Source organism: Python bivittatus, unplaced genomic scaffold (assembly GCF_059951505.1).
Source record: "Python bivittatus isolate LINGU-HERP-01145 unplaced genomic scaffold, Pbiv_v1 ctg000590_np1212, whole genome shotgun sequence".
NCBI classification, from domain to species: Eukaryota; Metazoa; Chordata; class Lepidosauria; order Squamata; family Pythonidae; genus Python; species Python bivittatus.
Window position 1 is genome coordinate 18,670,048 of NW_028277086.1, and position 287,405 is coordinate 18,957,452.

Consider the following 287,405-nt stretch of genomic DNA (forward strand, 5'->3'; position numbering starts at 1 on the left):
CTCAAATGCTGGAGTGGGATGTGAATAGATTTGTGTATACAGTAAATGTGTTATGAATATCCCTCACGTTGTTCTTTCTGCCAACTTAATGCAAGTAAGTTGAAGTAAGTAAGAAGAAAATAATTAAAAAGAATTTTAATTATTTAAGCAGGTTCTGTATTTTTCCCCCATTTGAGAAAAAAGTCTCAATTTTTTGAACTATTATTCTAATTTGGATTGAGCAGGACAATATTCTTTTAGATACATACATTCTAAAGGCCATTTGAATATTGACTATTTCATCTCTCAGTACGAAATAGGAAAGCACTGGCCTGCAAATGAGACTTGTTCTCTTAACACAGGCTCACAAACATAACCAAAAGCAGTGACATGACATTCCCCTGGAGAACTGAGGCCATGACATTTCTTATTTCCCTATCACAACAGTGGAAGCTTTCAACCAAACACTAGAAAAACACAACCTGAACTCTGAAGAAATGCACTGGAGAGCAAAAAGTGGCTCAACTTTCATGACTCTTGAAGTAAACAGCTCAGCTGAACTAAGGGAAAAAGTTGGATCTCCTTATTTCAGACCCTAAATCTGATAGCCTTTCACCTATGACATTAAAACAAACCAAGAAGGGAGAGGAGGGAAAGAGGAGGAAGACCAAAAAGAGGAAAAAAATCATTTCCTCCCTATATAAGAAAAGAGGTTACCTCGAATAGCAGGGGAAATGCAATACCCTCCCCAAAGTGGTATGCATTTATAATTTCATGATCAACTCTCAAAACATTTGAAACACAACCCTGAAAGTTTTAACTACTAATGATCCCCTATTGTATAGCAAAAGAAAATTAGAACCTGATTTATTTTTGAAGGCTTATATATACTGCTGAGGCTTGATTTTTTAATGTCTTGCGGCTTTCTCTGCTGAAAGCACTCAACATGAATTAATATTCAGTGTTCACTAAATGATAATTGCATCAAATTGCTATAATCTAATTAGATGTTAATCCATGTCAGGTGGGAACGCTCAAGGCTCCAAAAGAACTCAGTCCTTTCTGGGTGTTCCAAGCAAACGGGTGGAAAACATGTGTGGGTGCTTGCTGCATGCATCTGCCACCTATTTTCCCTTGCCCACCACAAGTCTTCTCCAGAATGTCTGCAGAAAAGGCATGGCACATGTTCCAAGCACCTAGTCTATATCCAAGAGAAATTTCAGATCCCAGATGCAAAATATATCTATACTTGGTCTCTTTCCCCCAGGATTATGAACACTCAATACATCTGCTGTCACCATCACCTATTCTCCTCCAATGGGCAAGATGTGTTGACTATGCAATGGTAAAGAACGCAGTGCAGCGATAGTAGGAATCATGTTCTTGAGGTCATGGTTTACTGAACCCTCCTCATTCTGATTGTAGTACTCATAAGGAGATGAACTGTGCTCTCAATATTTTTTGTGACATTGCTTAAACCAGCCCAGTCAAGATATGATTTCACTGGAACTTTCATTTTTATTCCCAGTTATGATGCATTGAGGAAGAGCATTGAGGGAAGTTCTCGGAAGTTTTACCAATATTTTACAGAGGCAGCAGCAGCTCTCAGGTCTTTTAGCACTAAATGGAAAGAGGCCTGTGGTTGCTGTTGTCCATTCAGTAGGCAGCAGTTACTGACATAATTCCCCAACCAAGGAAGAGGAGTTTCAGAGCCCCACACTAGTTTCCTGCTAGAAGTTTGCATGCCAGTCACTTAGGAAAAATGGCATATATTATGAATGTGCTGTCATCTCATCTCAGCTCATTCATAATATAAAGATCTGTGATGAGTTTGGATTTCTGACTCTCAGACAGAATGAGAAGGACCATCTCATTCTGCCTGAAAGAATATAAGGCAGAAATTGGGCATCTGTGCTCTTCCAGATATTGTTGAACTGTTGCTCTCAGCATCCCTTATTATGTGATCCACGGCTGCTGAGAGTTGATATTTATCAATATCTGGAGGTCTATGAAGACTTTACAAGAGGGAGGGAGGGCTTGAATACACACACATGCACACACACACATGCACAAACAATATGCATGTGTGTGTGTGCATGTGTGTGTGTATGTATATATATGTATATATACATATATATATAATTATTTTTATTGTTAGTTACTTTGAGTACCTTCTCAGCAAGAAAGAGGCATGTATATATATAAATAATATGACAGCACCAACAACAACGAAAACAATAGGCAGATCAGAACAATGGTCTCTCAAGTGCAGCATAATTGTGGCTTTTAGGAAATAAAAAGTCTTTATTAATGAGAAATAAGAACTTGATGGATTAAATCAGAGGACTATCTAACCCTGCATTCTGTGTCATCCAATGGCCAGAAGTTCATAAACTGACCATGTGAATAATAATAAATACTTCCCCCATTATTTCTCCATTGCAGTCTTTTTCAACCTTTTGACCCTGGAGGAACCCTTGAAATATTTTTCAGGCCTTGGGGATCCCCTGCACATTCAGGCTCAAATATAGGCCAGAAGTTACAAAATTATTATATTTGTTTCATGCGTAGGCCTGTATATATGCATCGAGAGTGTTTTTAAACTAAAAATAAAGAATGAAACTTACCTCTTTAATGTGAAACTTGTGCTTGTTTTTTGCTGCACAAATAATTCTGGGTTAAATTTGAGATAAGCATATAGGGATTTCATCTTCAACTGAAATAAAATGATTTCTGTACTTGCTTTTGATGCTTGTTAAATAAGAAAAAGCTTGCTCACACGTAAGAAGTTGAAAATGCAGCAAAATATTCAGTGCTTCCTATGAATGGCAGGATACCCTTCTTTCTGCAGCTCACAAAGTTCTTCCTCTTCCTTCAAAGTGAAGTTCCCAGGCTGAGCAGAAGATGCAGAGAAAGGATCCCTCACCCAGTCATACCTTTGTGTTGAAAGGGAGGAAAAGTGCTGATCGGTTTTGTTCTGCAGTACTTCCAGGTGGTTTTCAGTTAGATTTGAGGCTTTCCGGTATCCTTTCTTACTCTCAAGCCCGAGCAGCAGTGAAAACATTTCAATATTTCCTTTTGCAACATGATTTTCCAAACATTCAATTTTCTTTTAAGTCCAAGAATCTTATCATTTGAAGTCAAAACTCCAGTGCCTTACAGAGAATTGTTCATCTGGTTCATGTGATGAAAGATGTTCGGTAAATATGGTAGTTTCTGCAACCATTCTCCATCTTCAAAGCACTCAGCAACATGTGGAATATTATTTTCTTGAAAATACTCTTGCAATTCTGCCTTCAGCACAAGCACCCTGTTGAGAACTCTTTCTCTGCTCAGCCACCATATTTCTGTATGTAACAGGAGACTTATGTGCTCTTTGTCCAGGTTTTCACACAGTTTTTTTAAAACATTCTAGAGTGAATTGGTCTTTGTTGAATAAAGTTAACCATTTTTGTAACATCATCCAGAACTTTTTTCATTTCATCTCCAAGAGTTTTTAACACCAACAGCTCTCTGTGAACAAAGCAGTGTGTTGTGACAACATCAGGATTTTCTTTTCTTACAAGAGAGATGAAACCTCTCATGGAGCCAACCATTGATGGAGCACCATCAGTACAGATGCCAACACAGCTCCTCCAAGACAGACTTTTTGTTTCCAGATATGAAGACATAACTTTAAATACATCTTGGCCTTTGCATGTTTCATGTAGTTCTTTGCAGCAGAAAATTTTTCTTGAATTTCACCATCATTTACAAATCTTACAAATGCTATAACATGACATTTATTGGTGAAATCTGTTGACTCATCAGCTTGGATAGAAAAGCTGCTGTTCTTCAGTTTATCATACAAAACTTCTTCTGCATCATATGACATGTCATCAATACACCAACTTATTGTACCATTTGACAGTGGAACCATTTCAATTTTTTGTACTGTATCTGGTCCTAGCATTTTCCCCACTATTATTTTATATGCTGGCATAGTTACTTTCTCACCCAAAGCATGACTTTTACTTTGCTGTGTAATAAGTTCTGCTACTAAATAACTTGCTTCCTGGGTTTTTTTTTACTGAGTGTCATTTTATTAACAAAAGCTTTGTTTGTTCTGTGATTCCAATAGTTGTTTAAAATAATCAGAACTTTTATTTGTCATATGGCTGTGATTTGTAGTGAAGTGTCTTTTTAATTTTGCTGGAGCCATTGCTGCATTTGTAAGTTGTTTGCCACAGATGAGGCACAAGGAATAGGACAACTTGGATCACCAGTCCATGTAAAACCCATTGATAAATAGTTTTCATTGTAAAGATAGACTTTTTTTTTGGACTCCATTGATGTACCATTGCTGGGAAATGCCTGAGAAGATTTAAATTCTTCATTATCATCATTAAATGTATTGGTATTGCCTGTTCTAGAATCCTCCTTTTATCTCTCTCACCTCCTCTTCAAAAATTGTCATATTGGACCCTCAGAGATGACTGAATAAACATGTATGAAATTTAGTTAAAATAATGGAAAAAAATAACTACAGGAAAACTGGAGGGAAAAGATGCAGGAGTGGGAGACTGATGTCACAGATTAAGTTGGACAAGTCCATTAATTTCTTGAAAAATGCACTTCTCCCTCCCCTTCCTTCAGTATATTCCTTCCTTTCTGCAATATATTCCTCCCTTCCTGCAATATAGTGTTTACCTGTTATCAGTGGTCTCCTCTATCTTGCATCAAAAATTAAGATTGGATTCAATGAAATAAACACAGTCCTACAGTGCACTACCAGAGAGCTCAGAAAGAGTTGTAACTAGATTTTTGTTTGGTCTCTGCTTATCACTGCAAGAACACGTTGCCCAAATTTGAAATAATTTTTTAAATAAATCATGATTTCCCAGGGAACCCCTAGTGACCTCTTGCCGAACCCTAGGGTTCCATGGAACCTGGCTGAGAAACCCTGCTCTATTGAGCAATAAGAATTTAAAGGTATATAACCACAAGAATCATGCCTAATAGCCAGTGATGGATTTATCCTCCATGAATTGGTCTGGCTGTCTTTTAAAATAACCCAAACTAGCACTAAAGCATCCAGATTCACAGCAAATTAAATCTATATCTTCTTCCACCCATCTAGTGGTCATCTGAATTTTTGCAGCCCAAGTTTGGTAACTCTAATCTAAGTCAGTACCATGAAATATTATCCTGGCTTTACTTCAAGATGCCCTATGGATTGTCCTGGTCTAGTCTGGTTAGAAAGGATCCAGGTCAGATATCATTTTTTGATCAGGCAATAGATACTTTCTAGCTTTCCAAGATTTTGAAATCTTGTTCCAAATGTTTCTGGCTATTTCTATTTTGGCTTGCCAATCAATCTATCTGCTTGCCTGTCCTTTTACATGCATGAATCTCCCAACTTCCTCTGACGTTTGGCTTGCATTTAATTGTAACTCTGACATTTGGTTTTTAGTTTCTATTTGGAAGTATGTCAACCATGATTTACCCCAAGACTCCATCAACCACAGACTTGCAAGACTGACATTTCAATTGCCCACTTGTTTGGCTGCCTATGGTTCAGCCCTAAATGAAGGAACACGTCCCCCAAAGTCATGAAAAAGAGCCTATTTAGGATTAAATAAATGCATGCCAGTTAATTACAAACATAATGCATTCCTCTACTTTAAATCCAACACAACACTTGAAGAACATCAAAACCCTTTTTACAGTTGAATTCATGTGCATTTTGTAGCCATTCTCTCTCTGAAACACGTATAGACACACATGCACACACATACACACACCTGTCTGCAATATTTGCTTATGTTTTACTATACTTCTATTGGAAAACAAAACAAGTCATAAAATAAATCAATCCTGAATCTTTAAAACTGAAACTTATACCTTAGGGGCTCTAATATTTCAAAGAGGTCCTGAAGCATAATTTTGCATAGGTGTGCAAATTCCCCTTCTGTATATTAGTTCACAATGGGCTTCTACCAAGGAAATGGAATTTAGTCCCATCATTCCTGGGGACTTTCATGGAGGTTGTGGAGTTAATCCTCTTAAATCCCACTGAAAATGTCTGGGTTATAAGCATCTGTCAAGACCATATAATGAGGAAATTTATATTGATTGATGACTCTCCAAAGGTTTGGAATTTGGGTGAGTTTTGAATAAGTATCCAAAAGTACAGATTCTTATCTCAGTACATAGTATCTGCAGAGCTGTACTAGAAAACTTACAGGACTAGACTTCTTCTGGGAAAATTCATAATTATCAGGTCATATTGCAACCCTCCCTTTTTCTCCCCTGTATTTTGGCTTCCAGTCCCTATTACATCTGGAAAATAGGATAGAATTGTTTATAATTTACTAGCTTTATAACAAAATCCATGCACCATCATTTCTGTACAAAGATAAAATATCGCTTCATCACAGCATGAATAATGTTGAAGCCCTTTTATTCCTCCATTCCAAACTCTCTGGGAAAATAGAAAATAAATGATTATGTTTATGGTATACAGCAAATGTAAATAAATTGATATAATGTAGAAGAATTATTTTTCAAGACTATAAATGAACATCTTAAAAATATTGTTTATTCACAAGGCATTAGGCCTCTTAGAATGTTGTCTGCCTTTATTGAGGTGGATTATTGAAATAAATCACACTGAAATGAAAGAATCCCTATACCTATTTTATATTTGTTGCTTGCACTATGTTGGTACTCCAGGGACACATTTATGAAACATGCTGTCACAAAATATCAATAGAAGAGAATATATGTAGCTCAGGGTTGAACTGTGGAGTCCTTGGGGTTCTCTGAGCTTGGTTGTTTTCTTGCAAACATCTCATTACCCGGCTAGGTAACATCTTCAGTGCTGGAATGGGATGGGGTTTGCTCTCTGTTTATATACAGTGGTATACCCTGCCAGTGTTGGTGCATGTGTGTGTGTGTTTCCCCGCCCTACCCCCCAGTAGTTCCTTGATTAGGGTATTGTTTACTGCTTGACTGTATGTCTGGTGATAATCTTGGTGTTAATCTCTGCTTATCTGGGTGATGATTGCTGGTGAGGAGATGTTCTGGTCTTTTGTTTCCTTTTTATTGACTCTTTTGAATAGTGTATAGACATTGTTTATGTGCCTGTTGATGGCTGCCTTGTCTGAATACCATGCTTCCAGGAATTCCCTCACATTTTTGGATTTAGCTTGGTCTAAGATGCTGACAGTTTCCCAGCTGAAACTATGGTTATGTCTGTCCATGTGTTGTGAGATTAAGGTGTTTTCATCGTGTCTTCTGACTGCTAGTTGGTGTTCATGGATGCGTTCTGCTAGCCTTCTGTCCTACATAGTGGTTGTTACAGTCCTTACACTGTATGTTGTAGATGACTCCTGTTTTTTCTTCTTGGGCTACTGGGTCTTTTGGTTACTTAAGATGTTTTAGAGGGCTTTAGTTGGTTTGTGTGTTTCAGAGACACCATGTGGTTGTGATAGTCTGTTGGTGGTTTCTGAGACATTTCTGATGAATGGCAGTGTTATCCTTTTCATAGCTTGTGTTGGTTGTGTTGTAGATTGAGTGCTCAAGCACTTTTTGATAAAGTTGCATTGGTCCCTTTGCACTTTTTGTTCTTTCTTTTTTTTCTTTTTATATTTTTCTTAGTTTGTATTAGTTTTTTTATCTCTGTATTTTTAAACCTTAATAAAATTATTATTAAAAAAAATAAGAGTGTCTAACATTTGTTAGCTGTCTCAACTGACAATAAGATTCTTACAGGGTTTTCTTTACACAGGGAATGGGATAAGGTTACAGGAATTTCAGCAACTGGATTACTTTTACTTGAGAACCTAATTTGTCTTTCAGTTCATTAAAGACCTTTTCAATTTCTTAGTAATGGCTTTTCTAGGAACTGGCAAGCTGACTTCACTGAAAACTGGGGTATTTGCAGGTGGCTGTTCCACACACACACACACACACACCCAGCCATCTCCTGAATCTCTACTGGACTGTGAACCAATAATTATAAAACACAGTCCCTAGTTGTGGATTTGATCCTTTCAGAAGTGTACACTCTCTGCAGAGCTAACAAAGGAGCCACTAAACCATCATGTGTTTGCAGGACAAACAGCCACTCTGTCTTTCTGGGATTTAATTATGACTTGTTTCATCCTGTCCAGTCTTATACAGCTCCAGATCTCAGGTAAGGCCGGCCATAGTATCCCCTATTCAGCTTCATATGAGAGATATAACTGGGTATCATCAGCATATTGATGGTACTTCATCCCAAACCAATGGATGACCTCTCCCAATGTCTTTACATAGAAATTAAATAACATGAGAGTACTGAATCCTCTAGCACCCTGAACAGAAGAAACCAGGAGCTTCACTGCTTATTCCCTGACATTTTTGATTTCCATTGCCCAGTCAGAAAGGAGTAGAACCATTCTAATAAGTGCTCCCAATTCTCAACCCTCATAGGTGGTCCAAGAAGATACTATGGTCAAAGATTTCAAAAGCCCCTGAAAGTTCTGTGGGCCAGAAGAGCTCCATTCCCATTGTCCAGGTCCCAGTGAAGGTAATTCACAAGGGCTACCCTTGTTATTTCCATCCAGTGCCTGGGTCTAAAATCTGCGTAGAAGGGATCTAGATACTGTAATCTGCTTCATCCAGAATAAGAATACTTTGCAGTATTCCCACTGCCTTCTCTAAAAATCTTTCCTAAAAGGGAAGAATGGAAACTGGACAGAAATTGCCTACACTGGAGGCTGACCTAACCTGCCTCAACATAACATGCTGGACAACATTCCATTGATAGAATATGATGATAGACTTAGCTGAGATGGTTTAGACAGCTCCACAACTATCAGTTGTTTTTCCATCATGTACTGCTAATGAGTTTTCTGAAGGCATATTTGGTCAATATGGAAAACATGGTGGTGAAACAAGACAGACCTTTGGTCTGACCCATCTGGGATCTTTCCATGACAATGTCTAGCACAGTGTATTATTAGGCAATCATTACATTACAGTAATCTGAAATTGTTGCATAGCTTGCTATTGTCCATGAAATTATAGAGGGCAGAAGCTCCTCTGGCATCTATCATAATCACTCCTATCCCAGAGAGTCCCCATAGTGGCCAAAATCAGAACAAATCAAATTATGGGCTATACTTTACATCTGAGAGATTAAAGATCTACTATATCCGAAAGACCTTCATTCCCCATTGTGACATTTAGATCATATAAATCAAAATGAATGCCTCCGTTCCTTCTCATGGGACTCTTTGGGTGAGATTTGAATTTTAAAATTTTAACCAGGAACAGAAAGCAGCAGTGAACGTATTTCCCTTTCCTGACTTCTTTCTTTCTAGCCTTTACTCTTCCTTCTTTCCCATTTCTGTCAGATAATCTGCAAAAATAATAATCCTACAGAAAACTTTAAATTAGTATCTGTGACTCTTGTAGCTTCCCCACCCCGCCCCACTCTGGCTTTCGAATTTCTAATGTTGGGTTGCTCTGCCTGCGAAGGGGGGGGGGGACCTTTTATGAGTTGCTGTACCTGCTATACAATGTGCATCACCGTTTGACAACTCTCAGTGGTTTTGTTTAAACCATAGGAGGTTATTCCTCCCAAATTGCTTCCTGTTCTGAAGTTTGCTGCACTCATACAAATCAACCAAAGTAGAATCTGAGAGCTAGTTTATTAGGCACATACAGTTCCTAAAGAGAACATATACAGTGCTTCTTTGTTTTATGTTAAAGAGCAGCTTCGTGTCAGGGTTCGCACATTCAGAGGAAAACCCAGATGACACACTGAGGCAAAAAGCAGATCTAAGAGGTTGCTTTTCATTCTCGTTGCTCTAAAGGAGAAGGAGATTAAGAAGTATTTCTGGCACAGCTTACATATTTGGAATCAGGTGCCTTTTGCAGAAACATTTGTCATCCCGCCCACAGAAAGTACAGTACAGAAGGATTTACAGGTCTTCTGGTGCACAGAGTGTCAAAGACAGCTGTAAGGTCTGATTCAAGAAAGACATTCTTCAGAGCGCCATTCCATCTGCTGGAAAGCCCTCTTGGCTGGAGACCTCTCATCGCCCCAAAGTGTTCTAAGAAAGAAACTCACTCCAAGCTGGCAAACCATGATGAAGCCTTGCAGGCTCCGTATGCTTTTCGTTAAACCTGCTCAGTAGTTCAGTGGCACGGCTGTTCCCACTATGATTAGTTAGCCAAAGCCATAAGTGCTACAATGAATGAATACACTTAACCACTGCTCTCCTTTCAGGTGGCCAAAATCAGAACAAATCAAATTATGCTGTAGTTTCTACTTGACTGATTATCACTGGGATCAAAGGACAAGGCTACAGCTGAATTTAAAGAGGAGGAAGCATTCCCATGACAGAAAAAAAAAAAAAGCACATTTGTATATGGGGAGTCCTGAAATAACATTTCTCATGTAGAAGCAATTACTTATCAGGAACTTCCTGCTGCTGCCATATTGGCAGGATGAGAGCCAGAATGAATTGTGCAGGCTACTTAGCACATCTGGAATCACCAAAATTATAATAGCGCCTGATGGTGCTTGAACATATGTTTTTATTTCTGCTCTTTGAGAATGGTTCCAAAGGCTGGAGAGAGGACTGGGCGAAACATGGATCCTTTTTTAATCAATAGACCCTCATTGCACAGGCTTATGGTTGGCCCAGTCCTTTAATTTCTGTTAATGCTTTACCATAATGCTAAGCTGTTGGCATTATGGGAAATCATGTGATGCTACTTTGCTACTGAGAGAGTGAAGCCAGTAAAAAAAAAAAAAAGGGTGGGGGAGCTTGAATCAGATCTTGTTAAGGGACTGGAACTTTGCTAATGGTGCAAGCATTTGAGATGCTAACATCAGTTCTGTTTCTAGTTTGTAAGATATTTTTTTTCTCTAATTCACAGTGGCATAACAGGTTCATGGCCCAAGCTTAGTTAGAATTTACGGTCATGTCCTAGATGTCAGGAGCCATAGGAAGAATCCTTCAAAGAGATCCTAGTGTTCAAGAAGCTATAGCATATCTGCATGCATAGCAATGCCTAAGGGTGTGAACTGAAGTGGAGAAGACTTAAAGCATATCAGGATCCAAAGGTAGTATCAAGAACATACGATCATAAGAACCATGATGATTCAGGCTAAAGGTCCGCCTGGAATGTAAGATCTATGAGCCAAGGCAAGCTGGATGTGGTCAAACGGAGACTGCAGCCATGAAATTAAAAGACGTTTGCTTCTTGGGAGGAAAGCTATGGCAAACCTAGACAGCATATTAAAAAGAGATGTCACCTTGCCAACAAAGATCTGCATAGTCAAAGCTATGGTTTTTCCAGTAGTAATGTATGGCTATGAGAGCTGGACCATAAAGAAGGCTGAGTGCCGAAGAATTGATGCCTTTGAACTGTGATGCTGGAGAAGACTCTTAAGAGTGCCCTGGACTGCTAGGAGGTCAAACCAGTCAATCTTAAAAGAAATCAAGCCTGATTGCTCATTGGAAGGATTGATACTGAAGCTCAAGCTCAGATACTTTGGTCACCTAATGCGAAGAGAGGACTCTTTGGAAAAGACCCTGATGCTGGGAAAGATTGAAGGCAAAAGGAGAAGAGGACGGCAGAGGATGAGATGGTTAGATAGCATCACTGAAGCAATGAGCATGAAACTGAGCAAATTCAGGGAGGCAATGAAGGACAGGAAGGCCTGGTGCAATATGGTTCATGGGGTCACGAAGAGTCGGACACAACTTAACGACTGAACAACAACAAAAAGTCCAGTATTGTGTTGCTACATGAACTACAATTAGTGGTATGCTGCTAAATGTTTAAGAACCAGCCCTACTAGCTCTATGACTGCCATTGTGTCCCATGGCAGCTGATTGGCATGCTAGGTGTTGAGGCTCAGCTCTGATGTCAACTGGTTCACAAAATTCCAGAAAATTTAACAATCAGCTCTCATGAGCCAGTGTGAGCCAGTTTCAGCCTACCACTGACCCGCAAGCAAAAGATGAATGCAATTGTTCTTCACATTCATGTTCCCAGACACTCATATCAGAAGGTTATTGCATCCAAACCTGGAGGTAATATACCTAATAATCCTTCTTTCTAGCCACTTCAGCATGTATGAGTGTGAATTTTTAGGAAATCATGGTGGGTTCTGGGGGGAAAAAAAGTCTGTAAGAAGAAACACATAAGTACAAATATTTTATGGATAGATCAGAAATATGTCAACCTTTCGTTGCAAGTCTCATTTGTTATTTTTAACTGCCCTGAAGTCACTGATGGTGATATATAAATGTCTAATTAAAATTAAAGATTAAAAATAAGGCAATCTCAGAGATAATGATCAAAGGCTGACAGGAACAGGAGATGATTTTAAAGACAGGAGAAATTGAAAGAGGCTGATGTAACTGTTTAATGAATTAGATAACATTAAATTATCTCTACCCTATAACTTCAGCTTTTATTTTACCCTATTTCTTCTACACATTTTAGATGGTCCTTTAACAATATTTCTTGAACACTTCCAAGGATATATTCTCTGACAATGCTATTCCACTAATACAAAAAAAAAGTAAATTTTGGAGGTGATGTACCACTGCTGCCTTTTAAGTTTTTAGTTTTACAATTTGTCAAGCTAGTATGCAGCCTTGAAATTCCTGATGGCCCCCCACCTGCTGAAACACATGTTAAAATATATATTTTATTCTGTTAAGTCCTTCTTGATCAGTTTAAACCAACAATAATTCAGAAGTGGTCTAGGTTATTTCCAAAGACTTTTCTAGAATAATTGCTAATAAAATATATTATACTCTTTATTTGTTACTCTGCTGAGTCTCGGTTATGAGAGAGAAACTAATTGTTTGGCTGAACTTTACTTACATAAACTATCACACAGAAGGATTATTCTGGATATTAATTTTAGAGATTCTTAGCTCGTTTGATAAAAAGCAATAACCTTTAAAGAGGCAGATGTTCAATTTGTGGATATAGGCAATGTGTTATCCAAGCAGAAGATCTGGAGGAACTGAAAGCTGCTTCAAATGAAGTATATAAGTAAACCCTTCTTTAAATCAAGCTTGACTCTTAGTGACTTCATGGACCAATCCACATGGTTTCTTAGCAACTGTACAAAAGTAGCTTGCCACTACCTTATTCCAGGTTAATTTCTTAACTTTCAGTGTAGCCTGCAGCTCTGGAGTTTCATGTCAATCTTCCATCAAAGTGCTAACCAGTCTCAATTTTAATTAAAGTGGAATTCATAAGGGCTAGCCCACAGCAGAAAAAAGTAATAAACAGAGACAAGGAAAGTGTTCTTACCCATGATATAACAAAACATCCTTTCCCTACTGATAAGTAATAAAGAGATGACTGTTACTTTACTAACACTGGCAAAGTTGCCTATCCCACTTTAAACCAGGAGCGAGTACAAGGCATGTATGTCTCAAATGGCTTATATGTTGAAAATCCCAACAGGCTTTCTGTATATAAAATGTGTGGTGAGTTATTTAAGTAGTAAGGGATGTGTGTGCACTGTGTAGATTCAGTGGGATCTGCTGTTTCACCCTTTGTTGTGGGCTCCTGCAGATGTTTTCTGCAGCTTCAGATGCCAGACAAAGAGGTTCCAGCTTCAACAGGCATGCATAGATTTGACAAATAAAGCAATTTGCCAGACTGGGACACTGACTTTGAAAATCAGAAAGGAGACAAGATTTCTGCATCCCTGTTCTGTCAAGATAGATGCCATTTATCTTTGTAAACTTCAGTCTTGATTAAATGCATTAAGAAATTGTTGAGGTCAATGCAAAGATTAAACCACTCTAATTTTCTTAATGTTCATAGTTAGTTTACAGTTGTTTAACAGCTTCACAATCCTGAATTTTGTAAAAGCAAAAAAGATGATCTCAGAGTTGCTGCAAAGCTTTTAACCAAAAACCAATAAAAGTGTTGATATTACTTTTTGCAAATATTTTGGTGACAATAATGTGTTGATATCTAGAGCTTTATAAACAGTGAATGCTTGTTCCCTCTTACATGGCCACCTTGTCAGTATCACATTTCTTTTCTTTTTAAAAAATGTATCCATGGTGCTTAAATAATAAATATTCAGTTGTTGATGAATGATACACTTTAAAACAAAACAAAACAATTAAGAAAGTCAGGAGAAATGAAACTTTTAAGACTAACTGCAGTATTAAATGAAACTGTTCATCCAGTGGTAATGAAACAAGAGAATAACAACAATAAGGAACCATAATATTTGAAAAGCAAACATACTGTAGCAGACGTGTTACTAGCATCAGCATTCTTTCAGCCTCAGTGGACAACCTGGATGTCCACTGCTAGGGTGCTATCATTGAAAAAGTCCAGGTGTACAATTTCCACACTTTTTGCTTGAACTAGATTTTAGAAATGGAAGGATTATATTCAAATTGGACTCTACTAATTTCTAAGAAAAGAAATCCATGTGAATTTTGAGATAGGTTAACTCAATAGATGGCAGCACCTGGCTGATCCTACCTGGGTTTGGAAACTAAGCAAGGTTGGACCCTGGGAGTTCTTGGATCGAGGACAATGAGGCTGTAGACTAGTCTGGGAAATGATAATAATTCCCAGAATAGCAATGGCAAATGACTTATGGGTCCCATTGGACAGCTATGCATATTGAGAACAGACATCATTTTCTTATAGAAATGAGTAAAATACACTTAAAATAAGCCATCATAAAATGAATATTTTTCCATACCCAGTTGACTAACCCTGATCCTAAAGGATGATAATGATGATGATGATGATGATGATGATGATGATGATGATGGAGGAGGAGGGGAGGAGCAAAAGGAGATAGAGGAAGATGTGGTAAGCACTACCAGTTCCATTTGGCCAGATCCTAGGAAATGAAAGCTTAATGTGTTGCTGCCCAACCACATGCCTCTCCTTGAGTGGTCATTTGAAGCTTTCCAAAGCTGCTGGAACAAAGTGGTTTGGCCACTGCAGCCCAGACTGCACTGTATTTTTCACACAAGTGACACCTCCATTGTAGCCTAGTCTAGCCATAAATATCAGTACTGACCCTTTGTGCCTCTTTGGCCACAGGAAAATATGTGGGAAGATGACTTAATTTTGGAAAAAAATATGGTCAAGAAAAAGTTAGTGCTTGTACTTCAGAATACATCTGGAAACAGAAGAGGAGAATAAAACAGATCAGGGTAGGAGTAGTAGAGAAACTTCATGGGCTGAAAAGTAACAAACATGTTATTATGAGCATCTGCCTAAGCAAATGACATCTTGATGGCTCCATTTCCACCCTTCTGTTTCTTGTCAATATTCTATGCCTCATATCCAAAGGGCAGTGTACATCATATATATTGCTTTCTTCACTGCCATTCTTGTTTTTAATCCTTATGAAAGGTATCACTTTACCTAGCCCCTCTGTGGGGTAGTCTCTGAGGCTAACACAGCAATATTTCTCTGTATGAAATGTTTATTACTGTTGTCATATAACATGTGCGTGCTCATTCCTGGTACCCCTGCTATTCTTTCCTTTTTCATGGAAGGCTGCTTCTGCTAGTTGGTTTTGACTTTATTGTTTACATGGACAAAACGTGGGCCTGTTCTCTTTTCCTTTTCATTAGTGAGTCAAATAGCGCAGGTTTTGGCAGGCAGCATTTTTCAGACATGTGGTTTTGCAGGTGCTGCACTGAAGAATAGCAGACAATGAACACAACTCTAGGTGCACTTTGTGATGCAGGCTGAATAAATCCTCATGCAAGGCCATTATTTTGCAGAGCAGAATATGAAATTATTTGTATGTTGTTATTGGCTCGTCTTAGGATGGATAAGACAGTTTAGAACTCTCCTTGCATCTGAGATCAGTTTTGTTTGATGGAAATCACCAAGTTGCATGGAAAAAAAAAATGCCTTTACAAAAGGGCATTTTCCAAGAGATGCCAAGAATGCCGTTCCACTAGGAATACATCATTTAATACTACCAGTGCAGTAGATGCATATTGAAAAAAAAAAACCTTTTGGAAGAGGATCCTAGAGTTTTGTTGGGTGTTCATGGGTAAACAATTTTAGTACAAGCCTTTTGGGGACTTGAAAATAATCTCTCAAAAAATGTATAATTTTATGTCTATTTTATATCTTGGCAGCTGGTTAGGCACCATTTTTGCCTTTTATTGGACTTCTTCAACCTCACAACTTCATCCCAGCCAAACGGAGATTGTCTTGTGAATGTAACAAAGTCACCCAATACTCAACCTTATTCAATATCTGTAATGAGATTGTATCACTGAAGTCAAGCATAGCTAGTTTAAAATGAAGGTTCATGAATGCCCTGAAAAAAAACAGATAACAATAGTACGTTGATCTTCTGTTTTGATCTAGAACCCCCTGTTATATTATTAATATTTTAGTTAACGTGTATGGTTATATTTTTCTTTCTTTTGTCCCCTGAAACTCATTCTGAAAAATAGCCTCTGTAAATAATCAACAAATGATCTGATGGCAGCCAGCAAGGGACTCGGAAAACATAACTTTTAAATTCTGTATACAAGCATGAGAAATGTAAAGTGCCTAATGATGCACTTGGAAAAATAAATATTTTCTCTATCCCCATCCTGACATGCTCAGAATTTTATTTTATTAGCATAACCACATTAGTTACTGTAACTACCAAAGAAGAGTTTCTCATTCTGATCCTGGTGAATGTTCACCTAGAATTTAGTGTCACTGTTTTCAGGAAAAGATTTCCCAAAGTTAATATTCTTATAAACTGAAATCAAATTAGAATTTTTGGAATGAAAGTTGCCTTACAAACGTAGCAGTAGATAAGTATCTTCTTTTGCCTCCCTCCCAAATCTTTGCCATGATTCCAAATACTGGTAGAGCTGCTTAAGATATTCAGAAAATATACTCAGGTATAGTTTTCATTTTTTTTTTTTTTTGACAAATGCCCAGTGGAAATATTGTGGCATCTTTATGTAGGGTTCTTTCCAAAGGCGGTGAAAGGAAAATATGCTGTTTCTATTTGCTGTCTCATCTGTAAATTATCTTTGCTAGAAGAAAACCACATCTAATTACAGCACAACCTTAACAAGTGTAGAAAAGTCTCATGGCTCTTCACCTTCAGAACTAGCCTGAATGAAAATCCAGGGGCGTCATAATGCTACAGCTTCAGCAGATGACATAGTGGAGATCTACCAAAAGTCAGTTCATATTTTGTCTGGAAGAGAAATACTTGTCTTTTCTCCCTCCTTCACTAAGGTTGGAAAAAACGGTGCAGGAATAGACAGGTAATATTTCCTTTCCTTTCCTCTAATCCAATTTATAGTTCCCTCCAGTTGAATTTTAGTGACACTCAAGCATCAGGAGATCTAATCACAGAGTTTTGACAGGGTAGCATAATAAGACAGAAGCCAGAAAAGTGAAACCCTGCAAAATCAGACAGGTCAAGGACGACTTTTTGACTGACCAAGCAGCTATTGGGGCTCAGGCAAAACTACTTCATGGTGAGCTGAATCCAGCCAGCTTCACTGCCCCCCCCCCCCTTGCAGACTGTTAAATTTGTAAATGACGCCTGGACTTTAATTTACAATGTGACTATTTCATATGCTGTGTTTTAGAATGTTAGGCTATTTCTGAAGGGGTGTTAACTATACCCTGTCAGCAGCTGCTGTCATCCATGAACTCATGGTAAGAAACTTTAAATTTATAGAACCTTGGAGTATATGATCTTGAAACTGTGTTGACTGAGTGGAACAACCATTTATATTGTGAATAACTGTGGCAATTGGTGTAAAAATATAAAGTACGCATACAATAACATGTGTTAACTGCACAGTGGGTACAGTTCCAAAATCTGTTGCTTCATGGATTTCCCATTGTTTGATGAATCAACCTTTGATGCCCATCAAGACAATTTGTTTTATTAACATGATGTGATAGGAACATTTTGTGTGTGCTGAATAATTTATTATTGTATTACTAGCCGAACATTGTCAGGTTTCAGAAGCTGAACCAAGTCAGATCTGTTTAATGCTTGGTTGGGATACTGCCTGAACTGTAAGGCTGGGTTGGGAAGAAAATATATATCAGAAGATACTGTTTCTAAGAACACTGTTTGGTTACGTCCATGCAATCGTAAGAGTCAAGAAGGTTGGTAAATCCCTTACTCTCAGAATACTGAACTAAGGTTTGCACAAAATAATATTTTTGTGGTACAAGGAAGTTTTCATGAACATTCCCATTCTTGGTCAGAGTGAAATAGCGGAAAACTACCAGGGGAGTTAGAAGCACCACTTCTCTGTCCAGAGCAAGAGGACTGGGAACAGATGGAGGAATGAGTTGGATGAAGATCAATCAACTAAGGCTGCATATTGACAGGACGGACTCCATGAATTGGTGGTTTCCAGATAAATAAGCAGTCTGCCTGGGATGAAATTGCATTCCCATTAAACAGGAAGATACATAGCTTGAACATACTCTTGGGTTCATTTTTGTGAATGGTCTGGAGTGATGTATTGTTGAAGGCTTTCACGGCCGGCATACGATGGCTGGTGTGGGTCTTCCGGGCTGTGTGGCCGTGTTCTGGAAGTTTTGTTTCCTAACGTTTCGCCACACCTGTGACCGGCATCTTCAGAGTGCAGGAGCACAGACAGGAGCAGCACAGAGAGAACTACTCCTGTCTCTGCTCCTGCACTCTGAAGATGCCGGTCACAGGTGCTGGCGAAACATTAGGAAACAAAACTTTCAGAACACAGCCACACAGCCCGGAAGACCCACACCAGCCATGGTCTGGAGTGAATTTGGCTGACTTTGATTGGTTATGCTTTTATCAGCATTCCTGGGCAGTGATGGCCATGCTCCAGTGACATTCTAAGTGAGCCAATTGGGTGTAGTGGTTAAAGGCACCAGGCTAGAAACTGACAAACTGTGAGTTCTAATCCTGCCTTAGGCATGAAGCTTGCTGGGTGACCTTGGGTCAATCATTCTCCCTCAGTCCTAGGAAGAAGGCAATGGCAAACCACTTCTGAAAATGTTGCCAAGAAAAGACAGTGGACTTGTCCAGGCAGCCACCAAGAGTCATGACTGACTCAAAAGTACACCCACACACATACACATGATACCCTAACTAAATTTCTATGAAGTGTTCACTCTTACAGCTGCCCTTGGACAGGTTTTATTTGCTGATTGATTATTTGGTTTACTGGGTTATTGCTTCGTTTCTCTATGGCTTTCACAGAGACTTCTGAATCTAGTGCTATCAGTAGAAGGCAATCGATGGCTGCTTGTTCTCTCCAGATTCATAGATTAAAGGCATGCTTTAAATGCAAGCTTCTGGGAAGAAACAGGTAAGGGGCTACTGCGCTCCTGTCTGTGTTTGGGATCTTCCTCAATGCATCTTGCTGACCACAGCGTAGTCCAAAATCCAGGACTAGATGGGCCATAAGATCTACCAGGCCCTTATGTTCTTATAAATACATGTGGCATCTGAGAGTTAATGATTTTTTTTTTAAAAAAATGGCATTTAGTAATGCCACAATGTTGTTTTAGTGAACTGCAATGAATTGATTCTTGCAAACATGATCATGATACTTGTCTGCAGGCCAATGGCTTCTCTTCTGCTGAATTACAGTAAAGGAACAACATTTTGGGACTGATTGCAAAAGTCCACAGTCTGAACCCCAAGATGATTCATATTAACACTGAATGAGAACTATTTCTTTGAAGTAACTTTTTTTTAAAAAAGCATTGCCTCCCCCACCTTTCTTATTCATTACATCATGTGACTTTTCAATGTGATTTGTTGCATGAATTGCAATAATTATTTACAGGATATATCATAGTACGTTAGCAAAGGGTCGTCAGTTCATAGATAGGGAAAATAATATACCACACTTTGTAGGAAGAATGGTGTATTTTCACTTGAGCAAAATTGTGAATTGTTTTGTGGGGCACATGAAAACATTAAAAAGCATATTAAAAAGAATGGGAATGTCTGTATTGCATTAAAGGAAAACATTAAACTAGGCATTTTTTGAGTACACACTTGATGACACAGAATCATATTTTTCTCTTATTCATAGGAAGTTTTAATTTGAAAGCTGTTGATGTTTCAGCTAGTGGTTTCCTGTTATAATATAAACTGTTTCTGTCAGGCCAAAAATCTCCATTGCTTGAGCTTTATTTATTTTGGTGACAATTTGGCTACTCAAAGTGAGTAATTTCGACTATCTTTCGCCAGATCCTTCATCTTTGTGGCTTATTCTTGAAAGTACAAGCAAAGCTTATTGAAGTGTGCCAAACGAGTTCCTTTATGAACGATTTTTCCTACAGGTCTCCACAGAAGATAATTTGATATGGTGTTGGACATTGTACCATTCCAATGATCATTTATACAAATCAGTTCTTTGTCTCTTACTCATCATTCTGGATTCAACCCTATAAATCCTATAGTCCCTAAAAAGTATTTCAATACCCAAGCAATTGTTTGATTCTGACCCCCCACCCCTGCCCCGCAAGACAATATTCAGGGCTCCATCCTCTGAAGGATGGAATTCCTTTTTCATCCTCCCCACCAGACCCTGTTTCTGTGGCTGTGAAACCCAGCCTTGGAAACCTCTGAATGATGATGTAGAAGGCTTGTGCTGGATTTGGGGCACGGCGTGTTATGGATCACCATTTGCTCATAAAAAGCATCTCACAGCATCATAAACAAAACAATAAAATAAAAGTAAAAATGGGAGTAGGAAACATTGCTACATTAGCTCTTTCATTACTTGCCTGGGACAATTAAAATAATACACCTTATCTACTAAAGCCAGTATCGTCTTCCATCACTCTGTTGTTTGAAAGAATGATCCTCTGATTCCTTCCCTTGGCTTTGCAGGGTCATTTGATTGTTGCAGAGTCAGATGATCACTCTTTAAAAATGCACAAGAAAGCACATTTTTTTTTGCTTTTACTTTTAGTTAAAAAAATAATAAAAAGTTGGGAAGAGAAAAAGTTTGTTTCACCCACCACCATAGGCAAGTCAACTTCTTTTATTCCCATTCATGCCAGAAGGAATTCATATACCTGATTTTTGTTAATTCTGTTTGAATTACCTCCTCAGCCTTTATGAATGGGGCAAGAAAACAGTCTAGGACTGATGGAAAATCTTCAGCAACCTTTCTGTGCTAAAAATGATTGAATGAATCAATTATGATGAGGTGGAATTGTGGTAGAATAACCCACATGTGGCTCAGGCTGAAAGAAGAAGATCTGAAAGAAGAAAGATCTGAGCAGCACAAAATCATAAGGAAATAAGGGTTCTCCTCTGGATAGACATTTAGAGCTTTTTCATAGCACACAAATAGGGTTTTGAAAGTCCAAAAGTGTATCTCATGATTTGCAAATTATTAATTTAACCAGCCCCTATATGATGAATAGATATCTCAAGATAGCAGAACTATCTTTCTAGATTCCAAGTATGGAACAATATTAAGGTTTCTGTTCCTAGATGGTACATTTTGATGACTTACAGTGGAGACAGATTTTATATTTGGGTGGAATTTGGGGACTTGGGTTTTAGGATGGTGATGCAAATAAGCATAGGTGGGCTTTTTGCTTTGTTTTCCTAGGAGGTTTAAGGAATTTGAGGTTGTTGTTATTGCTCATAAAAAGCATTTCAGTTGTTTCTAACACACATTAAGCTTAGTTCAGTATTTCCTGTGCTTCAAAATGCCAGAAAAACCACTCCACCATTTTTCAATAATTATGATGAGAGGGGATTCCAAGGGGTTTCAAAAGGGTGTGGGATGTGCATGTGGCTTGGGGCCATATATTTCTAAGTCCAATATACTTCATCCTGTTCTATGAACTTAGAATATTGTCTTGGCCTCATTGACACATTCAGTCTTTTTTCTGATACCAATCTTTGATCAAGTATATTAAGTAATCTATTATTTCAGGCACGAGAACCTCCAGTTATCCTGATGTTGCTAAATTACATTATTCAGCTTCCTTCACTTTTCCTATCCCAAATGGGATTACTGAGAGTTATAGTTCAGCAACATCTGGAAAGGGACAGGTTCCACATTCCTGAGTTATTATTTTAGATTGCTTTAAGCCATCCTTATTCTTTTGGATCATTTTTCAGTTTTGCATTCACAAGGCATCCATGTAATAACCTTGAAAATTTATGGTACTTAGGAAACACAGAGATTTGGGAAGTTTGCTCCCCCTGCTGGGTGCAAGAGTGGTTGAATGATTCCAGCTGTTGCCATTCACGCAACTAGTAGGATTCTTAGAAGCCTCTTTCCAATCATGTAGCATGTTGCCAAACTGGCACTGTTGTCTTTGTGCTGAATGCCAGCTCCTAGTTATTTAGCTAAGACCATGGCCTATATATAATTTCAAGCTGATGGGAAGAATATTTATGGAAGACATTATAGAGAAAGTTCATATCTGCAGCTTATGTAGTAGGTTTTTCATATCAGTTTTTGGACAAAACTTAGAATGCAAAACTTAAAGCATCCCTCCAATGAAGGTTTGTGAGAATTACCTCTTTAACGAAGGCTTGCATTAAGTACCTCTTTAACGAAGTCTTAAATCGGTTTCACAAAGCAACTGCTTCCTGCTATCATTTTCACTATCATTGCTCTGGCATTTCCAGCAACAGGAAGAGGCTTTTACCCACGCAGATAAGTCTCTCCCAACTCTTTCAGTGGGCTACTGGAAGCACCAGGAAAGGCTCTGGAGTGAAGTAAAAAACTGGGTAAAGCAAAATGTATCACCTCAGGAGCTCAGTGAACCAAGTCACATCCTGTTCATGATATGAAACATCTTGTGTGGGCAAAGAACAGCCACTTCAGACACCCCTGGGGAAATAAATATATATAATGCAAACGTCTGCTTGCAGTCCAAGGGATATTCTCAAGCAAGAAGAAAGATTTGTCCAAGGCAGTGTGGCTGGCTGGGGAATTCTGTGAGTTAGTCCACACATCTTCAGGCTGCCAAGATTGAGAAACACTGGTCCAAGGTCTTGACAATAGTACAAAAAAAAAAAGAGATATAGAAAGCACATCAAGTGATATTCAGACTTTATGTGAAGAGCCTTACATTGCTGCAAAGATCAGGGCATATTAAGGTTAATGAACAGAAAAAAATATGAACTCTCCCAGCAGAGGCATCCGTAGGGGAGAAAAGGAGGGGTAAATGATGAAACAAGCATCGGGTCATTGTGATATAAGCTCCGTATTTTTGTATGTGTTTATTATATCAAACACAATACAGAAGGGGCAGAGTTTGCATTGTGTTGTTGCAGCACCCATTTTGTCACTTTCTTTGTTGTGATGGAATTGTTAGATTATGCAAATGCTTCCTAGAAACCTCAGTCTAAATATAAAAGTTCGGATGATTTTTTATAGAAAAATAAAAACTCCTTAGAAAAATTTGCTGGACCAGAAATCTGATGTGCAAACTGAACATTAAAAAGAACCAGAGTTACATGGATCCCTCTTGAGAACAATTAGTGATATGATTTGTTTGAGTTTCTAGAAAAGGCTATTGCTAGTGAAGAAACGTATATAAATGTGACACAAGAAAAATAATATAATAACATCCCTCTCCTTCCGCATTTTTGTTTCACCAATTCATTTGGGTGATGTATCATAATTTCACTTAGAAGTAAGTTCCATTGAACTCAACATTGGCAAATTAAAATTAGACACAGCCATGCCAAAGATTAAACTGTTAATTGTTGGTTTTCAATTCATTCCACTCCTTTAAAGTAATGAATAAAAATCCCAGAATAAGATAACACTTTTTCAACTTTCAGCTCTATGATCCAATAAAGCATCTTTTGGGTTTCCAAGTTATTCTTATTTACTTGTCCATTTAGTCAATGAATCAACACTTTTGATATGAATGAAAACTTTGAAATGGTCACTAGTATTTCCAGCCATTCTTTACACTTCATCACTTTATCAGTGATGGAAACATGGTTTGCTGCAACAGGCATAGAACTTTTTCCTGTGACAACAATGGACCATTATCTTGTACCATTAGGCTCAGATTACTTTTCTTTAACTGTTCTTTTTAATAATTAGCAAGATTTTGTTGTTGTTGTTCGAGCAAGCTTTTTGTTCAGGTGTTTGTGTTTCTCCTTGTTTGATAGAAGTTTTATAATAACATTGCAAATTGTAATTCCTGCAAGCCACCTTGAATGGTAAATAGGATAGATAGGAAAGTAGGCATTCTTCTATAAATAAATGAATTAATTAAATGAGGTTGACTTTGGAATAAATATGTGTGCCATTGGGCTGAATAATTCAGAATAATAATTTCATTGTGGACAAATATATTTGTGCATGGTATGTTGATAGGTTGCAAAAGCATACACTATAATTACAGTCACAAAGTTTTAGCAAGGTATGAGATATATGAAGAATTTATATTCAAATTCATCACCAAAACGTCAATAGAAGTTCCTGCATTTCTCCCACTAAAACATACATCCACAGACTTACACTTCCCATGGTAAAGGAAATTAGTTGAGAAAGTGGAGAATGAGAAAAATAAACAAATAATCAAACTATGGAAAGAATAGATTTTGCTATTATTGCACAATCGAGTGAAATCTAAGCCTGAGTAAAAGGTGATTCAGAAAGGAGATGAGAGAGAAAGAAACACTACAAAACTGTGACTCAAGCTACTCTTAGCCTTACTGATCCCTTCTGCATGAAGAAGGTGATGTCAGAAGATGAACCTTGAATGGTTCCTTGAATTTTGCTGAGATGGCAAAACTGACTACTTTGATTAAAGAGAAGACTTTGACTGGCCTTGTTTCTACTTGGAAACCACTTTTGGACTTTTTGCTTGAAACTGAAAGAAATGAAACTTTAATTTTGGGGTTTGATGACTGACATTCTTTATGGTTATAGAAATATGTTGTATTAGTTTAAACATTAAAGTAAGAGATGAATATATTATATATTTGTTCCTGTACCAAAGAAAATCCGAAGTTTTCTTTTTTTCTTTTTTCTTTCTTTCTTCTTTTTCTTTTTTGTACTTTAAATTTCATTCCTTTTCTGATCTTCTCTTTTTTCAACTTTTTTTTTTCTGTTTCCTTATATTTTATTCTTTAATTGAAACTTAATAAAGTTCTTTTTAAATAGAAGATGAACCTTGACGACTAAAAACTGGAGGAAACCGCATTTGGTTTCTTCCAGATAAAGACAAGGAAGCTGTACAGAAGGGATTGAAGGAATTGAATAATAATGGGAGAAAAGAGAAGCAAAAGGAAAATAAGATGCCCCCCCCCCTTTTTTTGGTGCTTTGAATTAATTCACATTTATTTTAGGTTTGGTTAGATGGGCAAGGTTTTTGTTGTTAGATAGGCTTGAAATTGTAGAGAGGGAAGAACTTGCCTCTTCTAGACATTGCTTTGAAGAGCTAATGTTTAGTGATCAGAAGAATTTAAGGAGAGATGTTAAGGAAGGCATCATGATATAAAAACATCAAATAGAAACACTCTCCCTCCTTCCCTTATACTGAATAATGGGAGATATTCAGGGCAGACAAAAGGGAATGAGTCATGCAGCTGTTCACATGAAGCATGCACAGCTGTAATAATGGCCAACAATTTGGATGGCTGTAATAGATGATTCATGCAGGATAAGACTATCAGTGAGTAGCACTCCTGATGATTATAAGTTACCTGCTGGATGAAAGGTACCTCTGAATAATAGGTGCTGTGGGACAAAGGTGAGAGAGATCTATTGAACTTAAGACATGTCTTGGGGCTTCTCAGGCACAGCTGGTGGATCACTGGATGCTGGATGAAGTCAGCGTGTGGTCTAATTCAGCAAGTATTTTCTTATGTTCTTACATTCCAGTGAAGATTTTGTATTTGGAAACATTATTTGTAAGATTATATTATGGGTTTACACAACTTTCATTTATCCTCTTTAGTTCTGGTACGTTTTTGCTTGTTTTTGTACATTTAAACAAGTAAGTTTATTTTTTAAATGGAATTCTGTTCATTGAGATATAGTTTGATGAAAAGGGAATGCACTAATTGCCACATATCATATAATATCACAGCAATCTGAACATGTAGCATAAACATACGGAACACAATGAATGGCAAAAGCAAAGGTACAGGAAATTGCAGCACACCTTCTGGCAAATCAAAGAAGTGTTTGGTACAGTCAACTGTTAAAGCCGAGAAGAGATAGGTAAACTGTGAATGTTTAGCTCAGGAGTAAGCAAGAGGGCATCCGTGGATGTTAAGAGTACACACTGGCACCTCAACCGTTGTCCGTGCCTCCAATTAATAGTAATAATGATGATAGTAGTAATGATGTTGCTTGGGAAGAGATATGCAATATTTTCTGAGATTTGGTGATCTCATGAGATATCGAATTATTTGGGGATAGTGGTCAAGGCACTGGGTAAGATACAACCCTGGGTCTATAACATTGCTGTCTTTTTAATTCATCAACACATGGAAGATCTTAATCAAACTTAACCACAAGAACATACAATACATTCAGTAAAGTAGAAATGCATATCCTGAAGCTATTAGAAAATGTGGTAGATTTTTCTCTAGAATACTGTGCATTTTAGAAGGTCAGGTTTTGTCTGTTCTTCTTTTGTTTTTCTTTTTGCTTAATCCAAGTTGGTGCAAAGCTGTCCAGAGACAACATTTGGAAGGTGACCCTGATGGGTCCTGTTTGATTCATACTTTTGATCAGTGAAGCTGGCTTTAGCTAGTGAAAAAGAACCTATTTAGTCTTTGCTAAGCATTTATGAGCTGCAAGCCAGTAAGTAAGGATGATGAGTCAGGAAGTGTGGAACACAAAAAAGAATTGTACTGGTACATTTATTTTCATGAACGTGTGCCCTGTAGAATGACCTTCTGGCAGCCATGATGTCTCTGGCTTGTGTTTCCACTAGCTGATAATAACATTGGCCCACTGCGGTTTCAAGAGGCCTGTGTCTAAGCGGATAATGCCTTTCCCACTCACCCCACACTTTACTGCTGCCAAGGAGTGGCACAAACTCTGATGGCATGCACAGCCTTTAGAAGAGCTCTAGTGAGGGCACACGTGTGCAGATATTCTACACATTCAGTCCCTCTGCGTTTTGCTTTTCAAGCAAACCTGCTTTTAAATTTCCACACCACTTTTGCTTAGACATCTGGTTAAATGTTCTTTCCAGGATATTAACGATTCTTTTAAAAAAATAATCAGAGTTTCAGTGCTTTTACGGGCACCACAGCTATTTGTGAATTTCCTGCTATTTACATGTGGTTTAGATGACTGGTTATTCCATTTTGAAAACCCCCTGCCCCAAAGAAATGAAGAAATATATTAGAGCAATAATGATAACCTTCATATAATATTTGCATGGAACCTTAAACATCTAACAAGTAGCTTTTAATATCACACACACAGACACACAGACACACACACACACACACACACATCAATCCTCACTACATTATTTGTTCTTCATAAATCTGTAATGTCATCTTTGGCATTTCCCCCCCAAAACATATTGTTTCTCAGTAGTACACCTGCTGCGTCTTATTGTCATTTTAGAGAAAATGTCCAATGTGACATGGATATTGATGAAAGGAAACAAAATATGATGAATGTACAACTAAAATGCTTCACATGAAAGGGGAAAGGAAGCCTTGAATCAGCTTTTAAAATCCCAGCCTGGTTCTATATCAACTGCCAGAAAAAATATTTCACATTTGCAGTTGAGTCAAAGATCAGTCCTACCCCTAATTTTTGTGGCATCATTAATTTCCTATAAAAGTGTGTGCATGGGGATCATTGGGAATTTTACTCAAGATGGGTGAATTTTAATTGTTTTCACTGTCTTGTTATATGAAATGGTATTGCTCAGCTTAGCTTTCTACTCGTTTTTTTTTTTTTACGGCCTTTCTTTATAATGTATTCTTTTCTTTTGCAAGAGCACTTAAAATACAGGCCGTTATGAAGATCACACATCATTAGAAAATAATATGCTAATGTGTAGGTGTATGCACATGTGAGACGATTAGAGTAAAATTATGTGTCTCTGGGTGATATGGAGCCTTGAGGAGAAATATCAAAGGGCTTCTACACTGCCATTAAATAGAAATCCAGATGACATAATACCTGTTCCAAATTAGGATTCTTTGCTTGCTGCATTTGCTGGCTCCTGTAACTCCACAAATGTAAATCAATCTGTTTAGATTGTTTTCTTGGTGACAAAAAGCCGCGTTGCCCCTTCAGTTGGCCATATTGCTATAGAATGAGATAAACATGTTTCCCAGGAGAATTCTGGGATAAAAATGGCAGCCTTTGGAGAATATTTAAATTAAGCACAGTTATCATTAGCCTATATGAAGTTCAAGCATAACCTACAATCCTTAAGCCCTGGATCCAGAAGCATACATGCCAATCTTAGTTCTGGTTCTCAGCCTGGTTTTGACAGTGTTTTCCATCATGGGTGGACAATATATGGCTCTTTAGCTGATGCTAAACTACAGCTCCCATTATCCTCCACTTTTGGTTATGGTATTTGGAGTTGCTATAAATATTTGGAAGGTCACAGAGTCCTCAAAGGTGTTTAAGAGGTTCTGTGCACAGGGCATGGGAATAAGTCATGTGTTGTATGTTACTGTGTTTTGAACCTTGTATTATTACATATTGAATCTTTAATATGAATCAGAACATTGATATTATCTCCTTTTCATGCAAGCTATGCACAACTGAGAAAGAAGCAGAAAAATATCAGCAACTTAAAACATTGCTGTATTGCTCTTCTTAACCAATTGGTTACATTTTTCTTTTACACAGAACATCTTTATATAATTCAACAGATGTTACCTTCTTTTTCTTACCCTCCACCCCCTTTCAAAACTTTGAAGATATTTGCCATATCCCACCAGTTTGCTAACCCACTTGCATGCATTTCTCTCTTTCAAATTACCCCTGCAACAATTCTTTCTTTTAACTCCTTCCAGCTTCTTATCTTTTTAATAATATGGTTTCCAGACTTCTGTATAACATTTGTAATGCAGTCTTAGAAGAGTGTAAATAAAGCTGCCTGCTTCTTCCTAATTTAACACCTCACACATTTCTCAGAATAGAAGATATATACCAAATATATATCCACACCCTTACAAAATTAGTTGAGAAGACTGCAGAATAGAAAAAATAGACAAATTCCCAAACTAGGGAAACAAAACAGTAATGGAAGAAATAGCTTCTTCCCAGTTATTATACACAGATATATCCAATAATATTCTTGGTAGTAATATGGAAGCAATTTGCCATCCCTGAGATGTTACTGGGTGGTTTCATTTCATTTTCAACTTCCTAGCCACATAATTTTCTGATGGTCTCCATTTCAGTATTCATCAGATTAACCCTGCTTAGATGTTTCAAGATAGCCAAAATTGCCAGTGGGTTGCCACCTGTTACATATCTTGTACCAGAGGAGTTGTCTCATGAATGATCAGCATCAATAATGTGAAAGGAAAATATTAAGGCCCTCTTCATCAAAACCAGTTTACAGATCGGATTGAAAAGTCCCATGAACCAAGAGAACATATCTTGGGGAGAGTCAGCATGCATCAGGTCCCTTTAGTCAAACAATGCACCTATGGGGGCCCAGAAAGCATGCCTTCTTTGGAACAATATTCCCCACCCCTCCCCAAGATCATGTAGCTTCCATCCTGGTAACGTTCTGGAAGTCTCTAAAAACTTGCTGTTCTCCCAGGCCTTGGGCTAGGGCAGTGTTTCTCAACCTCAGCAACTTTAGGATGTATGGACTTCAAGTCCCAGAATTCTGGCTGGGGAATTCTGGGAGTTGAAGTCCATACATCTTAAAGTTGCTGAGGCTGAGAAACACTGGGCTATGGTGTCTGTGGAGCCCTGTTTGCTGTGTTTTCTATTTGAGGGTGTGTGTCTGTTTAGATGCATGTGATCTTCTTTTTCATTCTTTACCTTGTATTGTTTTATATCATTAAATGGCTCCAGAGTCATTTTGGAGTCAGGCAGCCATACATAAGTATATAAATAGTGTTTTTGCATCTGTATCAATAAGAAGGTATAGGCTCAGCTAAGTAAATGGGTAAAATAAATCAAATATTTTGTTGCTTACCATTTCCCAAAGAGAAATGCTACTGAAGAACAATATAGAATTCCATCCCTTTGCTTTTAATCGAGAAAACTGAGCATATAATATGAATCCATATGCAAGTTTCATATTGCTGTATCAGCACGTCTGGTGGATCATCTGGCTCACATATTTTGTTTGGCAAAAAAAAAAAAAAGCTTTAAGACTGCTTGGATAATAAAACTATTGTAACCTCATTGGTTATAGAAAATTATATTTGTTTTAATTTTGCATATTGAAATTTTTATTGTTTTGATGTTTTTATTGGTTTCTTCTCCACCCAGAGGCTATGAAAATTGGGGCAGGTACTACATTTTTGACAAATAAAAAAGTTTAAAGAAATTTCACAGACCATTTATGAAATATTACGGGCAAGGCATTTTCAATTACTTTTATTTTTCCTCCTTTGCTTTCACGAGTCAGACAAGTCCGAATAGAAATGATTATATAGTTGACATGGGAAGCTTTGTCCATCAGTAATATTCAGCATGTAAGAATTTAACAGATTTGATATCTTTTCCATTTTAGATGGCTCATCTAACTCACTGCTGAAATTCTTTGTCTTTCCATTTTTTGGAAGCTAACTTTTGTCTGGCCTGTCATCCACTGCATGCAATATGTCCATTGACACTCATGGGGGGGGGGGGGACCTGACAAAGAACACTTTATGTAAGTTCACAACCAGAATATCTTTGCCAACACTTCAGAGCTATTTTAAGGTGATAGACCATAATTATCTAACTCCTCCTAGATTTGATAACAGTGCAATAAACTAGAAAGGCCATGACTTAAGAACACCTGGCTGCTGGGAACATGATTAAGCTCATGTTATTTCAGTTTTTTACGCTGCAAAATGTTTGTGATACACATCCACCCTACACTGAGTTCTTCCCAACTGATGAAAAGAACAGGATTTCAAGCCAAAGATAAAACAATTTACAATATTGCAGGAAGGAGATATTCTGCCACCTATTACAGCGGGAACCAATTGAACCCTACATATGTGGTTGCAGTTAGAGAGACAGAAGAAACCCATCATACATTTCACTGGAAATGAAATGGCACAGTCTCTCCAAGCAAATGCAACCAGGGCGTGAGCAGGAAGCAGTACATGAAATCTGCCTGTACTTCATCCTCTGCTTAAAACTTTGCACAATAACAGGGATATGTGGGAAACATGTTTCTCTGGGGGAAAAAATGGTATATTTAAATGTACAGTAGGGGGTCATAGTGTTAAAAAACGTATACGTTAGGGAAGCTTCATGCAGACCTATACACGTCCCATGATTTCCATTTGGGGGTAAACAGTTTATGCAGAATGCAGAAAAAGAGGTAATAAGCAAAAAACAACTTCAGATACAAAATATGATAAAAGAAAATGTAATTGAATCTGGTTTACTCGAAAGCTATTCATTAGACCTCTCCATACCTTTATATCCTTGCAAGTTAGGAAGAAGACCTAACCAAAATTATATTAACGAGAAAAACTGCCTATACAACTTCAAATATTAAAAACAAATTTTGCGAACACCTGAATTGGGATTGCCCCCTCCTACCCCTTTTTACAATGATTAGTATTTGACAGTATTTGAAATCATAAGTAAAGACAGTGAAATTCATGTTGTAGACCTGTTGTAGAGTTGGACAACAGACCTGTTGCAGAGTGCTTGGGTTTCCTATTTAGATGGGACACATTTAAAGGGGAATCTAATCCATTTGTCTTGTTTGGATTAAGTCTCACTCGCTCCCTCACCAGGATATGATATGAAGATACAGTGATGGAATCATTGCACATTAATAAAAAAGGGCTAATGTCTGGTGGTAGAATGTGTATTTTGAAAGATGAAGCAGCCAGATCAAATAGCACATGATGGAATAGAGTTTGACTTTAAAAGCTGAAGACCTGCTGCCAATCACAGAAAAAAAGGAAATACTATATTAATGGACAAAAAATCTGATCTGGTTCAAAGCAGCTTTCTATGTTCTACTTGTGGCTGCGCCAGCAACATTTCCAAACCATTTCAGGTTGATTAGCAAAAGTAGAATCTGAGAATCATACTGTTTAGTTCCTCAGGTGCAGGAATCTAGATTAAAGAACCCCAAATAGATGTTCACCTACTGTGTGCTTGAACACATCAATGAAAAGGGGTCTACCACCTCTCAGTAATTTGTTCCACAGTCAAACTGTTCTATTTTTGGAAATAAGAGGTAGGATTCTGCAAAATTCCACAAGAAAATGGCTTTGGAGTTCAGGAGTATAACACTATCCTCCTAAGTAGGTAGATGTAATCATTTCTAAAATTAGCTGTCATCTCACAACTAAAATAAAAAATAAAATAAATAAAATTACAGTCTTGTCAATGACAATTTGAACACACAGATTAACTATACAACTAAGGGTTCTTTGTCTTCTGGTTGCAGACGTTCTTAAACTTGGAGGACTAGAGTATAACAACATATTTTTTTCATTCACTGGGATATTTTTCTTTCCGTGATACTGGTGCACTCATGTAAAAAGCAAAAACACCTCTGTATGACCTGATGAAGGAATACATCAGAATTCCCTTTCCTTGCTGTTTTAAGGATGTGGACTTGCAAACACCACCAAAATAATTATGGTACTGTTTCATTTGCATTCACTTTTTGTAGTGGTTTATTAAGGGTACAAATGCACACCATGACACCATTTGACATTTCAGCTGCTTACTTTCCCATCTGATATTTGCTGAAGACATACCATAGTTTTGGTACCTTTTCAAGTCCAGCTGTCCTAAAAGAATGCAAAGCAACCAAATATTATTCTTTTATTTCTGTTGCCTTTCTTTTATCTAACTCTGTAATGTTACTTTTTGGCAACATTTGATTTGCAGTTCTGCCAAGATGCTTGCCAAAGAATAAAAATGCATGCTAGTCTTTATCTGAATATTCAGAATGTTGGGGACTGCAGGTTCTTTTTCCTTTATTTCTTAATTTTTTTCCCAGTAAAATAACCACTAACGTCTTCACTGAATCTAAAAAAAAAAAAAAAAATCCTCTGCATTCACAGTGTAAGGCCTTTGTGGAGTAGTACAGAAGTCTGCCTGGCTTAAGAATTGGTTAGTATCCATAGACTTTCTCAACCTGGTAGGAGCAGGGACCCCATCTCTCTGGATTCACATTCATTACTACTCAGGGTGTGCAGGTTAGGGAGTTCTGGGCAAGGGTAATTTAAGGAATTTGTGGCCTCAGTGCAAGAGTAGGTTTAGAGACTCCCAACACAGAACCTTTGATTAACAGTGTGGAAGGATTCCTACAAAATATGATGCTGGAGGAGGAAGAGGAGTAGGAGCAGGAACAGGAGGCAGAAATAGTACTTTTTGGTGGAGATAGCTCTTGACACTGATAAAATAATCTGGGAAGAGAACAACACCATTATCACAAAGCAAAATCTTGCTTAGGAGAATGACCACTTAAAACATATCCATTGGCTAACATGGAGTTTTGGGTGGACCTGGTACCCCAAAATCCTTACATCTCAGGGGTAGAGTGGAGATTCAGTTTGGTGTAGTGGTTAAGACATCAGGCTAGAAACAGGGAGAGTGTGAATTCATCCCACCTTAGGCACAAAGCCAGCTGGGTGACCTTGGGCCAGTCCCTCTCTCTCACCCCTGGGAAACAGGCAATGGCAAACCACTTCTGAAAAACCTTGCCAAGAAAACCGCAAGGATTAGTCCAGACAGTTGCCAGGAGTCAAAAAAAGCCTTGAAGGTACCCCCCACCACCAAAAAACCATAGAGCTTTGGGTGGACCTGATACCCCCCAAATCCTTACATCTTGGGGGTGGAGTGATAGACATACTCAGTCATGGCCTCTTCACTTTCACGTCCTCTGATCATTCATCCCCTTCTGTTTATGGGGTCCTCATTTTTCCAGGCTCACTGCAGTTGTATACATTATTAATTTAAACTGGTCCTTATATCTGGAGAGTATCAGATGGAGAAAGGCTGCTGTAACATCTCATCACAAGCTTATATGAGGTGTGTTTCATGAGAATGTTGCTGAAAACAGCAATTTAGGATTTGCTGCAGACAGAAACCAAATGAAAACAGGAAAGAAAAAAACAAAACACTCTCTTTGCAATGGGAAGTTCCAAAGTCCTCATGAGAGTATTTTCCATAGGTATCTGAAGTGATATTATATACCAGGTCACATCTTTATCATTTCCTACACACAGACATGAAACTGTCCTTCTTCTGAAGTGGAACCAAAGTCCATCCAATATAAGGAGCTATTAAAGGAGGACTGAAGAATAAACCCTAAATGCTGCACAATATTAAATCAGTGGGATCAGTTTGTGGTCCTTCAGCTTTTAAGAAGGCATGCAGGCAAATGTCAATGTCTGCTTCTTCTTCTGCCTTAAGATTGCCAACATTTTTGGACAGTACCCAGAGACATGATATAAATCTGCTTTTGTGTTCCAAGTTATGGGTAGAGGTGGGGGAAACAGGGGTTATAAGTAGAGCATTTTACATTCTTGAGTAAAAATCTCTGGAAAATGCTCAGTTTAAGTACATGTTTTTAGTTTATATACTTGATCATGAACTGATATGCAGCAGTTTAGGGTGTCCTCCATTTCTGATTTAATGATGACTAGTTTTATTAAATGGGTCCATCCCATGCATTTTTATTTGTTCAGAATTGGGGAAAAAAACCTAATAGATGAATGTGAATAACTGTTCACATTTACATAGCTCCTGGGTAGCCTGGGTTGGAGAAGGTGATTCTGTAGAACCCCTTCAGTTACTATTCAAAATATTTTAACTAAACCTGCTGCCAAACCTTCCATGAGCAAGAGGCGGTAAGAAATTGTATCCCTCCCCTGCCTCCAATTTTTAAAAAAAATCTAAATTTCTAATTACAAACAACCAGGAACAACTTTACTTTATTACTTGCATTCAGAACCAGAACCATCAACCATATACAGGTGGTGGTGCACAGGTAGGAGAATAACTCTAAACAATAGACACTCAATGAGATGGATCCCTCAGACTCAAGAGACTGTTTTAGAAATTGGAGCCTCTCTTTCATTGATCAACTGGAAAGGCAGTACAGTTCAAAAGCCTGGTACAAATTTGAACCATCCAACTCTCCCTTGCTTGTTTGTAAACCATGGCTGTCTCAGGAGGCAGTTTGTCACTGTCTTTTTGGCTCTGCTTGATGGAGATGTTGGACTTCCTCTTTGCTGTCCCATTTGGATCCCATCTGCTTGTCTTCCTTTTCACTTCCTTTTATTTTGATTTCCTCCCAGCCACATACATTGAGCTTCCTCTTTCTCTTGGGCTCGATTCTCCCCTAGCTGACATATACCAAACACTGCTCATGCTCATTTTTGGCTGACCTACCAAAGTCTCTTTCTCTTTCTCTCTTAATTCTTAGTCATGAGTGGCCTTTCTCTTTCTTTTTCTCTCTCATTTGAAATCCTTGCCTCTTATCTCCCTTTATCTTCTTAAGCAACCTCTTACTCACAAGTAAAGAGTCTGACTCTCTTTTAACTTGAAACTTTTCTTCTCTGCCCTTGAATAATCTGTCTTTCTTGCCTCAAAGCACTTTCTACCCTTTCCTTCTTTAGGTTACCTCTTACTCTAGGTCAGTGTTTCTCAACTTTGGCCACCTTAAGATGTGTGGACTTCAACTCCCAGAATTCCCCAGCCAGCCATGGGAGTTGAAGTCCACACATCTTAGAGTTGCTAAGGTGAGAAACACTGCTGAAGGTTATTTACTATTCTTTTTACTTTCAGGAGACCTTCTGCTTCTCTCTTTTCTTTCTCTGTGCAACTGCCATGTTCCAGGCACATACAGTTTCATAGCTTTTATACTCTTTTCCATGTTGTTTCCTCTCACCTCCTCTGAATGATATCCCCCTGTCTTTGGGCGGTCTGCGATTTTGATTTCCTTGCAGGTTCCATGATGTCTGCTAAGAAGTCCCTTATCTCTTTTCTATAATCTATTTACTTTTATTTCCTTCTATTTATCTTGTCATCCAAGGATCCTATTACCTGTACTTCTGATCTCTCCAAATAGCACCATGGGTACCCAAGTTTACTGCTGGAGGACCTGAAGGACCAGGTTGGGGATAGATCTTCCTGGAGAAGGTCTGTCTATGAATGAGCTACCTCAGAATGATGTAAGAAAATCACTGACTTGAGAGCACATAATCAAAAAATAAGCTGTGGAAAATAACCTGTAAAACTATAATCAACAAGCTAATATTCTCCACCAGCAGAGACCACATTATTTTTTCAAGTGGCAAGTTGAAATGATATTGTGCAATGGTGCAATTACCTGATTTTTTAAAAAATAATGGCGATTATATTGTAAGATTTGCCAATTTCATGAGACTATAGCGTTTTTACCTGACATCTCATGAAGAAGATTTTATGGTTTCAAAAACCTATTTTTTATTTATTGTTTGGCAGATGCTATCTAAAGGCATTGAGGATGTTTTGGCTCCAGGTGGGTCTGGTTGTTCATCTGTGGTTTACATGGTCATGTAAAATATCATTATGAAGTAAGATTTTCTTACGTTGTTCTGAAGTAGCTCATTCATCTTCCTATATGTGGCAACAGTTATATATGCCTTCTCTATCTACTAACCTACTTATCTACAATTAAAATTAACAATAATTAAGACTAAATGGTGATCCTAGAGAAAAAAATTAATAACTTTTATTAAAGTTTAAAGATACAATGATAAAAAACTAATATAAAGTAAGAAAAATATAAAAAAGAAAAAGTGCAGAGAAAAAAAAGAAAAAAAGAGTATATATAGTAAAGAAAAAATAAAGGAAATATATAAAGAAATGACTTCCCCCTTCATCATGACAAGTACAAACAGTTTTAGTAACTTATCACCACTGATACTACCACAAAAGATGTCTTCTTCCTATATCTCATCTCTATAAACAAATCCTTAAAGCTTTGTTATCCAGTCCTAATCAGCAAAAGTCCACTAAGAGTTTAAAAATATGTTATATATACATACGTACATACATATTGGAGCGGCTGAATAGCATAGTGGTTAGAGCACTCCTGACACAGGAGACCGGGGTTCAAATCCCAGCTGGTACCTACCTTACCAATAGGGTCCTTGGGGAAAGACTCCCTAACACTTCACCTGCCTACCTTAAATACAAGAGTGACACAAACTGAGAGAGTCATGCTGGCTCAGATGTCGCCCAGATTAATAAGGTCTATGTCAGATGCTGGGGAACCAGGACATGCCTTCCTGATGGTATGGCATGATGGATAAGTATCTGCCTGTATTTCTCAGCATTGAGGACACCATTGATCCTGACCAAATCTCCAACTCCATTTGCAGAAATGCAGCCCCAAACTTGCAAGGCACCTCCACCATGCTTCACTGTTGCCTGCAGACACTCATTATTGTACTGGTCTCCAGTCCTTCGGCAAACAAACTGCCTCCTGCTACAGCCAAATATTTCAAATTTTGACTCATCAGTCCAGATCCCTGCTGCCATTTTTCTGCATCCCAGCTCCTATGTTTTCGTGCATAGTTGAGCCTCTTAGCCTTGTTTCCACGTCAGAGGTATGGCTTTTTGGCCGCAATTCTTCCTTGAAGACCACTTCTGGCCAGACTTCTCCAGACAGTAGATGGGTGTACCTGGTCCCACTGGTTTCTGCCAGTTCTGTGCTGATGGCACTGCTGGACATCTTCTGATGTCAAAGGGAAGTAAGCATGATGTGTCTTCAATTTGCTGCATTAACTTTTCTTGGCCGATCACTGCATCTATGGTCTTCAACGTTGCCTGTTTCTTTGTGGTTCTTCAAAAGAGCTTGAACAGCACATCTTGAAACGTCAGTCTGCTTTGAAAGTTTTGCCTGGGAGGGACACAACTACTTTGTGTCTTGTTGCGGTGCTCAGTCTTGCCGTGGTGTATGACCTGTGACATGAAACTGTTTTCCACAACCTCACCTTAGTAGCAGAGTTTGGCTGTTCCTCACCCAGTTTTAAGCCTCCTACATGGCTGTTTCTGTTTCAGTTAATGACTGTGTTTCAGCCTACATATGAAATTGATGATCATTAGCATCCGCTTGGTATAATTGGCTAATCATACACCTGACTCTAATCCTACAAGATCCCTGACTTTGTGCAAGTGTACAAAGTGTGCAAGTGTAAGAATTGATGCTGTTTTGAAGGCAAAGGGTAGTCACACCAAATATTGATTTGATTTAGATTTTTCTTCTGTTCTCTCATTTTGCATTTTGTAAATTGATAAACCTAAACAATTACAATATATATTTTTGAAAGCAGTCTTACTTTACAGCATTTTTTCACACCTGCCTAAAACTTTTGCACAGTACTGTAGATAGATAGATAGGTATAGAATGAGAAGTTGATTTCTACTAGGATATATTGTGATATGACATGGTAGACATACTGCAGTTAGGCTTTGTGCAACAAACTAAATGCTCAAAATATTGGGTAAATCACTGTTTCCCATTATCTGGTAGTGTTTAGATTATTATTGGCTGTAAAAAGGGCAATATCTTCAGCTGTACAGCTTTACTCAGTTGTGTTTCAATTGATCTTTACAGATAACACATTGCTTTGATTATAGAACTGGCCCACGAGGATAAATGGATTGAGATAAATGAGTCTCACTTACCAAATATTAAATTTTACTGTACCTTTTTTTCCCCCAAAAGTCCTTGGGGACTATTATCTGATTACCAAGACAAGGTTCATTTATGGCTTGGTCCTTTGCTGGATTTTAACGGTATTCATTCATTCTCTCTCCCTCTCCCTCTTGCTCTTCTCTCTCTCTCTCTTTAACAAGCAAAGAGAATCACATGTATATCCCATATCTAGCCTGCAGCTTCTCCTTTTTACCTTCTAAGGAAAAAGAGTTTGAACAAGGGCAACAGATAAATACCACAACTTCTTCATAAGGCCATAGAATTAGAGAATCCTCTTAAACTATAATTAGTCCAATAATTATTTGCATTCTTAATGCACCATGGAAGGAACTATTATCCCTACAGGGGGAAAAATGCAAAGCCTATGGCTTCCCCTAATTAAAAGCAAAGTTTGGTTTAAAAAAAAAAAAGCAATATAAACTGGTAGATGTGCAAGGTTTCAACTTTTTTTTTTGGCTTTGTCTACAAAACCACTCTAAGAAACAAGTTGTCCAGTGTATCATCACAAAAACCCAAATGCACATTAGAGAATAATAATAGTTACATAGTTCATATCCCAATTTAATTAAATGAGCACACTTGTAATGTGGCCATATTGTATGCTTGCTTTTAGTGTATTTCATATTAATGATAGGCAAATTTATCTAGCCTAGTGCAGAATTAGCTTGATATGTACAAGCTTTCTTATAGATTACCCAGAAAAAGCTAATCTGTTCTCTGAAAGCCGGTTTCTGCATAGTAATAGTGGCTGGTTTTGAGTCCCATTTGATGAGGGTTTGAAAAGGAAGCCATGAAGCGTTCCTTTTCCCTTCAGTGATGGAGAACAAAAACATTCTGTTTTTGATGCCATCCGCAGAAGAAGTACAGCAGTGCTGAAAGTGCTTGATTAATGATCCATTGGAGTGTTATTGAATTCGAGTGGTAGATTATAAGGATCTGTGGGGGATATACCAGAGCCTTCTGGGAGCTTCGCTACAGTCCCTTGGCCAAAAGAATGATACTAGAAGAATGAAAATTGGGTCCTCAAGTGGCTGTCAAAAACAGGCCTTGGTTTTGTTCAATCATTCTTCACTTGGCTCCTGCATATCTCAAAAGTTCCAATACTGACTCCAGGTTTAGAAGGAGCTTGGGCCAAACATCCTCAACAGGCAAGCAAGTTGCAGTTTCACAGTATCGTTATATGGTTATGCTTCCTATAATGATCTGATTGACCAAGGTTTTGAGATGCTACAGTTTATTCCACTATATAGATTGATTAAATACACCTGAAAAGATGGAGGATTAAAAAAAAAAAACCTGAAATGAGTTTTAGGAAACTTCAAATAGACACTGAATCCCTAATGCTGTAGAACAGAGCTCTGTGCTCATCCTCGGTCAACAAATGCATTCTCCTGTTGCTGTTTGAATAAGAACTCTCCAATAACAGTAGCACAGGAAAATGTGTTAACTTATGCTAAAAGTTGAACCAATAGAATAGAGTTCTTTTGCATGTAAGGTTTTTTTTTTTGCTGGTTTTTTAGGACAAATATAGTGACCCTAACATTTATTAAACTTTAATGCATTATTACACATTATGAAACTGAGTTTGTAATCCATGGATTATTGAGTACAAAAAAATAATCAGTGGTGTTAGAGAAAATGTAAAAAGTACAGGTAGTCCTTGACTTTTGATCACAATAGGCATTGGAAAATTCATCATTAAGTGGTGTGGTCATTAAGCGAGGCATCATGTGATCATTATGAATTTTTTTGTGGTGGTCGTTAAGTGAATCACATGGTCATTACACGAATCACATGGTTCCCATTGATTTTGCTTGCTGGAAGCCAGCTGGAAAGGTCACATATGGAGAGTATGTGACCCTGAGACACTGCAACTGTCGTAAATCCATGTCAGTTGCCAAGTGCCTAAATTTTGATCATATGACCTCAGGGATGCTGCAATGGTCATAAGAGTGAGGACCAGTCATAAGTCATCTTTTTCAGTGCTGCTGTAACTTTGAATGGTTGCTAAATAGATGGTCATAAGCTGAGGACTACCTGTAAAATCTTCCTTGAACTGAACTTGACTGTTGGTGATAAATGGATACATTGGTGTATTTTTCTTGGCAACAGTATAGATATCAATTATTTTGTCAAGAATCAGCATAAAAACAAGAACAAGACCCCCCCCCCAAAAAAAGCAAAACAGAAACAATCTAACAACAATGCCATGCAGAAAATGTCAATTTTGATTACTTTCTATATACCACACTATGGTTAATACTGAACTAAAAGGACTAGAAATTAAGCAAAGAATAACCTAAAAACTGAGAGTAAAATCATGGCATTGTTTACAACTAAGACATTGTCTCTTACCAGAGCTAAATGCCAGTAGTCTGAAAAATGTACTACTCGGAAGATGTCAGCTCCTGCCAAATTTAAAAGCTGTATGACAGAATTTAGCAACATCCAAGTCTGAATAGGCTGAGAGGAAAATCTGCATTTAAAAAGAATCTGTATGCCCAGGGTATTTTGCTATACTAGGGTAAATTAAACAAGTTCTGGAATCATGGTAGAAAGTGCAGTATACTAACACATGAACAGTAGATGTGCCACAAAGACTCATTCAGGTACAACCAGGTATTTTTTTATACCTGCCTTCTAGTACAATGGGTAGCAGAGCATTAAACCAAATGTTAAAGCTCTTTTCAGCTTGAAACTGTGTTAGGATTTAAATATCCTGCAAGTCTGAATGAGGAAGATTGACTACTTAAGGAAACATATTCAAGATTGACCTAATTGTCTTTCTGTGTCCAGCACAGACCTTTTTGCCCTATTCATACCAAGGAATAGGGGAGCTTCCCTGGGGAACCCATCAAAGTTCAGCTTCTCAAATAGGTATCTCCTCGATCTAGCATTGAAGTGATCTGCTAGTGAGACAGGGGTCAAGCCTATGGGAAGAAATTTTAACTTTATGCAGAAGGTAAAGAAAATTAGCCCAATCTTTATTTCAATCTTGATTGTACCACATACTGCCTCACATGGAGGATGATACCTGAGGCACAGCATGGAACTTGAAAGATGCTTCATAGACATTTAGATTGTACTATTTCTAATTTGGGGAAGTTACCATAGGACCCCAGCTGAGCACCGTACAGGAGCTGAAAGTATGCTTTGGCAGAGAATAACTTTAAAGCAGCAAGAATGAATAAGGCACCTCTTGGTCAATAGAAAGTTCCAATTGCCAAGGCTGATTTTGGGGGGTTCTGGACTACATAGCGAAACACCCACGGACTCCTGAAAAATGATTCCGAGATATTTAATGTTTAAAATATTTTTAATAATGATTGTTTGTTTATATATTTGTTGTTTTATTTCATTGTTGTATGCTGCCCAGAGTCACTTTTTTTGTGACATGGCTGGCCATTTAAATTTGATATATGCATAAGTACATAAATGTAGGGAAACTTGGAGAATGAAGAACATAATCAAGCTGATCCAGATACCCTCCTTTTCTTTTATGGGATTCCTATTCATGCTAATTTTTAAAATTAGAATGTTTCTTGCAAGACTGTTTGTATGCCTAGATGAATAGATTGTCTTAAAAATGTTCATTTCATTTAAAAAAATTAAAAGAACTGGTTTAGATGATAACACTGGCTTTTTGTAGAATAAGAAAGTCCTAGGGCTTTGTCATATTAACCCCAAAGAAGATCACAGAGCCTATTCTTGGATAAAATACATAGAGATAAAGTAAATCTTGTCTGATTCTTTGATTTTAATTTTCCCACTTGCAGAAGCTATTTCCCTGTTTTGTTAGAGTATAATGTAAAGTACAGAATAAAAATATATGACCGACTAAATTTCTGTTACAGTCAGCTGTAACCATACTAAGCACGATTTTAAAAATTGAAAATCCATTCAGGTAATATATAAAATCATATAATCGATTTTTCTAAAAATACGGAAACTTGGGACATGCTTTCTTCTGTTTCATATAACTGTAAATTGCTGAGGAACATTTCTACAAAACCAAAAACAAAACCAGTAATTATTCTGGTTTTATTTTTTGGCATGTAAAATATTCTTGATGTAGGCTTTTGAAATGCCATTTTTCCTTATTCCATAGGTAAAATATTTTTAAAAAGTAGAATTTCTGCATGGAAACAGAATTTTCAAAGTGTGTGTATGTGTGTGTGTGTGTGTGTGTGCATGTATCTGTTTTGCTTGTGTAGGCTTTTAATGCTCATATTTGTACCACCAGGAATGGGAGCATAATCCTCAAATACACTGGCAGAATAATATGTGATAGAATTCTTTTAGATCCCTAAAAGAGGGTGTTATCTCTGATACCACATTCTGGGAAAGGTCTATATTCCAGTTGCCTATGTTGTAGATTTGTTGGGCATATATGTAATGTAAAGTTCAGAAGGGATCTCTGTTACAGCCTAATACAACTCTTCTGTTCAATGTATGAATTCACTGGCCGATGAACAAAGTTCTATGTGACATTTATGGGGTTTCCAGGGATTTGTGTTTGTTTTTTCCTGGGTAAGGTGGGCAGATATATTTTGCTAACCAATGTTTAAGTCTATTTTAGGATTCCCACCACAGTTTTATTGTGTTTTTCTGTCTCAAAATGGAAAGTAACAGTGCCACAGATTATCAACAGTTAAGGTCATATTTGGAGCACAAAAAAAGAGGTCCTGAGGGTTCAAACTAAATGTTAGAAAAATAAATGCATCTATATTTGGATTAGTGGTATTTAAAAGTGTGGGAAATTGCTGTGGCTGAAACATTAACATAACAATGGAATTAACAACTCCTACAATTATTTGTAAATTTATTCAAATCTGCTCACAATTGCCTAGCTAACTTAATAATGTTTGTACTAATAGATGATACATTCAACTGTATGAACATCTGTTACAATATTGAATATGGATGCAATATTTAATATAGATACACACACATACACACACATGAATCCTTCCTTCCTTCCTTCCTTCCTTCCTTCCTTCCTTCCTTCCTTCCTTCCTTCCTTCCTTCCTTCCTTCCTTCCTTCCTTCCTTCCTTCCTTCCTTCCTTCCTTCCTTCCTTCCATTTTAGAGTGTTTATTGTCATTTGAAATTGCTTTGTTTTGCTTTTCTCCAAATGTTTTGTCTGGGTCACACATCTCCAGAGTCACCATCTCTGTTTAAAGGAACTTGCTTTACATTAACTATGGATATTATTGGGACAGAAGCTTCATTCAGAAACTTGGCTCTTAATCTGTAAGTGATCACAATGAGCTTCAGTGATCGCTTTATGCTTATAGGTTATTACAAAAGCACTTAATTATAGTTGAGTCCAAAGTTAAATTACTAAATAGTAGATAAGAAAATAAATATAGAAGAAACCTATATTCTTTTGTCTTTTCTAAATTTTATTTTACCCATTTCTGGATCCTCACCCATCCAGAAAAATAACTCATCTAGAAGTGGCAGCAGGAGGTGGCTAGGAAAACCTCTACAGAAATATTTCTTCAGTTAAATGCAGAAGAATATTTTATTTTGCCTGTGGAATGCTAAAATAAAAAATAGATGGATAGCTCTGCCAGCCTCAACCTACCAAAGCTTGACTACATGAAGTTCTGGTTGAACCTCAAACTGTGGCTTCTTAAGACCTGCATAAATTTAGAAATGGTGCCCAAAGAGTTCCCTTTCCAAATCCTTTGGGTCAGGAATAACAATTAAAGTGGAAGTTGCATGGTAAGAGGGACAGTCCTCCTCATTACTGAAATAACTAAGAAACGATCTGCTCTTGAAATATGTAATTTACAGATTTTTATGCAATGAGTCTAATTGATGAAATAAACTCCTAAGGGAAGGGGAAACACTTTTGTTTTCCCCACAAATTTAGCTCATGAACATGTCAATGTCTAATTAAGTTATTGGCATGTTTATTGATACAAGTATGCGATGACTTTGTTCTAATTGGAGGTTCTTCGCATTCCTAACCATGCTCCTTCCCTAGTGGTGTATCAAGCCCAATTTATCTCATCTCTAACCTTGGTTTACTCAGATAAAAGTGACAAGTAATCCAACATTTATAAAAATATATGCTGATAGCAGCAATGTTGTTTTTTTAAAATGCTGTGCTTTCATATTAAGCTTTGAAAGCAAAGACTCTCTGGATAGAGCTAAATTGGCCATGGCACTCAATATACAGTGGTACCTCGGGATACAAACTTAATCCATTCCATGACTCTGGGCGTATCCTGAGTTGGTCGTAACCCGACGCAAATTTCCCCATAGTGTTCAATGTAAATCCAGTTAATCCGTCCCGCCCTCCGAATTTGGTCGCACCCCGAAGCAAATTTTCCCATAAGGTTCAATGTAATTACCGTTAATCCGTTCTGGCGTCTGCGGACCACGCATCAGGGGCGGGAGAACGGCCGGGCGCCATGCGGCACGGCAGGAAAAGGGCTGGGCGCGGCGCGGCGGGAGAACGGCCGGGCGCTGCGCGGCGCGGCGGGGCGGGAGAACGGCCAGGCGCCGCGCCACATGGCGGGAAAATGGCCATGGACCACATGTCAGGGGCGGAAAAATGGCCGTACCCCGAGGCAGAGTTCGCACATCAAGGTAAATTTTTGCGGCCGGAGCTGGTCGTAACCTGAAAAGTTCGTTAGTAGAGGCGTTCATATCCTGAGGTACCACTGTAATGGGTCATTTTTATACTGATCTACAAAAAAATAAATCCAACTGATTTTTCTTGAATAGGTATAAATATTCTCCTGGTGTCAACAGAAGTAACAAACTCTTTCTATTGGCTCAAGGTATTAATCTTCTAATCTAACATTTTCCAAAAGTTAAGCTCTACTTCAGGGCCCTTGACCAGACCATTCCCATTTCCCAAGATGAGATGCATTGTGACAAGAAATTGATGCTCAGGTTGATGGTACATTGTTGGTGGCAATTCTTCCCTATCCTATCATCAAATCTCTTTAGTAGTTTTTATTCTGCCAGGCAATGCTGTTTTTCCTGGATTTTATCTGACATTTTATTTTATCATGCTGCTGTTTACTCCTACTCCCATATTTAGTAAGGCTGCACAAATGGCCTGGTGCAGGTGTCTTCTGTGCATGTCTGTGGATGCTCAGATGTCCTGGGGAGGTGTTTGAAGCAGCTGCACTAGGCCTTTGAGAGGACCTGATGCTACAACCTTTAAGCAGTAGATTTGGTGAGGCACTTGGGCTGTTTCACAAACTTCCCTTCCAAATGCTCCACAGGGCCTTCATAACTTAGACTGTTGCTTAACCTAAATGTATTTAGGTATTTGCAGTTGTATTTGCCACCATTTTGAACAGCTGGTAATGTTAGTGATTGTTCTAGATTTTTGGAATTATGTGCATTTGAACAATGAAATTATGTACATGTGTCACAAACGTAAAAAAGCAACTGGAGCTTCAATTAAACTGCCGCAGCCATCATCCTGACTTTTGGGCTCGTACCCTGTGGACACCCCAGTTTCCATTTTAAAAGTAGATGGTTTGCAGAAATTATTCTGCCAAAAATAGGATCCAAATAAAAAAATGATCCACATTAAAAAAAATCTGCCACATAATTCTTTTCTACGTGTGTGTTTCCTTTGGGGAGGGAGCGTTCCCACTTTTTTGAGCTGTAGATGTGCATTTTTGACTTAATGGGCTATGCAAACAGTTCAGACAGCTGATAGGGGCAATCATATATTTAGAGAACCAATTCAGTTAGTGATGGCTAGGGTCCATTATAGTATATAAGGATTCCAGTTATACTATTCTAGGACATTCTGCACAGCAAAAATTATATGGCACAGTTAACAGAGAAAGCAATGTGTCTTGCCTTGTACTAAGTTGGAAAGTTGCTTAAAATCAGCAATTAGTAAAGAAGTTCTATCTCCTTGTAACCTCATAGATAGTGTTTTGATTAATAGTTCTCAGCAGGCTTCATATTGGTCAAGGTTAAACAAGCAAATGCTTCTGAGGAGATTAGCCCAAACTGAATATTTACTCAGTAAGATGTAGATTGATCACCCACTCCATATAATTAAGAATTATACCATCATCAATTCTGTAAGGTGTCATAGAGTTCTTACCGCTTGAGATATGTGTTACTGACATTGTGCCACGTTTATTCTTTAGTAGTAAAATCTTCATAAAGCCAAGAGTAAAAAGAACATTGGCTTCAAATTTTTTTATATGCACAGTTCAAGATTTCAACTTTGATCATTACAGCCCTAGGTCTTGATATCATGTGTCCTGATACCATAAGCTGGGATTCTTTACATCTTCTCACTTGGTCAGAAGCAGTTTATAATAATCTTGTAGCACATAGTGCCAGCCTACTGTTGGGCAAAATTAATGAGTTGCTCCTGTGTTTGGCACCAGTATATTTTTTGATTGATAGACTCATCTTGGATACACTGCAACTCCCCAATTTACCTACATTTGTCTGGGTCACAGTTCATTCTTCACAAATCTTTTAAGCATTCTTTCTTTCCAACTTTGGGACCTAACCAGACCTCCAGGACCAGATTTTTTTTCTCCCTTCTCATTGAAATAACCTTGTTGCTTTCTATGACTAAATACATTTTTGTCCTAACGTAGGCAATAAGAAAACTAACAAACAATTAAAAAAAATTTTTTTAGAACTTTAGAAGGTCAAAATCTTAAGAGAGTGCCAAAGGTTATACATTGTTAGCACATTGCTTGAAATTTCACAAGATTTCAAACCAGAATATCTCATAAGAATGTGGTAATTTCATGAAATTTCAGCTTTTTTTTTTCAATTTAATGTTAGGATACCACAGATCCACCATCTTAGTATAGCTGGTCCCTGTTTAATTGGTTGGTTTTCAAAAGATTTCTGTGATAATGTAATAACCGGACATAGGAAAGTGTTGAGATTTGCTGTTCTAAAGTTACGTCAGAATCTTGGCAAATTCTGACACATACATAAAAGCACCAAGAGCTGCCTTCCTTGTTTATAATTCAGTGATATAAAAACTAATGAACTTCAAAAACTATACATCAGGATGTTATTGCAGATATTGCTCAGGGGAAGATATTTCATCGGTAGGGAAAGATTGTTGATTCATAATCATTCATCATTCATAAATCCTCTCTTGGATATAATAATTTGCAAAATAAAGACCCATTTAAGCATTTTTATAGTGATATTTTCAGATAAATAGAATAGCTGTAAGAATATCACTGACCTTCATCAATTCAAGACAAAACAACAAATGAATTAGTGCCTTTGGAATCCATAGCTGGTGTAGAAGTTCATCTTCACCCAGAATTTATAGACAGCTGGTGATGGCTAGAGGTTTTCTTTACTAATAGGACCAGACAGCCCCAAATATTGTGTGGTATATGTGTATATGTGTATACTGTTCTTTTCATATAACTTGTTCCACATGAACACGCAAAGGGAGAGAGTGGGATTCCACTGACTAAAACTGTTTATGTTTCATTAAGTTCTGTATGGAATCCATACATCTAAGCAACAGAATTTTCTCTCTCTTCTTTCAAGATATTTAATCACACTGAGGGAGACTTACGGGCATGCAACTAATGTGTTGCTAGTCTCTATAATCAGATTCCAGATTGCTCACTGCTTTATATGAGTACATAGGAATTTCGTACGAAAATATGTTGAATCAATGTTTGATGTTACCAAAACACTGCCAAACCTTATGTGATTTCAGCATTCTTATATGAAATCTCTCAAGATTTGGGCATAGATCTCATGAGATTTCAATGTTCATGTATGAGATACTGCAAGAATTGGGAATGAGAATGCAGAAACGTCACAATATTTGACAATCTTATGTGGTTTGGGGCGTTTTAAGAGGGACATGAACTCACACAAAGTAATGTGATGACAGATGGAACCAGAATATGTTACTAATCAGTGCATAATGTCATTAACATGACTGATGTAAGACAATGATATTTCAAAAAGGGTAACATCTTTAAAAACTACATTTTTTTGTACATGGGCTACTGGTGGTAACCCAATATTTATATTTTGTATTTGTGTTTTTCATTGCGGCAAGGCAGCTTTGGCTTAAGATACATTTTGCAATCAGTACAATCATATGGTACATAACTCTGGCATCTTTCCTCTTTCCAGATGGCACACATGAATAAATATTGTGACATTTTCCTTTAAAATAGATTAAATTGTGGTTCTCTTTCTTTCTGCTCTTTGTTACATGTACTTTTTCAAAGTCATACTCTGAATCATGTCTTAAAAAAAACATGCTCCATGCATATATGTGGAATGACTGTTTTACACTTGCTATCTACCCCTAGTTAAAATGACAATAATAAGAGATGGTGAAGGATAGTGAGAAAGGATGGCTGACTTCTGTAGGAAAATGATTCGGGGTTCTTAATACCAAGGCTAGTATGGGGTACAAACAATGATGTCAAGAATGATGTCAGAATTAGAGTGATGAGGCCAAATACTTAGCCATTGAAGGGAATGGGAGAGATTTAAAGGGTATAAGGGATGCTTGGACCAGAAACTGAGTTGGTTCTTAGATGCTGTGAACAGATTCTGTCTACAGTATATGAACAATAATGCATTCCAGCTGCTGATTGCATATTACAAAAGGTTCAGATGAAACTGTTTTAGACTGAGTTCAGCCATTGGTTTATCTAGTTCAGTGTTTCTTAAAGTGGGGTCCAAGGCCTCTTGGGCAACCTCAAGACCCTTTAAGGGGTCCATGAAATCCAAATTATTTGCCAGATATATTTGCAAAAATTTAAAACAATGTCACTCTTCTCATTATTATTTTTATTTGTTAAAAAAATAGGTTTTTTTAATGAAAAAACCCCAGTTATGTTAATATCTAATCAGTTTAATAGTGTTAGTTTCACGTGATTCAGTAAGTAACTATTCTCTGAATGCATCAATGTTAATTTTTAATATGGTAAATATTGATCAATATAACCCACACAAACAAACAAACCGATGCAAAGAAAAGCTCTTTGGGGTCCTCCATACTTTTTAAAAGCAGGAAGGGGTCCTGAGAGCAAAAAGTTTAAGAAACACTAATCTAGTTTATTATTGCTTACAATCTCCAGCATTACTTTGCCATAATTTGGGTAGGAGCCTTTTCAGTCCTACTTATATATGTCAGGGACAGAAGTGGTAATTCTATGCATGCAAAACACATTTGATAACTGAGCTATGGCTTGTCCATAAAGAGGGAGGAGAAATAATGGGCTCAAAACATTTTTGTGGGTGGAAAGGAATTGAGCCATCTGAGTGCTTCTATTTGCTCTCTAAATATTACATCATGTTTAGTTTAGTTTTAGCTATTTTATTGTATTTATTCTGTGCTCTGTCCTTTATTTTGTCTCCTGCCCTTTCAGGGACAGTGAGTGGCAGATCTTTGTTGAAATTGCTTTAACTCTTCCTGAACTGCCAGCCAGGACAGGCTTGACCGAAGCATAAATAACAGTGCGATCCCAGGCATACCTTCCTGGGAGTAAACCCCATTAAATGGAATAGAAATGATTTCTAAGTAAACATCCATAGATCATGTGGTAAAATATAAATATATGTTGGATTGTTCACTGATTAATTTTGGATTCTCTATACCAGGAAATGGGCAACTGGCAGTCTTAAGGCTACATTTAGCCTTTGATTTAATTTCAAAAGTCCTTTGAAAATGATTAGTTCAGAACTCTACCAAGATTAATTTGTTCCATTATCAGCAGCAATATGGCTAATGAAAAAGAGAGAAAGAGAGCGAAAGAGAATGTGAGAGAAGAAAAGCAGAGAGAAGGGATATCAGAAAGTGAAAAGAGTCTAAAACAGAAAAGAGATGGACCCACCATAGCTAAAGGAAAGAGACCTTTAACAAAAGAAATGTTCTCCACCAATATTATAAGCTGGATAATCTGTGGTTCTGCAACTCCCACAATCCTCCTTTCTCCTTCCCTTGCAGTTCACAGAGCCTCCTCTGCTCATATCATAAAATACCAGTGGTGGTTTCCCACTATTTTTAGTTAGAATTAGAGCACTCAATAAAATTGCTTAAGATCAAGATAGATACACACACATACACACACTCCTGTACATATACATGTTTAAGACTAACTTATCTCAAAAATGCTACGCAAAACATGTCCTACATATCTTACACACGTGTGCATGCACACACACATACACATATAGATGTCTAGATATGCAAGATATGCAATCAAAATGTCTAAATAATCTCCTAAATGGGGCTCCCAGTGGTAAGATGAAGTAATAAAAAAAGTAATGAATATGAAGACTATCATATTATTGAGGGAAAATAAGTATCTTTCCAGGTGTGTAGTGCATATGTTTTGCAACTATTTGAGTACTCAGCAACTATTTCTGTAGTCCTCCTGTTGCTCCTTCCAAGACCACTGGAGACAGCTTCAAGTTCATCTTGATGGTCCAGAACCATCCTTCCCTGCTTGCTCGTTCCAAGACCTTTGTTTGCACACTTTATTGCGGCTCATTCCTCTCATGATCTGATCACATACGCTAGTCAACCGTAGGGAACTCTTTTCTCTCTCTACCTTTTATCTGGCACCCATAAGAGCATCCTAAGGCCATAGTCCATCTTGAGTGTCAGTCCCTAATCGCCTTATGGAATATTCTCCTTTCAGAAAGATGCGTACGTCCCATCTTGCTGCAGTTCCAGAAATAGGTTAAAACTTTGACTTCAATATGCTTTTGGTTCCAGCTGCCTGACTGTGGGTGCCTCTCTTAGATTTTATTTAGGGTTTAACTTTGCTTTATGTGAGTATTTTTTGGTTTTGATGTTGTTTTGATGATGAGGAAGATGAGGATGATGAGTTTTCTTTTTGATGAGGTTGCACACAGCCCAGAGTCCTTTGGGTCAGGGCTGGTTAAAAGTATTGCAAAATAAATCAACGTAAATAATTAAATAGTGGTTAAGAATGATTTTTTACTGTGGCTGGATATAAATGCAGTAAATAAAGAATCAAAGATGAAATGAATAATCATCTAAGAAAACTAATGAGTCTCACAGAACAAAACTATTATGTGGAATAAATAGGGTGGGGTTGGAATAAAAAGCAGATCATTCTGTCAAAATATTTTGTGCTAGCAGCTTGAATTGTTCCTGCATAGCTAACAATGGAAATACTTTGTTTCCACACTTTAGCCCCCACATTAATATAGTACTTGAGGGTGGCAAGCCATACTAATTGCACTAATCAACCAGCTCGTATGATCATGGGGATATTTCTTAACATTTTTGAAAGCATTAAACATTTGCCCTAAGTAACAATGAACCAGCTTTGTTTTCATCCAATGAAAGTTCTGTTAGTTTAGATTAGAATCTATGTTCAGAAACCACCACCCAGGGTTTTTTAATTCATCAGAAAAAAAAAATGTTTGGTTGTTTAAATAAAATCCGAGTCACTTAACCAATACAGGAACAGGGCAAAAGAGCTACCCTCTTTAACATCCCTTTCAGTTAGAACCTCTCCCAGCCTGAATCCATGCAGATAAGTACAAATTGTATTTCTTCCCTTCCTGTGAGTTTTTCCTTCTTTTCAAACACAAATATAAAAATGACTCCCTTGATCATTTTTGTGGGCACTGCCACCATATTCACTTAGCAAGACTAAGCAACATCTCTGGCATTCTTGGTTGTTCGGCTTCATTTCTGCTTTTGCAGCCTACCTAGTCAGGCACAAGCCTGACAAATGCAGCGTGACAATGATTTTGCTTGGCCGTGGGGGACGAACAGCTGACAAAAAGGGTGTTTTTACTTCTTCAGTACATGGACTGCTGTTAACATTACAACAAAATCTAAGTGCACACAAAGAAAGAGTGTTCATACACATTGAACCGCCACAAGCTAATTCAAATCAGCTTTGGAGGCGGAACATTCAACATCCTCAACATTAGCACACTTGTGTATGAAGCGCTGTCGTACTTACACAAACACCTTTGCATTGTCTGTCTGCAAGATCCAGCCCAGACAACAGACGTGCAACCCACCTATCCACCTACATGAGCTCCCTATAGGAATTCCCCTATAGCAAAGAATGAAAGGAAAACAAATAAAACTGTATAGAACCAGGTCAGCTAGCACTCTGGCTGTGGGCCTAAATGTGTTTTCCTTTCAACACTTGATTCCCACATTACTCTAAATCAATAGCAGAAGGAACATGATTTGCCTGGAAAACATGGAAAAACAAACAAACAGCCCAATCGCAAGCCAGAAAACACACGTCCAATCACAGCATGTGGCATAATCAGGAACTCTCAGAATAATGCCATTCAAGGTAAAACAAAAACCAAAATTTTTGTGCTGAGAAAAGAATAAACCAGCACATTTTGTTTTGAGTTTGGAACATTTGAAATGCCTGTTTTGAGCAAAAAATATTTTGATTTTGTAGTATTTTTCACTTCCATAGTATTTTTGCCCAAAAGGCAACCTCTCTAGTGTAGAAACATATCATATAAATCAATGTTGATTTTAAATACAGGTAGTCCTTGTTTAACAATGCTAATTGGGACCAGAAACTCCATTATTAAGTGATGCAGTCGTAAATCAAAAAACATATGGTCATGCCACTTAGTGACGGCAGTTTCAGCAGTCCCGGTTGCTACTGTTAAGTGAGGACCTCACACAACTGCGATTTCCAACTTCCTGCCAGCTTCCCCATTGACTTTGCTTGTGGGAAGCTGGCAGGGAAGGTTGCAAATGTCAGTCACGTGACTGTGGGACACTGCAACATCACACTTGTGATCTGGGCACTGAGCACCCAGATCAAGATCACATGACTGTAGGAATGCTGCAACAGCCATGAGTACGAGTTCTGGTCATAATTGCCACTCATTCAGTGCCATTGTAAGCTTGAACAGTCACTGAATGGGTGGTCATTAAACAAAGACCACCTGTATAAAATTTTCAATAATTAGCTGAATCCATTAATTTCTTTTTGAAAGACCCTCAGTCTTCAAAATAGATATTCAATACATATGCAATAATATTTTTTTTTGAACTAATGATCATTTTACATACATATTAATGTGACGTACAAACGCCAAATAGTCTTCTGTTGATGCTCACAATGAAACATTTATTTATTTATATTTAAAATTTGTCACCGCCCGTCTCACTGCAGAGTGACTAACATTCCAGTTACTTATTCCACATCTCCCTCCATTCTCTATCATTCAGGGCATCCTAACAGCTATTTCTAAATAGCGATTACAGGCATACCTTGTTTTCTTGCACTTTGTTTTATTGTGTTTCACAGATATTGCATTTTATTTACAAATTGAAGGTTTGTGGCAACCCTGCATCGAGCAAGTCTATCAGACGATGATTAGCATTTTTTAGCAATAAGGTATTTTTTAATGAAGGTATGTACATTGTTGTTTTAGACATATGCTACTGCATATTTAATACACTACAGTATACTGTAAACATAACTTTTATATGCACTGGGAAACTAAAAAAATTGTTTGACTTGCTTTATTGTGATACTCACTTTATTGCGGTGGTCTGGAATCAAACCCGCAATATCTCCGAGGTATGCCTGTATAAGGTTACTAGTTTGTAAAAACATGTTAAATCCTTTAGTGCAAAAGAATTTCTAAAGCATTTAGAGCTGTCAGTTTATATCAAAATGTCAACAGCCATTTTAATTTAATTAAAGACAATTGCCATACTACTTTATGAAGTATATGATACTTCATTTCTCAAATCAAATCTTTATTACAATCACAGACCAGCATAACTCAAATAAAAAGATTTTTAAAAATAATAATCTCATCCTGTTAATTAATCTAAGCCATACCTTCCACAGTCCATACTCCACCCAAGTTCTCCAACAAAAGGATTGCTTTGCTATTTTCAAATTGGGATTTTTTCACAATGCAAGATTAAACTCAGAATTAGCATGCTAATACTCACTATCCCTCTCTAATATAGCTAATATAATGGTGGGGAGTGGGATGTCCGTATTTGCCAAGTTGGTTGGGTTCAAACACTCTCCAGTGTATTAGAGAAGTAGGATTTGACAACAGAACAAACTTTACTATGGTCAATGATCAGCATCAAACAGAGAGAGAGAAAAAACACATAACACAGAGAGAAAATGCAGCATATATCCATGTACATATAGGTAAATGAATAAGTAAGTAAATTTAAAATAGTATTAAAATTATAGATTTATAGAAATAAAACCTATAAAACCGATTGAGTTGATCTAGTCTAGTTAACTAACCCTATAAAACCTTTATTTATTTAGAAAATGTATATGGCCGCCCATCTTACATACGAACTCTGGACAGCTAAGGGTGACTAAAAAAAAAACACACACAATATAATAAAACCTCTGTAAACCAAACAAAAAGCAGAATTAAAATAATCGTAATAAAATAATTGAGGCACCATATAACAAATTCACAACACCGCCCACACCTAGATTGGGCTCATCTCATATCGTGGTCCAGCAGTTGGGAGAAAAATCAGGTCTTCACAACCTTTCAGAAGGGTGAGTTGGTTGGAGCCCTGTGAATCTCAAGGGAGAGGCTGTCCTATAGGGCAAAAAAGTTAATCCAAAGAGTCAGCTGAAAATGGTCAGAGAACAAGCAACAAAAACTTTTCCAAAACACTGTAAACCTTATATGGGCTTTTTGCTGAAAGAAGAAAAAAAAATGAATTGATGATTTATGGTTTTGAAGATTAACAAATATTCTGACTAAATGAAGGGGTGAGGGGATTTGTAAAATATTTAAGAGGGAGGAGGAACAATAAGGTTGTAATTATCTGTCACAAAGAAGGTCAGAAGTCATGTATATATTTCTTAATTTTAGTTTTCTTTTTCTTGTACTTTTTTCTTTCTTTTTTCTTTTTTTCTTGTCCTTTATTATAAGAAAGTTCTTAATAAATATACATTAAAAAACAAAAATTCAGTTGAAAAAGAACTGATTAATTTCCCATCAAATCTTTGTATTTTGAAGAATGCTTTGAATAACATTCTGGAAAACGTAGCATTCTACATCATTGAAACAAAGGTTGTTGCTGCTAAACAGAAAGTCAACACTTTAGGTGGAGATCCAGAATATATTTGACATGTTAATAAAGATCCTAAAATGCCCCTGTTGTTGGGGGGGGGGAAGCAAAAACAAAACAAAACAAAAAACAGAACAGGTGACATATGCATGAGTATCCATAGGATGGTAAAAAATTTTTTGCCAAGATGGCGGCCAGAGCCATGCAATTGAAGACCACACAATTTTTCCATGTGTCACATATGCAATGCAAGTTAAAAGGGAGGGGCTTTGCTCACACAGCTGTGGATGCCATTTTGATTTTTTTCAACACTCCCCACCCCCCAGGATATCTCTGCTTCCATGGTCCTATTCTCTTTGTATCATCATTCCACCTACCAGGGTGGATGTCCCCCCACCCCTGCTACCGAAATTATATTCAGCCCAGCTCTTTATCAAAGCACAACATAATACAAATTTCATTTAAAGCTTTGCCTGCTGCTATCATTTCTCTGCTCTTACACAGAAATTAAAGTCGCTTGGATTTATTTCTTTATCCACTTTTCATCATTTTGCACTACCACTTTTAGTAATTTGGGTTTTTATGAAAAAATACCTTCAGCTTGACTGCAATCAAGTTGGAAGGTCATAGCTTCCAACCATGGGTGGGCTGGTAAATGTCTAACAACTGGCTTTGCTGGCTCCATTGCTGCTGCTGTGTTGCTAGCCACCAAATAGCTGACCGGCAGGCCAGCCATTGTGGCCCAGCTCTGCTCTCAACCAGCTTGTGAAATTCCAGAAAATTTAACAGTCCGCTCTCAAGAGCTAGTTCAAGCTGGTACAAGCTGGCTTCAGCACCCACTACATCCAGCCATGGCAGTTCTAAAAAGGCTTGGTAATGCAAGGCCACAGAAATAGGGAGCAGGCAAACACACTGACTGCTAACACTTAGGAACGTTATCATGTTTCATTTTGGCAGTGCTGCTCCAAGGATAAGAGCATTGTCACGGGGAAGCAGCTGTAGCCTGGTCTAAGCTGAGTCTTCCAGAGCCAATGACACATTTTCTTTTTTTAAAAAAAAGACATGCTGGGAAAGTCAATGGTATCTGTCCAACACAAGCAAATTAACTCAAGGCCTAGAACACAATTCTCAGGCCCCCAAGGGACTTCCCTATGGTGAGCAAATTTCGTCTGAAATTTCTTTCATCTCCCTTGCCCTAAACTGCTTGAGAAATCTCACATTTCCAAAAGAAATTTGCTGCAAGACATAAGTCTATGCTTGGATTCTCTGCCTTGCAATTTCTCAAAAATATTTTTCCTCTGCAAAAGAAGCTCTTGATTTTCAGTCTTATTCTTAGGGCCTTTCAGATTTGTTCTACTAACCTTTTCCAGTTTGTTTTGTGGTTGGAGACTGTGACTGCTGGTGTACTCTGCTACCCATCTTTCCATCACTCTCAAGCCTCCTTGGCTGTCCCTCTTCCCAATTTGGGGAAAAAGAACTTATGGGAGGAGTTCTTCCTGGGAAGCCAGGAAGGTGGCAGTTTGCTCAAGAGATAGCTGTATATGAAAACCAGGATATTTGCACATACTCTTTGATCACCTTGTAGCAAAACAGGTACAAGAATATTCCTCTCCGTCCATGAGATGTCATCAACATTCTGCTCTTGTTTCAAGTAACATTTGAAAGCGAATTGTATTTCAACAGAGAACAGCTAAGATTAATGCAGCAGAATATTTCCGCACAATACTGGTTAATCATCCTTCCAGCAAATGAGGTTGCCACAAGAGAAACAGCCTATTCCATGAAATGCTGAACCTAGAAAAGTTCATCCAGCATCCACAATATAGTCACCAGAATTTCTGACCCTTTGAATTAAACTTTGAAAGCTAGGTGTTTTTTTCCCCATCAAATTGAATGAAAACAACAGAAAAAAACTGAAGAGAAACTTTCAGCATTGCATTATAAAACTAGGTAGGAAGGAGAGATAGCCTGGCATTCATTCTTGTAGATTTCCGGAAAATGACAGCAAGGCCTGTTTAATATAGAAGATTTCAGAATGAGTTCCCCAGCCAATTTTTGCAATCAAGGCTACAACATATTTGCCACGGGGAAAAGATTTTCTAAAATACTGTGTTTCTCAGCTGGATGCTTCTGTAGCTCCTATAAACACTAGCTGAGCAATTTCATATGCTTCAGCTAAGGCTGAGCCAAAACCATTCTGCTACCACCCACTTTTCCCAATTTATTTATTTCCTTCTTCTGGGATTTTTTTTTTTTTAAGTAATTTACTAAAATTTACTCATCTACTATGTAGCCATGGGATTGCTGCTGGCCTCAGTCACAAAGCAGGTCCAATTCTACATGGCTTTTTTTTTTAGTTTAACAAGTTCAGCTAGGTGTTACCACAAGCTATTACATTTTAAAAAGCTTTTGGAAAAGTCCTTTGCAGCTAGAGAGGTTAATGATGATCTATAGATAGTCACATAAACTCCTAATGTAGCCCAGCCTGTAAGAAATGGTTGCTTTAATGTGTTCCAAGTGTACATTTTACCTGAACGCTAATCTAGCTTTTAAGTAATCAAAGCAAAACAACAGAGTAGTAATGTATGAAGCAGACTTCTCCAACCTGGAAACTTCTAGTTGTTTTGGGACTCTACCCATAGGACACTAGGTTGGAGAAGACTAGGATTCAACATAAGACAGGTCAGCAACCTTTTAAGACAATAGGCACCATTTTGTACTTGTGTGCAATTCTGCCAGGATAAAAAAAGTAAAATTTTAAAAAAGATGGATTGTTGTATCACTAAATATTAAAGATACCTGTATTTCACAGGATCTCCAGCAGCCTGATGAAAAATACTGAAAACTTACAAGATTTCATGTATTTTTTTTAAAAAAAATAACATTTAATTTAATGTAGGAGTTTCATGGATGTCATGGCAACTATGGTCATCATACTTCCAATCCTTGGTATAAGACAAACAAAAAGCCTTCAGCAATGGGTGAGGTGGGAAAAATAAAATAAATCTTCCATATGAAGGCAGAAATACTATGTGTGTGTCTTACACATATTCCCTTCCAAAGGTTTGGAGATTAATCAATGCTTTTTCTAGGGCACTTAAACTTTTCAAGTCACTAAGCAACAAAAAAGATAATTTATTTAAAAAGATGAGGAACATATGTGTTTCTTTTTAAAGAAGAAAAAAAAAGAAAATAAAGCAGATTTTAAGGAACCTCCCTTAAATTTAATATATTGATTATAAATCTTAATGAGAAGTATAAACTTGCATATTTCATCAACATTCATAGTGAGATTTATTAAAAGAAAGTCTTGGAGTTAGCCTCCTAACATTCAGTTCTGTATTTATTATTTGATTTTGATTATGAGTAATCAAGAAAATCCACTTTCCCAGTGGTACCTTTTACTTTGTTTATTGTTGTTTGTTTATATTGTGTATGTTTCAAGTACTGTTGATTGCCAAGAAATTGAGATAGGTGGTCATACAAATAATTTAAATACCTAAGTAAATAAATACTTAAAAACGCATAGATTTTCATCCAAAAATCTTCTAATGATATTCTTTCTGCAATTGATTCAGATAATACCTGATGAGAGATTTGCCAACATCTCCTCTTCATTTTCCATTGGAGAAAAAATGGAAAGCAGAGACTCCTGAATAAATACACAATAAATCATGGGAAGTAGAAATTGCAGTTCTTCAAACATTTGTTTTGTTCTTCTATACACTTTGGCCAAGTAGTTTTCCTGTCCAACATTGTTTCCCTAATTTCTTTTTCAAATAATGGGCAGACAGGAATTTGAATATATCATTCCACAACATAGAGATTCTTTTAGAGAACACATTCACTCTTGTATAGGCTTTTAGTTTGTTTACCCGTACCCCAATACATGATTTTTTTCAAGACATCTTTTACCGAAATCTATGCTTTTTCTGTGCAACTTTCTCCAATGTTGCTTTATTTAATTTCTCTAGCATAAGTTATTTTTAATGTAATTGTCCTTTTAAAAATATTTTTATATAACTTTCCCAAACCTCAACTAGCCTTTACAACTTTTCCTAACTGAACATGGCAGATAGAAACAAACTACATTCATGGCTGCCATCTGTATTCTGGCAGAGTTTACTTTGGCAGATCATGGCAAAGTGATTGAAAAGAACCCCACTGTGGCTTTCTTTGACATTCCAAGTGGGAAACACCAGTTTCCCCAACTTAAACTGATTAGCTTCGAATCATGGCATGCTTTGTGTTACGATAGTCATCTTACCATGATGATGATCTAAAAAATGGAAGGGCAAAACTTCCAATTCTGTTATTCTTCCATTACCAAATACTTGCCATATATTGATCTTTATCATATTTTAAAACTGAAACATATTATTAAACAGTTTGGAAATCACAATGCTATGATTTAAGATGATTTAATCCAATTGAAATCAAGGGACTAAACCGGATTAAATTTAAAGCACTCTAGCTCAACCAGTTTATTGATGAAGGTTTATTTGATTAGGATTTGGATGTTTATAATTACATATAGAATTGTGGGGGTATGAATAGGACTATAACAGCTGTTTTTATTGAATAACTTACAACTCCTCTCCAAGATCTTTCTGAGTGTACTCATGGCTATTATTTTTACAGTAAAGAAAATTGTAACAGTATATTAAAATGAAACTATTTATGAATTTACATGGGACTAGAGTCTGGGTAGAATAATTTGAAATTTTTTTCAGATGGATGTGTTTGGCTGGTTTAGTATGTTTTCCTTTCAAGCATTTGAAATAGAGCTCTAAGAACATTGTGTTGAAACTGAGTAAAAATGTAATGGGACTAGATAAAGGAAATTTTGTAGAACTAACAGATTCAAATGGCAAAATCTGTATTTTATACCCTGGGAATAGGGGAAAATATACAGTCCATTTCTCATACTTGAAAGAATACAACTTTTCAGACACTATGGATCTTACTTCAGATTCTTCCTTAACAGTAAGTAAGAAATGAATATTTGCGCTATTCTTCCTTTAGAAAGGATATCTGAATTTTACCCTGTTGTGTTGATGTCATCTACTAGCACCACCACTTTCTGACCAAAAGCCAACATTTGCAGTGCTTGAAGAGGACAACAGAGAAAAGTCTGCCATGCTAAACTATGTTACCTCTAAGTTTTTCTTCTCCTGTAAAAATAAAGCTTCTGGTTTTCCAACTGATTCCCAAGATACTTATTTATAGTTTTATTAATACTTTCTATTTCTACAGCTGTCCATTCATACAAGACTTTGGATGGCTTACAAGGGTTAAAAACTGTGATATATACAGTTTAAAACAACACTAAAGATGGCCCTACTGGGGAATAAAAGTAGGCTATTTCATAAATTGCCCAGACTCAATAGCTGGGTTATGTCACAACCTGGCTTACAGCTTGGAGAAAGAGCCAGGTTTTCATGGTTTTCTTGAAGGACAGCAGAGTTGGGTAGGAGAAATGTTATTCCATATGGCAGGTGCAGCAACAGAGAAGGCCCTTGAAAATATCATTAGAATTTCTTTTGGTGTTTTAGCTAGCTTGCTTGCTTGTTGGAAGTGCCATAGAATACTGTTGCTGGTGTCCTTATATATCCTCCCATTGCTCTAAAACATGCATTACTTATTCCAAGTCCAGAGATTATTTTACTAACTTTGGCTGATTGGATCAAATTAGTACTTAGATGGAAGACCACCAGCAAATTCCAGGAAAGTAGACTAGTCTGGAAAGTCAATAAAATACATATCCCATCACAAAATAATACAAAACCATACTCACATTGTTGCTGAGAAAATTACATGAAGGTATCAGTGAAATCATCAAGAGTCAAGTTTATCCCAAGAAAGACTCCAGATGATGGTGTTGGTGGTGGTGGTGATGATGATGGTTTTACTTTATAATGTTTTTTAGTATTTTGTTTTGAATTATAGCTATTCTGAGTAATTTCTGTGCTGTCAAAGAAGCTAGAAATGTAATAAAACACACATACTTCTTTGCCAAGTTACAGTTTTAGAGATGGCACAGTGTTAAACTGATTTCTATGTAAGGAGGAACTGAAATTCAAAATGAAGATGTGCATAATAGCTGTTTCAATTAATTGAACAATTAATTTTTCTTGGATGGCTGTATTCATCCATGTGTTCAAGTGGCAAAGGTCAAAGAGAGAGCCATCCATTCAGTACCTGATGTACCTTCACTCCTTCAGACCCTGGATAGCACATGATCATATGCAAGCACAGAACAGATTGAACAGAACCGGGGCTAGCATACAACCCTGTTTTATTCCACCAGAAATGGTAAATGCAGCTGATGTATCACCATTGTAAAGGACCTGTTCTATCATTCCATTGTGGAGTAGCTGTATCAACTTCACAAATTTCCTCCATAACATCTCAGGATGGTCCAGAGAGCCTCCCTGTTTACAGGGTCAAATGCCTTTGTCAGGTCAATGAAGACAAAATAAAAAGATTTGTTCTGCTCGATGCACTTTTCCTGGACTTCCCTCATGGCAAATATCATGCCTGCTATACTCCATTCTGGCCAAAAGCCACACTGCACCTCTGGGAGGTTCCTTTCTGAGACAGTGGCAAGTCTGTTCAGGAGAATGCAGGCAAAGATCTTGCCTGTAATGGACAACAGTGAGAGAGTCCTGTAGTTTCTGCAGTCTGATTTATTTCCCTTATTTTTGCAGAGAGCCACAATGAGGGCATCGCAGAAGTCGTCAGGCATCTCCTCTGTGGACCAAATGTCTTCCAAGATGTCTTGGAATGCCTGTAAGGCATTTGTGTCTAGCACTTTGTAGATCTCAGCAGGAATGTCATCCTGTCCTGTTGCTTTATTTGAATTCATCTGTGAGATCACTTTCTTGATTTCATCGGTAGAGGGTGGCAGGTCTAGGGCATCCAAGACTGGTAGCTGAGGAATCTGCTGTAAGACATCATGATCAACTGGACAGCCTATTGAGTAAGTTGGAAAAGTATTCACCTGGCAGTTTTTCAGTTCTTCCTGGTCTTTGATCAGGCCCAACCCATCAGATGACAGCAGGGGGGAGCATCCTGATTTAGAAAGACCATAAAATGACTTTATGGTGCTGAAGAACTCTCTGGTGGCATGCATGTCTGCACAGTGTTCCACTTGCTCAGCCTTTCTCTGCCACCAATCATCCTGTGTTTCTTGCAGTCCCATCTGTACTTTGGACTGCAGGTGCTTAGACTTGTCTTTCTTTGAGAAAGATGATGGATCGTTCTGCCAGTCTGCATAGGCCTTGTTCTTGTCCTAGAGGGCTGCTGAAATGGTCTTGTGGTTTTCATCAAACTAGTCTTGATGTGCCTGGCTTTTCAATCTGATTACAGTTGTTGCAGTCTGCGTTATGACATTTTAAACTGTGTCCACTAGGTGCCATGGCAAAATTGTCCAGGCAGCTTCCCTCAAGCCAAGATTTCCTGAAATCACAAGACCTTGCAAGATTTCCGTGTATTTGCATAAAAGTCTGAAAGGTTCCAAGATTTTGAATAAGATCCAAAATCTCATGAGATTTCATAGTCTATTAAGATTCCAGCAAAAGTTATTTTATTTTGTTTATTTAGTTTTAGAGATGCTAAGGAAGTCTTGGGGAGTCTGGTAGAAGTCCTGTTCCCCAATGATATCGCTTTACTCTTCCCTGGAAAAAAGCCATATATGTTGCATATATCACCAGCTTTTTTAAAATGTCTGCTTAGCTTAGAAAGTAGAGGGACATTTCCTTACATGTTCACAATGGGTAAATCAGTTCTAGGTGCAATCATGTTGAAGCTTCCTGACTGACCCTCAGTCAACTAGCAGTAGCCATGTCCGATGGCTATTTGTAAAAATAAAAATACTCATTTTCTCTTTTGTTGGTCTATCAAATTATTGGTTGATCAAACTGCCAATTTCTGACAAATATGAAGAACTTGCCGATTTAATGAATAAATCCAGATAGCAACTCATTTTCTAGGAACAGTAGATGTAATGGAAGTGTCCATTCTCTCAGTCCATCTCAATCAGTCCAGTGGAATATGAATCGTGGCTTGGAAGCTATATTGCTTGATTTTCTGCTTTCTGTTCTGAAACTTTCTCCAAGAACAAAAGGGAAGGGAAGGGAGAAAGGGAGGAAGAAATGTAGTGAAACAGAATTACTTATCAGACAAAGTGGGTCATGCATAAAGCACTCTCAACTAGGTGTGGCCACAAGGGATGCTCAAAAAGGTCAAGGTGGAAGCCATGAGTACATGGACACATGATTGTGTCACATGCAAAAAGAGGTCAAGGCTTTGACTGTGCAGTTGTATTGTGTACTCACAGTCCTTGTGGATGCGCCTGTTGTGAACCTAACTCAGATGTAACTGGGGGAAAGCCATCTCTCTTACAGATTCCTCCAAATGATTACAGAACCTTCTCAGATTTTGTTTTCATGAAGAAAGAAGAGATTCCAGATTAAAATATCCTATGCATACGGTTTCATCCCCTCCCATCAATTACAACATCCTTGTTCCCTTGAATAACTAGGAACCATGTTTTATCATTTCTTTAAAGGTGATAATTCTGGACGCCTTGGATGGAGGGATTAATAGCAGCTTTTAAACATCAGTGAATAGCTTTGACAAGCATTTTTACTGTTCTGTTATTCTTAACTTGGAGGAGGACTCAGCAGCCAGCTGATGATTTTATTGTAGTCCCAATGAAGAGTTACAGACACCAGTTTAAAGCATGTGGTCACTCCAACAATAGGTCACTGGGGTACTGCACTGTAAAAGGAAAAATATGTTATGAGAGAAAGAGAATGCACAATGCATTCCGTATGTTCCTTTGTGCCACAAAACTCGTCTCTGCTCTGTTTACAGTAGGAAATGAAACTTGCTGGCTACTGGAAAGCTATTGACCCTGAGCGTAAATCTCATGCCCTCCTTGGGACATACATTCCAGGAATGGAGGCTTAGGTTTCAGGAGATGGGTGTCAGGATACCATCCCCTTCATGGCAGGAATAGGGCTGGAACATGTGTCCTATGCTGCCCTCTTCATCGTCTCGGTCTAGGAACTCAAAAAGCATCCAGCCCCAAATATGCAACCCTATGAAACATGGCCTCCAGCTCTTTAAAACTGGAGTCCTTTTTTAGATGTGTAGACAGAATTCCACAACTTTACTTAATATTTCAAGGCATATTAGCTAAAATTAATCTGCTGTGTTGCCCCCTAAAGCTTGCATAGTGAGATTTCTCAATTGTGGCATCTGCAGGGGGGACAACTATGGGGAAACTGTAGGCAACCTGAGGCATTGTGATTCAAGCCCCATCCCTTTTCTATATGTGTCATGATGTCACATGCATGCTTCAAAAAACTGAGCTTGTGGTCCAATGCCGCTCGCATCGTTCTGACAAAAGCAGCAAGTTCCTATGGACACTGCTGTTTTCCAATTATTTTATTTCAGTTGTATTGAATGCCAGCCCTGGGAACTAAATTTCTGACCTGAGTCCAGTGCTATCCATCAAAATATTTTTTGTGAATCTCATGAACAAACACCAGCTAAACTTATTTAAAGGTGGAATCCACTGGAGGGTTTCATGCCCTTCAGATTCCAACCTTCAGATTCAGTATTAGCTTAGAAAAAGGCTGAAAATTTTAGAACCAGATCCTACCAGAACTCTGACTGCAATCTCAATTACAATGTTTTATGCTTCCAAAGTCTTAGTGAACAATTGACAAACTGAAGGAACTGCTGATGAGAAATTCTAGAAGAGAAGGATTATAACACACGGTGTTCTGAAATGTGTGTCTGGAAAGACATGCACTTTGTCAGATTAAATTGATTCGTGAATAATTTTATGAATGTATAAATGCTAGTATTGCTATCTACTTTTATTTTGATAACAGTTTCTTGATTTCAGCATATTGAGAGGGATGATGAATCCTTCCCATCACTCTTATTTTAGCTGCATGCCTTGGGATCTTATGCATAGCTTCCCAAACATAAAGATTCTTGGAATTTAGTTCTGGGTATACTCAGCAGGTGGCAGCATCTAGCTGACCTTGTCTGGGTTCATTAACTAAACAGAGTTAAACCTGGACTGTGTTTGGATGGGGCCCTTCCAGCAGATACCAGAACTGTAGGCTAGACTGGGACGTAAACCAAAACCCTGAACTTCCTGGAAGAAAGCAATGGAAAACCACTTCTGTGCTACTGTCAAGGAAATTATATGGATGTGGCCACGAAGCCTCTAGAAGTTGAACTCAGTTCAAAGGAGATGTCATTTTACAAGCTACCAGATGATTGCAGCCCTAACGAAATGATGGTTGTGGATTCTAGTATTTTTTTCTAAAGCAAAGTTTATTGGCTATGCATGCATCAACTTGCATAAGTATTTGTTGCTAAATGACATCATGATTGTAAGGCCCTTCAAACAAAAACAAATAGGCAAAGTTGCATTTTCTGCCAATCCAAAAATTATTATAAACTGGTTGCTCATTGCTAAATTAGCAAGAATATGGGAATGATTGCTAAATTCCCATATTCTATTTCAGTTTGGCAATACCATAGCCATTAGGAAGCTCGTTATATTCCCATTTGGGGCAAGAAGCAAAAATATATTTTCAGTCCGTTCTTAGAAATTGTGAGTTTGGGACCACAAGAATGCTATCCTTCGGGTATCTAGATTGCATTGTCCAATTTAGAAACATTTTAATAGCTTTTACTCTCAACAATAATGAACCTCAAGACTCTATGAAGACCAGGTATTCCTCTTCAAATCACCTATAATTCTGCAAGATCACCAGACTTTGTGTGATTTTTGTCTCCAAAAATCTCACAAAACATCATGTTAAAATATTGCACAAGATCTTGTCATTCGTTTGATGGGTCTTTGAGATTTGGCTATTCTATAGACTGGTCCATTCCAAAAAAAGAAAAAACTTTAAAACGGTTTTAACTTAATTTCTTATGGCTGCCTTCAGGAAAGATGACAGTCCCTCTATGCAGATCTGTGATGTCAATCCCTGACTTAGAGAAGCAAATATAGATGTTTAAGCCTGACTATATGTCCTGTCTATTAATGCCTTCACCTTAGCCAAGTGATGAAAGTTTCATTTTTCCATTACATCCATATTCCCAGTGCATCAAAGCATGCAACTAAAGGCTAAGTGTAAAAATAAATAGAAAGGTGCTGGCAAGCCAAGTAGTCTATAAAAATATAAGTGATCTTTCCTTAATAAACCTCCTTGCTTAAATAAGAAATAGCTGTAATACTTGAATCTGAATTTTGTCTCCCTCTTTGTCCTTTCCCTCTGTGTCTGCATGGCTGCTTGCTTATCTTCTAATCCTGTGTAGCTGCCTCCTGTTTGATGGTGCTCTTTTCACAATCCAAAATAATTAGCAGTTGAACCAAGAATAGAAGGAAAAGGGGTGCTTGGGGCATAAGCGAGAGCCATATGCTTTGAAGTCAGATTGAAAGTGTTCTCCATAGTCCATATTCAAGCAATGATTCTATTAAATTCTTCTTAGGTATTCAAATCAGATTACATCGCGGTGGTGGGGAATTGCATTTTTCCCCAGATTATATAAAACTCTCTGTATAAAATTAGAGTTAGATGAATCTATCAAGTTGGATTTTGCTTAGTTCCTCATTTTTCTGACCTTGAATTCATTTCTCTTGGCATAAAATTCTGTATACCATTTAGAGTAACTTCTCTTCGCATATGTGTTTTGCAAGCAATTCTTATTCTTATTTCCTAAAGTCATTCACGAAAGAAGATAGAGTAACATGGGGAAAAAAATCTAAGATGAATAAGGCAAAAGGAAAACTGTGCAACCATTAAAACAAATTCATTTGAAAGGCAACCTAGTTTTTTTTTATATACCACAATGAAGTAGGACTTTTGTACAGTGAAAATCAGAAAACTGCCAATATCAAGACATGGCTGTATTAGATTTCTAATAAAAAAGCAGTAAGAAGATATAAGTAACTTCTCATTCAGAATTTTGTCTATGTGTTCCATTGTCCTGAATTGGGCAAACACAGCTTGTAATGTGGAGTCCTTGGTGCTGTCTGAGCTTCAGCTGTAAGTTTCAACTGGGAAACTGTGAGCATCCTAGACCAAGCTAAACCCAAAAACGCTAGGGAATTCCTGGAAGCTTGGCACTCAGCCACATCAGCCATCAATAGACACATAGAGATAAACCACATTTACACACCATTCAAAAGAGGCAATAAAAAAGCTAAGAAGGAAACAAAAAGACCAGAACACATCCTCTCCTGCAGTCAACACCCAGATAAGCAGGGATTAACACCAGACAAACAATCGAGCAGAGAACAATGCCCTAATTAAGGAACTACCAAGGAGAAAAACGCACCACCACCAAAACTGGCAGGGCAAGCCACTGTATATAAACAGGGGGCAAACCCTACACTCACTCACACTGTTGATGTTATCTAGTCAGGTAATGAAATGTTTGCAAGCAAACAGCCAAGCTCAGAGAGCACCAAGGACTCCACAGTTCAACCCTGACTTACATATATTCTCTTCTTTTGGAACAACTTGTAACCTAAGACAGAACCTCCAGGTACTGAGGTCTAGTAGTATAGGAATTAATGTAGTTTTTCTTATTAACTGTTCCCCCACCCTCCAGCTCTGGTCTTTGTCAGATAACACACTTAAGAAAAAGATGAGAGTACAACATACAGTTGCTGAATGTTGCTATACATAATGAAACCCCCATAAACATATACGTAATACAGATCACTTTATTAAAACTATGCTGATCAACATTTATTCTAACATTTAATGTTCTATGCAGAATGATACTCAGGTTCCCTTCTTAAAATTAGTTACAGGCAGAAGACATCCAGACAATGTTCATTTGGATGACTCTTCTTCTGGCTGGGTCTCAAAGGGTGTTTATATGTCTAGCAATTAGCTATTCAACATACATCTCTCCAACAGCACATCTCCACAGAGCATGTATAGATAAGGGCTTATTACCCAGGTTCATGGTGTAACAATATTCACAGTTAACTTAAAAATAAAAATACATTTGATTAGACTTGAAATCTTATCTTTCTGATAAACAGGACCTGTTAATCTAAGTGGATCCTGGAAAGTTCTGGTTTTCCACCTAGGCAACTCCTAGCATTCTACAAGAAAGAAGAAACACAGAAATACAGATACTTCTAAAGGAGTAAGATTAATATACAATGAAAATACATGTGGAATAGAAGATAAACACTACATTCAGATGGACAGAATATGCCCATATTTGATAAAATCCATCTAGCATTAAAAATGAAAACCTTAGAGACTAGAATGAGATTGGAAAGAATGGTGTATCAAGCTTGGCCCCCAAGCTCAGGGTTGGACAAAGGCCAACTGATGCCCTAAGCACAGCCCAACAATAGTGCCCCTTGCCCCTTCCATTGCCTGACTGACAAGACATTAAGATCCAATAAGTGCTGAAAACTAAAGTTGAGTGTGGCAGCGAAAGAGTTAAGGGCACGATAGCTAGGGGAAAAAACACTGTGGGGTTCCCCCCTTCCCTGGATTCCCTAAACACATACTTTTTTTGCTTCATGGTTAATCTGGTGCCGCTGAAGGACAATCACAATATGAGCATCACAAGAACATGAGGGCGTTTATCATGAAGCCTGCACATTTTAACCGTCAGGCCTGTGAACTTTAAAGCATCGAGCAAAGGCTTTAAGCTGGACTAAGGGACCTAACACAAGGCAAGATCAAAGAAATACATCAAACTGGCCGGCAACTGTGATGGAGTATGTACTGTTTCAAATGGAAAGGCCCAAGTTGGGGCAAGCAAATGAATAGAAATCAGAAAGGGGATCATAACTCTGATGTCTAAAGGCAGGAGTTTTCAAGAGGAATTGTCTAGTAGTTTATCTCTTGTGCAATCCTCATAGAGAAGGCACCAAATCAAAGAAGAATTTGTCAGATCATCATGTTCTGAAAGCTGTTATTCTTTCCTGAAACAATTTCTTCCCTTCCAAAAGAAGCTTCTGTTTATTCGACTTCCTCCTTATTATGCTTGAGAATTTCTTTCAAATTTCTTTTGGTGTTGCATAGGGCTACCAAATCTGGATATCAAAAGTATGGTTACTATTAAATGACACAAAAGATATATAGAAGTCTCTGATTCATCTGGATTTTATTTTGTGTGTGTGCCTTTGAGTCAGTCTTGACGCTTGGCAAGTGCCTGGATGATTCCCTGCAGTTTTCTTGGCAAGGTTTTTCAGAAGTGGTTTGCCATTGCCTCCTTCCTAGGGCTGAGAGAGAGGCACTGGCCCAAGGTCACCCAACTGGCTTTGTGCCTAACACGGGACAAGGACTCCTGGTCTCCCAGTTTCCAGGCTGGTGCCTTAACCACTACACCAAACTGGCTCTCCTCTGGATTTTATCAGTCCAGATTTGGTAACCCAAAGCCCAAAGCCTGTAACAGATATTCTGTCTGATATATAAAAGCATATATTAGCTATGCTCGCATGACACATTTATCCATGGTTACCTGAACTATTGCTTACTGAATTAATCCAATTTTCCAGGTTCACATGACTTATTTAGCCATAAATTAACATATAGGCTGAGTTTGTACAAAATGGGATTGACTAGTTGGCAGCTTGGTGTTCAGAAAGAAATATTGAAGCAGAGTACTGTATATATTCTCCAGGCAAAAGAAACCAGTAACCAGAAGTGTTTCCTAAGTTTCTCAGGCATACATGCCACAATATCTCATTGAAAACAATTCTCTGCCATCATAAACAAGATTTCTTTAGACTTCTCAAAAGGTGTGATGGAATGGAATTATGAAGGCCAAGTTTTAGTCTGGGAAGATTGATGTCAGGCCTAGCCCAAGGAACTCCAAGTGACCATGCAAATTCAGTTCAGCTATGTTTATTAGCTACAACCTCTAGCAAGAATCTTCCCAGACTAAAACCCCAGTTCCCAAACCCTCCAGCCACAACAGTGTGAATTCCTCAGGGAGGTGTCAGTCTCATCCTCTTGTAGCTCCCACGCAGTTCTGGTGAGCTAAGAAAATGCTTATCTCCCTGAGCTTGGCCTTCATAATTCCATTCCATCACAAAAGGTCCTTAATACATTCTCCAAAATAAGATCTCCCCAACCCCAAGGAAGATCAGGAACTTTAAGGGCGGCTTGGTAGAGATATGGTAGAGGTAGGATGTGATCTAGGACTAGTTCAAACAATTACGTAGATGGCAGGAAAAAGTTTTTTGTTGCTACTTACTAGTTGGAAGAAGATGAGTGACTTTACAACTGGAGGAAGAAATATCAGTAACTGATGCTATGCTGATGACACTACTCTAATAGCCAAAAATGCAAAGGATCTGCAAGAGATAGTAATAAAAGTCAAGAAGCATAGTGAAAAAAATGGGACTAAAATTAAATATTAAGAAGACCAAGCTAATGACAACAGGTAGAATAGCCAGCCTTAGAATTGATAATGAAGACACTGAAGTGATAGATAGCTTCTGCTTTTTAGGATCAACCATCAATAGTAAAGCAACAGGCAGTCAATAAATATGCCACAACACCAGGTAGAGCAGTCATGAAGGCCTTGGAAAAGATGTTCAGATGCCGTAATGTGTCTATATCTACAAAGATCAGAATAGTGCAAGCAATGGTATTCTCTGTGATACTTTATGGAAACAATAATTGGACTTAATAGAAGCAGGATCGGAAGAGTATTAATAGTGGTGAATGTTGGTTTAGAGAAGACTCTGAGGATCCTGTGGACAGCCAAGAAAACAAACAAATGGATCATCAAACAAATCAACCTAGAGTTCTCACTTGAGGCACAAATGCCAGGCTCAAATTATCCTACTTTGGGCACATTATATGAATACCTAGCTCCCTAGAAAACTCTCTAATGCTGGGAAAGGTAGAAAGAAAGAGGAGAAGAGGATGACCAACAACAAGGTGGATTGGCTCAGTTACAGGGGCAATTGGTGCACCGTTGGAAGACCTAAAAGACCAGATTAGAAGCAGATCTTCATGGAGAAAATTCTCTATGTAGTCACTAACAGTTGACTCTGACTTGCTGGCATATAATCAATCATCATTAGCGGCCTAGAGTTTTCCAGCCCAGAAATGTCATCTCCTTTTTGATATGGGTCCAGTTCAAGGGGGTTGGGCTTGACTCAAAATGGTGCAGGCAATTGGACTATTTGTTTGGTTTTGGACTAGGGAGAAATTGCATTTCCTGCTCTACCACATCAATACACAATCCCTTTAAAATCTGACGCTAATACAAAGTAGGATCTTCTGGTTTAGTTTAGAGAAAATAATTTTAAAAGAGCTTTGTCTGGGTCCAGAAAATAACCAAAGGCCTTTCTTGCTCCACACATTCATCATATATATGAGTTTCTGTATTCTGATTTATTTGGTCCCTGAAGAAAGTTATTCCAAGACCTGCAGCATTTAGTGATGAAATCTACCATGGGAGGTGTGAAGGTTATGAACCCTGAATTACTTGTCCATGAAGGAAATGAGAAGTCATTTCATCAAGATGCAGCAAATACAATCTCACAGTTACCTCCATTCCACACTGCCTGCAGCTCTTGGCACAAGCAAGTCCAATGTCTTCCACCCCTAAATCCCTGATTAGCTATTTTTTCCTGCATTTCTGAAAAGGTGTGGCATCCAGGAGAATACTGTATGTTCCAGGAAAGTTTGGAGTGGATGGCCACCCAAACAGATTGAGTAGATCCTCAGTCACAACCTCATTAATCAGATCTGATTAGCCCCTCCAGACATTGAAAGAGAATACAATTACTCGTCTTTGCATGATCAAATTTCACTGCTACAAAAAAGACAAGTGATGGTAGAAGCTATCAACAGCTATTGGCCGGCAAAGCTACATCATGCTCTGCTGATTGGTTCTGGTATCAGGACCACTCAGCAAAGAAATTACATTTTCTGCTCATGCAATCTTCTGGGAAATACTATTTATATTTATTTTCCTTTAAAAAGGTGTGCACCATCCTTCAAAGTAAAATTTTCCCAGGCCAGTAGATAATACATTTAAATCACAATAATTCCCACAAACATTTTGAATAACACTTCAGATATGCAATAAAATAAAGACAATAATTAAATTCTCAATGAAATAGACAAAGCAACAGCCAGAGAATTTAAAAGGCGGCTGTGCAGCATATAAATTCAACATTAACAGATTAATATACTGTATTCAATGTCTTGGAAGAATAACATTATCTTTGGTGCCCTGAAATCAATAAAGTTGATGCTTATCTAACTCCCTCTTCGGGAATTCTGAATTGTGTCTCTGAATAAGCCATGAGACTCTGCAGGCACCTGAGAGAAGGAACTATAACCATAACTCATCTGAATAATGTTACAAACTTGTCCAATGAGGAGATCACAGTGATAGGGTAAGTCTATTCAGCAGAACAAGCTTATAATTCTTTTTCAGGTCTTGCTATCAAATCTCAAAGGGTGTTCATGGGCCCCTTAAACTGAATTCAAATTAAAAACAAGCAACTAAAAGATTGAGGTACTTATACAAGATTTCATAAGATAAGGTGAGCAAGCTGGTGAGATTTGGGGCAACTTTCGCTTGTCTTGGACCTCTACAGAATGACGAGATTTCATGATAGCACCCAAGAACATAAGATCGTTGCTAACCCCTGGAATAAAGTTTCAACTCAATAGAATTTGATAAAAATGGTGATGCCAGTTGTGAGGAACTATGCCAAATATGTCCCAAGCTAATGCCTAAGACACCTAAATGTATTGGGTGGAAAACTTTTCTTTTAAGGTGGGATTTTCTTTTCTTTTTTTAATTTTAGTTCCTTTTTTGTTATTTTTTTATGACAAGAAACTGAATTGGAAGGGATACATTTTGTTCATGTACCATTTATCTAATAGTTACAACAGAACAGCAGAAAGCAAAACTTGATCATTTACACAGTTCTACGGAAAATGCACCCCAGCTATTTATTTATTTATTTATTTATCTATTTATTTATTTATTTATTTATGACAATTTATGTGGCCGCCCAACACACTCATGGTGACTCCAGGCAGCTTACAAGAATAAAAATCCTGATACAAAACCCACTCCAACCCCCCACCGCCCTGGCGACAACAATACATTGATAGGCTCTGTATCAACCTGGGATCCCCAGGCCTGCTGGCACTTCCATGTCTTCAGGGCCTTGCAAAAGAGCATCAAGGTGAGGGCCAGTCTTATCTCTACAGGGATGATGTTCCAGGGAGGGAGCCACCATGGAAAAGGTCCTTCTTCTTGGTCCCACTAGATGGACTTCCTTAATAAAGGGGACCTGTAACATATCCTGCTTCCCCAGTCTGGTGGGTCGGGCAGGTGAAACTGGAAAAAGGTGGTCCTTCACATAAGCTGGCCCCAAGCCATGTAGGGCTTTAAAGGTGATAACCAGCACCTTGAATTGGACCCAGAAGCAAACTGGCAGCCAGGGCAGCTCCCGCAAGAGAGGTGACACATGTGCAAATCTAGGCTTGCACAAAACTATGTGGGCCACCACATTCTGAACCAACTGAAGCTTCCGGACACTTTTCAAGGGCAGCCCCATGTACAGCACATTACAACAGTCAAGGTGGGAAGTGAGTAGGGCATGGGGGACCGTGAGCAGTCAGTCATACTCCTGGTGGATATTTTGGATTTTCCAGTGTATAGTTTGAAAGCTGCTAAAAAGTCCACAGAGACAAAACCCTGGTTGATATTTGATCCAGTTGTATAAAATAACTTTGCTACTTTTCAACACTGAAGAGTCATCTCTGCAAGTGAGTAATGTGGGCTTAGTCAACTTGCGGGGAGAAAAGTAGGATCATAGTTGGTGGCTTCACCTTCCGATTTTGATGTTCTGAATTTGTGTGCATGATCTGTACATTATTTGTCTTTGCATAATGAATGTGGAGCTTCAATGGATACACTTTACCAGCATGCAGAGTTGTGTCATCTGTACTGGATTAGTTGACTGTAATCTAAACATTATAAATTGAGTTACTATATACTCAGAGCACCTGTCCATATTGGATGGAATTACTGCATGTGCTCTACTTGACTATACTGCATGTGCTCTACTTGACTATACTGTATGTGCATAGCAGTCTATTCACATGATTAGAAACCCTGCAAACCCAATATTCCCAGTGGCATAAAGAACATTCATACAGCTTTTCATGTTTGAACAACTCTATGAAGTCAGCTGATGAAAGCATATTATCCTGGGGGAAAAGAATCTCTGTTGAGATCATACTTCATTTTTCTCCCCCAAGAAGCATTTATTCCCCATAGTTGTGTCATGAAACTAGTTATGACATGAAACATGCCCACATGTTTTACCAGACTGCTCTAGTTTACACAATTTCAGTGATGACATGAAAAAAAACTTCTCTTCTGTAAAAGTTGCTACTGGACATGACACAGAAATCAGAAACTGGCTACATGATACTGGGATACTGATAAAAAGAAAATGGTCTTGGTGGGAGAACACACCATACCCTCATGCAAGCCATTATAGGTTGGTAGCATTAGTGGAACACTGACAGCCAATGTGTTGTAGTGGTGAAGGTGTTTTTGCACTGGGGAGACCCAGTTTTTTCTACCCGACTATGAAGCTTACTGTGCGGTTTTGATATGGTTACTGTCCCTCAGCCAAATGCACTGCACAGATTGTTCTAGGGATAAAATTAGGAGAAACTTTCTATCCTGCCTTGGGCTCCCAGATGATTTATTTATATAAACAAACAAATAAATAAATAAAGGTATGAGACTATCCACACTCATGATTTGTAGCATTGTCCAGCTATCTCAGTGCTGATACAACACTTAAGAAGTTGAGCGTTACTGCATATTGTCACAGCAATGGTGGGATCATTCTTTAAACTGGTGGCGTGGGAAATCTCAGTATCTCTTGCTCATAATCCTGTGCAATGCAGCAGATACGTGGTCACAACTGGAATTAGTGGTCTGTCATGGTTGCTTTAAGCACCTCCCCTGTTTAAAAAGTCACATACAAAAGAGTATGCAAGGGGGTAATTGCCATCTCAAAAGCTTAAAGTATACATACACTATGTATGCACGTCCACTAAAGTTCCTGTTATCACTGTCTCAGTATTTGAAATCTTGAGATCAATGGAGAGAAAAATGTCTTATCACTTGCATTTCCCACATTAAATATGCACGCGCTTTTTCAATCTTGTAGCAACATGCAAAGAAATTATCTAGGGATGGCTATTTCTGAAGAACCGTTTAACACATTTGATGACATCTCTGATATAGCAGAGTTCCTGTGCTTTAGTGAAAGAAACCATCTTGCTGGACTGGCAGTCTCAGCTTTTTTCCCCTTCATTTGACAATTCATTCCCCAATTTTGCATTTCTTAAAAGAGTCGCACGGTCTGATAGCCATTCTAGGACAGCAACTGATATTTTCCTTGTGCAGTGGTCTGTATGTTAATGTTTACTGGGGAGGGATTACAACAAGCTTGGTCCCTCTAAGTACATTTTAATAGTTCAGTCTCCAAGTAGGAAGTCTATTAAGGTGGACTGTCGGACTGGTTCAATGTATGCAAAAGCTCTCAGTCATCTTGTGCGCAGGAGGAGCTAATCAGGCGTACATGTCTGAGGGCATGTTTCAAGCCAGAGTGTAAGATGATCCCTCTTTGCCAAATGCATCAGGCATCCCGGACACACTCACACACACATTCCTGTCAAGTCATCTTGTGAAAAGCTGCCAGCTTCCAACTTGGCTTGAATGTACAACCTTAATAAAACACACTGAGGTCTCCGACAAAATAGCAGTTCAGCCGCAGCTAGAGCAGAAGAAAGACTCTGAGGCTATGCCTGGGCAGCCGAGTCCAGGAGCCCGCATGCTGAAGTGTAACAGAGAGGAAACGATAAATCTCTGCTACTATGCAATAAATTGCTCCTGCTTTAGCTAAGGAAGCATTTAGATTCCCTGAAATAATCTTTTTTTTTTTTTTTAAAGGGCTTGCTATTATTTTCTGAATCTTCTTCCCTTTTTCTTTAGTTTCTAATTCCCCAAAGAAATCCTTAAAGGCAAGGCAAATATTAGAAAGAAAGGGAAAGGAAGGAAAAGGAACAAGGAGAGGGCTTGGATAAAGGTGTCAAGAGCAGGAAAGAAGAGGGCTAGTAACATGACCATTTTCTTCTGGTCTGTGTTCCTCGCTTCTCTTCTGAAGCCCATAAGCTGCAGTAGTCCACGCCGGGCTCCGGAGTCCAGCGCACGAAGGTACAATCGGATTCAGCACGGCCAGTGCACCTATACGTTCATACTTCCTGAACAGGACGGGAACTGTCGTGACAGCGCCTCTGACCAATACAACGCCAATGCGCTCCAAAGGGATGCCCCCCACATGGAACCAGATTTCTCCTCCCAGAAGCTGCAGCGGCTGGAGCATGTCATGGAGAATTACACTCAGTGGCTGCAAAAGGTAAGTTCTTCACTTTGGGGCTGCTCAAACACCTGCTTGGGTGCTTGCATGACGTACCAGTGTTATGTTTGCTCGCCTGATCAGCAGGAACACCCTGAAAAATGTTGCCATGCAGTCTCCTGTGAATAACTAGAGACAAAAGCTGGGTGACTGATTGGCAGACACCAGCTTGTGGGCTTGTCTCAAACCAGCTGAAAGAAATTCAGGTACATTCAGCCTAGGTAGCTAATGATCAACAGCCAGGTGGCTCCCTTGGTATGCCAACTGTTAAAAGTAGTTTAATAAGTACATTCCACAAGGTGTTTTAGGAACGATTTATATGTTATTGGGAATAAATATAATCCATTTTTTAGCCTGTAGGCTCTTGTTATAGATCTGTTAGAATTTTTTTTTTAAAAAATGAAAATAAAGCTGCTGCATGGGACTGCAAACATCAAAGGTTAGCTGAAACCGTTATCACTGAAGCAACCTTTGACATTGTGCTAGCTCAATAATGAATGGTTTTAAGTATAATTAACTATTTGTGCATTGCACCGCAAAGATAAACTGTTGGACTGCTCTCATAATTTTTTGATTCACTTAAGCAAAAACCTGATGCAGGTTCACAATGTTAGATGTGTGCTTCAGTGGAAGTGTTGGGCTGGAAGGCAGCATTGTGCCCACCTTTGGGGAACTGTGGTGAACTTAGGAGCATTTCTTTACTCAGGACGATTGATAATTAATTCCGATCTGAAGAGCAGGTCCTTCTTTGAATCATGCTTATGGTGCACCCTCTGAAGTGGTTTGCAATCACTTTGGCAGCTCTCAGAGACTAAATGAACATTCGGAGGCTTCCTCAGTGTTCTGCATTCCACACTCCCTTCATTCATTCATTATCCTAAGAGCTCCCTAAAGTGGTGCATTATGCATTCACCAGAACTGAATTTAACAGAAACCAGAAATGAATTTAAAAAACAAGCACATGCAGCACACTACAGATTCAGGATGCTTTCTCAGAAGTAGTTTCCAAATGTGTTTCATAGGGTTTATTCCAGGAGAAGAGCACATAGAATTTCATCCTTCGAGCACAAACATGTATCCATTTACTTAATTTATAATGGAATCCTAGCATTGGAAGGGGGTCTGGAAGTCCAGTCCAGCCCACTGCTCATACAAGGACCTCCCTGAAAGAAGGCTCTCTGGCTCTGTTTGAAAGCTTCCAGCTCCCTCAGGCAGCTGTGCCACCCTGGAAAATTTCTCCTTCCAAAGTTTTAATTAAAATCTTGTCCTTCTGATTTGCATTCACTTGTTCTCGTCCTGCCCAGTGACGCGACAGAGAGGAAGCCTGTTTCACCTTTTGCCAGTCAAACACTTCAATCATTTGAAAATGACAAATGTACTTTTGAGTCACATGAAGATAGGCTTGTCAAAGATTTATTTTGAAACTGTGTCAGGTGGAATTGTTCATTTCCATGGACAGGTAGCAATCTGAAGAATTGCTCTGGTAGAAACCACATGTTTCTCATGCTTTGGTGAGATGGCTTCTAATACAATGGGCTCCATTACCTTTCTCTCTTCATAAGAGGGAATTAGGCTCACTGAACTCAACAAGAGTGACTCTTAATTCAGTGTGTATGGGACTGCATCTTGAAACTGCACATCCAAGTTTAACAAGAGGAGATTTTCAAGTAAAGGGTGAGAGCCTGAAATGTTATGCACTCTATTCATTCATTCATTGGCAGCTGTCTTGCTCAAACCTTTCTGCAAGACAGAAGATCCCTCTGCAGTTGAAGTCTTCCTTTTGCTTTCCTTCTGAAAAAGAACCCTGCAAAATCATGTCTAGGAAATTGTTTGTGTTCTGCAACTGACCACTAGGGACTGAACTAACCTCACTCTTTTGCCTGTGAACTTTGCAAAAAGAAAAATGAGTCTTTGGAGAGGGGAGGAATCATTTGATTTGCAGCTGACCATCATGTTTTAAGAGAAGATAGGCGATGAACAGACACTTAGGAGCAAAACAGTATCTCCAAGACTTGCATTCTTCAGTGGCTCTCTAATTTAGAAAGCAGGGGAAAGGTTTCCCATAAGTTCCCTTAAAAATGTTCAGCAGGTGGATAAACATCACATATCTTTCTGCAATGCTATTCCATAGAATAAAGTGTGAGTCATTTCTATCTGACTATCTGACTATTTTATAACAGGTTCTACATACTTCAGAAAGGGAAAACGCTCGATGTCCAGGGTCCAACTTAACATTTTACAGATGTGATAGCTGCAGGGAATGGGGAACTAGGATAGTTCTGATTTTTTTCCCTTGGGTTGGGGGAATCAAATAGGGGGCTTCTTTTATTTAAAATTATATTAAATCTCTTTTTGGCCATATACTCTGTGTTTGCATGTGTTTCCAATAGTGGGAAAGAAGCTGCCATCTTTTGGCAACTATGATGACAAGCAGCTAAGAAGTCCTAAAAAGTGGCTAGGATGCCACAGGTGTCACAGGTGAAATGCACTGAAGCGCAGGTTCATATTCACAAATGACTTTTTAAAGCCATCATTTCTAGTAAACTGCTATTTGAAAAATACATTGCCACAGACTGAATAAATGAGAAACATTGCTGCTCCTGTGGCTGTGATCTAAGACATATATATATATATATATATAATGCAGCAACAGTACTTGTGTCTATCTGTGTTCTCGAGCTGTTGCTGCAATATATCACATTTATTAAAACTGTTTAGCATTAGAACATGTCAGAACATGTATATATATATATAGATAGATCTCAAACAGACACACACACACACACACACACACATCCAAAACACAATCTTGTACACTTTGGAAAGGTGACTGAAATTGAGACATGCATTGTTTAACTAGGAAGTTGACATTGTAAGGGTCTTAGTTTAGCTAATCTGGAAGAAATGCAGCTTAATCTTTTTTTAAAAAAAGTCCCAATGTTGGAAAAAGAAAATAAATATTTGAAAACTCTTCCTACACTGAACTGTCAATTCAAATCAAACTGAAGATTTCCTTGTCTGACTGTAAGCAATTATGTTCTAGTATTGTCCAATGAAATTTGCATATCATTATTAATGTTGATATGATTGGCTAGAAGACAGCTCAGTTTAGCAACAATCGTCTCCTTTTGCCAAAACTACTAGAAGATTCTTGGTAAACATATTTACAGCTTTTCTTCAAAGTATTTATTTTAACAAGGATAACTTCCTTCACTGTTTAACCCTGGGTTTCATATCTGCCATGTTTGTTCTAACAGCGTTAAACAGACCACATACTGTTTTTTATTTCTTGCAATAACTGGCTGTCATGCAGTATTGAAATGCTTAGGTTGTAATTTCAGTGTTTAAAGTTTGTCAAAGAATAGCTGTCTGAAAATTTTTAGCTTGGCAACAATTCAGCATTTTTTTCCCATGCTGAACTAACCCAAATGTATGGTACCAATAGAAGTACAAATAGTTTCACAACTGTGCAGATGTATGTATGGTATCTATTTAGTCTTCTCTGTGCAAGAGCTTTTCCTAACCTGGTGTCTTCCAGATGTGATCAATTTCAATTCCCATATGTCCTCTGCTGGCTGGGAATTATAGGAGTTGAAGTCCAACATATCTGGAAAGGGCTAATTAGGAGATGGTGCTTTACATAGTGCATGTAATACCTAGATGTCAGTTGAGTTACATCAAAATGAAAAGTGGATTAAGTAAGGAACTGAGGGATATAGCAATCATAACTCTCTACAATAGGCTAGGACACATAATTTCCTAAGGAAGTTTTGGACTACTTTCATAGCCCCTGAATAATGTCTGTGTTGGCTGTAGTCAATGGGAGATGTGGTCCAAAATATCTGGAGCACAACAGGTTGTCTACCTCTCATCTGCACAAACTATCAATGGCTCTTCAGGGTTGCAGACAGGAATATTTCCCAGCTCTACTTGAAGATGTTATATATTATTATTGCACTATGACTCTTGATTGATTCCCCCCCCCCATCTTAAATTTGATGTCATCCCTTTGCAAAAGGGAAAATTTTCCTTGATTAACTGGACATTAAAAAACATACACACACAGTTTCCTAGTCAGTTGTGATTGTGCCCTTACACTATATTTATTTATTTTTTACTGAATCTGCTATTTAATAAGGAAGATGGTAGGTCAGCGCTGTTATGATAATGGTGAAAAACTTGTTCCCACATGAATAATAGGATATGACTGATCTAACCTAGTCAGTTAAAGGCCTAGTAGTCACATATGTAGAACATGCTAAACTTAGCTTTAACTTAGTTTTGTTTTCATATTTTTAGACTATATGAAGCTCACCATATACTGTAGCTAGCTTATAGCTCAGCATATTGGGCAAACACAGAAATGGGTTCAGACAGTGATTACTTTAATCATATTGTACAAAGTTACAGTGCTTTGTGTCATCACGAATCCTGTGCAATCAGGTCTTCCTTTAATGCACGGCCTTACCACTTATTTCCAATAACGCCACAGAAGAAGCAGATCTGTCTACTCTGCACTTAGAACTTCAGTACACCTGAAGGAAACCTTAATTCTTCTTGAATGTGGGCATCACCTTTTTCTCTACACAGCTGACAATTTATCTTGTCTGTCTGGCTGTCTCTTTCATATGCCACCTTCCACTAAAGAGTTCCAGTTGGTGTACAGTGAACCCCATTATTTTATCCTTTAAGTACCCTTTGAGAAATGGTAGCCCTATTCCCATGATACATCAATGGGTCAGTCTGTCGTAGGAACTTCAAAAAGCGATCACTGGCCCAATTAGTTAAAGGAGTTAGATTTAGCTTAAGACGGACACAGTCTTGGATATACTAATTACTCCATAATCCCAGCTGTTCTCTCATTTTGCCTACCCGGTCCTCCAAGACAAAGAGCTAGAGAGAAAGAATGGCTGAAAAAGCAAACTTCTCCATTACAGAAACCAGCCCCAAGGCTTGGCAACACGGAACACCCTTTGCACTGACTGACTGCACTGGCTAAACCATGGCTACTTCAGCCTGGCTGACCAAAGGGAAGGGGCTTGCAATGTTCCCAAGCATTCCCATGACTGTCCCAGTGTTCTAAAATGCCAGCATAGATGTCCATGGAATGGCAAGGCAATGCAAGTGATGTAACATATTCATAACACACATTACAAAAGGGCAGGTCTTGTATCATGACATCATGGCCTTCATTTTGTCATGTTCGTGGTTAGGAGCAGATGCCTATGGATACTAGTCATTTTCCAGAGAAAACAGTTGCTATTTTTTAAAACATTACAGAACAATCTTTTCTAATGATAAATATTTTTTAGGCTTCATTTCATTTCTAATGATGCAGAGCATAATCTGAATCAGCCTCCTCGCTTCTCACCCTATGAACTCCTGCCTTTCCTTCACTCTTCCTTGATTTTTTGGGGAGATGGGTCAACAATTTATTTCACAGTGCTCCTGGCATAATGTGGACTTCTTAAATATTTAAGGAAAGGAGGAAAGGAAGAATTTGCTGCTATATAGAGAAAGAAGATGAATAAAGTGGGAAGTTATGCTATGTTATGCTTGGAGGTCAGCACTAGAAGTCTCTAAGGATTGTATTCCAAATCAGGAAATAATGAAATTTATCAACATCATTAATCTCATTTAAATCCATTGTTTGTGGACAATGATTCTGAATTGAGCTGCAAGAAGTGAACGAAGGTTGAATATGTTAATATTTCACATAATACATATACAATGGAACTAACATTCCCACCTGAATTATGCAAAACTACGTACTAGCTACAGAAATTTTCAGTAACCATCCCAGCCTAATTCACCCACTCCCCTTAATTCTATGTCAACATGGGTTGATTACGGGATCCCCAGTTCAGATATGAAGTAAGGGTTGTAGCCTTTTCATTCTTCTCTAGCTCCTGACCTAGCAAATCTTCTACAGCAATATCACTACTTTAAGGCTTTGAGAACTTTATTCTTCCCCATCCAAACCCCCCAGGGTCCAGACACTGGCCATGGACACCAGGAACTTTGGCAGGGAAGTTGCTACGCATTAGGAAGGCTGGTACAATAACAACAGTCCCTACTGATCCTTACAGCCCAATGTAACAAACAGTGCCTGGCATCCATTTATCTGTGGAGCAGTGCCTCTATCTAGGGTGACTATGGCTACTCCCTCACCCCTGCCCTGGGACCTTGGCTGATGCCACACCCAAAAGTCAGGTGGACACATCTTTGAAAGGGGTTCATCCTCCTGGTGCCCAGTCAAGTTTCAGTGACACACACTAGGTCAGCCCTCTCATCCATGATAAGATCATGGATGAGGGAGGCCTGATTACAGACTGACCTGGCATTCAGCATCAGCAATCAAAAGCCAGGGCCTCTGAAGATCCGGTGAGTGGGAAATACGGTTGAGTGCAGGAAATACATGATGACCTGTAGCTAGTTAGATGCTGTCAGGTTGAGAGTCCAAGAGCATATACCTCATGTGTGTGCACTTAGGAAAAAGGGCAGAAGGAAATAACCTCAGATTAGCAATCTCATAGACAAACATCAGGCAGAGTGAATGAAGCAACTTCTCAACTCTCCACCTACACTCTACTGTCCACTTGTGCTCCCTAAGTCATGAGTTGCTAAAGAGTCAGGGTCATTCATTTTGGACCTCCAATACTGGCCGATTCTTTAGACTTACCTTTGCTTAGTTCTAGGAAAAGATGCATCTATCCATTTTGGTTACTCTCATAATCTGATCTTAAAATTTTGATTTAGTCCTTTTCATGTCAGTGTTGGTGGCTTGTTTTGTTTGGCTTTTAAAGGCAAAACCTGACACAAGAAATCACTGGCAATACCATGCACGTTTCTGCTAAGAGGGTTTATTCTCTATGCCATTTTGCATAGTATTTATTTTTTTCCGCAGGCAAGGTTTCCTTATATAAAGTATTTGCTGTGTTATTTTTATGGCCATCTCCCTCCCTCCCTCCCTCCCTCCCTCTCTCTCTCTCTCTCTCTTTGCACAAACCCTCCTTCATATTCTTGTGTGTCTGTGTGCTGTATGTGTCTGTGTGAATGTTAATTGGGGAGTGCAAAATTTAAGAAAAATTAAATTTGGGGATATGCAGAATTCCCCCTTTTCCTCTCATTCCTATTGTTTTCTCATTAGCATGCAGGGATATTTTACCCTGGTGAGATTATTGACCTACTTGCTCTAGTACTGGATCCTTTGATTTATAGTATGCCTTTTAGTTTTCTAATAGAGTCCTTATATGTCAGTGGCTGGTACTTAATCTGAATTGAAGATGCTAGGAGAGCTGGCTTCTTCTGTATGGAAAGTGTAAACTGTATGGAAACACTGAGCTTCAAAAAACCAAAGCAAAGCTGTATTGTCTTCTAGTTAGAAAAAGTTTATAGCACAGCTGTCATTATGAAGGGGTAAGGAATCAGACTTCCCCCTAATGCCTATGTTGGAACCCTTGAAACATTTATCCAAGAAGAGAACCAGGCTGTCAATGACTTTGCAATTATAGAATAAGCAGTTTCCCCCCCAAAATCAATGCAGTTGGTCTTCCAAAATAAAATAGTTGGCTGCTTTTGACATTCAAATAATTTTTCTTCCATTCATGTGGTTGAAAGTTGTTAAGGGCTTTATTCCTTCAAATACCAGGAACCCACAGAGATCATTCAAAATGCCCACAACAAGTCTTGGGGCACCCAACATTGAAACTGTTGGTAAAGACCAACAGATTTGGCAGCAATTGAAACACATGCATGTATATGCAAGTGGTAATATGAAAAGGCTTTTTCTTAAACAAAAAGCAAATCTCAAATCCTTTAAAATCCACATAATTCCTTGATCTTCCCAAATGTTTCCTAAGATTTGAAGAAGATCCATATCATAATGGACCATCCATTTGTTTCTTCCTCAGAGCTTTGCTAATATGTCTTTCTGGTGGCCCCTTACTGGTCTCAAGGAGACCTTTTTTGAACAGCTCTACTGACATAGGATCTTCTGTATTTAAATCATTATGGAATTAGAACCTGGTTTAGTCCAGGGTTTAAGAGCCATACAAATCAGGAAATAGACCAAACAATTTTTTAATCTAAGAAAGTCTGCAGTTTATTTAGAATATTTCGTCACTGTAAACAGAGCAAGATGTCAAACAACAAAGAGTAGTTGGCTGGCATAAATTTCGGTTTTCAGCAGTTGGATAAAAATGGGTAAATGTATCATTCTGGCTTTTGTTTAGAAATCAGCTGCAGTTGTATATGCATTTAGATTCTTGAAAGTCCCACTGGAATTAAGAGTATTGGAACACCTAATTTTTGGCATCTCCTTAATCCAATGCTTGTAGCATGCATGGAATTCTGTACAGCCAACTGTTTTTTTGTTCTCTGAAACAAAAATACTTTTTTTTTTTTTGCATCTCCATATTGTCTCTCCAATCCTAAAGAAATAGGGCAATCTGCTTCATTCAGAGGTCCATATGGGACAAATCAAATTTTGGATTATAATCTATAGCAACAGCAGATGTGTGTTACAAAAATATTGTGACCAAGAGAATCCCTATTTGTTCCAGATCCATTATGATTATAGCTGATGTTTAGTTTCTGTTTTTACAATAGTCTTTAAGATTTCAAAATAGTTTTTGTTCATTTTTCACTGAATAAACCTAATCATATTTTTCAGACTATCAGAATACAATTATCCTTCATTTTGCATTACAATTCCCCATTGAAACAAATATGTTAAAGTATAGACTGTGGGAATATACATACATTTTAAAAAGGGCTTTTCTTTCAGGAAAAAAATATTCAGTTGTGAAGCCAATGGGTAAGTGTTCTTTTGAAATATAATATATAGATTAATCCAGAATCAGAAAAGATTGGGTTAATGAAAAATAAGTGAGAAACTGATAGACCTGTAAAACTGAATCATATTTCAATTCATCCTATTTCTGAGTAGACTGTCTCCAAAAGAATGGAAGGACTAAATATTTTAAATGGTAGATTCTAAGAAGAATGCAAAATTAATATTTAAAGCATTTAAAAACACACACACACAATTTAAAAGGTACTATACTGTCTTTCCTGTGTTTTCCTGTGATTTATACTTTCTCCTTTGTTTTTCCTTTCTTGACATTTTTCATCTTAGAAATTCCATATAAACCTCTTAAAGCTTCAAGTGTTATACAGGAGAGATTTTAAAGAGATATTTTAAGAAGAATAAACAAACTGTAGCTAGCAAAGTATGTTCTTAAGGATTTTTAAATTATTATGTTGAGATCTTGGGAGGACTTCCATGTCTTATGAGGTTTTAATTCCTTATTAAGGAGTTATTTCTCCCTAATCATGTGTCCTTGATCAAGCTGAGCTGCCTTTTGTCTTGAAAATTTGAGAAGCTTATAAACAGCCGTCCTTTGAAATATTTGATCTTTTTGGAAAATATTTTGTATGGCTGTAAAAGTTCCAGGGATGTCTGTTCAAGCTATATGCTAAACAACTTTTCAGATATCATCCTTCCAAGCCACAGAGAGAGGATGTGCCCTTTCAGTTGCCTTATTTATGCATATTCTAAAGTTGTCAGCCAATATGTGAGAGTTCTCTTCCTAAAGATCCCAGGATTAAACAGACTGCCTTGTTCGGGTAAAATCTAAAAAGCAGCTGTTTAGAATATCATCTCTCACTGTGCTGGTAAAGAATTAGAGTGACCCTTTCAAGGGCAGATATTTATGCGATGCAATATTTTGAGGACATAAACTTTGCCTTAAAACAAGCAAACAAAAACAGTTTTTTGTTTAATCATGATTAGTTTTGATTCTGTGTGGGCAGAGGAAAGCCACTGCTGCTAAAACATAGACTCCATCCTATAAGAAGCTAATACTTTCATACACAGATATTTTGGCAAAAAGAACTTGAGTCTAGTTCCAGGAACCATATCCTCTTCCTATTTTTTTTAGTTTTTTTCTTAACTTTTTGGTTTGTATGGCTGCTGTAATCCAGATTTTGAGGTAGTGGTCATGAATATCCCATACATACCACTCTTGGGAAAAGTTGTTGAAAGAACAGTTTTGCTTATAACTTGTAACTGTATCCACTATATAATAATATCTAATAACTATATAATAACAGTGACAATAACCTACATTTTTCATAATTATTAATAGCTCCTGTGCATTTGGTTATAGCTTTTAAGAAAATGCTTCCAGCCCCAGTACTTGGTTGGAAGAAATAAATAAATCAACTATATGCACAGAAGCCATTTGTACATGTGGATCTTCTCCCAAACAGACAGAAGTCACTTTCTGATTTGTGGTTAGGGGTTAACATACTGCCTAGCTGGAAACTTGGTGGGAGTGAATTTCCACAAGGAAATGTTGTCCAATCCCCTTTTAAAACCATCTAAATGGTGGCCATTACAACATTCATTTAACTGTTTTCCAGGACATTTAGAGAGGAGGGAATGGTGCTCCTGACTGGACATGATGGATGGGAACAGGTGGAGAATAGTCAGAGAACTTAGTATTGTAACTTTTTATCCTTTATAGAAATTAAAAATAAAAAGGGAAAGAAAACACGCTGAAGATTTCTCTGATATACTGATACTAGAAGTGAATTACTGGATTATCAATAACCATTTTTATACCTCCACATATCAGGGAAATGTTGGGTTGGTTGGCTGGTTTATAGCATTTCTGCATTATTTCATGAAAACTGAATTGCGAAAGGGAGGAAAAATTTTTTTTTCAGCTCTCACACAGAGTGCAATAAGAAATATTGTCTTCAAAATACACAAATTGTTAGCTTAGGGCCCACAAGAGTCTGCTGGACTCCCAAGTTCTGTCAGTTCCAAACAGCCTTGCCACTGGTGAAAAAGGATAGGGTTGTAGACAAAATATCAGAGAGGTCACAGTTCCTTCCCCCTGAACAAAATTACATGAATTTGAGCAAAACCTCCTTACATTCTTTGTCCACTAAGCAATAAATTAATGTGATAGAATATTGAAAAATATCTGTAAACCAATCCTATTTTTATTCACAGCTAATTACAGGCTGGATTCCCTTAGCTTTCCAAATGTCTGGGTGGTTTTAAATCTTGTCATATAACTCACTCCTGCTTTGTAAGGATCTCAGAATGTCTAGCATGGCTCCTATTTTTGAGAAGTTTGGTGTGTGTGTCTCTCTGTGTGTGTATTTACACTATAGTATGCATGCAACACTTCTATAATAAATCAAAATAACTTTATCTGTTTTGTATATGGTAAGGCCTGAAGCTTCATTGTCTTTAATTAGATTATTCCACATTGTAAAGCATGTTTTTTATAAACTTTGGAATTTAGATAAGAGGTACACAACAGGAGTTCTACTTGAACTAGTTTTGCCCAGTTAAAAATCCATTCACTTCATCATCCCTTGGGTACCTCAATTCTTTATTACAGTGGGTTGGAGCTAGACCTAAAGATATTTAGAATTAGCCATGGAAGGAAAATACCTTCAGTCTATTTTGTTACCTCCTGACCTATATACAAACTGGAATGACATTTCAGAATTTTGCAACTCAGTATCTGAACAACAAAAATGAAAATTCATATCTTAAGGAGAGGCATGCATGTAATATAAATAACATTAGGAAAAGATTGCATGCCAAAAAGTCCAAACTAGGAGAAGGTTATAGAAAAATGCATATATTATGAGAAATACATATGGCAATATCGCCATGCAAAATTGCTTTGTAGAAGCATTTTTATGCTGCATTTGCCATCTGATATGGAAACCATTTATGATGAACTCATGATCAGGAAACTATGTGCTCAGATTTGCTTATCCAAGCTTAGAATAAACTCATTAAAATTAAGGGGATGTAAACTAATTGTGATGATTTGTCCTGTTGATTCTAATGGGTCTACTTTAAAATACCACAAAGTCTGGATATTATTTAGTAACATGAAATGAGTGAAAAAAAGGAATGTATAAATTCTTGACTAGGTTCTTTGCTTCAGTGAAAACTCAAATGAAGCAACATCTCAAAAGTTGCTTTTGAAGCATTTGCAGCCCATTCACTTCTAAAGTGGCTGTTTCCCCCCCCCCCACTTCTTAGGCAGCCTCTCTGCAATGTCCACCAGGATTTGCATTCCAGAATAGGCTTCTGCCTATGTGTGTGGCACCTGCATGAAAGCTTCTTCCAGATTCTGCAAGTGCTGGAAGAATATCAGAAGAGGTTAGGAGACACCACAAAGCACCACACTGAGGCAACTGCCCCTTAATATTTGGCCTATTACTTCACCTAGTTGTAGACACTCGCACCTCCTAGATCTGGAACACTTGAGTCTCAACAACAGTGTTGCAGAACCCTGTGTAGGTGAGTAAAAGAGTAGAAGAGAAAGCATCAATTTGATGAACTCCAGAAGTCATGAAAACCAAGTCTCATATATTTCCTCAAACAAGGTCAGTTTTAAGTGATGGTGGGAGTCTAACAGGTTGCCTGTCCTTGCTGTAGAGCAGTGTTTCTCAACCTTGGCAGTTTGAAGATGTGTGGACTTCAACTCCCAGAGGGAGTTGAAGGCTGGCTGGGGAACTCTGGGAGTTGAAGTCCACACATCTTCAAGTTGCCAAGGTTGAGAAACACTGCAGTAGAGCATTTAGTTCAAGCAGTCAGCACCTTGGTCAGCGCAGTATGAATGCCACAGAAAGATTTGGTTAACCAGCAGGATATGGGTCAAGGAACCCATCGCTGGAATGTTCATCCCCCACTAGCCTACTATTTCAGTCTTCTGTATGTTCGTTCTATGCTGTTCAGATTCTGTTTTTGTTTTTGCTGACTGCTTTCATACTGCTCCTTTATACTGTCAAAATGTACAATGTGTATTTTAATATGTTCAGTTGTTTTCACTAGTACTTGTTTCAATGGTACAGCATTGGAAAGCAAAATGGATTTTTCCTGCTGCCTCCTATGCACTCCTTGCCCCCCACCCAATAATATCTGCTTGGGAGAGTTGGAGGATTCGATAGTACACATTTGGTATATGCATAGAGGATAGATAGTAGAAGTCAGCCAAGAAAAGCTGTGTTGCCCAGACAAAAATGCACAGTTGGGTGTAGCTTTCCATTTTAATTTATTGTAACTTTTAGTGATGTTCCCCATGATCCTACTGAAGGTTTAGATAGACATCTGCAAGCTAAGTACACAAACAAAGGGAATCTCCCTAATGTTGAATGAATGAGAATGTGGCACATGAATGTGTCCTTTGCTGACTTAGAGTCTGTAAAGCTTGTGCACACTGGCATGTGAGTTGTGTTAATATCTATGCTGTCTCTTTCACATGCAGAATTCAAGTAGGAAATGCCAATTTTAACTGCCCAAGCCAGGTATTCTTTATTCTGGGATGTAACTCTTAGGATGAAACTCATAAAGCTGCAGGTCTAGAGGTATTCTTAAAGAATACGTAGTACAAAAGGCCAAGAGTCAAAATATAATTTAGCAAAATAGAATCCAAATTAGGCAGTGCATTTTGAAGAGTTCAGTATTTTTTGCAATTTTGTGAGGCAAGAATGTTTTTAAAACTCTGAAAAAGGTATTGACTTCATTATTTTTTTCCCAGTTGCTTCTTGTACTGTTCTTTTTATGTTCAAAAGGGAACCCAAAATTCCTATTTATGTCTATATGAATTTTCTCTCAACAGTAGTTTTCTATCACTAAGACATTCAGTGATGTAGTACCTCTGAGCCATTATACCCATGGTAATGATAGCTTGGATTCGCAGTCTTCATGAGTTGGTTTAATTCCTTATCCTTATTACAATATTTTTTTAATGAGACAATAAAATTAGGTATGATTCAACTTTGGTTTGTTCTAAAATAAAAATTGGTGATTCATTTTTAAATTGATTTTATTACTGACTTGCATATTCCACATTTTCTGTCAGCACTCATGGCCCTTTACATGAGGAACTCCTTTACTTTTATTTCCGCAAGAACAACTATGTGAGGCAGATTGGTTTAAAAGAGTGACTTGCTCAAAGTTGCTCAATGAACTTTATAGTCAAATGGAGACTAAAACTTTGATCTCCTCAACCCAAGTCCAGCATGTTGGCTATTACACCAAACTCCACTGTATGTTATTTCTTGCTTTGTTGCCCATGAACAAAGGTGAAGGAAGCACACAAATCCTAATCTTAGTATAAGTTCATTCACAATAATATAAACATGGTTTATTTGAACATTTTAACAGTAACTTTATCATGTTATTATTTTTAATGGACTGGTCATTCTGTTCAAAGATATCCCATTTCACAGAGATGTTACCTTGTTTGGAGCTATTAATTTGTTCAGTAAAGAACTGATGTTTGCAATCCTTGAAAAGAAGTATATATTAAAATATAATGGAATACAATGTAAGTTATCAGGTAGGGGTGGGGGTTATGGGAACAGAATAAAATTTCAGCAGTAAACTGACCTTCAAGCCAGTGGAATTATGTCATGAAAACACTGCCAAAATGAATGGATGAATTCACATCAGAGTGCAACAGAATCTCGTTTTAGGAACAGAAGGCTTACTTAGAAAGTTGCAATGCATGAAACTCCAGAATATACTGTATGTGACTTAGCTTCAGCTAACTAGATTTCAAGCTGGGCATATTTTTTATGAAAAATAAAAAAAAAATGAATGCCCTAAAATATGGACTATATTACTTATGACAACTCTATTACTTGAGGGCCTTTCATTGTTCCAAACCAGTCACCACAGTCTTCCCCATGGTTGATCACTTGCTGTTAGTTGTATTTTGGGTAGACCTGAAATGCACTTTGCTTAAAATAATAATCCAAATAAAAATGATCAACTATTTTAAATTAGGGAAGTGATTTCCCCTTCTGTTCCATTTTTCCACCCCTGGGGAAAATTATTATGAGAAACAGGTGGTCCTTACAGCTGCCTTGGAGAAACAAAGCAGAGAGATGTTTCCAAAAACCACAGTTAATGAAACACTGGGAGGGAAACCCAAACCATTTCTTTGTTTATCCAAATTTCCTTTTACAAAGTGCTAAATAAATCCCAAATAGATGATAAAAGTCTGCTATGTAAAACCTAGGTCCACCAGGGATTTGGAAAACAAAAACAAAGCTGCATCTTACGATAATCAACATTTAAATTTACATGCATGTCTGAGAAGTACATGGATCTTTTCTGAATTTATTGAAGAAGAATATTCAGAAATTCAGTTACTTCTATCCCTAGTAGGATTTTTTTCCCAAAATGAAGTAATAAACTTGCAAAATTAAAGCAGTAGATTGTTGTACTTTTAAAAAAAAAGAAACTTTTCTTTTTTAATCTTACATTTCATTGATTTCACTTTGGAGGAATACTTCCCTCCAGAATCCATTGGAATTAACTTTCTTAAAACTGTATTTATAAGAGAAGAATGAACTTTTTTTTTGGTCACTGTGCTACTTCAAATGCCATCTTGGAATCAATAGAGGAGGAAAAATCCTGTCCTGAGAATTAATATTTTGGTTGAAAAAAATAGAGGATTAAAATATTTCTTCACTGTAGTCATAGTTATGGTTCTCAAATACATGACTACTTCATCTCTGCTATATTCCTAATGAATGCTGCTTCTAAACATATATATTTAAATGTACATATTTAGAACATGTATAACCAATTCATGGTCTACAAGCCATGTTGCTATGTCTACATTCTTCAGTGCAGGATAGATCATTCTTTGTCCACTGCTGCTATTGGCAGCAAAAAGAGTTATTGTAAGCAGAATATTTGGACAGGAGAGGCTTCATGTTTGATCACCTAGTCAACTTCCTTGGATAGGATCATCTTAAATAAGGATAAAAGAACTTCAGAGATTTTGTGTATGTGTGCGTTTATTTGTGTCCCTCTGTGTGTGAAAGAGTGAGAACAAGACATTGAGAACAAATGAATGGAGGTGAACAGATATATGCTATGATACACTGCTCCTCTCATTAGCTTTACAGGAAATTCTAGGTCATCCCTTGCCTTAAATAGTTCAATAGTTATATTCTGAAATAGAAGAAATCTCAGACATGAGTGTCCTAGAATAATCTATGCTCAATCTATGTGTCTAGTAGCAAGCTTCTGAGGAGATGTGGTCCTTAGGTATGTCATGAGGATTTTCATGTTGATTTTCATGGGGACCAGTTTTATGTTCTTGTAACTTGAGGTAATGCTTGCATATTGGAGGGAAATGCTGACCATTGGGTGGAAACTATTTGGATACTGTTAGTTGTAGCTACTAGCAATCTTTCTGCAGCAAAATAGACACCAGAGTGTTCTATCTGCTCTGATTTGATTTGGCTTCATATCAGCAGTCATAATTACTCCAATCTTAGCCCTTGCTGTCCTCCTGAGCTTTTTGCCACACTTCCACCATGAAAGGCACCCCAGGCAACACGTATGGATACGGCCTCAATCTTTTCTTCCCCTGAATTTTCCCCTCCAACAATATGCATGAATAGCCCAATAGAAGAACAGCTGCTTTTAACAAAAGCCATTTGATAACAGGGATACGAAAACAGAACACCTACTGTTTGTACAAGATTGTGTGCTGTTTATTGATATAGTCACCATATGGACCATGCTGCTTTCTTGTGCAGTCTTGGGCATAACTTCAGTAATGGCAGAAAAATGAGAGGATGTGGGAGGACTTTGCAGTATGGCTTTTAGTATCCATTCCCAGAAGCCTGGACAATGTTGGCATTGAAAGAGTATTCTCTGCTCTCTCTACATAATTGAAGCTGCAAAGGAGAAATACATGTTGCAACAGATTCCATAACGTGCTATAATTTTCAGAAAGTTCCCCAAGAAGTTTAAAACGTAATGGTGATGGTACTTCACACAAAGTCAGGTAATTCCCATAGCTAATTCAGTTCTTTCCAGCCTGACAGACTGAAACACACTGAAGTCATAGGTGGAATATTTCTTACCTTCTGGAATCCTTTAAGTAGATAGGCCCAAGACTGAGTCTTTTCTTCATGTAAGGAATATGATCCACTGAATAAAGCTATTGTATATTATGCAATCACCCTCCCCAATAAAGCCCCCCTCCCCCCCCGAAAAAAACCAAATAGTGATCTAGATGAGTCACAGAAGTTGAAAGTTGTGTGGATCATAGAGAGGAGGCTTGGGGGGCATATGATGCTGTTGTTTCTCATGTAGTGTCAGCCCTTCAAGGTAGACCAGACTAGTTAACCAAAGTTATGAATGCTAATTCTACTTTTATTATAAGGTTACAGTAACAACATCTTGCAAATCTGAAGGTGCCTTCCCCCTCCCCTCCCTACATCTACAAGAGAACTAGGGAGGGTCAAGCCTCAGATGCTTTCTCAAATACATTTCTTCCTTGGACTCAGATTTCCCTTATATGAGCATTGTCTTGGTTGTGTCTTCCTCCTGTTCCTCAGCATTAGTCTTATAGCCCATTGCATGTAGAGACAAGAAATGCACAAAAATGTCATATTAAAAAAAAAAAAGATTAGCATAATTTGAACACAAAGAAATGCCTTCTTCCTGAATTCTAGGGAAAAAATATTTTGGCCACATTGCTTCCCCCACCTATTGTGACCCTTAGCTCTCCCCCCCAGAATGTTACATATGGCCACCTGCCACTGAACTGTTTGCCAATTCCCATTATCAGAAAGGACAAAAGCACAGTAGTGGGATAGCGTTTTGCATGCAAGAGTTCAAGTAATTCCCTGGGCATTGTGGAATAACACCAAGAAAGATTCCTCTCTGAAGCCCTGGGTAGTTGCTGCTCATCTTTGTCAAAGTGCTGAACTAGATGACTTAATAGTCTATTTCAGTACAAGTCATTTCCCTTAATTCCACATTCCTGAATTGGCAGGTCATTCCCTGTGGCCAAGAACATGCAGATCATCAGCGCATGGGTAACTCATTCATAGACTCTGCGCAACAATAACCCAGAAGTTGTCTACCTTTGATCAACTTGCACATAGACAATAATTTCCTCCTTTTTTCTCTTGAATAGGGAAATTTGCTTGAAAAAATATTTTCCAGTATATTGGTTTTTTTTTTTTTAATTACATTCTGAATTTTTCCATCATTAAAAACATTTTTCAGTTCCCTCTTTCTGGCTTGCTTTCACTTTTTTGGCTATATGCATAGAGTACTATCCAAACACTAAATTTTCTAGATGTCCTAAACTATAGAGTGAACAACTAAACTTCTTGGCACCATTGTATAATAAACTGTGTGATCTATTAGGAACAAAACTCCTATCTGCTATGATTAAATTGTGACAGGTAAAAGAGAGTTTTTGCATCTTTTGCAAAATTCAGATCCAAAACTTTTCCAAGTGATTCATAACAATGTGTATATATATTAAAAATGCTCAGCAAGCTGTGATGTAATTTAGTTGGAAGAATGAGTCATATTACTCTTTGCTTAATCACCTCCAGATTTTTTTTACCTCTACTACTAAACAGTCCTTCTGGATTTTTAAAAAGTTCGTCGTATTAAGGTATAAAGTTGTGACATCATTATTTTATGCCAGTGTTTCTTAAATGCTCTGCAATCGTGGACCACTAAATAAACTTCTGGAAGATGCAGATTAATCAAATATCTCCTCCCTACACGTTAGTCTTTAACAGCATGGAAATTCATGTTTTTTGGCAAATAAAATAAAGGTTATTGTTGCATTTGTGAATAGCTTGCTATCTCCTCCATCGGGAAAAAAAAGCATAACATATGTAAGCCAAATTTAAATATTTATTCTTTGAGGCTAGTGAATGTGGGACAAACTTGATGAACCTTCATGTGGACCATACTTAATGACAATCACTGGTTAAGTTTTCAATAACAAATAATTCATTTCATGGATGTAAGAGCTATCATCACAGAGCCAACTTTTAGCATTTAAAAACTAAAGTTGTATCAAAAATAAATTCTTGAAGTTTTTCTAGGGCTATGTGACCTTGGCTGCGGGACGAGTGGGGGGGGGGGGAGGAGATAACCACTGGATACAGAAATCCAGAAAATTTAACTCTCTTGCTTCCATCTAGTGATTGACCAGATGTTTGTAGCCCTGATCTGTTAGCCCTAGTTTTTTTTTTTTTAATCTAAAAGAATAGAACTGGGAAGGAATGAAGAAGATCAGTTTCATTAAACTCTTCCTCTGCTAGCTTTTAACACTGTGCATACTTTGAAAATAATTCAGCAGAACTGCTTTGGAGCATGGCATCTCACTATTAAATTAGTCCAATTTCTTTCAGGCTTCCATAATAGCCTGAAAAAAGAGAAACTGCTGCTTCAAAAGATGCATTCAATTTCATGACTTGATTTCTTAAAGAAGTAGCAACCTTTTCCATATAAACAATCCTGAAAAAAGTCAGGTGACTTCAATGAAGGTAAAGTCTGAAGAACGTCTTCCAAATCACTTTCAAAATATGCACAGTACTTCTTACGTGGATCCAAATTTTGGACTGTGGATCCAAATTGGCAGCTACCTTTTAGGGTTTTTTAAATCCACAATGCTCCAGATTGAGGTCAGAAAGCAATGCCATCAATTTGATTTGGCTTTGTGCTGATGTCATATTGCCCTACTGAGTAACAACACCTATAAACCTTGGCTGATTGCAAAAGGCTAGGCATGATCTGACATGATCTAATCCAAACTTGCCTCAAGACTGCTGGGTGACATCTGAAAGAAGAACCAAGGTAGCATAATGATGAAAGTGCTGTAAGAGGTGTTAACCAGTCTGATATTGATTATATATATATATATATATATATATATATATATATATATACACACACACACACACACACACACATACATACATACACACACACACATACATACATACACATACACATACATACACACACACACATACATACATACACACATACATACACACACACACACATATACATACATACATACATACACACACACACATGTATGTATATGTATATATATATTTAATTACTTTTTAAATAATAAGAAAAAGAAAAAAACTCAAAAATAATAATACACTATCAAAAACATAAAAAAGGGCTATTACCCACAAAAATGTCAAAAATACAAAAAGGAAATAAAAACTTGGCATAGTATATCATAACAGTAAATAGTTACAAATCTATATGTATTTATCAAATGCAAATATTATTCACATATATTTTCAGTACATTTATGTGACTATCATATTTTTTAACCTTCTGTATATTGTATAAATGAATCCCATATTTCATTATACTTGTCCATACAAAGTCTATGCCTATAGGCGATCCACTGATAAGTGGCAAGTGCAATCGGGTCTTCAATCCATTGAACAAATGGGGCCATATATTTATCTTTCCAATGCTGCAATATCAGTCTTTTGGCCTAACCAGTCTGGTTGACCACAACTGAGTCAGGCTACCATGATGCAACCCCACCCCTTTTGCATGTGTGTTATGCAGTTGCACACATGTCCAAAAGGGATGGAGCCTGGGGCACAACTGTTCAACACTATCAACGTTTTCTGCCTTTTTCTTCAATGAGACACAAGTGTTTGAAAAAATCATCTTGGTAAAAGTTGTGTTCCAGATTCAATTCAAGGTGTTGTTTTAAAGCCAAAATGCCTAAAACAGAGACCGACATCCTTGGGAATTCTTCCCCCCCATTGGCAAGGCTGGGATTTAGAAAGAGAGAGTCTGGATCTTTTCACAGTTTTCAAGGAAAAAGGAGGAAATCTTTCTCCTCTGTAAATAAGAACGATCCAGGACTTTTCTTCATATTTAATTTCTATAGCCTTTTTCCGTGGCAAAAGATAACTGGGATTTTCCTGTTCTCTGTGTAAAAACCTATGGGGTCCAAGGATAAATATTAGATGTCTGACCTTTTGTCCCTGTCTGGCTAACAAAATGAACTCTAATCAGAAAATCTATTTGTTCATCCAGTTTTCAACTAAACTGAAAACCTGCACTTTTTGTTGCTGGGTTTGTCATGGTTTAAGATAAAGTAACACTATGGCTTTATGGTATTTGTCTAATTTTGTATTCCTGCTTGAGATTATTATATGTAAAGTAAAAAGCAGGTCATATTGTTTATAAACAAATCAAATAATTAATACATTCTTAGCTACAAAATATATGTACATCAGGAAAAACTGGAGACAAAAATCTGTATGCAAGAGAAAATGAAGCATGAAAATAAATGCAAATTTTATCTCTGTTTTTAAAAAATGCAAATGATAAGAATAATTGACAGAATGGATTTATCATTGAGTAAATTGGTCAGGATGTAGACTGATAAATACATCCTTAGCATCATTCTATGTAATTGCATAAGTAACCAGCAAAGGCTTTTTTGGATCTCAGGTTTAAGACCCAGATTTAGGATGATGCCTTTGGATATTTCCTGAAATAAAGAAGCTAGTTGCATCCTCAGAGCAAAACTTCTGAGATGCCAGCTTAACAGAGCTGCCCCCCTCCGCCCGCCACTACGTACTGCATAATGAAAACTCTTCTCTTCTGCAAAAATAGGATGAAAAGATATGCATCAGACAATATGTATCTGGTGGTTGCAAATTGTGTTACTTTACCACAAGAACACTGCTTTGGGATCTTGCTGAATGCCAGATTTGCCTGTTTCCCAAATTACAACTCTAACTGGAATATCCCATTACCTCTTGGTCATAGATATAGCTGAAATACTAACAGTTTTAGAGTGAGCCCCGTGCCAAACTAGACATAACACAGGAAAGCTGTGATTAGGATCTCCCACTGTTTTTGTTAATTAGGGATCATGTGGGAAGCTTTTGAAGCCATAGGGATCTGAAAGGAGGCATGTAACCCTTTCCTTGTTCTTCTCTCTGGTGCCTTTCTCTTTCCCCTTCTCTCAAAAGAGTAATTTGGCAAGTCATATAAGGCAGAATGGGTTAAATAATCTGAACTGAGGAATCACTTTCCTTATCTTCATATAGTGTTTTGAGAAGGAGCAAAACAAATCTGGGTTCATTTAGCTCCTTTGACTCCTCAAGTTAGATGGGAAGGAAAATCCACAAATGAACCATGTTTTCCTTATGAGAAGGTTCACATACTTCAGTCCAAGGTCTTCCAGGATGGGCTTGAAAGAGATGTCCCTGCGCATATTATAAAGTAACAAATAAATCATATTACTACTTCTCTATGAGCCTCCACGCAGTTTGAGTATATCCAAACTTACACAGATAGAAGGGAAAATCAGACAAATAAACTATGTTTCATGCTATTTGAATCAAAGATGAATGTGTATGATTGCTACCAAATTGATGGTTCTTATATGCCAGAAGGAGAAAATGATCAAATCTATAACTCAAAAGCAATTGTATTAACCATATTAAATTTTAAGTAAGTTTAAATGTAAATGAAATCAAATGAAATCAAACTTGATATTGTCTTTGGTCTGTCCACTAATATTTGGAGTGTAGTTCCAGGTTTGCTACACAAAGGCCAGGTTGGGTTGGGCATTGGCTGCAAAAAGTCCTTCATCCTGGACAAATAGGTACTAGCATTTATGCTCTGTTATTGAAGGGTAAAGAGGGACCATAATTTAGTTGGAATACACATGCTTTTCCCATGAAGGTCTTAGCTTCAAACCCTGGTTCTTCCAATTAAAAATATTTGGAAGTGTTGGAGAACTCCCTCTAGAGTCACTCAATCATTGCAGGCCTTATATTACTTCAACAATGACTGGGTGTTGTTGTGAAGATAAATTGTTAATGGGGAAATGGCTCTAGTCTGAGTAAAGCCTCCAAAGCAGGATGGACAAATGCACTAACCTGGTATAAAACAGAATTCAAAGTCCTACAGATCTGGTTGTATTGTGTGAAGTAAATACTGATTACAGTGAGAACAGTGGGAAAATCCACTGAGTGTAGGTGGCAACAAAGGAAAACTCTATTTCAGTGCATTCAGTACTAGGGCTAGACTACGAGGCACGTTGGGGTAGTAATAATGTTTCATGCTAACTCACGGTCAGCCTTAAAGACAATAAATCATTTTCAACTCGTGACTTAACAAGCCATGCTGACATCAGGCACAATTCAGCAACATTTCATAGTTCTCCAGATAGTTTCACCCTTGCTGTGATCTGCATCTATCTTAAATCCCGCCTCTGAAGAATTTTTAACAGAATGAGTAATTCTGCCCTGCAGGCAGCCTGGCAGTTTACAACTTTAATGTTTCTTTCCCCTAGGATCCATATAGGGAGCAAATTGCTCAGTTCAACCACATAAGTATTCCATTGCATCATATTTACAAATGTTTATGGAGTTCTCAGTGCCTCCCAAATTATTTTACCCCTATTCCCTCTTGCTGTTATTTCCAACAGTCAACCCACACTTTGTAAACATATCTAAAGAGATAGGCTTACAGTAGCTAAGAAGAGGCTCCAGGAAGTTCTTGTAAAACCTTGACCTCCCTGGGTACTACTATGTATTTTCAGTGATTTCAATGCTGATTGATCTTGCCAGCATTCTTTGGACAGAATGGCAATGGTAGAGGTATCTTCTGGCAGCCACAGATGATACTTTAGGGAATTGTGGTTTGCTACCCTAAAATCTAAGTCAATAAAAATATAATAGGAAAAGTAATAGGAGGAAAATGTCCAGCCACCAAGCAACAGATCTTGTGTCCAAAAGCAGATAATTATGCCATTTGAGCCAAAGAAGAAGGCTACATCTTGGAGCCCAGAAGCATAAGCCAAAAAGCAGGTCACACTGGAAGTAATCCAAAGGAGAAGATAAACTCAACAAGCTAATCAGGTAGATGAAATATGGGCCAACCGTTAACATTCACTAAGGCAGTGGGGACCAAAACAATCAAAAGAGCACACAAAAATGTGAACAAATATTCTAAAGGTTTTACTTTAAAGGATGTTCCAGGTGGTACTTATAAACCAGTTGCAGATGAACAGTCTGATCAGCCAAAGAAGAAAAGCAGAAATTTTAGAACAGATCACTCTTTTAAGGATGTCAATTGTTTGAAGCTTTTTTTAAAAAAAAAAATGTTCAGGCAGATATCTCTGTTCTTCATTTTGATCTTAAAAATTAAAGGTAGAGGTCAGCTACCTCTGCCCATTGCAGATACTTTCCCTGATTTGTGTAATGTCTTGCCCGGTAGAAGTCAATGATGACATTAGCTTAAAATTCCTCATTGATCTGGGAGGGGGGAATATTATTTATTTATTTTTCAGATTTATATCCTGCCTAATTTAAAAACGGTAACAAGAAATGAGAATGCAAGAAAAATATTTTATAATACATACATATTGTAATGCATATAAAGTTGCAAAGAATGAAGTCAAAGAGAGCGAGGAACAGTCACAGAAAATACAAAGCAAGTTGGATGGAAATAAAACATTGTATTGGAAGTACAGTAGATATTGAAGACTAAAAAAGGAGCCTCCAGCAAATTTAAAAATAAGTATGGAAGGATTTGAGATGAAACTGAGGTGAGGGGTTACCAACAGAACATTGTAGAGATTTATGTGGGAATGATAGTGATATATCAAAAAGTGGCATTTAAATGAATGCAAAAAATCAATGTCCAAGAAAAGTATTGATGGAAATCATCATCATCATCATCATCATCATCATCATCATCATCATCATCATCCATGCAGCGGTGATGACAGACTCTACTTACCAAGGAGCATAGGTGGGTATGGAGTGTTGCAAGCACACCAGACAGTTGAAGAAGAAAAAAGGGCATTGGAAAAATATCTGAAGGTCAGTGAAGAAGATGCCCTGAAGCTAGTACACCATGAAGGCTTACTGAATACTGAAGAGACCAAACTGGCCTACAAGAAAGACCAAATGAAGAATAGAAGAGAGACATGGCAAAGCAAAGTATTACATGGCCAGTACACAAAAAAAAAAAAAATAACTAGCAGGCAAAGCAGATAACAAGAAGACCTGGCAATGGCTAAGAGCAGGAAAGTTGAAGAAAGAGACAGAGGGGCTAATTCTGGCTGCGTAAGACCAAGTCTTAAGAACAAATGCATATAAAACCAGAATTGAGAAGACAGCATCAGACAGCAAATGCTGCCTCTGCAAGGAAGCTGAAGAAACAGTGGACCACCTAGGTAGCTACTGCAAGAGTATCACACAGACTAACTACAAACAACAGCATGATAATGTAGCAACAATGGTGCACTGGCATATCTGCAAGAAATGCCATTTGCCTGCAAGCAAGAACTGGTGGGACCACAAAACAGACAGTAATAGAAAACGAAGAAGCTGAAATGCTCTGGGACTTTAGAATTCAAACAGACAAGCACCTGCCACATAACACCCCAGACTTAACAATTGACAAAAAAGTCTGGGTAGTGGACATTGCAATACCTAGAGACAGCAGTATAGAAGAGAAAGAACTGGAGTAAAACACAAGATACAAAGGCCTGCAAACAGAAATAGAACAACTGTGGCAAAAGAAAGCAAAGATAGTACCAATAGTAATAGGCGCCTGGGGTGCAGTCCCAAAACATCTGGAGCACCACTTGAAGACCATCGGCATTGACAAAATCACCATCAGTCAATTGCAAAAGGCAGCTTTACTTGGAACAGCTTACATCCTGTGATGATACCTTTAACACCATCAAACCACAACATCTGTCTATCCCAGGTCTTTGGGAAGGACTCGATAGGTGGATAAAAATGCCAAATCCAGTCTAAACATTTGGCTGAAATGTTTATTTATTAACAATAATAATAAATTAAATGTGTATGCCACCCAACTTCCAATGACTTGGGGCAGTTCACAACCCTCAGATAATGAAATCAATAAAAGATAAAAAATGGCAAGCACCACAGACCAGTGGAATGAAGTGAGGGTTCTCATACTCCCTCGCCAAAGGCCTGGGTGAAGGAAGGAAATCATGAATGCTATGAGAATAATAAAGAATAGTAAGGCTGCAGGTATAGATGGTGTAATTGGAAAACATGTTAAAATATGCATGTAGTTTGCTTCTGAAGTATCTCTGTGACTTTGTTAATGTGAGTGTGTAGACTACGTATGGGCCTAAATGTTAGAAAAATATAGCTTTTGTTCCCACATACAAGAGAAAGCATGAATGGGAAAATGACACGGGAATTGCTCTGTTCTGAGTGCCTGGGAAGAGGCTTGGCTGACAGAGTATGAGGGGTGATAGTGAACAAAATGTGGGAAGTGCAGTGGAGCTTTTTGCAGACCAGATTCTTCCTGTTCAGTAGGTCACTGAGAAATATCTGAATGTGAGAAAGAACATTTATTGCATTATACTTCTAGTGATGTAGAAGAAATGTATAATAAAGTGAGTAGGCTTGAATAACGGAATGCTTTGCATGAATAAGGAATTAAAGGTTGGTTGTTGAATGTGATGAGAATGGTGTCTGATGAAAGTAAAGCATGCATGAGAAAAAGATTGAATGTTTAGGGAATGGTTCAGCATTATCAGGGAGTAAGATGAGGATGTGTATGTCCTTGTGGCTATTTAATGTATTTATGGATAAATGTAGAAGAAATTATATTACTGGTATGCTGGTCAAAGATGGGCATGTGTGTGTATTTCTATATGTAGATGTATTCAGTATAGATTACTTTTTTTAAATGAGTGTTTGGTACAAAAGAAGCATGTTGGAGTGGTTTGGTCACATAGACAATGAATGAGGATTAGATTGCAAAACAAATATATGAAGAAAGGAAATGGGTCAAAAGGATAAGGAACCTGAAGAAAGTTGTAGCTGCATGAATCTGAGATTCCAAAAAAGAGAAAGAGAAAGAGAAAGAGAAAGAGAAAGAGAAAGAGAAAGAGAAAGAAAGAAAGAAAGAAAGAAAGAAAGAAAGAAAGAAAGAAAGAAAGAAAGAAAGAAAGAAAGAAAGAAAGTTTAAAGAATAAAAATGTATGAAGCATTCTATGGATACAGTGGAAGCATGGATGGTTGGAAGACTCCAAAGGTATGGAGAAATATAGTGATCTAGATTTAGTTATATTTCCTTTTTATTTATTTTTTTAGCTTCTTATTTCTTACTCCTTTTTTTGTACTTTGCATACTTTTAGTTATCCACATATATGTTGCCTTACCCTTAAGAAATTCAAGATGGTGAACTTGGGTTCACCTGACAACATTCTATCTCTGCAGTACATTGGGCTGAGAAAAAGTGATTGGCCCCAAATCATTCAATGAGCTTCATGGACAAGTGAGGATTTGCACCTGTGCCTCTCTAGACACAATCTGACACCTTAACTACTGCTTTCACTGCTTCAGATGTAAAAGGTCTAGTTGTACTAGTTGTGTACATTCCAATGACCTACTACATCAATTATGTAGCATGAAGCCAACCATCTTGTTTTGTTTACTCTCAAGTAAGCTTCATTTATGAAATGAAATATTCCATTTCACAAAGGAACTAAAATACAAAATATTCATGATGCTGTGATAGTGGAAGTGAACCTGTAAGGCCTAACCTGAAGTTCAGACAGCATAACCAACCTAGTCAATTATGTTGGAGTAATCAGTTAGAAAAGGTTGTGTGTATGTGTGTGTGTGTGTGTGAGAGAGACAGAGAGAGAGAGAGAGAGTTTCCTCATCCTCCCTGGGCAATGACTATTGATTTGTGTCTAAGTGGTGCTTTTATTTACTCCCTAACCCTACCACTAACCGTACCTGTTAGAGTGAATTTTTCCAGGACAAAATTGTAATATGGACACACAGCAGTTGGTGACTTTTTCTCCCTTACACATTAAAATGAAGGGTTCATAATAACCCACTTCGCTGTTTTTAATATTTCTCATGTTTGGCTCATTTTCATACAACACGTACCAAATAATTACCCTGAAATGTTTTAAATAAGACTAATAAGATTCAAATACAGGAAGTGTGGTTTCATGAATATAATGAAAGGACATAATATTTAGATCAGAAAATGAAAGGAAAACTAATGACACAGAACAACAAATCATCACTAGCTAAAATAAAACTTGTTATAATTGTTTCATTTATAATGGACTTAACCATTCAGTTTTTCATAACTGGCCAAAGAATACATCATAATATGGAAGCAGATGGGAGCATATACTGTAGTCTCCAGACCTTGCAAGAACAGCCACATAGTTTCATTAATATCTCAATGAGTCTTAAGTAATATATTGCTTGCTGTGTAGGAGTGTTCTACTTTCCAAAATCAGAGACCTGATATCAAATGTTGGCGTGGTCACAAACTTGTTGAGGATCAGAACCTGGTAGAAGGCCCAGCACTGAGATATGGGTCAACTTCCCATTTCTAATGTGGGAAGTACCTGAGCTGACAACTAAAAAAGAGTGTGAACATCTAACTCCTCCAGATGCTCTTTTTTGTGGTACATCCCTAAAGGCTCTTAAATCATTGTAGAGGCCTTTGAAAAAGGTTCTCATTTACTAGTGGGTACCTGGAGAGTGCTGAGTTGTGACTCACTGTGTTCTGCTTTCTCCATTGGATGGAGAGTTCACTGTTAAGGTTTTAGAATGAAATAAAGCCACAATATTAAAGAACACATTTTGGTTATCAGGGTTCTGCACAATATTTTTGGAAGAATTATAGTAGCTGGTGATGGAAATTGGGTGGGCCATGTTACATGGTCAGGACTCGACCCTCCTTCCTTCCTTCCTTCCTTCCTTCCTTCCTTCCTTCCTTCCTTCCTTCCTTCCTTCCTTCCTTCCTTCCTTCCTTCCTCCCTCCCTCCCTTCCTTCCCCTATTTTAGGGCTTAATCTATAATTTTCATGTTTGCCATCTGAAAATGTAGGAAAATGCACCATTGACTATCAGAAATAGAAGCAAAAGAGTGTTCCTGGAGCTACAAAAGGGGGATTGGGGCCATGGTTGCCTAGGTTTGATAATGGGGAAGTATTGCTGACAGAACGCTCAAGACAAATAGGGTGTTTGTACAACTGCATGTTAACTGCCTCATCTAGTTTGGTCCTAAGATTGTAAATTTGGGGAGCTTCTAGTTCAAATTCTACTGAGCCACAATCCAGATGCTTTTAAGCAAATTGCTATTGTTACAAACACATCTAAGACATGGGAACCTTGATAATGAACTATCTTACAGGTTGTTATAAGAACTGAGATTATCTATCATATCTGTTTATCTATCTATCCCATCTATCTATCCTCTCCCTCTCTTTCTCCTTCCCTCTCTTTCTCTTCTGAACATGCTGTACAAATGTTGTAAAAAGTATATCCTTCTATCATCTGATATGTAAAGTTTCCTGGAACTGGTCAATGTCCTCTTCAGAACTAGTTATATAATAACAAGTTAAATATATCCATAAACCAGAATACTGCTCAGCTCCCCTACACTAGCAATAAGGTCTGTAAGTTCATTAACCATGGAATTACTTTTCTTTGCCTATGATTCCTATTGTGTCAACTGGCATCTCTGCAAAGGTATAGATGGTTTCTATATGATCACAGAACATTTTGGAACATCTTTGTTGTTCTGTCTGGAAGGCAGGCTCTGGATGAGGAACTATAAATCAGTAGTATACCTGTATTAAGCATTTTATTGTAATAGACATGTTAATAGAATCTATTCTTCTTTATGAAAGTTTTTGTTGTTAATAATAATATTTCCCATATGGAAGAATGTATATTTAATGATTAACAAACTTTCTTGGAAAACAGTAATCTTTCAACACTTTCCCATTAAGTTCTTAATTTAATTTAAAGGAGATTCATGTGTCTTCTATGGGAAAATCCCTCCTATCATTGACTGCATTGTCATGGTCTTAATCTGAACATTGATCATAATTCAGTTTCACTTTCTTTTCATCAAGCACAGAAAACATTCCATAAATCAGAAATATTAGACCGGTATTTAACATTTGCAAATATGCCTCCATGATTATATTTATTGATGACAAAATATTAACATGATATCAAGAAAGTTCTGAAAATGGCTTTTGGGAGAGATCCAACATCATTTTCAGGGTACTTTGTCTCCTCCATCAAGATAAAAAGCCAGGCCAAGCCATCATGGTGCCTCCTGGAGGAACAGGAGCTTCAGCAGTGCAGAAGAACTCTCAAGAGCTTTGTCCAGCTTTTTGTCAGAACAGGCCAAGAACATGTTCCATCAGCAAATGAGCATTTTTTATATAAGCACCACAAAGATGACTAGAAGTGTGGCTTTAAGCACTGAAACTATGTTGAATTAAGCACATAGAAAAGATGTTATCTGATTAGCTTATTCAGATGCCTTTTTAAAAATGTAAATAGAGATTTCAGTGCATGGCCGTATAATAAATAAATAATTAATCAATCCAATGGAAATGTTCAATGTGATGTTTGCAGACACCTTCAGGCTCTCTCAGTCCTTCCTTCCTTCCTTCCTTCCTTCCTTCCTTCCTTCCTTCCTTCCTTCCTTCCTTCCTTCCTTCCTTCCTTCCTTCCTCCCTCCCTCCCTCCCTCCCTCCCTCCCTCCCTCCCTCCCTTCCTTCCTTCCTTCCTTCCTTCCTTCCTTCCTTCCTTCCTTCCTTCCTTCCTTCCTTCCATAAATGGAAAGTCTGCATATTTAAAGCATCAATTTACAAAATAATGGCTTAGGACCCCATGTAGATACCAACTGGAGAATGACAATTATGGAAAGCTAAAACCAAATGTTCTATTTGAAAATGTGCCAGACCCTAGAAAAAAACTAAAGGTAAACTAAAGTGGTAGAGAACATCCAGGTATCTAGAGCATATAGTTGTGAAAACCTCACCCATTTGCTTTCTGGGAAATCAGTATTTTCTGACTTACCATGCCCATCATAGCAGCAGTGGCATCCAAGGGGAGAGGGGTTAAAATCAGCAAGATGGCTGACGGAGAGTCATAGTGCAAGTCGGTCTCCTTTTGTATATGCTTTGCGGTTGCACATATTTCAAAAGAGTAGATCTTGCATTGTGACTCTCCATTGCCATCTTGCTGGTTTTGATCACTACCACAGATGCTGTGACGTAGCAGTGATTTTGTGAATAAACAAACCCCAGGCACTCATTTTGTGACAATGCCCCTGACATCTTCCCAGAATTTCAGCAGTTCAGTAAAATTACCTGGCCCTGTGTAGATCCCTTCAACTGGAACTCTCTGCCAGATTAAGTCACCTGAGAACAATATGCATTTTTTTTCTCTTGCAATATCTGGGATGGCATTAATCTTGTGCCTCTTTTTTTCAGCAAATGGTTGTCATTTATATAACTGTTCTGGTTGGGTCCTGGTTACCTATGGGACTGCTTCTCTCCTGTTGTTTTTGCCCAGCCAGTAAGATCTGGAAAAGTTGGCATGCCTCAGTTGCCAGCTGTAAATCATTGTCACCTTGTGAGACCTAAGAGACATGCCTATTCCTAGGAAAGAAAGGGCGGGGTGGGGGGACTCCTGAGAATCTGTATGGCCCTGACTCTGCTGGGCTTATGCAAAGCCATAAAGCCTGACTTTTTCATCAGGCCTGGGGTAGGATAGAGGGGTCTGTTCCCTGAGGATAGTTTGGTGGGGAATATTTTTGTGTTCTTTTCCCCTAATTGTGTCCTGTGCTGTTTTGTTTTGTCTGTTTGTTTTAACTGTTATTCATCTGTTTTTTAACCCTGTGGCATAAGCCTCCTTGAATCACTGTGCAATTGAGGCAGCATACATATGAAGAAATAATACAGGATTTAAACAACTGCCAAAGGCCAATATGTGACATCAATGAAATACAGTAATGCTAGGTTGTTTTGCTGGCACTACAGAAAAATCACGAAGAGTTGGTGAAGGAGGCTGATGTGTGCTCATCCTTCTCTTTCTTCCCTTCCCATCCTTTCAACATTTCTGATAGGGCTGTGTGAACTCTTTTGCTTAAAAGGTGATTTAATTACTGAATCCTTAAACCAAATTGTCAAAGCAGTACACTGCATCAAATTGAGTCAGCTGTCTTTGGACTGATTTGAAGATTCATGCCACTTTGTACACATTGAGACTTTGAATGAAATGCATCTGATTTGTCAGTCCAAGTAGCAAATTTAAATAGAATCATCTCTCCAAATGGATTGCATTTGTTTGATATCTAAGGTAGCTTGAACTAATAAATAAGAAAAAGAAATAGCAAATTTGGTAGAATCATACCATGGCAGATTAGCATATCCTTAATTCCAGACGTTTCTTCCAAATTTCCTTCTTGAGACAAGCATAGAACAGAGTGACAAATATATAAACGAACAGGAGATTCCAGCTTCCAGTAATAAGAATCCTGCCTACCATCTCCAGCATTTCAGCACAGATTTTTTTTTAAAAAAAGAGAGATAAAAGACACCTAAGGATTTTCTGCCTTCTGCCAACTTCTATCAACCTTTCGTTCTCATTTGATGACTGGCTGTCTCTGTGCTTCATCAGTGAAAGATGCTTCCCAGCACAGCACTTTTTTCAGTGATAGTCTTCAGCATGTTTAATAGACTCTGGTTAAGTAAACATCCTCCCCCAAAGCAGCAAATGTACAGTTTGAAGTATAAATAGTGCTACTGTGCCAAGTTCCATAATTGCTTGCACATTTAGCACTTTACCCATGCCTTCTGCATGGCCCATCGAAACCAGATTCACATACTTACTGTAATTGTCTTGAAACCAAAACTTCTCAAATAATGCCATACTGTTTACATATTTGGAATATTTCTTTCTTTCTTTTTCCTAATTACACAAATCCAGCAAGTTTCAAAGCCTGCGTCTCTGTGAATTAATGATAAAACGTGCCCCAATATGTGGACAAAGCAATAAACCGTTAATCCAGCCTAGACTTTTATAAAACTCATTTCAAGTGGGTTAAGGAATGCAGAGGCACTTGGAATACTTTGAAATGTTTTTTCCCAGATCTCTTCCCACCTGGGCTGAGTTTCCATTTCAGATGTAATATCAACTGACTCACCCATTGCTCTCTCCTCCATTCCTTTCTCAGCCTCCCCACAATCACTCATACGATTTTAGATCCTACTCTAAAGTTTGCATGTGTTTCCAACCTCAAAATAGCAGAAAACCATGCTTTTGGCTTTCATACTCAGTACTGTCCCAAAGGCCAAAGAAGTGTATTTTGTAGAAAAATAATTGTGTTAAAATTAATGCGCATTTTCAAAACAATGCAAAAACAGGATACAATAGCTAGTCTTATTTATTTCAAAAGGCTATTATATATACTTGTAAACATCCAATGAACCACTAGAAAGAGACACAGATACACAACTCTTTTGCTGTCCTCTACAGGTAGCCTAAATTTTTGCAGTAAATATGTGGTTGCCTTAGTATTTCATGCAAGCAACTTATATTTTCATTCTTGGCATCAAGAAAAGGAACAGGTTCTTGCATTAGTGACATTTATTAAGAAGTACAAGAAGATAAAAGGTATGAACTCCTAATAGGATTGAAGGTGTTAGTCTTGACAGAGTAGCAGTAAACACTCTCTTCAGTTGATACAATAGTACCAGACAGCTAACACTTTGCAACTTGCTATTTCCAGCAAGAAGTTGAAATTGGACTTTAAACAGTTCCCAGAAGTAGCACAGCAAATGGGAAGAGCAGAAATTGCACTAGAAATTCAGTGGAATGTGTAAATTCAACTTAGTTTTAGACCAAAAGTGACTTGGTTTCTAACATGTGGATCTGCCCCCAAATTGTAACATTTACCCACAGATCCTAGGCTGATTCCACTCTCCTACAATTTGACCCTTTATTTCAGGGCTTCCTATTCCACTCAGGTATTCTTGTATCCTTTACTTTCAGCCTGTCCCTGTTTGAGTCTGATTTATGCTTAATAACTATTTGCTTGTGTTCAAATATGCCCACTGTATCTGGGCCACAAAAAATCAGATGATCACTGAAGAGTAGCAAAGAGTTACAGTTTTCAATATTTATTTGATGGATCTAGCGTTTTGGATTTTTGCAGCTAGATAAGTTCTTTTTTTAGTGTTGTCTCCTACTGTCTTCTCCATCCAATTTCCTTTTCTCAATGATTTTGACAATTTCTCTATCTCTTCCATTTTGTACTTGTTAAACCAATAATTTTATCTAAATATACATTTAAAAAACTTCTCCAGATTAGTGTTTTAGTCACTGTTCATGCTTGTACTCCTCAAAAAAGATGTTTTGCATACAATCCATTAATAAAATTCCAATCCTTAATCCTGACAGCAAACATGTTTATGTATTAACTGAAAAGCCACTTTTTCCTATAAAATCCTACTCCTTATTTCTATGCTATAGTCTCATCTATAATTCAAAATATAGCCCAAGTATTTATATTGTTATTTTCCTAATGGCATAATATTCAGTTACACACTTGGTTTATTCCAGTTCTGGAATTTTTTCCCATTGTAACCATGGCTGCTCAGGTACTCCAGAAAGGCAAATGGCAGAAAAGGTTTTGTACCAGGATCCCTGCCTGTCATCCATGCTGCTTTTCTGCAACTGGGTAGGTTTTTTCCCTCCCCATTCAGACAGACATTTGGGCTTCAATAGATCAAGGTGCGGCTGATTTGCTGCTAGTTTTTGTGGAAATGTCTCATTGTATGTTGACTTCTAAAGTTTAAACTTTAGAAAAACCTTTAATAAAAGCCCAGTCTTTGCTCAGAGACAGGTTCCTGGTAATTTAAATTGGTTGTTGTTAATCTGAAGTGCTCTACAAAGCCAGCTCCACAGAAATTTAAGTATGTTTTGCTCCTCTAGAAAAATAATAAAGGCTAGAATTAGTTCTTTTCCATAATTGGCTTGTTGTGGAAATCAATGTGGACAGGCTACCAGCACTTGAGATTGGGATTAAGTACAGAATGGGCCTAGACTAAAATTAATTAAGGCTCTGTATAACATAATAGAACAGCAGTACATGAAGATTTCCCTTTTGTGGCATACTTTCTTTTCAAATGCTTGTTCTGAAAGAAGCTCTGTATGGAATTCATTAAATTGTTACAAGTGGAACAAGTCTGACTGCCAATGAAAAGGAAAGCACAAGGAAAAAAAGCAAGAGAGAGAGAGATTTGGAAACTATTAAGATTCTAATCCTAATGTTGATTAAATATTTCCAGTCAGATGCAATGTTGCAATGTTATCATGGTACCTTACCTATATATTTACTGCATGTAAGCACATGCAGGTGAGGTATTACAATTTCACACACCCATACATACACAATGTCATCATGGATTCCTGCCAATGGAAATTTATATGATTAGCAATGAACGGCATAGGAAACGAGATCTTTCTTTAAAGGATAAATAATCTTTTCTTATTACATACAACTGGGCAACATTAAAAAAAAGAAGATGCTGGAACTGCAGAACAAGATCTTGGAATAACTCAAAGACTTTGGGCAGCTTGAATGACCTCCATACCTTATGGGTTGAATTATGTTCCTTTGGTGGTACAAAGCTCTTTGTCACTTCATACACCACTTGTGGAATCTGCCCCCAAAATCAAAACTCTTTCTGTAATTTCTCGGATGTGTCAACTTTTTTAAAAAGATTAAAATGGATTCAGAAGTGGGAACAATATAGGGATTCTGGGTAAGGGGAACCGTATCTCCCAAATGAGCAAGCCAAAAGAATTGGTCAGGCTGAGATAAGAATTCTTTGGATCTGTTTATCTCTACTTCAGTCTTCTCTATGAAAGCCACAGAGTACCCACTGAATGGCCATGGGGAATTCCCCAAGGACCCTTGGGATAGGAGGGAACTTGCTGCAAAGCAGCACACCTCTCCTGTTGGCTGTTTTCAGTAGTGCCTCCTGAAAATCAGTGCGCAATTGCTAAGGACACACTTGCAGGGAGGCAAGGTTTCCAGAAAAAGAATAGACAGTAATAATAAATATAAGCTGCCCTGATAAAGCTTTTTGGGTTTTTGTGCAGGGGGGAAAATATTTCAATATTTCAGATTTGTTGTTGTTGTTGTTCAGTCGTTAAGTCGTGTCCGACTCTTCGTGACCCCATGAACCATATTGCGCCAGGCCTTCCTGTCCTTCACTGCCTCCCTGAGATGCCAGTTGGAAACTCAGGTTCTCATATTGTGTGCTTATGTATGCATGCATTTTAGAGACAGCTTTGCACAGTGTTTCATGAGATATATTAATAACTACATTGCCCCTTATTGAAAATGATAATTGAATTAAATTCCATGTTCAGTAGCAAGAGTATCAAATAACAGGAAGTTGGAGCATCTATTTGTCTAGATGACAAATGCTGGAGAAAGTGGTTTGCTTCAATGGGGCTTACCTATACAATACTCAAAATAAGAACTTAAAAGCGTGCCTTCTAAAGTTTTTATTTCTTGTTTATTGTGAACATTTTTTCAAGCAGGCTGAAAGAAATCACACAGTTATCAAACCATCATTAATCCAGATAAAGCCTATAAAACAAAAAAGATCAAACTAGATGTGACACCAGGTAGCATCAAATGCTTTTCCTACATTACCTACCAATCACCTAGGGTAAAGCTGCGACCTGTTGTCAAAGATCATAATTGACAAACTTGTCCTGAAAAAAAATAATAATAATCCACTCAGACTAATTTTTATCAAATGGGAAAAAAATGATATGGCTACTGGTTCACTTTCTTCTGCAGGGTGAAAAGCTGCTTCAGACAAGAACTTTGAAAGAAAAATGGCCCACAGCGAAAATCCTAAACACCCTTTCCCCCATTTTACCTAATGACCCTTGGATTGCAAAAGCAGACCAAATGAAACCTCCAAGCCCTGCTCCACTGCTGTGAATAAGCTGTGAAAAGAAATTAAAAAAAGAAATTAAAAAAAGAAATCAGGAACTCTGATCCCATTTTTAAAAGGGCATTTTTTTTCCTGGAAAAAGACAGCTGCTAGCCAAACTTCATTCCTGCCAGGGCCAGCAAGCACCCCACCACGGATATCCTGGAAGCAAACGCCAAGCCTGCTCCCAGAAGGATCCATGATGAGTTTTGAAATCCTCTTTTTAGAGAGTATAAACAGTATAGTATATATAACACGCGAAGCCAGTGACTATTCCATGTTAGCTCTTCCTGGATTCCAGGGAATATGTGATGAGGACTTTTATAAAGCATGAAACAGGCAAAAAAAATGACTTAGGTACCATGGGTAAAGTTGCTTTTGGAGTTTTAAAATCATTTTTATTTTGTTGCTTCTGAGTATGTGTTTTTCTGTATTGTTTCCCCCCCCCCGCCCCCCAAATTAAAGAGGGGAAATAGATACTGCAGAAACCTTCTTTTTATACAATAAAATCCTGTTTCACACTTCCTTCCTAGGCTGAGCTTCTGATCGATTCATTTCAATTTTGCCTGTATGAAAGCCTTCTGATTCAGACCCCATGGAGCCCATATGAAACAAATCCAAGGGGATGTCTCATTAACAAAACAAGTCATTCCCTCCCCCCCGCCCCCCCATTTATATGATGCACAACACTGGCAGAAGCCACCACTTCCTGGCTTCAGAGCTTGCTGACAGGCAGCCCTTGTTTGAAACCCATTGCCATCCTGCCTTAGCCGAGGACTTGCAGCTGGCCATGGCTTCTACAGCTCAGCCAGGCTTTCTGGTTGCTTGAAAATGGTGAAAACCAACGTGAGACTTGGCTGGAGCGCTTTGCCAATCTCATCTGACTTCTGAGAGGTCATTTTCTCAGTCCTTACAAAAGCCAAAGAGACATTTTTATTAGCTGGTGTGAGGTTTTATTTTGTTTTGGGGGCTCCCCCCTTTTTTAAAAGTGACTTACTTGGCTGGCGGCTGTCCATGCAAACAGTAACGAATACTATCCCATTGTTATTTTGACAAGTGCTGGAAGCAGAGGGATCTCTTTTTCTTCTCATTCTTCATTACCAGCAAAGCAACTCTAAGCTTCCACCAATAAAATAAAAGGCTGATGTGTTTACATCTCCATGTCATCTCGGATGGGTATCACGGCATGATGGCACTTTGAGCAACCTCAAAGGAGAAAAGTATGCAAGGTGGTATTAGCCTTTTTCTCCACTGGAAACAGAAAAAAAGTCCTATTGAAAAAAAGACTAAGTCATTTCAGGAACAAAAACAAAACAAACAAAAGACAAAAACATGCCATACACAGGATACGTTCCTCTCTTGAACACACTCAATCTGAATCACAACAGCCTTTCAGTACCATGGCTTTAAGTCTTGGAAGGGAAAAGGTCTCCTAAATTGGGCACAATTTATCTTGCAAGAATGACAAATAAACATTGTGGTTGTCCCGAGACCTCCAATGGCAATTTTTTAGTAATGTTTTTAATTGTACTTATTTACTTTGTTGGGAGTGGTGGCGAGCGATTAATCAACACTGATTGATATTGTTACTTAATCCTAATCACATCTGCAGCAAAATGAAACTCTCACTATTTTCTAAAGAAACACCATCTTTATAAATATGCTTAAGTTAATGGTCTTATTTACTTGTTACTTTATGGAGTGTACTAGATTTGTTTGACCACATGAAACTATTTGGGGTGCTTCCAGATTTTCTTTCTTTCTTTCTCTCTCTCTCTCTCTCTTTCTTTCTCCTTCTTTCCTTCTTTCCTTCTTTCCAAATACAAATGAACAGAAGTACTGCAGTACTTACAGAATCATTTCTAAAATTAATTTTCAAAATTTCAAGATTTAAAACCAATATTCAGGAAAGGTGAAACATGCTCCTCACTCCAGAGTTTTAGCAAAGTTATTAGCAATCTGGGATTTAAATCATTAGAGGAAAGTCTCAGACCCAGTCTGATCCAAGGTTTAAGACGCATAAGATGCCTTTCCAATGGTTGGAATTCACCAGACATAGCGAAAAGCCTTCTCAGGTGGTGGTTTCCAGAAAGTTAAACACAATTCAAAATGACCACACAGAAATACACTAATCAAGGAAGCTATTCCAGAATTTAATTGGTCTGAAGTATAGAGTTGTATACTAGAAGCTTCTAGCTTTCATAAGAGCACAACTGGCAGTGATCAGCCATGAGCGCTGAAGCTACACTATCTGGGAGTCATAAGCTACTCCTTGAATACACTGTTCCACTCAAGATGCCATTGCTTGCAACCTGACATTTCTCTACTTGATGTTTTTAACACAAGCTCAGTGACTGTCTTGATGGCTGGGTAGTTCTTCACCACCAAAGTGGTGCCGGACGCTATAGGCATACGAAGCACATATTGTTTCCTTGTTTTTGATGTTGGGGCCAGTTGTGAGGGGAGGTGCTCCATCCTACTGCTGCTCCTTTGACATAAACTGTCTCAACTTTAGTGTTTATTAAGTGTTATATGAATATTCTTGTTTGTTTGTTTGTTTTGTGTCTAAGGGGCAAAGGTTCAGTCTTAGGCATGTCATTTGAAAGTAACCCCCATCATATTCAATAGATTTTGCTCCTTGGTAAGTGTAGATAGAATTGCAGTCTAATATATGGCCTCTGAGACATAGTTTCAGCAATATAGTAACGTGTTGCTGTTGTGTAAGGATTGCTTAAGTCTACCCCGTTTCCTAATTCAGTGATGACATGTCAGCATTCACAATTGTTAGAGTGTTAGTGTGTAATAAAACAAAGCATGTTTTGCTGTGATTGGGAAATGTGATGTTTGGCCCCTTCTTGATTTCATTTTAGAACAGTACAGCAAATCCCTGTGTTTAGATATCTTTCTTTCAGCTTTTCAGATATTATACATATCAAAATTCATACAGTGGTCCAGGGGAATAACAAGTCTTATTCAAAATAAGGAAAAGAAAAAGAAAACCCAACAGCTGGCTCATTCTGGCTTGTGCAGGAACTTTTACTTTCTCTGCTGTTTATGTTCTCAACATGGTATGTAGGATCACCATCATCTGAGATGTCAGCTCATGTTATTGTATATCCATCAGATCCATGGACGTAAGCTAAACATTTTTCATGGAAATCAACAGCAAGCTTAGTTGAATTTTACATTTGAATTTGCTATCTGTTTTTATTTCTTAGATTTTCATCCTACCTTTTCTCTAGGAATTCAAGAAAGCAAAGAATGGAATTTCTTCCTATTGGATTCTTGAATTCAGCAGAAGCCCTTCTGATAGGATATGCTGCCTTGTCTCTTAATCACAGATGCTCATTTGACTAACAATAGGCCCTGACACACAGGTATAGTGTGTGTAAAGGCCTTCTCCCCTGTCAGGGAAAAAACCACGTTAAACACAGGAGGCAGACACACCATAAAACAAGTCACTTCAGAGTTCTAAAAGCTTTATTAAATGTTAGTTCAATAAGCAAGCAAAGTTCAACCAATAACATACATGGTACTCACTTAGATTCACATTGCAATGTCAACCATTTTAACCGAGCTGTCAGGTAGACAACTTGACCAAAATGGTACCGACCCCCTCAGATGCAATCCTTTTTATCCTTTAAAACCCCAAACCACAGACATGACTCCTAGGTTTAGCAACTGGATCATAACTTCCTTGGTGCTAATTTTACCATACTTTCCTGTTCTATTCATCCCTGTCACGCCTTTTCCTATCAGCAAGTTGCTTAGTCTTGCATTTGACTTTTCCTGACATTGCCCTACAGGTCACAAGAAGCTAACTTGGCTTTATTAAATGCAATCAAAACTAACATTAAAACATATAGAAGGCTACTAAAATTTTCCTCTCACACCCCTGTCTTGCCATTTCTCCTAGTGGTCACAATAGACTCATAGTGTACAGAGATGATTCAAACTCCTTCTTCTGATTTATCCCCACAAGTAATTTGTGTAGTAAGTGGGGCTCTGAGACAGTGAATCACCCAAATCACCCTCTTGAGTTTCCTTGGCTGTGTGTGGACTTAAATCTGAATTTCCTGCTCCAGTCCAATGTTTTTACTATTACACAACATTGCGTTTTGTTTTTACAAAGCGTTGAATCTTTATCTCTTGTTACAAAGCAGGATATATTTTGGAATCATGAAAAGTCATTAGGAAAATTCTTTATTTCTTATGACAACTTTCCCAAATCTGATGCTACTGAGATGCCCTGTCCTTGGATCATGGAAACTAAAATCCAAAAACAATTGGGGAAGGCTCCAGATTTGGCTCTTACAATCAATTTCAAAACTGCATAATTTCTCAAAATATTCCACATGGATTAATAGATTTCACTAATGTCTCTCATATCCCACCCAAACTCTCTTTTGAAAAGATATAGCCTAAAAAAAAGTACATTATTTAAGAAAGTTGCATACTAGAAGAAATGGAGAGTTATATTGGAAGCAGAAAACTTAATTAATGGAACAACAGCAACAGGGTTGGACTTGCTTAGTACTTGGATGGGAAACTACATCCAAGTACTAACAAAACTAGTTCTCACTTAACTACAGTAATTGGGACTGGCAACTCCGTTGCTAGGTGATATGGTTCTAAAGCATGACATCATGTGAGTGCACCAACCTATGACGGCAATTGCGGCAGTTCCAGTTGCTGTCGCTAGATGAATCCCACACAGTCGCAGCGTCCCGCACTCATGTGATTGCCATTTGCAACCTCCTGCTGGCTTTCTCATTGAGTTTGCTTGTTGAAAGCCAGCAGTGAAGGTCACAAATGACAATCATGTGGTCGTGGGACACTGAGACCATCGTAATTGCGAGCTGGTTGCATTTAAATTCCATGTTTATTTTATATATTTTGAAAAGTCTGTACCTGTGGTGCCTAATGTAGCAGTATCTTCCTCAACTTCTTGTGATGTTAACTGCTTAACTCCTTCTGTTTGCATCACTTGCATCTTCTCCAGTTCTACCTTGTCTTTCCAAAAATTCTCTCACCTTTTGGATTGAATTAAATAAAATCTCTGGTGCTTAAAAGTCAAAATCACGCCTTCCAATTTGTCCCACCTAAATGGTATCTTCTAGACAAAAAAAAAAAAAAAAAGGAAGTTGCTTATTTAGACATTTTTCTTTTTCTTTTGTTATCCTTCACTTTTTCTTTTACTGTTTGATATTTGCCTTCTTTTCCTACTTTTTCTTTTATGTTTTTAAACCTATGTAAAATATTCTTGTCATAAAAATTACTTTTAAAAAAAAGTAATTGTGAGCCCATTGCCAAGCACCTGAATCACAATCATGTGACTGTGGGGGTGCTGCATGGCCACAACTATGAGGACTGTTTGTAAGTCTCCTTGTTCAGCATCATCATAACTTTGAATGGTCGCTGAATGAGTGGTCATTAACAGAGGACTACCTGTACTAGAAAATCACCTCAGTGTAGATTACTTTGGGAAATATTTAAAAATCTGGAAGACAACATGATTGTATAAATGGAGTCATCAGGAGCTAGGATCAATCTGAGGGAGACTTTACTTTGTATGTCCTTACAGTGTCCATATTTAGTTTGTTGATATACAGTCTTGAAATAATCAACTTACAATAAAGTGTCTCTCTTGCTCTCTTTTGAATTTTTTCCATGCTTTTTAGATATTTGATGTTGTGAGATAAATGATACCTACCATCCTTGAAAGAAAGATAGTTTAAAAGTTGCTATTATAGCAAGACACAGAAAATGCCAACAATTTTTTTATTAAAATAAAATATTTATTTATCCCAAATAAATAAATAAATAAATAAAACCCTCTAATTACTTCCAAGATCAGATTCCTGAAAATCTATGTAAGCTAGGAGTATCTGACTTACAAGTGTGGTTCAACGCCAGTACTGTACAGTAAAACGAACATGCCCCATTACTAGGTGGGACTTAATGAAATCATTCATATTATAGCACATGAGTGTATCTAAATAAAAAATCTGCATCTGAAGATTTTCTGTTGCTACTTTGTAGGCTAGTAATTATGTTAAAATATAATTTGAGAACAATTTACAAGTCTTTCCTCAGTATATATATACCTGAAGAAGGCAAGTTTAATTTGCTTTCAAATTTAGTAATAAAAAGAGCTTTTAAAATAAACAGGAATCATGAACATTTATATATAGATTAGTTAAAAAAAATTCAGGATTATAGTTTCTGGAATATAAGAGTGCCTATGAAGAGCGCCAAACAGATCCCATAATCTAGATAAGGATTTCTACTATATGCAACAACAGATTCAAACATTCGTTTCAGGACGTTATGTTTCTAATAGATTTGGATCCTGCTTCTAGTGGCTTGGAGTTACTGCGTCCTGAACCCTACGATGTTAAGAGCAACTTTGAATTTCTATTTACTACCATGAAAGCAAATGATGTTGTTCAGCCCCCAGATACAAAGGCATTATGGAAAGTGTGTTTCTGGTTAACTCAAATTATATATTAAACATCCACAGAAAGGAAACCGATAAGCTCTTAACACTGCGTTTCCCCTTAGATGCAGCGAATGTGAACTGTACTATTAGTCATGTAAATAAGGAGTGTGGTAGAGTCACAATGAAGCTAGATAGCCACGTGGCTGTCTGTTTTTATTATCCTAATTAGAAAATGTGTGAGTGATGCTTCCCAGCCGTTCAAATATTATGGATCCATTCCAACAGCCTGTGCAAACATACACTGTTCAGTGTTGCTTTCCTTTTAATTACCTTGTGCACTCTAAAATAAAACTTTTTTAAGTGACAGCAGCATCTTATGCAATATAGTCCCACACCATTAGAAGCCTCTTTCTCCCTTCTGCTTCGGGCTGGTTTTCCAATAGACACAGCACATAGACACAGAGTCGTTTCACGAGATGGGTGGTGACAAATCTGATGAATAAATAAATAAAATAAAATACCATTTGAAAGCTGAATATAGTAGAGCAGTCTTTCTCGACCTCACCAACATTAAGATGCATGGACTTCAACTCCCAGAATTCCCCAGCCAACATGCTGGCTGGGGAATTCTGGGAGTTGAAGTCCACACATCTTAAAGTTGCTGAGGCTGAGAAACACTGTAGTAGAGTACAGTGTATTTTCTACTGATCGACAAAAGACACTACAGTCAGGAATAAGTGTTTCATTTTTTTGTTTTGCTGCTGCTTCACTTAAACTGCTGGAAGAACTAACAACTGTGAGTCTGCAAGAATTATAGCATATAACGGCAGGCCAAGGTAATGAAGGTATGATACAAGATCACTAACATACTTAATCAATACTACTACTAATAATAACACCCAGCACCACCACTACCACCATCCAATATATTGCAACTGTCTTTTAGGAAATAGAAACCTTGCATATAAGAAAGAACCAAATGCACTTTCACTCCTGTGCTCTTCTCCATTATGGTATGACTTTCTCTGTGTAAGAATAGGGCCAGGGCAGAAATTCCCTCCTTCCCGCCCTCTGCCACTTCAGTTACCATTCCATTAGATGAAGGAAACTTGAATTCATTCAGGCAGTTAGGTGTTCTCTCATCACTTTGTGTATTTTGACTGCATTTCTCTTCTGCCCCCATGGTGGAACTTCTGACAGGCTGGACCACTATTTCCTTTTGTGAAAAGACAGATCCACTTCAGCTTTCTCCTTATTGTCCATCACCATCTAGCCATCTTCTCCAGCCAGCAGACTAACCATTTCCTTGACTTTCTTCTTGTTCTGCATATACCTCAAGAACCCTTTTTTGGTTATGTTTGAAGTTCATTGCAAGCCTCAACTCATTCTGAGCTTTAATCTTTCTGACCCCGTCCTTATAGATTTGGACTAATTCCTGATATTATATAGGAAAGACACCTGGTAACCTTTGATAGCAAGAACCACCTTAATTTCAGATCTATCTGATTTGTACTCACACCTGTAACTCCACAAAACCTACTAATCTGAATCTTCTTATCAGTTGCATTAAATCTTCTGACTTTACCTTATCTTGGACTTCTCAACTGCTTCAAGCCACTTCATATTCTCTTTTTGCCTTGAAACTTGAGTCCTCACCTATTGAAATAATCTCAAATCACTAGACCACCTGTTTCATTGTTCCTTGTGCTCTGCATTACCATCTGCCTGCACTTAAACCAAACCTAAATTGTAAGCATTCTAAAAGCAAAGGCAGGACCTGACAATAGTGTTATCCACTGTAAACATAATATGTTTGTCTCTTGCTCTTGAGATTTACAAGGAATTCCTGCAAAGAAGGACAGTTTAGATGCTCTTGGAATTAGTGACAAATTCCTTCCTTGACCTTTTTGGATATGATATGGATGTCCAGTCTCAAATGTATAGATCTGCTAAAACAAATTCCAAACATTCGTATAAACTGAAGGTTTTTTGGAACAATTAATTTGGTCTCCCTTCAAAAGTCACTACCTTTCTGAACATTGAAATCTCTTGATCCCACTGGCAGGTTTTCAGTGTTCTAAATCCAACATGAATATGTGGAAATAAAAAATAGAAGCTGAACGCTCTAACTGGTATTTTGACTAAACTTCTGGAGTGCTCCCATTCAGATATCATTCTAGATTGTTCCTATTCAGGTACTCTTAATTGGTTCTGTGGAAGTAGAAATTATGATCTCTGCTGGTTTTGCCGCGTTTATCACAACTCTCATGGACTGGGTGCCAATTGTGCACTGCCAAGTAAGGACTCCAAAATTGAACCCTTCTGGGGATATGGAACCTTGTAGGGTTCCAGGGGACAGTGACAGCCACTGCTTACTTCCTTACTGTTAACAGTGGATTCAGGACTGCTGTGAGGAATAACACTGCAATGGAGCTATAGAATGCAATCCAGTCAGGCACAGGCTGGGATCCACAGGTCTGGTTTAGGCATGCCCAGTAGAATGTTTGGCATTTCGCTTCTCAGGTTGATCAGTCTGAAAAAAAGAAGGAAAAAAAACAACAACAATGGCGCTTTTTAGAAAGACTGACTTGGAAGATGCACAAGTATTGTATAATTAAGATTATTTTAGAAAGAAACACAAGTTGTATTTGGTGTGTGGAAATATTCCTGTGGCTAGAGGAATGAAAACATATACTCAGATCTCACTGGAAGGAAAGATAAGTTATGGTTAGAACTATATTTTCTGAACTGGAAGTACAATGTACATCTTCCTCCTTCAGAAGGATTTTTAGACAATGAAAACTGCCTGCCGTTCTATGTCATCTCTTACCAAAATGTTCCAAATGGTATTAAAAAGGTGGAAATATAATGCTAAATTTTAATTTAGCTGTCAGCATTGCTTACTTAACATAATAATATATTGTGTGCAGAACAAAACTCAGTTTTGATGATAGTGATGTTAAAATAGAGCTTGGAAAATGTTCTATCATATACAGTAGTACAAGCCTTAGGTAATGTAAGAAATCCACTGTTAGAGCACCTTCTATTGAGGACCACCAATGGCTGTTTAAAAATCTCTAACCAAGGGAAATCCTTCACTTTCCAAGGTCTGTTATTCAATGGTCTCCACCAACAGGAAGTTCTTGCTAATTTAACCATGAATTAACTTTGAATCGGAACCTAAGTATTATCAGTGCAACGGATGCAATATTCCTGTGACTGATTCTAATTTTCTACCCTGTATAAGTTTTTTACTTGTTGCCTTTTATAGCAGCTGATGTTTCCAATCAACTATTAAATTTGTACTTATTTTTATAGTTCCAGGATAACAATTAACTTATAAGGAATTACTGTATGCCATGAATAAAAGCTCCATGTACTCTATGTTGCATAATCTGATTTGTATATATTAATACATGTGATATGTATTGTAACTTTAACAAATACTATGCCATTCTACTAAATACTCTTTTCATTGGGAAGAACAATCAATGGATTTGTAAGTTGAAAGAAGCTATTAAGTTCTAGAGATCCCAAGAGTATTTCCATTTGTCAAGAATGGGTATAGAAAGAAATTTTAGGATTGAATTTCTTAAAACGAATAGGGATGCTGATGGAAAAGCATTTATTGGCCTTTTGTGTGAAATACAACATTCTTTCTGAAGCGATACTCATTATTCAACTCATTATGTTAGAAAACTAAGCCTTAAAAATACAAACTGCTAGTTTTGAAACAATCAGTGGGATTTTTCCTAATGGATTTCAGATTGTCTGCTGCACAAACTGTATCATCAGTTTATCCAGATATTACTTGTAGGCCAGTGTGAAGCAAAATCCTTCCTCAAGCTTTTCTTGGATATGATATGGATGCCTCTACTTCATAGAGCTACCTCAACCCCAATCACAGGAATGGTCCCTTAATGGTAGTTGCATCACATTGTAGGCATAAAGCTCTACCCATCAGTGTTTCCAGTTGAGAAGTCAACACTAGTCATTTCCCTGCTAGTACTGCTGGAAGTGTCTTTTGTGCATGTATGTACATTTGCAAAATACCACTGAATAACAGAATTTGCCAAAGATCACTAAATGACCAGTTCAGCTGACTGAGGTCTCCACAAAGTACCAGATTATGCTTCCCACAGTTGTAAGTATTAGAGTCATTTTAGGAAACTCATACCCTAGAATCTCTTTTTCACTAGTGATTGCAGCCTAGAAATTAGATAAACCTTATGTAATAGGGCTATCCCCTCCCCAAACATATTAAATAAATATTACCATCAGGTGATATTCTGTTTCAGAACCTAGAAGAATGGAGAGAGGCTGATGTTTATTCAACACAGAGTAGCTGCCAGGATTGTATATTGTTACATCATCTTTGCTTTTTCCTTTTATTTCTGGTTCAAGATGGCTCTTCACTATGGTGACAGGGCCAATAACAGACAGAACCTTCTTCACTGGATGTGGTCAAATCAAGACTGGAAAACCATCAGTCATGAATGCTTCAATCAGAATTCCTGTTCTGAATAGTGTGTTGGACTCTAAGGCCCCATTGGCCTTTTTTAATACTATGATTTTCATAAAAAATAGAAAAGAAGACAAGATGGACATCCATTTGTATATACCAATACTTTAATGGCCAAGTATAAAACATACACAAGGAATTTATCTTCGGTGATAACAGCAAAATCAACGGTGCGTTTGGATAAGAACAAAAAAAAAAAAAAAAACACATGGTATTCAACAAAGCAATGGCACGAGGGAAAAAACTATTCTGATGTCTGGATGTTTTAACATAAGGAGCTCTATGGCGCCGTCCTGAAGGAAGAAGTTGGAACAGATTGTACCCAGGATGAGAAGAGTCTGCAGATATCCTCTCTGCCCTCCTTTTGACCCTCACTGTATATAGTTCTTCTACAGAAGGCAGATGGATTGCAATGATCCTTTCTGCAGACTTAACTATTCGTTGGAGTCTGAGTCTGTCCTGTTTGGTTGCAGAACCAAACCAGACAGTTATAGAGGAGCAGATAACAGACTCAATGATTCCCTGTAAAACTGCACCAAGAGCTCCTAGGATAATTTAAACTTCCTAAGTTGCCACAGGAAAAACATCCTTTGCTGTGCCTTTTTAATAATGGCTGTAATGTTATACGTCCATTTCAGGTCTTGGGAAAGTATAGAGCTCAGGAACCTGAAGGACTCTACCACTGATACTAGACTGTTAAGTATAGTAAGGGGAGGAATGGGAGAAGGATTCTTCCTAAAGTCCACAATCATCTCCACGGTCTTAAGTGTATTCAGTTTCAAGTTATTACTACCACACCACAAGACCAGCTGTTGAACCTCCCGTCTATATGCTGACTCATTTCCATTTTGAATTAAACCAATGACAGTTGTATCATCTGCATATTTCAAAATTTTAACAGAAGAGTCCTTTGAAATGCAGTCGTTGGTATAAAGGGAAAAAAACAGTGGAGAAAGCACACATCCCTGAGGGGCACCAGTACTGATTAACCGGGTCCTGGAAATAATTTTGCCTAACCTCACATGTTGTTTTCTGCCTGTTAGAAAACTAATAATCCACCTACAAGTATGCTCAGGCACAGTAAGCTGGATCAGTCTGTTGTACAGAATTTCTGGTACAATAGTGTTAAATGCTGAACTGAAGTCCACAAAAAGAACTCGTGCATAAGACCCCGAAAGTTCAAGATGTTGCAGAATATAGTGAAGGGCCATATTAACAGCATCATCTGTCCCTTTGCTTGATAGAAAACCTTGTGGGGACCACTTAGTAGGTACAGGATCCCCAGTTTAATGAGGCTGGGCTTAAATTAACAGACTAAGGACCTCTCAAGCCATTATTTACATTATTGTCCCCATGTCACAGAATGAGTTGAATGATAATGGCTTGCCTGAGATTTTAAGTTAAAGGGAAACAATAAGAAATGCCAATTATATTAACATTTCCCAAGCTGGAAAAGCCCCAATTCATTACATGCTTTCTTTCCGTCCTCTTCTTCTCCAAAATCAGTACTAAAACATGGGGATTAGCCAAAAACATTAGATGTATATGTGGTATTTCTTGCAGTCCAGTAATAATCTTAGCCAAATTCTCTGGATTTGGTAAATCAAGTGTATCCTTGCATTTAGTCACACTTGATGTTTGTTGAAAGTGACTTTCATTTTGATTTTATTAGCTACTTGTCTGTCATATTATAATGAAGATCAAAATCATCAACCTCTTAATGAAGTTACTTTCATGTCACCTTTGGACCATATGGATTTTCCCATCACTCAAAATACAGTACAGTTACTCAACTTGAGGAACAGCACCGAGATGCAGGCTGCAGGATACAGGCTGCTAGCCTAAGATTGCAAAGCTTTCTTATAATGACATTGTTGCTGGACTAGCACTAGACAAGCACTAGGGAGTGTAAATTGCCCACTTGGGTATTCTTAGCTGTCTCTCAAACTTATACACACCAGTCTCAATAAAGCCCTAGAAGCCAAATCAGGTCAACCATCAATGTGTGTGAGGAATCAGTCTTGCAGAGCTGTGCTGATTTTTCCCCCCTACTGTTTCTCAGTCAATTTGATGAAAAAGGATTTGCTTTTGAAATTTTCTTCAAATAAGATCATTTCAGGGATATTTTCAAGTGTGGAATGTGATATTCTTGCAGATATTTAGCTACAATGGCACAAGAGTTTGCATGAATCATCTGCATTTTGTTGTACAATAATGTCTCCTGCGGTCTGCAACCTCCCTGGTTTCCCATGCTTCCATTACAACCCAATGGAAGACGTAAAATAATGTCTCTCACAGTTTGTCTATGTGTGTGTATGTGTGCTTTCAGAGAAGTATAGGCAACCAGGGAGGCTACAGAAGTATAGGAAGATGTAAAACAGAACACAGTACCTTCTTACACCTTATACTGGGCTTGCCCTTTGTTTAATTATTTTTCTTACAAAAATCTGCTGCCTCTGCCAGCTTTTATTATAATTACTTTTTTGTTTGATTTGATCAGTCTTCATCCTCTGCTCTAATCCTTTTTCATGCACCTCTACAAACTTGCAGTTTTATTTTAGCCAGGAACTTAAACATGCTATGTTACTGTTTTAAAAAATATAATTTTTATTAAGAATTTTAATTACAGTAGTGAAAACTAATACAAACTTAGGGAAAGAGAAGAGAATGGAAGGGAAGAATAAAAAGTGCAAGAAAAAAGAAAAAAGAAAGAGTAAAAAAAAAAGAAAAGAAACATATAAAGAAGTGACTTCCAACCTTCATCACAACAATTATAAACAAATTTAATAACTCTTCACCTCTCATAAGGTTAAACAGATATCTTCATCCCATATCCCATACTTTATCTATAAGCAAATCCATAAAACATCAACTTTTTAATCCGGGTGTCAGCAAAAAGTCCATAAAGGGTTGCCAGAACATTGCAAAAAAGGTCTTATTTTAACCTAGATCAAATAAGCCAATGTTATAGTCTTTCTTTTTAGTTCTAACAGTCTTAATCTTTAATTCAACCAAATATTGCCATAGAATTTGATTTCTCTTCAATTCTACTTTATCCCATCACACAGATTTCTTCAATATTTTAACAAGCCAATAAGAAAACATTTTTCAGGTCACTTTCTTGTTCTATCATTTGTATAGGTTAACAGTATATTACTGAGCTGAGAACTCCTGTCATTGGATGGTATAAAAGTACAATAAATCATTAGGGAGTTGCTGAGCCAAAAAGTTTAGGTGCCCTTTATAGAAGTTTTGGAGCATCTGTAGGAGAAAGAGGAGAAAGAGGAAACTTCATTGGATGAGTAGAAATGCACTTAGTCACTAATGGATGCAGTTTTCAGTTTTATAGTGCATGACATGAAAAAGAATGTTCTGAAATCATTTATCTTCATGTGTATTCATAAATGTAATACATGGACTTTAGTAATGTGATCCAGTGCAGCTAATAAAATACTTCCACTCTCTGCATCTGCCTCTCCCATCATCTCTAGTTCATGATGTGGATGGAAATACTTTACATATTCTAACCTCCTGCAGCTATTCACATTTGTTTCTTTCAGCTGGAGATTCACGGAAGGATGATAGCTTGTTTCAGCTAGCAAAGAGAAACTTAAACATTTCTTTTTTGTGTCTAAGTAAATGGGTGGTTCCTTCCAAAGGAAACAAGGATTAACCTCCACCCCCACCTCCAACATATATTTTGTACTTAGGCTAAAAGCTTATGACTTTAGAAGAAATGCAGTATTCTAGGAAAGTTTGCTGTAAACTTTCAGGCACTATGCTAAGAAAGTTTTCAGTAAAAAAAATAAAAAGAAAATAAAACCTGTTTCCTGATATAGCATGCAAAGCTGTGGAGGGTAGGAATTGCCAAATATCTGGTTAGGAGTCAAATGTCTGTCTGCTACAAGAAGAATTATTGACATCTCTTTTGGGGCAGGAAACAGTTTGTCATTGACCTCCCTGTTTCATCCTTATAGAGGGTCGCCGGTTGCTTTCCAGCAGATAAATCTTTATGTGTCCTAACCTAAATCTGCCCTTAACAACTTCTTCTCACTGGGAAGATTTTAAAGAAAAACTTGAAGAGCAGAAGCATATTCCAGATGTGCCTTCTTGCGTCCTAGGCATATGCCCCATCCTTGAACTTGGAACTGGATTTTTCATGGGAAAGGGGCAGCATTCAACAGACTTTCAAACTGCTTTTTCAGGATGGCTTGGCAATGTCTGGGCTCCTTTCATAAAATGGCATTGATATTGCTGATTCATTGGACTGAATCACAAACAAATAGCATAACATCTGGTACTGATGGAGCTTTTCAGGGCTGTGATTATTTTCAGCCACATAGTATGCATGTGTATTATAAAAGGCTAATATTTGCTTTCTGCAAACTAGTATTGTTAGGCTGCTATTACAGAGAGAAGCCTGAAGAAGTGAATAATCTCTGACGGTCTGATTTTCCACCGAATGAAGCTGTTTACCTTTTAGGAAATCAAAACCAAAACAAATCAACAGTTCTATTATCTTACCGCAGTGTAATGTTTTTGCGTGCTCCTCTGAGCAAAGGCTTTTATTTGGCAGAATAATATAGGATTATTATTGTCCACTATCTAGCTTGGATTTATTGTAGAAAAGAAATGGACTGCTGGAAGTTCCAGGAAAATAAAGCCAAATACAAACCATATATATATATCTGTGTGTGTGTGTGTGTGTGTGTGTGCGTGCGCGTGCCTGTCTGTCTGTCTGTCTTAGATGAGGAGCTAAACAGAAATAGCAGCAAGCAACAATTCATTTATCTGTGATTTAAAATTAAATCCATGGGTGGGACTTTTTGTCTGCCTGAATAACCAAGTTACCCCAGCCAAAACCTTTGACTTTATTCATTCCTGATATTCCTGATATTTCATACATTCTTGATACTCCAACTTGATGGCGTGATACATAAGTGCCATCAGAGGAGGTTGATGAGTTTTATTACCAAGTTCAATTTGAAATTGATAGAACATGCAAGCAGGATGTGCTGCTTGTGATTGAAGGCTGGAATGGCAAGGTTGGAAACATTAAAGAAGAAAATGTAGTTGAATTGTATGGCTCAGGAAACTGAAATGAACTAGGAGGCCTACTTATTAATTTCTGCCACTCCAGTGATTTCTTCATAGCTAACAATAGCCTTCAAACAACCAAAACAATACCTCTGTACCAGACATCATCAGTTGGAGAACATGGAAATCAGAATGACGACATTATTGCTAAAAGGAGGTAAAAGAGCCACTTATAGCATCAAAGACATGCCCAGGTGCTGACAGTGGAACAGATCATGAGCTGCTCATATGAAGTTCCAAATTAAGCTAAAGATGAAGAGAAAAGCCAACCAATCTCCAGAATATGATCACAATATGATTTCAAGGAGATCATCAGGAATTGCTTTGAAGTTCTGAACCTCATTGACTGAGAACCAGAGGAACTGTGAAATGAACTTAAAGAAGTTGTTAAGGATGAATGTGAAAAAAAAGACTGCCAAAAATGAAGAAACAGAAAAAAGTCTGTCAGAATAAACTGGAAATTGCTAAGAAGAGAAGAGAAGCCATAGCCAAGTAAAAAAAAAAAAAAAATGTCAGGAAAGAACTTAACCAAAAGTTTCAGAGAGCTGTTAGAAGAGACAAGAAGCAGTATGATAACATCTGTAAAGGTTACAGGAACTCATGGAATACCTACTGAAATACAACAAGCAAAAGAAGAAGAATCAGTAAAGGTTCTAACCAAGCTATCCCAGCAAATCTGAAAAATAACACAGTGGCCAACAGATTGGAAGAGATCAATTCCAATGCCAAAAAAGAGAGACTTAACAGAGTGTGCAAACTATTGTACAATATCCTTAATTTCACATGCTAGCAAAATAATACTTAAGATCATCCAATGCAGATTAGAGCCCCACATGGAAAAAGAGATGTACGACATTGTTTTTCTCCTGCATTTCACTATATGTTAAATATATATACATGTACAAACAAATATTACAAGTATATCACAATATTTCAGATGGTTATCTTGAGTCTTTCAGGGGACATCGTGTTTGTGAAATTTCATCGGCTGTGCATCAGTCAGAGCATTTTTTTACAAGCTAACTTATCCCAATATTTATTTGTTTGTTTGTTCGCTAGATTTATTTCCTTGAGGAGCTCAAGGTGGGATGCATAGCACACTGTCCTGCAATGTTCCCCCAACACCAATGCTGTGAGGGAGGTAGGGCTGAAAGACAGTAGCCCAAAGTCATTCAATGAACTTCAGTGGCTGATGTCCATGGATGACCCTGAGATCTTAGGTCTCAGACCTAGCCACTACACCACAATGGTTCTGACAAGAGGAATGGGTGCAGGGATCTCTAAACTTTTACTAGGACTTGGCAAACTTCTCTGAAATCCATTGGTCCAGTATCTAGAATTAAAACCCATTGAACTTAGCAAAACTTACTTTTGAATAAATGTGCTATTTTCTTTTCTGGCTTTCTCAACAGGAAGTAATCAAGTAATATGCCATCTCTTGAGTGAGATGAGCGGTGACTAAATTTGAAATACAAATAAATAAAAATAAAATAAATAAAATTTGGCACACAAAATATAATTTCACTGTAACAGACATACCCATTTATATCATCCAAACCAATTTGATATTTAGTAGAATTAAGCTTATACCGAAAACATTTCAAAAGTAACTTTTAATTGTTCTTTTAACAGTAGGACATTGACCCTTCTAAATTCTACAAATGCTATTTTGTGCATCAAAGACAAGTGGCCATTTCATTCTGATTTTGCCTTCTTTAGCAGATTTTTTATTCTGGCTAAAGAGAGATTAAACTTCGCCATCAAACATTTTTGTAACAAATGCTTGGAAACTTTTATGTATGAAGTATTATGCAAAAGATCTTAAAAACAACACTGGGGCTAAGGCCATGTAGAGATTAATGGAAGTATGCAAAGTTATGAGAATGGGAAGGAAGAAAAGTACTGCAGTTTCCATTAAGGTTTTGTTATTTTTATGGTGCTGTGGGAAACTGCAATTATTCCTTTACTGCCATGGTTATTTTTGGAATTGTTTGGGTCATTTTACCTCTAAAATTATAAAGGACTTCCAGCAAAGATGTATCAATACATAATTTTTAAAATTCTTGTGGAGAAACTAAGGTAAATATTGCCATCTGTATGGGACATTCATCACCAGACCACTTGAGCTACACATTTGTGTTGTAAAAACTGAAGATCATAAATACCTGAACTTTATAGGACACAACTGACTATGGCTGTCCAACATTATTTACGAGAAGCCATAACCAAAGAGAGCTATGACATCTAAATCTAAGTCTAGAATCGTCTAAAATAGTCATCCTCTAAATTTTAATTGTTGATAGCATGAAATATCTCACCAATCTTCACCGAAGGTCTTGGAATATCTTAGTAATAAGATATGGACTGATGTTGTTGAGTAGTAAATGTTGAGTAAAGTTGCATTTAAATGGGAAAATCTCAAGTTAATAACCATTCAGCATACCGGCAATTTATTATTTCTTCATTATTTATTATAATGACTCATAGTCTACCTTTTGAGATAAGCCAACTTGGCTTATAAGTGAAACAGTTATAAATAAAATAATACAATAAATATTATTTTAAAAGGAATAGATAAATAAACCGCTAGAATTTTCCCCACAGGGCAGTTGGTGGTAATGGCCCTATTGGGTGACAGGGGCTGGAGGAAGAGGAGGAGGAGGAACAGCCTTCAGGAGTAGTTGTTGGTTCTCTCCCTTCTTTCCTCTCTGATGCTGGGGAGAGAGTCATTGTGGTTGATCTGGAGTTAGTCATGCTTAGAGTAGACCTATTGCTATCATGAAAAGCTTTCTTTTATTTTTTCATTCATACATTAGCTCAATCAATTTCTAGAGCTGCCCAACTGATGTGTGACTCAGGGTGGTGTACACAATAGAAACAACACACAAGAACCAGTTAGACAATACAATATAATAAAAGATGATGTTCCAAAGAAAACTTCATCCAAGCAAAATAGTAAAAAAAAAAAAAAAAAAAGGCAAGAAAGGCATAAAACCTCCCAGTCCAGTGCCTGAGGGGAAAAATCAAGAAGTTTCTAAAAGACAGGTAGGACTGTGGCCATCCTACCATCTGAATCTCGGGGGAAATCCTATTCCAAAGGGTAGGTACAGTGACTGTGTGTGTATGTTGAGTTAATCATGACTAATGCTTTAATTGATTTCAGTGGGTTATTCCAAGTATGATGAATTTTGGACTCAATCTGCCACTTGTTGCATAAAGAGGAGCCTCACCTTGTCTCACAAGAAAACCATCCTTGGTGAAAAAAAAAGTCAGTTTAGGTCTCTCTCCCTGTCCCCCTCCCCCTCCATTACAAGTTATGGAACCATCCAACTGTTGAATATGTTTGTTGTAAGTTATTATTATTTAACACAGTGCCATTATAATTGATAATATAATGCATACAGGGCTGCAAGAGAGCTGAGCATATACAACTAATTCAATTTTAATATATTTTTTTATTTAAAATTAAAACCAGGCTGAGAAATTTTCTTGTATTTTTTCCCTTCCCATTTTCATACAAATTGGTGAAAGAATATGGCATTTTTTGCTTGTACCTAGTTACAAGTGGTTCAGTCTTCTGTCCAGTGGTCTCTAGACTATTTGGCTGCCCACTTTTCAATTAAATCCCATAAAGGAACTTCTTTTATTTCTCTTCTTTTTTCAAAAATTGTGCTATTGAGACACCACTAAGAGGGATTCCTGTTGGTGACAAGGAGATTTAGCAAAGTCCCTCACCCAATTTCTTTCTACCCAAATAAGAATTTTTCATAACAAGATGAAAGCTTCCCATAGCTAGTTTTATGCACCTCTTTCTGAGCTGTGGTTAGCATCCTGAACATGAATGGAAAGCAGGGAAACACATTTCAACTTCATGTTCTTCTCCATTAAACAACAAAGAATAAGGAAAACAAATGTCTCTGCTTTAGAGTTTGAAGAAATACTGCCCATTCAAGCAGGTTCTGTCTCATATACAGCAATGTTCTACCTTCATAACTCAGCATAGGATACCTTATTAATTATGATGCAATAAAGAAAATAAAAGTATTTGTTTTGTCATGGTTCCAGGAATTAAACAGTTGAATCAATGCCCTTATCTCCACCGGCAAATCTCACATTTTTTTCGACTTGAATTGTCAAATGCAATTTCCTAGAAAGGCAGTGTTGTCTTATGGTGAACCTCACTGAGCACAAGTGGTTTTGAACCATGGCAAGTTGTTTGAATGAGAAACATCACAGTTGGAAATCATATAGTCCAACACAGCTGTGTTTATTTCAATGCTTGCGTATTCAAATAAACACCAACTGTTTATTTGTGTGCGTGATCCATATACATATGCGAACATTCAAATAAATGCTCTCAGAAGGTTTATTTAAAATATGTCAGAGGTAAAAATGGAGCATGTGTGGTTGACTCTAGCTCTAAGCAATTTTGCTGGTAAATCAGCTGCTAATGCTAAATAATCCTTCTTGGATGTATGTGACTTTTTAAACGCAGATTAGATTATACCAGTGATTCAGCCTTTGAAAAATACAAGTGGATTTAATATGGGAGAAAGTACCCTTGGACTTGAATTTCAGTATGAGATAGAGATTCAGCCACGAAACTCACTGGGTGGCATTGGGTGTTTGGTCTAACCATCATATGCTTTACTGTGTAAATTACATTGTACAGCCGAGGTTCTTAGACTTATGTTTCGCTGACCACTTGAAAAAATGATGGGGTCTTGGCAGACGCCTTAATAAAGTTGGGTTTTATTTTGCTTTTCTCCAAACCAAACCATATAGAAGCAATAAGGTTAACTGTTACAATGCTTTGGTGAGCAAGTTCTGTGAAAGCAAATGATGAAGGGGACATTATTTGTATCTGTGTTTGCAAATGGGCAATCTTATGAAAACCATAAGGCCCCATGCCAAGGGTTGCTTAGGTGCTCAACATCACGGCAAAGCAATCTTGATCAATGCTATTAGAAAAATATATATATACACAAGAGGTACAACCTTTGTGTGGGGCACCTGAATGGAACTACTGAGCTATAGTTTTTGTTTTAAAAGACTCAGAGTGGTGCACAGGGTAAACCCAAAGAAGGCATCAGTAAATTGTATTTTCAAGCCAGTGGGCCAAATTAGAATTCTGAAAGTATGCAGTAGGTATTCTTTCAAAAAGGCTGCCATGGTGGACATGGTAGTAGAAAAACACCCTTTCTCTAGAAAGTAATCTCTTGTCATCCTTTCTCGCACCCAGACATGAAGATACTCACGATGAGTTTACTCTCCCAGGGATGTCTGCAAAACATGGGTAAAAAAGCCAACATCTTGACTTCTCCGACATCTCCCCACCGCCACCCTGCTTCCCAGTACTTCCACACAAAGCACTGGGCTGCAAACATTGCATTTTTAATTATTATGTTTTATTTATTTAAAAATATTTATGGCACTCTTCAAATCACAAGGCTTTTCCTAAAGAAGTATTCAGTTCACCTATGGCCCTACCAGCTGAGGTTTTGCTTTCCAGTGGCCCAACTTCCCAATGATCTTCTTTATTATTAAAAGAATTTAGAACACCTTGACAGAAGCTTGGTTGAAACCAAGGGATTCGTGGGTCTACTGCTGACCACAAACACCAGATTGCCTACCTCAGTTATAGACAAGGACCACTGCAGGCCACTGGATATTCCAGTGAAATTACTGGTCAATACCTTCCAGTAATAAAAACATTGTATTTGCTCCCACCCACCCACCCTACACACATGACTTGAAGAAGTCTATGAAGCAGCTGTGCTGAATCTTCTAGAAGATTGTCAGCCCTGCGAGGTAGTCCAGACAAGAAGCACAACCAGGACTACTAGCTCTATCTTTATTGTAAGGTTACATTAACAGAATCTTGCAAGACTGAAAGTATTTCTCCCCTTCTTTCCTTTTACTGTCCAGAAAATTAGGAAGGGTCCCTTCTGAAACATTCCCCATGCCCTCCCTCCTTCTGTGGGCTGAGAGATCTTTTATATGCCAGTGTCCAGTCTGTGGCTCTCCCTCCTGTCTCCCAAGATCATTCCCACTTACCATAACAGCACTTTAGAAAGGGGCATTTTGCACCAACGGGCTTTATGAAGAGCCCCTTAATGCACTTTGTACAATCATATTATGGGATATTTTAGGCCAGGGAAGGACAACTTTGGGTGGACAAGAGCAGCACTTAATATTGGGGGATGGGGAAACTGCAAAATGGGTAGAGCAATACATGTGAATCTGGCTGGATATGGTAGATAATACTTTGCCTGCAATTATGATATCCCCAAATTAAGACTTACACTACAGTTTTTCTCTGTTACCCACATTAAAGTCAAAGGAAATGGAGGATGTTCTGAGTAAGAAAAAGGAACCTTGGATCTACATGCACCCCTCGGGCCCCAGCCTCCCCAACCCTTTCATGGATTTAATGAACTGGGAGGGGGATGCTGTTTCAACAGCATCTCTTTCTCTCTCTCTCTCTCCATCCATCCATCCTTGGTGAATAGCACTAAGTCTTCAGACATAACTGTAGCTACCTTAATGCTTTGGAAATAAGCCCCATTTTGTAATAGAGAAGGGATCATATTTACAAAGTATTGAAATTTAAAAAGTAAGAAAAGAAGTAGTTTATCAAGAAGAGATGTAACACTTCTTGCTGTTGCCCTTATCCAGATGCTCATTTGGACCCCACCAAGCCTTATTCTGTGGCCGTCTGGACTGAGCTCAGAGATTCAGTCCTAGCACACCACAAGGGTACCTAGCTCTTGCTCTCTATTCTTAAAGGCCCTTTGCTGAACGTGAAAGATTTTAAAAAACGTGGTACAATTTTAGGATTGTCCCCTGTAATAGCACTTCCTTACTTTACACCTCTTGCATCCTGGGATGATGAAGCCATTTTGAGAGCTCATCTTACCTTGAGATTATAATATTTTTTTCCCAAGAAAGGAAACGGATCATTCTGAGAGACAGCAACTCTTAATTTATTTATAGCCACATGCCAAGACCCAGCAACATGCACACATGTCTCATGTTTCTGTCTGCATTTTTATTCGTGAGTATTTGGGTGGCTTCTATAAAGATTTTTCAGTAAACACTGAAAGCATTAGTCAATTACTTCTAATGTGCAATCTTCTAGAATGTTTATTAAATAATAATATTGAACTCTGTGACAGTTTTATTTCTGAGAATGCTGGGGCTTTATTTCAGGGCTGCTGAGTAATACCACATTGTGGAAAACACAAGATTCGAAATCAAGAATGATTACAAAAAGCAGATGTCACTGAATTCTACTGTAGGGTCAAAACCAGCCAGTGTACTGCTAACGTTGTAATGTTAATAATAATAGTAGTACTATTTCAAAAGTCAGATCGGAGAGTGAGTTGCTTAATGAAAGAAACAGCAAGAAATTATTTTTTTCCCTGCAGAATTGACAAGCTTAATATTCAAACCCATCCATTGGAAATTCCAAGCTTAAAAACAGGTTTAAGCAGTCTACCACTCACTCCTTCTCCTTCTCCTTCTCCTTCTCCTTCTCCTTCTCCTTCTCCTTCTCCTTCTCCTTCTCCTTCTCCTTCTCCTTCTCCTTCTCCTTCTCCTCCTGTTAGTTACCAGTTATTAGGAGGATTGATTCAGCCTAGACAAAAGTGTATAACTTCATAAGAGTGGTATACAGTGTTTAAAATAAAATAAAAAATATGTACCTCAGTGAATGGAATAAGTTTACTTCATTCAAGCACATCCTTAATCAGTTCTAAAAGGATGAAATTCAATTATCAGTGAATCTTAAATCAAAATAAGATTTAAATAAGTTTCCATTTGTTTAATGTCTGTCTTGTTCTGAGCATGTTGTTTAGTTACTCACTCAGAGATTAATTTAGGGGAGAGCTCTGATTTTAAAGGAGGATTTATTTACGATGTACTGTTACACATACCACTACAGATGCTGATGGGATCAACAGATATGAGGCAGATTTTATTTCTCTTTCTGGACAGAAATAAAGTTTGGTGTTGTCCAAAGTTAACATTATGTGTGTGTATGGAAGAATTCCTTAAGTTCCCATTAGGGTGGATGAAAGTATCCTGGCAAATGGGTGTTTATGATTGGCTATGTCTGCTGGGTGGCTATTTTGTGAAATGGCAACTCTCACATACAATTTGTAATTCCCGCCACCATGCTCTCAACTTCCAAATATCCCAAAAGTTTGCCCTTGCAAAACCCTACCTCTGCCTTAGGAACAGTATGTATGTATGTATGTATGTATGTATGTATGTATGTATGTATGTATGTATTTAATTTGTCCCCCGCCCATCTACCTGCAATGAGGGACTCTCAACACAGTATCCTGTCCTGTGTTGCTTTTTTTGTGGAAGGGGGTCAAATTAAGACCTTGGGAAGACTTAAATTTTCTTCCAGGAACCTTTCTTAACTCATCTTAGCATTTCTATATAGGACTAATTTGAGTAAATTCATGAACTCTCAATACGGAGTCTTATGAAATTCAAAGAAAATTTGTACAGCATTGAGCATCAGAATAGACAGGAAAACATGTGTTTCATTTTAGCACATTTGTTTTTCTGCTTATCCAGTAAACCAAGTGTTTGGGCCATGGGGTATGAAGGAGCTTTTTGATTGCTAAGTATTAGCATGAGGTCATTGGTCAACCCCATTTTGCAAATCTTGTGAGATTTATGAGACGATGATCTCAGTTTCTTCAGTTCCTCCTTTCAGCCTTCTGCTGGGCTAAAAAATCAGTTTTTCATCATCTATATTCAAAACATATTTGTCTTAGAGGAACACCTCCATCCTCTTTGGCTGAAGATTTGTGTGTTTGTACATGAGCCATCTGATTACCTACAAATCTTTTTTGACCTCAGACACAGTAATTCGTAAGTATGTAACTTCTGGCATCTTCAGAAGTAGGTAGATAAAAGATAAAATAAACCGTCGGTATAAATCCAATGTTGCTTTTTTGCTTTCTCCTGCAGTCCCTAAATCAAGGCACATCCGGCTCTTATCGTATTCTTACTGCTGCTGAAATAGTTCATTCTTCATTGTAAATTATAACATTTGATACTAAAGATTTTAAAAACCAAGCTGATATGGGCAGGAAGCCCTAGTGAGATTAAAACCAAAATCATGCATTTTGTTGCTTCAATTCCTAGTGAATCACATCCTGTGTAGTTTCACCCTTGACTGGCAACTACGGAGAAATATGATCAAAATAGCAAAAACAACTCCTTCATCTGCAAACACTCCAGTGATCATGGCATCTAGTTGGCAGCACTTGCTTATTATTCACTGGAGAAGTTATATAGTCTCTGGCCATTTTATGCCTTTTTTTTTTTTTTTGGTGCCTCCAAGTCAGTTTTGACTCTGGTGACTGCCTGGACAAATCTCTGCAATTCTCTTAGCAAGATTTCAGAAGTGGTTTGCCATTGCCTCCTTCCTAGGGCTGAGAGAGAGTGACTGTCCCAAGGTCACCCAGCTAGCTTCATGCCTCAGGCGGGACTAGAACTCACAATCTCCTGGCTTCTAGCCTGGTGCCTTAACCACTACACCAAACTGGCTCTCATTTTATGCCTTACAGTTAAAATAGATGATCTTGTTCTATAGCTGAAACCCTGAACATCTGATGGGAATTGTGTGTGCATGGATATAATTTAGCTAAGGTAGAAAATATTTAAATAATTTTGCAACACTTATACATGATATTGACTTCTGTAGTTGCAACTTCCACCACAAAGTGAATTAATGACATCAATGAAGGCAACTCACGCTGCCCTTTCTACAAACAAATGAATAGTGTGCACTCATCTGCCTTCGTCTCTTACGTTCCTTCATGAGGAGCACCAAGTTTTATTTTAAGTTCATGATTAAGTCTATCTATCTAAATTATTCTTTATAAAAGAGCATAAAAAATCTACTAGGCATATTTTATGAATAAAATGGAATATACAAAAGTGTCCAGCTTATTTTGCACTGAAAGCTGAATTTGCCCATGGAGTGTGTGCTAAGATCAACGCAGTGTACAAGTGGCCCCTGTATAAGAGCTAAATTTACATCAACGTACATTAAAAACCAAACACCAATAGAAGCAGGTCGACACGGTAAGATATGATGTCAAAGAGTTAGGTAGGTCATTGAGAAAGAGGCTAGCACAGACGTTTGCCATGTCTTTGTTCTTAAAAGCAATAAAAATTTGGACCAGTATCTGCAAGGGCTACCTAGCCTTAATTCACTCATTATTCAGCATCCTAAACTTTCTCTAGTCATGCAGAATTTGAATAATGTTTGACCTAAAGTAAGTAAGTATATAACTAGTCAGACATGGGTCTTCATTCAGAGGACAGAGAACTGAACTGAGGTCCATGTTGTCCTGCCAGGCCTAGTCTAGAAGTCTAATACTCCATCAGGGTGAAGAGAACAAAGGCTTGCAGCTGGACACAGGAAAGAAATTGAGAGAGGGGAAAGTGAAGGAAGCCCAACAATGCTAGCCTGGTTATTGATTTCCTTTCCTTCTGTGCTTTCTTTTGCACTGCAATGTTTGTTCTAATCTTTGCTGTTTTTATTTTGCATATGTATTCCCATTTTCTTGTAACACTGACTTGAAAGGCTTTTCAGAAAGGAAAGCTGCCTAGTTTTTTTCCCTATCAATATAAATAAAATACTTTCTGTGGCCTTTGTTTTTGTTTTTGTTTTCTTGTTCTGTAGCTGGAGAACTACATTGTGGAAAATATGAAGTCAGAAATGACCCAGCTGCAGCAGAACGCTGTCCAGAACCACACGGCCACCATGCTGGAAATAGGAACCAGCCTTCTCAGTCAGACAGCAGAACAGACAAGAAAGCTCACAGATGTGGAAACACAGGTATGTGGTCACAGTTACATTCACCAGAGCATTGACTATGGTAAAATAATGTCCCTTCCCTTTTCCTGAATAATCCTTTTTTTGCTGAAGTAGCCAAGAAGGTGAGCAGTTCAGCTGTGAGCTACATATATTCTCTTATATTGGAAATTGATCAGCGCCTGATTAAAATGAATACTTTTGAGTGCTTATGGAACAGTAGAAATGTCACAGTAAATAAACTCCTAATGGCTGTCCATATTTGGCCTACATAATGCATTGACTGTTTATCCTAGCTTGGTAGATCTCTTTACTTTATATTTTTATAAAACTTTTGAGTCATCCTTGCAACTAATTCCATAGATATACCTACATGTTAAAGGGTATACAATTGGCCTGTATTTGCCTGAAGTCAACTGATAACTTATTCTCATTGAAGTAATCAACTAAGTAGACTGAGAGACCATCAGGGATGTCTGCAGGGTATGGTAAAAGAAAAAAAGTCAAGATGACAGCTACAACAATGTGATCAAAGTTCTTCCCATTTTTTATGTGCATCACGATGCTAGAAAAGCTAGCATTGATAGGAAAAGGCTAGAATCCTACCTCCCAAGGATGAGTGATTTTCCTGCATTGTTCTGTGGATTTGCTCAGTCTGTTTTCATTTGGTCCATAATTCTGCTTAATGGGAAAATGTCTAAAACTAATATCCAAGTGGGTAGTGGTGAAAATATGTCTTACTTTCCGATAAATCATCTTTTTTAGGCCATAATATGGTTTAAAGATAAAGAGCCATCAGAAATGAAAGTAGAGTTTATAATCAGATTGAAAGAAATGACAGCACAACCCCCCCCACACACACACACACATACACACAGTATACATAGATGTATTACAATTGTTGCTATACTGCTTTAATGACGCAGAGAGTTTCCTCTACCCACTGCTAAAGCAGTACTCAACGTTTTGATAAACTAGCATTTGATCACATCAAAATTGCCTTTGGGCTATGTTTTTTTTTTAATAAAACAAATATAAATGTGCACTAGAAAAGCCCAACATATGTGCAAAAATATTTATCAAGTCATAAGTACAGGGAGATCAAGATTATTTTGATGCAGTTTTTTATGTGTCACAAATCCTGTGGCATTGCAGAGTGATAACCATACAGCAAAAGAATGGAAGGAACTGAAAGCTGAAGCAAAGAGGTTATGCACTTTGCTTCTCCCCCCACCCCACTAGCCTAGAGACATTGACGTGGGTATCATGTGTCCAGGAATGCCTCCGATAAATCACATGGAGGCTACTTAATTGAAGATCATCTAAATCTGATAGCCAATATTCATCACCTAGATGAGAACTGGGACTTAGTTATAAGTTGCTTTAGATGTTGCTATGGTAAAGTTAAGCTTCTGTGTTTTAGATTATCCTGAATTTAAGACTGATTGTATCACTACCAGGTACACACTATAGAGGGGTAAATCAGAAATAAGTCCACTCAAGAAGGTTGATAAAGGATAGTTGGTATAGGATCACAGCCTAAAGCTGGCAGAGGGTCTTAGGCTGCTGGTATTAAAGAAGATAGCTCAATTTGGCTGTAATTGACTCACTGCTATATAAAAAGTTAAGAAGCCCAGACAACATCTAGTTAATTCCAGGACATACTGAGAACCCATCAGAAACAGCAAAGACAGAAGGGAAGAGAGAGAGATAATTCCTTAATATCAGCATTTCAAATTCTGAAACATGTCCACTGGCCCAAACTCATTGAACATCCTTTGATTCTAGTTTGTCCTTTGATTTTCTCTATCAGTTCACAATTCATAATTCCTCACCATTCTTTTCTCTTCTACTTACAGTTTTGAACATATGGTATGTAACAGTTGTTGTACTTTAGACTAACTGCTTTAAACAAATACATTCATATCTGTAATCATTCATTACATGGGTGATTAATTGTACCAACCGAGTGTATGAGTTGGAGATAGATATAGATATAGATATATATTCATTCTTCAAGCCTTTAACTGTATTTGCAATATCCTTTCCCATAATCATTACATAAATTACATACATAATCAACATATAGAATAACCAAGATCAGTTACACAAGGGAAAAAAACCCGATTAATTCAGTTAGCTAGAGATACTGTACACATGGTGATGACAATATAGCCTTGCTTAAGCTCTCAGCTTCTTTGTTTTCCATAGAAGGTCTAATAAAATTTTCATATGAAATGGCCTTAGTTTATAGGTAATGGGATATGAATGCAGGAAATCTCTGGAACAAAAATTTAGCATTTTTTGGATTTACATCATACTGAAAAATAGAGACTACATTATAGATTTACACTGTATTAAAAGGAGTCAAGCATATCAAAACTCACCCATTGTCTTGAATCTATTCTAGGTCTAGGTCTTACATTGCTGCAAGGATATGGCTGCTAGTTCTCCTATTGTAATCCTACATTCCCAGTACTCAGTGGAAGGAGAGGCTTTTAGTTTAATGGCTTTCTAGGGGACTTTCTCATTATCAAAAGAAAAGGTTAGACATGCTTGATACATAAATATGTGGCTCTATTGCTCTCTTTAGGGTTTTTAAACTGATACATGAAGAAAAAATTGTGCAAAAGATAACATGCTTGTGTTCCAACTTTTCATCTCAATGTCTGTGTGTTGTGTGACAAGGTCTGAAAGTGAATTGTATTAAAAGGTCTTCAGTGCAAATACAGGTGTCTGGACCAAGTTACAAGGTCTTTATATTTTAAGCAGAGACAGATACTGTATATCTTACCACATTATAGAGTCCAAGATAGTAAGGGCCAGGACAAGCCAAATATGAAAACATAAAGTAGGACTTGCTTTAACATTCCAATCACTATATAGTATAGCCTTCATGGATTTCTTGAGGAAAGCTAATATTAACTTACTTTGCTACTGCTCTTCAGTCATGTGATGTTAGATAGATTTACTATGTGGTCATACTAGAACACATGACTTAACTAACCATTGCCTATTTTCAGACAATTAACCATCAGAGATACCACCTTACTTATTTAGGTGGACTCCTCAAGCCCCATTTGATCATTGAGATGGAATGGTTGGATGCAAAACTAATGCTTAAATAATTTTTAGTCTTGATGAAAATTGTCTCCCTGCACTAACCAAATTTTCAGAACAAAACAAATGAAATCTGTAGAGAACTTCAAATAATCAATGGTATTTGCCATTCATGAACTTCTTTTCTCACATTCATCATTTTTTCTTCTAATCCACTTGAATCTAGTTTTATTTTGTTCTCCTATTCCACCTTCATCCACTCTACCTTCTCCTTTCAGTTTAAAAATGTTCTTTTTGCATAATGCAGTTCCGTTTTTTTCAACCCTGGATGCATTTAGACCTTGTGTTGATTGCAGAGAAACGATAGGGCCCTTTAATGTCATCTGCACAACTCTTAGTACCACTTCTCAGAAGGTCCACTTGCTTTGTAACTTCTAAGGGTTTTTTATTATTATCTTGCTATTCATTGTCTTATCTCAGTAAGTGGTAGTATAACATCAAATCAATACCAGATGGAACGCCTTGCTTATGACGTCACACCTGTGCCATCCCTGATAGGCAAAGATATGAGAATCATTAAATGCTTCCATGAATCCTCAAGTATATGATTTCTTCTAGTTGGTTCCCTTGCTGTGTCAGAGGTAAATGGCCCTTAGTTGTGCCAATTTAGCTATTTTTATTTCTAGCATCTAGGCAAGGTTGATGTGATGGAATGGAATTATGAAGGCCAAGCTCAGGGAGATAAGCATTTTCTTAGCTCACTGGAACCGCATGGGAGGAACAAAAGGATGAGACTGGCACCTCCCTGAGGAATTCACATTGTTGTGGCTGGAGGACTTTGGGAACTGGGGTTTTAGTCTGGGAAGATTCTTGCTAGAGGTTGTAGCTAATAAACATAGCTGGACTGAATTTGCATGGTCTCTTGGAGTTCCTTGGGCTAGGCCTGACAGTTATTTTGATCAATGTAGAACCAAGTCCTATTGAGGTTAAAGAAATATAAAGAAGGAATGCAGACTTCTCTCATGGAGGTACATAATATCCAGGATCATGAGAATGCTATAAATAAATGAAGACCAAACATAGCAGAAGGGATACCATGGGATAATGATATATTAGAAATTGTGTTTATACAGCAGTACTGGGAAACAGATTTTCTTGGTTTAAAAATTGAATTCAGCCTGGCAAGCTTCTCAGGTCTGAAAGTGCAATTTGAAAATGAACAATAGAAACCCTGTACTACTTGCTACAGCTACCGAAATAAGATATGTCTATAAGGTGCACACATAAGGTGCACTGGATATATTGATCAATATGACAGTTATGAATCAGATTATTCCTGATCCATGTCCATTTCCAATAGGCTCATTTTAACATTAATCTATTTTTGTTTTGTTTTGTTTTGTTTTTCATATTTGTGCCAATAATGATTTATTGTGTGGTCTCAATTTATTGCAACGTCTTTTGGTTGTTTGCCTCCTTCAGGTTCTTAATCAAACATCCCGGCTTGAAATTCAGCTGCTGGAAAATTCCTTATCTACTTACAAACTGGAGAAACAATTGCTCCAACAGACCCATGAAATCTTGAAAATCCATGAGAAAAACAGGTGAGTGTATAATGCATAGTATGGTCTTTGAGCTCATCAGTATCTTACAGTCTTCACTACAATGTCCAAAGTCAGATGTTTGGTTCCAGAATATTCTGTTTTTTCTCAAAGAATGCCCCATTATTTATACCAGAACAAGTGAATTCAAATATTCCTGGAGTGCTTTGTACATTTTCAGGTGTGTCTCATCCAGAACAAGAAGTACTGTTCTGGACATGTTCTACTTTTGACTACCAACACATGAATGGAAGAATATTTGGAATGTCAAGGCAACATTTCCATGACATTGTAATTTTCTCTCTCACTGGAATTTCTTTATTTGGAGAAGCATTTGATAGTGCTGCCATCTGGGAGTTGCTCCCAGAGAGCCCTATAGCTTCCACTGTAATGAAAACTATTAAATACCTGGTTGTTCTCTCAGGCATTGGGATAGGATGATTGTGGAGTCCCTATGGTTTTTGTGATATTGAGTTAGTTTTCTGGTCAGCTCTGTTTTTTATGTAGTTTTTCTTTCCTTTTCAAATGTAAGCTGCCCAGAATTATTGAGGAGTTGCCCCCCCCCCCATTGAATGAATGAATGAATGAATGAAATCTGTCACGAGAAACGATACAGCTCAGACAAAAGTTCATTCCTGTACTTCAATAAGAGCCAGAATATATAATAGGAATATATATATATTCAAAAGGACACTTTGTTTCTACAAAGATTTGACGGAAGCATCTCCAGAAAGTGTCAAAGTGCCCCATTTCTAAATGAGGAAGCAAAGTGGCTGAAGAATTTTGCCCTGCTTATCTAAAGTAGCTACTATGCAGACACAAAGCATGCACAAATGCTTTGTAGAGGTGGAGTGACTTACCTCTTACCATACTGAGACAGAACAAGGTGTCTCTGGAAAGTGAAGCACCACAAATGGGTGGTGATTGTGTAATCCCCACAGTTTGCATGAAAATATAGAAAGTATATAAATATATACTGGGTAGGAATGTATCTCTCTATCTCTCTATCTATCCATGCATACAGACAACGTACCCTTGGAAAAAAAATACATCTTTGTAAACTGCAAGATGAAATCACTGAATTGATACCTCTAGATCGTGTTTCTCAACCTTGGCAACTTTAAGATGTGTGGACTTCAATTCCCAGGATTCCCCATTCCCCATGCTGGCTGGGGAATCCTGGGAGTTGAAGTCCACACATCTTAAAGTTGCCAAGGTTGAGAAACACTGCTCTAGATTAATACGCAGATTGCAACAGAAATATCCTTCCGTTTGTTACTTAAACAAGATAGGGAGAGCATACGGAGTGTGCCTTTTCAATTCTTTGCAGCCCCTTTGTCAGCAGTGGCCACGGGGAGCAGTGGCAGTTTCTTTTGCATAACTAAACAATGTGTTTGTGTATGTGTGTGTGCATGCACACCTTCTTTCCAAGAACTAATCAAGATGTGGGCATATGAGTTACCTCTGTATTTGTGTCTATAGTAGGTGGGGGTCTACTCAGGTGAGTGCCTATGTGTTGTCTGTGACGTGTAAGTGTGCTTGTGTTTCAGGTAGATCAAAATGCATTTGGGGATATGGGTGGCATTTAAGGTATTGGGCTAGAACTAGAACTAAGAAGGTTTTCCAAACTCAGGGAAGTCTCAAAAGATCTTCCCCCTCCCTCAGACACGGAAACTCACTGAGGAACTTTTGTTGAATGTAAACGCTCAGCCCTATTTAATCACAAGGCTATTGTGTGTGTTGGGGTGGGGGGAGGGAGACTGAGGAAGGAATGCTCTGTATCTGTATTCTGCCCTGAACTGCTAGAGGCTGGATATGAATACTTTAGGATAAAATAAGCTTGGAAATGTGTATGTTTGTAATTACCACCATGCATTCATAAACACCAAAATGCATGTATTTATATATGAGGATGGGTGTTTCCTTTGTTTGGTGATTTTCTTTTGCATTCTCCCTCCCCCCTCCCCCAAAGAAAGTACCTTCATGGAGAAATGGAATGGAATGGACCTAAATGGAATTGATCTGAAGTCCCCCGACAGTTTCCATATACTGGTTGCTGGCATAGGTCACGATTCAGAAGTTTTGCCTACTTCTCCTGGATTGTTTTGGCAATCTTTCTTTTCTTTCCTTATTTGATGCATGGCTGTTGGCAAGCTCTTGTGCCACATCGTAAAGATCTTTTGAAACTTCCCTGAGTTTGAAAAGTGAATTGCTTCATTCCATGAGGAGCTGCCTGTTGAATAGCCCTGAGGCACAAATGCATAGAGGGAGCTAACTTTTCAGTTTCCTGGCTTGTGGCTGTATAATGGTTTCAAGCATGTCAATAATTGAAAGGAGGAAAGGCCTGCTCTTGCAGAACGGTAATGAATATTAGGGTAAATAACCAATGATTATAGTGTCCATGCATTCCTGAAAAATGACAGGGTTAACTAGTGAGTTAGTATTCTCCTGCTGTTTTGGATTATCTCTCCCACAACCCTCAATCATTGGTCATGTTATCTGGGGCCTAAGATGGTGGTAGGACACTTATCTATCCTGGGTAGAGCATGTTGTTAGTATCTTGAAACTCTTAGCCTATGGAGAGATGCCTAAGTAGTTTCAGCTAACTTTTCCCTGTAGAACAAGATCTGACCAACTCAACACTGCATATTGCCCCCCAGTTGTCTTTGTACTCTCTTTCTTTTGGTTTGCCCTGGAGCCCGCTCCAACTGGAATGGTTGAAAATCAGTGGCACTGTTTCTTCCTTTTTTGGAAGTGGTAACCCATCAAAAATCATAGTGTAAAACTTATAATACAGTTAAGAAATTTAGAACTTGTAAAGGAAAAAGCCAAAATTTCCCTCCCCAAAACAGGGGGACAAAAATCCTTAGTCTGTCCTTTTTCTTTTTGTATCATATTCTGAAATACTACAGACCACCGAGACCATCACCAAGTTCCAAGGATTGATAGATTCATAGATTGGCTGTGTTCATACAACATGCTTACCCTGGTTACTGTGATCTGACTCATTTTCTGGGTTTCCACACTTCACTGAATACAATACAATAAACTAGCCAAAGAGGCTGGTTCAAACACACAATACAATAAGTCTTGAAAAGCTTAACAAGTATAGAGAGTAAGGGAGTTGACCTTGATGGAGATACACGGAAACTTTACCTAGGCAAAAGGGCTGAAGCATTTTTTTAAAGTCCAGAAAAATGTGGAGTTGGATTTTTCTGGTCTGGTCTACCTAGTGGGGCTGGCATCAAGTTTAATATTGATCAGATTTGCCCTGTGGACTGAATGCATCAGCTAGGACACAGACACTTTGGTTATTGGCTGAGGAGTATATATGAATATGCTGTCTTTTATTGTCTGATCATCTCAGTCTGTAGCTTCTCTGGGTTTCGATGCTTTGATCAAACCCCAAGCAAAGACATCATGAGGAAAGTTTCATGGAATTTTTTGGAGGAAACAATGCTACTGTCTCCATTTAGTGGGAATCCTACCTTGGAGAAAGCATTGTAGATTTTTTTCCTTCTCTTTGAAAAAAAAATGGAGAAATCATCCACCAAATAACTCAGCCTAGAAATTTGATGGGGAATTTTGAAAGGCTATTTATTCCCTGCTTACTGAAAAGCTACAGCTTTTAAACAGAATCTTATGCTGCCAATAAGGAAGAGAATCACAATCTTTTAAGAAAATTGGCAGGAAAACTAAACATATTATACTGAGGCAGGTTTGTAAATTGTTTGAATTGGAACAGTTGGATTAAGCTGTTCTCATTGATCAGGTTTTCCACTGATCAAACAAAAACAACACAGACTATAATTTGTTTAAGCTTTCATATTTGATATCGATTCATTTAGGACTGTTCCTAGGGATGTTTACTATATTGTCTTCATCCAAATTTCCACCCAGATTTAATGATGCATTTCTATTGTGCTTTCCTTTAATAAAAAAAATCCATATTTTGCCTTGATTTTCCATGTGAGAAATTAGATGCACTTTTCACTGACATGTTTTCCCTTTGCGGTTTAGTAATCCACATAAATATATGGATGTAAATATATGGATGTAAATCAAACAAAAGAAGCTTCCCATCACTGGATAATCTCATAACACTCCTTTCCAATCTTCTCAGCCCACCATGACAGGATGAGGCCAATGACATCATATGCATATTCTTAGCATCACACAAATGGCCTGACTTAGATATCAGACACGCAAGCATCATTGCATTGTTTCTGCAATGTCATGACATGTGCTATTTTGATGTAATCATGGCTTGTTAGGAGCACTGCTGCAACACACATGTATCATATGATGAGATGGACTATTTGGGTATCTTCTGTACCTTCCAAATGGTATGATGGGGAATTTTGAAAGGCTATTTATTCCCTGCTTACTGAAAAGCTACAGCTTTTAAACAGCAACTTTATGGTCATTTGCAACTCTCTAGAATATAAAGCAAAGATAATTTATTCATACAATCATCACAAATAATGATCTACGTATTTGATGGATTTTTTACACATTTGTTTTTCCAAATCTGTATGAAATTTGTAACAGGGAGATGGACTAAAATCTGATTAGGAAGGGCTGCCCTTCAAATAATTGGATGAGAGAATATTGAAGATGAAGAGAATGGCATTGAAAAAATTGGCAGAACTTTGTGCTATCCTAAATATATTATGGTTTCTTTTGCCAACATTTTCAGCATGTGAGTATAATGTTCTGCCCTCTTCCTTAGCATCCTTGAAATGATAATGACCTACTGCTAGAATATTGCTGATAAAGGGAGAATTATTTTTTTTTAGATTTTTTTATCCTGCCTTTATTCTTTTTATAAATAACTCAAGGTGGCAAACATACCTAATACTCCTTCCTCCTCCTACTTTCCCCACAACAACAACTCTGTGCGGTGAGTTGGGCTGAGAGAGAGGGACCGGCCCAAAGTCACCCAGGTGGTTCTCATGCCTAAGGTGGGACTAGAACTTTATATGGTGGATGTTGCTTAAAAAATAAAAAGCGCTATAGTTCACAAATCTCTGCCATATTTATTATATCAACTCACAGTACATTAGAAAACAAGACATGCAGTTGGAGAACTCCACAAGGAATAAATTGCCATTTTGAATAAGCTTATTTTATTTCATTCATTCATTCATTCATTCATTCATTCATTCATTCATTCATTTATTATTAAACTTGTATGCCACCCATCTCCCCCAACGGGTGACTCTGGGCAGCTCACAATAACAAAAAAGGAAAAAGCACCAATCCCTCCAACAATGGCTAAAATCCATAAATAATTAAAAATAGAAACATGCATTAAAAATATCCTAAAACCTCCCTATAAATTTTAGCCCTAAAAACCTTCAAGATGCTGGGGGGGGCCAACCCATCACCCCACCAGCCATCTCCACAGATGCGAGCCCCCATCCGGCCCCCAGGCCTTCTGGCAGAGCCAGGATTTAACCCCTTTTCTGAAGGCCATGAGGGAGGGGGGCACACCGGACCTCGGGAGGCAAGATGTTCCATAGGATGGGAGCCACAGCAGAAAAGGCTCTCTGCCTAGACCCCACCAATTAAAATTCCTTGACCGGTGGGGTCTGCGACTTATAGGTTTGGTTTGTACAACTTTCCACTATAGCTTCTTCAGTTTTGGTTTGGCATGTGGTATGAACCTAGTCAGTCATGATTTATTTGATAAACCATGTCTGGACAAACCATGGCAATACGCTGAATGAACCTGGTCATAATATACCATAAAAATAGAAGATAAATGATGTGTTTTAAAAATCAGTGTTAAACTGGGCATTATAGACTTACGTGCTTCTGATTCACAGCTGGATTCTTTCCCATATTTTTTTAAAAGAAAATCAAGCATTAGTCCATACTCTTTCCTCAGAAATTTTTTATACTATCTGTATATTTCCATAAAAATCTAGATCTTAAGGCTCTTGTTGAGTTAAAGAAATCTGAGGATGCTCTGCTCCCCAGTACATTAATTTTCAATTTAAGATTCCCTTTGCATTTCTCAGGCAGTCTGGATTAGATTAGTGTGTCCTGTACATTGCAAAGTAAATTGTCTGGCTCAAATATTAATTTCCCCTTGGGCAGCATCTTCAGGGCTGGCTATGTACCACATTCTCACCTTTTGTACAGTAGCTGCAACTGGGAATAATGGGAATAGCTGCTCTGGTATCTGCCTAACCAGCCCCTAACAGAGAGTTTTATGAACCAAGGTTATACATACTCTTATACTTATTTGTCCTGCCAGTTTATTTCCTGACAAAACTGGTGCAAAACTGATTTCAGACCTTATTAATTTCAATAGACTTGACAACATTTATGGCATAGTTACATTTAAGATGATGGTCCAGAAGAAGGAGGGGAAGGAGGAAGCAGTTCATAGCTCTTTTGAGGTCTAAACGAACATGCCCAACATTAATTTATCATAAAATGTCTTGCCACTACTTGTACCTTTAAACCTGATGTTGCAATTTTGGAGTCATTTTAAATGATAAGCATTTCCTCCAAGGAGACCAGCTCTTACTGCATGAGAAAAAAATGTGTGGGTTGTTAATACACCCAACTGCTGATCATAAGAAAGCCTTCTATAGCATTTGAATTCAGGAATTTGGTAAGATAAACACAGGTGAGACAGATGCTCAGGGAAATCTAGATGAAACTTCCATGTTTTTTCTATGACATTTGAAACACCTCCAATTATTTTGTTAGAGACATCAATTACCTACAATGAAGAGTATGTCTTGATTCAGTTTAATGAAAGTATTTTTAAAATAATTTTTATTGAAGAGGTTTTCAACAGAATTAAAAACAGTACAAATTTTGAATTAAGGAAGAATAAAGAAAAGTATTAAGAAAGTGAAAAAGAAATAGAAATAGATGAAAAGGAAAAGGAAAAGGAAAAAGAAAAGGAAAAGGAAAAAGAAACAGCTTCCAATCTTCCTGATAGTGGTTATAGATACATTTATATTTTACCCTCTCTAAGGTTACATCATAATTTCCTTCTTTCCATAGTCCATCCTTTCTAATTTTCAAACCCATAAATCTCAAGTTCATTTTTCTTTTTCCAGCAAGAAAGCCATAAGAGGTTTCCAGTGCTAATAGAATATAGTTCATTTTTCATTCACGATACAAACAGTGGGCAAAATCAAGAAACCAAAACCAATGATATTTTCACCCATCCATACTCTTCTTTTTTAGCAGCCAAAGGGAATGCTGCATGGTACCTAGGATGCATAAAGAAACCTATTATGCTTCTGTGTGTATGTGCATGTTTGGGTGTGTTTTTCTGTATGATTTTTTTAAAAAATGCATGCCTATAAATTGATATGCTTTCTAAAGATAGGCTGATTAAAATGGTCATCTCCCATTGTTGAGTGTATACTCAGTGACAAGCCCAAGCTAGCTGCAGACTACATGCTAAGTCTGCCCCATGTGTAATATGGAAAACATGATCTTAGGAATATAAACGAATGTGAAAGTAAGTGCATTAAACTTGCACTTATCTGTTAAGAAGAGTGTCATGCACCTTTTAAATACTAGGCAGATAAATCCCTTTCTTTCTATTTTGTACATAGGAAGATGTGTAGGTTAATCAAAACAGTAAAAAATTAATTCCAAAACATTCATTCATTCATTCATTCATTCATTCATTCATTCATTCATTCATTCATTCATTCAATACTGTTCTTATGCTGCCCTAATTACATGATTCTGGGTGACTCAAAAGATTTCCCAAATGCAATCTCAGTACAATAATACAATATAATAAAAACAAGCCAGGTTAAACAGATGATGATTCTCTAGCTTTACCTGCCTTTAAAATTGTTGACAGCACACTTAAAAGGCTATGTTTGAGCATTTCCAGAGTCCAAAAATTAAAGCACCAAACAAATCTCTGGGTGCAATGTGTTCTACAATGTATAGGGGTCACAATCAAAAAGGTCTACCTTTTGACCTCCCCCCTCACCTCACATGGTGCCCAGATCTTAAGCAAGTTCTGACCTTACAGGATGGGTTGGGTAGAACCATTATGAAAACAATGGTCCCTAAGGGAACCTGATATTGTCTTATATAGGGCTTTCTAGGTTATAAACTAAACAATCATAATGATATGATAAACCAACAAGTTAGTCTCAATTAACTTTTAGCAAAAAGTCTGATACTGTAGAGCAAAGAGAATAGAAGGAAGGTGTCTTTGACCCTATACATATAGCCAGTCAGTCCAGGATATTCAATGTCAAACAGTGATCTCCCAGAGTTCCCAAAAGAATAAACTTTATCTGAGAATATTAATAAGGGTGCAACTCAGCACATATAAGCTGATCCTGAACATTAAATGCCACATTGACAGAAATTCTAAGGGAAGTTAGTGGAGGACCACTTCTGCCATCTCACACTGGCTGGAGCAGGAGGTAGAGGGCAACTTCCCCTGCAATTTTGTAGCCTAGAAGATTTCTTCTACTGTAACCCAATTTTGGACTCTGTTAGAAGAATGGAATGGATTTGTATCCAAAAGTTACTCCTGCCCCATCCTCAACATACATACTGTATTTCAGAACACGAGGTTTACATCCATGGAGTTTTCCCTGGATGTTACTGGAGCCCTGAAGGTAGGTGCAGTCCTCTCATTGTGGACATGTGCTTTGCCTCTTCATCCACTTGGCAGAACGTCCAAACACATGTGGGTTTCTTTTTAAGGCATTATGTTGGGAAGCTGAAATATAGAGGACCTCCTTTTCTTTTAGCCTTGTTGCAAATGCTAGCATTTTGCAAGATTTAAACCCTAATCAAAGATGTAACATAATCAGGATCCAGGATGTTCTCAGCCAATGATGGAAAAGGATAATAATTCTCAACAGTAGGCTCCTTTATACAGGGCCGGTAGTGTTACCTTTCAGCGGCACATGAGAGTCTTCAGTCTAAATAGAGGCTTGAGATTTCCTGTTGAAGTTTAAGGAGAAACCCATTGCTGTATAGTTGAATAAAGAGAGATAAAATTAGTGGTTTTATTAGTGGTTCATTCATTGCTACTGTGAGGCATTACTATGGACTTGAGAAGTGCCCTGGTTTCAGATATGAGCATCTGTCTGAGGTTTAAGTTTCTATGTGGTTTTCATTTTTCTGACAATATAGGAATCTGTATCTGCAGAAAGCATAGTTAAGGTATATATAGTATTTACTAAAATATCAAATCTATAATAAAGGTAAAACCACATTATAAAAGTACAAAAGGGAGATCTAACAACCCCCCGCACCTCTCATTATTAGTATATATTTGTGCCATATGAAGTTGACAGTTGTTAATATGTTCCTTTGGTAAGGTCTTACAATCTGTGTTCCATTAAAATGCTCAAAGCATTTTTTTAAATTTCAGTCTAATAATCTGTTTCTTGAAAAACAAATACTTCCAGAATCTTCAGCAGATTTGTGGATTCAGTGCACAAAATCTCTCTCTCTCTCTCTCTCTCTCTCTCTCTCTCTTTCTCGCGCTCTTTCGCTCTCGCTCTCGCTCTCTCTCTATATATACATACATATGCACATATATGACACTGAAGATCTATGATAGTCAATTAAAAACAACAACAACAACATGTGGATGCTATTATATCCCCAGACTCAGTTAAATGACCCATGTTTAAGGCATTTTGCCACAGAACTGTCCTCCAAAAGAAAAACAATAAGATGAGCCTTGAGATGTGTGTGAATAAGTGGAGGGTGAGGGGATCTCAAATTAAATCTTGAATAACACATGGATCTCTGGCAGGCTTGAATCCACTGGTTAGTCTGTGGATATAACATTAACTTTGGCACACAGATATAAAAGAGTGGTCAGCAGATGAGAGATACTTACAACTTCCTAATCAGAACAGGAAGATTTTACTGGTTCAATCTCCAACTAGGGCCAAATGGAAAGTTGGCATGGAAAGGCTTTTATGACACCAAGTTTTTATGCAGATACTGGGCAACCGCTGGAAATCCATCACTGTAGCCAACAGTGAAATCCTGGAGCCACATTATGAAGGCTGTTTTGTTCTCAGCCACCTCTGTGATAATGAGATCTGGTGACTAAAAATGAAGCCGATGCTTACTGGACTTAAGCCCAAATGCAAGATGAGTCTCATAACACTCATCTTAAAAGTAGTGTTCGTAGAGTTATATTCTTCTCCAGCTTGTATGAAATCTGCACTGGAGAAGAATTCGCAGTTTACCCATGGAGTTCATGAACTTTTCTTCCCCAGTCTCCCAGCTGCAACCCCTTTTCCAGTACTTGGCTCAAATAATGGTTCCCTAACCACAGGAAGAAGGAAGATCTGATCTTTTAAGCCTTTATCCAGTGAACAGGCAGCATGGCAGAAAAGAAACATTGGCTCATACAGGGAAATGTCTTTTTCAAGGGAAAGAAAAATCTTGGGCATCTGTGTATTTGGAGAGGAAGCTTCGCCTCCCCATTTGCCTATCTCAGCTGTGCTTCTATACTAACCATGGTCTTCTCTGCAGCAATGTCTCAGGCTCCCTTCCTTTCTTGACATAAGTAGCAGAAGCAGACATTGTTCAAAAAGATGCTTACAGGCCCTGGCTCCTTTCTCTCTCCTCTGCAATCTGCCAGGCAAACTTCAAGAATAAGGTAGATGGTAAATTAAAATAGCAGTGTACAGTAAACAGACAAACAAACATCCATAAAGAAGCCACTGAAAAAATCTTGTTGCAGACAACAACAGACTTCTAATTACCAGAAACTGAGACCTATCTTACCATGCTCCACTGCTCTATGCTATTTTTAACCTTTTCCGTGCTCTTCTAGCAAGAAAAAAGATGGATAGGGAGGCCTTTAATGGTAGATTCAGCTATTTTTTTCCAGTGACTTGGAAAATGTCAGGAATTCTTGAAGAGAAATTCATCTACCACTTTGATTTACTTGTGTAATTGGTATTTCAAGGCAAGAGAGACACATAGTAAGTACGTAAGCAGTGTCCCATTAATGGACAACAATGGAGAAGGAATTGGAGAAAAAAGAAAACACTGTGTTTCATGTATAGATATAATAAAACAATATTCATTTTTGTGAAAAAAAATTTCACTGTTATTATTGATCAACTTTATATGGTAATCTTTCACACAAAAAGACTGCTAAAGAAGGAGGGAATGAACTTTTTAAAAAATTAATTGGGGTCCTATCAAAAGAATAGGTAAAAGAATACATAAAATACTTTAAGCCCATTACTAAACACCATTAAATAAGATTTCAGCACAACATTTGGAGCAGAAGGAGTAACTTTTCTGCCCTGCATATTGGTACAATTTAGGCAGACACTCTTTAAAAACGATGAATCAAATTAAATCTTCCAACATTCTATGTCATAAAGAGAGAAGGCAAAAGGATAAAATAAAATAAAATGTAAAATAGAATTATATGAAGAACTACTTTTAATTTTATTTTTACAGGAAGTTTCTCTTTTGAAAATACATAAACTAGCTTCATGGAAAGAATGCTGTCCGGGTGAAATATGATGTTGGTGTCACTTCTGATTTTCTCTTTGGAAGACTCTTTGTATACTTTACTTTGATTACCTCTTTCAAATCATTTTTCACTTCCATAGTCTCTAAAGACATTATGTACCTCACATAACCTTGCAGTTGGAGAGCATTTAGGATGCTATCATTCTTCTGACATTATACAGAGAAACTAAATCGTTTTAGTGAAATCAGTATTTCTTCAGTTAAAATACCTTCAACCCCTAATACATATGTGTGTGTAGATAAAGGAAAATATTCCCCAAAGGACTTGGCTATAGTTCTGTTATATAAAGAGAGATGAAATCTCATATCATATGACCATATTTTCCATATATTCCACTTTGCGGTTTCATTTTTAAATTGTCATCTTAATAAAATGGGTGCAGAGGTTGTGTTTTGTTTTGCTTTTAATTTTCCATGTGGCTATTGCCATTCTAGTCATCTTTATTCTTTGGCTGGATATTAGTTTTCAAATGGGAAGCCGTCCACATTACCCTGCTAAGAGTCAGGTTATGGCCAAAACAGCAGAATGGAGCAGACAGTGGATAATATCCAGAAATAGGTCTGGACTGTGTTGTTCCTGAGTCAGGACCTGTGAGCAGCTCATTGGGGTTTTGGATGTTAGGGGCATCAGTGGAGAGGAGGGGGTGAGAGGGGGGTTTAAAAAGTCAAGATGGTAGCCACAACTTCACATCTAGCCCCTGTCCCTTTTATGTGTGATGTCTTGATGTTTTATGAGCCCCCTTCCCCTGCAGACACTCCAGTTTCAAATCTTTTTCACTTGCAATTCCCTTCATTTTTTCATGGGACTCCTACAAAAGTCTAGAAAATTTGTGTCTGGGACCCTTTAGCTTTAAAAAAATTGACTAACCGGGGAAATTGTCAAATGGAATAAAATCATGAATGGGCCAAAAAAAGTATACAGGGAATTTCTTTTTTCCCCCTCTCTCAAAACATCATGGTCAAGGACCATCCAGTGAAGATAGGATGGAAAGTTAGAACCAAACAAAGAAAGCAAGAAGGGACAAGACTTCTGGATAAAAACAAGTAGAGACCTGTGCTGCCGTATTTGGAAATCTTTGGGGCTGCAGTGTCCTGGACTTACAACTGCTAATACAACTCTAGTAGCAGCACTGGTACTTGCCAATGCTATATTTTCTGAAGTACCAGGGGAAAACTTTTTTAAAAAAAATTGCCCAGGCATTTTCATATGTGAACAGCTTAAAGTTGTTTGCCTGCTGGTTGCTGAGTTTTAATTATGATTATTTAAATTTATATGCCAGTGACTCAGTGGGAGCTTTATCCCTTTTAGTTTTATAGCATACTGTTGTTAGGTTTTATATTGTTGATGTTTGTTTTATCATTGAACTGTCTTGGAAACAATTTTTGTGGGTGAATCATGGTTTATATTCACATACTTAAATAATCTTCAGCAGTGTGTTTCCTTCTCTCTCTGTGTGTGCATGTGTGTGTACATGTGTGTTTGTAGGACTAGGAAGGGTCACTTTGCAAAGACAGATTTCTGAAGACAGATGATAGGTCAGAATCAGCTGTATTTAAGCAGCCTCCTAGGATGGGAAGTGGTCCAATACATCTGAGGGGCATAAGGTTCAGGAAACCAGTTAGACACAAAGACATCTTGATCCATTCCACAAATATAATCTGTGCTTTTCTCCAACCTCTGCTAGCTATTCATATGTGCTACAACAAAGATATGACACTGATGTGTTTATTTCCCCAGTCTATTGGAACACAAGATCCTTGAAATGGAAGAAAGGCATAAAGAGGAACTAGATACGTTAAAAGAGGAAAAAGAGACCTTGCAAGTTTTGGTGTCTCGTCAAAGCTACATTATCCAAGAACTAGAGAAGCAGCTAAGTAAAGCAACAACCAATAACAGCATTATGCAGAAACAACAACTTGAACTCATGGACACTGTCCATAGCCTGGTCAGCATTTGCTCTAAAGATGGAGGTAAGATGGTATCAGTTTGAAAAATAAACGTGGATAAATTTATCTGATGTCTTTAGTGTAATGAGCATGACTTCATTCAAATTATGCAATTCCCCAGTGTAAAAAGAAGGGGCAGGAAAGATGTGTCCTTCTCAGTACTTCTATGACTGATAGCCATGGGTGTGATGATTGATATTGATGATTGTAGACCAGCAACACTGGGGTTGGGGGCATAAGTTCCCCATCCAGTCTAAGGGCTAAAACATTTTATTTGCATTTCCTTATAAGTATAAATTCCTGTGATTTGACTACTTTAAAATGGTGCATTTTGAGATTGAAGGAGAATAAACCATTGATAATGTGTTAATCACCAACTTCTCTAGCAGTGTGAAATGAGAATACCTCGTTGGGTGAGGCTTGCTGGTTCTTGAGAAATTATCTGTGAATCCTGATAATTTTCGGAGGATTTTTATTTGCCAGACTTGGGTTGAACATTGAGGTTTAGGTCTTGTCATATTGCAGATGATACAGGTAACCTGGCCTGGCCAGTTTCTTTTGCTCATCTGTATTTTTATTCTGGGAGTCATTTGATAAATTGAACCTGACTACTCAGGCCAGGGGTGGGCAGTCAGTGGAAGTCCTGATGTTGTTGAAGGACAAATGACAGTAGCCTGGCCAATACTGAAAGATGCTGAGAGCAAGTCAAGGGCCTCAGTTCCGTAGCCTGATAAAAATGCAGATCTCCTTTGTTAAAGTGCTGCCCCCTTTATGAGCCGGTTGTGTTTTCTGGGAATCTGTTGGCATCCCCCAGACCTAACTTCCACTTTTATTTTATTTTGTGTTTTTAAACTATGGTTGAGTAAGTGGAATACAAAAATGTTCTGCTATAAATTTCCTTCCCAAAATATTTGTAATAAGCGATCAGTTGTCTTATTTTTCCACATCATGTCACAAATGTATTTGATCAATGATCAGAACAATAAAAGAGTTGGACGGCAAAATTGCATTGCAATAATATAGCATAATCAAATTTTAAAACTGGGTGTAAAATTCTAATAACATAATATAAAACATAACTCACCATGGGCATACTATTTATTCTTTGTTACAGCAAATCTAATCCTGTAGTACTTTGTGTGATTTAATAGCTGTGACACAAAATTTAGCTACATTAAATGTGATGCTGGGCTTATGGTCTAATAAGAGAAAAACAAGATAAAACTTATCTGATTGTCCTGGTGTATATTACAACAAGGGAGAGTTGAGAGATTGATGGCTACCTTGATAATATGAGCAGTGCAACAAAACATGGGTGGTTTCTATCAAATTTGAATTGCAGTGATAGGTTCTTCTGGAAAAAGGAATTTTGGCTAATCTACTACTGAGAACTGCTGTAGGTAAAACATCATGTCTGGCTCTAAGAAAAGATTGCTGCTGAGCAGGAAATATAAGTGTGATTAAATATCTACATGGTTTCCATCTAGGGTATTTTAAATGTTCCTTGATATGATTTAAACTAAGTTCATTCTATTGTTCAGTATCAAGTAATCTGGTTTTGATCGTTTGACAGGCTATTTTGTATTCTAAAGACGATAGCTGGTTAAGAGGGAAGCATAGAGGGGCACATTTTTTGAGTACTAGTAGATACCAAGAGCATAGAAACTGATCTGTCAAAATTAGAAGGATCAATCCTGTTGGGGAAAAATGGCACTTGAACCAATTATTCAATATGAATAACCATGCCTTTGCCTCTACTTTCAGTGATCTTTCCTATTTTAGTGATGCATTTGGTACACATTTTGGTACATGGAAAATTAATCATAGGAACCTGATTTGGACTGTTTCTAGGGATTTATAATCAGGGAATGGGCCTAACTGTCTTCCATAAAAGATCTGAATCATAACCTTTGCCTCCAATAACTGAAATGCTGCAGGAATGCATTCCTTACCTTGGGCATGAAAGAAACTCAATATTGCTGCTGAGCTCTTCTGTGCTAATTGTTTCATGTAATCTATGTGAGTTTTCCAAAAGCCAGTAGCATGCGGGACCATCCCTAGATATCTGCAACTCTTAACCTGTTCAGTTTCATTCTCTGAAATGGTCTGCTTATGGTTTTTAGGCTTTTTAGCAAAAACCACTAGTTTAGTTTTCCTCTGATTAATTGTCAACTGTTGTTCTTTGTTCTTTTTTCCTTTTTTTATATGTACTTCTTTTTTGTAAGTGTTGGCGTTGCTCCAAGTCACCTGATACCTCCTTTTGGTGTGCATATGATGCTATGTAAGAAATGTGATCCAACTCTGAAGTCTACAAATGAAGACACAGAATCTAGGTTTCCAAGAGCCATTGTTAATCTGGTCCGCATCTGAGTTGTGTTCATTAGCTTCCACTGATGGATGACAGGTTTTGAAATATTATTGAGAATAGATATCATATGACTAGAACTATATCCCTTATTTCTTTGCAGACTTAAAATGTTCCTTCTACACCATTACTCAGCTTTTTTTGTTGACTTTGATTTTGGGTCTCAGACAATTTGGAATCACATGTCAGTCAAGGATCTTGTAATAAACATGACAGCATCAGGTAGTCAACAGGATTTAGCAACATGACAATATGAATTGAAACCCTCATGTTATAATTTTGAACAAGGATGCTCCCATTGGCCATACTTAGCCAACGCACAGTAGGATGTTAGCTGTTATCCAACTTTTTAGCAAGGGAAGGGTTGCACAATTGAATGAACAAATGAATAATGTTTGGTTTATACTAGCACCTGCTCAGAGATTTAACAATAACAATATTATCTATGACTGAGTAATAGGTTCTATCTACAGCATACTTTTTCTTTAAAGATAGTTATGCCAATGTAAAATAGTTATAACACAAATATAATTTTTATAACATCAATATAGTTCAGTTCTTACTGCATAGCACTGAGAAAAGATCTTTATAAATAACTTCATTATTTAATGAATTTAGATTAACTAATTGACATTCAGTATGTATAAATGTGTGTGTGTGTGTTATAGAGTAACACCAGACAAGATATATATGTGGAATGTTTTACAGTGCAGAAAGGTTATCATACAGTATGTAGTAAGATCATATATTTTATTAACCTATCAAATATTTTTCAACCCATTCTTCTTATTTCAACTGAGTTCAGCTTACTCTTCTGTTATCTCTTCTTGAAAGAGTTGTATCAATTAATGTACAGATTTTCTCTAAGTTTCATAAATTTAATAAATGTTTTCAGTTGGATAAACATGACTAATTCTTTAACTTAATCTGCTCAGTAATTTTTGCAATATTCTATTGTGTTGACTGTTCATATAATGTTGATGTCTAGTCTTTTCAACTCAAATAGCTATCACAATTTTAGTGACACTTAAATAATTTATATGATATACTACACCACATCCCTATAAGCAGTTTAGACAACTTCATTCCAAGATGTTCCTTAGAACTTTAATTGATGAGGTGATTCTAAGAAATGATTAGAATTCCCTTGATCAGTTACATCACCAGACTATGTTCAGTGGAAAATGGGAACCATCTGCAAAGTAATCAGTAGTGTGGCTATTGAGATTGTTCAAACACACACCTGCACCAATTTATAAATAATTATTTAATTTCCAAATTGATCATCATCTTCAGATTAATTAATTCTTCAGTTCCATTCAGCATTTAATAATTTCTGCATGGTGGTCTTGTTCACTTGCTGGCTTTCAAAATATGCTTAGACTACAGCTTCCAGAATTACCAGCCAATCTTTCCAACTAAGAATTCTGGAGTTCTAGTCCAAATACATCAGACACCACACTGGAGAGAGCTGGTAAACTTATGCCACTCATTATAGCCCTTCTGATCACCTGCTTCAAACACCCCGAATGGCTATGAAATTAAATATTACTAAAACAATTCTGGGCAAAGCATTATGCTGCTTACTATATCACTTTGAATGTATAGTTAGAATTTTTCCTTTGACTATGGTCTAGGAAAATCAATGGGTCATAGGAATGCTTTTTCAACCAAAATAATCTGTAGTGGAAGGAACTGAAACAGTGAAATGTAGTTTTATGAAGACTTTATGTAGGTCTCCAATGAAAAGCCGAAAATTCAGAACTGTGTGAGAAGCTTTTTGTGAAAACAAACTCAAATCAAAATACAATTTTTGTCTACAATGGAGGCTAGGAAGTTGAATCTTTTGAGAAGATTTAAGTTAAAGAAGTCAATAAGAACTGTGTAGCCATTTCTTATGTACAGCCAGTAGTCCATCTAGCCCAGTAGATGCCTACTGGTTCTACGAGGAGGCATTTTCCAGGCTTCAGGAAGCCTTACCTAGAGATGCCTCGGATTGAACTTGGGACCATCTGATTACAAAGCATGTGCTTTCCCACTGAGCTATGTTTTTCCCTCAATGTAACTGAATGTCCAATTAATGAATACAGTATTTCTTTCCATGAAAGAGTATTCAGCATGGAGTCTAAGCTAAAGCTGCCTGTTGACTAGCAGACTTTTCCTTGGGAAATGCCTGCTGCTGGGTGGCTGGTCAGGGCACAGCTGTGGAGCATTTGGCAAGCTGCATTGTAGCTCGGTCCAGGTGCAGCAGGAGGAAAGAGACTCTTGGCATAGGAAGTCTTTTGACTTGGTTGAAAGAAAACATGGCTCCATCCTGGAGTAATTATGAGCTGGCATTTTGCCAGCAAAGCAAACATAATTCTTTGTTCACACACACATACACACAGAGCGTGGAGCAGAGAGAAAGAAAGTGCATCCGATTCCTTAAAGAACATCAATTGCTTGCAGCTCAGTTTCACACCAGGTTTTGGGGAGAAAAGGCACCTGTAAGAAAGCTTTTGTGCCACCACAAAAGAGAAACTCATTTGATATAAACACAAAAGGAACAGTGAGTCCCTAATCGAGCCTCCCCCATCCTCTGAATGTGGCCCTTCTTCACAAGGCTGCTATTTAACAATAACTTAAGCAGTAAGAATTCAGCAAGTGAAGACTTTTCCATCATAGAAAAATATTATCTGTAAAAAATGAAGTTGGGTTATTTTTGGTTGGTAAAGAAATTGTTCAAAAGTCATGCAAAACAAGGTAGTTATCTTAAGGATTGGCATCATTCTTCCCCAGGCTGCAGTCACATGTACACTGAGAGAATATAGAGATTACTGGCGATGGAGTTTAGCTGCTGGGAATGTATTAGACCTGTGTTGAAGGAATAGGAATGAACATCCTATTGACCTTAGGCAAACAGTATATTTAGGCATACAGGATTGGCTCACTACAGAAAAAAATCATATATAAATCTTCTTGTTCCATGAGATTAGTAGTAGGCAGCATCCTCTGTAAGAACATAAAGTAACTAACAGATTGATTGATTGATTGATTGATTATGTGCCATTAAGTCAGTGTTGGCTCTTAGCAACCACATAGATGGATTTTTTCCTTGTTTTTAGTCTTGTTTTATTAAAAAAACCTTTTTATTAAACAAACAATAATAAGATAACAAGGGTACAAGAAAAGTTACAAATACCACGTTGATTTTACATAAGTATTAACAATCTCTGTAATCTGAATTAACAATTAACAGTGTTAAGTACACATGTAACATCAAAATGATACTGAAAATGAATGAAAAGCCTAGAAATTTCCAAAATTTCTTTTGATATTGATCCTATATTGATACAGGATAAAAAGTAGGTTTCTATGCCCAAAACAATCTCCTCCAACAGGATATACTAGGGACTCAAAAAAAACTCGATGAAAAAGGCTGCCTTCTCAACATTTCCCATGATATAAAGATGAAAGAGTATCTGCTGAGCTGGCCATGTAATCATCATTTCTATGTGTAATTAATATATTTAGGTTTCTTGATCTACTTATGTAGTGCATTGCAAACACTGGGAATTTCATGAAGAATAAGAGATTAATTTAGATTTCTGTACATAAATTAAATTCTAGTTCTGCAAGTTCTGCAAGCTATTTCTCTCCTATTACTACTAGAGTTTGCACAGAATCTTTTCTTGACATACATAAGCTATAAAAAGCATTTCTGGTAGAAATTGCCTTTGATTGATAATCAGTTAGATGATGGATATAATTGAATAAATATGGAAGTTACGAACTTCATCAATTTTATTGCTAGTGCATATGTTTTCTTAGAAGTTCCACTGAATTCAGTGGGGTTAATTTTCAAGGTACAGCTTTCTTCCTATGTCCCCCATGTAATGACTAGGTCAGATATCTTCAGCCTGAGATTCTGGAGCCTACAGGTGACCTCCCCCAGGTTTGGAAGTGGCCCCAGGATTTCTCCAAAGGCTGACAACAACTTCTGCCACTGTAATTTGTAATTTAATCCAAGGTAGAAAATATTAAATACATGTTAAATCATCAGATTAATTGTGTTTAATATGCAGCTCATTAACTGTGAAGCATGGCCTCTAGTATATCACTTCAAGGCCCAAGACAATTCTCAGCTCAAAAAGTTTGCACACTCCTAGCCTAGCTTAGGTTTAACAATATCTTTAACTCAATTAACAGACAAGCCACATTTTTAAGCTGCTCCTGCTTCCATGCCTGTCATGTAGAAATGGGACAGAGAATCCATTCAGACTATGCTATTGATTTCTGCATCAAGTTTCTGTTAAATGCAGTATAGAAGATTGCCAGTAAAACTAAGCTGGCTAACTTTGTCGCTGGAACGAATGCCACTATTGGTTGAAGATTTGCTGTGGGTTATTACTGCAGATGTCAATATCATATTCATTTTCTGTTTTGCAGTTTTGCTAAAGAATACAAAAAGGGAAGAAGAGAAGCCATTCAGAGACTGCGCTGATGCATATCAAGCTGGTTTTAATAAAAGTGGCATCTACACGATTTATGTTACTAACATATCAGAACCTAAAAAGGTAAAGAAAAGTATGTGTTTCTTTTTAAATTATTCATTCAACTAGATGTTGTGCAAAGTTCAGGCAACTAGAATTGGCCTTTGGCAAATTCATGCTGTGCTTTTCATTTCTGCTGGTCCAGGAAATATGGCAGGTGTGACTTCCTCTGTACTTTTCCTGTCTAGAACTATCATCCTTTTTTTATCACTGTCTTAGGTGAGCTGGAAAAATGGCAGGAGAAGAACAGGTGGGAGGAACTGCATGGACCTTATCTCTTATAGGAACGGAGATGAAGATGATTCAGAAATCACATCTGATTACTGCAGTGTAGAAAAATGTAGGCTATCAGCATCCCTTTTGTGGCTTCCAAGGGTGAAAGGATGTTTTGGGGAGTTTAAGAGGCAAGAGTTAAGCTATTAAGTCCCAAAGATCCTTAAGGCCCCCCATTTTATCTCTTTAAACTCCTGAAATGCCATATGAGTTGCAGGATGTAGTCCCATGGATACAGAGAGGCTAGGGTTAGGAAATCTTAGATTTTCACTCTGTCTCATGTCTTTAGGGTGAATTTGGCTTTATGTTCCATCTATTCATCTTTTTGGTGGCAAAGAACTCTTAAATGTACTTAAGTCCTTGTTTACATTAATCAAATGCTGTATTTGAGAAAATCTCCATGTTCAGGGTTTGTCTTAGGTCTATGCACATTACGGTCCAGTTATGTGCTTTGTTTCCTATGCAGAACAGTTTTCTATGTCAGAAAAAGCAAACAAACCATAAAGTGGACTAAAAGAAAATCTCTGGAGACTAGGATAAAGAATGATTTCTTCCAGACTTACTACTCTTTACTGTTCCAGCAATACAACCAGTACTCATTGGAGCGGAGTCTTACCATGATATTAAGTGAAGCATGTATAGCAACCGCTCATATAAAAACACTAAAATGTTCAGTATAATTTGATCTTCAGTAACACAAGAAGTTCTTTCTTTTAAAGAACTAACACAAACTGCCCTATCAATTCAGGGAGTCACAGTATATCAGAACCCATTGGGTAATAATGGTTTAAACAGTACTCAGTAGGGCTGTCCATGTGTCGCAAATGAAATACTTCAGGTCTTGGGTGAGGATGAGCACTGCATCTCATTGCTATTCATTAAAATTGTCCCTTTTTTAGGCTTCTGGGTAAGATTTTTTTTTTTTTTGAAAAAGTGCATCTGTTTTGAAAGGCACCTCACAACTTCTTAAAGCAGCCACAACCTTTCCCGCCCCCCAAGTTGCCAGGGAAGCTTAAAAAAAAGAGGGGCTGCTTTAATGAAAAGGAGAGATGTGCTATGCAGCAGCATCTGGGGAATCAATAGCAGCCAGAGGGAACATGCAAGCCCTGCCTCTCTTGAACATGCATGCAGTTGTGATGCACATATGAAAGGAGCAAGAACTGCATTGCAACATTCCATCCACCAACATGCCAATTTTGATCCCACCCTACACATGTTCCTGGTCCTCTGACCTTCCTCACCCAAGGCCTGAAGCACTTCTTCCAAATCCTTTTATAAGCATGCACAGCTGAAATAGTCAACCCATTGTCAAAACAGATAGAAAAGTAGAACAATGTGAAATTCTGCCTGTTTCCTTGTGTGTCTCAATGTGGGCGTTCAGATTTCAACCACAAAACATGTTAAAAGGTGTTTAATGGCTGAATGCTTTGACCTTTTCTGGGACTTGAGCCAGTTAAGGACATTTGTTGGCTTGAATGATGGAAAGCTAATGTTTATAATCACCCTGCCACTCCTGTTACTGTGGCAGGTGTTGCTATCCAACCCATTGCTGTGGAGATGAGCAGACCACACAATGAATAATTTAGTGGTATAAATCACACTGTCGTTGTATATATATATTTTTCTCTTGCTTTCTTTTTTATACTCTCTGCATCACTCGAAATGGAAAACCTTTAGAACTTATTCAGGAAAGGATTTGTTAATTTTAGTTCAAGAAATTCTCTGCACACCTTCCATCCCACTCCCCTACCCCAGTCAATCGTAAAGAAGGATAAGTTCACAGAATACAATGCCTATCTCCTTTCTTGCATCATTGAAACATATACTTTATACATAGAATATAAAGATGTAATATTTGAAAAAAAATGTATAAAAGACTGGCCTTGTGTTTTGTTGAAGCTCGATGATGCACCCATTTCTTAAAAATGTCTGCTATAAATCCAAGACCAATGAAGCCCCAGGCAGGAGATAAAAGTTTGTACTCAAATGCTATTATGGAAGGAAGTCCTGAGCCAAATTGTTTTTCTTCTGTTGGGTTTTTGTCCTTTCTTTCTGAAATAAAGTTCACAGTTTTGGAGCACTGTACAATGCCTATCCTCTAATACAATCGGCAGTCTTTGGCTGTGCATGCAAGCATCAAAGATACACAATGGAGTCAAAGTCATGTAATGGAAACAGCCAAGCAACAGTGGTATGAACCATTCATCTTCAGATGAAAGGCATCAGATGGATTCAGCAAAAGATCCAATAACTTGTTTTGAAGAAAACCATTCAAAGGAATTGGATAATGGCAGCAATTATACTACCAGCAAGTGCCATAAATTTGGTTCCCTTTTATGATCCTGCATGAGAATAGATAATACTGACCTTTGATGAATGGACATGAGCTTTTACACCTGTTGTTAACACTGTTGCAAACTCCAGCAGAGCACGGCCTTTTCTTAAATGATCACAGTGAGAAAGCTTTGGTGCACCTTTAACTAGATTGTAAGCATCCAAATACAAAAAAAAAGAACATTTCAATTAAACTCAACCATTTATTTTGAAAATGCACAGCAGAAACTGAAGCTTCATGGAATAGTGGTGGTGGCCATGGTGGTGGCACTTAGAACATATTTTTATACATTAATCTATGTACATTTATGGATGCAACTTGGACAGTTTTCTTTTTGGAAGACTTATTGAATAGGAATCACCAAGAAGCAGACACTATTGCCAAAACTGGCATTTAATAATTTGGCTTACAAATAATTTGGAAACCAATGAAGTTTTTACAGAATGTAGAGCTGGGAGCAGTACTTTATTAAATGTACAGACATCCATGTTTGGGGGTAGTCGTACTTGCCAATCATTCTCCAAGGCAGTCTCACTTTGAATTTATTGTAATAATACAATGATGAAGGAAACAAAGTATGCATCACATAGGTAGGACCTTGTAATTAAGGAGGGGTCACAGCTGGAGCACCACCAAAATGGAAGAATTAAGCCACAAATGAAACATAGAAGGGACAGATCAAATCCAAGGGCTTTGAAACTTATATTTTAGAGAAAAACAAATCAGGTTACTGTACAAAACAAACCATATTTATCTTTTTTATTCCTATATGTGTTTTTGTGCAAACTATATTAGTTAAGTATTTTATGCTATTTTATTTATTTGCAGAATTTCAGTGAAACCACGGTTCGAAGACTTTAGATGGCGTATAAAAAATATAAAATCACAAACTATTATTAAAAGAATAAAAAGATAATGAGAATAAAAAATAATAATAAACCTAGCCAGTAACACATGGCAATAGCAACCTCCCCATGAATTATAATCCAAAAGACCAGCCAAAAGAATTGTTTTCAATTCCTGAATATTAACAGAGAAAGAGGGGAGGGGGATTACCTCAGAGCTCAAAGGAACAAGCTGGGGCAGTGACAGAGAAGGTAAATTTTCTGATCTCCCCCTTCCTTAACTTCCTGAGGAGCAAGGATACACAATGTGGCTTCATACCTTGAATACATAGGATGGGTAGATTATACTGGGAACAGGAAGTCTCAGAGGTAACCAGGATTCAAGCCATGAAAGACTTTATAGGTAATAACCGTCCCCTTGAAATGTATTCAGAAACATATGGATAATGAATGCAGAAATACAAGAAGAGATGTGACTCTGCTGAATTGGTTTTAACCTGTCGGCACATAGGCCATAGCATTCTGTATCAAATGAAGCTTCTGAATATTCAAATATTCAAACGCAGCCCCAAGTAGAGCACCTCCAGAAGTCCACTGTGAAGGCATTGAGAGACTATAACTAGAGCATCCAGCTGGTACATCTGTTAGAGCTGGTCAATATTCTCTGAGGTCCCTAGTACTGGGGGGGGGGGGTTACCTCAGGGCTCAACATGTTTCAACTACATGAGGCCACTGGGTGAGGCCATACATTAGTTTGGGGTCAGGTATCATCTATATGCAGATGATACCCAATTGTATGTCTTGAATCCAGACCAACGAGGCAATCCTACTTGAAGTTTTGTCCAAGTGTCTGGAGAGTATAGGGATCTGAATTGGGAGGAAGAAATTCAAGCTCAACCAAGTGGCTGTGGGACTTTGAACCCTTTCCCCAAGTACAGTGATTTTTTATTTTCAGTCCTGAATGAAGTTTCACTTCCCCCTTTGGAGCTGGTACACAATTTGGGGGTCTTCTTGGACTCCCAGCTCCTGCCCAAGAAGTAAGAGACAGCTATGGCTAAGAAGGTCTTGCAACAAATCCATTTTGTACAAAGGTCTTAGCCGTTACTTGGACCAGGGGACCCTTCAGATAATCACTCATTTAGTCACCTATAGTAGGGACTGTTGCAATTCACTACCCTTGAAAATCACTCAGAATGCAGTGGCTCAGATTTGCCAGTATAATTTGTAATAACCTTTCCTGCTGATGATGCTGAGAAAAGAATTTCAGTATCATCTGGAGGGGCACAAGTTCCCCTCCCCAGCTCCAAAACAAAACAAAACAAAACAAAATCCTGAAGTGTTGATTTTATGACTGCTAATGGAAATCTGAATTTAAAGCTACTTTGGTATTCATTAAACTTAGATGCAATAGATTTTAACATTTTAAATGGTTCACAGAATTAATCTATGAATTTCATTACTGCATAATGCTTGATGGGCTATAAAAACTGTAAAACTAAGTGCATTATTCTGTTTTATTGAAATATATAATCTTTATGTTCCTCTTCCTTTTTTTTTAGATTTGGGGATTGTGGGGACAGAAGTTACACATTAGCATCTTATTTACCTTACTAGTTACTCTCCCTGGGGAATGATGTTGGCTGTTATGGACAGTAGAAAAGTGAGCTGGGTGGATCAAAACAAGTCAGCATAGAGATGTTTATATATTTATGTTCTTATGCCTAGGTTTTTTGCAACATGGAGACTGCAGGAGGAGGCTGGACAGTAATACAACACCGAGAAGATGGGAGCCTAGATTTCCAAAAAAGTTGGAAAGAATACAAAATGGTAAGATGGGGACATTGTTTTATCATTATTCTTAATTTGAAGCAAAGCTGAACGCTGTGTCAATAGCTTGTGCTGGGAACATGGCCATTAAACAATAAACCAGAAGTAACCATGCGGTTCATGCTTATTATAGCCATCAAGACTCCTTTCTTGATTTGTTTTAATATGAATCATACTTCAGAAAGTTGCTTCATTTAGAAACTTTCTTCCATTCTTCCCCTGTGGATTTAGAGATGTATCTATTGCCTTTGTCCATGGTTTCCATTCCTCTTTTCCAGAGAATGTGTCACACTGAGTAATAATAACAAAAATGTTAACATTGGTTGAGATCCAAATTCCCCTGTGAGAAAGTAGAAAACCCTTCCACCCAGGAATTGCAGGCCTCTGTGCTTCACAGGAGGCCATCGACAGATCTCTTTGTCTCTGCGAGGAACTTTCAGAGGACATGGGGAAAGCCGATCATTTGCTTAAGACCTCTTATGAATAACTGAAATAAACTTCCATGTTATTTTGAATCCTGGTCATTTGTGAAGTGATAGCTGTATTTTATGCACTGCCCTAAAATCGAATAAGGTTAGGACTAAGTGGTAAATTAAATAAATTTATGTAAGATATGGAGAAACTGGAATCCTCTCAGGGATATATATTTATCCTAAAAGGCTTGTAAAAATTTGGGCTACTTTGCAGGATAGTTCAATCATGATGAGCCCAACCTTGAATCTGAAGAAGTTCAAAGCTAAAATGCAGTCAGGAAGAGCTGACATTTAAGTTCTGGAGATGCCATATGGGTGTCCCAGCCCATGTGGGTTTCTGAAGTTATTTAGGTTCAAGACAAGGTTTAGGTTCAAAGCAAGAAGAGTTGAGATTCAAACTAGCACCCTGGACAGTTCCAAATGGAGCTCAAGGTGGAGACTCACACTAGATCATAGTTGGTTTAGCTGCAAATTTAATAGAGTTTATTAGAGTTGATGTTTCATTGGGTCAACTATTCCACCATAGCTGGAAGTTAGAGGGGCCACTTCTATTTTAGCAACCAGTAGATCCAGCAACATTGGAGAAACTGTGTTTCTGCTGTCAATTCTAGACTGAAATTCTTTGACAGTCTGTGGCACCAAATCTTTATATAATCCTCTGGATCCCTCACTATATTTCTGCAGAACCCCTCCAGCAACATAAGAGAGAAATTATTAAACAGAGGTAATAAAAAATTAGCCTTGTTTCTGCCTTATTTATTGCTTTATCATAGTCCCAACTACTATTTGAAATCTGAATTCCAGCATAACATTCAAGAGCTATTTGCAATTGTTAGGCTTAAAAATAGTTGGATTCTGAAGATGGCAGTGCAAACTTCTCAGATTCAGGTGATGGTGGCCCAATAGGCTAATCATATGGTAGTTTTCTGGGGGATTGAGTGAGTCTGGGGTGGGTGCCTGGGGTAATTCCTTATCACATTTCATTATGTATTCTGAATCTATGGTCTCATCCATGAATATAGTGGATAATGTTACTTCTTTATGTAGTCTGAGGCAATCTTTCACCTCCTCTACTCTTAGGTTCCAATCAATATAATGCAAAAAATAGTAACCCTGAATTTTCCAGAGATGCTGTTTCAGCAAATGCAATAAAGAGGGTAAAGCATGAGAGCATCACCCTCATCATAATGTCCAAGCTAAAAAGTGCTGTGTAAAAGAGGAGAATGATATTTTTTCCTAAGATATGTGACAAGAAAATAACACATTGTTGTATCAACCCTTTGATATATTGTATATGAAATAAGGTGAAATGTAAGAAACAATGTGAAGCAAAAGAGAAATAATAATATATGAGAAATTCTAATATAAGGAGGCTCATTCCCTTCAGATATTTTAGACTACAACACCCATCAACCTAAGTGAAGAATGTCAAAGACAAGAGCTTGTGGAAATTAAAGACATCTAGAACAGCTGACACCAAATTACTTATTCAGTTAGTGAGAAATAATTCCTGATTAAATACTGTACTCTCATCTTTTTTGAAACAATATGCTCATTTTTTAAAAAAAAAAGCCTTCTACAAATGTTTTCAGAATTCTTCATGTGTAATATATGTGTCTATTACTCATTCTATTCTACTGTCATTATTAAGCCCTTAGTGGAAAACACTTTTACATGTAATTATTAATCAAACAGCACCCAGCTAATATTCTCTGAGCTCAAAAACAAAATAGGGTAGGATTGGGTCTGTTATCCCAGCACTATAAACTATACTAGGAACTCAGAATGATATCCTGCAAGAAGAGAATAGCAAGGAGACCTTGCTTTTATGGAACCAAATATATAGCTTGAGGGGTATTTTTGATTACAATAAATATTTCATTAATTAAACTACTCATGTTTTTAAAATTGCCTTTACTAGCTGAAAGCCATTTACTGTAGTTTATTTCATTCAAGTTAGCTGCAGTACATGGGGTGCATTTGTTTTCTTTTATGTTTTTGTTGCTCTTTATGCAAAAAATAAAAGGGGTGGGGGAGAGGAATAAATCCAGAAAAAAGGAGAAACAAACACTATATAGTACCTCTCACACTATAGAACCTCGTCTTATATATTCATGCGGTGTTGCACAAATGAACATTTATGTAAGTACCTTAACAGTTGGGAACACATGGGAAATAGCACGTATAAGCTGCAGTCTTGATATTTAAATATTCCCACTGAGCCTCCTGCCAGAAGAACTTAAATCTAGAAAGAGAGGAAGATTCTTCAGATCACTGTATATTTACAGAGAATGGGTGTTCTTCCAACCTTGTCTAAGGTAACAATAATAATAGCAATAGGACATTGGGGTAATAGCAAATAACTCCATAAACCTACTATATATGTATACATATGGATGTACATGTGTGTGTGTGTGTGTATATATATATATATATATACACATACATACATACATACATACATACATACATACATACATACAGATATACATAAAATCTGTCTGACTATACCTGTAAGGCACAGACATTGGACAACCAATCCAAGAAATGAATATATGCATGTAACAGCAGGTGGCAGCCAACCTTGGTTCATTCCAGAAAGCCTAAACAGATTGGAGCGATTAGTACTTAGATGTGAAACCACCAGGAAGATGGTCTCTGCAGGCTAGATTAAAGCATAAAAATAAAATCCCCACAAGCCAATGGCAAATTGCTTTCATATTGCTGCCAAAAAAATGATGTGGATATGTCTGCGTAATTGCCAGTGGTTGAGCTCAACTCATGTCAGTCTCTATGTTTAATATCATGTAAGTTGAAATGCCTTCTAAAAATCCTTCCCATATGGACATTTGATTGAAGTGTCCTCATTCTGGCATATCTATAACTATATCAGAATCAGCAACAGTTGAGAGCAGTTGCTAAACTGGGAATTTTATCTCTAACATGCATAGAGCAATTGGTCTTATTTCACAGCAGGCAGTGGCACCTAATCATTTATATATAGCTCTCAAATCTATATCTAAGTAGAAATCTAATCTATATCTAAGCAGAAATCTATAAGCAGAAATCTAAGCAGAAATCTAAGCAGAAATCTAATCACAAATAGGATGGAACACCAAGAGAAAAACCCAGTTCTATAATTTACATGAACTAAAAAGAATATATTCCAGAAAAATCAGTGGCAAACTGTTTCTGTATAATTATGAAGAAAAGATGCCCTTGTGGTCACCAGGAATTTGTATCTTTAGCTGGCTTTATGCGAGCACACTTCCTCATTCTCAATTCCCCATTTGACATGTGAGGGGAGAACAACCATGCATAATTGTTGTATTATATAATGCATGGTGGTCCTCGTTTAAGGATCACTCGTTTAGCAACTGTTCAAACTTATGATGGTGCTGAATGATTGGTAGTTATGGCTGGTCCTCAGAGTTCCAGCCATTACAGTGTTCCAGCGGTCATGTGATCATGAGTTCTGACCTTCCCTGCCGGCTTCCCACAAGCAAAGTCAATGGGAAAGCTAGCAGGAAGTCCGAAGTCATGGTCATGTGAGGTACTCATTTAATGACCCATGCAGTCCTCACTTAACAACAGCAACTGGGACTGCTGGAATTGCCATTGCTAAGTGATGCAATCATGTGACATCACACTTTATGACTGTGTCACTTAGTGATGGCAATTCCAGTCCCAATTGCTATATTTAACCAAGGACTACCTGTATATATAAAGCTCTTTGAGGAGTTCAAAGAGCTATGCAATTATTATGCATCATTTCTGCTGGTGCTTACTATATCCATTTCTACTGTTGTTCTAAGTCTGTGTAGGTACATTTTTCATTTCCACACCCAATCCTAAACTCATCAGTATTCCAGTGAAGTTAGTTATCCAGTTCAACAATGAATGTAGCAAATGCACATGACAGATTTTCAAATGTTGATATTTGCATAGATACATCTGGGTGCACTTTTCTACAAGAAAGCAAATTCATTGTTGAATGAATAATTCTGAAAAGTGAATTTCAGAAGTAGAAGGCTGGATAAATTATTCCCACTATTGGCACTCAAAGCTAGAAAGATGTTACTTTCCTTCCTGAATTAACTGAATTGTGTGGCTTTTAGGCACTGAGTTTTCATTAAAGGAATACAGACTTAATTGTTTGGGTTCTATGATCTTTTATGGAGTTTAATGTAGCTAACAAAGAATTATTTTAACACACCAAGTAAATCATGGCTCAGAAGACATGAAATGATAATAAATAATTCCTTAAGCAAGCATTTTTAGCATATATTTAATGTGAGAACAAATCTCCCTACCAGAGCTTCCAAGATCTTAGTTTCTCCCTTATTTGCAACTGGTACCCCATCCGGTAGCTGGTTACACTCTGCTGCCCCATAGGACTTCAGAAGGAAAACTTCAGCCTGCAAAACCCATGTTCATTAACTATGATTACTCATCCTTGTTTGCCTTTATACCATTGTGCCCACCAAATTATCAGGAAACTGAAAGTTCTTTCACCATCCTTTTTGAAATACATAGATAAGGTTGGTATGAAGATTCATCTCCATTCCCATGGATATTAGTGAAAGACAGAAAGGAGAAATAGTAATCAGTTGTTTGGAGAGACTGATAATATTAATCAGCCACAAAACATCCTTTTTCTCAATGTTTGGAATTAGAATGAAAGGAGGAGGTTGAATGGCCTTGATGCAACAGCTGCAGTTTCTAAGATCAGAAACCATAATTCAGAGCTAGAGTGAGGAAAGCTGTCACTCTGTTTCTTTCTTTCAGTTCATGTTGTCTCATTTCTTCATTTTGTGAACTTTTTAAAACACATGGAAGAGAGAGAAAAATTTCCTCAAATATTTGTAATTTTCCATGCAATTCTCCCAACACATATACTGTAATTCCCAGCGAAGAGTTCCCTGTAATATCATGCATTTTGGTGTCTTTTCCCCCAACATGTGATTTTTCTGAGTGGTTTTCCCTCATACAGGGGTGTCCAGAGGATACAGTATATTCAAAAAAGTCACGATGGAGGTCTCAACATGCAACTGAAGCTCTGTTTTTATGCGTGTCACACACGCAATGCAAAGAAAAAACAGACGGAACTTTGATTGGACCACTGTGTCCATCATCTTAACCTTTTGGACCATACACTGCTCTCATACATGCATTGAGTTATTCTCTCCTCATATTATGTACTCTCTCCTTGTTAGTTTGTGTGCTTTCCTGTACCACATATGCTTTCCAGGAGCCAACTGCATCTTAAAAGCTGCAGATAATGGCATACTTTTTGATTTAAATTTGTGTGCAAGTTTGTGGAATGTAAAGTGGGCAAACCTGATGAACAAATCCTTTCCCACCCCATTCCTATCAGAAATGTAAACACTCTAGCTCCTTTCTACCTACCCTTTATAGGGGTACATTCGTGTTTAATTACTTTACAGTTTGATCTCTGCTACTGCATTCATAGTTATATACCCTTCCTTGGACTAAGCTTGGCTCTGTTTGGAGCACACAGTCCTATCTAGAATCATACCCTCCCTCTGTAAATGTTGCTGAATAACATCTGTTTCAGGAACTGTGTTGACATGTGGTTATATATCTTTTGATTGCCTGCCCTTTGGCATTTCAATTGGACCCCAGAAATGTGTTTTAAATAGCCCCCACATGATGGCCTCCCCTAATCAGAAAGGAGTAGAAAGTTCTAAAAAAAAAGTGAACTGATTAATATAGTTATCCCTTTGCTATTACATTTGATATAAACTCTGTTGGATTACTGATGAACTACAAGGATCAGCTTACTACATTTAACTAGATCCAGGTCATACAGCATCCCAGATCTGCCTCAAATCTTCATACCCTTTTATAGCACAAGAACAGATTTGTAGGCTCATGTTGTTCCTTATTACTGATGCAAACATTATACTGCCAGAAAAGCTTGGATCTCTAAGAGTTTGATCATTTAGGATATGTTTATCATTGCATTTATATTCCATCCAACCACAATCATGTGAGGAAGGGGATCTGCAAGCAGCAGGTCAAAAAAATCAAAATGGTGGCCTTGACAGTGTGATCAAAGTCCCACCCCCTTTTATACATGTATTGCATACATGACCCAGAAGAGGTGCGGCATGGATCATATGGTCACAGCTGCCATCTTGACATTTTTATTCTTACCCCCCATGGGGTAGGTTGGGTTGAAAGAGAGAATTACTGGCCCAGAGTGAGCTCCAGGGTCAAGGGGCACCTTAAGGCCTCCCATTCTGCTGTCTAGCACCTTAAATGTTACATCACACATTTAAAATATAATGGAAGAATAAAATTACTCAATACATAGAAAGTAATCATGTTAATATCAAATAACAGAATACAATATTAATTAAATGTGCATGAATTTGGGTTTTTGGCTTGTTGGTTTTATTTTGTCCATGTCTTATCTACTTGTTTATTCTGGCCCTGCTCACTTTTGGGAGTGTTGCTTTCAAAATGATAAATGTTGCCAAATCTCTGTGTTATTTGAGTCCTGCTGCATTTGGCTGCTGAAAAAGAAGAGCCAATGTAGTCTTCACTTGTGGCTTCCTTCCTTGTAGGACTGGCTGTGCAGAGGTAGCAAGGCAGGGCTAGCAATTGGCTGTAAGTTGCTGGAAAACTCCTGACAGTCACCCAATTGGGGCAGTAAAAGAATCCAATCAATCACTGCTGTGTTGATGGAACAGCTAGCCTAGGATTGCGTTCTGATGCAAGGAAGAATTAAACTGTCAGCCAAATTATCTTCTGTACCTCTTCTTTTATTTCTTCAGGCAGCAACATGTCTGAACGTGGGCTACATTGTTCTTATTCTATAAGGCTTTTTATGATTAATTTCTGTGTATGTTTCCATAGTTTATTTTGGGCTATTTGAATCTCCTCCTCTCCCTCCTCTCTCTCCTCTCCCTTCCTCCTTCTCTTCTCCTCCCCTTCCTCTCCCTCCTCACCCTCCCTCCTTTTCCTTCTCTTTCTCCTCCTCCTCTTCCCCCTTCTTCCTCCTCCTCCTCCTCCTCCTCCTCCTCCTCCTCCTCTTCCTCCTCCTCCTATGTTTCTATAATTTCTTTATAGAACTTGATCACAGATGTACTAGTTTGAAATAACTTTTTAAGGTGGGATATTAATGGTGAATTAAAGAATTCATGCCGTATAATATATAAAATTATTCTCCCTCCCCTCCAAATGTTGAAAAGCAATTCTATAATTTCCATCCAAAGCTTGAGGGTTCCCTTGCTTGTTCTTTATAATTCCTCAGAAGATAGGCTTGCCTGAGGTGGGGGTGAGGGGGTAAGGCTGACTTATTAGCTGTTTCATTCAATGGTTTTGAAATGTGTCCATATGATATACTATATCTGGTTTCAATGTTGTTTTCTTTCCCTTAAAAATCTCAGAGCTTCCTATGAACATTATCAGATGAAGTAAATAAAATAAGAGAGAGAACTGTTTAATGATGCTGGAGGAACATGGTTCAAATAGGATATCCTTATAAATGTTGCCAAATCTAATAAAATGCTTTTGTACCCTCCATAGTGTTTTCCTTCCACTGTTAACATTAACTGTGCAAAATCGTAGTGCTGCAGCTGCTGAAATCATTCTGGATTCTTTCTGTTGCTGACCCATGTCCCTAGTTTTGTTGTTGTTTTGGGTTATTTTGACTCTGACTTTTGCTAATAAGAAGCAGCTAGATTATTCCTAAATGGTTCTTGCTAGGCAGTTGAATCAAAGAATAGCATTTCAGTTTATTATCTGTCCTTATTCCCTTTGGACTGGAACTTCAATTTAAAAAATCATGGTTTTGAGATATTATCAGATTAAATTATTGTATCAAAACACAGCTGGAAAAAAAATCTGATTTTTTTTCTTCTGTGATGGAAGAAAAAATACATGAATATTAGATTTTTCTATGCCTCAAGTCCTAAAAGCACATCCACTGAGATATCTTTCTTCTGAAATGCTTAGGACCTCCACGTGCTTTGCCATCTCAATTCAACAACCAAGCACAAGGTAGAAGTTGAAATGAAGGATCACAGTGTCTACTGTTGTATCTTAGGTGCTCTTAAAATAGAGTCCCTAGAATTTTAAGGAACATTCTCTTTAATTAGCCCACCTTAATGATATGACCATTTCCAACCATTTCTGAAAGATAAAGACTACCTGAATCAAATCCTAAAGAAAACTGCTTGCCAGGTTTTATATTTTTCCTAAAAATCAATGGAAGCTTAGATAGTTCTAATTCAGGAATAGGATATCCAGAGGAAACTAGTGCTCAACAGAGAAACGTTGCATTTTTCCTACCTGTTTTCATTCACTTTGATGAAAGAGAATTTGCTTTAGAGTTCTTTCAAATGAGAAAAGAAAAATAAATTCTCATGAGTTAGTTTAGTGTTCTAGTTGCGAGATGGCTAAGAAATTAGTGCAAGTATCCCAGCTTTCATTTTCTAAAAATCTCTCAACTGATCTGTAGTTCCTTGTGTTTTCCACAGCTTAGTTAATACCCAACTGAAGGCATCATAAGGAACTCTTCCCATAGAGCTTTTTCAGTTGCGAAGTAACTGTCACATAAGAGATTGTCAGGTTTTTTTTTAATAAGTAACTCAAGGCGATGAACATACATAATACTCCTTCCTCCTCCTATTTTCCACACAACAACCACCTTGTGAGGTGGGTTAGACTGAAAGAGAGTGACTGGCCCAAAGTCACCCAGCCAGATTTCTTATTGTTTTGGAGAAATGCAGAGAAGTTGTCCACCCAGTTTTATCTCTCCCCAAAAGTCTGGTGGAAAATTTCACAAAAACCATTTTTACTTAGTTCTACAAGAAGCTGTATCCAATCCCAGTTTCTTTTAAAGTTACAGCAGAATCTCATTTTAATAGATTATTTGGGGCTATCTATTATTTCAAAGTCTGGTAAATTGAAGAATATGACTGCATAATAATGCAGATTATGTTGTTTATGCCATTCGTATCAGTCTCAAAGGAAACTAGCAGTTTGGAAAATGGATCTTTCACTGTACTTCTATGTTCGCTGGATGTTCTTTGTTGCACAGCACTTGTACGTCATTGCATTTTTGCATTTTAGGTAGAATACATAGCGATCCAAATCATCATGAATAAGGATGGTAAAATGTAGGATGTGCTCCATGTCCCTGGGGCAGTTCCTAATTACACTGAAAAGCCAATAGTAGCTTTGCATACTGATAATACAGGAATTGCTAAATGTGCAAACTAGACCCAGTTTATGAGTATGAATATAGTATGGCAGTTTCAGAGGTGAGTTGTTGCCTATTTTGACATATCTGGCAATCTTTTCAATCTTTTGAATATTTTGGCAAAAAATCAGTGTTATAATCTTACATGGGACTATATTTTATATATTTATTTATCAAATTTATATAGCTGCCCATCTCACAAAGATGACTCTGGGCAGTGTACAATAAAACATTATTTTAAAATATTCATTTTTAAAGGATATTTTGTTTTTAAGTTCCAATCTATTAAATGAGTTAAACTAGACAATGCTTCCTTCTTATTCCTGGATATGTCTATCATTTGTTTTTACAATTTTAAGTAACATCCAGACTAAGGAAGTAAGCCACAGTTTGGTTCTATTGAAATCAGTGGGACTTGTTAGTGGTGAATGAATTGCACTGTTAATTTCTTAAGGACTAAAGCTTGAAAATGCACCCTGGATACAATATGATTTACTTTAATTATTGGGCAAAAATTATATCTGATCCAACCTAAAGACAAAACATTTAAAAAGAAGATTAGTTAGGACAAAGAATGTCTCAATCAGTAGCCCTTCTTTCTTGCTTTTCATAGCAATCACATACAGTATCTTCTAACCAAAAAAGCAAGGAAAAACATCATCATCATTATCAAATTATTGAAAGAGAATTGGTGTATATTCTAAATCGGTAATTTAAGATGTCAAGAACATCGTGCACATTTGTCAAGAGTTATTACATACTCATGAAAGTTGATTTTTCCCCAAAGTGACAGTAACCATCAGCATCTTTCGTAGCATTCCCAGTTACCTTTCTATGGCTAGAATGATGTCACTTGTAAGCCAATGCATACAGTAAGAACCAAGCAGGTTGAGGAAGGCTGTAAGCATTTACTATATAATGAGAATTGTTATGGTGTATGTCACGCAAACCTAAGCAAGGATGATGGAACTCACTTCATCATTTTCTTCTAGGGTTTCGGTAGTCCCTCTGGTGAATATTGGCTGGGAAATGAGTTTATCTTTGCAATAACCACCAGTCAAAAACATTACTCTCTAAGAATCGAACTAACGGATTGGGAAGGAAGCCGGGCTTATTCACAATATGATAGATTTTACATAGGAAATGAAAAACAGAATTACAGGTGAGTCCAGATGTGATTTTACTTTTATGAGTGCCTTTTTAAAAAAAAATATATGCATGTAACTAATCAGTTGAAAACTTAGGACCATGAAAGTAAAACTTGAAGTTTGGTTTTAGTAGATGGAGTATGAGATCCTACATGAAACTCTCTAGCTTAATTCAGACAATTCAATACTGTTTATTCTGATTGTCTTGATGCACATCTGGGTATATAAATAAGATGCTCATATGCACATATTGTGAATATACATTCATATAACTACACAGTGTTCCTTTGACAGGACATTCCCATTTTATGGTTGTAGCTTTCCAACTATATTTCTTTCCACCACAATGCAATTAGAAGCATTTTTACTTTGCAATCAGTAAATGTTCACTGTCCTATCTCATATGTTATTAAGCATCAGATACTCTACTCTTGTGATATTTTATTTGTGCTAATTAAGAAATATGTTCAAAGGTTGTGCTATAAGACTGTATTAGAAAGACTATCCCATGGAGTTTTACATTTCCCAGATATGAAGTTGAAGACCTTTAATATTCATCTTTAAAATAAAAGTGAACCTTATAGCTCTCTTCTCACCTTGAGGTTTTCAATTCTTCTCAGGTTGATTTTAACTTTAACTTTCTCAGTATATATTTAGGTCCCTATCTGTCTACTGGTTCTTCTCTCTCTCTTCCATCCTCCACTTTGCCCCTTTGTCTTCTTCCATTGGTATTGAAACAATTATTGCCAAAAGATAGGACATGCAAGGCTAGTGAGTAAAATACATTTGTCAGTGCTCGTGGCATTTTCTTCCCTACCATTACAACATTTTCAGTAGTCAAGCAAGGGAAGAGACAGAAGAGAGAATCTGATCCAATGTGATAGCATCTCCTTTGTTATATAGCAACAGTTACTAGTTAAAGGTGTAGGGGGAGATGAGAGTAGAGTTGGACATGTTGTGATTCCAAAAACACCATCAGGAGCACAAAATGTACAGATTTGGTTTACAGTTGGACTACATAGCTATTTGAACTTGGCTCAAAGTAATACACACTTTGCAAACCCCGGGAAAATACTGTTGGGTTTTTTTGATCATGAAGAAACCTCTGTGTGTATCACATAAAACCTTAAAGATGAACATTTTCCCAAGATAGAAATAGCAGATGGAGAGCATAAATAAAGGTTAAGTTGTTATTTTTCATTTAAAAGATAGTGATCTTTTAGTCAAAGTTCTCAGTTCTTACTCTAGCCAAGTTCAGCATCTTATTGGACTGCAGAGTCTAATAATCTTCACATACTTGTATATGTTTTCTTTCAGCCTAGTTTATTATCTAATATGATTTCAAAGTTATGGAGGACTTTCTCTCAGTAATTAAGAGTAGGTGTGCCTCAGACAAAGACAGAAATACTGCAGCCCTCAATAGCAGACAATATTCCTGATCCTGTTAAAGTTTGTCATGATTAAGAGGAGGAAGATCCAAGGAAAGATGTAATCATAGTTCAACAGTCAAGCACATTATCTTACATGGAGAAGCTGCCAGGTTCTATCCCTGCCATCTTGAGTTCAAGCATGGAAGTCTCTGATTTCAAATACTGGTTTTATTTCTTTATTCGATGTACACCTCAGTCTCAAGTCAGGAAAAAAGATGTGATGGTGATATATGACTTTTAGTAACACAAGGATTTTCCTTTCAACTTCATGAGTTTCCTTCCTGCAATTTCATGCCAGGTGCACTTTCCTCTTATGAATGTGGATTCCTGTGGGCATCTGATTAGTTACTGCGGGAAAGGAATGATAGGCTAGGTAAGCTTCTGGTCTGATCTAGCATAGTTCTTCATGTATTGTTATGGAGAGTTGTTGCCATTCCTCATTGATAATATTGGACTATATGTATAAATACATTGAGCTAGTATAAGGCATTATCATATGTTCCTACAAGATCAAGTCAGACGCAATGGAATTTAAGTTAATCAGAAGTAAGTGCAATTTACTTTGATTCCAATCCACACGTACCCATCACACTATTCTCATTCAGGGTAAGCAACATTATGAATAATGCAAAAAAGAAGTAAAAAAGTAAAAGTAAAAAAAAGTAGCAGGTTAAAGTAGTTAATGCATGAGGTACAAAAAATAAATGGAACTATACCTAAATCTAGTTTACAGAAACACCATTTGCTATATCTCGCCATATATTGCTAATCCAATGAACTATTTGTGCTTTTACTGCATCCATGTACACCTTCATACATTGCTTTACATTCTTTAAACTTCCCTTTTTCTCATATACTCAATCTACCTAACCACAACTTTCTTGGTTTTCCTCAGCCTTTCAACCCATTCATTCTTCCTTCATATTTTGGTTTTAAAATTTGTTCCTCATTCATTATCTTTATATGACCCAACCATCTCAAGGCATGTCTTTTTTACTGGTCACCCACTTTGCTATTCAATCCTTATTCAGCCTTCATTCTTGACTGTCTGTCCATTTACTCTACACATTTCTTAACTTAGTTTCATGTTTCTTCCAACATATTCAGCTCTCATGTCCATGTACCAAAGAGGCAGAAGCATGCACTTAGCCACAGCTGGTTTTGCTTCTTTTGACATTCACATCTCACAACATGCTCACTATTACCTTCCAACCAGCATTTGCACATCATAAAATCTCTCCATCCATTTCTTCATCTTTAATAAACATTTTATCAAAGTACACAGATTTATCTACCTACTCTTGTCTTTCAGTATCTTTGTATAGCTTGCAATCATTTGGCCCATTTTCCCTGTCAAACACAATTGCTTTGGTCTTTAATATACTTGTTTTCAGATCCATACATCTTGTTGTATCATACCATCTAACATTCACTACAAATCATTTCGGTTCTCAGCCACTGCATATAAAAATTCACATACTTTCACATCCACATCCAACTCATTTTGACTGTCACTACAAGCATTCGTTATACATTCCAAGTTGTAACCCTTGGTTTTCACTAGATGGTCCCACAGATATTTGAGAATCTCTTGCTAACTGTAAAGTCAGTACTGACAGCAGTGGCACATTGTGGCTAGTATGACGTGAGCACAAGTTTTACCCCAGAAATGTTCACAAAACAGTATTCTATGTAAGCTAGAATTTCTAATCTAGAGACTATGTTACAAGCCAAGAAATCATCATAGAGTATACATGTTCATAAGGCACACATACTCAGGTTGCAATCCTATCTGTGTATTTATATGTTCAAGCACATCTATAGCAGGAAGCGAAAGAGAGCAAGAAGGCTGCTGAATAATGACAACCATAACCAATATGCAAACTGATTTACCTTGGGAAACCGACTCTTAGTCAGTTATCTGTCTTCAATTTATTAATATACTAATGATGATCTCCAAGGCACTGCTATAGGAAATTGTTACAGGCACATGGATAAGACTTCACTCCCCTTGCCAAATGTAGAAGGGCTACAGAAGCTGGCGAAGAACTAAAGAGAAAACTTCAATGCCACAGAATAAGATGTGTTATTGCCTTAGATTTTAACAATGTTCATTTGTTTGTGTTGTGTTTAAGGAAGCTCAAAAATGCCTACCATGCTAAAATCCATAGATCTAAGCTATTCTTCTCTTGGAGCTCCATTGGTTTTCAATTGTTTTATTCTGAATATCTGTCATGAGGAATGGCATATTTATGTGAAATTGTCCAGCCAAGTGAAATCTTTTCCATGATGATGAAATGATTAATAATGATGATTCTGTATCCAATTTTCTGTTAACAAAGGCACAAATACAACCAGGGTGCAAAGCAGATGAAATTCAAATACCACCATTTCCATCAGAAATAAAAATAGCCAACCAAGACACTGGTTTCCAAGTTGGTTTGGGCATTAGTTCAAAGAATACTAAAATAGAAAGACCAAAACAACAGCAACAACAAAAATGAAATAAGGTTTTGGGAGGTGGGGAAAAAATCTTTTGAGTGCCTTTTTTGCAGTAAAGTCTCATCACTGGATAAAGAACACTGCTCCAACATTTCATTATAATCACTGATGTAAAGATTCAGGGTCTACAAAGTAATCCATTGCATCTGAAAAAATATGGGAAATCATTTTTCATACTGTTCTGCAACACCCTATAGAAAGTTTGGATTCAGCCTGGATCACTCCCAACTGATGACTTCAGAAGTGTTCTGTTTATTCTCTGTGCTGTTTGTATTTCTTTCTCTCTACTAAGTTTTATTAGTCTAAGAATCTCTGATTTGAAGCAGTAATGCTGAACACATGTACATTAAAAAATATCCTCACTTTTCAAAACCATACAGCTGTGAAATATTTTTTTTCTGGGAAGTCAAGATCTCAACTCAAGTCTACAAAGCATCCAAGAGCTCACCAAAGTGCTGGATAATATCTGGCATTTGCTCAAATACATGGGATGGATATTTGCATTGGATGGATTAATTCTTTTACATTACTTTCTGCACAGGCAATATATAGTATGATATGTCTATGAATCTATATAAGTGAAGGCGTTTGCGGTTTAAAGATTGATACAGTTTTAGATCATAGACAAATATACTTTTGTTATTCCGTTGGCCAGATTGAGTCTTCAAATAGGCTTATCGGGAAATCGGGGAAGTGGGAGAAAAGGATTTGCAATCATACAGACTAATTTGTTTCAGGAATGGCTTAAATTTAATTTTGATTTTTCTTATGTGTTTGTTTCAAATTGGAATATTTTGGCCAAAAGAGTTCTTCACATTAGGGATGTCTTTGGCTTAAATGTCCCAAGCTAAAATATAAAGTTCTCCATGATTCTTCAAGCGTATGAATCTCTGGTAAAATAGAGTGGTTGGGGGAAAAATAAGGGAAAATGGGCAGGAAGAAGCAATTAGGCCTGTGTGAAGCAACTGCAATGAGGGACCTTGAATTGTAAGGGAACTTTGTAATGGAAGAGTGACATGATTTACATCAGTGAGATCATCGGTGTTACCTTGCAGACTCTGCTTAATCTGGGGGCACATGCAAAGTCCAGAAGAGGCTATTTTGGCTACTGGAAGCACTACAGAAGGCAAATGAAACAGGCAACACAATGCCGTTCCCTTGCTTTACTGTTAGAAGTTGTTTTGTGAAGTAGCTTAAAGGGGTGCATTGTTCAAAGCTGTCAATGTGAAACACGCTCTTAGAGATGTGCACCCTCATAATATGGAATAAAGAAATGACAGCACACTTGATAATCTGGCTTTCTCAAAAACATAGCATCACTCCATCATTTTCTCCTCTTTCATGAATGATCTATGAGACATTTATTGTATTGTCATCTTCTGCTTTTCTAAGCCATGATGACTTGCAACGCAATGGTATCCCAATGGAGGGAAGTTCTCCAGAAGTTTTATTTTTCATTAATTTAAGAATTTAATGGGTCTTAGTTAAATTATCTCCTTTAAAGGTAATTTATCTTTCCATAGGAGCTGATGAGGGGAAGGGTTTTGTTGAATGATAGAGTCCATGAGTTGTTTGTGGAAGATGCTAAAGGAAGAACAATTTATGTACTTTCCTTAAAATGAAGAAAAAACAAAAGTAGAAGAACAATATTAAACGATTAAAACAGCATGTAGTAGTATAAATCCATTAAAGTAGTCACTGAAAGTTACAACACAGAAAACAAGCAAATACAAGAGCTAACAACTTGGCAAATCACCACCAAAATAAGTGAAATAAAAAGGTCTTTTGAGCTCCCTAAAAGGCAGGAAGGAGAAATGAATGTTCCTTATCTTTCCATTGGACAGAAATTTCAGGGACTTCATACTTCATCTAGTCCAGTATTGTTCAGTCTGACTGAGAATGCCCTCTGCATGGGTTTCTGTGTGTTTATGGAAGAGGGGGGAGACTCATGGGCTCTTGATCTGGCACTACCAATATCAATATGGATAGCTGCTGCCTGCTGCTTAAGATGGCTGGTTATTGAGGTTGACATGATTACTTGATTGGTAGCCCTGTCTTCTTTGAAAAGGAGAAAAACTTTCATTGTGGTTATAGAGCCAGAGGCAGGGGAATGTCTGGACTACATCTACCTAGGAAGGTTTGCCTTCCCTTGCTCAAATTTCTAAGAGATGTTTTCTTATTTATGCATTTGTTTGTTTTGAATTCCCATTTCTTATGCTGAAACAAGCTGATTCATTAAAGCAGCATATCCCCTTTGGAGGAACATTTAAACTGTTTTAAGAGGTGGGTTTTGGGGGGATTGGAATTTAGCCAACTCAGATATTTCCAACAGAATATCCCAAATAAGGCTGTTTTGTTCTGAGCTCAGCAGAAGATGGTGTTTTTGTGATGATTAAGAGAAATCCACAAAGAGGCAAATCATTACTTATGCCCCCTTCAGAAAACTCCCATCCTTCAATTTAACAGTAGTAATAATCCCTACCTACCTACTTCTTGATTCTGTTTCAATTGGCAGAGTCATAAGTCTGAACTTCAGGTTTTTATAGTCTCATTGCCCTGATTTGTAAGGGAAGAAATGGCATTCTGGGTTCAGGCCAAGCCCTTCTGACCCGGTCAGTGTGGCACCAGCTAAGAGCCTCGAGTATAAATAGATGACAGTGCGTGAACCTTCCCTCATATCTGACTCTGTCGGCCACAACTGACGCCATGGGATCAGAAATATGTTTAACAGGCTGTTTGTGTTTTTCTTACAGGGGTCTTAGTGTCACATAATTCATCCTGGCACTTTTTTTTTCCTTTTGGAAACCCACAATGTCCTTAGAAAGCAGAAGAAGGATTCCAAGGCGATATTTATTTGTTTCAAATAGCTATAAACATTTCCAGGAATACAGTACATGTCTTGATTGTCCTGTCCCGATTAACTAAATCTTAGAAGTTCGCTGCTGGTTAAGGAAATATAATCCTGGACTGAAAAATGCTAAACAATGTTAATTAGCATTCCCTAAGTTTTCTTTCTTTGGCTGGTGTGGGTCTTCCGGGCTGTGTGGCCATGGTCTTGAAGTTTTGTTTCCTAACGTTTCGCCAGCACCTGTGACCGGCATCTTCAGAGTGCAGGAGCACAGACAGGAGCAGTTCTCTCTGTGCCCCTTTTCTTTCTTTCTTTCTTTCTTTCTTTCTTTCTTTCTTTCTTTCTTTCTTTCTTTCTTTCTTTCTTTCTTTCTTTCTTTCTTTCTTTCTGTCATGTATGAATATCCTATAACTTGGTTAAGATAACCAGATGCTCATCTGCACCATACGTGTTTTAATGCTCATTTCCAGTTTGAGTAACCCATTATATGACATGATAGCACAAACTCTGATTTGCACAAATCATATCTTGGCTCTGAACCTAGAACTGGACTGACACAGTTTCTATTTTTGACATGAGCAAACAATGGTTCATATATAATCACGGATGGATATGCATATACATATACATATACATATACATATACATATACATATACATATACATATACATATACATATACATATACATATACATATACATATACATATACATATACATGACATAGGGCCTGGTTACTTTGAGGGACTGCTTGTCTCCTATAACATCTGCTTGCAGAGTTGGTGTGCTCTGGGTTCTTTCAATTAAACAAATGATCTCTTAGGACCCCAGAGGTGTGCTTTCTCCAAAGCACTGCCTGCCTCTGGAACAAGGTTCACCCCGTTCTGGATGGCCCCCTTCTGCTGTTGTCTAGAAGATCTGTGAAAACGGGCCTTTTCATGCAGACCTTCAGCTAGGGAGACCCCTCACTTTATCACACTTATCTTTTATCTTTATGTTTTATGTTTCTTTGATTTTATTGTAATTTCTTTGTTTGATTGTTGTGGGCCACCCAGAGTCGTTGAGAGTCAGGCGGCATACAAATTTAATAAATTATATAAATTAATGAATGAATGAAGATACAAATTCAGCTCTTCACTAACTTTTGAATTCCTGCTAGCTGTTTGATGCCCAATAGGCTGGTGGAGCACAGGGTAGCAACAAGATTGGTGAACCTAGGGGGGCACCATGAGCAGAGCCAATTATTTTGAAGACTGGGCATATTTCCAAAATGAATTGTTTCATTAAGGCAGCACATCATTTTTCAGACTGTCATGGAACCCTGAGAAAGATGTAGTTGCTTTAATGAATAGCAGAAAAATGCTACAGTTGTGTGAGTTCTGAAGCACTTCTTTTTAAAACATTCACAATCCTACTATTTAGTAACTAGAGAACAAAATTTGTGTTAGAAGACTACTCAAGGGTAGTCTGGACCAGTCTTGAATTTCCAGCAGTCTCTCCCAGAATTGGTCCAAGGAGAAAATATTCTTTTAAATGTCTTTTCTGAAAATGTATGTATGTATGTATTTTCAACTCCTTTTAGCTCCTTTTAGTAACTAATGTGTTAGAAAATGCATATACAACTTTTAGAAATAAAGAGAACTTCTGAAAAAACTGATTTAGAAGAAACCACCATAGTTTTTTTTATTATATAAGCTTTGACAGATTATTTTATTATTTTAACAGAAATCACACAAGAATAAAGAATAAAAAATAGAAAAAGCAAAGCAGAAGCTAAATAACTACTAATAAAATATAAGTAAAAATATTATTAAAAAAACAACTTTTGGTAACGTATTATCCCCTTCCCTTCCATTTATTTCCCCACCTGCTAACCATTACCTAAATATTTGTGCTGCATTTTGAACGCTAAATATTGGAGGTTATTCTAGTATCTGTAAAGACATTTCATCTATTGTTTTTGATTGGTCTCTCAACTCTTTTCCTAAAAACCATGTTCTAAATGTCTTAATTTGCCTTGCAGAGTAACATGTTGTATGTAAATGGGAATTTGGTTAGGCTTCTATTATGAATATACTATATGCTGCTAGTTTTGCCACTGCTGCATATTCTCCAATTTTGGCCACCTGGAAGGAAGGAAGGAAGGAAGGAAGGAAGGAAGGAAGGAAGGAAGGAAGGAAGGAAGGAAGGAAGGAAGGGAGGGAGGGAGGGAGGGAGGGAGGGAGGAAGGAAGGAAGGAAGGAAGGAAGGAAGGAAGGAAGGAAGGAAGGAAGGAAGGAAGGAAGGAAGGAAGGAAGGAAGGAAGGAAGGATTTTTCCCCTTAAGGATATCTTTGGATTTCCTTATTTTATGTATTCCAGAGCTTATGCTCCCCAAATCTGATGGATTATTTCAGACTGTCATGATGGGGTGGTATAATAGCTGATAAAAAACCTAACCTATTAATTAAACCTAACCGATACACAGTCACACTCTGCTGTTGCATAAAGTAGGCAGTGAAAATGTCAAAGGAGAGCAGACAATAGCCCCACTTTTCCTTTTGAGATGATAGTACATGCACATACTTCAGTCCTTGAAGTGGATCCTTGAAATGTGCAAGTAGCAGCCAATATGTTTTGTCTGTTTGTCATTTTACATTAAACTCATTTACTTCTCTCTTATAGTTCAGTCTGCCTGCTGGCAGCCACAATCTCAAAACGTTCCATCTGTGCTGCAGCCAATTTCTACAGTACAATTGGAAAGAGGTATTAAATCATTAACACTAGAGAAATCAAAACCAAAATGTGTGATGGTCCAGAGAGAACTCATTGTAAAGCACATTGTCTTCTTAGAAGGGAAAGTGCTGATAATATTAGCAGGTCTGAGGGAGAGTCACAATTTCTTTTAGTAATGCTTTTAAAACCCTATCTATCTATTGATCTATCTAACTTGGTTGTATATATAAAATATTAATGTATTTATTAATTTTTGGTCATTTTTAACAAAAGAAAACCTGCTTAATCCATAGTTCATGTAATATTGCAGGCAGTTGTTAGGTGGAAGGCAAATGTAACTTAATATGATGGTACTTAGAGCAGTAGGGATGTGTCCACCTTAATAGACAATTTGATCCCAAAGAATTGAGACTGAATCATGTCATAAACCAAATATTTGAATCAGTTTAATAGGAGGTATCAAATTGAATCAGGTGCTTTTTGGAAACATTCAAAGACAATTCAGAGAGTTGCGTGGACTTCCTAGATTTTGCAGAGCCTTCAAATATTGGTGCAGATTTTCTTCTCTGTCTAGATGAAGTTGGGGTTGCTTGAGCAGTATGATGGTCCACTCTACTATTGATATGAGTGGCTGGCATGTGAATTTTATGATATCCGCAAAACCTGCATATTTGATGGTTGGGGGAGAGTTGTTCTGTACTTTGTGTTTCTCACTCTTCCATGACAATTGGCTTCACATCTCATTTAGAGGAGTCTAACAATGGTTAACAAATAGCTGTTAGAATATTTGTACAGGCTAAAGAAGTGTTTTATCATCTACATTAGTTTGACATTTAAGGATATCTTTCCCTTTTCCAAAATGTCTATCATTTTATTTGGCTAAGAGTAAGAAACTATCATTTAGACTAAAGTAATTTTTAGAAAGTCAAATACGTAGAAAAATTGTGTATACATAAAATGATGTATAATTTTGATTTTAGTTGTCTGTAATATAATTAACCACTCAGAAAAAAGTATGGTGAATCAGTAATCAAGCTCCATATTAAAATGTCCCACTTTTTCACCCATAAGTTTCTTCTCTCCTGTTTCTGCATTGTACTGCTTTTTTTAGATGTCTGTATAAAAATGTATATGATAATTTGGGGAAACATTTACTTAATATATTCATTTTTATTTACAATTTTCTAAGAAGTCCATTTTTGTAACTGATTTATGTGACATAATGTCTTCTGTTAACACTATTCAATTTTTGTGAACATTTTTTCTCTATTATGTATACTCTTAATCACATTTCAAATCTGTGCACTTTACTGCAAAACTTGGATGAGTGCAATAATCAGCATGAACCTGCTTGTGTATTAGTTTGGGAAGAATTATTTCCTTAAGCTTGCATTAAAGTGCTGACTATCCATATTTCTCCCCCAACCCTACTTAAAACTAAGTCATTCAGAGTTCATTGGGCCATTCAGCCAGGTAAATAGACATTGGTTGGAAACTATAATCACTTTATAGCTTGTAGTGGAATTTATCTGGCTTTCTGACCTGAAATCTAGATGTGTGTGGGTGTATCTATATCTGCATCTGCGTCTCCTTCTGCGTTTATGTCTACACCTGTGTCTAGATCTATATCTATATATCATCTGTCTGTATCTACACATACACACACATACCAATGACTGTCATACTGTTGGGAATGAAGAACAGTGAAATAAGCCAACAAAAGAAGGAAGGAAGGAAGGAAGGAAGGAAGGAAGGAAGGAAGGAAGGAAGGAAGGAAGGAAGGAAGGAAGGAAGGGAGGGAGGGAGGGAGGGAGGGAGGGAGGGAGGGAGGGAGGGAGGGAGGGAGGGAGGGAGAATCTGCCCTGCAGGCCTATTTTAAAAAACCTGAATTACATAGTACTCTGCTACCATATGGATAAAAAATAATATATGCATTATTTAAAAGTATCTTAGAAGTGATATAATGGTGGCAGTATTTTCTGTTAATCAGGGTTCAGCTAAGGCTGTTCACACATGGTAAAAAGTGGATGCAAAAAAGATTGTTGGAGAAAGCACTGCTGTGGATTGTGAATATAATCTTAGATACATCCCAGTCCATTTTAGAAACACATGGAGGCAGGCTTATTTATGTGTAACTTTAGGAGGGTTGCAAACAGAATTCTCATCCAGATACTACCAATTATTCCATTCTCTGATAATATCTAAGGCTTCGACTTCTGTTTAAAGTTCAAAAATCCTCTGACCTCTTTCTCTCCAAAAACTGATGCTGGGGTTTTAACTGTTAATGGTCGGGTGGAATACAACATCATGAAAATAGAAGTCTCTATTCAGTCCCTTGAGGCCTCTCACTCCAACAGATGTGCTTCAGAGTAGGCTTTCAAAACCTGGATGTTATATATGGAGTTGGAATGTTCTCTCCCATTTCAGCCTGTGGAAGAAGTTCTGTTAGCAGAAGAGAATAATTGGATTCAAACTTCTGTGTACTATTCTGCATATACTGCATCAGTGAGAATGGTAGCATTTTAGTTTGCACTGCGCAAGAAATAGAGATTCATACATGTTCTGTATATAAGTAAGAGAACAAAGATGAAATCAACATCCTACAGTGCTCAGTTGCTGCTTCATCCTTGTGGAACACCCTACCCATAGAATTCAGACTAGCCCTATCCCTCAACATTCCAGAAGCTACTGAAGATGAACCTTTTCAAAATAATAATAATAATAATAATTGTGGCTGTGTAGTTTCTCCTCACCATCTTTCATTTCTTTCACTTTGAATTAGTTACATTGATTTATTTGTTAATATTATTTTATTTGGTTCCATTAATACCTGTTTTATTTCTTTTTTAGTCTTATTGTAATTTATCCTTGCATTGTTTGAACTTTGATCCATTATTGTTTGTTTTAACATATTCCTAATTTATGTTTTTAACTAATGTATAGGTGTCTTTGTTCATTGTTATGTGAACTGCTATGAGTCTTGATCTGGCAGTACAGAAATGGAATAAATAAATAAATGTGGTGCTGAATCCAAAGTTTTAAGTAGCCCACACTAGTCAACTAGAAGATGCTTAAAAAGCAAAAGATGCCATAAGCAGAACATGCTTTAGGGTACCCTTGTTCTTATATCTCCCAGCAAATGGCACTAACAAGCACAATGCCTCTGCTATTGGAGATAAAATATAACCTACCCTGGCCATAGATAGTAGCCACTGATAGCTTTGTTCTTAATAAATTTGTCTCATTTACGTCTAATAAAAATGAAGTGCTCATCACTATTTATGCAAAGTCATATTGATGATCTAGTTCAGTATTGCTCCTGCTGACTATAACAACTCTTCAGAGTCTCAGCCAGTGCTTTATTCCATCCCTTGCTTTCATTTTCAATAAATCTTGATCATTTGTGTGCAGAAGGTATTTTTGTAATGTATCCCACATTCTTCATTATCCTCATTGTTTTGGCTAGGGAAAGCCTAAATTTTGACTCTGGAGATAACATCTATGTTCTGTATGATATGGTGATAGATGTGATTAGGCTGAGAGAAGCATCACTGTTAGTGCACACACTAACAATTGTTTTGTGCAAGTACAGTCTGTGGGAATATGAAACAATATAGAAACCTCTTTAGAAGAACAAATGTAAGTATGGAATATAGGGATACATCCCAAGAGTAAAAAGAAAAGAAGATGACCTTGATGGAAATATGCATGAATCATTACTTAGGTAAAAGGGCTGAAACATTTTTAAGTCCAAAGCAACAAGATAAAATTGGACATCGCTGGGTCAAATGCCTGCCTCATTCACTGGAGTATAAGAAGCTGGAGGAGAAACAGCACAATCAGTCTTTCAAGATTCTGTTATTATAGCCAATCCCAAAAGTAGTTTCACCTTTCCTGTGGAGTTGATTTCCTGGTCTGGTCTACCTAGTGGGTACCAAGCCACAATTCATCAGTTTTAGTAGATTCTGCATCCAAATTTTGAACTTTGGTGTTGGAGAAGACTCCAAGACAGCCAAGAAAACAAACAAATGGATCATGAAACAAATCAAATCAAAACAACCCAGAGATCTCACTCGGGGTACAAATGACCAGGCTCAAATTATCCCACTTTGGACACATTATACAAAGACGTAGCTTTCTGGAGAAGGCTCTAATGCTGGGAAAGGTAGAAGAAAAGAGAAGAAGAGGATGACCAGCAGCAAGGTGGATGGAGTCAGTTACAGTGGCGATGGGATTACTGAAGATGTTACCTAGCCAGGTAACGAAACATTTGCAAGAAAAGAACCAAGCTCAGAGAACCCCAAGGACTCCACAGATGGGGGCATTGTTGGAAGAGCTGAAGGACCAGGTTAGGGACAGATCATCATGGAGAAAATCTATCTATGTGGTCACAAGAGTCAACAATGACTTGATGTTACATAATCAATCAATCAGTGTCCAAAGTCAGAAGATCTGAAACTGCACATATCGAAGGTTCCATCCTGTTTCTAAAAATTTCAGTGCTACTAAAAGAGGCTAACTCTTTTTTACTTCACATTTTACAATTTGAACTAAAAACTGTCACTTTCTAGTCTGTGCTGATAACTGAGTAGGATGGAAATGGAATATAGTACTAGAAAGATATAATTTATTCAAAAGAAACAGACCCAACAAAAGGAGAGAAAGAGGAATGCATTATAGAGAAAGAGTTACTAGACCACAACTGTATGGAAATTCATGATCCCAAAGATGAAAGCCCAGCTGAAAGCATCTGGGTAAATCTTAAAAGAAAAAGAAACAATAATGACACTGTTGTGGATGTGTACTACAGGCCACCCAGCCAAACAGAAGACATAGATGAAATCTTTGCAAATCAAATGGCTGAGGTGTCCAGGAAACACACTACTGTGGCAATGGGGGATTTCAACTACCCCATCATCAAGTAGTAATCAAAGTCTGTGGCAAGTGGGAGATCCAATAGGTTCTTGATGTGCCTTGCAGACAATTTCATCATCCAAAAGGTGGAGGAGGGAACTAGAGGATCAGCTATACTGGTCTTAATACTTACTAACAGGGAAGAAATGGTTGAGGAAGTAGAAGCTGTAGGAACCCTAGGAGAGGGTGACCATGTGATCCCAGAATTCACTATACTGCGGACAACAAAAACTGAAGATCGTCGGATTAATGTTCTAGATTTCAGTAGAGGTGACTTCAATAAGCTACGGGAAAAGGTTGCACGGATTCCATGAATGGAAATCCTGAAAGGAAAAAAAGGTTGGGAAATTCTGAAAAATGAGATAATTAAGGCCCAAACACAAGAATACCAAAAAGAAAGAAAAATGGGAAACAGTGAAGAGACTAGTGTGGTTGCATAAAGAATTCTTTGATAAACTGAGAAACAAAAAGAACAAGAATAAGAACAAGTTTTAAAAAATAGAAAGAGAAGCATATAACAAAAGCAGAATATTAGCAAATTGCCCACTTCTGTAAGGATGACCTCAGGAAGGCTTAAGTTCAGAAAGACGCTTACAAGAACATTAACAACTAGAACAGCAGCAACAAAAGACTTCTTTGCATGGGCTCAGAACAAAAGGAGCATCAAGAAAATGGTCAGCCCACTGGTTGGAGAAGATGGCATGATGGTGATTAGGGAGAAGGCTGAACTGCTTAATTCCTATTTTGCATCCATCTGTTTTCAAAAGATTGAGGAGGATAATATCCATGGCATTCCCCTTGCCCACCAAAGTTGTTATCTTGTCAAAGGAGACGTGATTGTTTCATATGACCTATTTTTAACTCTTAGCAATCAACTCTTTGTCTTAGAAATGCTTATAAATAACTTATTTTATTACCTGAACTAACAGCTTTCCAAATATTGGTGTTAGGCTATCTGGTTAGTAATTATTGCGATTCTTTCTTTCTTTCTTTCTTTCTTTCTTTCTTTCTTTCTTTCTTTCTTTCTTTCTTTCTTTCTTTCTTTCTTTCTTTTTCTTCAATGGGAATTACATTTGTTCTTCTCCAGGGGTCATTTGATTTAGTGCAGTTGGCCAGCCAGTGCTGAGGACAGTATTTTAAGTTATCCTTTCCTGCAAGGAAAAATACACAGGGAAGCCTTTTTGCTTTGCCCCTGGGAATAAACAATCACTTGGGAAAGAAAATTTAAAATGGCATCAGGAAAAACAGTCTCCTTCTCCCATTACTCTGTTCCTAATCCATTTTTCCTGAAACTTTTTTTTTCTGTAGCTACATTCATTTAAATAATTTTCATTAAGAAAGAGAAATACAATAGCCAACATTTCATCAAGCACTCACTGCAGCATAAATCATACTCATATCAATGTAGTCTTCTCCTTTCAGAATTTATATTATATGACTTTTCAAAGATTATATTACTTACAAATATAATGTACAGCATCCTTCCAAACATCTTTTAGAGTTGGTTTATTTAAAAAGAGAGTGCCAGTGTCAACATTGCAATATAAATACAGGATTCAGCATAGCCGGCCATTTGAACACACTTTTCAATATTTCCAAGAAATCATCCAAACTTGGTGTCCTTTGCATAAGCATCTGATACATGGCCTGCTAGCAACGTTACCCAAAGAATGGAAACACAGTTGCATGATGATATCAAGTTACATATGACATGATTATTCCCTTGCCCACTCCCACAACCACTCATGGCCCTACATTTCCTGTGATCCTTATTGTGATGAATCTTCTCATCAATTTGGTCCCAAGAATTGCAGAATTATTCAAGGAAGTTTCACATATCCCAATAAAAATCCTCTAGCTTATTAACTGGTACCTTCATGGTGTCATCTTCTACCTAAATCTAGTAACTGATGTCAAAAAGTCAGGTTCCATTCCTTTATGCTGACATCGGCTTCTGTAAGTCTAGCATGGGTGATGTACTGACATTCTGTGACAGTTTAAAATAAGCTGGGAGATACCATATCTCAGAGTCATTTTTCTCTCAGCACTATTCCACAGGCATTTATTTTCCTCTGGAGGGGAAAAAGAAAAAAAAAAGATAATTTACTAAAATAAGCCATCAGTGTCCAAACCAGTAAATCTAGAAAGCTTTAATCTCAATTTAGCTTGTTTATATTTAATTTAAAATGTATAAAGACAGGCAAAAAGCTTTAGAATATATTGCTCCCAAACTTCACTTGTATACTGCATTAGAAAACAGTATCTAACTGGCACTGCATTTCAACTGTGCCTTATAAAGTTTGATGTTTTCATAACCAGCATTTTTTTCCAAGATATTTTATCTTTACCCTGCATTTGGAATCTCCAGTAAATTGCATTTATCACACAATTAGTTTGATTGGCCACATTCTTTCTAACACACACACAAATACACACACACACACCAGAAGCAATGTTTAGCTCTTTAAAAATAAACATGTCAAAATATCATGGATCGTGCCCTTGAGCATAAATGGACAATGTGTAAGTTTCACAGCCATCTGACATACTTATCTGAAATGGGAATTATCTGAATAGTCTTCTTCTAGGGTAAATTAAATGTAGGAATGAGATCTCACAATTCTTCAGCAGAATCTCCTGGAAAGCTCAACTATGAAAGGCTACCCTGGAACTGCCATAGAATTAGACACTCTGATCTAATAGAAAATCTTGAATGAGAGCAAGCAAAAAAACCTGGTGACATTATGTGCTCCACAACTGGTGGCTATTGTTTATTGCTATATAAAGGTGAGTTTGCTGTACAGTTAGAGTTTGAGTGCAAATTTTAAGATGAAAAGAAAAGGTGAACTGGAGATTTTTCTATGTTCAGCCCATTGAAATGAATGGGGCCTTGTTCATCCATATTCCATATGAGACATGATGCAAACGTCTGTTGTTGCATGTTAGAAAAACCCTTTCCTTGGGGAGCTGATCCAAGATGTTCTCACTCCCCTGCCAGAGGACTCAGAGATTTCTACATCCAGCTTTGCTGATGGACAGCACAATTTTTGAGGTTCTGTGTATGTCATTCTACGTCTTCCTCTTACTCTTTTTAATGAATCTGCATTGTTCATATATTTCAGCTAGCATAATTATTAATACTTCAGCGTTGAGGCCATCTTGCTCTCAGTGCTAATTTCATCTGAGGAAAAGAAATCAGAACAATGAATTCTTAGCAACATGCCAGAGCATCACTTCTCCATTTTCAGGATTTCAGAAATTTCCTAGCCTGTTTTCTTGAAGTCCCAAGTCAAGGGGAATTTTTAAATTATTGTACTTGATAATATCTCCCCTCTCTTAACCTCTTCTCTTTTCCTCTTTTAGGCTGTATCTAAAGGGTCATTCTGGAACAGCGGGGAAGCAAAGCAGCCTGATATTACATGGTGCTGACTTTAGTACCAAAGATGCCGACAATGACAATTGTATGTGCAAATGTGCTCTTATGCTAACAGGAGGTAAGCATCCAATTATGGTATCGTTCATAATACTTGGATAAAATTATGGGAAGGAAGAGAACATGATTATGTTACTTCTTAATGAACCATAGACCTTATTTTTCAAGGGATTTCAGTAAAGTTTTAACATGGAAAATCCCCAGCTCTTCCTATGTTATTAATCCCTGTACCCTAGGCTAAGAAATCCCCTTTGATAAAAGCACATATTTAAGAAAGAGGCAAGGGTTCAGATGAAACAATCAGCATGAATAAACTCCTCCGTTTGGGCTTTTTCACATTAGAAAGTGTGATCAACCAGGGAAGCTCAGAATAATGGAAACGTATGGAACAGATAACACCAAAATCAGTAGTTGTATACTTCATCACCTTCCAGTGAAAAGCTGACAAACATATCAAAAGGAATCAAAATGAAATTGTCAATGATGCTAAGAATAAGATTAAAAACACAAACAGAAACAGAAACTTCTCATTTTCAAGGCAAGATAGCTGTTGATAAATTGCAAGGCAAATTTTGGAATAGCATTAGTTTATCTTTTGGATCCCAAATGTGCAAATGTGCCTGCTTGAGTCACTGTTTTGGTGTCAGTATTAGAACTGATTGGGTTGTAAAATCTCTGTATAGAATAATATGTATAAGTTTTTGCCATATGCAACCATCTTCCTATGAGATATATATTTAAACACTTCATAACAATCAAACTTAGAAAGATGTACTGAAATGGCTTGGTCACAAAAACAGTTGTGAATATAACTTAATAAATAATTCATCTTAGAAATAATTGTATTCTGGACAGTAAAGTACCTTATCGGACTTTCTGTTGGTCTTGGCAATCCATGTAGACAGCCCATTCATTATAAATTATATAAAATATACATGAGCTCTGTAGCTCTCTTGATAGTCTGAGGGATTCTGTAGTTTCTCTGAGAAATGCAGGATATATGTGGCAAATAACAGCACATATGAACTGAACTGCTGACTAAAATAATCAGGGATAAAAACAATACACATACACATTGCATTTCTTGTTAAATTTGACAGAAAGCAGTTGCTTGTAGGGAAATTAAAACTCCTTTTGACTAAATTCTCATCTTATATGAAGCTGTGATTTGCAATCAATCAGGGACAGAACTTCAAAGTGAAACATATACATATACATATACATATACATAGGGAAGCATAACAACCACATCAGTATGGAAATATTTCTTTTTCAGTTAGGGATCTTTAATAGGAAATGCTCTGCTTCTATATAGACCACAATTCCCAGAATCCTTTGTGGGTAGCCATTGTACTTACATTTGAACAGAACCAATGAGCATCGAGTTATTAAAGATCTGGGAGAAGATTCATAAAGTTGAGAAACTGTAACGAAGGCATCCTGTTACTTATTTCCTTGAGCACATAACCCCACATACACATACTTATGCAATAATTTCTTATGAAGTCCATAAACAGCATCACACTTGGAGCAAAAGTATTAAATTTATCACCAAAACAACATTTCTATGCTTCTTCCCCACTAGAACAGAAAATTGCAATACTGGTAAAGAAAGGTACAGATTCCCTCAAATTGAGCTTGGCATCTGGGACTACATGGATCCATCCCTGCAAATTTCTGGAGAACAATATGGAAATAATTTGTCCTTGGCTTCTGGGATGTTTTCCCAGTTGAACCTAAGGCCTTGGGGTTTCATTCTGGTCTCTCATACAGATCCTAAACTGGTTCTACCTTAGGGGTGTGGGTGTGTGTCTGTGTGTGAAGTGATGCTACTTGCTCGGCCAATAGCAATTTTTTCAGGAATTAGTAGACTGAATGGGATTGTCAAATCTTCATTCCTAGCTTGTACAAATTAAATAAATCCACTAAATCATGAATAACATTTAGGGACATTTCCGTTCTGTCAATAAGATATACCTGTGCATTTACATCCTTTGGTTAATAAGAAGCAAGACTATCTATCGTGGGGCCTATCCTTTGGAACCATTGATCTATTTTGGGTATAATACATAACCTCTCTTTTCTTCCTATGTCATGAAAGCAAGTAGATCAGAGACATGCACTTGCTTTCAAATTAGCCTAGCATAAATCCAAAGTATTTGATTGGATCCTGTATTTAGTTGTAGCAGTATCCTCCTAAGAAATAAGAAATTGGTACACAACCTGAAATCAAAAGTGGGTTAATTTTTTTCTAGCTAAGGGTAGCTCAACTAGTCTAATTGGTGGTATGAACAAATACGTATTTTACTAAAATCACTTTTGTGGTGTTTGTAAACCAACAAAATCAAAACGTTATGCAGTTATATTGTACATTTCTGGCATTTGAAGCATGAAATTCATTAGCTGAATTGCTGTTCCAAATATATCCAATCAATTTCACCACTTCATTTATTTATACTGGAAAAAAGCTCAGGAATGGGACGATATACAGTCAGCAGCAATTAGAAATTGCACTATTAGTTAGCGATTTCTTGCATTCTGTCCATTGAAGTTGTAAATTTTTCTCAGGGTCTATCACTATCCTTGTACTATCAATAGCACTGAAGGAGAAAAGAAGTGTATTGTTTAATCTGTTGTTTAATCTGTATTCAGCCATTGTTTAGCCCCAGATACAATATACCAAAAATTGTAACTTCTTAAAACCTAAAAATCTAGCACTATTTGGAACTCTACTCTGAGTGAGATCAGGAGTAAGTTAGCTACTTAGTGTTGGTTCTAATTTTTTCCCCACATTTTCTCTTAATCTTTTTCATTGTTCACCTAAAGAAAAACATTGCATCTTCCCAGGAAAGAGTTTGAATTGGCACTGCATTAGATTAAGATCGTATCTGATGGGATTAATCTCTGATGACTGATTCAAACAGCAAGTCATTACTTGAGGATGCTGTTGACAAGAGGAAAACTTTCATGTGTGTGAACTAGATCACCTAGATCAGTAATAATAAATGGTCTCTAAGACCTGACGAAAGTGAACCTACTTAATCAAAGCAGTCAGTCAGGAGCCCTACAATCTAATCGTCTAGTAGATTGTTCCTACAGGCATAATTTAGGTAGTCTGTCATCTACTCCTGTGCTGGAATTTCCAGAGTTTAATTTGTCTATTTAAGAAAAATCCCACAGTCTTTCATGCTATAACTGATATTGTAAAGTAGAATAGTACAGGTAGTCCCCAGTTTAAGAACGAGTTCCATTCCCAAGGTCTGTTCTTAAGCTGAATTTGTATGTAAGCTGGAACAGTATTATTGTATAATACTGTATAAGTAGTATTGTGTAATTAACTCAAACCATTGTGTATTTAACTTGAATTTTGCTACAATAGGCTCCGTTCTTAACTATGGAACATCTGTAACCCAGGTGTTCTTAACCCGGGGACTACCTGTAATAGATACTACTTACTGGTCCATACTCTGGACGGTACAAATGGATCCAAGAGCCACTTACATATTCTAGACTTATCTCTGAAAAACAAGCAAACAAACAAGAAAGAGGATTAGGGTTTTTTTTTCTTGTTTAGCTTTGTCTTAAATTCTACAAGATTACGTTCTTATTATAGTCAACCATCAGTTGTCCTGCTTTCTTTTTCTTTGGTTATTAGCCCCTAAGGTACAATTTTGTAATCAAAGAAAGGTCAACTGCATCAAAATAGCAGAATGCCAGAATATCTTTGGCAGCAGTTCTTCCCCAAAGATTTTGTTATGAAGTGTTACTTCAGGAGGGAAAAAGTGTTCGAAGTTTCAAATATATGCAAAATTACAAGGCTCAAATAATAAATTCAGTAGATTCAAACAGAAAAGTATCAAACCCAAAGCTATGGATTAATCATTGTTACTAGTACTCCCAGTGTTAAAAAACAAGAACTGTTTTCCTTCTGATACTGAAGTAGCCAAACTTTGCTGCAGAAATACACACAAGGATTCTTCAATTAATTCTTCCATCATCTCCAGAGACTAGATAGGAACCCCAGAACTGCAAGGTTTATATTTTAACTATTAGAAAAAATAACAGTTTATAAGCATTTTAGTTTGGGAGACAATTTGTTATTTGATGGAGCCAAAGAAATCAGGCAGCATTCTGCTAATGATGTGTGCTGAACTTGGTTATTATTTGGCTCCTTTTCAGGTCACTCTAATTGTATCCAGTGTTTGCACAGTAACCTGACATTAAAACTTAACAAAGTCAGCAGCTAACATCCTTCTCCTCTAAGGGAATAAGAAAAAAAATTATTTAGTCTTAATATCACTAATAGGAACCTAAAAAATTGGTCTCATAAATAAGATTTTTGAAGGAAAAGTTAATAATTAAAATCTTGTCATCACAAGTTACTTTTCATCCCACGTATGATTCTCTTGTGGAAGTGAAGGATCAGAAGAAAGTCACCGTAGATTTCTATGTCAGTACATCCATCAAAACAGATTCTGAAACATTTGAATTGACAAGACTAAAAGAAGTCCATTACCACACCCTTTCTCTGTTAAAAAAAAAAATCCAAAGAAAATGTCATTTTCTTGTGAGAAGTGCATCTGAAAAAGAACATATGTTTCTAAAAGCTGCATATGAAAAAATTATAACTGTGTAAAGGAAACAGATTACATTGGGCAAATAGATATTTTGAAAAATCTGGCATGGTAATATTTCAAAGAATTCTATCAGGAAGAAGTATGCTTTCTTTAAAGGTTCCTAATGGAAATTATATTCAGAACTGTACATTAGGAAAAATTGAAAGGAAAAGTTCTGATATTAAGGAAAGCTGTGAATGAAAATGGCGGATGCCAATTTTTAATGTATTTTTAATACCACCCCTATCCCCAACACACATATTGGAATAAGGCTCTACAAACACAAACAGTAAATAGATCAGGTTTCTATATTCACAACGGAAGCAACATTTGAGATAGGAGATCCATTGTTTTTTGGGGGGAGGGTTAAAAGCAGGTGTCAGATATTGGGGAGGAATGGAAAGTTGATTGGGTGTGTTTGCAGACTATTCCTTAAATCTAAAATGCAAAGCTGATTTTATCTGAAATCAGAGAAAGGAAGGAAGCCTGTTCAGTGTTATATTTAGAATTCTATGCCATCCCACATGTTTTAGTTAATAGCACCTCTATAGTGGGGAGCACAAAATTAGATGAGAAGAAGAAAAATAGCATATTTCTGGCCTTGCACTGTCCATTCAATTTTCTCACCAGCTTAGATAGCTGAGGGCACCTAACTATGGTTGAACTCCAAACGCTAAGCAGGATTGGTCCTGTTTAGTTCCACATTATTTCAAAGAAAACTACAAGGTCACACAGCTCAAAGGAGACTTTCCTTTAAAAAAAACAACTAGCTAACTACCCTGAATCAAGAAAATGATGTTGAAAAGTCCAAACATAAATTTCTCATATCATGCTAGGTATAGTTCTTAAACCTATCATGGCAATATCACCAAAACTGAAATCCAAAATTAATCTGGAAGTGTTTAGAAGGAGACCCCCAAATATTGGTTAAACTAGTAATATTTTTCATCAGAATTTTATACATCTTTAATTTGTTTGGAAGAAAGAATGGAGAAAATGGAAATAATCATGAGGTAGAAAACAGTACATTCTTTGTGAGCTTTAGTTCAATCATTATTTTAATATCTATCTGAATTACTATTGCAATGACCTGCCACAAAGTGGTGAGGTGAGAGGTGAAAGAGGAAAGAAAGGAAGAATGAATGAACAGAAGGCGCGGGGGGGGGGGGGGGGGAAGAGAAGGGAAAGATGGTATCACATCCCTTAAATTCACAGAGGCTATAAATGGATATGAACAATAAAGAATGAATATGAAAGCTTCATATAATAAGGGGATTTAAACACTGGAATGATGAAAACTGAAAGAAAAAGGAGGCTCATTCCATTACTAATTTGTGTTCAGTTCAAAAGGGCTCTACTTTATTTTTATTGCCTATAATTATATTAATGCAACAATAAAGCATCTGATAGAATGAAACAGATTTATGTAAAAACCGTAGGACTAAGGACTAAAACCTTAGTTCCTCCCAATCCCCCAGCACTATAAATGAAATAGTGAGGCTTAGGGAGATAGAAACTCTAAGAATGAAAACCAATACTTATGATTTTACCAAACATGCATGCTTCCACAAGGTTCTGCCTTGCCTATTTGAGAATCTAACGAAGCTCTTCTAGTAAAATGATATACTGATCCCCTACAATCTAATTAAGCCTAGTTTAGATTGTTTGAGTTAATTTCTCTTCAGCGCCATCTGCAAGGGAAGAGAATCTGGAAATGTTTGTTTCTCAATGACTTATTTGGCCATGTTTACCCCCGAAAAGTTTGGCTACAAATATTTAAACCACAAAAAAATCTACAGAGGACAGAATTTGAGCTCACATGACTGTGAATCTTCAAGAAATAAATGTTGTGCCTTTTCAACCCCTCCCATTCCTGACAAACATTCATGCTTTCAAAGGTGTGAGAGGAGGACACTTTCTAGCCAATAATCCATACAATCTGTCAGTTTAGACCAGCCTTTTGCATCTTGGTTCCCTTTACCATCATTTGGTCAAGGTGAGCTAAGAGGACCATTTCTTCACCTTAAGGAAGCTTACCTATTAGAGGCATCCACAGTGGGGTTGAAGCTGGGGCAAATTATGAAAGCAGTGTCATACCCTTACAATGCAATCTCTGCCCCTTTCACACATACATCATGACCTCCATCATGATGCTGAGTTCATCATTTTGACAAAAGCACCAGATCCTCCAACAGCCCTGCTTCCTATGTTCTAAGCTCAGTTATCTGGGGTGATTTCCACCAGAAATGCCAAGGACTGAAACTGGATATTTTTTGCATATACTCTAAGAAGATTCACTGTTGATTGAAAAACTTTGGAAATCAGCTTATCAGATGTGGTTGATCAATTTAAAGTTTAACACAAATAATAAAAACATCCAATGAAATTATCCTATGGGCTATGGCTTGTCCTAACACCAACCACTCATAAAAACTGTCATCACAAAATGAGAAGTGGTAAAGGAGACATATCATTCATTCTTCTTTAGGTCTAGAGTAAACTAACGAAAACTGTCATGCTAGAATGTAGCATGGTACAAAAACATTACCTAGGCTAGAAACCTGAAAATGTCCAAAATCGTATCTCTGAACACTTATTTGGGAGCTGCAAATATGTGCATTCATTGTATAAGCCAGCATGGTTATAATGCTGAAACCATTCAAGCTTTGCTATAGATAGACACAAAATTAGCTCAGGATTGGTTGAGTATGATGTATATATCATATAAAACCCAAATGAGCAGTGTAGCACAAAAGCCTAGAATCTTACTAAGTGAAATCATCTTTCTTTTTTCATTGAGGAAACTAGGATTAAGCTTGAATAAAACTTGGTAATAAATTTCATAAGGCCAAGTTAAAAAACATCAGGAGCCAGTTTGAACCTAAATGCATTTCCTATACTTCCACAGGTAAGGTCAGATGTACAGATGGGCAGTTACAGATTTGAGTTCAGGCCTATTGAATAAACTGACGATGTCCAAGGAGAAATTGGCAGGTCTTGTTATTACTTTTTCAATCCATACTGATCATTTCTTGGTTCTCTTTGATATATATTTTGAAAAATGATATTTTATGCAAGTGGAGATAGATTTTTATTTATTCATTTTACATTTACATCCCACTTGTTTTCTGTGAGTTCAAGAAAGCTTACATGGAGATTCTCTCATAATTTTATTCCCACAACATCCAGTATGGTAGGTATGGCAGAGGGGGGGAGAGAGAGAGAGTTAGAGAGTGAGTGAGTGAATGGCCCACAGTTACTTAGTGAACTCTGTTATTAAGTGGAGGCTTAAATTTGGTCTATTTTAATTTTTTGAACATTTAGGGTTTTTTTTACAGCATTTGTGGCCATTTCAAACTTCAGCATAAAAGTTGCATGCAAGATTTGTTCCCACTTTCTTACCATTTCAATTTTTCATAACATTACTTTAGAATTTGTTATAAACTTAGAATATTATTTATAAACATAGATTGTGGTTTTCTTATCTGCTACTATATGATGAGAGCCAGTTTGGTGTAGTGGTTAAGGCACCAGGCTAGAAACCAGGAGACCATGAGTTCTAATCCCCTCTAGGCACAAAGCCAGCTGGGTAACCTTGGGCCAGTCACTTTCTCTCAGCCCTAGAAAGGAGGCAATGGTAAACCACTTCTGAAAAACTTTGCCAAGAAAACTTCAGGGACTTGTCCAGGCAGTCTCTGAGAATTGGACACAAATGAACAGATTAAAAAAAAATGATATGATATGATATGATGAAAGGCAGACTTGCCGATCCACAGCTGCAGTTCATGGCAACAAATCTTGCATGCGACTTTTATGTTGAAGTTTGAAATTACCACAAATGCTATAAAAAAAATAGGTGTTCAAAAAATGAAATAAAGGGAAGCACTGAAGGTACTCTTCTGATAATATATAGATTCTGCTGGGAGCAAATTTCGGGGTTTTGTTTCAGAGGAACGCTTGGTCAGGTAAAAGCCAGGAAGAACTAAGTATGTCCAGCATTAATCTTTTGTTTATACAAATCCACAAGGTTCATTGGAACAGGAGGGGTTATATTTACCCTGAATTGAATATGGTAGCCAGAAGATATTTTATGGACTTTTCAGAAAGCAAAAGAAAAAAATATTACTGCTTTAAACATTCATGGAATTCTTAAATTTAAGAGTAGGAAAATGAACCTCAATTCATCCAACCTCTCTTACATTCAAACATAGTGGCCCTATTCCCACACCATGCTTAATTGGGTTAGTTGGATGGTTAGTGTGAGAACATCAAAATGGCATCAGCTGGATCAATAAAATTCAAACTTGAATTTAACTCAGAACATATCTGGGGTTAAATTCACTGTACCCGATCAATAAACGCCTCCATCCCCATCCAACCCTAGTGTCAGATATTCCCCTAATGATAGAGATGAAGACCTGGAGAAACCATGAGAAATTAGGCTCTTCTAGGCATTCTTTCTCTATGCTTGTTTTAAGTGCCAACCCACTAGCATACAGGAGCATCTGAAAAAAGGGCAAAATGTAGAATCTGTCTGTGATGGTGCTGACCTTGGACTATTTTTTTGCCCCCCACCACTGGGAAGAGGAATTTTTAAAAAGACAGTAAGAAACTGACAGGAAAAAATTGCCTTTGTGATGGCCAGTAGGTCTAAAAAATGACTGATCTATTATCTGGTATTATGAGCTATTGGTTTAGAATGATTAGTTAACTGACTATGGGAGGCTAATTCTGGAAAAGGGGCTAGTAAATGCCACTAAATGGTCAGATAGCTTTTTGGTGGATTTTAGCTTTAATAACTGGTAGAGAAATTCATCAGCTGGAAATCTATGCTGCAAAGTGGACAGCTAAAATGTCTGGATTTACATAGTTCCACCCACCTGTAACCTGGTATGGGATCTGGTTTAAAGGCTACAGACAAGGCCCCAAAATATACAAGAGCCAAATGGCTGCAAATAGGGTTTGTATCCATTGAAATGTTTGGCCTTGATTGCTGTTGTTTTTCCCCCTTTTCTTTTCAAGAACAGAATCCATGTGCCACATTGTGAAAGATAGAGTTCCTTTGCTTATAAGACGAGTTCATATTTAGCATTGGGAGTTGTTCCATGGTGTTTTGTTTTGCTTTGCTTTGTTTTGGGAAAGTTCTCTAGTTTTAAACATCAGCCCCAAGCTTCCAAGCACACAAAAAGAATGGTGTGATTCCTCCTAACCAAGCCTCAAATTATTTTTGTATGCTTGCTTAAAAAAAGCTAAAGCCCTTGCATTCACCAGAGAGTTACCGTACATTTGCCCATCAGCTGCACGTTGCAAACAAAGGGAGTGTGGTTCATCAGTATATGGGTCTAACTGTTTTGTTCTTAATGTTTTCAGGCTGGTGGTTTGATGCCTGTGGCCCTTCCAATCTTAATGGGATGTTTTATTCGGCTGGGCAGCACCATGGAAAAATAAATGGGATCAAATGGCATTACTTCAAAGGCCCAAGTTATTCGTTACGTTCCACAACTATGATGATCCGTCCCTTGGACTTTTAAAGAGCCAACAGGATAGTGGCCATATTCTGAAGGACATCTTGTATAATCTTCAGAAGCAGAAGGTGGGAACTCCCTGAAAGTACCAAATGCCAACATCCCAGCCTTTGTCAGATCTCATTTCACTGGCTGCAGTATATAAACAGGGACAGGTGAAAATGTGGTTTATGGACAAGAAAAAATAGCTTTTGTGGCTATTCAGTGGACAACATTAAGGTTCAGTTGCCACAAATAAACTGGGATCTTTTAGCCAAAGCCTTTTTTTTTGTTCTTTTTTGTTGTTTTTTGCTTTGATCAAGAGGAATTTTTAAAATATAGGACATGCAAACCAGATGGCGTTTTGAAAAGCAGAAATAGATGGGAGAAGACATTTGTCCATCACAAACATGGTATGAAATCTATGCAGAAGCACAGCTGCTATTTATTTGTAGTCCCTTAAAAATGCAAGTAGGACCTCTCAACCTGACATCAGCAAGCATGATTTAGACGGAAAACTTCTCTTTAATACCAGATCAATATAACATGTAGGAGTCATTTCTCATTAAGCCCGTTTCAAACATGAAATATTCTCCTTCTAAAGAGACAATGACTCAAGACGGACAGAAAATGATAAGAGCAATGTGCAGAGAATTGTCAGTTGACCTGTGTGGCTAGGCTGAAAGGTGGCAATCCAGATAATTCGCCAAATCCTTCACCTATGATTGATAGCATGATAACAAAAGGAATCATAGGTTTTTCTTTCTGACTGCTCCAGCTTTGCTTCACTTCATACGACATTGCAGGGTGAATATCATATGAAAAAGAAGAAAAAGCAGAGCCCTTTTTTAAAAAGGCAAAATCAAGGTTATTTGTACATGGGTTTTCTTCTTAAATTACACAGATACAGAAAATATGCAAATAGCATAACCATATGTTAACTGGATTGGGTTTATCAAACAGTGTTGCTGGTAGGCATATGTACATGTAAATGTTACCACTAAACTGATAAACTTTCATATCTGTAATTCATCCTTCATTTGACAGAGTTGAACAGAAAACTACAAGGTCTTTCCTGTCCTTCATTTACCTGTGGACAGTGGGCTGGAAATTAACGAATACAAGATAAGAAAGAAATGATGGTTACAGATTGTAAATGCCATGAGTGGAAAGTAGTTATATTTGAGTGGATTAAATTAAATGAGAAAAGAAGGCTCCTATTTAATATGAGTAGGTCTGAAGTGTAGTTCCCTGGATCGTGACCTAGATGATATGCACAGTCTTGACTTCAGAAGGTTCTAAGAATGTGAGTTACTGTTTTCTCTACTTAACTTGTTTCCCGCACAAGCATATCCAAAATTCCATGTGCATTCTAATGAATGCTGAAAACTAGTTCAGATATTTGGCCCAGGTGATAAGCCTCTTCACTGATATTTCAGCTTCCTATGTATGTCTAACATTAGACACATCACTGTATGTATAATATTAGAGCAGTGTTTTTCAGCCTTGGCAACTTGAAGATGTGTGGACTTCAACTCCCAGAATTCTCCAGCCAGCAATTCCCCAGTTGTCAAAGTTGAGAAACACTGTGTTAGAGGAACATTGGAAGCTGAATCAAACCATTGACTCATCTCACTCCTATTTTTATGGTTTCAGACAAGCATAGACTTTGCCAGTAGGCTGTGGTACATCATTTATATGTCACATGTGTGCTGATCATTTACATATAATCACGATACTACTTTTTTTTATCTGTATTCCATTTTTCTTGGGAGGATTATATAAATGTGTTGATTCAGCAACATATACGTACGTGCCTCTATATACTTCCTCAACATAAAGAGGCTTACCATAAGCAAAATACAGAATTATAATTTAGAGCTCTTATGCATTTGGTCTTTTCATTGAAATTAAATGGGAAACTACGCACCTGGAACTCTTATGGTTCTATTTCAAGTGTTGATGTGTTGTGAAAAAGGATGTGCATTCATGTCACTAAGCAAATTATATCATTTGCACACACTAAGTAAAGAACATTTATTGCAGATAAATTCATTGCATGGGAAGAAAATCTTAATTTCTCCTTGGGAAAGATAAATGTTTCAACAATTTCTCAAAGGCAGGACTTCCCATCATCTACTGCTGAAAGAGTCTAGTGGGAGGAATTAACTCACAATGCCTTCCCCTAAAATTTAATAGAAATACAGGAAGTCAGGGAGGCTACAAACTGCTGGAAAGATGATTATATAGGGGGAAAAAAGGACATTCACATACACACCTCTTGGCCACTGTGTAATAAGGGCAGAGATGCCAAATTCCACCCATGAGAATTTTTTAAAAAATTCTCTTCTGTGAAAAAATTCTGAAGCATCAGAGCAAATGAGAACTGGTTGGGAAAAAATTCAGCAGTGTTTCTTCACCCACCATTAATTCATGCAGATTTCAGTCCGTGGAGAGAGACTATAGTTCAGTGGTGGGCCGTATGCTTGGCATGCAGAAGTTCTAAGTCCTGTCCTTGGCATCTCATGTCTGAAAGTTCATGAAACAATTCAAGTGATTCAAATGCCTACCTGAGCTGCCAGTCACAATTGATAATACTGGACTAGATAAACTGTATGATCTGGTAACTTATCTTTTTATACTCTATCTTTCTGATATATAGGATGAGGTTCTGGTTTTCTCAAGCTGGTAAATCTTTGATTATTCTTTTGCTATTACGTACATGATTGATGGCTCTGAAATTAAAACGTGATTGGGTTTAACCAATGCCTGAGCCTTTTTTAATTATTTTTAATTAATAATTTCTGTTGTATCTAATACAATGGTCTAACCTTCCTCTAAATCCATGAAAGTCATCTCTTTTCCATGTATGGGAACAAAACAAGCATACATTTTTAAAACAAAATATGAAAGAACAAGGATCTATTACAGTGTTCTTTGTAACCAGGACAGTGCTCAATTTAAGAAGATCTTTTGTATTTATGTATCTGTATGTATTTACATAATCCTGCCTAAGGGGTTAATTTGTTGTGTTCTTCTGGTTAACTTACCCAACTTTTCTTTACTCAGTGGTTCCTTCCAACTGCTGCTTTTTCTCTCATTCCAACAATCTTCATTTATCTCCAAAGATTGTGCTGCTTCTCAAAAGTGGCATTTTTTTAAAGTCACCAAATCCAGAAAGCTACTGTGCAGACTGAATTGCAAAGGGGGAGGGGGAGGTAAAAAAATAAAAATAAACCACAAGTATGATATTTACTGTTTATTTATCTGTTTGAAGAAATGGGGGACATGATTTCCTAACCTTTATAATAAAATGTTTAAAACATGCTACTTGTTTCCATATTTTGGCTTGGTTGGGAAGTGCATTCTTGTGGCAGCACTGTCTGAAATTCAACATTTTAAAAAGAATTCTTAGTAGAACAATATTTTGAGTGTCAGGCAGAGTGTGTGTGAAAAGCTGTAGTCTAAAATCTTTGCACAAAGTGTTTTCTTACTCAATAATATACTCTTTTTCCCCTTTTCTTTCTTTTTCTTTTGATGTTCCAAATGCTGATCTCAGCCAATTGACTATTATACGAGCTGGATTTTTATTTCTTTCTTAATCATGCATGTTCCTTGGGTCATTTACAAATGAAACTGAATTACTTTTTTCTTCTTCCTTAATTACTTTTTATTCTTTAATCATTCATTCATGAAGGCTGGCACTGGCCACTCTCAAACGATTTTAATTCGTTTACCCAGAGCCAGCTATTGTTTCCTAATAGGTATTAGGAAGGAAGTATTTTAACTATTGCTTTGAAATAGATTTCTCCACATTTTCCAAGGAACTGAAATGTAATTAGACTTCTTCAATGAACACATTGATGCCAGCCTAACTTGTTTTACAAAACCAGAACAAAGACATAGGGTGATGAAGCAGTGTGGTGTAACTCCTTACAAAGAGTGCTAGATTGCCAGGCCAATGAAAAGTTTCTGTCTTCAAAATGGATTGTGGTGGTGGTGGAATTTATGAGACATAAACTATTTATCTTCTTCTTTTTCCTCCTCTTCTTCCTCTTCCTCTTCCTCTTGCTAACTGGTAACCAAATTAAAACTCCCAGCTAGCATGCTAGGATACTAAAGGGAATGGCAGGGATTATATATCCAGCATAACATGAACTGTGAACATTAGATCTATCCTGCAATTTGGTTATGCAGCAGCAGCCTATAGCCTAAGCTGAAACCTTGAAGTAACACTGTAATATCCCAAAAGGCAAGATTGTGCAGCCAACAGTTGGAAAATTTAAAATGAAAAACATTTAAGACTTCATTTAATTTTCTTTTACACCCACACTCACATAGGCAATAAAAGCCCACCCCCACCTCCTCCATAACTATAATTTTCAACCCTACCTGAAATGTCAGTCCCACTTAGTTTGGTGATATCATGTTATCAAATTGTCCGCTGTAGTTGTTGGCTGTATAAAAATTCAGCCATGAAGAACCCAATAGGGAGAGAGAACACCATTTGCTATGATCCAGGGATAACCAAAAATAAGAATCCAGTGATAACCAAAGATAATAACAAACAATGTAGCAATGCAAAGGTACAATTGTACAGTGCAGTTACACAACAGACCAAATGCTGCTATAAGATCAACAAAGCAACCAAAATAGTGAGGGTGAGAAATATAACATATTTTTTAAAAAAAACAAGAGAGGTAGAGAATAAGGGAGGAGGCTGCCAAATCTTTTCTTGAAAACTCACGGATAATCCAAATCTTCATAGATAGAGGAGTTCCAGTGTTGTACATATCTTACTATCTAGGAATTTTTTGAATATTTCAATGAAATCTAGGTAGCTGCAACTTGGAACCATTATTTTTGGTCTAAATTTCTCTAACCATGGAAAATCGTTCCTGAGTGTGACTGTCTTTCCTCTAGCTTTCCTTTATGTATGTAAACATAGTTATCTTGTCTCCCCTAAGTCCTGTTTTCTTCAGAATGAACATCCCAAGTTTCTTCAGCCCATCCTTATAAGGCATATTCTCAACTCCCTGTGTTACCTTGGTTGCTCTCCTCTGAACCCTCTCTAACCTGCCAATATCCTTCTGGAAATGTAATGTACAGAATTACACTGTATTCCAGGTGTGGTCTCAACAGTGCTGAGTAGAGAGGAATAATAACTTCATGTGCCTTAGATGAGTGCCTACTTCTAATGCAACCAGAACTGTGTTAGCCATTCTAGCAGCTGTCTCAAAATACAGGTTTAGGTTCAGCCTGTTGTCAGTGATTGATCACACCCAAGTTCTTCATACTTCCAAGACATGTATCCTCCATCTCATGTGCAGTATATTTTTCCTCCTTAAATGCAATACCTTACATTTCTCTCTGTTAAATAACATCTTGTTCCATGTTCCTTTAAGCCCAGTCTTCCAGCCTGTTTAATATAGACAGCAATCTCATTCTATCATCCTGGCCAGACCTCCCAATTTTGCATAATCCACAAATTCGATGAGCAATCCATTAATCCCATTAGATTATTAATAAAAATGTTGAATAATACTGAACCCAACACAGATCCCCATAGAACCCCACTTGTTGCTGTTCTCCAAATCTGTGTAGAACCATTAATGCTGACTGAGTCAGAAAGATGAGGTTGTATCAGAAATTTTCACACAACCACTATTTCCATTTGCAATCTTCAACATGAAAATTAACAGAATCTTCACTCTTGCTGACTCAGAAACTCTGAGAATAAGATATGAAAATCACTATTCTATTCCAACGTGTCATGGATTTTTCAGCAACAAAATTCCCTTCATCTCCACTCTAGACAAAGGGAAAGTATAACAGAAAACCAAGTAGGTTGGCATTTTGTAGGCAGTTGTCCTCTGCTCAAAAGAAGAGGGAAACTGACATAATATAACAATTTCATCACCAAGATTGCTTTGAATTTACTCCTCCTGGAGGATGTATTGAGGGGTGATGTGAAGCTGTCAAATTAGCATTCCCCTTACAAGACCTACCAAGGCAACTGAAGTTCTGGAGTCAGGAGGAGGGGCAAGGCAAAATTCCTTCCATTTAGGAGATATTTCAAAGTATTGTAGAAACAAATACTAGCTTCACTGCATTTTGATCACACCAATCAGAAATAAATTATTCAGCTCTCCAAAACTGCCAGAGTTGTGGGATTAGAGAATTAGATCAGTTTTAAAATGAGAAGGATCCTCATGTGGAAATGGTGGCACACTTTGAAAGATTTCAAATGTACATTCCATCCTGAACCATTGATCCAAAATGCCAGACTAAGATTATGAATTTAAATCAGACTTTCTTCTGAAAGTCATAACAAATACCTCTAGGAGAAGGATGAAAAAAATCTGCCCCACAATTTTCTTTTTTTAGATTATCTTGACCCAAGCAACAGCTATTTAACTGTGTGACACCTACCCTTCATTAACTGAAGCAATCAATAACCTCCTGAAGGTCTCTATCACATGATCTCTAAAGCTGCAGTTCAGCCTTGAATGTGAAAACCTCTAATAATTTTATCAGCAGAGAATCTAAGCTGGTGTACAAAATGGAAATGAAAGGATTTAATGTACATGTCAGAAAGTTTTAATAATTCCTATTAGGGTACTGAAATATCAGTGGGTATCAAACTCTAAAATGCATGACAGAACGTAGAAAAAAAAGTTACTTTCATCAAGAACTACATGTTAGTGGTAGTATCTCAACAAATATTCCAGATTTCTATTTTGGGTCAGGAACCCATCAGTCAGAGAAATTAACCTTAAGTAATATTTATTTTTCCACATTTAGATGTCAATTCATCCCCCAGGCAAGTCTTTCATGCTTAAATTTAGAAGCACTGCCTCCTCTGAAGGAAATTACAAATCTCTGGTTTCTTTACTTTCAGAACCATCATTGAATAGTTAGTTTATTTTCTTTGGGGAAATGGCACATAACTTCTTGATGTATATTTGCTTTACTTCTTTCAACCTTTAAAAGGGTTTGGCTTTAGATTTTGAGTCATGTCTCTTGCATGTTGTTGTATGTTTCCTCTTCTGGGAATGTGATTCTTATGCTATAACAGCCAGACAAATCTTTGTCTTCACAAAACTGGAGTAGGAATCTCTTCCAATGCCTTAAAAGAATATCTAAACAGCATTTCAATTGATTTAAAGTTTTTTTGCTTCCTAAAAGAGGAGGGAAAAAAATACTAAAATCAAAACAGGATATTGATGCAAGCTGTCAAAAGCAGATTTTCCTGACCTAGTGCCATCCCTGTGGCCATCTCTTTGGCCAGTTCTGAGCATTGAGTTCAATACATTTGGAAGATGCCAGATTGGATAAACCTGGTCTAGAATTTTATAATTCCATACACTGGTTAGTATGAGAGAAATGTATACTTTCTCAAAAGGCTATCCCTACACACATGGACACATTGTTAACCCAGGGATCCAGTTTTTAGAACCATGTGGCCAGCTTCTGGATGGAAGTCAGCAATGAAACAACCCTGTCCTTGTTATCAAGATAGGAATGTCAGCCTGTCAACCCTGCTAGCCCAGGGTTGTCCACTCTGACTGTAAGTAATTCTCTAGCATACCAGGAAAATATATATCATATCACCAGTTGTCTCATCCTTGTAAATCTATGGACCCTAAGAAATATAGGATACTGGGACAATTCGTCTATTAGATTCAGACTTGTCATCTCTGATTAGCAGCAGTGCAGGCAAGCAATTTTTCCAGCTTTGGTTGGAGATGTGGAGAATTGTGTCCAGGATCTTATGCATACAAAGTGTATGAGCTGCACTCACTTCCTTTTGCCTGCATGGAAGGGAAGGTAATAATAACTGTAATAACACAGCATTTTATTCATTTGTTTGTTTGTCAGGTTTACATTCTACCTTTCCTCTAGGAGTTTGAGAAAATATACAAAGCACTCATTCCTCCCATTTTTCCTCCAACAAAAACCCTGTGAGGTTACTTGGGGTGAGAGAATTGAAACTGATTGCCCTGAAGTCATCTAACCAGTTTTGATGGGTGAGGTTTGACTTGGAGCTGGGACTTTCCAACACCTTAACAACTACACAACACTGATTCTCTTAAAATATAGAAGTAGAACAGGGTATACAATATATTTAGTAGATGGACTAAAATATAGAGTACAAATATTCTATATTTATTCATTTATAAGTATGATTTTATAAAGTTAGGTTCTGAGTGTAACATTTACAAGAGTAAAAGCTACTCCAGTACTTAAGGGCTGCAATCCTGCAGTTCAGCATTCATACACATTTACTCCAAACCAACATTAGAGATCTATATGTAAGAGTGATCTAGCATTTGCACCATCAGTGTAGATGCATTGTACATCTGGTGGCACATCTGCATTATATCAATGCTTATCAGAGTTACACAGACCTAGCTGAGTTAGGAAACAGAACAATTGTTCCTACGCGCTTATGATAATGTGCTCCATAAATAGAAAGGAGTCCTCTTGAAATTAAGCCAATTTGTTATTCATGAATAAGGTAATTGTAAAGGATCCCTCGGCAGCTAGTATCGCTCATAAAATACGTATATTGGGGTCTTTCAGTCTAATTGTTTTAATGTCTGCCGCCACTTATGATAGGTTAATAATATTTTACACATACTGTAAAGCCAGAGGAGTTTCATAAGAGGGATTTGACTTCATATGAAATTTCTTCTTATAATTGTTAGGACATGATAGTGTCATATATCAGAGTTTTGCCACCTCTGGAAAGCTAGATAGTTATTCCTTTATATCAGATACATTCCCATCATGTGAAAAGAAAGCAGGAGATGAAAAGGAAAAGTTGATCCACAATTGGGAAAAATACATCTTTTCCCCTCATAACTTCAGATCTATGCTAGGAGTCACAGTGGAGATCCATGGGTGGATAAGAGAATCATTGGTGAGTTCCAGAAAGGAGAACACCACAGTTTATCAGATTGAAGTATATCTTTACCACTAAGACTCAGGAAAGCATGAGGATTATGTATGTGCATTTGTCTGTTGTATTATTAAGTGTTAGGTCTCTCTGAGACCTAATTGTTTTAATATTCAGTAAATGGAAACAGATGTATTAAATCCACCCTGCATTGCCTCTTTCTGAACACATGCAAGGAAGGAAGGTAAACATCAGTCATAGGACTATGGAAAATATATCACAAATACTACAAAATACAGTGGCTGGGTTCATACAACATGCTACTGTAAATCGTAACCCCAAATAAACAAAACACAAGGTATGTGTTTATATAGCTTACTATACCTAAACATATAAAGCATACTGCCCAGAGTCCCCCACTGCAGGGAGATGGGCGGGGATAAGTCTATGTATAAATAAATAAATAAATAAATATTATGACCCTACAACCCAGGTTCAGACAATGAACTACAAGATACCCAACCAGGATTCTGGAAGACCAGATACAGGACTACTTTCCCACTGGTATAACTTATGTAAATAAATTTTAGAGAAGGAGAAAATTTACAACAAAACCTTGCAGTGTAAAGTGTTTTATTTAGGTTTTGTACCAGCAAATAGCTGCCCTCCACTCTTCAAATGTTGGGTTTGTTATCCACAGCAGAGAGCCCCTGATTTCAATTTCTGACCAATCTCCACACCTCCCCTGGTCTTGGCCACATAAGGATCCATCCTTGAGGAATAAATTCACTATTAGCATCTAGAGTAGCACTGAAAACAAACTTGCATTATCCAGAAGATTAGCAGCAATTCCTACAAATTCTTCTGTCTCTATAAAGCCAATAAGCATTTTCATATTTTACTGAAATACACTGATTTCCACCGAAAACCTTTGTAGGAAGAAAAAAGGTTTCAGTGAGCTTCGTTTGATTTCTGTTTTGTTAATGACACAGCAGCCCGTGTCCTAAGCATATTACACATATATTGTGAGTCCTTCACAAGTTACAACTTAACATGCTGGTGTTAACCCACAAAGCTCTTTATCCCTTGGCATCTGGGAACCCACAGAACTGCCTCTTACAACTAGATTCCCTGCTAGTTCAAGTTGAGAGAAGGGCCCTTGTTTCCTCATGTTTCTGGGAAGTCAGAGGAGCCAAACCTAAAAGGCATTGCTTCTCCATAGCAGCACCAACTTTATGGAATGGAGTCCCCACTGAGATCAGACTGGCCCTTCCCTGGTAGCTTTTAGCAAGTTCTTAAACATTGAGCTTTTTCTAAGTAACGTCAGCTGCACTTCTTGTTGTTCTCGTTATCTTTCTCTCCTCCTTTGGTTCTGGTTTTGCAATCTGCATGTTGTTTTAATGTTATTGCCGTTTTTACTGTGACCTTGTAACCTCTCAGAATTGTGAGATTGCAATGTGATAAAAATGGAATTAAATAACTACCCCCCCCCCCCATAGTCCGGTGAAGATTTAGGAAATATAGTCATTATGATTCACTTTCCACTTTTGTGCATTAAAACTGCATTTTGGTTACAATTTGGGAAGCGTTCTGGGGCCTTCTGCCGAGCAGAGTGAGGTCATGAATAGCCATGAGCAGAAGGTACATTCACTAACACTTTGGATGAGACAGGATATAAACCACGGTTTACAGAAAATCCAAACCCTTTATTTTCTTCTCTATCTAATGTTTCTTTTACTTACTCATTCATTCAATTTATATTTTGCCTTTCCTCCTGGGGCTCAGGATAGTTGAAAAAAGAAGATGCTATCTGTTTATCTCCGTGTGGTTTACTACTCAGGCATTTCTTCTTTCAGTGCATTTCTACAGGGGGCACTCCTTCATCCTACTGCTGCATCCCAGCAGATTTTATATTTAATCCCTTGGGAGTTATCCTCATTAGATTTACATCTGAGAAAGGATTCATGTGAGTTCCCAGTCTCCCTGCTTTCATTTGCCTCTTTGCACTCAGGGGAGATATTCCCAGATCAGTGGGTCATCTGAGAACAGACACCTTTCTCCACTGCATTTATTTGTTGGATTTTTTTATTTCTATAGCCACCCATATCACAAACATGACTCTGGAAGGCTTAAAAAGTTAAAAACAATGCAAAAAATAACCAAGATTTATATATCCTTACCTACAAGAGTTTATGGAAGCAAACACAGCTTCCCTTTTCCGTTTTTTAAGCAACAATCCTCAGAAGTAGGTTGGGCTGAGAGATGATGACTGGTCCAAAGCCACCCAGTGAAGCTCCAGAGCCAAGGATGGACTTAAACTGAAGTCTCTCTGGTCCAGCCAACTACTATATCACACCAATTCTCAGTAATGACTCCTTGCAGGAAGAGGAATGTATTCTATACTGTATGTCAAATTTGAGTGCCTTTCAGAAATACTCTGAGGTTTATGGAAGATGAACATCGGGCAAATCTCTCATTGATGTATTTGTGCACCTGGCAATAATAGAAATCACTGTGGTTTCCCCCCCCCCCCTTTCCGTTAATAGCGGTCACAACAAGAGACAATTCTGTTTCACATTAAGGCAGCAAGAGCTGTTCATTGTCTTACTATATATCAGATACTGAAGCTGGTTTCTTTGACCTTTTCCCTTTCTTCTGTTCCAAACAGAGCTGCATGGAGCTTTGGATCCATAGGTCACAATGCCATAGATAACCTTTGCATTCTATCTGAAACTCACAACATAATGATTTGCTTTGACAAATACTTTGTGGAAAATGAGTATCTAGAACATTGAGCAGTTGCTCCTGCTTTCCTTTCTTAGTTGCATTTGACAAATCTCACAAATGGGCATCAAAATGAAAATACTGAAACAAGTAGTAGCAAATATGGCCACATTAAAATGAACCGTGGGTTGTTATTGTTGATTTACACTGCAGTGTAATTGTGCTTTTCTCCTCATGTGCAGGAAATGAACAGATGTTTCTCAGAAGATATGCATTTGTGAAAAATGTTGTGCATGTGATGTTTTTAGTGTGTTTTATGTAATGGCTTCAAAAAACTCCCTCTTGATTCTCATTATATTTGTGTTTCCCATTCCTGCTCATTTCTTCCACTTCATATTATCAGCTTCTAACTAAATAAATACACAAATCAATGCACATCAGTATGCTAACATTATCTGGCATGGTGTAGGATTAAAGTTCTAAAACTTCTCTGTGGGAGACATTTCATCCTGTACCCCCACTTCTGAGGTATCAGCAGAAGAAAGAAGTAAAATTATATATGGTTGACTGAGCAGCTTTAGATCACCCATTTTATATTGCTTTCTTTATGAGGATTCTGGTTAAAAAACAGGTTCTGAATCTGAAACAGGAATGGAACCATGGCCCAGAAGGCATGGTTCCTTGAGACACTTTTGTCTTTACAAGTGGTAAGGAAGTCACTGCATCTTGAATGTCATTGAAGAGAAATCAGTCTGGAAAGAAAAGGTCAACTAAGAAATCTTGCACTACTTTCTGTAATAAAAAATCTTCTACAGCATTATTCCATCTTCCAATTCTCAGTTAGCACTAGAGCTCATTTATTTCAGATACTTATAGCCTGTCTTTCAGTATCAAATGGTCTTGGAACAACTAACCTGGATTTTTTCCTATTTCTGCTTCTATTTACAATGATCAATGGTGAAAAAAATGGAGTTGAAACAGCCATAGCTTAAAACTACTCAGACTTAGATCTTAGGCTTAGTGCACTATTTACACTTGTCCTACTCCCCTTTGTTGGCATAGGCAGTGTCTAATCTGATGGAGTCAGGCAGAAAAGAACATTTGCTGTAACCTATCAAAGATGTCAAAACATTGGAAGGGTTATTAAACATATCTAAATTGTAAGGGAGGCTGCTATTGCCCAGCCAATGAATTAAAAGATTAGTGTCATAGATAGGATAAACTGGAGATTCCACTAGGAAATATTGCATTACTTTGTTTATTCCAAAGTGTTTGTCTCCAGCAAGTGCTCATATATTATTATCGGAAAAAAATTAAAAACTATTGGAGTCTACATGATCTAGGAGAGCTTTTTTTTAAAAAAAAACAAAACCAAACCATTCACATAAACTAAAACCAATCCTGCTGGATTAAACCCAATGTTCATATCCTATTTCCCAGTTGGGCAGCCAATGTTCTCTAATAGCTAGTGATGGAGTAGAAATTTTTATCCACATTTTTATATCCACTTGCTCAGTTTGTATTTTTCAAAGTTATTTGCAAAGTAAATACAAATTGTATGCTGAAATCCATGAGTAGTTTGTAATTTAGTTAAAAATGGGAACATTAAGAAAAAGTTAATTAAGAAAAAAGTACAATAAAAAGCATTATATTGGGGAGAATTTGTGGCAAAAACTGCACAAATTAGCAAAAGATCATGCAAAAATACATATATTTGGAGACATGCTTTCTTTGTGCCTTCAAGTTAGTGTTGACATCTGGCAACTGCCTGGACATGTCCCTGCAGTTTTCTTAGCAAGATTTCAGGCTTGCCATTGCCTCCTTCCTAGGTCTGAGAGAGAGTGACTGGCCCAAAGTCACCGAGCTGGCTTCATGTCTCAGGCAGAACTAGAATTCATGGCCTCCTGGTTTCTAGTCAAGTGCCTTGACCACTACATCAAACCGGCTCTCTAAATTATGTATATACTTTTACTTGAATCATTATTAATATTATTATTATTATTATTATTATTATTATTATTTCAGAAGTGGTTTGTCATTGCCTCCTTCCTAGGGCTGAGAGAGAGTGACTGGCCCAAAGTCACTGAGCTGGCTTCATGCCTCAGGTGGAACTAGAACTCACGGTCTCCTGGTGGGAGATATGCATACATACAATAGTTAGGCTATTATTGTTTTTATAATTTATAAATTGATGTGGAAATGAGGCTGAAATAAATTTGTGATTCAGAAAATGAGACTGAATAAAACTGAATTTAATGGATTCACCCCTCTTTATCAGTGACTGGTTTCCAGTAGCAAATTCTTTGAAACTGATTATTCCATTTAGTATTTAGCACTCCCATTTTATAGCTGTTAAATATTATTTTCCATGTACTTGTCAAATGAAGTCATGTAAGTAGTAACCACTACTAAATAGTAACCACTTGTATAGCAATAAATTCCATTCATTAATGCACTGTATACAGAATTTTTTTAAAAAATGCTAATCAACTTGGCTTCATGGATCCCGAGTTCACATACTTTCAGTAAAAGGCAATCAACTTTCTCTTCCTCCAGTCTCTCCGCCCTATGTGTAATTAAATGTTGAGTATGTTATAAGTTGAGCTAAAGTTAACCGAAATCTTCCAGTTCATTTACTGAGATCTGTAGTTAGCAGAGTATACATGTGTGAGTACTGTAGAACCAAGCCCATTAACGAAGACAGATACTTAAGGTCCAATAGGACCAGCAAATCTTATTAATGAAGGTGCATGTTCTAATAGGAGGCCTGGATATCTGAGTCTTTGGTCCTCAAGATCAGAGAAAAGAGAAGAAAGGAAATACTCTGTTCTCCCCTTAGGAAGTGAGCTGAAGGGAAGAGCCAAAAAGGCTTCTAATTCAGGAAAAACAGAGCAGAGACAAAAGACTGGAACAAAGATCCTTCCTAATGCTGTTAGCAGCCAATAGGGTCAAAGGTGCAAAGAGTCAATACTTATGGAGCTACACTGTGACTATAAAACCTCACTCCAGTTGTTCTTATTCCAAGCAAAAGTTCCAAATCCCATTGGATTGGATGAGTTATTTTTCTATTACATAAACTTGTCTATCCTTTAAGATAATCTTTGGAGGATCTGTTACATAACCTCTGAGTTCCCCATGACTCTCTTTAGTGGGTCTCTTTGGACTGCCTTCCAGAGGAGGCTCAAATCAATTTCTCACTAAGAGCCATACCAAACTTGATAGAAGCCTCTCTTCTGAGAAGACCTTCAACATATAATCCTTATTTTGCTAGATCTTTCTGTGGCTGTTCTGTATTTTTCCGCCTTTCATGTCTTTTTTCTTTAATGTTTTTCTTGTTAGTTATTGTGGGGAATCTGTGAGATATCCATGTCCTAATTCCCTGATTAAGTAACATCTGGTTAAATAAATAATTAAGTAAGCCAAATTATTTGGGGGGTCTGAGTCAGAAAAACTCACATGTGTATTTCCCCACTCCCTGATAATAAAAATTATTTTTCCACCTGCCCAGCAATTTCCCTCAGCCCTTCAGCAATTCAAAACCCAGACGAAGTATCAGGCTCCACATTGATATGTATTGCTTGATTGCTTTTTAAAATCTCCTGCTGTATCTGGGCCTAATTTGTCCCGAAAGTTATATTAGAACTGTAAAACCTCTTTCCAGTTAATTCAATGCCTGATGTGTTCAGGGACAGCAATGCAGACATGAGTTCTGAATGGTTTATTTTTGGGGGGGGGGCACAGTCAAGATGGGGGCCACAACCATATCATTGAAGCCCCCACCCCTTTTTTACCTGCATTGATTGTTTTTTCCCTGTATATGTTTGTCCATGTGTGTGTTTGTGTGTTTAAAGCTTCCCAGCCTAGCTTGTTGCTCTGAGTTTTCTCTCATTGAAGCACTAATCGTATCTAACCCTGCTTAGATTTTTTTCCAAAATCAGCCAAAGTTTACTTGGCTCAGTCACCTTGCTATTGCAAACCCTCATGAATGAAATTTAGAAACAATGGGAAAGTAATACATTCCTGAATGTTTAAATTATTATTTATTAAAAACAATGTTAAAATAATACTGCTCACACAAATACTGCTAATGAAAATGCTATATATCGTTCCCTGGTTCCTTAAAGAAATGCATAGTTTTATTATTTATACTGTTAAAAGTATACAGTCAACACCTGAGTGAAGTGTTTCCTGCTAAAGTGGATTAATTTCTACAGCAATTCTACCTGCACCCATCCTTCATGCCAGTGTTTGTCAACCTTGGCAACTTTAAAATGTGTGGACTTCAACTCCCAAAACATCTTAAAGTTATGAAGTTTGAGAAACATTGCTTCATGCAATATTTTAATGTACTCAAACCTATTCCATGTTATTGCATAGAATAGTCCTCCTTGTGTGTTTTTCAGTATATATTCCATAATGACTGATCACTTTCCCCATATCTCTTTGCTATATCAATATAGCAAAGAGATGTGGGAAAGTTCGATGAACCTTGATTGATACAGGTAGAACCAAACATAATTCTTAGCTTGGGAAATTATTTCATTCCATTGTTCTTCATAGGAATGGGGTGGGAACCATAAATATAAACGAGCAGTGCTTGTGATTGAGACACACTAGCTGTTAATTGGCCAATCATATCTCTTTGGGTTGGTTTCCAACCACAACCTCTTGCAAAGGTTCTTGAGGCTCACTGATATATTCAAACAGAAAAAGTTCATGTTGGCAAAGTGTTAATTTCAGGAAATCTCCGATCTCCCTAGGGTTCAGCTAGAAGTATGAAAGGGCGGAGGTAAATAAACTTTATGTAATTCCACTTTCAGAATATGGTATCTGTTTCAGGATTATCTTTAATTATCAAGATGAGGGTTATCAAGTTTCAGATCTTAAATTCCTAAATTTAATCAAAGGCTATATGACTTAATTCTGGCAGTACATAGTAGGTGGCCTTAAAAAATGATAGGAGATTCAGGAAATTAATTCCCTGGATGCCTTTATGTGAATCCTATCAACAACCTTATCCACCCAATTAAGGTAGATCAAAACAATAGAGTTAAATTAGTTGCACTGAAATCAATAAGATTGGCATCTCAATCACATTTTCTTGGAATGAAATTTTCTTGGCTTTGGCTAGCCTTATTTCTAAACCGCTATGCTTCAGTTACGTTCTGAGACAGGTTTCACAGAGAATCAAAGTGATGAAAGTTTACTTTGGGTAGTTCCACACAGAAGATAAGATTGAATTCTCTATTTCTCTTAGTCAGTATCTTGTCCTTATTGGAATTTTCATGATTATCATTCTATTTTTCATAGAATTAGGTTACTAAATTGTATGCAGGATAGCATCTATCTACCTATCCATCTTCTAACTATCTATTTAGACTGAAGTGTGGATTCAAAGGGAAAAATGCACTTTGGGACACTTTAGGGAAAGCAACTTGTGATTTAAGGTGCTGCAGAGTGAGGCTTTGTGAATGTCCTTGTATCATCTGAAAGAGAGGCACTATTTTATCTTCAGATCTGAAGGGTTAGGTTCAGAGAGACAGAGAGAGGGAGAGAGAGAGGGAGAGAGAGAGAGATTATAGATTTTTAAAAAACAACTATTGTAAATTATAATAAATGGGGATATTGTTATTGCTCTTTTTGAAAATCATTTTTTAAAAACTAAGGAACAGAATACTAAATGAAACCCCTCAGCACTACCATTTTGATTTGATAGATCTGCACAACCTTAGGGAAAATCAACATTTAATTCAAGTCCTACCAAACCCAATGGACTTACTTCTGAGCCAATACACATGAAAGCCATCAGGAAACATTCCTTTTGATTACAACGAATTTCACCTGCCTGGGTGGATGGCAGAAGTGTTTGGAGAGTTCAGGTTCCTCTACCTGGCCTTCTGGTTGTGAGTGGCCATATTATGAAGACAAATGGAAAGATATGTATCAAGACAGGAAAATGAAAAAGAAATACGGTGCACATTTACATTATTTCAGAATCTTAGATCCAAAGCATTTCCAGGAAAAATCTCTTTAGAATCATATCTGAAAACATGATATTCAAAAATAAATATATGGAAACTATTTCTGAATATAATTCTGTGCACCGTGTTTCTTTCCTTTTTTTTTTTAAGTGAGCATATCTTGGGTTGTAGAATTCTCTTCCTTGAGGATTTTCTTGGTTTATTCCTTTCAAAATTTCAGAATTGCTGCTGAGGTCTTCACATTTCACTCAAGCTTGAATAGAAGTTAAAGTTTAGTCCCCTTGTTTTGATATGGAATTGTTTTCTGCTGCTCTTGATATTAAGATATGAATTTGCTTTTAGTAATTTGAACTGTTTTTATTATAACTTGTTTTAATAATGTGGATCATACTTCTCAGGAAAGGCTGTCAGCTGCTTCAAGTTCCTTTTATAAAGAAACAACTGGATGTAATGTTTTCAAATGAATGAAGAAATAAAGAACTAATATCATCCAAAATAAATAATTTCAGTGGAATTCAATGGTAGGTAGCTTAAGCGGGTGACTGTAATTATCTATTCAGCAATCTTAAGCACAGAGTAAATTTCACTGAGAACTCAGACATTTTCCAATTTAACACATGAGAGCATATGAAAATAAGCCACTATGGATTTCTAAGGGTACATATTTGTGACATCAATTACAATTTAGGCTCAAGTTTGCCTATCTCTTTATTCAGTCAGAAATCCACATCAATCTCCCTCCAAATGGCAAAACTCTCCAAAAAATGGCCTTGTATTTAATAGTGAAACCCCCCAAAATGGGTAGGCATTTCTGAATGTCACTTACAAACATCATCTGTTACACTGATCTCAATCATTATTTTTTTAAAATGTTTATATTGGGGAAAGTAATGTTTTGAAAATCTGTTCTGGGAAAATTTGCATGGAAAAGAAGAGTTTCTGGTTGGGGTCTTCCCAGTTTAACCTGAAAACTGGACTGTGGATTTTCTTTCTACAAAGCAGATGCCTTACTGCTGAGTTCTAGCCCTCTGCCCTCAGCACAATGCCCAGTAATTTGGGGAAATGATGTGATAGTGACACTCTGCTTCTCTGAGATGTCAAAAGCTGTTATAAGGGCCATTGTGAACATTTAGCAGATGCGTTTTTTCCTGAACTGTTGGACCTCAGGCTGAAGATGCACAATTGGCACCTTTCAGTTCTTCCCCATGTTGAAGCGTGAGGGTCTCCATGAACACCACAAATTAACCTGCCAGGAAAATGTGTGCAATCTAGCCCTAACCTTACCCCCTTATAATATCCAACTCTCTATGCACAATGAAGATTGGATTTTTTTTTTTGCTTTATTTTCATAAAAGCAGGATCCCCTTTGGCAACTATGAATATCTGGAGAAAAGATATATGCAAATGAATTCAGTGAAGAACAGTCCCCTATTTGACCTATGGGTGAATAAATGGATCTGCCTATATTTCTTTCTCTTAAATATGAATTTCTTCATTCTGTTCCATTTATACCTCAATTTAAGAAAATGTCGATGCATATTAAAATATTTGGAATGCATTTCTCTTAATAATCCACATATATGCAGACACATATTTTTTCCTGATCCACACATTTTTGAAATTATTTCTTGAATGGAATTGAATGAAGATTTCAGAAGGGCAAAACCCAAGTAATGTACAGGATATGATGTTTAAAATATAAAAGTTTGATCATTCCTACCAAAACACAGTTAGAATGGAATTCTCCCCATCTCTAACATCACTTTTGTTTCTCTTTCTTCAGCCCGGGGCTTGGCAAAGCAATTTATTTTATGAAAACAGAAAGAATTCTACACTTCTAATGTTAAAGAATTTATTCAAGAGACGTGTTCCTTATTAATTTTGGAAATGACTTTATATTCTAAAAATGATAAGATGGAGCAATTTGTTTCTATATGATCTAGTTTTAATAAGAAATTGGATGGATTTTATATTAATATTATTTGGATATTTTTCTTTTTTCCTTAGTTTCTTTGGTGTTTATCTTTTACTCATGTTTAATTGTGGCAATGTATGTAGCCTTTTTACTGTACTATTATTAATATATTTTATGGTATATTACTGCAATATAAGATACTGCAGTATTGTAATAAAATCTCTCATGCTTTTGACTACTGTATGATCATATCTTTTGATGTTCATTCTTCAAACCCTCGTTTTTTTTTAAAAAAAAGATGATTATAAAATACTACCTATTTTTTTCTAATGGATTAAAAGTAGCATCTGCTTTTGACCTGAACAAATAAATATTTCCTAAATGTTATCAACTATCATTATACATTGTTTTGCAGCAGAGTTGTTAGTGAATAAAAAGCAAAAGGACCAGCATAGTTATATTTTGTTCTTCAGATATTTATTGTTTACATTTAGCTTTTCTGTACTTTTTTGCCTAAGGAGAGGCGTATAGCTGTGATCATTTGTATCCTTACTCAGAGATCTTTTCTACGTAGGAATAACATTCTCATCATTTTTCCTGTATTTTTTTACCCTTCAACTGTCCATTGTTGTCTTCCTTTTTAATGAAAATGCATACCATACATTTGGCTCCCTTTTTTATCTGGATTGTTATTCTCTGAGGACCACATAACAGAATCAAAACATCTGCAACAAGAAACTTATGGAATTATCTAATGTGAGCAATGAAGAAAGCCCTGAGGATTTACTCGCCAATCGTTCTGCTCTGTGCAGGAGCCTTCTGCTTCCATCGCTTTCCAATGCTGGGCAAAATTCCTCAGTGAGAGAGAAGCCTCACTGCTAAGAGTCTAATTATTAAGAAAACAATATCCTGAAATCTGCTTTCTTAATACCCTCACCCATTAGTAATAGTTTGCCCTCAAAACAACAAAGGCATTCCATTTTCTATGTGAAACCTCTTCTGATAGTTCAAGGCAGCTATTATATCTTCTCTTAATTACACACTAATTGGGACAAAAGTGGTCGATTTAGGATATGGAGCCCCTGTTCTCTTTTGCAGGAAGTGTCTAACGCTTAGTGAATCCTTAGAATTATGGAGCCAAAAGGGGGCATTTTGGCCATCAAGTCCAATCCCTTGATCCATGCAGGAATCTAACTTAAAGCACTGTAGGCAGAGAGTGGTCTGGTTTCTGCTTGAACATATTCAGTGAAGGGGAACCCACCAACTCTCTGGGTAACTGGCTCCATTCTCATACTGCTATTACGATGGGTTTTTTTTCTAACATTCAATCAGAACATGTTTTCTTGTAGTTAAATCCATTCTAAAATCACAGAGAACAGGTCCTGATCAACTTCTACAAGAAAACTTTTGAGGTATTTGAAGAGTGCTATTATATCTCCAGAAAGACAGTTTGGAGTAATGATTAAGGTACCAGGCTAGAAACTGGGAGATCATGAGTTCTAGTCTGCCTTAAGCATGAAGCCAACTGAATGACTTTGAGCAAGTTACTCTCTTGCCAAGAAAACTGCAGGGACTTGTCCAGGCAATTGCCAGAAGTCAACAATGACTTGGAAGGCAACATCTACATCATCACCATATCCCCACCCAGCTACCCCACCCATGTGTCATTTGCAAACCTGATAAGCATCTCTTCATCCATCATTAATAAAAATAATTGAAGATGAGCTAGAACTGATCCTTGTGCCACCCAAGGGGATACCTTTCTCCACTTTGATGCAAAACTCTTGATAAATAGTCTTTGAGTATGATTTTCATTCTACTACATATCTTCTTAATCATAATGCCAGCCAGCCCACACTTAACTCGCTTGCTAATTACCATGTTGCAGGATACTTTGTCAAAGCTGTCATGAAATCATGATATATAATGCTTACAAAACCAGAAACAGGTGGAAACCATCCTTCCCACACAAAAGAGATTGGATTCTAACTCATCACTTTGCATGGCCAGGAAAATGAGGTACAAGAATTTAAACCTTGGTTTCTCTATAAATAATTCCTGCATTTTATACATAGCAGTCATCAGAATTTTTTTGAATTGAGCTTTTCTACAAAATATCTACTTATCAAAAGTTTTGTGTATCCTTGAGTGCCTGTTTATCTGCTTCCAGCCCACCTTATCAGAAGAAGTCTGATAGTTACATATTCAAAACATGAGGTCGTCATCATCATCATCATCATCATCATCATCATCATCATCATCATCATCTCTAAAGCTTGTATTCCCACAAAGTATGCTGAATTGATTCTGTACCTGATAACAGCTGCTAGAATTCTCTATGCTTCTCATTGGAAATTATAAACAATCCCCTTCCACAGAAATGCAAACTATGTTATGGGAATATGTGTTGATGTCAAAACCAACTTTGTATTTGAAAAACAAATCTGATACAGAATTTAACTCAGTGTGGAAACCATTTATAAAATTATAATACAAAAATGGTTTCCACACCGAGTTAAATTCTGTATCAGATCTGAATTCATAACATATCCAAAGTTTGGGTTTTCCCTAACATAAGGTTATAATATTCATGTTTTATATGATCTGGTAAATTTACTAAATTTCCTACATCAGGAAGTAATTACTGCAAGTTTTAATCTCAATTTATAATGTGAGTTATATAGGTTATAGTTTTCAGTTATTACATAATAACCCAATTTTAATACTAATTTATATTAGTAATGACATAAATTTTCAAATTGATATAAGATATTCTAATATGCAGAATTGTATCCATGTCATTTTTAAACTTTTTAGCTAATTTTATAGTGCATGTAAATCTTCCGTTTAGCTTGCTCGCTTGCTCTCTCTCTCTCTCTCTCTCTCTTCTTTCCTTAATTGTACTTGTATATTTAATTAAAATCTGTTTTAAAAGCTGAGGTCAAGTTAGTCTGGCGACCTTTGTTCTTGACAAATCCATGCTGACTTCTGGAAATTACTGTATAGTTTTTCAGATGTTTATAGATCATTCTATGATCTGCTCTAGAATCTTCCCAGGTATTGATGTCAGACTGGTTAGTCTATAAATTACTGGAACTTTCTTTTCCTCCCCCCCCCTTTTTTTTTTAAGATAGGGACATTTGCTTTCCCTCAATCAACTAGCACTTCATCAGTTCTCCAGGGTTTCTCAGATTATCCATAAAGATTTGGCCAGACCATCAGCTACTTCTTTGAATGCTCAACAGTGCAATTAATCTGGCTCTGGAGATTTAAATTTATTCAAGTAGAAAATTATTCCCTGACTATATTCCTGTCAGCTTCAGACCTGTCCTTTCATCCTTTTCTTCATAATTTCTTGGAGTAGAAGAAACCAAAATGATTTTTTATTGGAAAAGATTGAACCAAAATAGAAGTAGCTCTCCTTCTCTTAGTTATCTGATTGTATTTTGCTGTCATAACTAGGTGGCTGGTATGGTGATTCTTTCCCTTTTATGTTGAACACATCTAAACAAGCTCATTTCTTATCTTTATCATTTTTTACTAACTGCAGCTCATTCTGACTTTTCACTTCTTGACAGCAACTTTACAGTTCCAGGAGAGCAACCTATAGCCTTCTGTGTTACCTGGTTCTCTTTCCCTATCTATCTATCTATCTATCTATCTATCTATCTATCTATCTATCTATCTATCTATCTATCTATTTTTGCTCTCAAATCTTCCCTAAGCTTTCATGGTTACTGCCCCCAGTGTTCCTGCTATTTATACTTCCTCATCAAAGTCTTCTCTGTTGATTAGTACCAAGTCAAAGATAGGCTCTTATGCATTTTTCCACTCTCTGAAGGAAAAATTTGTCAGCGAGACATATCAGGAATTTTCTAGAACAACCATGCTTGGCTGAGTGTTTCCCAACAAATTTTGGCAAAATTAAAGTCTCCCATTGCTTTGACTTCATGCCTATTTGAAAGATCTGTAATTTGCTTTTGGAAGATATAATCCATATCTTCTTTGGCTGGGCAGGCGTTAGTAGAAACCAATAGTATGGCTTTTATCTGTTTCTCCATTTATTTCAGCCCAGATGCTCTCTACAACATTGCCAAGTGTATCATTTAGATTTTTAAAAGGAATGGATATTTTAACATAAAGGGCAACTCCCCCTCTCTTTCTGTTGCTTCAATTTATTTTTGAATGAACTGTAGCCTTCAACTACATAATCATAGGAACTCTCACATTATGTCTTCATTATATCTATTAAATCACATTTACCTTCATGTACTAAGAGTCCATGCTTGTACTCTGAACATTATTGGATAAACAATGAAGACCATAAACTTTAGGAGCTAATGTTCTTCTTGGTTTTTGACTAAATGATTTAATAAGTTCTACTAGAAAAGTACTCCTACCTCTTTCAGTGTGCACAAGTTCTTATCTGAGGTCCTCACTTCAAGGTTTTTGTTTTTATTCCCAGTTTAAAGACCTCCTAATGTTTTGACCAAATGTAATTTTGTCAGTCCTTGTGAGGTATAGCCCATCTTGTCCCTGCAATCCATCATCTAGACCAGGGTTTCTCAACCTCAGCAATTTTAAAATGTGTGGACTTCAGCTCCCAGAATTCCACAGCCAGCATGCAGTCCATACATCTTAAAATGCTTAAAAACATTAGTATTTTCTACCAGTAGCATTTGTGTAGCCAGTCATTAACTTGTAGAATTCTTTTTCGGTCCTTCTGTGGACTACTGGAAGGAGGGGTGAACCCCAGCAAAGTTCTCAGCTGGCTTCACAACATCACCAGCCCCTTTCTCACTAGACAGGCACAGCAATTAGCAATCTCAAAGAAGTTAATTAACTGGCTTTCAATATTCCCATGACATAACTGACTAGATGTAGTTAACAAACTTTGTTCAGGATTGGATCTGTTTTGGGTTAAATTTAACCCTCTCAGTATTAACTGACCTTTTGAAGTTCCCCCAGTGCATTAATTCTCATTGATGCAGTTAGGCATGTACTAAAACAGGTTTCCATTTTAAAAATGTGTCTGTTCTATCAACCACCTGAAAATGGGGCTGATAGTTCACTCCAAAGATTACTGCCATGCTGGCTGAAGCCCTGATATATTGTGCTATCTCTATCTATCTATCTATCTATCTATCTATCTATCTATCTATCTATCTATCTATCTATCTATCTATCTATCTATTTCTCTATTTCTCTATCTATCTATCTATCTATCTATCTATCTATCTATCTATCTATCTATCTACCTATCTACCTACCTACCTACCTACCTACCTACCTACCTACCTACCTACCTCTATCTCTCTATCTATTAAGAAAGGGCCTAATACAAAGATTTCTTGAGGATAAGTGCTCTCTGTGTCTCTCTCCCTCTCTCTGTATGACAAATGTCCACCCAATTTTATTCTTGCCAAACAATCACCTGGAAACCTGCCAGATTCACTGAAGTCCAAACTGATTATTTTTGGTCCTTTTCATCTATAGGGACAGCACCAGAAATGACTGGTATAAACAAGTTATGATAACACAATCCAGCATGGATGTAAATCCAGGACATCATAGGAGTTGGTTTCATTTTGCTGGAACTGATTTTTTTTTTAATGATACAGAACAGCTTTGCCATCCCCACTGTTTCTCCTTGTTCTAGCAATTTTTTTTCTTAAAAAAAAAAAAGCCAAAACCAAGCATTTGCTCTGCAGTTTTTCCTCCAACACCAAATGTCATATTTGTTATAGGAATTATTACACACAATAACTGTAACAAAGTAGTGTTTCATTTTCTTCAAACAGACCTGCTTTAAACCACATTTTTCAAAAAAAAAACTTGCCATGATTAGATCTAATATGTGACTTTGGAACAGTTCAACTTTCCTTTGTCCCCCAAATCTTCTAAACTGTGAATTTATTCTACTTATGGTTTGGTATTTTAGACTCAGCTGGAAGCAATGAAATGTGTCAATAATGTGTTACTTTTCATTCCTTACCGTCCAAACATAATCTGGTTTCAATTCTAACTGGATCAACATCTGCATGTGACAGAGAAAAGAGAGAAAAAGAGAGAGAGATGGAGGGAAGGAGGGAAAGACAGAGAAATGGCTCATTTAAAACAGTCCTGCCCAGAAAAGGTAATGAACCCTATTAAATGAAATGAAACCTGTTATCCTGCCAAGGCCAGCATTAAGGAGATTCTTCCTAGAGGAAACCAAACTTGCTAATTAGCTATACCAGGCCTCTTGGCAACCCAGTCATCAGGGGAGCAAAAGCACAATGCTGTGGTACCCAAAAAGAAGTGAAAAGGTGATTTTTAAAAATAGAAATTTATAGAGAGAGAAAAATGGAGAGAGACAGAGAGAGACAGAGGGAGACAGAGACTTTCTGTACTGATTCAATCAATTTCTCCATGGGCTGTTCGCTAGATCATTTGGACATCCTTTGAATGGTATTGTGCTATATTTTCCTCATCTCTGCTATTTTTGCCTGAAAAGAGATACAGTGAGGACATGTCAAACCTTATCTTGGTGAAACTCTTAACTTGGATTTGAATCGAATTATAGGGCCAATTTATACAAGACCATTTATTTCTTATTTCTATATTTATTTACTGGAATTTTTATACCAGCCTTCTTTAGAAAATGAAAAGATGTAAACCCCTTATGGACTTTTTTGCTGAAAAAAGAAAAAAATTGAATTTGTACTTTATGGGTTTGATGATTAGAAAGATTATGGAAAGAAGGAAATTATGCTGTCCTGTCCTGTCCTGTCCTGTCCTTTTCTTTTTTCTCTTCTCTATTTTTTTCTTTGTGCTTTATCACTTACTTATTCTTTACTTTCCTTACTTTTCTCTTTCAAAATGTGTCTTGTTTTTATTCTTTTAAAAATTTCTTTAATAAAAATATATAATTTTTATTATATATAAAACTATTAGATAGATAGATAGATAGATAGATAGATAGATAGATAGAAAGATAGATAGATAGATAGATAGATAGATAGATAGATAGATAGATAGAGATAGAAAATGAAAAGATGTTTCACAAATTGAGGCAGAAACACCCTTAAACCAAGCCAAATCAACAGTGAAACATAATTCAGCTGAAGGCCTAGATGAAGAAGCATGGCTTGAACTGTTGACAAAATTATAAATGGAATGAGGATGCCAGATACAGGGAGATCCATACCAAGAGCAACATCACTGAGAAGCTCCTGGTTTAGGTAATCCCACCAGACATTAATCTCTGGCAGCACCACAAATAGGAACTCCAAAGATCTCCAAAGGTCCAACAAAAGATCAGCCAAGAAAACTGGGCTGAACTGAACATTGTAATATGTTTTCATTTCCCATACAAAGATGAGGAATTAAAACTTGCTTACATTCCTACTTTAGAATATCTCCCATTTGCATTATATAAAACCACCTTCCCCTATAATGATCTTCATAGCTATGGATGTCAGTCTCCCAGGTAGACCAAACAGGAAATACGATAAGATGAGCTAATTCTACTTTATTGAAAGGCTACATTAACAGAATCTTGCAAGTCTGAAAGTACAAATCTCCCACCGTCTCTTTTTACAGCCTGACAAATTAAGGTGGGTCCTTCCTGAGTTTCTTTCTCTGTCCATTATTCAGCTGTGGGCTCTCCCCGTTTTATCTGATCTTCCTTGGCAGCATCTCTTCCTCTCATCTCTCAAGGTCATTCCCACATACCATTACAATGGGCCACAACCCTGGACCACACCAGGCGGGAGAATGATGACAGAAGAGACACAATCTGTAGCTACTTGTTTCAGTGAATTGTACACCATATGACAGTTGTGTATTATAGAAAACTTTTTGCCAAGATCCATTTTTTTTAATGATTTCAATGATAGAATATATCCACTGTGTCTTACATGTAGAAATAAACAATAAAGGCTAAGTGATACAGAAGTACTGATTTGTAATAGCATTCCAACAATGAAACATCAGGAGAACCTGTAAAAAAAAGAGTGAAATGGAATTTCTTTAGATATTAAATAAAGAATTTGAGACTGTACCAACTTTGACAGTAACTTGGTTGCTGCAGTCAGGAATATTATAGCCATCAAGAGCCCAAGCCCTATAATGTTTATCTGAGACTGATAAAGGAAGCGAAAGTAGCATTTGTACACTAGCCACCATGTGCTCATTTTTAGAGCAGTAACAGTTTGGGTCAGCATCTACAAGCATTAACCTGTCCACCCATTCACTTGTTGTCAAGAGAAAAACCCACCCAAATTGTTCAAATTTAAAGCGAAAGTTAGTCTTAAGAACATGTTCAAAATGCCGGGTGGAACTAAGCTCCCAGTTGTGTTGGTGGAGCACCATAAATGAGCTCATTATACAGCATGTAAGACCTTATTTGTTGGTGTCGTTATTGTTGGATTTTTATCCCAGCTTTCTTGGCATTGGTATGGAAGTGGTTTGCCATTTCCTTTTTCGGAATCCCCCATCCAAATATTAACCTGGTCTGACCCTGTTTAGCTTTCAAGCCCAAACAACCTTGGCCTGCTACTGCCACTTCTTGAGAAACATGTGAATTGATAACTATTACACATATTAAACCTATAAATAAAATGAATTATTTCAGAGCTTTTAAGTAAACTATTCTTGTGTTGTTTTTACTTACTATAAATTGTCTTGACTTGTTCCCCACTTTGGGATTTGTTTCTAATGAGAAAACTGCATACATTTTTAAAAAGTATAAAATAAATATTGTTGCTTAAGATGACTAGTTATCTTACCCTGGGTGATGGGCTAAAGTTATCACCAGAACCAGCCAAAGTCTTTTTAATGTAAACAAACAAACAAACAAACCTAAGAACAGGACAGCAGTTCTTAAAAAAAGAGAAAAAAATGCTTCCAGATTGTAGCATGCCACTAATGGATTCATTTACATTGAATAATAGTAAAATGTTTCTATTTCAGCAATCTATAAACCTTCACCAACTGCATTTCAGTGTGGGAAAAGATCCAAAGTGACTAAGGAACTACACACATTGGACAGATTCATGACATATAACAAATTAAGGAACACAGTACATCAGCATTTACATTCTTGGTTTCAGATAAAAAGTGAAAACAGCTTAATGATAACTAGACATATAAGTAGTTTTGAGTAAATTTTAGCACAACTGGTAATTTAAAAGGGGAAGTTATCAAATATTTTCAGTGTATTGATGACTGTGGAAAATCGTGGAAAATTAATCTAGAAGATAATGGGAGAGGCAAGAGCAACTTATATTGATGATCATAATATGCTCCCCCCAACTTTTTTTATTCAGAAACTGGTATCAGTCTGATTCTTTTGGTTGCACTAAAAAAGTAATTTTCAGAATTTCCAATCAGCATGTCATAATCACTGGGAATTCTGAGTGTTGTAGTTCTAATACATCTAGGGACACTAGTTGTAGAAAGCTGCAGTATGAATTCATTTTGTAATTTAAAATATACTCATACAAGACTTCACCAGTTTCCAGTGTGCTTCTGGGTAACATTCAAGTCTATTTCTTCTCTCTAGAACCTGCTGTGCTTCCAAATCCAATTCAACTTGAATCTTTTCAGTTCTAAATGTTCTGGAAAGATGAAAGTTAAAATTCCTTAAAGGAATCTTCATCTGGATGTCTCTCAGACATTTACACTGTTCTAAATCCGACCACTGGTAGAACTTCATTTGGTAGACGTGAATGACAGCCTCTCCTTTGTCATGGCATCCAGACTTTGCTACACTCTGCCCAAGGCACAAGGTTGACCCCATTGAAAAATCTCTTATTTTGTTGTATCCTTGACCATGTAAGTTAAAAGTAATTCTTTCTGCTCTCCTTCTTAAGACTGTTATTTTGTTTTGTGGCTTTCATATCATTTTAAATGTATCTTGATTTTACTGCTTTGAACTTTATTGTTGGGAGCCACCTTGCATCGCTCACTGTAAGGAGACAAACTGGGAGATAGAAACAAATAAAGTATATACATTAATGGCTCCTCCAAGAACGACAAGCGCCCACATGCCCTTCCCAACTCTACAGAGAATTCTGGAGTGAGACATGCTTGGAATCTGTCCACTAAGATGAGACAGGCAAAGAATTTTTGTTAGTGAGCATTGCCTATTATCATGCTTCCTCCCCGATGTATTTCAGAAGCTGCTGTTTCTCTTTTAGCTTTTATACTGTTTGCTGTTTGATGCCAGCTGCTGAACTTTTATCTTCTACTTTCTGCTGTTCTTAACCTCTTGGAAGTCCTTGTGACTGAGAGGTAAAATAAATAATATAAAATCAGTGACAGTTATGTGTATTATACATTGAAGCAAATTGGTAGGGCACGCTCTATTATTTCAGCCCAATAAACAAATTTGTAGGGCAAACTCTACCATTTCAACCCAATAACTACTATTTCAGACAATGATACTATTACATATAAAATAAGGTGAAAACGCAGAGATATTTCAAGCAAATGTTGAGCATTGCATGTGTGATGTATTATTTATTGCTGAACCAAAACTTCTGAATCACTTTTTTTTTACCCTTTCATATAAGATAGGCATAAAACAAAAAAGAAAACAATGAATGGGAAGAATTTGGAATGAAAGTACTTAAAAGCAGATCTCACAATTCTCATTCTGCAGCCTTCCTGGAATGTCCATGTGACCATAGAATATTGTATAGTTATATGGGCATTCCATAAATATCCTCAGAACAACTTTGAGAAGAAAGTTATAGTTAAAAGATAGCAATTGGCTCATCCAGTGAGCTTTGCGGGTGAATGGAATTTGAACCTGGGCATCTCCAATCTTGGTTCCATATTTCTACTGCAATCCTTTTATATTGCAAGAGATTAGAAGAATTAATTAAAGAGTAAAATGTATATCTGGAGTTGTATGACACTTCGTGCTACATTAAATGATTTATGAAATTGAGTAAAAAAAAAAAACATCAGGACACTGGACAGTAATGGATTTGCTTCTACAAAAAAGAGTGAAAATAAAGAAGTAGAAAATAAAAAAAATAAAAAAAGAAAGCTATCTTCTTACTGAAGCTGTAAGAAGTTACAAAGAACAATGGCAATGAACAAAATTATTAAGATAGTGTTGGGTAAAGATAAAAATGAGTCATTTGGTGATGAGTTGGACAAAAAGTTATAGTGGCTTGGAATAAGAATAACTCTCCAGTTATCATGCATACATAGTTGTCACAATTGTTTCTTTATAAAGTATGGTTTATTAAAAATAGAAAAGCAACAAGTCCATTTATCTGGTTTTAATTAGTTTGAATGGGATTGTAAAGTGTTATTCTTCCTTTTTTTAATGAACATTCACTCCCCCTCACTCCCACTTTTGAAATAAAAGAGACTTAAAGAAAACTTGTTCATATTAGGTCACAGAATTCCTCGGAGTGTTTTGTTGCTCTTGGAATAGTACGAATAGTCTTTGAACAAGCTGTACAGAATAATATATGTGTGTGAGTTTCTTAAGACATAGAAGGAGATCAACCTTCCATCTGAAGGCTTATTTAAAGATTGCCAGCTACCCATTAAAAATAGCTGTTTGTTACTATGCCCTTTAGAGCAATATGTTTTGCAGAACTCAGGCCCTTGAAACTTTTTCATAGCATAGGCACCAATATTATCCAATGTTCCTTTGGATTCCTTGTACATAGCTTATAGTGTTTTTTAACAGCTGTCTCTAGCTCTGCTCTTTTTGATAAAACTACTATAATTTAAATAGGTTTACCTTCTTATTCAAACATTGGCTCCACCAGAGCTAGGACTGAAGCCATCTTCTGCCACGTGGACTGTTAGGTTGGCTGAAATGGGACAGCCTGCTGCCCCCTGTAGCAATAGCAAAAAGAGAGTGGCAGTGCTAATTCCTCAGCCCGTACAGGAAATACGAGGGTCAAATTTCAATATCTCTTTCTAGATATCAGTCTTCCAACATTCTTCATGTTATTAGGATCTGGATTTCCATTCCTACCTCATTAGACCTGTATTCTGTTCCTACTGTCCACTTAATCCAGACACTGAGCCTGATCAAATCTCCATATTAATATCCTGGCAGCACACAATTGCACTGTCTGGGACAAAAGTCCCTATTTGGAGAATGCCACCTTGCTCACTTTCCCCAGAAAGTGTCTCATATCCCATGAGCCATTGCTCCTATCCCGTTCTGAAAGGTTGTGTGGAATGTTTGATCCCTTGCCCTTTGAGTTGGCCAGCAACATGGTGTGGCTGCTGCAACTAGTAAGCATTTGGAGGTATGTTTTATGCTTCCAAGTCATATTGCTGACCTTGATAATGGGCAGAATTTTTTCCCCGCTCACAAACTCTCCAGAACTTTTTATTGAAGAAAATAGGTATGGAACTGGTTGGCTTTGGTGCGCCAACAACACAGCTGGCCAAGTAGAGTTGGTTTATCCCTATGCAAAGCATGGATCTCTCTGATCTTGATCTAACAGTCAGTTGACTGCTGAATGTATAAATGTATTATTGAATGAATGAACCTGGTACTTCATACTTCTGTGTGATCCCAAAAGGCCTGAATGGAGCAACAGTGCAGAAGAAGAAACCAGAGGGTCACACCATGGGCATCTGCAAAGGGGAGAATGGGGTCAGGGGGGATAACACATTGAGTGCTGCAATGTTGTGATGCAAAGTCACCCTCCCCCCTATTTAATATGTGTGTCAGTCTGTATGTGTGTTGGCTTCTGATAAAACCATCAGATTCTGCTGATTCTTCTAGTCACCTCACTTGTGTGAAAAACAAAAAAACCCAAGTGTCCTTATCTAATGAGGTTACAAAAATGCAATTTCATAGTTCCCAGTTAAATAGTTTAGCTTCCTGTATGTTTCAATATTTTCTTCATTATGAAAAACAGAATTATGTAATGAAATGGACATTTGCCAAGAGAAGCCACATATTATTCTTGGAAAATTACTGTGGGTAGTTTCCAGGTTTTGCATCCAGCATACTCCCAGTCAATCCCCATATCCAGATCAGAACATGCACAGACACAACTCAGTTCAGTTAGCAAAAAACATAGCTTGATAAGTATTTACTAAGTTCCAGAAAACATTAAAAGGGTTAACTGTCAAAAACAGGCTAGAAGACAGGAAAAAACAGGGAGAAAGAGAGACAGGCAACAAATGACATTACCTACTGTATATCGCAGAACTGACCAGAGCCACTGAAAACAATACTGTTGTTAATTATCAACGCAATCCAAGAAGGAATTGCTTATTCCAGTTTAATCCATTTATGTATATGAGAGCAGCATAACAGAGTTGGAAATTAGGACATCAGGTGACCCCGCTATTCTACACCAGGAAGAAAACAAATTGGTGGATGGGAATGATGTATTCAACAATTATAATATTGGGAATCGCTTAATGTTGTATGTTCTTTTCTCAGACACACACATACGCATACCCCAGTCTTCAATAGGCTTCTTGGTGAAAGCAGATACATTTCAGGGTGAGACTTATTTTTCATCTGTGATGATGATGATGGTGACTAAAGTGAAAGCCTCCCTTCCCATGTACAGTGCATTCAAAGTGGCTCAGAGTAAATCAAATGTCATCTTAACATCATAAATGGATGTCTCAATCTTCAGCGATTTGTTCTTCAGCAGGAGAAGCGTACTGGGGGAAGCACTTACGATTGCTTCAGGCAAGTGTGCAGTGATCATCCCCATGTCTGTATGGATCATTGCAGGCTCTCTTCTGTTCCATACAGAATTGCTCAAAAGTGCAAGGATCCTAAAATGCAGGTTAATTTCAAGGAGATGTTTTCTCTTTCCATACCCTGTCCTTCTCCAGACAAGGCAACATAAAGATTCCTTTTCTGATCTCTTTCTGAGGGTTTCAAAGAGTTGCCATTTCCAATCTGACTTTGGTATACAAGCAATGGTTTTATGAAACAATTCTGTCAGCATAAAAATGTGCCTTTAAATAATAGTAACTGTTCCTTAGTAAAGGAACACTTATTCTACAAGGCAGTTACAGAGGTTTAAAAATCTGTTTCTCATGAGGATTAACTTGATAAAGTTCTGTTGGTTGTTGGTTTTTTAAAGTGGTCTTTATCTAAATAATGATTTCCAGTGCTTTCTTATCGCAGTTTCACTCTAATATTTCCTCATGACCTTTTTACCTTTTCTAACTTTCATTTTAATTCAGCAATACCTGTCAAAAATGGGAAAAAATGGTGTCATTTCCTCCTTTAAATGCAAGCTTTATTTATTTTATTTTTTTTACTTTGGCTGTGGTATTTAGTGAAGAGCTTATTTTCCCTCAAAGTTTCAAATTGGTAGTTCCATTTATTTATTTCCAAATTTAAGCAGAGCTAACTAATTGGCAAATCAATGTAACTAAGGTCAGATTTCAGTCAAGACTAAAGTCAGACTAAATATTTTGTCCTGTTTTGCATTTTTAAACACCTTTTTCATTTTTACTCTACAAAACAGTCGAATACTAAAAAAATACAGAATTAGAATAAAAAATGAATCCATGAAATAAACAAAACTGAATTGAAAGAAACATAAACAACAATTGCAGGACAGAATAAAAAAGGATAAGATTGGGAGTGTATGTAAGTACATGGCCTTAAGGAGAAATTCAAACATCTTTAACATCCATACTCAATATTTCTATTGAGAATGGCATTTGTGCAGATAATCAAGTAGGAAAAACATTGTTAATATAGGTAATTTATAGGAACAACACTTGAGTAAATATATCCCTCATTGAAATTCTTTGTTGTAATGTCAGTTTTTCATCCTGAACAATTTCTCACACTTAGAAATACTGAATACAATACAAATATTGTTCCAGTAAAGGATGGATTCTAATTATCAGTGTTTTGTGATGGAGTTTGTGATAATATTGATATTTTTGGACAGTTAATAGCATTTGCGCAGCATTTGGGAATTCAATATTTGTTAACAGAAATATTTATTGGCATATGGGGAACTTTACTGTAACTTAAGGCTCTTTATTTTTGTTTTATTTTATTTTGACTCACATATGTAGAGTAAATGGACATACATATTGACAAATGTTAAGCGCTTGCTTGGATGTATTTTTATTTAAATTAAATAAATGCAATAAAAAGCATGACTTATGTACTTGTGACATGTAATCATCACAGTTCTGGAAGGAAATGTTAAAAAAAGTCTGGGGAATGTCCCCAAGATTTTTTAGAGTGCTGTATGGCCTTGCAACTACAGTGTGTGCATCCTCTTTAAATGGGATTGAATTGATAGGCTGATTTTTTAGCCTGCTTATCATTTTTATTCCTCTTCCTCCTCCTCCTGCTCCTGCTCCTCCTCCTTTGGAAATATATACCTAATTGTTTTTTCACGTGTACAAAGGCTTAATCAGGGGTTTGTAGTGATACTGGGGGCCACAACTTATCCTTCTGACGGCTCAAAGAAGTTGTCTCATGATATGATGATGTCACCAGAAGTGGTGGAGTTTGACACTTTTATTTTCAGGGTTTAAGGGTAGGAATGGAATTAGGAGGTGTTTGGGAGACAAACTGCTCCTATCCTGACCTTTAATCCCCACTGAATCTGAAAATCTGCCACAAATGACTATTTGGGAAGGCCAATTCCAGAACACTGGGGATGGGGGTGGGGGTGGGCTGAGCAATTCAAGGAAACTTTGCTCTCCTGCTTCCATTCCAATTCCTAATTTTGAACAAAAAGCAAACAATCAAAATCATAATGCTGTAATTTTGCCACCAAAATTTAACAGCATAATTCCAGGGTACTGTGGTACACCCAATCTGTAACCATGGATGACCCATCCCTGTCATAAATGAAATATATAAAATTCCTATATAGGAAAACAAATAGCCCAGAAATAAGTAAACACACACACACACACACACACACACACACACACTTCTTTGTCTAATTAACATGATTAAGCACAGTTTTATTATTGATGGCCAAGTTTTAAACTGACAGGGAAGTGATGAAGTAACAAAGCATTATATTCCTGGCTGAAACCTGTCCTTTTGTTGAAAATAATTGCTGATTTTAAAAAAAGGATGGAAAAATCCTGTATAAACCTCATGGCCTGCTTAGCAATGCAATTCAGTCAAAGGTCAGTGTGCTTAGAAATTAAAGGGAGGGTTTTGTATCCTTTTCATCTATTGCACAATTGTTATATAAAGTTCATTCGGTGCAGGCCTATTTGGCAAGTCTAAGTCAGAAAAGAATGTTGGTATTCTGAGGAGAGTCAGTAGCATTTCTTGTCCTCGGAGGGCAATTTTTCATTATTGCAAGTAAAAACTATAGAGATGCTGTTGCTTTGGATCTCTTTTGGAGAGCTATATGTAGCGTTAACATTTTAAGGCACAGTAACCTAAGTGCAAAGAAAGGGAAGTAGTCACACTGAGTCAAGCCCTTGGTTTATCTCACAATATTACTTATATCAAGAATGGGCCACAGAGTGACCTGCAGCTATTTTGATCCGGCTCCCATCAACTTAGCCAGAAGAGCTAATAAGAAGGCATTATTGAATGAAGCACTTCTAAAGGAACCATTTAGGTCATCAAGTACAATTCGCTGCTATAGGTAAGAATCTAAATGGAGTGCTCCCCAGCCAATAGCTAACCAGACTCTTAAGCTCATCCACCTCCACCCAAATCTGTCCTCCGCAATGGAAGAGAGTAAGTTATGATCTTCTGTGTGACAGACCTGCAACTACTTGAAGCTTATCCCTTCTCCATCCCTTCTTCTTAAGTCTAAACATATGCCATTCTTGCAGTCTCCTCTTGTACAATTTAGCTGGTACTTCAAACTTTTGATGGGCATCAGGTTGTCCACACACGGTCTAAGGAGTCAGCTACAGCCCTGTCTGCAGATGCTAGTAACTAAACAGGGAACTTTCTACCTACAGGAGCATTCAAAGCATATGAGATTCAGTGATTTGAGTTTAGATCAGACTATTAGTATTGGGAAAATAAAATTAATACACAATGAACTCTTATTGAAAAGGGCATTTTATCATTCTGAAGAAGTTTTGATTGAGAAGTCATTTGGTTTTGCACTGAGCTTCTTTTGTACTATGCTCCATGTAAACACTGTTGTTGACTGTTGTTACAAGGCATTAAACAAGTACATTTTTATGAATCACCAATACTCCAATCCATACTTGCATCAAGATATCTGGACTGACTTAAGAATGGAAAACCTATGGCTTTCCAGCTGTTACTGAAATACAGCTGCCAAATCCTGCCCTCCTGGACAAACTAAGACTGCTAGAACTTGTAGTTCATCAACAGCTGGAAGACTGCAAATTCTTTCTGGATCCAAAAAGAATGATGGGGAGAAAACAGTCATTTGCTTTTCTGCCTATAATATTTTTTGAAGAATGAAAGTTCACAGATCAGCAGGACTGTCTGTTTTGTTAACCTTATCACTATCAGACTTTGGAAATGAGCCACATCTCTAAGTAGTTCCTTCTTGGAGTCTATAGATTAGATTTACTAGCAAATGTTTCTATTAGGAAAGCCAAAGTCTACCACCATTGTAGAATCAAATGTAAAGAGCAAAGAATCAAACATAAAAAATCACTTTATTTGAAATTTTAAAAAGTGTGGCATGGCCCAGCTTTGGAAAATTAGTTGATGGAGCATTATATGCCAGAAATAAATTTGAACCAAGAAAAAACTTACTTTGGGGTTGAGATTAGTTCCCATTTATTCTATTCTTCTATTGATACTCTGGGTTTTCCCCCTTCCAAGCCTCTTAAATTCTGCTTTAACAAAGAGAATTTCTCTAATTACCAGATTTACCTGAAAGGAAGGCAGCTCTAAATTAAGATGACCTCCCTCCCACGTAAAAGGAAAACTAGACAACAAGAAGCTCAATTGTCTCACTAATACATTAAAATCTAATATGACCCTCTCCTTTTAAAGTTATATTATTAGGGGGAGGGGGAGCTTTCTTTTTAAATCAGGGTGGTAATTCTAGAATGGAAACTTATTCGTGTCCCTTCAACATTACCACCATTGTTTATAAAAATAATGTAATAACAAGTTATGTAATGTTAATAATAATATTATTGAAAGAAGAACCTTGGTGCAGGTAATTGTACAGATACATTAAGTATTTTATCACTGTGTATATTAGTGAGAAAGCATAAGAAATAATGCTATACAAAAATCTGCTTACAGTTTTTCAGTTTTCTTCTGCTGTGAAAGAGGCACGTTCTTCTTCTTCCCATTCTTCTCCCCTACCATCTCTTGCTTCTGCTTTTCCTCCTCCTCCACCTCCTCCTCTTTCTCCTGTTCCCCTCTTTCTGATGCTCATTCCATTCTATCTTTATTTTATTGTATTCTCAAGATGTTTAAGAATTTCTTTTGCATTTCTTTCAATGCTTCTTTTCAGGGTAGTTTATCCTTGAAATAATGGAGGAGGCTACTGCTGAAACAGTTCCAACATCTTAGCATCTCATCCTTCCAAAGTCTCCTTGTCTGACACTTCCCAGTCTGAAAAACCCCTAGGGAGGAGTTAAAAATCATAGAATCATAGAGTTGGAAGAGATCTCAGACAACATCTAGTCTCGTTCTCTTCCCAGTGCAGGACCTGCTAAAGTTTCCCCATTAACAAAGCACAATGTTTCCCATTGAGATTTAAGTGAGGTATATAAAACCAGAGAGAATGTAGACAGTTGGAGAATAGATTGCATAATGAAAAACCAGGTATTCACACACACCACTTGTCTTCCTCATTACTAAGTAAGTTCAGAGATTCCACACTCTGTTCTTGAGAATTTCATTGAATGTCCTTCGCCTTGGAGAAAAAAAAAATCAAAAATAATTTCTTTTTCATCAGAGTGATTAAGAATTGGTAGGGAAAAAAGGCAAGAAAATCCCCCCCCCCATAAGATAGATAAAAGACTCTATTGGGTTCTGAAAGAATTGAGATATGTTTTGTGCAGTCATAAGATTTTTATATCACTTCAGAAAAATATAATTTTAGGATAACAACAGGACTTACTAAACTAACTGCTGGTTCTATGCAAGAATTTCGCAACGATATCATTACCAAGTACAACATCTTTGAGAGATGGCTGCTCAGCCAAAAAGGATACTCCTTGCATCCTTGCAGGCAGCATGTTCGAACAAAAAATCCTCTATCAATTTTCCACCACATGAAATATTTTTATTTCAAGCTTTTCTTTTACCCATTTGTGCTAGATTTAAATGAAACTGGTCATACTTTGGTTCAGTCTTCCAGAAGATAATCCTGTAGATATATGAAGAGAATAATCACTGTATTTGGAAGAATGACTATCAATTTACTGTTAATTATTTGAATATTCAGTGTTTTTATTTATGATTTCATATGGCCAAGAGCTTTGGAGGGGATAGCCTGGTGATGCCACCAGAGAGGTGAGGCTAAAATTTCTTGCCTTCCTTTTCTCTAATTGTTGAGAGATTTGGGAAATTTCTACACTTTTACAGGGGTCCTACCTTAGTTCACTGTTGAAAATCCTTAAGAAATTGCTCTGCTATTTTGCTACAGTATTTATCGGACCAGGATCTCCAAAGAAAGGCTCTAGGCCATAGGGAGCCTGCAGGTCATGGACGCTAAACCTGGTTTTACATACTTCATGTAACAGAAACCCAGCCACACTATATCCCATTTAAGCACAAATATGTGCAATTTCTTTAGAGCTGCTCTGCTCTTTCTTTAAAGGAAGTTTTGGGGTTTTAAAAAAATGTTTTTAGGAGGAAAAGAATTGCTTTTGCAATTTGGTTCCTCACATCTGGATATAAAGAATTTCAGTCACCATGCTATGGTCCAGAGTATAATTTCCTTCCAGGAATAATCTCAGAGGATTCTTTTCACTGATAATTGTTTCACAACTTCCACAAGTGGAAGCCAGTGCAAAGCAAAATGGCTTTCACTCAGCCAACATACTTGGCAAGACATCAACCGATGTGGAGAAGAAGACTTCCCTTTGTTTTCTCTGTCTTAGCATTTCTCCATGCTGAAGTTATAGCCATGTCTAGAGCAAGCTAGGTAGAGAGCAATTCCTGCCAATATATTCAGATATAACCTTCTACAGAACTACCAAACCATGAAATATATTTGTATGAACTGGCTGAGTGAAATATATTTCAACTGGAAAAAAAATACAATTCAAGGCAGGATATCAGTAAAATAAACTTTGCACTAGCTGCTGATTCCTTATTGTCTACTTACTGGAGAAGACTTGTTCCATTTCATTGCTTTGGGAGATTCTTTCTTTCCATTGGAATCAAAGTCTTTGATATAGTTTGTTCCCCAATCCTTTCTCTGTCTTTAAATAATATTTTGGCAATCTTACCTGCTGCCCAAAAATGGTAGAGAAGACATGATATGGTCAAATTAAACCAACAGCAGAATATCAGACCAGATCCACAAACAAGTTTACCTGTAGTTCAATGGCTGGAGATGATGTTGAACAAGACAAGTGTGACATAAATGACTTGTGAATTACAATGTAAGACCCTAAATGTTTGTGAATGTTGCACTAAAAGAATAAGTGGTTGATTCATGATATGATGCAATGGAAGGCTCCAGAAATTAAAAATGTGAATTGTGGTGTTGGAAACAATTCAATATTTCTGAATGGAGTCATTCAGACTGTTGATAAGGGAGGTTGCTTTCGTTTCATAAAAATCACAGGTTAAAAAAAAACTTTTGTACTGATGGTCAAGCCAAGTTAGTTGGGAATTATGGAAACTGAAATCTAAAGCAGCTTAAGGCATCAGGTTGGAGATGCCATGCTGAATATCTGTAAGGAACTGATGAGGACATAATTTCCATGTTTTGCATTTGCAAGCATCCCAAGTGAACTAGGAACAACATTCTATTTAACTTTCGGAGTATAGCAGCCAATCAGTGTGAGACACAGTTGCATAAACCAGCAGTCTCATATCAGGCCACTTCTTATATGAAGGAACTTGTTGAATGTGTGCATCTAATAGCTAGTTACATTACCAACTCAAGAACTAAGGTATTATGGCAACATAGTCTAGTTTTAACATCCTCTCCCTGTTATTCATTAGGCTACCCACAAAAGAGGGGCTTTTTACTTATGTATTTATTTTTCGTTATGACCTTTGTAAATCCACCAACATCACGCAAGATAAGAATTCTGTTTTGAAGTACAACCAAGGTTAATTCCAAGGAGGAGCAGCATGAAGAAGCAACATCGATTTTGCCAATGTAGGCACCACAATAATTCCTACATAGCTTACTTCACCATACAACTCACCCACCAAAAACACAAGGTTAAATGTAGAAAATACAACTGAAGATAATAATACTGAATCTGTTACAGAAGAAAAGAGGACTATATAATCCTGATTTGTTTTTCTATAGAACTGAGGAGTGCTCATTTTTATTCTAGACTTCACCTACCCATTCACTATTTTATTTTATTTTATTTTATTTTATTTATTTATTTATTTTCCAAATTTGTCACCACCCATCTCACTACAGAGTGACTCTGGGCGGTTTACAGTAAAAAGAATAAATACTAATTAAAATAGAATAAATATTAATTAAAATACATTACAACAAGATTCCTATATAAATAATAAATATCTTCTAAGAAATTGCTGTTAACTAGGAGTTATTAGACTCGGAGAGCATCTTCAAGAGGTCAGCCACACCCAGGGTTGGTTATATCCCTTCTTGCCCCATGCGAGTTGGCAGAGCCAGGTCTTCAATTCCTTCTGAAAAGCTGGGAGGTAGGGGCCTGCCTCACCTCTGAGGGGAAAATATTCCATAGGGCAGGAGCAATGGCATAGAAGGCTCTTCTCCTGGGACCCGGCAGCTGAATAGAAAACAAATAACAGCAACAGTCATTAAAAAAGTTACCATTATAAATTATGCTAGTTTCCTTTTCATTTGCTCTGAAGCAAACCATAAATATGGAATAACAGCAGAATCTGGGGCAAGCATGAAGCATTTTTAATACAGCAACAGAATATGGGAAAAGTAACCCAATGGCTACATCCCAAACAGTAGAAGGCAAATGTCTAAAGTTCAATCAGCTTTGGGGGTGGGGAAGAGTTGGGCAAGCACGTTGGAAAAAACAGGGTAGTGAGATTACGTTTGATGTATTTCATTATTTCTGGATTGAGTAACCTTCTCAGCAAACATTTAGCTGACAAGTTGCTGAGAAAGACACTGCAGCTGATTAATGGTAAATGTAATGTCCTTCCACAGCAGGAGACACCAAGAAATATGCGGTAATATCTCCCCCTGGTGAAGGGATGCTGTTTCATCTTCCCACTGATAAGACGATAGCAGTAATGCAAGACTTTACTGCCTCCCATCTGCTCTATAGCATCGTGATTCATTTTGGCTGGAGGGACATGATGAGCACAGTCAAGAGTCAAATCCAAAATAATCCACATTGTGGCAGGAGCATATTTGTTCATTTCGGCTTTGAAGTACTGTCCTTGGGCAACTGGACCATATAACAGGCAACATGGAGAGTCTTCATCATATGGCATTTCTTCACACCAGCCATATGATTTAGGGGATATTTGCCCTAAACTATCAGTTATATCATCTGAAGAAAATGTTCTAGAACATAATTGATGGATGGATGAAAGGCTATATTTGGCAGTAGATGTTCTCTGAATTATTTTCCCACAGAAAGCCTGTCCCAAGAAAATCCCCCATCATTTCTCGCCTACATTGCCAACAACATCTGGAGATCTAAGGAAGGGTTGAATAAGTCTCGTGTTTATGTTCAGATAGATGCCATAGACAGTAAATTTTTTAAAAATTGAAAAAATGTAAAATACCTTTTTCAATTGTTGCTTATAAATCTCTTTGAACATTCTAATAATTCCTTATACTGACATGAAGGACACTAGCTTTAGCCACATTCCATCTCACTATGGAGACTTTCCATTTGATTTGATAGTTTAATCACAAATAAATGTGCTGTTGGGCCTGCACCAAGGCTTAGAGGACAGAGATATCTTTTAGTTTCAACAACAAAATATAATGAAGGCCACTAGTTTACATGGCTTATGAAAGGATTAATGGCCCTTCTAGTGATGATTCTAGGAAGAAGTTTGAGGATTAGCCTAAGACTGTTACCTATTGACTTCTACATTAGTTTTTTGGCATGGAATAATATATCAGTGATGCCAAAAACAAGGAATTCCATTTCAGTTGTTTCTATGTTCATTTTGTCTTGGAAGCATACAGCTTCTTAGAGCTAGGTTTTTCCAGTTGATACAACCAAGCTTCAGAAATCCGTTGCTCTTTCAAGAGCATATGTATGTATTAACTACTAGCCATAAAGTTCCATGAACACGTATTAAATATATAAATCCATGCTTATTATTGCATAGACTGACAGTGCTCACAAAGAAGAATTGGTAGATAAAAATTTGCTTCTGAAACCCAGATATAACTTGGAGAAATTTCAGACTTTAGTCTCAAAACAGCTTGAAAGAGCCAAAGACAGCACAATAAAGGATTTCTTACTTAAAATGATAGTTTGTTTTATGTGTTTACTATATTCATTTCAGAAGACAATGGAGAAAGGCTATTGGTAACACATGTTTAACAAGAATCCGCCATCTCACTGAGCTTCTTTTTCTCCACAGGGAGGATACTTCAGTGGTGAAAAAAAAGTTCCAAGCAAACAAGCAAATATTATTCTGCTGGGAAGAAATTAGACTTCTTCTTTTTTTTTAGGAATATGCAGTAAAATAAGCTTTGATTTAAATCCTGCTGGAGAAAGTAAGTTGTTTCATCTTGACATTCCAGACACAATTTGAAAGTCCACCAAATTTTAATCAACAGGTCCAGGAGCATTCCCCCCCGCCTCCATTTTTGGCAAGGAAAGTATTTATACTATGGAAGAAAAGTTATGGTTTTAGGTTGGTAACTTACAAAAGTTCAGAACGTGCCAGGGTATGGATTAATAAAGTACATGAAAAAGTTTAAGGCCTGTGTGTTATTTTCTGCTCCCTTGATCTCCTTTGATAAATTCCTTCCAAATTCTTTGTAAAAGTATTATGGTAAAAAATAAGAAGAGAAGACCTCTGATAAAGTTTTGCTCTATCAATTATTGACATATTTTGCCTTGTCTACCAATTATTGGAAACAGCAGGAATTCTGGCTGTAATCTGCTATTGATAAAGAAAAAAGCCATAGTATTTCTAAATGACAAAAGACAAAAAAAGGGTCTCTCTTTCTTTCCCCACTTATGCTGTTTGAAATCACAGAATCATAAGGTTGGAAGGAATCTTAAAGATCTCCTAGTCTAACCCTCTGCCCAGGGCAGGAATCCTGATATCAACACAGACAAATGGCTGTCCAACCTTTGCTTTAAAATCCCCAATGATGGGGCACCCACAACTCCGTGACACAGGCTGTTCCTAGGCCTGGAGTTGGTAGTTGTTATCTATTGCTGGGCCCCCTGTTCTATTTTTGTACTGTTTGTACCCTTTGTCGTTCTAGTTGTTTTAATCCAGGCTGCTTGTTTATGTGGACTTTAACTGTTTTAACTGTTTTACTGTTTTTGTTAGCTGCCCTGAGTCTTCTGGGTGGTTGGCCAATGTTTTCTATCAGAACACCCATATATTTCTTACAAGTACTACTGTCAAGTCATATACAGACTAGGCCAGTGTTTCTCAACCTTGGCAACTTAATGTGTGGACTTCAACTCCCAGCATTCCCCAGCCGGGGAAATCTGGGAGTTGAAGTCCACACATCTTAAAGTTGCCAAGGTTGAGAAACACTGGCCTAGCCTATATTTGGGCATCTGGTTTTTCCTATCTAAGTGCAGAACCTTATATTTCTTACCACTGAACAACATTTTGTGGAATAAGATGCAACATTGAAGTCTGTCAGATCCTTTTGAACCTTGAGCCTGTCTTCTGAGATGTCAGGCATCCCCCTTGTAATAAAATACATAGAATCAAGGAATGCATTAAATGGCTGGTGTGGGTCTTCCGGGCTGTGTGGCCGTGTTCTGGAGATTTTGTTTCCTAACGTTTCGCCAGCACCTGTGACCGGCATCTTCAGAGTGCAGGAGCACAGACAGGAGCAGTTCTCTCTGTGCCCAGGGTGATGTGGCCCTTTTGTGGGTATTTATAGAGATCCGGGGGGGGAAGGGGGGGTTGGGGGTGTGTGGGGGGTTGGGTTACTGAGTGGCTGCTTGTTTTGGTGTCAAATCTGTGTGTATCTTCCTGGGGATTAGGCAGGGTTTTTTCTTCTATTGAATTGTTAACGAGGGGCTGCTGGGGGTGATTAGCAAGTTCATTGTGTGAACTGTTCACATGTCCTGGTGGTTGAGCTGAGTTCGTTGACCTTTTGCAGGCTGTACTTTTCAGGATTGATAGCCAGGTTTTGTTGATTTTTAGACTCTCCTCTTTTTTATTGAAACTGTGCTGGTGTTTGTGAGTCTTAATGGCTTCCCGGTATAGCCTGGTATAGTGGCTGTTGGTGTTGTCCAGTATCTCTGTGTTTTCAAATAGGATTTTGTGTCCAGTGTGCTTGAGAGCATGTTCAGCTACTGCAGATTTTTCTGGTTGCTGTAGTCTGCAGTGTCTTTCATGTTCTTTTATCCTGGTATGGATGCTGCATTTTGTGGTCCCGATGTATACTTGCCCGCAACTGCATGGTATGCGGTATACTCCTACGGCGGTGAGGGGATCCCTTTTGTCTTTTGCTGATTTTAGCACTTCTTGTACTTTTCTGGTGGGTCTGAAGATTGTTTGGAAATTATGTTTTTCCATCAGTTGTCCCATGCGGTCTGTGACCCCTTTGATATAGGGCAGAAATACTTTGTTGGTGGGTGGCTGTTTTTCTTCTTCAGTCGCATGTTGTTTTCTTGGTTTGATGGCTCTTTTTATTTCATTCTTGGAGTAGCCATTCACTTGTAGGACCCAATTAAGGTGGTTAAGTTCAGAGTTTAGGAATTGGGTTTTGCAGATCCGATTGGCACAATCCATGAGGGTTTTGATAATGCCTCTTTTCTGACGTGGGTGGTGGTTGGAGTTTTTGTGTAGGTACCGGTCTGTGTGGGTGGGTTTTCCGTAGACTTTGTGTCCTAATTTGAGGTCTGGTTTACGTATGACCAACGTGTCTAGAAATGGAAGTTGGCCGTCCACTTCTTTTTCTTTTTCTTTTCAAAGGGGTCACAGACCGCATGGGAAAACTGATGGAAAAACACAATTTCCAAACAATCTTCAGACCCACCAGAAAAGTACAAGAAGTGCTAAAATCAGCAAAAGACAAAAGGGATCCCCTCACTGCCGCAGGAGTATATTGCATACCATGCAGTTGCGGGCAAGTATACATCGGGACCACAAAACGCAGCATCCATACCAGGATAAAAGAACATGAAAGACACTGCAGACTACAGCAACCAGAAAAATCTGCAGTAGCTGAACATGCTCTCAAGCACACTGGACACAAAATCCTATTTGAAAACACAGAGATACTGGAAAACACCAACAGCCACTATACCAGGCTATACCGGGAAGCCATTGAGACTCACAAACACTAGCACAGTTTCAATAAAAAAGAGGAGAGTCTAAAAATCAACAAAACCTGGCTATCAATCCTGAAAAATACAGCCTGCAAAAGGTCAACAAACTCAGCTCAACCACCAGGACATGTGAACAGTTCACACAATGAACTTGCTAATCACCCCCAGCAGCCCCTCGTTAACAATTCAATAGAAGAAAAAACCCTGCCTAATCCCCAGGAAGATACACACAGATTTGACACCAAAACAAGCAGCCACTCAGTAACCCAACCCCCCCACCCCCAATCCCCCCTTCCCCCTCAGATCTCTATAAATACCCACAAAAGGGCCACATCACTCCGAGCACAGAGAGAACTGCTCCTGTCTGTGCTCCTGCACTCTGAAGATGCCGGTCACAGGTGCTGGCGAAACGTTAGGAAACAAAACCTCCAGAACACGGCCACACAGCCCGGAAGACCCACACCAGCCATCGTATGCCGGCCGTGAAAGCCTTCAACAATACAATGCATTAAATGATATTGTAAGCAAAGGAGCTTAATGTGGGTTTCTGACTCTGAAAAAGAATGGAAACAAGAAACCTTGAGTGCCTGGCATAGTCTTTTTTAATGCCAGTCTTCACATCTAACAAAATATAAACAATATTTCCCAATTTCATTGGAATTCATATAGCAGTGAAAGGGTACTGCCTTGTATAGTGAGATGGGCGGCATATATAAATTTGAAAAACAAACAAACAAACATCACTGGAAAAATACAAGGATCAATTTTATAACCATACCAAGTTAAAAGTACTGAACGCTTTATATTTTTAGTGTGAATAATTTTCTCAAAGATAAATGAGGTGTACTTTATCCTGAATTATTGAGGGGGTCATGGAAGAACATCTTCCAAAAAGCTTCCATCTGGCCATTTCTTTGAAACATTCTGTCACCTTGAAATTAGGATATATAAGAGCTTTGCAGACTGCCTAGTTTCTCGATCCCAAGGATGGAATAATTCCACTCCATTCTGCATTGATGAGATCCACCTCCAGCATTGTGGTTAGCTGTAGGCACTGCATTATTATAAGCATTTAGATAAACTGCAACAGATTCAGAAAAGAACGACAGGGATAAGAGGAGGCTGGAAATTAAGCCTTACAAGAGCGCATTTAGCCTCTGAAAGATAATTGATGAGGAATATGTGGACTTGTTCAAGCAGAGGCTGGATAGCCTTGGGGATGTTTTCATCTGGATTCCCACAGTCGGTGGAGGACGGGATTCCATGGCCTAAATGGCCACTCCATGCCTCTGACTCTATGATTTCAAGCTGATCCTTGTTGAAGGCAGAGCTATAGTGTCTTAACAGATAGCTGTGTAGCCGCTACAAGAAGATGCCCATTCAGGAGAGCAAACTGTCTCTTTAGACCAGCTTTACTCAAAGAGGCACCCAAAGTGCTTATGCTGCTGGGAGTTTTGGCTTTGCATTTTCAACACATCTGGATGACTTCAGGTTAGGAAAGGCTGTTCTTTGCAATCGATTCTTTATCAAAGTTACTATAAAATGTTAGCTTTAATGTTCAAGCCAGAATGTACCCACCAGCCTGAACACGTGGAACCCACTCTTCTAACCAGGCAGTTCATAGCAGCTTTGATATGGCAATCAGACATTTTCCTCACAGCTTGGACTTGCTTTGCTAGCTAAAAGTGCTGTTCTTTCTAAATATACCGTCAGTACTTTGTTCATCTCTGTTTTTGTGAGCACGTGTTAAGGGGCCTTAGAGGATTTTTGTGCTGGAAATGTAGAAGCTGTAGAAAAAAAGACCATCTCTGGACTAGGGAAAGATCTAAATATAGTGCTCTGTGGTGACTCAGTTCCTCTGCTGGTGCCCTTTTTCAGACTAGGCCTGAAGGCACTGGCAATCCTCCAAATTCTAAAATAATCATGAAAAGTGCAGCCTAAATGCATTAAATTAGGAGAAATGGCTGAGAAAAAAGTGTTCGTGTTAGAAAGATGAATAAATTAGGAGAATCTCAGCTGAAAATGGTGCAAATTACCAGTATTATTATTATTATTTTTTAAATCACAAAATTGAGAAATGAAATCAACCTTGTCAGTCTGGGTTCATGAAACAACAGTCCATAGTTGCCATTTTACCTGCGTCTCTTTCTCCTTCTCTTGCCGCTATTTCTATGCTGAAATTTAGATTGTAATTTTTCTGGGGCTGTTAATAAGTAACTCTACACATTTATCCCTTTCTTGGGCTTATATTCCACCAGCCCTATAAAGTGGACTGTAATCCGTAAAAGGTTATGTGATGACACTCTTTATCTTAAATAATATTTTGTAGAAAAGGCTTAACCTGAAAGAAGAATAAAGAAAATGGCAAATTATTCATTCTATATGTGTAAGTTATTGTATTATAGCTTTACCATGAAGTTGATTTCCCTGAGACTTTCTTTCAGATAGCTCCAAAAACGTCTCAGGTCTTCCAGAATCCAAAAACTGGCAGGCAGGGGAGGGAAGGGAAGGGGCATGTAAAAAAGAAAGAAAGAAATCTTCTGAAAGACCTATTCCTGCTCAGAGCAAAGAAGAACGTTCCCTCATACACTTTGCCTGACCAAAGATGGTGAAATAAATCACCTTATCATATGGGACTGAGAAGTATCTTTTCCTTTTCAAGCCAAAAGCAAATTATATCTGATCAGATATGGGTGGCCCACTTTAACTTGGGGCCTGCATGAGAGGTTCCTGCTGTTCCAAGGCTTTAATGCTATAAAATATATATAACTCTAGATATATACATACATACACTCATAATGTGTGTGTGTGCATACACACACACATATACACAAATTACTTTGTTCCCTGTAGTCTTGGCCAAGCAAAACAACTTTCTAAGACACTTTGGGGTTATTCTCACTGACCCTGCTTTCCCATTCAAGTGGTCTTTTTGCTGTATCTTAAGTAATGGAAATTGATCTAATCACAGGAAGAGAGATTTGAACTCCTGCAACACTGTGGCCTTAGTCACTGGTTGCTTGTGCTGGGGAGCCCCAATCAGTTTTTGTGAGTGTGAACCTCAGTGACATCAAAACAGACCTAATTAAATTACTTCATGTTCTCACCCTGTCCTTTCTGGTATGTAATTTGGAAAGGTGTCCTTCGCTTCCACCTTCCAAATCTGAAAGTCAAAGTAGCCTGTGATAGCGAAACCAAAAATGATTATATATTAGCTTATCATTTTCTCCAAAGTTTAGTCATTGTAATTGCATATGGATAGAGATAGAGATAGAGATGAGAGAGATGAGAGAGAGAGAGAGATGAGAGATTTATTTATTTATTTATTTATTTATTTATTTATTTATTTATTTATTAAATTCATATGCCACCCATCTGCACCAGAGAGAGAGAGCGAGAGAGAGAGAGAGAGAGAGAGAGATTTGTGCCTTCAAGTCAGGTTGACTCCTAGCAGCTGCCTGGTCAAGTCCCTGCAGATTTCTTGGCAAGCATTTCGGAAATGGTTTGGCATTGTCCTCTTCTTAGGGCTGAGAGAGAGCAAAGGGCAAAGGTAGAATTTCTTTTTCCTTGGTTTGGGGAAGACATTTGGAGGTACAGTTTTATTTTTTGAAGTTACCTAGGCTTGGCTAGCATTTCCACTGGAGAGCACCAGGAGATCTTAGGTTTATAAGTTAGACTGGGACATTGAAAACAATATCCAGTAGCAGGCATCAGCAAACCACTTTTTAATTCTTGCTGAGATATCCCCTTGACATAGGCACAAGCTTGACAAGTGATTCTCTGCCTTTAAGACTATCTTAGGATTTACACTACAGTTTTTTATGTTCTCTGGCCTCACAGTAATATGTATGTATGTATGTATGTACTGTATATGTATCTGTGCCTCAGAGTCAGCATTGACTCCTGGCGACTGCCTGGACTAGTCCCTGCAGTTTTCCTGGCAAGATTTCAGAAGATTTGCCCTTGCCTCCTTCCCAATGAGCTGAATTATGTTTATCCCATGGAAATAAACATAGATTTCTGTTGTGATGCAAATCATTAGTGCTCCCAAAAAAGGTGAGCTCAAAAGAAGAAATATCAGAGTGGTAAATCAGATAGAGATAAGACAGCAGCATCTTTTATATTCAGTTCTTTTCCATAGTGTAGATTATGCAGTTCATTTCTCCAGAATGTTGTTTGCAAATGACTGATGTGGAAATACATAGCATTCAGATTAAAACTGATGTCAATTCTCTGAGTTGTTAGGCTGTAACAATAGCATTCACAGATACATCTGAAGTTTCACCATATTTGGGGTTTCTGTCTTGAGGTTTGCAAGAATACAAAAGGTGTTTAAGGAAATAGGAATCCCAGAGCAACTTCATCTGAATTGAGCAAGCTTAGTGCTTAGGGGCAAATAGTGAGGAAAACAGGTAGAACAAAGTGTGAAATGGAAAGTCCTCCATTTCCACCCATTGTTGCAACAGCCATTTGCAGAAGCATCCAATAGGAGTCAAAAAAGTCAAGATGGCAACAGTAGCCACATGAGCAAAGCTCCACCCCTTTTTATGTGTATCATGCATGTATGACTGTAAAAAAGGGCACGACTTAGATCATGTTGTTGCAACTGTCATCTTGACTTTTTTGATAACATCCTTGTTTATCCCCTGATAAGGACATCACACTGGCACACTGTAAGGTCTACTGACAAGTTCACTTTTGAAAAATTACTTTGAAACCAAGGTGGTGCAGAAAAAAAAATCTCACATTTTTTCCCTTCGCATTTCTCATTAAATTAGATCCTAAGATTTTACTTTAGACATTTATTTCAATGAAGGATTAAACTTCTCATGGATGGAGCATAACATTCTTTCACTTATTTTCTTTTAAGATGGTCCAAGGGGCCATGTGGATGTCTTGTTTTTCATGGTACAATCATCTTTCCAGTGGCCTGTAGCATCCCTGACTCCCCACATATCTCAAAGAGAGACAAAACTCCCCCCTCCCCCCAGAATGGGTCTTTATCAAATTAAGAAGGGTAGGACATTGTAAAATAAAGGGAAGATGTGTAACAGAAAACAACACCATCAATCACACCTTTTCCCATCTCCAACCACAAAATACCATCCTTATCTAAAAAGAATCATGAATTTAAGATTACCCACAGTATTGGGGAGGGGGGGAGGAATAGAAGAAACCCATCTACCTAAAGTATTTCTTCTTAGAAAATCTAAAACAAATCTCCCATTTAAAAAAAAAAATTACTTGGGACCAGGGTTGGGGCATGTGGGTTGGGTCATGTTTCCTTTTCAGCTAAACACATTGAACTCAACATTGCCAAGAGAAATTCAAAAGAAATTCTCATGCATCCTGAGAATAATAGACAGAAACAGAAGCCCATTTCACAGGGGAAGAAAACTTATGAAATTGAAGGTCAAATGTCAGCACAGCATTAAGTTTGTGCTTCCATAATAAAAGGATCAACTGTTTCTAATGTTAGGATTTTAAAAAAATGTGCAAATATTGCATCTTTTCTCCCTTAATGAATTTTCACAGAAAAAAGTACAGTAGATGAAAAAAACTGAGGATACTGGGAGGTTTACAAGTGATAGGGACTGTCAGCTGACTTCAAACTTCTTAAAATTCCATGAATTAGGAAGAATGACGTATTATAAAAGTTTTCTCTGGAAGCAACCAAGGAAATGTCTTACCTTTCTAGCAAAATCTTCCCTTCTCACCATCTCCTCTCAACCGTCTTCTGATCTCATTCTGTATAAATTGCAGCTGCTGAGTGGATTTACATATCTTGCAAAGGTGAAAAGTCATGAGACACCTAAGAAACCCAGGTTCCTTCACTGGCATCTTTCTTTGTTTCTTTGGGTTATTATAATATTGTATTTATGATTCTTGAAAAACTAAGTAGTAAGGAATGATTAGCGTGTTTAATAAAAAGAGATAATGAATAAATATGTTAAATACAATGGGATTATAATGAGCAGCAGAAGAATTGCTATGTAGCTAATATTTGAGGAAAGTATATAAAACCTTGGGGACTATTTTGATGAAAACCCTGCCGCTTCCCCAGCTCAGTACTGTACCATTTTGACAAATTTCCTGTAAGAGGAGTAAACTTATGAAAGATTTGCTTTAAAAAAAATGGAAGGAAAAAAAAGATAAAGTGCATTAAACATATTATTTTCCCCAAGGGGGCTTTCATTTTTGTAATCTTTCAAACATTGTCTTTCTATTCTGATTAATGCAACACATCAAAACAATGACAAACCATCCAATGGGTTATTTCCCATGAAGAAAAGAATGTTTCCAAGAATGAGTTGCTGGACTACATTTTTCCCCCCAGTTATGTTATTTATAATAGAACCAAACAGGTCAAATTTGTAAAGGATCACTTTCTCATCCTATGGATTAGTTTTCTTGCAATTCACTTGAATATATCATAATTTAGATAATGTCTTTAGAACATTAAAAAATGGGTAGCATTTCAATTTAGATATAATTAATGCTGAACTATCACCATTTTTTTAAGGTCAAAACCAGTCTTGATTTACCGTTTTCATACTCTCTTCTTCCCTGTCCATTCATACTACATTCACCGTCCAATCTACATTTTAGGCACCATTTTTAAAATATATAGGTGAGTTCTTCTTGAGGAAATAGCTGCCAACCAGAGATAACATAACCAGTGAGGAAACATCTCAGCCTCATGTACCCAATCAGAATAAACTATGTAACAATCCTGGTTGTGATAGAATCCTGACCAGCATGCAAGATAGTTGGTATCAGTGTAGAGTGTTAAGGTTGTACATAAAGGAGAAGATTATTAAAATCACCCTTTCTGAAGGTTTTCAAATGGGAGCAGGTCAGTCATCTGTTATGGATAGTTTTGTGGATTCCTGTACTGAGGAGATGTTGGACTCAGATGATTTCAGTGTCCTTTCCAACTCATTACTTCTATAATTCATGCAGGCAATGGAAAAAAGAAATCTATTCTCAATCCCTTAATTTTAATTTAATCATAATTAAGATAATGGTACATCTGTTCAGGGCTTTTTTTCAATTCTTTGTGAAGAAGTGAAAAAAAATATTATATCCATTTTCTTAGATTTCTTAAGAAAACACAGGGAATTATCTCTCTGCAGTATGTAAACTGAATTCATGAGGAACCCATGCTAAATTGTCTCCTAGTCTCCTTCAAATCAGATTTATAATTGCATATTCTTGTTCTCATTTATGGAAATAAATCAATGTGTACATTATTAATAAAATGAAGACAAGCCTTTGAAAATGTTTATCCCTCTGGTTAGTAATAAATAGAGTGTTTGTTAACAGTTTTAGTAGGCCTTGTTTAAAAGTCTTCTTGATCTAAGTATATTCCAATCAGGGCACAAAGCTTTCATATGTAACTTTATTAAAAACATATACCAGAAAGACAGACCTGAAGATATTTGACTGCTGAAAGCTAAATGGGTTCATGATTTATTGTTGACATGACAATCTAGTCAGGAGTCCAGAATCAAATTTACTCTACTCAGGTTGGAATGTGGGTGGGCCTCTTAAAAAACAATCCTTATGGCTCAGACCCCTTGACCCAAGTAATTGTTTCACCATGACATGGAGAAGATATGAAATAATTATTGAAGGCTGAAGTTCCATCACAATAGAACATAGCTCAGAGCAAATGTGTATATAATGAAGAACTGATTGACAATAATAGATTCTGTGAAGGATATTGACTGCTATTTTAACTCTTAGAACACACACACACACACATATTCCAATTAAATGGAATAATTTGTATTTCTAACCTTTAGATAACATAGGAGAAAGGTCCTGTAAATTGAATCCTGAATTCTGCAGGACAATAGTTGTCCCAGAGAGTTGCAGAAATAGCAACTGAATGTCATGTGAATCTTCATAACACAATTACTGCAGCATAAACCTTCTCAGATAAAAAATCATATGGAAATGGGATAGGTTGCAAGACCTCAAGACCTTTTACTGCTGGAAGCAAAGAATAGAACGAGAACTATCTATCTGCCCAAGGTGGTAATCTGAGTTGGGGGCTCTGTCAACTTGTATGACTATATAGGGCTGGCCCCCAAAACAGGAAAATACAATAGGCCCGTTGTATCTGCTGCCTGAAGCATCTTCATTTTGTTTAATAAAGAGCTGGCCTTATGTCTGTGGGTCTTTATTTACATATGATAAAATAGAGCTATGCTTCCAAAACTTATCTAAATTTGTGGTGGGTTTTTACTTGGGTTGTGCTGCAATTCTATGGAGAAATTTCTAACACATTCACAGGAACTGAAGTGGGAAACAAAAAGAAGAAAGGAGAGAAAGGTGGAATGAGGAAAATTGGGAATTGAGAGTTGTTGTTTTTAAATGTATTTTAATACAGGCATTTGTGCAATGAGAAGCTTCGTGTCCAGCCTTGGTCAAATTAGTCTGGGCTCAGAAATGAAGCAGGATTGGGCCTGGTTAATATATGAATCGGAAAATCCCAGAAGCTAGCCATGGAAACCATTTCTGTATTGTTGCAAAGAAAACTATATTCCCATGAAGTCACCAGGAATCAGGCTGCACTTGAAGGAGTCCTTATCTTTACCTTTCTGGCTTAGATTTTACCACTCCTTTAAAAAGTTTTTGTTTTTTTATTTTGTTTTATTGAATTGAAACAAATAACAAAATAACAAAAACAACAGGAACACTAAAAGCTGCAATTACACTGCTTGATTACTTAAAAGTTTGGTTTAGACAAGGCAAATGGCAAGCTACAAACTCTAAATGTTGATTGATTGATTGATTGATTGATTGATTGATTGATTGATTGTTTGAGTGAGTGAGTGAGTGAGTGAGTGAGTGAGTGAGTGAGTGAGTGCCATCAAGTCATTTTCATCTCCTAGTGACCACGTAGATAGATTTTCTCCATGACAATCTATCCCTATCCTGGTCTTTCAGGTCTCCCAACAGTGCATCCATCACACTGTAACTGAGTCCATCCACCTTGCTGCTGGTTGTCCTCTTCTTCTCTTTCTTTCCACCTTTCCCAGCATTACAGCCTTCTCCAGAGAGTTAGGTCTTTGCATAATGTGTCCAAGGTAGGATAATTTGAGCCTGGACATCTGTGCCTTGAGTGAGGACTCTGGGTTGATTTGTTTGATGATCCACTGGTTAGTTTTCTTGGCTGTCCATGGTATTCTCAGGAGTCTTCTCCAACACCAAAGTTCAAAGGTGTCAATACTCTTCCTATCCTGCTTTTTCAGAGTCCAAAACATTATGCATAGTTTAATCAAAATCCTTAATTAAAAAGTTTAATTAAAAAGCTTTGGTTGCAAAGCATTCTGTCCCTGGAGATGGGATATTTTGGCAACTCTGGCATATTCTCTACTTCCTCCATAACAAGCTAATCCAGCCATTCCAAAGATGGTTTGGCAGTTTGCCCAGGATCAATCTTCCAGATAGGAGGTGTTCATAGTATTCTGAACATCATGTTCCAGAAGTAGAACACCTCAAGCCACTTTTTAAAATCAGGTTTACTTCCAGCATCACTTTGCCCTAGAAGAGCCAGATCACCATAGTCCAGAGGAAGAATAGAACATTCCATCTCCAGGGAAGTAACATTTGTTTCTACCTAATAAAAAGTAAATCCAACTATGAAGAAAAGCAATGGAAGTAGTCCAACCTATTCCTAAATGGGCAAAATGTGCTTCCCTAATTCTGGTCCAAACCAAGAGTCAGGCTGAGAAAGATGGGATCTATAGCCCATGCAACTTTTTAAACCATTTAGGGCCATGTGAAACCACCATGCTGTGATATGTAATGAACATAACTCTAATCAAGTTAAAAATGTGAAAACACCTACATAAATAAAAGTTCCTTTAAAAGTACTAGCGTATCAAACCTTCTCAAAATATTTTTCAATCATCAAATGCAACCACTGAAGAGCATTTTGACACCAGGATATCGGTCACAATTATAATAATGTATTTCCCTTAACTAGAGGGAATATCAGTATGCTCATCTTCAGGAGAAAACTCCACTTACATAAAAGAGAGTATATGTGTCAGATACATTACTTCAAGTAAACTCCAGTTAGAAATCAGCAAATTAATGGAAAGTCTGTTTTTTAAAAAAATCCGGTGAACTTGCCCACAAATATTAATTGAAACTGACAATCCTCTTTGTGGTTACCATTATCACACAAACAGATTGACTTCTTTTGTGACTAAGTAAATCAGAATTTGGATTCAGACTCAAACCCAGGAGAATGGGCTCCATACACATCTGGACTCCTTATATTTCCAAAGAACACACAAGATGAATTTGTAGCTAAGCTCACATGAGCCACAAGCCCCCAACTGGTTATCTATTTCTATAATTTTTTCCCTTTGTTTCCAGTACATTCTGAATAGTTTACCATACACATGGTATGCCATTTCCCTCTATGGGCCTGCTTATTCTTTCCTTCTTTCTTCTTTCCTTCTCTTTGCAGGCTGTGGTCCCATGTGGTGGTAGTAGTTGTCCATCATCCTCATAATTTGTTTTTGTTTTTTTTAAACAAAACAGAAAAAAAGACAGCTCAGCTTGCACACTTCCATACAACAGATGCCACCTCTCAATCTCATCTCACCAAGGTATATTAAACTTTCTGAGGCACTGGCCAGATATACCTTAGGGCTTCCTCAACTTTTACTCAACACTGTTGAAGGCTGGTCTCAATGCAATTGTGTGCAGCTTTCCTCTAGTTGGAAGGTCGTGTATTTTTCATTCATTTCTTTCACCTCTGAAGGCTAGAAAGAACATCACAGTGACATACTGATCTCACCAGAGAGGATGGAGGAAAGCAGGAGGTTTGGAAGTTATTTTAAGCAAAATATTTTAAGACAGTTTGGTGCCAATCCCCTCTTCTAGCCCAACTGTTTCATTCCTAAATTCTGAATGTTGTATTGCTGGGCTCCTTGGCTTCAGGCTGCTGTTAGTGAATGCCAGGTCTGTGTGTAATAAGACCCTGTTCTCCCCTAATTTGGTCAGAGAAGAAACTTGCCATGCATGACCCAGGCCTAGTTGGGGTGGGGGTGGGGATGTAGTCCTCTATGAGATACGACCACCAAGGTTTCAGAGTTTTTAGCAGGCATAACTCCAAAGCTGGGGAGGCAGAGTGGTCATGATCCTGCATGAGACCTTGATTGTGAACAGAGACCTTGCTCTGCAGTTAAATAAGCATGTGGATCTGAAGTTGAGCTGTGTGCATAAGTTAAGGATACTGCCTGTATGCTGCTCATTCTGCTGCTTATCAGTTTCCCTGTTTGTGCTTCCAGATCTTATTAAGGAGCTGGGCCTGGATTCCTCCCAGCTGTTAGGCCTGGGTGGATTTCAATTTTGGGTGCAGTATCTGAATTGGTTCAGGAATTCATGAAACTCAGTGGCAACCACAGACTTGTCCTACTTGATAACTGGCCCAATGCATACAGATGGCCACCTGCTGAATCTAGTCCTTCCCTTGGAACAGTTGGCTTACAATCTGAAGGTGATGAACATTGTTATGTTAGATCACTTCCTGGTCAATATGTAACTCATCAGCACTATCAGCCTCTACAAGGGTAGTGGGTCAAATTAGAATTGTCTGCCCCAGACATGGATCTAGTTGGTTTTTAAGCAGGTATCTGGGTATTTTCTCAACAATATGTTTGTCATTTCTACCATAAGTCTTCTTAACCTCTAGAACTCAAAGATGATGGGACAAAACAGGCTAAAACTGAATTCCAACAAGTTGAAGTTACTGTTTGCTCAAAAACCATCTGCCTCCTTGTTAACCTCTACACCAGATCTGGATGGAGTTATATTTCACCTGATCAGTAGGTGGAGTCCTTGACTAGGAGCACCTTTGGCCAGCTTCAGCAGATGCGTGCCATTTTTACTCATGCACTAATCACTGCAAGACTAGACTACTGCAGGGTGATCTACTTGGGGTTGCCTTTGAAGACTATCCAGAAGCTTCAGTTGGTGCAAAATGTGGTGGCCTGCCTGCTGTGGCTGACAGCTGCTTCAGCCATGTGACACCTGTATTGCAGGTGCTGAATTGGTTGTCAATGTGTTTCTGAGCATGATACAAAGTGTTAGTTTTAATGATGAAGCACTGTATAGTTTGGGACCATGTGATCTATTAGACTGTCTTCTAACAGAATCTACCTAGTTTGTGCAATTAGCCCTGGGAGGATAATGATTCACATTCCCTCTCCTTGGTGTGTAAGCAGGATAGGAATCTGTAGGCACCCCTTTTCTATAAGTAGCTCCATCTCTTTGGAACAGCTTATTCCCCCCTTCCCCACCACCCAAAGTTGGGATTCCCTCCCCCACTTTTACAATTAAGCATTTGTGATTTAAGTTTTTTTTCCCCCAAGCTGTTTTAGATTCTGCTTTCATTGCTTTAATTTCTTGCAGATTTCTTTATTTTATTTTTTTGATATTTTAAGTGAGTCTCCCAGAATCTGTTGAATTGGGACAGAATATAAATTATAGAATAAATAAAGCTAAACTATGGTTTATTACATCTATTTTTAACCTTTTAGTCTTTCTAAAACCAAAAAGAAATGGTTTTGCTGGCAATAATTCATTTGTAACTGAATATTGGTGTGCAAAGTTGGGTGATGGTGCAAAATGAATACCTGCATGATTTTTGTTTCCTCCCTACCAGTTCTCATTAAATTTGATGAAAGAGAATTTGCTCTAAAATGTCTTCCCTAGAGGGAAAAATAGAATTTTGGAAGCATTCTCACTGGTGGTGTGAAATGTCCTTCTACTTACTTTGTTATTAGGGGTCCCAAAGATCTGCAGTCTCCCTGGCTTTCTTCACTTCCATCAGAACCCAAGGGAAGGTGTTGTGGGGGAAGTTCTTGCATGGAACTTTTCCAATAGCAGAGCCCCATCCAATTGCTAAGGAGAAGGCTTGAAAAACTGGAGTTTCTCTTTTTCCTGGAGAAATCACCCATCCAAATTTGGTGGAGAAATTTAAAAGACCACTTGTTCCCAGCTCTAATTTGAATCTACTGTGTAATCATGGTAATTCATAAGGCACAGAAGATAGAAAGGGGTATAAAGGTTTTCCCTTTTGCTTGAGCTGAAAAGACTGTTTATCCCCAAAAGGGATATTGAAAAAAGGTAATTTATGACTATTGTTGAAGAAAGAGTTGGAAGAAATTCAGCATAAATATGAGGTTGTCATTTACCATATTTTTATCTGCTTTACAGGCACCCAAGGTCTCAATCAAGTGGGCTCTGCTTGGAAGCAGTCACAATTTAGCCTCCAACCTTCTGTAGAAGGTTATCTGGTGGTGTGGAGATGTCCACTGAAATGGGGCAGTTCTTGTTTTTCAGTTTTTGGGTGTGCATTATGGCTGGAAATAAGAGGAGGAAGAACATTTGTCCTTCTGACCACCGAGGAATATTTGAGGGAATTGGGAGTTTAAGTTTGGTAATTGAAGTAGCTTTTCTCCTAAGTCCATCCAAAGAAAAGCTTCCCAGAATTTTTTTGTTCCATTCCCACCCTTAATTTGAAAAAAGGAAAAAGAAACAAAAAAATTAAGAATACCAAAATTCCATTCCTTTCCTTTCCTTTCCTTTCCTTTCCTTTCCTTTCCTTTCCTTTCCTTTCCTTTCCTTTCCTTTCCTTTCCTTTCCTTTCCTTTCCTTTCCTTTCCTTTCCTTTCCTTTCCTTTCCTTTCTTTTTTGCAAATTTCAGTGGTACAGTCTTAGAGTGCTGGGAATCCATAGGATGCCCACCCCAACCTAAATGGCAAAATCCAACTTTATTGCTCTTGAGAATTATTTTGTTAGTTGCAATCCACAATACAAAATAATAACCACAATAATAACAATCCAGAATTAATGTGGAATCCCAAATAAATTCTTCAAACTAATCTTCAAACCCATAAATCACAAGTTCATTTTTCTCTTTTTTCAGTCCATAAAGGGTTTCCAATCACTGATAAATGTAGTTGATCTTTCTCTAATCAACTTAATTTTGCCATCTCTGCAAGTTCTGTCATCTTCACCAAACATTCCTTCATTGTGGGCATTTCAGAGTCGTTCCATTTTTGCACATATAATAATCTCACAGCAGTAATCATATATAAAAATTATCTTCCAGGGCCCTTTTCTAATTAACTGTCCATTAATCCCAACCAGAAAAGTTCTGGTTTCAGTTGAAAGCTGATCTTTAAAATTGTTTGTATCTTTATATGTATTTGAACCCAGAAATTACTGGCTTTTTTACAAGTTCACCAGGCATGATAAAATGACCTTTCATGTTGTCCACATTTCCAACATAAATTTGAACTACCTTTATACAGTCTAGACAATTTTTCTGGAGTCATATACCAATAGTACATCATTTCATAAAAATTCTCTTTAGGTTTCTATAACAATGTAAATTTCAATCCTTTTAACCACATATTTTGCCACTGTTCCATCAGGATATTGTGTCCATTCTTAGCCCATTTTGTCATGCAGTCTTTCACTTGTTCTTTTTCCATTTCAATTTTAATTAAAAGTTTATATATTTTGGCAATTACATGTTCATCATTTGTACATAGTTCCACTTCAAATTCTGTCTTCTGCTGCTCAAATCCAAATGTCCTATTGTCTACCTTAAATCTTTCTCTTAACTGTGCATACAAAAACAATTGAAAACTAAATCCCTCTGCAGCCAATTTCTCTTTTGATTTCATCTTATATTCTCCATGTTCCTGTTCTAACCCTCTCAATAAGTTAACTGTTTTTCTTTACCGACTGTTTCTTTCCTGTAAAAAGCTTCTTGTGCTGAGACCCATAAAGGCATTTTCAGGCACAGCCTGGGTTTATATCTGTTCCATATTCTCAATATGGCATTTCTAATATAACAATTCTTAAAATCTACATTAACCTTAACTTCATCATGCCATAGAAAACCATGCCATCCAAACTGGATATCATAATAGCATCCACTGATCACTTTTCTCCTGCACAAGAAATGGCCTCAGTCAGATGAAGATGATGGCTATATAGCTTGAAGAATTCTTGCAGCTAAAGATTATATGATAAAAATCCATTTTGCAAAATATTATTCTTGAGGTCTTGATTTTAAAATGTTATTCTTTTTTTCAGAGCATTTCTAAAAGAAATGTTTATGGTCCAATCTGTTGTGGTAAGGAATCTATATTACCCTGGGGTACACATACAAGTTCATATAAAAACATGGTTTATTCTCTGAATAAATGGTGATGATTGCTTGTGTCCCTTATTTCATTTCCAGCTGTGTTTTAGTGATTTCTTAAATTCCATTCAAATGAAGAATTGGAAATATGTGATCAAAGTAGGAAAAACATATCTGAATGGCACTTGTCTCCATTTCTAATAGCAGACCTAACAAAAGGCAGATGCTCACATTTTAGCTAAAAGGAAATTTAGTATAATAAAATTGAAGTATTAGTTAACCTCTTAAAGGCAAGATCAAGGAATCTCTTGCAAGAAAAGAGGAATATAATTTCCTATATTTAATTCAGAGTTACAAATAAATAGTAACATTTGGTACTACAGATGGTACAGGAGATCTGACGTCTTGAATGTATAGATCTCAGTGATTAAACAATGATAATGCAGAACAATAGCTAGTTGATGACTATCAAAAAGACAGTGAGGAACAACTTTTGATCATTCTATCTGAGCAATGCTACAGGCAGTATGGAAATTTAAACAATCACAACAGCACAAAATACCACCTACTACTGTATATATTGACATACCGCAAAATTGTAATTTATCTATTAGAAACACACCATGCTTTTCAAAATACAATGTTTTGCTCTTCATCTTTTCTTAATCTTTGTTTTGGTGCAGTCCTAATGGTATCAGACACAGTATTTGTAGCAATTTTTACTATGCACACATTCACACAAACTTTTACAAAGCTTTTTATTGTAATTATGAAGTCACAATCATGCATAATCCCCAAAGAAAAACAAAAACAGTTGTTTGATACATTTTTGTGAATATGATGAATCCATAAAAATGATCATTCTATTTTTTTCTGACTTTTTTGTACTAAGCAGAAAGCCTGTATTCTTCACTGAAGTGTGTAAATATACATTGGGAAATAAGTTTGGTTTTAGAAATAATAATGTTGATCTCTCAAAGGACCAGCTCGAATACAGTATTCAACTAGAATTAAACCAGCAAAGTAGAATTCTGCACAGACCACTAATATCAAACTTGTCTCACATTTCTGTTTTTCAGCTTTTATTCAGTTTGGATAACCAGTTCTTGACATACACTGAACTAAGTCCTCTATCAGAAAACAGTAGTTTAAAAGGTATCAAAAGGTAATAGATCTAAACATACTTACTTATATAAGTCCTTTCCTCTATTTCTAGATAAGCATGTTTAGTACTGAGTACAAGATTGTTCGGTCACAAATCATATCTTGTGTTATTTGGCTGCTGGTGTACACACCAACCTTAGCACCAGTGTTATTATGACTACACAAACAGCCACACACTGTTCTAGATCTAACCATGTTAACCAAATGCAAATTAGATGTGAAATCTTGAAAATTGTATTTAGTATTTATGTTCCCAGATACATCAAGCCCCTAGCATTGTGCTACTGGCATACATATAGACATCTTAGTTGTTGACATGCAAAAGCATACACTATTATGGGAATTATTATTGTTATCATTATTAATAATAATGTATGTATATTATTTGTATAGAAATCCTTGACTTTTTTGAGCCCATAGATGTAAAATGGCTGCTATGGGAGCACAGTTAATTTCATACGTCTGGAATTTTTCTCACTCAGAGGATGTATGGGGGAAAAAGATTAGGAAAGGAAGAAAAGTAAAACACAGAAGGGAGAAAAAACAGCCAGAAAACAAAGAAAATAGACACAGACAGAAAACAGGTAACAAGAAAGCTAAAGAAAATACTGCTATAAGGAGAGAGAAAAGAGACATATCAGGAAAGTCAATGGGGTAGAAAATAGAAGAGGAAAAAGAAGAAAAGAGTGGCCAGAAAAATGAAGAGGACAAACAAATGTAGGATGGGAGGTAAACAGAGGGAAGGGGCAGGAAAATAAAGTCCAAGCAAGAAAGATGACAACAATTACAAAAGAGTGTATGGAGGGGAGAGAAAAGAGGGGAGAAAATAAAGAAAGGAGGGACAGAAGGGGAGAATGAGTCAAAGTTGGGTGTATGATTATCCCTCCACCCTTCCAAGTAAGAATTAAAACAAAATCTACCCTGAATTCTGGTAGGAACAAATTTAAACACTGTACTTTCGCCATAATTCTCTGCAGGATAGATGCTAGCCAGAGCAAATTCTACTTAGCATCAGTCTTTCTCCAGGAAATCTATGGAGGAGGGTTAGAAGCTTCAAGATGTGGACAAGAGGATCCTTACTGCTCTTCTTTGATGTTAGAAAGCCTGGTGCATGTCTTGCAGCACCAGGTTTTTTGACATGTGCAGTCTCTTTTTCTGGCAATTCCTCAGCTTGTCACACAACCACATTATGTTGATCGGAGACTTTACATTTTTTAAAAATAGACATTGCTCAACCATTTTTTAAGTTTTTATATGTAAGTGAAAACTTGGGAGCAAAAGTTTTCCAGTCTGGAAAACTGACCCTGAAAGTGGACATCAAAATGGCACAGATGTAGCCTGGTTTTCTAAATACCTATTTAGAAGGTGGTTTTCTTTTTATGGATGAATTATCACAATTTCTCTATTCACATGAAGATGAGGGAGAGGGAAATCTCCCCTTGTGGAAAAGGCATGATTAAGCCCATTTCACTAAAGTACCTTTTTGAGAAGGATGGAACTCCATCTCCCTCCAGCCATTATTTCAACAGGAGAGTTGCATTACTACTCTTGAAATTAATGGACGAAGATGCTCCACTCACTTGTATCACTGTTGTCATGCTGGGGACACCAGTATTTCTCTGAGTTTAGGAACACTAAACCTCTGTGTATGAAATATCTTTAAACACATCAACTTTTTTTTTTCACATTCTTAGTACTGATAGCACTACATGGTAAATTATGGTAAGAAATTAAATCTGCTCATAATGATAATTCAAAGGCATGCCCTGCAGAAAATAACAATTGCATGTTTGTGAGGAACAATTTTAGCTCAATATTCTTTATGAAATACCACTGCCAGTTCTTTCCATGCCAGCAAATTATTCAACTGCAACATGTAGTCCCTAGAAGAAGGCCAAATAGATTATCATTAGCTTCATGGTGACAAATATGATTTATCTCAGAGTTTAGAAAAGCATGGCAGGTTCGTTAGAAAGGAAGCCAATTACAGATCTGGCAGCAACAGTGGAATTATAAAAGGGGGAAAAGGGAATAACAGTAGGAGGCATTCTCTCAAGCCTGGAGAGGAATTTTAAAGCACTACTGTATCAGGAAAAGAAGAATTTTCTTTTCTTTTCTGCAGTCTTATATACATCACACTGCCAGCAAAAAAAGTCCCTTTGAGTTCTGCAGGATTTGGTCCAGATAACTGGTGGTAAGATTGCAATTGGAATCTAGAAAATGAGAATACAGTCAAACATAAAATGTGGGAGGTTACCTTCCATACATCTGGGTATTCTAGCAGTTTCTATTTCATTAGCTGTGATAGTAACAGAAATGCGATTATCATGATTATACTTAATAAATTAATTAATATAAATGATTGAAATAACACATAAAATTATTATGGTCAGCTTGGTTCAGTTTTATGGACAGTGGATGTGGGTGTGCACATATTTTCACAAACTCTGTGCCATGAAGAGGGTTGAAGTGTGCTTTGAAAAATTAAATCATCGTATGTGATGTCTCTTCTAGGGTTGTGCAGAAAAAATAACCTTTTTTTTCTACCAGTTCTTATTCAGTTTGATGAAAAGAAGTTGCTTTTGAATTCTCTTTTGAAGAAAAAGAGGATTTCACGGACATCTTTGGACAAAGTGAGGTGATCTTGCACTGCTTAGTCCTGAATGATCAAGGAACATGCACGAATGTCTTGCACTTCATTGTACAAATCCTTTCTCTAGCAATCTGCAGTCTCCCTAGCTTCTATTTCAGACTGCAAGAGAAGACATAATGGAGAATTCCTTCTATTGTATTTTTCAGACTTGGAATATGGGCAGCCCAGGAGACTTCAGGATAATGGAAAGATGTGTAATGCCAAAGAACATCATTAGCAGTAGTTCCTGTACCAATCCTAGAATCAAGTAAGCTCAAAACAACCACCTCTCAAAAAATGTGAGAACATTTTTCAAGCTTCCTGAAAATAAAGCATGAAAACAGAAGCCCCTTGTGCAAGAGAAAAACACTAGTTTCTTCTTTTCAGGATCCATTGAATTGGAAAGCCCTTCCAATTATAGGTCTCTTTCAGCCCTGTAGGGGCCATATAGGTCTAAAACTACTTTTATTAGAACAGCTATAATAAGAGAATCTTGCAAGTTTGAATGTCCTTCCTTCCTCCCTTGCTTTATCTTCATGTGAATTAGAGAGGGGCATGTCTGAGGCATTTTCTCAAGTTGGTTTCTTGAAATGGGCTTAACCCGCACTTGTCTGGTTGTTGCCTTGGTAACAGATCTTCCCACTGTCCTTCAAGGCCATTCTTTTTCCCTCTAGAGTCTTTATCCCCAGAAGCATCCCCAGTACACATGAGAAGGGATGGGCTTTTCATCTTGTCACCCTACAAAGTACACCAGACTAAGAAACCAATACCATATAGGTCAAAAGTACTTTTATTGTAACCATTAAAGTAACAGAATCTTGCAAGTCAGAATGTGCTTCCCCGCTCCCTTACTTCATCTTCATGTGAACTAGGGAAGGGCTTATCTGACATTTTCTCAAATTATTTTCTTGGCCTGGACTCAAGCCCCACTTATCTGACCATTCCCTTGGTAGTAGCTCTTCCTCCAGTCCTTCAGGACCATTCCCCATGTCCTCTACACATATGGACTTTTTGACCGTCTCCCCCCATGGATGCCCCTACTCTGTCCTTTGTATGGGCAGTAGCACAGTCCTAAGGGAAGAAGTAGAGTGAAGCCATTCTATTTTGTAAAGGCAAACAAATCCCATAATATCCCCCACTGTCCAGTAAAAAGGTATCTCGAATCAGCAGTGGGAAAAGAAAACATATGGAAGCAATTTTAATGGAAAATTATCTTAGTGCTGCAAATAAGAAGCATGACTGTTCTCTTGGGAACTGATTGCAAAAAAATAGAGAGAGCAATTGTTTGCAATGGTACCTTCAGTATCACATTTCACAGGATTTCAGCACAGGTAACCATAACTTAGCTCTTAGTCACTTAAACATTTAGCATTTATTACATATAAATTGAACATTTACTATGTTTATATTACTACTTAAAGAATCACTATCACATAATTAGATAGCAGGTAGGTGGATGGATGGATGGATAGACAGAACAGACAGACACACACAGCAGCATCCACAAAAGAGGTTTAAAAAGTCAAGATTGTGGTTGTGGCAGCACAATCAAAGCCCCAGTCTGTTTTGCACATGTGTAGATGTTGCATGTGTGCACAACGGATTAGTGCTGCAGTCATACTGCTGTGACCTTTTAAATGTTCCCCATGGGTACTGCTGGGTGGATTGAAAGATGGCTGGATGGATGGAAGAATGAAACTGAGTCACTTCAAAAACATCTGTGATATATGTGGGATTTTTGATAAATATTGTAAGATGCATGTTGCTAAAATTAAAGGATTCCCTTAGAACATGTATGTTGGGAAATAAATTCAACTGTATGACTAAAAACACTGATCGTGTGCAGCTTTTACAAGACTCAGTGACTTGTAAAAGTCAGTCACTTGTATATATGTCAGTGACATATATATTTAATTCTGGACTTGCAATAACAATTAGTGGGGAAAAAACTCATTTTTGAGATTATTGCCATGTCAATGAATGATTGATTGGTTGGGGGGGAAAGTAAGTCCTTTCAGACATTTATCTATCTTCCTCCTCAAACACATGTAATTCATCTATATAAAATGTTTGTTGACTCTAATTCTGATTTGACTGATGAGAAATCATTAGACTTTTTTTAAGCGAATTGTCCAAGGCCAATCAAGGAGAACATGGCTGAGTCTGTATACGAAACCACGTCTCTTGGATGCTGATCATTTTCTTGGCTCTCTTGGAAAACAAATATATAGGAAAAGACAGATTGTGTTCAGAAGTATTACAAGGGTGAATAGAAAAGGGAGAGAGTGGGGGAACAGAGAGTCTATTACAGACACGAAGAATTATTGACAGGTTCCAGTAAAATCTCTAATCTTTTGTAGATAGTTTATCTTTTACTAGCAGATATGATTAATTTCTTTCCTAAGGCATATCCATGTTTACTGACAGTGATAGCTTTTTATATGTAAATAGAGTTGAAATGTTTACCTTTCATGTTCAAACCAATCACTGGAAGAAGATTCAGTCCACCCTGTCAAATCTAGCGAAGAGCCACATAATATCCCAAACAGCTGAACTTGCCTTCCTTAACCTAAGCCAAAATGTGGTTGTTTGCCCTGACCAATCTGTTGTTCTGGCCTGATAGTTATAGAAATTATGTGCTGTGCTGGTGGAAAGATGTCTTTTCAGCTGTTTAGGATATAGTTACACTCAAAACGTAACCCTGGGTATAGAATCGTGTGGCACATTTGCTGCTTCTGAACTTTGGGTAAAAGTGGATGCTTTCAAAGAGGTAAAAATATAGTTCTTGCAGTGGGGAAGACTTAATTAACAAGAGCATTTACTTTTTTAAAGAACCTCTTTGCTGAGATTTATTTTCCCACTGCTGCTGTGACTTTTTTCTCTTTTCCTTGGAATTTTTTCTCCTTCCTAAAGTGAACTCAGCCCATCAGCAGTCAATCAGCCTGCTGATAACTCCATACTACGTGGCCAGTTAGGTTTTCTAAAACTGCTTTTAGTCATATGAGTGTCTGCTAAGCAGAGAGCTGGGAGGGGAGGCAAATGAAATTGAACATGTGATGATGTTATCACACCAATGACCCAAGTACATAACTTGTATCAAGGGCAAGATGATGCCATGACACACAATATATTTTGATCCCATCATGGCTTCTCCTGGAAGTCTATATTAACTGCAGATGAAACTGTTATAAAATGAAGATGTTTCATAAGCATCAGTGATACTGATGATCCTAACCAAATGGAAACAATAACTTTTGATAAAGATTTCATAGTCCAAGAGCTTTTGTATAAAATATAAAAAGTCCCCAAAGGTAAAATACCTACATCAGCCTTTCCCAGAATGGTATTTTCCAAATATATTGGGTCTACAGCTCCTGGAACTTTGAGCCAGCATGGCCAGCTGACTGAAAGTATTCATTTTTTAAAAAATTTTTTTATTGACAATACTTCTATAATACTGACTTCACATAGATTCCTGGCATTTTAGAACACATGCACAAACCATGGAATCAGTTAAAATCATGCCTTAAAATAAAAGAATGATACAATAAACAATCTCCCTAGCTATTGGAAATCAACCACATTATAAATTATATTTAAGATTATAAATTGAAACCTTTGTCAAACTGTTCTGTTTTACTGCTTTCTTGAAAACCATTTGGGAGAAGGTGAAAGGAAGGATGAAAGAAATAGCAAACAAATTGCCTCCATACTTTCCCTCCCCTTCCCTTCTATGGACCCTGCCTTTCCCTTATTTGGCATACAAGTGGTTTTAAAAGAGGGTCTTGCTGAAGAGGAAATGTGGTGATAGTCACAGAGGAAAGAGAAAAAGAAAGAGAAAATGAAAGAATTGGAAGAATCAGAAGGAAGAAAAAGTAAAGAAGAAAGGGAAGGAAGGAAGGAAGGAAGGAAGGAAGGAAGGAAGGAAGGAAGGAAGGAAGGAAGGAAGGAAGGAAGGAAGGAAGGAAGGAAGGAGAAAAAGAGCTGAAGGGACCAGAGCTGAGCCAAGTGAAGCAACATCAGTTCTAGATGGAAACCACTGATGAACGCTGGGGGAACAATGGGGGAAACTAGCAGGTGCATTAATACTAATGGCAGTGATACCAGTGACATTGTAACTGGTTCCAGCAACCCCAAAACTCAGTAGTGGATGGTGGAAAACAGAAAGGTTCAGGAAGCCTGAAATTTCAGATGTCAGGTGTTGGTAAGATGATGACTTTGACAAGAGGGAGTCCTAAGTGAAGCAACAGAAACCAATTCTCAGGGAAGCTAAATACCTGACAGCAGTTTCAGGAAGTAGGGTAACCAGATGGCAGTGACAGCCTCTACCTTGTACCCAATCTACTGAGGCCATGTGAGTGACCAGGAGACCCAGTTGATGGGCAAGAACTGGGGCTGGTTGAAGGGCTCAGGAAGAAATAGCCCAGACAAGGTTGAACAGAAAATAGGTAAAGATAAAATGCATATATGGGTGTGTGTAATGAGAAAATGATTATTAGAGTCCAGAACCATAAAGTGGAGTGACATTAGACTATAGAATCCTAAAGCGTAAGTGGATAGATTGTAAGATGGCAAATAAAGTATACTTGGATAGAACACTATATAGTAAAAGTAGGAATAATTCCTAGGAATAATGAAATCAAAACACTTCATTTTATTACTGAAATCATACTTTAAGATATTGTAATAAAATCCTTTTTGAAGGGCATTGTTTATTCTCTTGGTACCATCCTCCCCAGAAGACCTACAACAGAGGGTGATATTCAGATCTCCTGGGAAAAGCTATTCAGTAAATATGAAGCATGAACAATAAACATTGTCTCCTGTCCCCTCCCCTGAATCTCACATGAGGGGACCCTCAAGTTTCTATTGATAGCAATTGAAGCTATGCGGGGCTTCATAGGTGTTAATCAGCAGTTTCAGTTGTACTCAGACGCCTATAAGCAGCCAATACAGCACGTGCAACACCAGCCTTTCATTGGCTCTCATCCACTAATGGGTTGGCTCTCATCCACTAATAGGTAGGTTTTGTATTAACTGCAGCTTCCAGACAGTCTTTAAAGGCAGTCCCCTATAGACATCATTGCAGTAAATTAAGAATTGGTAAGATAACTGTCACAGGGCTTCCCTGGACTGAAATAATAACACATACTCTACTTGGGATTGCCTTTGGAGACTACCCAGAAACTTCAGGATGTGCACAATGTGATAGCTTGTGTGCTGGTCAGAGACAGTCACTTTAGCAGTGTTACCAGTTGTATTGCAGGCACTGTACTAGTTGTATGCTTCTTAGTACAATTCAAAGTACTGGTTTTGACCCTACCTGGCTTGTTCCCTGTGGGACCAACTTCTCCAAGCAGAATCAGGTGCACTCTGCTAGGAAATAGTGTTCTGGGTGTCCTTTCTTTGGACTTTAGAGGGTGGGGGGCTTAGAAGCAAGGTTTTTCTCTAGTGGCCCACTAGTTAATATATGTATTTATGTGTCATAAGATTTTTATACAGCTTCAATCCAACAAGGCTCTAGGCAGAACTCTCCACTCCTTGATGTTCAGATTCCACCACCTCCACCCCACACACACTTTTAAAATTTAGGAAAATGATAAAGATCCTGCTGTCTTGATTGGCTTTGGGGCCTGAGCCACCAGGAATGTTTTGCTGTTTTTAAGTATGTCAGATTTAATTGATTGTTTTTATAGTATTTTATGGTATTTAGGATCTCTTAGGTAATCGCATGCAAATTATGAATCTAGGCAATTTATAAATAGTGTAAACAAAATAAAGCCTGTCCTATTTTCTAGTAAAGCAATATCATAACTGCTTTTAGTGAATTCAACTATACACTGCAAATACAAGTATTTCTTTCTATTGGTCTCCCTGTTTTTAGTTTCATTGATTTCATTCTAACATTCTGAGAATAGGAGGAATACTTAGATCCCTCCATTTTATTTGTGCTTTGCATGATTTTTTTATACTTCTATCATGTCTCCCTGTATCCTCATTTTTTTTAAGCTGAAGAACCCAATTTCTGCTGTCTTTGAAATTAATATTTTGTTTTTAAATTGGAAGCTAAATTAGGAGATTGCCAATCAATTCATTCTCAAAAGTAATGGAAAAGAGCTATTAATCATAATTGCCATGCTATACACTTCCAAGGCCTTGCAGATTACTATGCTTTAATACGGAAAGTATATTTTATCGGTTAAATATGCTTCTAGTCTACCCTAGCAGCTGTTCCATGATGGATTATTTCCTCTGCTTGTTTAAATTGGTTTGTATATGCATTAATAAATGTAGAGCAGAAATCCTCCTCACAAAATTGCATAGGCATTACATGTACCTTTGTTCTTTCCTGGCCCTTTTTTCTTACGATTACCAACATTTCAAATAAAATGGGGGTGACATATCTTCACCTTCATATTACATTATTCCTGTGCTATGGAACTAAATGTCCTGTGTGTGTACATGACACATTTCATTTTTTATTTACTGAATGTACCGTATTTTTCCGACAATAAGACGCCCCCATGTACAAGATGACCCCCACTTTTCCAACCCAAAATTAAGAAATCAATATTTTAAAGATAGTGCAGAACACATTTTTATTTAGTAATTAGTTAACATTGACCTGATACACTCAGTGGGAGGAGGTCCAAACCGTCTCTCTGCTGCTCTATTTCCATGCTCTTTTGCATAACTGATTACATTCAATCACGAGTGAAACTGCAGATAGCTTGTCTCTGCAATCAGCCTTCCTCTAATTGGTTTGTTCAGCATCAGCTGACGTCAGTTACATCAGGCTCGTGATTGGAGGAAGTCTGTTTGGGAGACAAGCTATTTCACTCGTGATTGGAGGCTAGCAATAGGAGGAAGCCTCTCTGCAGAAACAAAGTTTGGCAGTTTTGCAACCGCGCGATTCTCGGCTGACTTCCTTGAATAAGACGCCCTTCAATTTTTAGGGTAAGGATTTTAGAAAAAAGTATCGTCTTATAGTTGGAAAAATATGGTATATCCTGCCTTTCTGTTCATTCCAACACTGAAAGCTGGTTACAAGCTTTGATCCTGTTCATTATGCAAAAGTTCCACTTTCCAAACAGCTTTTGTGGGGCAGACATAAAGAGGAATTTGTACAGCCATGTGGGAGAGGGTTATTCTTCCTTCACCAATCAGTCTCCCATCATACAAACCGAGTCCGCACATTCATTCTGGGCTAGATCTAAATAGTAAGTACTTTACTTTTAGCTGGTCTTTCATTTTCCTTCATCATGTGAGCAAACAAGAAGTCAACTGGAACATTCATACTAAGAGTAGGAATAAGCCTGTAGATTTGTGTCACAGGTAACTGGATGCAGTGAAAATCCTTTTCTGTCATGAGTTCATAAGATGTAAACTCAATAAATATCTGGCAAGGGAATGATTGAGCATTCATTCTTGTCATAGTTTTCTCCAAAACACATGCACATGCTGAAATTCATTGTAGGGGAAAAGTCATATTAGTTTATAGTAGTCAAAAATCGGAAGGAGTCTAGTAGCAATTTTTCAGACCTACCAATTTTATTAAAAGGCAAACACTTTCATGAGCTGCAGCTCGCTTCCTCAGATGCACAGAGTCGGTAGACTGATATAGGAGTTGAATTGGGATGAACGGGAATTTAAGTCCATCAAAATGTTTCAGGCATCAGATGAAGCGAGCTGCTGTTCATGAAACCTTATGAGTTTTAAATAGAATGTGTTAGTCAGTAAAGGTGCTACCAGACTCCTCCTGATTTTGTACTGAAATTCAGAATAACCTGGAGTAAATTTTACCATTTGCCAGCTACTCAGTTACCTTCCTGTCTACATTATAATTAAGTAGTTTTTAAAAAAAGTTTCATTCCCCAGCATCTCCAGATGGGATGGGACTTCTATTTACACTCCCCATAATTTTTGGAAACTGAATTCCCAAGATATCTGGAGGATACATGACTAAAGAAGCTGCTATACTCAATTCAGAGCTTGATGAATCAATGGTTAGATGTGATTCAATAGAAGACAATGGATGATTTCAAGAGTACAGTAAAGGAACCTGCAGTCAAGAAATTCACTGCAGATTAGCACCTGGGAGAGTAGCAATGAAGGTCTTATATATCCAGATGTCGGAATGTGTCTATATCTACAAAGATCAGAATGGTATAGGCAATAGATTTTGCTGTGACAGTCTTTGGAAGTGAAAGTTGGACTTTAAAGTAGCAAGATAGATGCGTTTGAACTTTGGTGTTGGAGAACACGCCTAAGAATACCATGGATAGCCAAGAAAACAAACAAATGCACCACTGAACAAAACCCAGAGTTCTCACTCAAGGCACAAATGACCAGGCTTAAGTTGTCATACTTCAAATACATTATACAAAGACCTATTTCTCTGGAAAAGGCTCTAAGAAGGCTTTCACTTTTTTGGCAATAGTGGAAGGAAAGAGAAGAGGGGGCAACTGGCAGCAAGGTGGATGGACTCAATTACAGAGGTCATGGGGGTACTGTTGGAAGACAAGAAAAGCCAGGATGGGGACAGATCATCATTGAAAAAAAAAAATCTATCTATGTGGTTGCAAAGAGTTGACGCCAACTTGATGGCACATAATCAAATCATAATCAATACTTCAAGGTCTTCTCTGCTTTGTTGGCTGGAATGCATACCCAGTGTTCTCCTATTTACACTGTATGCTTGCACCCAATGAAATAACATACTTCATTTAGTATCTTGAACTTTCCTAATATTTTATTTTAATGATAGGTTGCACAATTTTAGTAAAACAGACATCGTAACCAATCATCAAAACAGCAGGAGACTAGGCAGCTAAACATCAGAAATTAACAGATTTTTTTAGGCACCATAAAAGATAATAATGGTCTACAAATTTAAAAGCTGCAGTGCATTTCTCAGTCGTAAGCATGGAATCATTAATTTTTCTTTAAAGTTATTCTGAATGCTAGATGACAGCATCCATTCATACCCTTCTCCTTGGCACAGCATTTTGCTATAAATTCTACACAGCAAAATTACCAAGGGGGAAAGCTATTCCTTTTTAAATAGTCCAATAAAATCACAGTATTTTCTCTTTTGGATCACTTGCAATAGAAACAAATATAATCATTAAAGAAAAGAAGGGTGACTTTTAAGCTTTGAACTATAAGGCGCTATATATTGGTTTATTACTGTAATAATAGTTCAATGTATAAACTGTCACCCATGATAAAACTGTTAAGTTCAGTGCAACTCCAGTTGATTTATTGTAAAGCTGGACCATATTTTACCTCTGGAAACAGTTACAGACATTTATAGACTCAGCTTAACTTTCCCTTTGATGCTGTGATGGATAATAAAGGTTTGGGGAGATATCAAAATTATGTTTATTCATATGATCTGAAGGTTATCCACATGAATGTCATTCCTTTCATCCTATAAAAATGGCCATTTTGTACTTCCTAATTTTTGAAAGTATATATATATGTATATACATACTTAGTCAATATGCAATGTTCTGTGAAACAGCCTTCATTTTTTGGAAACAGTATATTTAATTCTTGTTATGGGATACAAAACTTTTGTCTATGCTGCTGCCTGCTTTAAACTTTCAAAGCACAATGCGATATTCCAACCCTGAATAGCCACTGTGTAAATTGATTCAGAGAGAAACAGATAATGTTACAGAACAATGGCAATTCTATTCATGATACCACTAAAATCTTCCTGGAAACAATTTGTTGATTACGGGACCACAATCAGGAGGAGTCAACAGATAGGCTAACTTAGGGATGACAAGCACTCGTTTTAGGGCTGTGTAGTGCTTTGGATCTGGAGACAAGGAAGATATTTTGAGATGTGTTCCTAATTGCATCTCCTTAAAGCAGCTATGTCTTTTCTCAGGATTGTGTGGTTACCATGCTAGCTGCAATGTGATCTTGGAAAAAGACAGCTTTGTTTGAAGGAGTTGAAGATAGGTAGTAAGAATACCCTGAAGGACCTTTTGCTCTTTGAATACAAAGCCCTGTCCAGGCCTATGGATCCTCAACTAACTGTTCCCAGTGTGAATGATTTAAAAACTTTGAGGTTCCACCTCAAAAAATCTATTGCAAGCATAGTAGAAGTTTTTAATCTCCCCAAATCCCCTTCTTAACTTATGCTTATTTCTTAATTGGAAAACAAAGGAGCTCTGAAGCCTTTTTAAGGTAAAAGAAAAACTCAGAGAACTTTAGGTGGGGTGGGTGATAGCTTTCCATGGCTAATGTTTATGGGTGTGTAAATATGTATGTCTGTTTTGTCTTCCATTTGACAAATCTCAGTCTAGCAGTGTGACCTCTTCCTGGCGTTCTACACTCCAGTTACAACCCAAAGAAGTATAATGAGATAACTCCTCCTCTTGAGCTATCTCTGATCAGAAGACCAGGAAAACCAAGAGCCCTGAAATGTGGCAGAAATGTGTGTATTAGCAATAAAAATATACATCACATTCTTGGTCATTTTGCAATAGAAAGGCAAGCTAAAAAAATCTCCAAAAAAATTCGAAGTGTGGTTACAATGAAATAAAAACACATAAGTCACTTTGGGGCAATTGAAAGACAGATTTTGGCATAGCACTAAAAACAAAAACAATAGCATAGACTTAAATTACATTCTAGTGCCTTCAGCTGTACTTAGCTACAGCTACCTTTAGAAAGACCAACTCTTTAGATCATGAGTAGACAACCTTGTGTCTTTCTGATGTTCTGGGCTTAAACTTTCGTTAGGTCTAGCGAAAATGGCAATGGCAAGACATTGTGGGACTTGTAGTTGGAAATACCTGAAGGAAATCAGTTTATTGATTCATGATTTAAACTGAGAAGTATGACAACAAAAGATCAGTTATTTCTTTAAGTAAAAAATAAGAATCACGATATAGAACTTCTGATCAAAGGAAAGAATAAGTAAACCCGTCAAATGATCCTATTAATCCCTGACAGGAAACATAAAAGGTAGCAAGATCCAAGGGAGGTAATGCTTCGTGGTAGTCTCAGCATCATAATCTGGTGACGCAGAGACTGCTTTGAGTCTCCCATTAAGTGCCGATACATCAAATCTTATCAGCTGTCATCTTTCTCAATAGGGATATTAGAAGAATGGGATAAGCAAAACCTCAGGGAAGGACCATACTAAGTTCTGTCACTGCCTTTTCTTTGAATCAACTTTGCTCTCCTCCCACCTTTCTCTCCAAGATAGGAGTGGCCAAACTTGAACATTTTCTTTTCATATCTTCATACGAAAACAAGAAAAATAAGTGTCATAGCTACCATATCTGGGCTACAAAACTCTAGTTGGTGACTAGGTGGCAGGAAGGACAGATTTTTGCATTTTTCTGCTGTCATCTTGTGGTTACCCAAATTTCTGCATCTGATCTCGTAGATGTTTTGCATTTGATCTGGTAGATTTTGGCTAAGATCCAGTGTAGCATATGTGTGTAGATCTAGAACAGGATTGGCACTGAAAAATTGGTGCTATCTCCAACATTGGGAAAGGTTTTCAAAGAAAACTGGAAAATATGTAGATAAGAAAATTTGTCTACAGTAATCCTGAAAAATCAAATTAGTATGTATTTGTCAGAACCTCGCAGTCAATTAACCAGCATCATCGCTAGCTTGCTCAGTTCTGCCATAGTAGTAGTGGGGGGGGCTAGGTGAATAGCAGTTAGAGCAGATGGCCTGTTATCTAGTGTTCAAGAATGCCAAGGTTGTGCCAGCATGAGAGCAGGAGAAGGCGCCAGAAGGACCGAAGGGGGGAAGGGGGGCAAGGAATGAGGGGTTAAGAAAGCGTTGGCGCGCGCGGGCTTTTCAGTTCCAGCAATCTCTACTATGGGCTGTATGTTAACTCTCAATAAACTGATTTTCTTTTTGACTTGCTGAGTTCCAGAGAAGGTTTCTTTTTATTGGGGTTGAAAGCTGCAGTTCCTGACAGTATTTCTCCCTACAGTGTCATGTCATGCCAGATATCACAGTCCATACATTTAATAGCACCTTACATTGTGAGACTGAAATTTTCCACTTCATAATATATTACAATAAAATGTGATCATAATTATCCATGGAAAAATGTTGAGTATATGGTGATATTACTAGACTTCTAAATATATAATACTACCTAACTATACTTTTAGCTTAGTTAAGCTGGAAACATTTCTCAGCCTTG

At 37.4% G+C, this 287,405-nt stretch overlaps 1 protein-coding gene across 1 annotated transcript; it reads left to right on the forward strand.

The window, feature by feature from the left end:
* The first annotated feature begins 76,733 nt into the window (after positions 1 to 76,733).
* ANGPT1 (angiopoietin 1) lies at positions 76,734 to 213,458 on the forward strand. Its single transcript, XM_007427545.3, has 9 exons — positions 76,734 to 77,410; positions 140,886 to 141,041; positions 145,560 to 145,681; positions 158,952 to 159,184; positions 165,954 to 166,081; positions 171,236 to 171,337; positions 182,038 to 182,207; positions 199,965 to 200,095; positions 210,021 to 213,458. Exons 1-9 carry the CDS (start codon positions 77,114 to 77,116, stop codon positions 210,179 to 210,181), a joined length of 1,500 nt encoding a protein of 499 aa, XP_007427607.1. The 5' UTR covers positions 76,734 to 77,113; the 3' UTR covers positions 210,182 to 213,458.
* The last annotated feature ends 73,947 nt before the right edge of the window (positions 213,459 to 287,405 follow it).

Bases quoted from the DNA above. Each gene is read 5' to 3' on its own strand.
- ANGPT1 (XM_007427545.3), top strand. From the start codon at position 77,114: ATGACCATTTTCTTCTGGTCTGTGTTCCTCGCTTCTCTTCTGAAGCCC. The intron at 145,682-158,951 runs GTGAGTGTATAA...TTATTTCCCCAG, and splicing joins AAAATCCATGAGAAAAACAG to TCTATTGGAACACAAGATCC. The intron at 182,208-199,964 runs GTGAGTCCAGAT...TTCCTCTTTTAG, and splicing joins AATGAAAAACAGAATTACAG to GCTGTATCTAAAGGGTCATT.